At 45.0% G+C, this 288,358-nt stretch overlaps 7 protein-coding genes across 11 annotated transcripts; 5 read left to right on the forward strand and 2 right to left on the reverse strand.

Moving 5' to 3' along the window:
* The first annotated feature begins 24,919 nt into the window (after positions 1-24,919).
* LOC149281687 (fos-related antigen 2-like) lies at positions 24,920-35,960 on the forward strand. 3 transcript variants are annotated; one of them, XM_089499078.1, is made up of 5 exons: positions 24,920-25,004; positions 31,442-31,455; positions 34,348-34,602; positions 34,997-35,104; positions 35,460-35,960. In XM_089499078.1, the coding sequence occupies exons 1-5, from the start codon at positions 24,920-24,922 to the stop codon at positions 35,958-35,960; spliced, it is 963 nt and encodes a 320-aa protein (XP_089355204.1). The 3 variants fall into 3 exon arrangements, with proteins under 3 accessions (XP_089355204.1, XP_089355202.1, XP_089355203.1); XM_089499076.1 differs by lacking the exon at positions 31,442-31,455 and having other exon boundaries at positions 24,920-25,030; positions 34,348-34,614; XM_089499077.1 differs by lacking the exon at positions 31,442-31,455 and having other exon boundaries at positions 24,920-25,030.
* Positions 35,961-50,290: 14,330 nt separating this feature from the next.
* Positions 50,291-95,846, forward strand: LOC149281688 (phospholipase B1, membrane-associated-like). Its single transcript, XM_089499111.1, has 52 exons — positions 50,291-50,354; positions 50,843-50,922; positions 51,527-51,562; positions 52,415-52,481; positions 54,639-54,641; positions 55,472-55,526; positions 56,027-56,078; positions 56,493-56,570; positions 59,024-59,086; positions 59,474-59,556; positions 59,760-59,826; positions 60,418-60,501; positions 61,978-62,040; positions 62,566-62,649; positions 62,938-63,004; positions 63,693-63,751; positions 64,006-64,079; positions 67,189-67,237; positions 68,233-68,319; positions 70,026-70,091; positions 71,378-71,478; positions 72,576-72,657; positions 73,210-73,314; positions 73,415-73,510; positions 74,838-74,909; positions 75,044-75,109; positions 75,191-75,251; positions 75,616-75,674; positions 77,087-77,160; positions 77,608-77,651; positions 78,308-78,416; positions 79,434-79,485; positions 79,997-80,077; positions 81,066-81,131; positions 81,501-81,601; positions 81,773-81,854; positions 82,116-82,220; positions 82,811-82,906; positions 83,317-83,388; positions 83,750-83,827; positions 84,349-84,409; positions 86,507-86,606; positions 87,328-87,379; positions 87,793-87,873; positions 88,367-88,432; positions 88,663-88,757; positions 89,142-89,229; positions 89,730-89,828; positions 90,203-90,298; positions 90,498-90,572; positions 91,553-91,745; positions 95,659-95,846. Exons 1-52 carry the CDS (start codon positions 50,291-50,293, stop codon positions 95,844-95,846), a joined length of 4,077 nt encoding a protein of 1,358 aa, XP_089355237.1.
* Positions 95,847-98,931: 3,085 nt separating this feature from the next.
* Positions 98,932-109,049, forward strand: LOC149281689 (serine/threonine-protein phosphatase PP1-beta catalytic subunit). The gene is made up of 8 exons (XM_089499067.1): positions 98,932-98,983; positions 105,252-105,383; positions 106,061-106,291; positions 106,638-106,742; positions 107,307-107,378; positions 108,039-108,190; positions 108,334-108,468; positions 108,945-109,049. Exons 1-8 carry the CDS (start codon positions 98,932-98,934, stop codon positions 109,047-109,049), a joined length of 984 nt encoding a protein of 327 aa, XP_089355193.1.
* A 6,607-nt stretch (positions 109,050-115,656) lies between these two features.
* LOC149281690 (speedy protein A-like) lies at positions 115,657-118,932 on the forward strand. The gene is made up of 6 exons (XM_089499112.1): positions 115,657-115,876; positions 116,493-116,551; positions 117,291-117,376; positions 117,681-117,852; positions 118,169-118,457; positions 118,868-118,932. The coding sequence occupies exons 1-6, from the start codon at positions 115,657-115,659 to the stop codon at positions 118,930-118,932; spliced, it is 891 nt and encodes a 296-aa protein (XP_089355238.1).
* A 199-nt stretch (positions 118,933-119,131) lies between these two features.
* LOC149281691 (tRNA (adenine(58)-N(1))-methyltransferase, mitochondrial-like) lies at positions 119,132-123,587 on the reverse strand. Its single transcript, XM_089499113.1, has 7 exons — positions 122,823-123,587; positions 121,484-121,586; positions 121,140-121,330; positions 120,914-121,005; positions 120,352-120,560; positions 119,600-119,707; positions 119,132-119,199 (listed from the first exon to the last, which is right to left on the reverse strand). The coding sequence occupies exons 1-7, from the start codon at positions 123,585-123,587 to the stop codon at positions 119,132-119,134; spliced, it is 1,536 nt and encodes a 511-aa protein (XP_089355239.1).
* Positions 123,588-126,114: 2,527 nt separating this feature from the next.
* Positions 126,115-137,141, forward strand: LOC149281692 (molybdenum cofactor biosynthesis protein 1-like). The gene is made up of 10 exons (XM_089499074.1): positions 126,115-126,166; positions 131,181-131,321; positions 131,435-131,602; positions 132,602-132,766; positions 135,114-135,175; positions 135,747-135,858; positions 136,155-136,267; positions 136,380-136,490; positions 136,853-136,973; positions 137,086-137,141. Exons 3-10 carry the CDS (start codon positions 131,446-131,448, stop codon positions 137,139-137,141), a joined length of 897 nt encoding a protein of 298 aa, XP_089355200.1. The 5' UTR covers positions 126,115-126,166; positions 131,181-131,321; positions 131,435-131,445.
* Positions 137,142-147,368: 10,227 nt separating this feature from the next.
* On the reverse strand, positions 147,369-217,204 carry LOC149281693 (disheveled-associated activator of morphogenesis 2-like). 3 transcript variants are annotated; one of them, XM_089499068.1, is made up of 25 exons: positions 217,031-217,204; positions 207,459-207,548; positions 195,864-195,938; positions 192,684-192,778; positions 182,467-182,800; positions 178,802-178,912; positions 177,520-177,623; positions 177,018-177,084; positions 173,115-173,232; positions 172,342-172,480; positions 171,999-172,057; positions 171,399-171,583; positions 170,675-170,980; positions 166,249-166,356; positions 164,432-164,461; positions 162,738-162,844; positions 158,506-158,590; positions 156,846-156,952; positions 156,205-156,293; positions 155,337-155,505; positions 154,840-154,947; positions 153,857-153,917; positions 151,725-151,856; positions 149,564-149,734; positions 147,369-147,584 (listed from the first exon to the last, which is right to left on the reverse strand). In XM_089499068.1, exons 1-25 carry the CDS (start codon positions 217,202-217,204, stop codon positions 147,369-147,371), a joined length of 3,240 nt encoding a protein of 1,079 aa, XP_089355194.1. The 3 variants fall into 3 exon arrangements, with proteins under 3 accessions (XP_089355194.1, XP_089355196.1, XP_089355195.1); XM_089499070.1 differs by lacking the exon at positions 164,432-164,461 and having other exon boundaries at positions 217,031-217,198; XM_089499069.1 differs by lacking the exon at positions 164,432-164,461 and having other exon boundaries at positions 170,675-170,946; positions 171,362-171,583; positions 217,031-217,198.
* Between the last annotated feature and the right edge of the window lie 71,154 nt (positions 217,205-288,358).

The raw sequence follows: 288,358 nt of genomic DNA on the forward strand, positions 1-288,358 counted from the left end.
ACACCAATGAAATAAACGAGGTTCCATGGAGCTGATGGGGTTCCCTTAGAGATACGTTTCACCCCAAAGCTCAGAAGACTTTGCCGCAGAGGCAGCAGACCGACCGTCACCGGCACCAACACAGCGAACGCCGAACAAAATATTCAACTTCCCAAATCTCTATTTTCTGACAGATAACGAGGTGCTTTCCGACTAACGGTGAATGAAGGACGTTGTCCAAAAGCCGCGCGGTTCCTTCTTTTTTGCTGCTGTTTAAATAAATCAATAAAATTGGGAACTCGACCCAGGGAAGAAAAAACAACACGGAATCGTCTGCCGCCAACTACTTAAAGTCCAGATATTTTAGGGTTTTCTTGGGGTGTATTTTGTTTGTGATTTAGTTAAATACTGCATTAAATACGGGATTTGTGAATATAAAAGGAATACGCAGTTGGTTCCAGGGCTGGCCCTGCCATCGAGACCTTTTGGACCCTTATCCCTCGTCAGTGTACCTCTGCCACCGCTCGAGGAGTAGACTGACGGCGCTGGCACCATAGCGGCCAGGACAGCCTTGACAACAGGACTTACTGCAAATACTCGGGACTGTTAGGAAAACGGGCACACTGGGCAAGGAATGATGCAAAAGCAGAGGTGCTAGAGCATCACAGTATGAGATCAGAAGTTCTGGGGTGCGCTGCAGAAATTGGAGGGCATTACCTGGCCTGATACAGAAAAAACCCTGGGGATGGCAACTGCATGGAGCACAAACGGAACCTCGCTTTGGGGCGATGGGTTAATTATGTTTTTACATGAAAAATACTATTTCTGGGTTCGTTACTTATTTGGCCCAAAAAAAAACAACAAAGAAACCCACGATTCAGAACAAAACGACGGAACCGTCACTTATCGAAATGCCGGCCAAGTCGTTCACGGAACGATTCATTATTTATGAAATGACGCAGAATAACAGCCGGTTCACCTGCCTGATCTTCTGCCTCCTCTCTCTCTCGTATTTTGACGTCAGTCAGAAGACGGAACGTTCTATGGAGCGGAGGCTGGAGAGGACAGTGGAGAACTATGTCCCTCAGCTCAACTCATATCAGCTGATCTAGAACAACTGAGAATAGGTCCTGCAGAATCAGCTAATCTAGAACCAGGTGCTATACCTGATGCTGAACCTAGGACATTATTTAATCTAGAACCTCTTGTAGAATCAGAAACGTTGACGTCAGGAGATCTAGAGCACCTTACATGAGCTGGTCTAGAACATTCAATAGCAACTCTAGTATGCGGAAATCTAGAACCACTGGCATCAGGGGGTCTGGATCCTCTGTTATCAGCTTTTGGAGAATCCTTGGCGTTGGTTTTGGTGCCAGAATGTGAATCGTTTCCCACTCCCACTCAACTTGAGCTTCTATGAATATTTAAGGGAAACAAGTTAACGTTCCGGTTGTAGGTGGAAGTTCCGGAGCGTGGAAAGTGCCGGAGCGTTCCAGGTGTCGCCGGGCCGCAGGCACCTGGAAGGGATGCAGAGTCTGCCAGTAAATCGCGGCGTCCGACTCGCTGACAAAACAATTTAACTCTTAATCAAGAACATAACGAGAACGAGGCCGGGGTCCGCGGGACGTCCTTCCTGGCCAGCCGGCCGGACCAGAAATTTGCTTTTGGGGTAAAATCTAAGCTATCTTAAACCAGAGAAAAAAGGGAAATCCTCTGGGCTGGCTGATTGTGATAGGCGTTAGATTCCACCACAGCTGCATTCATAATGTTTTCTTTCCATGTCGTGCCCAACGTCCAGAACGTTTTATTTATATTTTTCATATAATTCATATTTTTTTATAATTTAGGGGTCCGTTCTCTGGCTGGGAATCATGAGATTTGTACTTAAATAATAGCCGGTTGGCCTCCCCTAATCGGGGCAAATCTATGGGGCAGGAGCTAAAAAAACAGCAACCCCCTGACCTTCTAACCAGAGGCAACCGGGGTCTCAGCCACCAGCTGTGAGATGAAACTTGTCATCTCCTGACTTCACTGCACATTATGAAGGGCCGACCCTGGAGAGCTTCGCCTATAGGAAGGGCTGAGTCGTCCCTGTATAATGTATAGTTAAATCAGTCAGATGCCCCGTATAATGTATAGTTATGTGAATGAGATGCCCCGTATAATGTATAGTTATATGAATGAGATGCCCTGTATAATGTATAGTTATATGAATGAGATGTCCTGTATAATGTATAGTTATATGAATGAGATGCCTTGTATAATGTATAGTTATATGAATGAGATGTCCTGTATAATGTATAGTTATATGAATGAGATGTCCTGTATAATGTATAGTTATATGAATGAGATGTCCTGTATAATGTATAGTTATATGAATGAGATGCCCCGTATAATGTATAGGTAAATGGGTGTTTATTGAACAAAGCCCTTAGACGCCCCCTCTCCGGTGCCAGCTGATAAAAAGCTGCTTTTCTCCCGTTTGCCCCGTTCCGGTGACTCGCGGGACAAGCTGTTTCTTGTTGCAGCTTCCTGGTATTGTGACTCCGCACCTGCGCCCGGCTCCTCCTCTCTGTTATTCTCCCTCCTCACAAGTTACATTTGGGCCAAAAACACGTAGAATCCGGAAAAAAAGAATCCCAAAAACTGAAGCCCACAATCATGAAGCGATACAATCCAGACAGACACACGCCATACCACCCAAGTGTCCCGGATTTTACAGTCTCAGTATGTTCCCCAAATCTTTGTGTGCTTCTTTCCCCTGATGCCCCTCTCTCCCCCCCCTGATGCCCCTCTTTTCTAGGAGGTCAGAATGTTTGCTGGGTATGAGGGGATCGCAGGGTTCTACAGCCCTAAAAGCCCCGATAATGTGTATAGAAACAGCAGGAAACGGCTTTATAAACTAAACGGGGTCAATAAACCCCATTATTCTTCTTCTAAATGCCCCACTCAGTTACACCAATACCCAGCTATGGGTATGTCTATCCCATGCATGTTTAATACCCTCATTGTATTACCCTCTACCACTTCTGCTGGGATGCTGTTCCACTTATCTACCGCCCTCTCAGTAGTTATGAACCCACATTTTTGGAATTATGTAAAAGTTACAGCGATCTGAATAATTGGCCGGTGGGGAAGCTGATCGTTAGACGGTAAATATCCGCCGCGATGTCCTCCTCCAGCCGCTGAGGTTTCCAGTAAAAATACGATTTGTTGACATAACCCAGAAATCAGCGATCCGAGGAAGCGAATTTATTTTCGTCTGGATAATTGTAGTTTATAAAATTACTGTTTCTATTATTATTCTGTTATCATTAACCCCATCAGGCCTGGTGCTTTATAAACCTATATTTTATTATTATTATTTTTATTATTATTAATTATTATATTATTAATACATTATTTTATGGACATTGTTGACAAGAGGTTGGTAGATAACTTTACTGAGAGGGTGGTAGATAAGTTGAACAGCCTCTCAGCGGATGTGGTAGAGGCTAATACAGTGAGGGAATTTCAACATGCGTGGGATCAGGGGAGGAAAAAGGGGCACTAGAATATGAGGTCCAAAGAGAGACTTTAAAACTAAACAGGGACACTTGGTAGGTATGGGAAAGCTATATTTAAGAAGTAGTGGATCGTCACACTTGGTGAGTTTTTCAGCGGCCGCGGTAAAGCAATATTTTTCTGTGATCTGTGATTTCTGTAATTAACCCAGTTAACTGTTCTGGAGGGTGTTGGCATCCAGTCCAGAACAAAAGAGGGAAGACAGCCAGTTCTCCCGTGTAGGAAGACAAGTCCCTGCATCTTCCGCCGAGCACAGATCAGGCCCGGGGGCTTCTTTCCTGCAGCCGACGGAGATCTGAGAAAAACCAGAAAAACACGGCCGGCGATTGCGAAACAGATCATTGCGCAATGCCCTCCGTCTACCTGGTTAACCCTTTCTCAGCTGGGGGGGGCAACACCCTGCCGCCTCCGAACCTCTTACAGTACAGAGCGGACGTTCCATAAAGAAGCCGCGTTGTACAGCGCTCCGGAATATGATGGCGCTATAAAAAACAATAAATAATAAACATTGTATCCGGATTAAAAGGAGCGACTCCCGGCGAGTCTCGCTGTGAGAAATGCCGTCCCCTTCCTCTATGACCTCAACAGGATGCGCATGTGTGTATGTATGTATGTGTGTATGTATGTATGTGTTACAGGGTCACCGTACCCAAGGCTGGGTCCCCCTGTTTGAGGGCTGAGGAATCACCAGTCAGTCCCTCATACGGATAGCACTCAGCTATCCACAGGTCAGTCAGACCACCATTCTGAGTAAAACCAGAAGAAGAACTCTTTATTGCACAACAAACCAAATTTATATAGATCCTTAACTCAATGAACACAAAACCCAGCCCCCAATCTCATCAGCCACATCCCATCACAAATCCCATCAGTATACAGGGGATGTATCAGGTGAGGGGATTACAGAATACAATGGGTTCCCCCACCTGTGTTATCCCCCCCTGTAGTGCGGGGGCCGTCTGGGCAGACAGGGCTGTGTTGGCTGATTAAGAGCCCCAGCCAGATTATAGGATCGTCTCTTTGAAGGCTGGAGCTGCAGCCACATCAGTCTCTGGGCCGGTTACACAATAAACCGGGTCATGGTATCACAAACTGAACACAAGAACGCTCCATGACCCGGCTAACTTAACATGAAAATAATAGCCTGTTAGCCTGACCCTGTGACAGTACGTATGTGTGCATGTATGCATGTGTGTATGTATGTGTGTGTGTATGTATGTATGTATGCGTGCATGTATGTATGTATGCGTGTATGTGTGTGTATGTATGTGTGCATGTATGTATGTGTGTATGAATGTAAGTGAACCCGGGCCCCGTTCAACACTACCGAGTGATTTGATTTAGTGAACAAGCGATGACAGGAGGCAGCGTTTCCCACATTCAGATACATTAAATATATCGCACTCAGCGATCTCTCCGCCAGTTCACATTCTAGTCGTGCAACTTTGTAGCAGAAACGACTCTAATCCAGCGAGGGGATTAAACATGCATGGGATAGACATACGAGACGAGACCAACGACTGATTAAGGTTTGAGTCTTTACAGCAGGAGAAACGGGCGACTAGACGGGGGGCCGGATGGGGCCATATGTATAAGGGACTAAGGGACGCAGGAAGGGACTGGCCAAACTAAACAGGGACACTTAAGACATATTGTCAGCATAAACCACAAAATGATCTTGCAAGAAATTAGAATTATGATCGATTTAGATAAGAATTTAGTTTTTTGGGGGTGGGAAATCCCAGAGGACGTCCCAGGGTCGCTGTCTGTGGTGCTGAATACTCTGTGACGTCATCGTAGAAAGATACATCACAGATCGGCACAACAGGGGGGATTACAAAATAACATTAAAGCCGGATGCTGAGTGATGTCACAAACCTACGCTCAGCCGCACCAACCCTCAACGAGAAGAGGACTCCGCTCAGAGCTCAGACTCCATCGAGAAAAGACGTCCTCGGTGTGGTCAGAAAAATATATTTGTGCTTCTTCCCTCTTTAGATTAATCGGTAAATGATGATGATTGATTGTGGGCCATACCAAGTGTCGTACATGGGGGGGGGGCTTCTATACCAAGTGTCCAATAAAATTTGCTCCACATTCCAAATAATATAGAAAATATGCAAATGTTCTTTAATAGGATTTATTGCTTTCAAACTCTCTTTTTCTTCCCCAAAATTTGCAGATGACAAATTCCTACGAATGCGACCCAGTATTTCGGCTCAGAACATAAAGCACAGGAAACAGCACAACGGAACCCGAAATAATCAACTTATACGGACACAGCAGCTGCTTCCTTATTTAATTTGAGATGTGATATTGTGCAGCGCGTCGGGTGGAACGTTTCGTAAACCAGCGGACGCGTTGGATATAAACGGTGAGCTGCGCTCACACTTAAAGGGGAACGGCCCCCCTTCACCGCTTTTCACTTACTAACTTTTTTGGCTTTTCGGGGATATTTAGTTTAAATTTAGGGGACTATTTTTACTCAAGGAAAATGAGATCCGTGGAAATAAAATCGGGCCGAACTGGAATGGTCTAATCCATTTCCTGCGGAATAATCCTGAGAACAGGAAGTGGAGACGGCCGCTCCCATGGGACACAAATATGGAGGGTTTCTTATTTTAACTCGGAAACACCATAAAATGGGTGTAATTAGTGAACGTGTCATTGATTTTGTAATATATTTTTGTTTAAAAAAATCCTAGGGGGGGCTGATTACACCGACAGTGATTGCCGGCTTCCTCTCAGGTTCTCTGCCGGATGCTGGGAGAGAAAGAAAAGTGGTCTTATCACCGTGACAACCAGATGACAGTTATGGTCAGGCCCAGACAGGTTATCTGGTACACCGGGTGGATGCACTTATATCATCCGGCAGCCGCTGGTCTTAAAGTGCCGGCACCCACTTATTGTAATAAGAGAACTTTTCAAATTTTTATAAGAATCTCTTTTTTCATGCATTTGCCCCAATATCACCTAAAATGGGCGGTGTCTTAAAATATTTTCCTAATAGCCCAAGTTTCTATAGATCTATAGCCCTTCACGGCCACCGTATCTGGCCAGAGCCCTTAGAAGCCCATTACTGATAATGAAATAAGAGGGATAATATCAGAGTTACTTTTTTTGTTATTTTGGGGAATCCCCGCGTTTTCTGAAGTAACGAAGCAGATGTTTGTGGGCAGATCATGGAAAATGTGGCCGTTACTGCTTCCCCATATGATCAAAAATGTCTATATTGTTTGGACTTCCCTATCCATCCGTAGCTGCGCTATATAAATTAAAGATAATAATAATAATAATAGAGCCGTGCGACTTCCTCGGCAGGAATTAGTTCATCGAAGTCATGGAAATCCCCGTTTTGTGGTTGTTCCTCCCCGCGGGATAGGCCGGCGCCCAGCAGACAACGTTTCATGCGTTGCTGGAGAGCAACCTTTTCTAGACTCCGTGGCTCCCAAAGAGTCCAACCTAAGCTTTCACCGAGACCCCGTCAGTGATGGAGAAGAATAGAATGACTACTCGCTGGCATTCCAAAGAAATGTATTGTTTTGGGGCTTGTTGGTCCGGTAAGAAGTCAGGCGTCATGGTGGAATTCCTGCGTTTGTCCTCCCAACGTAGAATTATCTCCAACTCTGGAGTCAAAGATAGAAAACTAGACGTTGCCGTCAGATCCGACCCATTCGGACCCTCTTTGGGGCCATGGGGATCACCTTATTTTACTTTAACAAGAAGAAAAGCTGTTTGTTGTCTGATGTTTCATGCGCGGGGAGTCTCCGGGGGGGGGGTCCGCATTAAACATCATGTTAACAAAACATGGCCAACAGCGATCTACGAGATCTCCAATTCCAACAACCTGATTCAACTGAAACGATTTTATATTCCAGCGAGGGACGCCAACAACAAGCGGCTTATCTCGGGCGCGCTTCTCATTATTTTCCTGATCTGAGGTCCATTTATTGTTCCATAAAACCCACATCTCCCGGTACCGCTGTCATCATGTGACCTGAACCCCCCTCCCCCAAAAAACCTAAAAGGGAGTTTAAAACAGCAAAATAAAAGAGTATCAACGGTATGTTCCATGTAGAAAAGTACTTTCTCCTCCAGCGTAAACTCCAGCGCTGTATATAGTAATATAACCCCCCCAGCGCTGTATACAGTAATATAACCCCCAGCGCTGTATACAGTAATATAACCCCCCAGCGCTGTATATAGTAATATAACCCCCCCAGTGCTGTATACAGTAATATAACCCCCAGCGCTGTATACAGTAATATAACCCCCCCAGCACTGTATACAGTAATATAACCCCCCAGTGCTGTATACAGTAATATAACCCCCCAGTGCTGTATACAGTAATATAACCCCCAGTGCTGTATACAGTAATATAACCCCCAGTGCTGTATACTGTAATATAACCCCCCAGTGCTGTATACAGTAATATAACCCCCAGCGCTGTATACAGTAATATAACCCCCAGCGCTGTATACAGTAACGTCGGTCGGTGACAAAAAACTGCTTTTATCTCGTTTTGTTCCAATAAACTTCCTTTATCTGCAGACCTGGAGCCGCCGGTGCTGTCAGTCATGTGATATTTTGGGTGACTTTCCTGGCTCAAACACCACACTGAGCTGACGCTTTATGGCGATGCTAATGAAGTCCCTTCCTCCATAGTATTTCATAAGTGTCCAGTTTGGTGATTAAGACTGAGCCAGTCTATTGTTCCTCACAGGCAGTATGATAAGGAGTCGGGGTGTTTAGTAGATCGGGGATCAGATAACGGAGCGAGAATCATACAAACGGCTGCTATGCAGCTGCCTGAAATATTTTTGAAAACGTATTTTTTTATCTGATTCTAGGAATAAAGCGATCGGTTGGGATTTCGTCTTTGAGATGCCGCCGGCTCGGTGTCTCTAGAAGTCCTCCCTGTGGTTTATCGCAGGCGTTCTCAGTCCCAATAACACGTTTGGCCCTTGTGGCCCCGTCGCTTCTCATCGCTTACCGGGCGATAAAACACAGAAGACTTTGTTACCGGAACGCTGGAAGCGAGTCAAGCGTAACATGAGAGTGAGATGTCGAGCGTATTGTTCTTGGACCCGCTCTCTCGTGTCAGGGTTTGAAGGGGATCGTTTTTTAATTAGTTTTCATGTTTTTTTTTTAATTTGTGGTGAATGGAAACAAATCTGTAACATGAAAAAAATGAATAAAGATAAAAATCGTGGCAAGAGTTTGGGGGGGTCGGACCGGGACCTGGCAGTGTCTTTATTTCTGAAGTAGAAGGACCGGGTCTTGATGACGCCCTTGAAGGTCTGAGTACAACAGAGGAGCCTAGACAGCAGGAGCAGTACATTCACCCCACACTTACCGACTGTCCTGATTTGGCTGGGAAAGTCCTGGCTGCGGGACTCATGTAGCACCACGTGATTGTGTTGCCCAGTAGATTGGCGGTCCTTAAATTCCCAGACGTAAGATAATTGGCTCCCTCGCACCTTCAAAAGTATTTTTAGGAATAAAAACAGGGTTTGTGGGTGGGACCTATGCGGGAGGAGGAGGAGCATGTCCTAAATGGGCATGTTAAGCTTTAAATGAGTGGAGCTACCATCAAGCCACACCCCATTTACCTCCTGTGATGCCTGATGAGGGCTACCAATCTTCTGTAGCCTCAACTGGACCTCTTACGTCATTTTTTTGCATTAAAATGTGTTATTCTGTCGCATTTGTATCCAGAGTTAATATTATGTATGGATTTATATAGCACCACCATATTCTGTAGCTTTGTACAAAATAAGTAGCATCATATTACAATCTGGACTTACAGAAGCAAACGGTTGGTGGTGCTGCTCAAAGGAACTTACAATCTAGAGAACCAAACCCTCCAATTAAAATAAACTAGAACCTCAGGCTCAACAGATTTAACCCCTTCTGTACTAAAGGTAATTTAAAATAATTACCCCTCGATAATTCCCTTGGGGCAGATCATGTTATTGGAATTTGGAAACATCTAGAGATATATCATCGGTGATATTCAGTACTATTATTGTGTAAGACGTTCCCGCGTGATACATCCGGTATAACTAAATGGCGCTTAGGAGAGATGAGTAGAGTGTAGCGTCACTTTAAGGCCTCCGGCTTCCCGAGTCGGAACAGAAACTGCCGTCTCCAGGTTGTTTCGGGGATATTCGGTTTAATGTTAACTTTATTTGTTGTGCAATAAAATCTCTGGGATATACAATATAGACAAACGTAGAAGAAAACATTTATTTCACCCCAGCTATGGACTACAAGTCCTGTAATGTTTAGCTGGCAGCATGATGGGAGTCATAGTCTTGCATAAAGGCTTTAACAAAGTACAAGAAAGGAGGAGAAATGTTTGAAGAGATAAAATAGAAGAAAGATTGACTTTACTGAGAAGATAGTAGATAAGTGGAACAGCCTCCCAGCACAGGTGGTAGAGGGTAATACAGTGAGGGTGTTAAACATGCATGGGATCGGCATACGGCTCCTGAATCTAAGACGAGACCAACGACTGATTAAGGTTTGGGTCTTTACAGCAGGAGAAACGGGCGACTAGACGGGGGCCGGATGGGGGCCGATCTGCTTGAAAAATAGATGGATAAATCAGATTGGAACCTAAAAGCCGATGTCCCCACATAGGATCCCCTCTTATCCCTGTGGTCTGAGAATGATGGGAGTTCCATTACCAAAACACCCGGATAACTCCCGCATTAAGCAATTAGGAGTTTAAGGACGAGTCGCCGGAGGGTTAATTACCTTCTTTACTTAAACAATGGCTTGTAATTCATTCACTCCGGGACACTCTTGTGAAATTATCTCGTCCACATTGCTGTCACGTTAGTTATCGTTACTCACCGCAGATAAAAATGGCTTTGGGGTTACGCTTCAGGACGAGTCACGCACTAACGATGTCATTAATTAGCATCGTTAGCGGCTTCCGAGGTGTTGCCATTCCTTGTCATTACAATCTGTAACTTCATTCAACTACGGAAACAAATAATGAATTTCCTCAATTATAATATTAACATCGATACCAGGACGCCCGTGTACAGCGCTGACATTATTATTATTTATTGTTTTATATAGCGCCATCAAATGCCGTAGCGCTGTACAATGGGTAAAATACGATTGGAAGCCTGACCGTAATGAGAGTTGCAGTACCTGATTGGAAAAAAATATATTATTGTTATTATTTTTATTATCATTATTATTATTATCATCATTATTATTGGTATCTTTTATTTCTATACATTCTATACTTTCATTGCAGGTTTAAAGATATTTACCATATTTCTTACATTTTATGTACACAGTAAGGTGGTCCGTGGTCCAAACATTTAAAGGGACAGTTTGGCCATTACAAAAGCTGAGAGGTCCCTTTACATTTTTTGGGTGTCTCCCCCTTAACATTCTGCAGAATCCCCCCATATGCATTTGCCCCTCTCCCTTTCCCCAGATACACCCCTCACGTGAGGGGGGTTACCAAGACCCCCGTGCGCAGATTCCCCGTGCTTCCAATGATTTCACTGGGAGTTCTTTCCTGCCAGGTGATCATATGGCCTTTAATGTATATGATAGCTGAGTGGTCCCTTAAAGCTTGTATGCGTCCCCCCTACTAATTCCCCCCTCGTCACACCTCTGACCCCATTAAACCAGAATCGTTGTTTGCCGTGGGAAGCGAGCGGCGGTGCGGATGCCCCGTGCAGTAGCGGCGTCTGCCTGGCCGGCGGCTCCATGCCGTTCCCCCTTTACTGGAAGGAAGGGTATTGCGGGCGATTGCGTCACCGAGTCAGTAGGATTGCACCGACGTGCCGACCCTCTGCGTGCGAAGAAACGTTCTTAAAAAAGAAAAAGATGAATCAGTTTGTGGTTTTTTTAGAACCCAAATGTCAGGGTCTAAGTCTTACGCAACGCGAGGCTCATCCCAGTAACGCTAAAGAATGGGGAAACTGGTCTGAGCGTCAAGAAGTGATCGCCGTCATTCTATCCTAAAATACAGTCACGGATCTGGAAACACAGTCCCGACAACCACATCCAATCACACACCGCATCTGCGGAAGAGCTGCTTGAGGAGGTTTGTGGGCGGGACAGCCTGTGATGTCACTCTGCAGCTCACTGTGGGCATATGATGTCATGCGTCATCCTAATAAGTAAAGAGTATTAATTTTGGAGTTGAACCCATATAACAGCCTCCATTTTTTGGGGGCTCATATTCCAGCTTTACGATCCCTTGAACTGGTTAAAGTGATACCTCCTCCAATAGGAATGTTACCCTCGGCGGGGTAAGAGCAGGTTGGTGCAGGTGCATAGGTGCTTCATTTTAATCAAGTGCCCCCACGACCAGGGGTTAGGATTTTGCCAGAGAAATCTCATCCTGTAGTTTCTACAGAACTGAAGAATTCTACAGGAGTTCAGAATTCTACCTGTGGCCACGTTGAGTCAGATGGTACCACGTAGGAGCACCGCTCTCAGCACAACACCATCATGAGAAGGTCTGGCAAGGAGACAAGGTTGGGGCGGGGGTGATATTCCACAATTTGTGTCTGGGGTAATATTTACCCCATGGCTGGATACTTTCTGTGCTTCTACACAAATTTCTCCACAGTTCCGTCAATGAACATATAGATAGCCAGGAACGGATTGTGTCCACTGAGCATTTTGACGGCCAGATGTCTTTTGGGCTACCGTTTTGCTGGGCCGCTTGATCGGGCCCCCTTGATTCGCCACTCCTGCAATGGGGCAACATGGGCATTACCATGATGGACCAATCAGGGAATGTAGGCAAGTGGGAGTATTTATAATATAGGAATGTAAATATGTAAATGATCGATGACGGTTGTGGGTACGTACAGAGTCAAAGTTGCTACCTTCTATTGGTCCATAATATGGCTTTTTATGTCTATAAGCGTCAGGAAGCCGGACGGCAACGAAGCATTAGTCATGAAATGGACTTTATACACTTATTACTTCATTGAAATGTTATCTGATGTGAGCAATAAATTCTGCCCGAGGCAACAGTGTACCTCACACAGGGGGCATGTACAGGCAGGCACGGGGCAAGAAGCCAGGGAGCCACAGTATTTCTATTTTACACATTACAGACAATGCACTAAGACAATTGGGGATGATGTATTAATGGGGGACATGGGTGCCCAGAGAGGCACAAGGGGAACAAGAGGGGGCACCTGCCCCTCCTCTTGGAAATTCAAAGAGGGCCCCTGGAGCAGCAGCAGGGGAGGAAGAAGCAATATGCTGTTTAGAGTAGGGTAACTAGACATAGAGAGCAGAAACAAAACACCTGGTAGTCAAGGGAGTGCAGCAAATAAGCGTTTATTAAATGCTGTACACCCCTAGCTGTCAGAGTGGTTTGGTCTGCCCTCTTCTTCTGCTTCCTCCCCTTCACTCTGGCAGCTGCTCCTTCACAGGCACAGAGTCCCCGCCTGGGCAGAGACGCAGTTTGCAGGCTGCAGACACAGGGTAGTTTATTTAAAAAATGTATTGCAGCTAGATTTAGTTAAAAGTCCAGCTGTTGAGACTACATCCCCCATGACTCTCAGCCAGTCTGGTATGTAAAGCACCAAGGGAAAGTGAGGACTCAACAACTGGGGTAGCAAAGGTTAGCTTTTATATCATCTCATGATTTGTTTGGTTGGCTGAACATCATGTGAACTGCAATACCAGCAATTTGAGTGCCAAATGTTAGCCACAAGCTCTGCAAAACTACAAAGTGTCCTATTTAGGTTCCAAGCTTTTATGCCCTTTTTTTTACTACTATCTAACCCCCCCTTTTTTTTGGTGGGGAGGATAATTTGCCCCTCCCCGGCAAAAATCCTGAGGACACCCATGAGGGGGGATTTTCACTCGTGATCCCCTTAGTGTAGTGGGACCACATGGTCGTAACGGTCTCGTAAAAAAAAAAACCAAAGAAAAGAATATGTTAAATAGTGCCAAGCTGCCATTTTTTTTACTGATGACACATGTGCCATTTTACCATCTGATGTGAAAAGCACGTGAAGTGACCCGAAATATCTGCTAGTTTTCTTCTCTTTAAATCTCCTGATTCCTATGAAAAATTATCTAAGTGGTGCATAAGCCAAAAACCTAAAAATAAAACGCATCCCTCACCACTTCCTCAAACCATTTAAAGACGGCGGCCTTTATCTCCAGGAAAAGTCCTTGTGACAGCAGAACGATCGGTCTGCGCATCACGTCATCAACCCCCCCCCCCCGCTGTCACATTATTCAGCCTCTCCAAAAACACCATCATGTGGACGGCTGTTTGTAGGATGCGATGTTTGGGGGAGACGTTGGAACCGGTTCATCACCTGATACATCAAGAATTTGTTACTGCCTAAAAACATTTTAAAACTGGAATTATCCCATTAGCAACCGATAGAATGGCCCAATTAGACTCCTATGGGGAGAAGACCACCTTTCAAACTTTGTAATAAATTAATTGTTTAGTCCTCACAGTCTCACAGATCCAAAACTCCAAAAGTCCCCGTTAAGTTTAGCCAATCCTTTAATGAGCCCCAACCCTTGTGCACCTCTTTGCTCCCCTGTTCTCCTCATTACTCTCTTGATGGCCTTCTTTCCTCCCCTTTTCCCCTCTTTCCTCCCCTTTTCACCTCTTCCTCCACTTATGCCCCTCTTCCCTCCCCTATTCCCCTTTCCTCAACTGATGCCCTTCTTTCCTTCCCTGTTCCTCTCTTTACTCGACTGATGCCCCTCTTTCCTCCCCTGTCCCCTGCTATCCGCAACTGATGCCCCTCTTTCCTCTGTGATTCCCATCTTTCCTCGACTGATGCCCCTCTTTCTTCTTCTAATTCCGCTCTTTTCTAGGTCAGAATGTTTGCTGGGTATGAGGGCATGGCAGGGTTCTACAGCCCTAAAAGCCCCAATAAGCCCTAAAAAGCCCCATGTTTTGTGGATAGTTACTGGACAGCATTGGCTCAGTCTGCCCTTGAATTGTTTTACTTGTTGCGTTTATTTGAGATCTATCTTATAGAGGTTCCCCTCTTGGTCCCAATGATAAAAAGTATTTTGGCTGGGGTAGAGTAGAATGGGAGCAAGAAAACGCATGATGGAAAGATCGTGCCCTATTATTTGAGCTCAACATATGCCCTCCGATGTCATCTGTGAGCTTGGACGTCAGTAGACACGTCGGTGGGATCTGTGCCGCGCAGGATGCGTTCTTTGCTCGGCTGGCTCTGAGTGGGTTTTTGGAAGGTGTTATTGCTTGCATGACAAGAGCTTGGCACCTTTCGTCTGTTTTTGAAGGCGCTGTAGGAGGCGCGCGTGTTCAGTTCCCCAAAAACACAACACAGAATCCTCGTCCAGCATGTAGGAGGCAGCAATATATAGAGAGTTTGACGCTTGAATGGCAGTGGCTTTCTCCCCATCGCGTATCTCCGCCATCTCAGGTCTGATTCATTCACATGTTTTTCCCAAATTACTCACTGGTTAGAGCTGCCAACATATAAATTATCGAAACCTTTCTAAACCCTCTAAATACCAGTCTATTTAAAAAAAAATTCACAGCAGCCCATCAGAGGAGGTCTCACCCCTGGCATCTATTGCCCCGTATAGGTCTCTCCATTCTTTTTTGGGGGTTCTTGGCTGTTTGAGCGCACGTAGAATGGACGCATTGAGCATTAAAGTTATCGGATACTTAGTGCAAATTATGTTGTGTGCAAGGAGTAAAGGGACTGCTGAATGATATTGTGTGCAGCATTGAGGAGGGTCTGTCAGATAGTTTTGTGGAGAGGATGAAGGGCTTGATAGACCAGTGAGCAAGGGGAGAGAGAATTTAAATAATATAAGGAGAGAGAGAAGCCAGGGAGATGGCAGAGAGAGATCAGAAAGAAAAAACAGAGATAAGACAGAGAGAAGAAAGGAGAGAAGACAGAGAGAGATGGCAGAGAGTATGGAAAGAGAGAAAACAGAGATAAGACACAGAAGAAAGGAGAAAAGACAGAGATAAGACAAAGAGAGAAGAAAGGAGAGAAGACAGAGATAACACAAGGAGAGAAGACAGAGATAAGACAGAGAAGAAAGGAGAAAAGACAGAGATAAGACAAAGAGAGAAGAAAGGAGAGAAGACAGAGATAACACAAGGAGAGAAGACATGGATAAGACAGAGAAGAAAGGAGAAAAGACCGAGAGTACGGAAAGAGAGAAAACAGAGATAAGACAGAGAAGAAAGCAGAGAATACAGAGATAAGACATAGAGAGAAGAGAGGCACTTGTGTTACTTATATAATATTGATATTATTATTATCATCATTATTAGTAATCATTTCAATCATCTGTTATGATAAAACTCTTTAAAACTTTTTTTTGACCATGCTGTAAATCTTAAACATTTTTTCAGGGTACTAATAATAATAATAACCTTTTTTATTAAAACCTAAATGTATTTGTCGAATTATAACTTTGATAACCTCACAAGGTTCCTTTTTTAAGGATTCTTGTATTTGTGAACGTACAAAGTGTTTTTAATGATTTATCTCTGTTTATTTAGAGATTGTTGATGCGCCCTTTTACCTACCCACTTGGTGGATATATTTGTAGTTTTTACGTGTAACATTTAATACATATTTTTATACAGATGGGTCCTGTGGCCGTTTCGTGCTCAGCCTGCCGCAGGTATGTGGTGTAGGTGGAGAGGAAAGCGAGTCAGCGCTAAGGTATATATGGTATGCTGCAGGTATGCTTTAAAGAGACAGTAATTCATATTAGTCTGGCTTATATAAAAGGTCATATAGTTAGATAATATAATGGGGGTTGGGTATGTGTTGTTGGATTTATAGTGAACTAGAGGTTAAATGGCCACACAAACAGTACAGGTGGTCAATAACGTCAATAGCATACAGATAAAAGCTGAACTTTTTGATAAATGTAACTTTCCTGACAATAAATCACTTACTAGAATAGGCCTAAGGTTAGTGGCACTAGGCTCACTATTTATTCAGTGTCCCCCCATTTACTTTGGGGGGGGCATTTAAGAAATAATTAAACTTGGTTTTTAAAGAAAACCACATTTTGTCCACTAAAATAACATGAAATGGATCAGAAATTCAGTGCAGATGGGGTTAAAGCCGTAAATGACTATTGTAGCTGGAAATGGCTGTTTTTAATGTGTTCCTTTATCACTCCCATCACTCCTGTGTTCCAATGGCCCTTTATCACTCCCATCACTCCTGTGTTCCAATGGCCCTTTATCACTCCCATCACTCCTGTGTTCCAATGGCCCTTTATCACTCCCATCACTCCTGTATTCCAACGACCTTTATCACTCCCATCACTCCTGTGTTCTAATGGCCCTTTATCACTCCCATCACTCCTGTGTTCCAATGGCCCTTTATCACTCCCATCCCATCCCCAAGTTTAAGTTTAAAAGGATAATTAATGGTTAGAAATTTCCTTGAGTGACCCTAAACTTTTGAACAGTCGTGTACATACACAGTATCTCCCTCCTTCTTCTTCCCCACACCCCTAATGCTAGGCTCACCCCTGACACTTTTAATACCATACACTGACACACACAAACACATTCTAACACCATATACTCACACACACACACACTCGAATCCCATACAGTAACACAAACTAATGCTAAGACCATACTCTTACATACAACACACACCAGCACCATGCACTAACATACTCTACCAACATACAGTAACACACACTCATGCTAACACCATACACTTACAAATACATCAACACACACACACACCCTCTCACTTATGGGTCTCCACTGGGCAACTTGGCTTTGGGAATCTTCTAAAGTATTCAGAGTACAACTAAAATGGTGAGTTTGCACATCTTTAGGTAACAAAAACTGCCATACAGCGCCTGTTAACATTCTTAATAAACTATGAGATCCTTCAAAGTATCGAAGGGCCTCTTTCACTCTTCCAAACTTCATGTTTTTCAATTCAGTCCGCAAAATCCACCAGTATATAAGTGATTTTGACAAAAAAGTTCCTCTTTGGCCCTTCAAAGCTTGGGAAGTACGTTCTACTCGCCCCCATATTTTCCAATTTAAACAAATCTCATACCAGGAACGACGAGTGTGTGCGTGTGTGATGTCACATGTTTATGCCCATAATAAGTGTTTAACAGGGCAGATTGAGGACAGTCGGCAGCTATGCATCCCTGAAAAAAAAGCTTTCCCCTTCTGCTCTTTCCAGCCGTCACCTGCTCCTAATCACGCGATTAACCCCAGGATAGGAGACCTTATTAGGTGTCAAATGTCTGTTTTTGAGAAGTCAAGGTCATTTAGAACCTGAGGCTTTTGAACGTTTTACTTCTGAAACCAGTTGAAAACCTCAAGAAAAAAAAAACAATGTTATAAAAATAAATGTTGCCCATTGGTTTGCCTTTTGCTTGAAATCGACTTTTCTTCACGTGCATCTGCGTGCAACATGTAGGACCACAGTGTTCTCAGGCCGGTCGGCCTCCTTCCTGGAGGGCTCGCTGGCCGCCTGCCAACGTCTACACTCAACTCCTCGTTCACTCAGCGATGGCCTTGGGTCCCAGACGTGACTTGGTCTCCTGTCCTGGAATCTCGTAGGACCCTTGGTCCTGCCTGCCCCGGCTTATGTCAGAAACGTGAAATCTTCAACTCTAATCACAAGTCTTCTGCTGTTAAAGGAAAACAAACCTTTTTATTTAAGACTCCCCGGATTCACGTTTCCGCTCTAAGTTACCAAATTGCGCGTCTCACCACTTTCCCCCCCAAAAAAACGATTTAAATCATTTATTTTTTTTTAAAGTAAATTAAAAATTTATTAAAAAGCTCTATTCCTAGAAAATGTGTCCCCTCTCAAAAGGAGAAATTTGCCGAGGTTGGCACTTTATCAACATCGAAATATCACGAGAAATTTTACTAAAGAGTGTATAGGAGGACACATTATTTATTTTCAGTATTTTGGTATAGATCATTTTTTTTTCAACTTTTTTGCCTTCTGGTTTTTTTTTTATATGGTTTGGGCAATTTTCATTTGTTTCTGGTTAATTAAGGTCACATTGGCAGCTTGGTGCTTGCCCAGTATCTGTGGGAAGTTGCTCTATTTTCGCTCTATTTTTAGGCTCAGAAATAAAGGTGGGAGGAAAGCAAATAAGTGTCATTATTATTATTATAATTATTATTATTCTGTGATTCTAGCTGGATAACATGCTGTATATGCAAACATCTATATCATCACACGCAGCAAAGTAAAGGAGAGACGTCGCATTTAGAGATGTCCGTCATTAAAGAAAGTCACACAAGGTCAAAACTCATAAAACGCGTTTATAAATCCCAAAGTTAAACAAAATCTAGGGTGCTTGAGATGGGAATAGAGAGTTTTATAGGAGGGCTGCGGGGAGCCACGCATCAGTTTATCCGTTAAAAGGGGATCATAAAACAGATACTTTTCAGACAAATAACTGAAGAATAAATAATACGCCCCAAAAACCAAAGAGCACGAGCTGTAGGAAGGCCATAGATCCGAGCTGTTATCGGATAGTTATCGAGCTGCTGTAATTTACGCTGTTTTTTTTAAAAGGGCCAAAAGATTTCTCCAGAACCTATAAAATTTGGAGAAAGAAATGTTAGAGGAAACATCGTGACGCAGGATTGAATTCTAACTCCACGCATCGCCACCACATTACCCCTCAGCTAAATCACTGCTACCAGCAACTCTTACTAAGTGTTATGAACGGGATAAATCATTCTAAAAAAATAAAAAAAAAACAGAATAAAACAAATGTTCCCAAATCTAGAAACCCAGAACCACCGGCGGGCCGGCCCCATCCGGCCCCCGTCTAGTCGCTTGTTTCTCCTGCTGTAAAGACTCAGACCTTAATCAGTCGTTGGTCTCGTCTTAGATTCAGGAGCCGTATGTCTATCCCATGCATGTTTAACACCCTCACTGTATTACCCCCTACCACTTCTGCTGGGAGGCTGTTCCACAGATCTACTTAACTAGATCCCTTTCTACTGTCTGTGAGCTGAAACTGCTGCTACCTGTGGTCTCCACTCATGGGGAATCAGCTTCTTTAACTTAATACAAAGGTGTTCTCATAGGAAAGGTCTGTAGGATTTAACTCGTTATTTGCCTGGGATGAGAAAGGAATTGTCTACAAATGCATCAGCCGAAAAAATATAACAAATCTAATTGTAAGCTCACAAGGGCAGGAACCGCTTCACTTTCTCTACCATTCTAACATTACTGGTAATTTTGTAAATAAGTGAGCTATAATAACTGTACATACTTTATGTTAAAGCCAACAACTTATAGCTGCTGTGATTATTGCTCCTGGCCGGATGAGCGTCCTGGGGGTTGCAGTCTCCACAGGAGCTGGTGGGCAGTTTCTGTCCCTTGATTAGCTCACAATATATATATATATATATATATATATATATATATATATATATATATATATATATATATATATACAATACAGGGAGGGGAGTGACTGTGAGCGGTGGCTTGGTGTTTCGGGGAGGATGGGGGTGGATGGGGAGAGGGTCATATCAATCATTACGAACGGGTGTAAATCGCACAGAAACACCCCAAGCCAAAGCGCTGTACACCCAACGAGGATGTTTATAATAACATAAACATATTATGAGCCGGGGAGGAATCATTCCGCGCATTGTTAAATGAGGGGTGGGGGCAGAAAGGGCGAGGAACGAACCCATATACACCCAGAAGGTTTTACTAAAAAGCAAAAACACATTTAATTACAGCCACAGTAATGTAAAAATGTCTCCAGATACCGTGAATGATCAGAACATGATAATCTCCCTTAAATCCCACACAATGGGAGTTATTATGGGCAATTCTGGTGCAGGATGGTAAAACAACTGCAGTCTCCATAGCAACCAATGGAATATTTATTCTGATTGCCCCATTTATCCCCCTAAATATTCTACGCGGAATGCCACCCAAACAGTAGATTGAATTCCATAAAACAAGATCTTTTTCCAAATTTAGTACCTGTCAATTATTTCCAATGTTCACCAATTATATCATTTTAAAAGAGCCCCCCCCAAGATTCTCAATTTCTTTGCACATTTTTGCCATTACAGACAAAGTCTCACTTATTATTTTTTATCTCTTTCATTATATGTTCATTAAAAATGCAGATTACCGGCTGATTCATTGAAAAGCATTTGAACAATGTAACAATTACATTTAATTGATGTTAATGTTCTTCCTCTCTTCATTCTTTTGTAACAGCCTCCTTCGCCCTGTCACCACCTCATATTGTCCTCGCCCCGCTCTTACCGGGTTACTGATAGAAAAAATAAAAAATAAAAATGGTGGCTACATTATAACATTATTTGATTATTCGTGGGGCTGTATGAGTGGGGGGTAACTAACATAAGCACTGGCAACACATACTCAAACTTACACTAACACACACTTACCCATACTCACTAACACACTCCCTCTCACACATACTTACACATTCACGCTAACATCCACGCATTCATGCTCACACACTTACACATACATGCTCACATACACTTACACAAACACATTCATGCTAACACACACACTTATCCATACACTTTCACGCTAATGTACATACTCCCTCGCTTACCCTCTCACTCACTCCCTCACCCTCTCTCACCCCCTTTCTTCGCCCGCAGCTATAGGAACAGCAAGAAATATCTATATAAATTAAACTGTGTAAATAAAACACATTCTTCTTCTTCTAAATGCCTCATGCAGTTATATAAATCAATAATAAAAAATTCTGGGAATTTTTCCTCTAAAACAGTTTCTCTTTTGGCCATTTCAGATATCGGGTTTCTAAAGATAAGACAGTTATCTATTTCACAGGAACCTATTGGCCATATGTAACCCTAAAAAATATTGCTATTTGGGCTCAAATTAAAATTCTTAAAAACCTAAAAATATACTTTTTTCATAAAAACTCACTTGAGGTTTCTGACATTTAAACCATGACAAAAAAATCACCTCCACCGATACACATCCTTTTACGCGTATTACATATATATTGTTTTTTTTTTTTTTTTTAAAGTTTCCTTGAAATTGACAATTTTAGACTGATTAATTAGAATATTGCTTGGTGCAGCAGTTTCCATGGCAATGACATAGAAATGTAAATGACCCCCCCCCATTAAAATGTTTTTTTTTTTCCTTTCCTTAGTGTGCTTTTGTACAGATAGGAGGGGAGATAAGAATCGATAGAGGAATTATTGTGTTTCAGGTAAATTCTTCATAAAATGAAGACACATTTCGCAGAAGACAGCAAAACGGTACGAAAGGGAAGTTGCTCTATTTTCGCTCTATTTTTAGGCTCAGAAATAAAGGTGGGAGGAAAAGCCACAAAAATAAAAAAGCCTGACTTTCCAATAAGTTAGTAACACACACGCCGTCACACTCAGCCGCACACATCATAAGGTCTGATTCCGAGATCATTTCCGCTTTCTGACCAAGAAGTCTCAAGAAATAGATCATTTCAACAAATAAAAAAAATGATAATTTTGTACTGCTGATCAAACAAGTTACGAAACTATGAAAACAATACAGAAAGTATCGCATTGTTTGCTGCTGTCTTGGCAAAGCTGTCTTTGAACCTGTGATGGAGTCATGTGACTACTGGCTGAGAATTTAGCATTCCCTGAAAAAACATTAATAGTGCAAAGTTCTAGGGTATAAAGGCTATAGATTTAAACTATGGCACATTTAGTTATAAAAGTACAAAACACAGCGGAGTAGGTGGACAGTTGAAGAATGGGCATTTATGGAACAGATTTATTTCTATGAACCTCATAAAAGTATTTTCTTTAGATTGTAAGCTCCAAAGAACAGCGTTTTGATCTCCCCTCATTTTAATGTTCGGTATTTAACTATATCCATTGTATTCACAGGATTTGTTGGCAATAGTACCGGTAATTTGGAGCAACACGTTATCCCAAGCTCCTTATTTTAGTGGAATAATGTTTTTTTATTGCTATCGACGGATCCGGTCAGATGCTTGTATTGGAGATCACATCACAAACTCAAAAGGCTGGATCCACGCATGCAATTACCTCACATGACTAAGTAAAGAAGAATTAGGCCTCTAATCCTCGTAATAACTCAGATTTACAACTCAAACTTCATAGACCAGTAAATGCAGAATGAATAGGTTGGTGTGACTTATAAAAAGACATATTAAAGGGACACTGCAGCCATGCGCTTTAATGCATATGAGAGATGAGTGGTCCCTTTAAACTTTCATATGTCCTTTTTGGAAATGCAAGAAAGTGCGCCTATTGATGTCGATGGGAGAGCTTTCCTGCCACTGATAGGCTACTTTAAGCATCCTATCAGTGGCGCACTTACAATGCACATTATTAGTTGGTTGGACTGTATTGGAGACTGAAGTTTCCCTTTAAAATCAGAATCTTCTAATATTTTATGTTGGCAAATATTCATAGTTAAAGGGGCACTACTTGTATTTAAATATGAGTTTTTGTCCTAATTAGACATATCCCTGGAAAGGGAAAAGAATGGTGTTGGTTGGCTGATGGTGGTGAGAGTTGAAGGGACGCAGGTTAACAAATAGAGAAAGTCTGGTAAACTTCAACAACAGTCATGTTTGCTAAAGTTTTGGGCTCTAAAACTTGCCCTGTGTATGGGGGGGGCAGGCAAGTGAATACTACATGACAAAATACCATCAAATGGATTGATGTGGGCCTCAATCACCGAATCCATACATATTAAAGACAGACCTGGTATGCATCTGGTAAAATTGTCACCCAGAGCCTCACACCCTGCAATACGTCTTACAAACGGAAAGGCGCCGGAAGTCGAGATGTGTATTGTTTGCCAAAAGTGTCTCATCAAACATCTCCCAGCTATGTAATGATTGGTCGGTTCCTATGAAGGGCTACTTGTGAGTCGAGATAATATTGTTCCTTTACATCATCATTTCATGCGTGCCTTCGAAACACTCGGAACATGGCACGTGTTTATCTATTCATAAAAAAAATCATATTTGCTCTATCCCATTGTACAGCACTGCAGAATATGTTGGCACTATATAAAACAATAAATAATAATAATATATAATATATATAATCTAAAAATGGAGGCACTAGTTTTTTTTTTATCATATACCACGCATCAAAGAGTCAGAACAATTAGTACAAAATGGGTAATTTCAATGAATTGAGCTGTTTCGGCATTCCCAGTCAACATTAGCCCCAGTGCCTCTTTCTCCCCTCACTGATCTGCCCCTCACGCAGCCCTCTCAGCAACTGAGGGAATCCCAGTCCCCGCGCGTCACCCGAACCAAGGAAACCCGCGCGCGTCATTGCGCGCAAATGCCCATTTATGGCAACATGCGTCAATGGGCCCAACCAAAAACAGCAGTAGGGGGGACGATATAAAGAAAGTGCACCTATAGTCTAAAGAAATACAATATTCCAAAGTAAAGTTTAAATTGGGGGGTGGGGTGACAAACTGGGGTAATTCGGTACCCCAGTGGGAGAATCCCACCCCGTCTGCGGCACGCAGGAAGCTGTTGCCCGTGTGGTATGATTGTCCCGGGCTCAGGCCCTCCCCCTGCAGGGCGGGAGGGAGCAGTGACGTCAGGCCAGCCCTGCATGCTCTTTGCTCAGTAGATAATCAGAGTGAGCTTGAACTAATGCCATAGCACTGACTCATCAGGCTGAGCGGAGGGAGAGCTGAGCTCTGTGCACCCACTGACTCACCCAGCACCCTGAGCTCTGGAGGTGAGCACACACTCACACACCGGGGTCCCAGCCCCCACCTTCCACTGACTGTCACTGCAGAAAACAGATAAAAACACTTTTTTTTTTTTGAAAACTAAAAAACTTTTCCTGCTAGAATTTATTTAATTTTTGCTACATTTTGTTCTGCTCTCAAGGGGGGAAGTTGTACAGAACAAAGCTTCCGGACAGATTAAAAAAAATAGTTACTTCTATTTATTGAAAGTTTTATTAAATATTATATTTTGTTGAGAAACTTTTTTTTTTTCTTAAAATATTTTTTACGCATTATTTACCCCCCGGCAGCTACCAGGGGCTGATTAGTGTCTCAGAAGCGGTGTTACAGTGCAGCGTAGTTTGGGGGGTATTGTACAGTGCTTGGTAGTTGGGGGTATCGTGAAGACAGGGGGTGACGCTGTACCGGGAAGAGTAGCCCGGTACATCCTCGAAGCGGTTGCAGTGCAGGCTGCGGCGGTGTAGTGTGAGTTTGAGACCCGGTACAGCGAGGACGCTCCGGGGCCGGCGGACTCTTGTGATTTACATGTTTTTTGTGATATTTTGGAAGATCGGATAGAAAGCGGAGCGATTCCCCCCCCCCCGACCGGAGCCCAGACTCGGATCATGTACCAGGATTATCCAGGGAACTTCGACAGCTCCTCCCGCGGCAGCAGCAACTCCCCGGCGAATCCCGAGGGTTACCCCGGCAGCTCCCTGTCTACCTCGATCCACCAGGTGAGACCCTGCTTTACACGATCCCCGCAGCGGCCGGGCGTCTGATTCCCGCACAGGCACCGGCTTATCGCGTGCCGGTGCGCTCCTAATACCCGGCTGCGACATCCGTCAGGCTGAGCCGTGGCTATTGTGAGTTGTAGTCCGGTAACATTGCCGGGAAGCTGCCTTTACCCAGCGAGCGTTCCGTACCGGCTTGTATTTTAATATGTATTTATACCCCCGGTTGCTACAAACCCAGCCCTGGGTACCCATTATGCCGTATGTAACAAGGCGGCCCCCGCGTCCACGGGAAGGCTCGGTCGGTCGCTGGCGCCGCCTGCCCGCTCGTAGAGTTTTGAATTTGGTTCTCGCGGACGGGTTTCCCACTTATTGGGTCGGCCGGCAGATGGACTCGGTGTCATTGGCTGTGATTCCGCTCCCCCCGTGATCTGCGTGATTCACTGACACAAGTGTCCTGGGCGATAAGCACTTGGCCGGTTGACCGTTTCTGGGCACTGTGGGCAAGGAACTAAAAAGACAGTTTCTCGGCCACTTGTGTCGCGGTGGCTGACCTGTTAACCCGTTCGGCACCCGGGCAGCCCGTTTCTCCTGCTGTAAAGACTCAGACCTTAATCAGTCGTTGGTCTCGTCTTAGATTCAGGAGCCGTATGTCTATCCCATGCATGTTTAATTCCCTCACTGTATTAGCCTCTACCACCTCTGCTGGGAGGCTGTTTCATTCATCTATCACAATCTCCGTAAAGAATGTTCCATCTCATTATGATGCCATCTTTCGTACATGATCGCGTGAAAAAGCAGCGTATTCGGGGTTAGCGTGATTTTGCGTGATATGTTTATATTTTATTATTATTGTATACGACATATGAACCCACCCCCGGGAGGAAGGAATGACTCGCCGGGATCTTCTCGGCTGCAATAAAAGTTTATAGTTTAGAAAAACAAACATATAAATCTATAAAATCGCCCTGTCTGCGTTTTTTTTTATTTTTTTGTTATAGCGCATTAACTCTCTCGGTGCCAGAAGCAGAAAAAGAAGCTCTGAATGGGTTAATTTAAAGGTACCGCGCCGTCCCCTCCCCGCACTTTGTTTCATCGATCTGAAGCCGCTTTAATCAAACAGAAAAGTTCACGGCTCCGCCAAACCCGGGGGGGGGGGGGGGGGTGGACTCGGTGAGGGGGGGTCAGGGGTGCACCTGGGGTAGATTGACACTGATAATATATAACCCCCACCCCTTCAGGACCAGACCCCCGCAATATCTCTAACCCAGGAACTTTAGGAGTTAAATATATCCCAGTTTTGGCCAGGGGGTTATGTGGGTATATTCGGGGAAGGGGGGGTTATGTGGGTATATTCGGGGAAAGGGGGGTTAATAACTTGTATAAAGTCTTTCATGTTCTTAAAATGAATGCAAAACTGGGCTAAATGTTACTCTTTTTTTTGCTCTTATTACCCACCCAACATAAGGATGACCACATTAACCCTTTAGTGGCCTCAGATGCCTTTTAACCCGGGTCAGCTTTTTCCTGGGTCACACATCAATAGTATTCCTTGGTTGTAGTCGTTGCTTCTACCTGTGCGCTATATCTATTTATCTATCTATCTATATATAATATATGAGTGTGTGTATTGTATATAGGTCAGTATGTTAGAATGTAAGCTCTGTGGCTTAGGAGCTGCTGATGCAGAGAGCTGTATATACAGTGAGCTCAATGTACAAAGCTGTTTAACTCTTCAGCTGCTGTAGGACGTGATAGGGGTGCTTTTGAAGCCTTAGCTGTCGACGCACAAAACTCGCACGGAAAACCTTAATTACACGCGTGGAGCTATTAATGCCGCAGTGACCCCTAGTGGAGATCGGGAGCATTACAGGCTGGTAAAAACTACGGCTCTTCAGATGTAATTAGCGGAAAGGAGTAAGGATACCCAAAATAGAGTATTTTTATTTATCTTTTGTGCTTGAAAAAATTTTAAGGGGTTGCGCCACCATGGGACCAAAATGCAATCAAATGTAGCACTGGAAATCCAGAGAAAACCATAAAAACCTTGTTAAAAAAGGGACAGGCCTTCATAACGAGGTTCATTGTCCGAAACCGTGGAGATCTGCGGGTAATTTCTCTGAAAGGGTTGCCTTTGGAGAGTGAGCGACGTAAGAATAGATTGTAAGCTCACAAGAGCAGGTCCCTCTTTCCAAATGCATCTTAACGTGTGCTTTATGTTATTGTCAAGCTGTATATGGTCATTTTCTAAGGTTCTAGTTGATTTTCACGCTCCCCCTAATGTAAAAGCGCACTTTTCTTACATTTTACTATTTTCAGGGGAATCAGAATTCTTAAAATTAAGTCTATAACTTTTTATATGGTTAATTTCTTTACTTTGGATTTACCAAAATCTCATTGGGACTTAGAGCTGTCAATCATTGTCCTTTTTCACCAAGTCCCACCCTATATTGAGACACACCTTGGCGGTACATTTACAATAAAAACACTCCCTGGATTTAATCGGCAGCGTTAGAGGGTTGTTAATGTGTAAAAACAATGAACACCTACTGAGGCCTTGCGTATGTAAGAAGGGAGGGTTTTAAATGTATCGTATCGGTCGACGACCCGGGGATTCTACTGCGGGGTGTAGGTGACATCATAACCCAAATTTCCCTACTGGCTGCATGACATCATGAGCTATTGAAACCAATAGCAATTAAGCAAAGGGTTGCAGCCTGAACTACAGGGCTAAGGATGTAAGTAGGATCCTTGATTCATCCTTGTACATTTCTTCCCTATGACATCGTTTCCTGTACTATATGTGTTCATGATGTCATTACATTGCAATAAATTGCAAAACTTTAATTTGTTCCATTAATCTTATAGGCAGGGAAGTGGCGCATAGGGCATGGCTCCGCAGCTTTGCGTGGGTCATGGCAGTACACTCCGATTCGTGGAAAGTGTGATGCGAATGTTGTATAAATACAGAAATTATGAGCTAAAACCTTTATTTCCTCCCGAAAAGGTTTACCCCAGAATTTTTTATTTTATTTATTTTTTTGTTTTGTTTTTGCCAAATATCAAAAGGTCCCCGACGTGTTGCGGCTGCTGCCGGCCGGTGCTCAGCTTGGCTGCCCTTACATGTATTTTGTTTTAATGGAAACCCGGCAATGGGGCAGAAGACCCAAGTCACCGTCGGTTATATAAAATGGTATTTTGTTTTGTAGATTTCTCTTTTTTTCCGTAGAAACACAGAATCTGCCTGCAGATCGGCCCCATCCGGCCCCCGTCTAGTCGCCCGTTTCTCCTGCTGTAACGACTCAAACCTTAATCAGTCGTTGGTCTCGTCTTAGATTCAGGAGCCGTATGTCTATCCCATGCGTGTTTAACACCCTCACTGTATTACCCTCTACCACTTCTGCTGGGAGGCTGTTCTTAAACTTGGACCATCTGCTCAAGGATATGCGGGGACTTTGGTTAATCTACTGCTTTATACAGCGTGCCCGGCACTAAACGATCGTCTAAACTTTTTGAGACTTAAAAGCTGCGCATGTCCGCCATTAGCGTAGTTAGGATCGGCTGAGTAGCCGGTCTCCTTACATGCCGCCTCGTTTTGGTCGTGACCTGCTTGGCTATGTGAGTGGTGCAACTCGGCAGGCTCGATCTTGTTTAAAAGGAATTTTGGAAGCCAAAAGGGACGCACCCATAATCACAGCAACTGCACGTTAACCGCTTAGCAGCTGCCGGGTACTCGGAATATCCACCGGAATGATTAAACAGGGACGGGGGGGGGGGGGTTACGCTGCAACTCCCATCATGCCCAGTCAGCCAGCACTTGCCTGGAAGATGGGCGACCCGAGGCTCCGTTTACAGTACTGCTGGCTTTAGCTTGTAATGAATTCTGATTTAAAGGCACGATCCGCTCGGCTCGCTTTTCCCCGTACGCGTTTAAAAGGGCGCAAGCGCATGATTTCTCCCAAAATATGTTTAATTGAAAAAATACCAGATGTGTGCTGGTCATGTGATCAGCAGAAGTCAACTTTATAAAATTATCTTTTTAAAAAATTTTTGTAAAAAAAATATGTGCAATTTTATGGATTTTTTATTTTCGAAATTTTGCTTATGTAATTTAACAGGCGATTTTCTTTTAATTTACAGAATTTTGGTGTCATTGTTGCATTTTTGGGGGCTTTCCCCTCCTTTTTTGTTCTTGCGACCCCCCCCCCCCCAAAAAAAAAAATCCGTTGAGTAATAATGTTTTTACCTGGCTTTTACCCTTGTAACCCATGAAGCGCCAGAGAAAATATTTCACTCAGTATGAGCGTTGGTGCTTCTTTTTTTTTTTTTTGTTTCGAGGGAAGAAAAAAAAAGTTTTCTAGCGGCCTGGTATATATTACAAGAGAAAGCCCCGAGTTTGAAATATAAGCGTTTCTTCCTTGTTTCGGGAGCGGAACGTGGCGGCGGGGCAGAAAAAATAAAAAATGAATAGGAAGAATTTACCAGTTTTGTGTCTTGGTTGCTAATAGGCCGACCGGCGTAATATTAAAAAATATTTTGTTGCAATAATCAACTAAAATTTTTTTTTTTTTTGTTACTAAATACACAAAAATATTATGTTATTTAACCTTGTTTTTCACACAAACGTCACCCTGAAAGGCGAGTCGATAAGAAACTGAGGCGCGAACAAGAAAAGCAGCCTCGCTGCAACCTCTCCGCGAGCTTCCGACCTCCGCGCTTGGTATTTGGACTCTATTTAGCGCGGATTAGCAACCGGTCGGTAACGCAATGACAAAAAAACAGCGCTGTGGAATATGATGGCGCTATAAAAAACCCGATAAATAAGAATAATAAAAACACTCGATTCTTTGAAAGTAATACCATTATAGAACAAAGGGATTTGTGCGCCACTCCTATACTGCTCAGCCAGCCCCGGTGCTGAAGAGGGCCCGGGGACGGTATGTTTGCTAGAAATGTGTTGCTTAACCCCCCCTGGCACTGAAAGCCCCAGACACTGAACTTGGTTGTCGGTTTCAGGGAAGTCATCGCTTTCCAGCGGCAGAGAGCGGCCCCCGAGAGCCCCGTCTACCTTTTTCGGGGGTGTCTGCGCACGCATGATATTTCCTGTTTGTCCTGCCGGATTACCCAACCCAGCCTCGAGCTGCAGTCCCACTAACTCGCCTTCATGTGGTTTTCAACAATTTCCCTTCCACCCAGAATCCTGGGGGGGGGGGGGGGGGGGCAAATTGCTCTCTGATTCCCAGGGGGTGGGGGGTATTAATATTACATTATTTCGGTGATTTGCTAAATAAAAAGCATGCGTGGAAATACAGAATTCATCAAAATTATTTTTCTGTAACGGAGATCTCCATTATTTATGCCCTGATATTACTTTACATTTTCCATATTTTAACTTATTGTACATCGCTGCGGAATACGATGGAGCTATATAAATCAAATAACAAGATTGGAAAGCACTGATCGCTGATCCACTTGGGTTTTGCGCCCTGTGTTATGTGATGACATCATACTGACATCACAGTGGCCTCGCAGCCAATAGTAACTCAGACTAATTTTTTGACTCTTTCTAAAACTAAAAAATGTATTACTTTTAGTTACAAAGAACTCTTTCTTTTCTTTTGAGAAATGTAATTTTCTGTTCCAAATACTATCGTTTCTGAGCATATTTGCTTTTAGTAACATTTTTAGTAGCGTTTCTTGTAATACTCTGGTTTTTGTAGTCATTTTTGTAAAGCCGATCCGTCCGCAAAAGGTTAACTTTAATTTCTCGGCGGCTTCTGTCCTCCCACAATCTTCGCATTTTATCACTAAATTGTTGGAATTCCATTGTCTCGTTCCTGTTACCCCCCCCCCCCCTCCGCTGATGGGAATAAAGTGCGATTCTCTCTAAAATAACGAAAACCGTCCAAAGATCCGGGCTGATATTGGCTATTATTACACGTGTAGAACATTCCGCCCCCTGATGTTCCACGCGGTAATACAAAAAGTATGGTTGGGGGGGGGATGGGGGGGGCAGGATTGTGACATTCCACACGCATCAAAGCAGATTTACCAGAAATGACCCAATTCCCAGTCCAAAAAAATCCCGCTTGCGTGCTTCGCAGATCTGCCCTCCACGGAGCGCGGCCGGCTTCCTGGGATTGTGTGAAATAGGTAAATAAATTTGCACATTTCCAGTAAATAGAGGAAGTCTGGGGGGGTGGGGGGTGACTTTATGTAGTCTGGGGGGGTTGCGGGGTAGAGGAAATATCCCTTCCCGTCTATGAACTAATAAAGCGATCAGGATCACGGCAGATTTGTTGAGTCATACAGAGAGGAAGCATAAGTAGATGCAACCTATTTATTTACTCTTCTGTTTCTAGATTGTAAGCTCCTTCGAGCAGGGTTATCCTTTTTTGTTTCTGTAAGTCTGAGTTGTTACGTCATGTGTGTCTCCGGTTTGGCGATTGTACAACACTGCAGAATTTGGTAGTTAAGTGGAACATCCTCCCAGGAGAGGTGGTAGGGGGTAATACAGTGAGGGGATTAAACATGCATGGGATAGACATACGGCTCCTGAATCTAAGACGAGACCAACAACTGATTAAATGATGTTATGCGCAGTTTGTTATATCCTGCTTGCCCGTTGTACAGCGCTATAGAATATGATGGCGCTATATAAATCAATAAATAGAAAATAATAACTTGTGCTGGATGATAAGTTTAAAGTTTCATGATTACTCGTGACTTTTTATCTAGTTTTTGTAAAGCCGGCAGTAATAGCAAGTAAAATTCTAATATCCTCCTGATGATGTCAGAACACAACAACGCTGTTTACTTCCTGAGATGATGTGATGTCAGGTGACGTAAAAGGCACGGCGCGCGTAACCTAACTGGCAGCTAGAACGCTGTTCCTGGGGGGGTTTACACGTGTTATGGGCTCGTGGGGAGGAATGTGTTAACCGCGACGATCCCTAGGAGTAGCTGCCTCCGTGGCGTCACACCTGAAACCAAAGTCACTCGGAAATGGGGAGAGGGGACGCAGATTAAAGGAAGCCGGTTCTACAGAGGAGAGGATTAGGCAATCGAGTTAAAGCGACCTCTCCCTGCGCAGCCGCCGGCTCTGTAACGAGAGACGGACGTTCTTACAGATCGGGTCTCTGGTAAGTCGTCCGCCCCCCCCCTGCCGAAAGCACGACCCCCTTCCAAACATGCAGCTTATTCTTATCTGTTTTGTTCTGTTCACTAGGGATCTCCTCTTCGGCAATTTTTAGATTGTAAGCTCTTGAACAGAGCCTCTTTACCCGTCGTACAGCACTGTGGAGTATGATGGCGCGATATAAATCAATCATGTTTTTTGGTGATTTTTAGTTTTGTGATTTCCTCTTTCAGTTTAGCTATGATGTCACTAATCCTTAAATCTGTAACCCCCCCCTAAATACAAATAAATAATAATAATAATTTTGGAACCTTAAGCTTTGTCGTATATAATGACAGTACATTTATTAATAAAGCGCCAGCAGATGCCATAGCGCTGCTACCAGAGGGAAAATTAGTGATAACATTAAAATCGACAATATGGAAAGTCAGAAGAGGGCCCTATTCCCGTGAGCTTACACTCTATTAATTTCTGTATGTGTGGGTTTTTTTTTTTGGTTTTTTTTTTAGGGGGGACATTAAAGTTGTTTCCATCACCTCTTAATGGGTCAAATAAAAAAAGGTGAATTTAGCATTTATCACTCTGGCACTGGAGGGGTTAATAATGGTGAGTTTATTGCAGGATACGTTGTTACTCCTCCGCATTCCATTTCCTCCTCCCTGTTCAGACGACCCACCTGCTATAAAATTCCTGGAACAGAGAAGACCCCACCTAGCACCTGGCACGCAGGACGGGGCTGCTCCAGAGCGGCTTTAGACGCCGTCTAATATTTTACTTTTAAGAACATTTTATTAGGTTTTTTTTTTTTTTTTTTTTTCGTACAAAAAACAGGCTTTTTTTTTTTTTTCTTCAAATATTTTTTTTAGTGTCATTGTGGCACCCATCCCAAATCTTGAGGAGGAAAACGAGTCGGGGTTGACACCGCAAGCCCTGCTGAGATCATTTGAATATTCCAGCAGCTGGTGACGCGTCTGAAGCTCTTCGCCCGTCTCTGTCGGTTCTCCTTGTTGTGTTTTCGTTTCCTGGTTTCCCTCCTGTCTCGTCTCCTGAATAATTACAGGATTGTGTCGCAATATTAACGTTGTATCCTCATATATCATTTTGGATGCGTTGTCCGGCGGTCCGCCGTTGCCCATAAAATCGTTGTTTGCTCGTAGAATTATCTGCCCGTCCGCTTCCGACTTATCTCCCTAATCCTATTCTGTGGAACGTCTTTAGCCTTCTATGTGTCTACCTGAGCTGAAGGCACCTGGAGCTGAGCATCCACCCCGATTCGTACGAGAGCAGACATTTTTGATACTATGTGCAGGGCCGGCCCAAGGCAAAATGCCACCTGGGGCGAATTTTAAAATGCCGCCCCCCCCCCCCATTATCTACCCTTCCTCTCCCTCCGTCCCTGCCGCCCCCCCCCCCCTTGTACTTACCTTTCAGCAGTCCTGCGGCGAGTCTCCCTGTTCGGTCTCGGTGCCGGCTATGAGGAAATCTTCCGGCACTCAGCATTACAAGCCGGCACCGAGACCGAACAGGGAGACTCGCCGCAGAGGAGAGAGCGAGGGGCGCCGAGCGGGTACTGACAGCTTGGTAAGCGAAAACCACTCGGCGCCCCTTTCTCTCTTTTTCGCTTTAAAAAAAAAAAAAGGGGGGCTTGTGGCGGCAAAGTGCCGCCCCTTCAAAAGTGCCGCCTGGAGCGGTTGCCCCACTCGGCTCCATTGTCGGGCCGGCCCTGACTATGAGATACCTAAATGCGTGGGGGGTGGGGAATCTCGGTTTTGGGGAGCCGGAGCAGACTCGGTGGTTTAAGGTACTTCTTGAGATAGCGATGAAGTTTCTCCGCAGGGCAGGCCATGAGAAGGAGGGTTTCGATGGAGGACGAGGGGCTGTGTATTTGTGTAAAGGGAGGTGTGAAATGTAACCAGAACAGAAGCGGAGCGTTTCGTGGAGAACAGGAAATCTCGTCTTTTAAGAAGCTCGGTGTTACGATTTTACTCATAGACAACGTATCAGGGTGTTTTGTTTTTTTTACGTAGGAGACCGGCAAATGTATACGTTGGCAACGGCGCATCATTGAGCTGTAAAGATATAGTGTAGGGTTTGAGTTCAAGAATGATTTTCAGCAGACTTTTTATTTTTGTTTATACAGTTTTAGGTTTACTGATCTTTTGTGTTCTTCTTATACCCGCAGAAGTTCAGGCCAGAGATGCCGGGATCGAGCAGTGCCTTCATTCCTACCATTAACGCCATAACCACCAGCCAGGACCTGCAATGGATGGTTCAACCTACGGTGATAACCTCCATGTCCAACCCGTACGTCCGTTCGCATCCGTATGGTCACCCTGTGCCCAACCTGTCCTCCGTCGCCGGGCACGCGGCCATGCAGAGACCTGGCGTGATCAAGACCATCGGCACGACGGCGGGCAGGAGGAGGCGAGATGAGCAGGTAATTAATGGAGCAGCACGCGGTTGGCTTGCGTCTGTGAAGACAGGGGTCTTCTGTATCGGAGGGTTATACAGGGTGAAGCGAATCGCGTCGGGTGACCAGAAATAGAACGCTTATTACCATTATTGTTATTTCCTTATATCAAAGTCTTTGGTCCGGCCGTGCGGTTTACCCAAATAGGGATTTATTTATTTTTTGTGAGAGCTGGCATGGAAACTGCTGAGAGGGGTTGCGAAAATTCTCAGTTCTGACCACCAAGGGTTGGCCAACTCTTCTTCTTTTTTTGGGGTCTTGCACAATCCTTGGGAACACCACAGCTTCCTCCACATCTATCAAACTTTCGGCTGTCATGACCACATAACGTTTTTATCCTCTCTCCCCCCCCCCCCCTCAGCTGTCACCTGAAGAAGAAGAAAAACGAAGGGTGAGGAGGGAGAGGAATAAGCTGGCGGCGGCAAAGTGTCGCAACAGACGACGAGAGCTGACGGACAAACTGCAAGCAGTAAGTGAACGCTTCCTGTGCTCGTCCGGTGAAACGGCCTACACTCATTGGATATCTTTGTCCATTTGTGCTGACCTGTTCCATACTTAACTTAAAAAGTTGCCCTTTTAGGGGTTTATTTAGTATTGGTCGTGTTTTCCTGACTCCTTCACCTTGGTGGCTGCCATGGTTGAACGTTCTAGGCGTTCCAACTCGATTCAGGAACCCTCCATAGATAATCTCAATATATTCTTTACGGCCCTGCAATCTTACTTTGCGGTCGTATTTATATTAAAACGTTATATTGTTTTTGTTTTCTGTTTAAAATGCATGTATTTATGAGCTTGTATCATAGGCTTTACATTGTTTCTTTAAGGAAACCGAGAAACTGGAACAGGAGAAGTCTGGACTGCAAAAAGAGATTGCAGAACTGCAGAAGGAAAAGGACAAGCTGGAGTTCATGTTGGTCGCCCACTCGCCCGTGTGCAAGATACACCCCGACGACAGAACCAACTCTTCTCAAAGCGCGCGCAGCATGATCCCGAGCCGGGTTGTTGTGAAGCAAGAACCCGTCGAGGAAGACATCGCCGCCTCGTCTTCCAACAGCAACAAGACTCAGTCAAGGTCGGTGATTAAGCCCATCAATATCGGCGGGGGGTTCTTCAACGAAGAGCCGCTCAACACACCGGTTGTGATGTCCTCAACGCCTCCAAGCACTCCTAACACCGCCAACCTCGTCTTCACCTACCCAAGTGTACTTGACCAGGATTCGTCCGCCACCCCTTCAGAGTCTTGCTCTAAAGCCCACCGCAGGAGTAGCAGCAGCGGCGACCAGTCGTCCGACTCCTTGAACTCGCCCACCCTCTTGGCCTTGTAACAATGGCTGCGGAAGGAGAGCTGCTTTGTTACATGTGAGGAGATGTCAAGAAAGGGAAATCATCTGCCATCAGGAGCTTCCCAACGAAGCGATTGGATTTTCAGAACGTGCTTACGGGACGAGCCTTTGTAAGATACAACCTGTAACTGGATAAAACGCTTCGCGGCACTTCTCTTGGGCTGCAAAGCGGGCTGCAAATGTTTCCATTCCTTCAACGCGTCCCATTATACCCAACTCAGAAAGGGGTCCCGGTGTTGGTTATTTGTAGTCGCTCGTGTACCCAAAACATTTCATCATCTTTTTGTTCTGAAATCCTTAGAGCACTTTAAGGGGAAAGTCTCTGTCTTAGTGATTTGATCTTCACTGGATGAAGGTACAGATTTTTTATTATTATTATTATAATTATTATTATTATTACGCTTTACCCAAATAAAAAAAAAAAAAAAAAAATCCAAACCGCTCCGGGAGTCAACTGGGAGATCCCGACATGGAAGGAGATTTAAACAAACAAAAAAAAGGATCGAAACCTGTCGGTTTCACCAGATCACACCAGACGACCGTAAAACTTGCACAATGCCAAAGGCCAAAGCCCGCTCCGGAACCTTGCGTTCTCGCAGACTCTGAAATGAATGAAAGGATTTGGCAAAAGGATTATATATATAATAAATCATATAAACTTGGCAATAGTACCGTTCTCCTTGTGCCTTTTTTTTTTTTTTTTTTTTTGGATGAGCTGAAGTTTGGAGAGATGTCTCGTCGATAACGTAAACCCGCCTGATGAACCATATAGAGATTTCTACTTTGGATATTAAGGCGATGAGTTGGCGAGGCCACGTGGAAATGTTCATTCCTGTGTAATAAGAGAGAATTCTTCTCATCATTCTTGCGCCTAAGCGGATACCTGTTCTGTTCTCTTAAGTACAAAGTTCACACGCGGTATCACAGGGGGGGGCTTTTTTCTCTTCTGTGTTGTGTATTTTTTGCGGTGTTGCCGGAAAGGCAGACGATAAGTCGAGGGCTTCTTGCGAATGCTGTATACACCACAAGCTTCTTACTACGCTGCAAGCGGACTGTCTGTGTTTTTCTGTAAATCTGGCGCTAAACGTTGTGAAATTGGCACGTGGATACGCAGGGCTACTAATGCTGGTCTTTACAACAAGCAATTGAGACTTGTTTTTCTGATGACTTTGTTTTTTTGGGGGGGTTTTTTCCTGACTGGCCACAGGGAAACCGAAAACAAGTGAAATTTGGAAACATTATTACTATTATAATAATATTATTATTCACCAAAATGATAAAGCACAAACAGGGGGATAATATTTATATTTCTATTAACAAAAAAAATGACCATCTAAATATGATGGCTCCCAGGAAGAGATGGTGGAACGCGTCACATAAATTCCGCAGCCGCGCATTAAATCCTGGAAAAAAAAAAATCATTTTTTTTAATTCCGTCAGAATAAAATAAACTACGGAAGAATTCTGGATAGCTGAGCACAAAATGTCAGACCGGTTTCCGCTATTGTAGCCTTTTCTTTTATGTATGCCGCGCAGGCACCTTTCTACAGTCTGGATTTTTGTAAGGCGAGGAGCTATTTAAACTCCCAGGTCCTCTCACGATTGTCGTTCTTTTCTAAAGCGCCAACATATACTACAGGGTAGTACAAAGCGAAAATATACAATTTTTAAATATTCAGAGCCCTGCTCACTTTTTTTGGGGGGGGGGTTTGTTTGTTTGAGTTTCGGTGACTCCCTGGCGCTTGTACGGCCGCGATCAGGGATCGTAATATTTCGTGCCATTCGCCGCCAGTGCCGCAAAGGGCTGCCAATTGGACATCAGCGCCTAAATGGCACGCCGCACGCTGCCAAAAAAAGTATTGCTTAGATTGTCTGCTGCGTTCCTCTGTCTGAATTTGCCTGCTGCAAATCCTTGTTTACATATTTAACCCTTGCAGTGTCTGAAGCGGGGGAGAAACACAAATATACAGCCATACCTATATTTTAATGTAAAAAGAAAAAAAAAATTGCCGCTACGATGGCTCCTGATACGATGTTCATACCCCCCACAAAAATGTAGCCCCTTTTGCTTAAGGTGCAAATTTATTTAGAATTTGAGTGGCAACAGGAAGTGTCCGTAATGTCCCTCGGTGACTTCCTGTTGCAAATGCAGATGGCGTGGCTCTAGTGAATTGATAGATTTGTGTTGAGAGAGAGTACAAGTTTATCGGCCCTGATATATAGAGCAAAATATATAAAGTCTTATTGCCATAGCAACCGATGGTATTGGTTGCACCAGAATCTCTTTCTATACATGACCCTGTATAGAATTTTAAAAAAAGTAGTGAGGCTGAGGGGCGGCGAAAGGGGAATCCGTTATCATCTTATGATTTTATACACTAATTAACCCTATGTAACTGTGTTTACAGATTAAGATGAGATATATATATATATATATATATATATATATATATATATATAATATAGCATTAAAGTGCCAAGCTGGCTGGGGTTGGTCCACAAGGGCCAAATGGCTCCTATCAGCCGACACATTCTGTTTCTATGAGCAGCCCCACTAGCCGAGTGCAGATCTGTACACCAGAGAGCAGCCCCACTAGCCGAGTGCAGATCTGTACACCAGAGAGCAGCCTTTTTAATTAATTGCCAACTTTGTACATTTTTCATTCTGTATTTTGTGATACAAATCACTTTTTATTTGACCCTTTTTATACCGTCTGCCTTATATTAGCAGTGGATGAAAGTAATTTTGCAGTCTGAATAAGGGGATGTTCTGGCCTTTTTATTTTTTTAATATTTTTAAGCTGGTACGCGTAAAATAAACTCTAAATTAAAATGTAAACTCTAAAACGTCCCAAAGGTCGGATGGCAGAGGACATGTTAGTGATAGCTGACCGTCTCCTCACCTGGTTTTCCCCGCAGTAAACTCTTTCTGGGTTCCGCTGAGACATTCCTTGGTTTCCTGTATTCTACTACTTTCTGTATAATTAATCCTTATTTAACCCCGAACGCTTTGAATGTCTTGATCCCCCATCTAAGAAAATGGACAAAAAAAATGTTGAGGCAAACAAATATTATATTCCATATCCAGTAAGGTGTTAACTGCTATTTCATTTGTTCCTCATCGCTAGGCCTGCAAGTTTTTTTTTTTTTTTTGTATTTTCTTGGAAGTCTTTTTAGTTTTTAATGTTCTTATTTATTTAAAATGTTTACATGTTCGGGGTCTGTGAGGGGTGGGAGAGGTATGTGCGTGCGCATTTGTGTGTGTATGTGTGGCCTTCAGGTTTTAAGATAAGAATTATCAGATACATTGTCCCGTTGTGAAATGTTTTGTGAAAGGCTTATTGTTTCTCAGAAAACCGTCTGTTCCTATGTGTCCAGGCGATGAGCTTCTGCGGTGGAAGTTACTGAAATTGATTGACTCGTACCGCTGCATCAAAGCTGAGAAAACTCAGTCCGTGGCCGACCACATTGGGGCAATTCTTATTGTAATGTGTATTGCCCCATAACTCAGCCATTCTCCTCCAACAAGGGCTTTCTTTTTTTAATCATTTGAATATCAGGGGGCTTGGTCCAGGAAGGTCTTGAACCTCGAATACCAGCAATGGACAACCTCTGGGCTATCGGGACCCCTGTTCATCATGGAAGTTGTCCATGTCGGGTTAGGAAGCCATGCCTCGTGTCTAAGGCGCCACGCAATGTTTCACTTTTTGTCTTTCTTTGCACTATCACGATCTCTCGTATTCCGCAGTCATTGGAGGAAACACACAATAAATTCTGCTATGACATCGGGGGTCACGCAAATGATATCAACGATAAAATTACGATTTTTGCCGTATGGACTTCTGGACGAGAGCCGTCTCTCCCAACGACGAAAGATGACACTGCCGAAAGAGATTCTTGTTCCTTTATGTGGTTGTTGCGATAGCGAAGTGTAAGTTTGAAACTGAGCCGCACGCACGAGAGTGCGCAGGAAGCGGGGGATGTGGTCACCGCTGTGTTGGATACGGAACCCGACCCATCGTTGGTCAAAGATCTTTGTTGTGTTTTTCAAGTGGCGTCTTTTACATGCACATGTGTTTTATTTTTTTATTAATATACATAAGATTAAAAGTGTATTTGATCTCATGTAAATGACGGAGTCTCGGCCAAATATTTAAAACCCTTTGCATTCCTGAAGACAGTGGGTTAAAAATAAATAAATAGCCAACACACTGTATGGATTGATCAGAAAACTGTAGGGTTATGAATGAAACGGATTGTGTGCGTAAATTCACTGCTTACAATTTAGCGGTTTTATTTTTTTTTTTTCATTTTTTTTTGTCTATTTATCTGAGGATGAAAATAAAATGTCGTAATTAAAAAAAAAAAAAAAAAAAAAGTTTTTCTTTATTGGCTGTTTCATTCTCTAAACATGTTAAGTAAATAAACCTTTTATCATTTAGATATTTCCTCCTCTATTAACCCATTAAACACACTAAAAAAAACCAAACATTTAAAAAGCCTTTTTTTTTTTTTTTTTTTTCCTCATTCTATGGCAACCTATCATTCACTGGGTAGAAGTCACATGGCAATCAAGTATTCCCAGCAAAAATTGGGAATTTTACATGATTAAGTTTTTGGGTTTTTTTTTGGGGGGGGGGCAGTGTTGAACCATCAATTATAGTTCTTATGCTACTTTTAGTTATAAAAAATGTTGCATTCTGCAGATTAGGTGGAACAGCAGCTTTAACTCAAAAGCAGACTTTAAAGGGGGAAAAAAAAACCATACATAAATGTTATAACATATCTGTAGCTGCTAATACCTTATATCATCTATTGTTTTATATAGCGCCATCATATGCTGCAGTGCTGTACAATGGGTGAAATATGCATGAATATTTCCCCATTTTTGTGATAGAAAGCATTTAATAGTATTTTGACTCTACGTGTTGGGCCGTTTCTGCACGCGTGTGGCATGTCTGGACGCTTCGCGGTTACTGCAGACACGATAACTCGTTGCCATGATTCAAAATAAAAGGAAACACGTCGGCCGGGTAACGGGCTTTTTGAATAAGCAGAATGTAAACACCATAAATTCGTCCGCAGAAAACATATGTACTAAAAAAAAAAAGCGCAGATGTTTCCAAAACACATACTCGTGTGTGTATATGTATATGTATGTGTGTATGTGTATATATATGTATGTATATATATATATATATATATATACACATACACACGCAGTATATAATACACACTCTATAGACTACATCAATGGAAGACATGTTATGGGCTGAAAAGCCTCGCTGCTCGGTGTATTTATGAAACTGGGAGTTTGCAGCAGAACTGAATTAATATTATGTATAATGTATAAATAAATCAGGGACTCGGCCCCTGTATAACATATAGTTAAATCGGTGAACGGGCCCTGTATAATGTATAGTTAAATCAGTGAGATGACCCTGTATAATGTATAGCTAAATCGGCGAGCTGGACCCTGTATAATGTATAGATAAATCAGTGAGTTGGACCCTGTATAATGTGTAGTGAAATCAGCGAGCTGGACCCCGTATAATGTATAGGTAAATCGGTGCGATGCCTTGTATAATGTATAGTTAAATCATTGAGATGCTCTGTATCAATGTAAAACTTCCCCACTTTTGCTATGCATTGTACAGGGTTAGCTCAGGCCTTGGTGATTTCTATTCCACCATGAAAACAGATGAACAAATAGTCATTAGATTGCAAGCTTTTGAGGCTTCTTAGGTGTTATCTTTGGGCATATTGAATGCTTGATTTGATCCAAACTGATGTTTCTTTACTAACGTGTGAGTTGGGATGTCTGCTTGAACACTGGTGACTAAGAAATCCTGACAATGCGGGGCTCCCATGCAGTGACGTATTCTGGCCTAGGGAGGCAGCCCCTCTGCCACACGTCAGGGAGCGCATTGGCCTCTTTGGTGACCAGGCTACCCGTAGCGCCACTTCTCATTGGACCTGCAAAAGGGACCTCACTGAAAGTCAGGCTGGTGGGATATGACATCATATCCTGGCGCTCAGCAGGAAGGGTGGCAGTGCGGACGGAGTGGGCGGCTGGGGCTTTGGGTTAGGATTAGGGCAAAGCTAATAGTAAATACCCCGCTGCTACCATTAGGATTGGGGCAATTTGTCTCCCCAGTCTGGCCTGGGTAACAGGGGCATAACAATCATGGTTGCAGGGGTTGCGACTGCCCCTTCAAAAGCCGCTAGCTGCGGGTAACGCCCCAGAGAGTGTAGAGATCGTCCAATCAGATGATCTCCCGTTCTCTCTCTCTGCATGCTGTCTGATGCAGGAAGTGACATCACATCCGTTTCCTGCATGCTGGGTCAGTCTGCTTGAGGGAGAGAGACAAGCTGTTTGGGGGCAATTTTTGCACTGGGGCCCTGTGTTTTCTAGTTGCCCCCCAGCCTGGTAACATATATAAACTTTTATTGATGACATGCTGCGCAGCGGCTCCTGTGTCTGCCGAGGGCGGGAGGACGCGGTGCTTGGCGCGGTGTTTTGGGGAGGGTCGTTATAACCCCCGTGTTAGTAGTTTGAACAATGTGTCCGCCTCACACGTACCCGCCGCCCCCCGGGGGCATTCATTACAGAAACTCCAGCACCAACACGCATCACGTCCCGACCTCGCTGCGCAACACGATTACAACACAGGATGCAGCAAAAAGCAGAAGTTCCAGGAACATGTCATCCAGACGTGCGAGGCTGCAGGAGGCCGTGCGAGGCTGCAGGAGGCCGTGCGAGGCTGTGTGCGAGGCCTGGAGGAGGCCGTGCGAGGCTGCAGGAGGCTGGCAGTCCTGGGGCTTCAGTGACATCACCGCCAATTCTGAAAAGTTACTTCACAGGAAATGGTTCTAAAAGCCCCAATAATGTGTATAGAAACAGCAGGAAAGTGCTTTATAAATTAAAAGATGCCAGTCTTTTCCATGGGGCAAAAGGGGTAACTTCTGGCTTGGCCGCAACTCTTTCTCAGGGGCCCAGAACCGCTCTCTCACTGTGACGCGGATAGGAGCGCACTGCTTACAATCGAAATGTGGACAGAACTGCAAGTCAATGTGTAGATCAGAGAGAAAAGGGGTATTTAACTTAAGCCCGATCAGGATTAAAGGGGCTTTAGATGCCTCAAAATATCTATAAAAACAGAAACAAAATCGTAACCAAAGTCCCAAAAGTACGAAATATTTCAGGGTAACGCAGGAGTGAGTAATACACTGTGTGCAAACACTGCCACCTAGTGGCGAAAGAACAAACTGGCAAACCCAGAACCTGCCGGCAGATCGGCCCCCATCCGGCCCCCGTCTAGTCCCCCATTTCTCCTCCTGTAGAGACTCGAACCTTAATCAGTTGTTGGTCTCGTCTTAGATTCAGGAGCCGTATGTCTATCCCATGCGTGTTTAATACCCTCACTGTATTACCCTCTACCACCTCTGCTGGGAGGCTGTTTTTATAAGTATAAATATATCTATTTGTTCCAGTTTTAATATCACTCCTAGTTGCATGAATTCAAATTAAATGTATTGTCTAGCAGGGCAGAATTTTCAAGAACAGACTTGTGGCAGAGGTGGCATCCCGCGCCATGTTTAAAGCTCCTCGGTACGACCCATTCTACTGCCACCGCTGGACTGACGCAGCATCTCAGTGAACCGGGACAGACTGCCGCTGTCGTTATGGGAATCGCTGCATACAGGTTACCTCCATCCACAGAACCGCTCATTTTAATACGCATGGCTTGTGTTGTGACCTCGCTAGCGATGGCCGCGTTCGGCCCCTAAGGGCCGCATTCCCTTTTCTTTAACAAAATCCTCAAAAAAGACATAAAAAGTGGCTGAACTTTAAAAAAAAACCAAAAAAAAAAAACGATAAGAAGTATTCCTGCTCTTTCTGTTTTGGATCAGAGTCCAGGTAGGGATGGTTTGGACCAAGAAAACACAGGAGACATTAATAAGACCTTTTAGTGAATCAGAGTAAGGTACGGAGGCCAGAAGCTTTTTAGACCCAAGAGGTCAAGCCCTTGTGTCCGAATAAATACCGGTTGATGTCTTGACAGCTGATATGCCGTTGCCCATTAAAAAACAGTACTGTATTAGCCTCTACCACTTCTGCTGGGGAGCTGTTCCACGTATCTACCAGTAAAGTAAACCTTCCTTACATTACACATACATTTTCTCCCAAAAAGACATTAAAACTCCATACTTTTTATAATCATCCGGACCCTTGTGACGGTGCCAGACCCCAGATCTGAAGGTGTAAAGGAATGTAGATAAAGTAGTAGTGCACGCACTTCCCTTTTCACCCACCAGGTGGCAGAGGGAACCCGATTTTTGCTAAATCCATATAATGTCCAGTTTTTTACTTTTTACAATTTTTTTTATTACTAAAATGAAATGACAAAAATATTAGCGGGGAGGAGAAGGTCCCCGAGGTTTCCTTTGTGGTCCTTATTTATCAATTTTATTGTCAGTTTTAATGTTTTTTTTAATTGTCACTCTTCCCCCTATAGTAACAGCGCTACGGTATCTGCTGGCGCTCTATAAATAAATGTAATTTATATTTATAAATCTAGATATTTCATAACATTCTTTCTCTCCCCCCTCTCCATCCCATTTTTACTCCAATAATTTACTGTTTGGTGCTGGACTATTTGACTATTGCAAGACTATGAAACTTGGTCCAGCCTCCCATTGGGGAAAATGTGTCCCGGCTCTCAGCACTCAAAGGGTTAAAACAAAGTATGTAAAGGTAAATAAGGATCATTATGCCATAAAGCAACCCTTGAGATAGGGAAAATATGTATTTTTACAGATAGCTCAGGAATCTAGGGCAGGATTGACTGCTGGGGGGGCAGACTGATAGGTGGGGGGCTGTTATCGGCTGCTGAGGGTTGTTTGGAGATAAAAATCTTCTTTTAATGACCTGTATTTAAAGATTTTTAAACCTTACGTGTTTGTTCTTTAGGTGACACGTGCACTGTTTGTTTTCAAAATTATATGCCAAACGTACATTGCATTCTAAGCAGGACAGTCCTGCCGAGCAGCACCAGGCAGCGAAGATCATGGGCCCATTGCACAGACCTCAATCACAGCTTCCCGTGAGCACCTTGTGATAAAGAATTCTGTAAAATGACATCATATCTCAGTGTTCTGCTTCAATAGATCATGAGGTGGCTGGATGGTCCAACCCCACCTCTAACCACAGCATTCCCACCTCTCTCCAACCATATAACTAATCCCATCCTTATATCCCATTATATTCCTGTATATTCCTCATATTATATATTATATACTCTACGGCTGTATAACTAATCCCGTCCTTATAACCCGTTATATCCCTGTATATTCCTCATATTATATATTATATACTCTCCGGCCGTATAACTAATCCCGTCCTTATAACCCGTTATATCCCTGTATATTCCTCATATTATATATTATATACTCTCCGGCCGTATAACTAATCCCGTCCTTATAACCCGTTATATCCTGTATATTCCTCATATTATATATTATATACTAATCCCGTCCTTATAACCCGTTATATATCCCTGTATATTCCTCATATTATATATTATATACTCTCCGGCCGTATAACTAATCCCGTCCTTATAACCCGTTATATCCTGTATATTCCTCATATTATATATTATATACTAATCCCGTCCTTATAACCCGTTATATCCCTGTATATTCCTCATATTATATATATTATATACTCTCCGGCCCGTATAACTAATCCGTCCATATAACCCGTTATATCCTGTATATTCCTCATATTATATACTCTCCGGCCGTATAACTAATCCCGCCCTTATAACCCGTTATATCCTGTATATTCCTCATATTATATATTATATACTCTCCGGTCGTATAACTAATCCCATCCTTATAACCCGTTATATCCTCTGTATTCCTCATATTATATATTATATACTCTCCGGCCCGCATTTAAAGGCATCTATGGATCTGATAGCGCAGTCTCTGTGGGAAGCGGATTCCACATCTTTATGGCTCTTAATGTAAAGAACTCTTTTCGCTGCTTTAAGTGAAAATTCAGCATCAGTGCTGATCTGAGCTGTTCGGGTGGCGTTAGCAGATGTAGCAAAGTGCCGGACTGGCGGTGGGCTTGGAGAGCAGTGTGCCCTCCGTGCAGGGGATGTTCCATCCCTTTTAGCGCTGTCTCAGTTCTCTCAGGGGCCCCAGTGCTACTCCTATGTTAGTACTCTCAGGGGCCCAAGCTGATCCTTGCGATCTCATCCCTTAGAACGGTCAGGATAATAAGTCTTGTAAGTCAGTCGATTTGTATTATATATTTTTGAACCTTTTATCTTCATCCCTCTGCATCTTTATAAAATATAGATAATGATTATATTAACCCTGAACACGCCATGTACTGTCACAGAGCGACGTATGGACAGTGAGCGCTTCCGGTACTCAGGATTTTGAGGGAACTGATTAAGTGTTTATGACGGCTTTCAATTCACTTAAAAAAACCTAAAAAACATAAAACATTTATTTCTTAAAATAGCCGCGCTGATCCGACCATTTCATTGGTTGATTTAAAATATTATCGGGGCTTTTAGGGCTGTAGAACCCTGCGATTCCCTCATACCCAGCAAACATTCTGACCTCCTAGAAAAGAGGGGCATCAGAGGAGGAGAGAGGGGCATCCTGGGAGGAGAGAGAGGTATGAGGTGAGGAAAGACATGAATCAGGGGGAGGAAAGAGCGACATATGGAAGAAAGAGGGGCATCAGGCAAGAATGTGGGCCACAGGGGAGGAAAGAGGGGCATCAGGGGAGGAGAGAGGGGTATCAGGGAAGGAGAGAGGGGCATCAGGGGAGGAGAGAGGGGCATCAGGGGAGGATAGAGGGGCATCAGGGGAGGAGAGAGGGGTATCAGAGCAAGAAAGTGGGCAACAAGGGAGAAAAGAGGAACACAGAGGAAGAAAAATGGGCATGGGGTGAGGAAAGAGGGACTGGGCAAACTAAACAGGGGCATTTGGAGTGTATGCTGTGATGATGAGGCATCCTTAAAACTTTGCCCCAGAATACCTGGTGCTGTAAAGCGTGGCAGAATGTACAAATGTTGTCGATTTTTGATAAATGGGGCTTTAAATGCCCAAATGCACCAGTGGTTTGCACAAGCCACACACTGACGCCTCCTCTGCCGTCAAAGCCCCGCGAGCGCCGGGGGGAACCCGTTATCTGCCCCAGACTGTACTCTTGCTGTATGTATACATAGCACCTGCCCTTTAAAGATGCCACACAGTGATGTTTGTTCACTTTTATCACTTTATGGTACACAATTTGTGGTTCAACACTCAAAGGTGAGAACGATAACAGCCATTTACAGGCTGCGTGTTTTCTGAAGTCGGTTTCACTTGGAACTTAAATTGTGGGAATTTTATACATTTCGCTCGGCGCTTCGAGGTCTCAATGCTTTTGGCCGTTTTTTCCATTTTTTTTTATTGTTCAGGAATTGCACTGCGGTGCCCCCCACCCCGGCTGCTAATTGATTGGATATGCAACGGATCCCGTGCTTGCAGACATGGTGCATGTGCACCCCCTAGTGGCAGAGCTGGGCAGGGTTGGGGGTCCCGTCCTGTAACGAGCTCAAGTACGCTGTTTATACAGTAATATAACCCCCCAGTGCTGTATACAGTGATATAACCCCCAGCACTGTATACAGTGATATAACCCCCCAGCGCTGTATACAGTAATATAACCCCCAGCGCTGTATACAGTAATATAACCCCCGCGCTGTATACAGTAATAACCCCCCAGCGCTGTATACAGTAATAACCCCCCCAGCGCTGTATACAGTAATATAACCCCAGCGCTGTATACAGTAATATAACCCCCAGCACTGTATACAGTAATATAACCCCCAGCGCTGTATACAGTTATATAACCCCCAGCGCTGTATACAGTAATATAACCCCCAGCGCTGTATACAGTAATATAACCCCCCAGCGCTGTATACAGTAATATAACCCCCCAGCGCTGTATACAGTAATATAACCCCCAGCGCTGTATACAGTAATATAACCCCCGCGCTGTATACAGTAATAACCCCCCAGCGCTGTATACAGTAATAACCCCCCCAGCGCTGTATACAGTAATATAACCCCAGCGCTGTATACAGTAATATAACCCCCAGCGCTGTATACAGTAATATAACCCCAGCGCTGTATACAGTAATATAACCCCAGTACTGTATACAGTAATATAACCCCCAGCGCTGTATACAGTAATATAACCCCCAGCACTGTATACAGTAATAACCTCCAGCGCTGTATACAGTAATATAACCCCCCAGCGCTGTATACAGTAATATAACCTCCAGCGCTGTATACAGTAATAACCCCCCAGCGCTGTATCCAGTAATATAACCCCCCAGCGCTGTATACAGTAATATAACCCCCAGCGCTGTATACAGTAATATAACCCCAGCGCTGTATACAGTAATATAACCCCCAGCACTGTATACAGTAATATAACCCCCAGCGCTGTATACAGTTATATAACCCCCAGCGCTGTATACAGTAATATAACCCCCAGCGCTGTATACAGTAATATAACCCCCCAGCGCTGTATACAGTAATATAACCCCCCAGCGCTGTATACAGTAATATAACCCCCAGCGCTGTATACAGTAATATAACCCCCGCGCTGTATACAGTAATAACCCCCCAGCGCTGTATACAGTAATAACCCCCCCAGCGCTGTATACAGTAATATAACCCCAGCGCTGTACACAGTAATATAACCCCCAGCACTGTATACAGTAATATAACCCCCAGCGCTGTATACAGTAATATAACCCCAGCGCTGTATACAGTAATATAACCCCAGTACTGTATACAGTAATATAACCCCCAGCGCTGTATACAGTAATATAACCCCCAGCACTGTATACAGTAATAACCTCCAGCGCTGTATACAGTAATATAACCCCCCAGCGCTGTATACAGTAATATAACCTCCAGCGCTGTATACAGTAATATAACCCCCGCGCTGTATACAGTAATAACCCCCCAGCGCTGTATACAGTAATAACCCCCCCAGCGCTGTATACAGTAATATAACCCCAGCGCTGTATACAGTAATATAACCCCCAGCACTGTATACAGTAATATAACCCCCAGCGCTGTATACAGTAATATAACCCCAGCGCTGTATACAGTAATATAACCCCAGTACTGTATACAGTAATATAACCCCCAGCGCTGTATACAGTAATATAACCCCCAGCACTGTATACAGTAATAACCTCCAGCGCTGTATACAGTAATATAACCCCCCAGCGCTGTATACAGTAATATAACCCCCAGCGCTGTATACAGTAATAACCCCCCAGCGCTGTATCCAGTAATATAACCCCCCAGCGCTGTATACAGTAATATAACCCCCAGCGCTGTATACAGTAATATAACCCCCAGCGCTGTATACAGTAATATAACCCCCAGCACTGTATACAGTAATATAACCCCCCAGCACTGTATACAGTAATATCAGTCGGTGACAAAAACCTGTTTTTATCTAATTTTCCCCCAATAAACTCCCTTTATCTGCAGATCTGGAGCCGCCGTTGCTGTCAGTCATGTGATATTTTGGGTGACTTTCCCGGCTCATTCACCACACTGAGCTGATGCTTTATGGCAATACTAATGAAGTCCGTTCCTCCATAGACTTTCATTAGCCATGGAGTCCGACTGGGTGATTAAGACTGAGTCATTCTTTTATTTCCCATATTCAGTGTGATGGTTAGTATTCACAGTATTCACTCATTTTATGCGATGCTCCAAGCGGTTTACTTTTGATGGGTGTTGGAGAGAGCGAGATTCTGTATTGCTGGTGCAGCACTTGTCCCTCCGGGCTGAATGGTACCAGCACTCCCCCCCCTCCACTATTTATTATGTTTACCACCCACAGAATGAACAAATTAGCATTCTGTCACCCAGAGTTGGTGGAATTCCCGTTACGTTGTAACATTTGTAGCCGGAGTCCCGGAGGTGTCGGGCCCCTCGCTTCGCATTGTTCTGACAGCGCGGCCCGCGGGGGCCACCATGTCCGATGACATTTTACGAGCGTGGCAGTGAAACGCATCATATTGTATTTATTGTACCCGAGGAGGCCGGGTCTCCAGCTCTCAAAGGTGAAAATGATAACGCGATTTATGGCTTCGGTGTTATCTGTCGCGGAAACTATATAAGCGGCGAGAGGCACCCGGCCGTGTTCTTCGGCAGAAGCTGGAGTAAAGGTGTCTGCGGTCAAAGCTTCCCAGCAGAACCCAGGAATGGGGACCCCGATCCGCGGCGAGGTCTGCGGACTCTTCTTCCTATTAGTGCTGCTGGTGAAAGGTGGGTAGTGGGGGCCGGAGACCCCCGCAATATATCAGACTACCAATTCCTCATAAAGGGCCGGGGATTCTCTTCGAAAAATGTTTCTGATAAAGCAGTTTATCGAAGTTGGTCTTGGGGGGGTTTAGAAATATTTCAGGAGTTCAGGTTTTCTTCTGCCAAAGGGATGTTGGGAGTTGTAGTCTGCGGAGATGCTTTTGCTGTACGGTGATGGGATGCGGAATGATGATGTCACTTGGCACTAGTGATTAAAGATGTGTATATGATGAAATGTGTTTCGCAAACAACCATCGTTCCAAACTAACTTCCTCAATTACATTTTCATCAAATAATTAGAATGATAGAATTAAGAAAAATCTGTAACATTTTAAATTAGAAACATAGAATCTGCTCTCACTGTATTACCCTCTACCACCTCTGCTGGGAGGTGGAGGATGACCATGGTTCCACTTTCACGCACAGCTAACGGCAGTATTATTTCGATTTAGGAAACGTGGCTTTGGAGAGCAGTGATGCCAAGGCAGAGGACGGTACCGCGGTAAGTGACCGGAACCAGAAAACCAACGAGGTGCGCAACCTCGCACAAGGGGTTAATATAATGGATTCCGCTGCCAGAAACAGTAAACAGGACAGCTGGAAAACAGGACACAAGGCTGTCCCGTGCAAAGTTAGGACTGTTGGCAGCTATGGAGAAGTATGCCTCTATCTGGCAAGATTTCAGGGTTCAGCGCATCAAATTATGTCAAATATTTCTAAATGGAAAAATAAATTGTCTATTTTACCTAAAAAACTATTAAATAATTAAATGCATTCCAACCCGATAATGAAAAAAAATATAACAAATTCACAAAATGATCTGTATGATGAATGTCACCGGGTTCTAAAGCTGCTGTTCCACTTGCTTTGCTAAATGTAATATTCTTGTAGTTAATGCGTCCTCTCTCGTCCTGCGCAAGACCCGCATAGTCACAAAAGCTTGCAATCTAATTTGATGCCATTAGGAAAAAAAATATCGCGTGTGTAAATGAATTAAATTAAATGACGGGGGTGGTCACGCCGCATGCCTCTCTGACAAAGATATCGGGGGGGCCGCGGTCCGCTGCCTTATTACAATAGTTGGAGGCAATCATTTTTTTTTTTCTACCAACAGAGATTTTTGTTTCCGTGCAAAGCTAGCGTCGGAGATTCTGACCACAGCCCGGCATCAGGTAGGTATCAGAGACTGGGGGGTATTTAGGGCAAATAGATACATTTCGGTCACAAATACACATTTTGGTGAGGAAAAAAAGAGAACAGACAAAGCATCTTTTGTATGTGTGTAACCCCCTGAAAAATATCGCATCAATATCCGAATAGCGATCTTAGATGTAATCTTATATATAAAGTTATTAACCCAGAAGAAAACATTATTTTATTCAAATAACAGGGAAAACCTTTCATTTAAAGAGCAGCAACCTCCATACCTGTTTATTATCCGTCATTTACAAGAAGACAAAAAAAAAAGTTGAAGAGTAAAAAAAAGGGGGAAAAGATAGAAAAACCTAAAAAAATTAAAATAAAAAAAAATAGGATCCTCCCTAAAAAGTTCCTAACACCCGACAAACAGCATCAATCTAAGAAGGGAATTGGTCCAAAATAATATATATATTTTAATCAAATAACAGGAAAATTCTTTAATTTAAAGCAACCTCAATATCTGTTTATTATCCATAATTTACAAAAAAACAACATTTTTATTTTTTTTTAAAAGCTAGAAAACCCATTAAAAAAATAAAGCTACTTATTATTATTAGGATTTATTGTTTTATATGGCGCCATCATATTCCGTAGCGCTGCACAATGGGTAGACAGGACCTAACAAGTAGTATATAACAGGTGAGGAGGGCCCGGCTCAAAGGAGCTTACAGTCTAGATTCATCTAAATGCCTCCAAAAATAATGACTTTATATAACAGCGGAAACTCAAAGTCCACGGAACGCGCCGGCACAAGTCATGCGATGTATATAAATATATAAATTTGTTTTTTGTATGTGTTTTTCCGTGGGTGCTCCTTATCGCAGGCCGTTCTGTTACCTCCAGTTAATGCTTGGAGTCTCCAAGGTGTTTGGGATCCCGGGACGCTGATGGGTGAGGAGCGGCGGTCCGCACTCGTACCGATCCTGCCCCTCTGCGCGTTATTTCAGTGATTTAACCGTCTGTCTCCCGGACACCAAACATCTCGTGAAATCCGAGCATTAACTCTGGGAAACGGAATGACCTGTGATAAGGAGCACCTATGGCTGCCCACGTAAATGGGTGAGATCGCTCCGTTTTTTTATTTTATTTTTTATATACATCGGATGACTTGAGTTTCCGCTGTTATAAAAAAGTCATTATTTTTAAAGGCATTTTGGACCAATAATTAGCTTTATATATAAGATTACATCTAGGATCGCTATTTGGATTGATGCGATGTTTGTCAGGAGTTAAAAACATTTTTTTCTATTTTTTGGATTATTTTTATTTTTTTTTCTATTTTTTTACATTTTCTTTTTTTTTTACTCTTTTTTTTAACTTTTCAAAAAAAATTTCCAAAATGTATTGGAATAAAAGGAATATTTCATTCTGGGTTAATAACTTTATATATATATATATAAGGATCGCTGTTTTGATTGATTTGATGCTTTTGAGGTGTTATACACATTAAAACATTTTTCTGGGATCATATATTTTTTATTTTAATTTATTTTCATATTTTTGATGTTTTCTATATTTTCTTTCTTTTGTCCCCTTTTTTCTACTCTAAAATGTTTTTCTTTTTCCCATTGAGAATAATAATCGGATTTTCAGGTTTCTCCTGAAAGAATTTTGCTGTTATTTGAATAAAAGGAATATTTCTCCTACAAAAACTATATGTTTGTGTGCAGTGCTGCTTTTGTGTTGGTTTTTACAACATAATAAGTCAGTATTTTCTTTTGGAGATACAAACTTGCAATTTTCTGGTATTTCTTAGTATGTTTATATCACGTGTTAATGAATCCATATATCACCCGCCTTACGTTGCAGCCCACGCTCTGAACCCCCGCGATATTAAAGTTCTGTCTACACTGAGAAGCCTAAAAATCGTAAGTATTGGAAAAAAACAAGAGGGAGGCAGAATATATAAAAAAAAAGTTTTTTTTGTGTAACTATAAATGATAACCTAGAAAATAGACATTAATATTATATAATTATCAGGTGACCTGCGATGCTGACCTTTAACAAACACCAGGGTCTGGTCGATATCAGAACTGGCTGAAATCTTATTGACTCGTTACAAATGGGACTTGCACTCTTTAAGAGAAACAGTCCCTCTTTATGCCCTAAGTATCTCTGCCCCTCTTTTCTCCCGTGATGCCCCTCTTTCCTCCACTGATGCCCCCTTTCCTCCCTGTGTCCCTCTTTTCTTCCTCTGTCCCTCTTTTCTTTCTGTGTCCCTCTTTCCTCCTAGTGCCCCCCTTTCCTCCCCTGATGCCCCCTTTCCTTTCTGTGTCCCTCTTTCTTCCTCTGTTCCTCTTTTCTTTCTGTGTCCCTCTTTCCTCCCTGTGTCCCCCTTTCTTCCTTGTGTCCCTCTTTCCTCCCCTGTTTCACTCTCTTCTCTCTTCTGATGCCCCCTCTTTTATTCTCTGAAGATTATCAGATCACGGCCTTTTGCTTCTGTAGCTGATCCGTTATGTTTAATAATGACAATACGTTTAATCTGTACGCTGTATCTATTTATATCTCTCGCTTACATCATACATTCTACACATTTTACAGAAATCAGATGCAATCAACAAGAATCCCTTCCGCAGGTAAAAATACATACACCTAGTGCTTACCAAGTGTCCCTGTTAAGTTTGTTCAGTCACTCTCTGTGGCCCAAATCCCGGATGCCCCTCTTTCCTCCCCTGATGCCCCTCTTTTCTAGGAGGTCAGAATGTTTGCTGGGTATGAGGGGATCGCAGGGTTCTACAGCCCTAAAAACCCCGATAATGTGTATAGAAACAGCAGGAAATTATTTTTTTATCATTATTGCTACCAATAGGTAGCAAATTTTAATCAGTCGTTGGTCTCGTATTAGATTCAGGAGCCGTATGTCTATCCCATGCGTGTTTAATCCCCTGACTTAATTACCCTCTACCACTTCTGCTGGGAGGCTGTCCACTTATCTACCACCCTCTTAGTAAAGGACAGCTTGAGATCAGCGTAGAGACCCCTCCATGCCTGCCTACCCCCAGTTTCGTGTTTCTGTCACTGTGTGCGCCCCGTCTTTTTGCTCGTTAGCCGGTGAGTTGACTTATTGTGACTTTGCATCTGTTTCATTAGCCTGGAGGAAGCTCTGCTGGGAGCGAGCCGGCTGGCTGAATCCTGTGAGTACGGCCGCGCGTGACCTCAATACGTTACAATCTATTAATCACCCTCACAGCAGAGAAACAAGAAACTCCTATCAGTACCATCCGGAAAACGTATTAAAACATGAAAAAAAAACCCACTACATTCTGTATAACCTCACAATACGATATAATGAGACAGGCGACCTCCGGCAACTGGCTGAGCATCATGGGAGTTGTAGTCCACAGCAGCTGGAGGGCTACAGTTTGCCTATCCCTGGTTTCTACAAAGAAACCTGCCGGGAGATCGGCCCCATCCGGCCCCCGTCTAGTCGCCCGTTTCTCCTGCTGCAAAGACTCAAACCTTAATCAGTCGTTGGTCTCGTCTTACATTATAGATTTAGTCTCCATGCAGCAGGCTGATAGGTAATGCGGTCTCTCGCCATGCAGCCGGCTGATAGGTAATGCGGTCTCTCGCCATGCAGCAGGCTGATAGGTAATGCGGTCTCTCGCCATGCAGCCGGCTGATAGGTAATGCGGTCTCTCGCCATGCAGCCGGCTGATAGGCAACGCGGGTCTCTCGCCATGCAGCCGGCTGATAGATAATGCGGTCTCTCGCCATGCAGCCGGCTGATAGGCAACGCGGGTCTCTCGCCATGCAGCCGGCTGATAGATAATGCGGTCTCTCGCCATGCAGCCGGCTGATAGGTAATGCGGTCTCTCGGGTTTAGTAAAGTAACACCGTCGGCTCTTGTTTTAGTTTAACTGATTTTTTTCGTTTTACAGATGTTGGTGAAAAGCTGAGTTCTCCGGTCACCGTTATATCGCCTCCCCTAAAAGAGTAAGTCTCCCCGCCGCGCGAACCCTCCGCTGGGTAGGAGGTGGTAGGAGATTTTATTTTGAGATACAAATAATCCCCACTTAATAATACGTCACGGGGGCTTAAAGTCCACATCACCATTTCACCTTTGGTGACGTACGCATGCGCCAAACATTATGGTGACAGTAATTGTACCTACCGCTATTGGCTGTCCGGGCGTGTGATGTCATACACGGCACCAAATTTAGCTACATAGCAGCCAACAGTCCCAATAAACTTAATATTTGGATCGCCATAAGCCCAATTGTTGAGAATGTCTCTACAAATTCAGGACTGTAGGCAGCTACTGTAAAAAAAATACATATACAGGTCCATAGTGCCGACTTCTATACTGATGTCTGCTTAGATTCAGGAGCCATTTGCCTATCCCCCACTATACTAACCTCTACCACTTCTGCTGGGCGGCTGTTCCACTTATCTAATACCCATGAGTTAAATATATATTTATATTGTATTTATAGCTCCCTAGAGGATGACGCAAAGACACTGGTAGAAAACCTGAAGCAGAGGCTGGTAAATTAGACTTCATCCCTAAATCCTTTCTATTCTCTATCGTCTTTCTAGAATGTTGGTTCAGTAATTAAGTTTCCTAAATCTAAGAAAAAATAAATAAATTGTTATTTCCTGCATCCTGATTTTATTTGGAATCTGAAAGTTTCTACGTCAAGAATAATTATTTTTATGTATTTTTAATATTTATTTTTTTTTTATCAAAAAACATGGACCCGGCCAAAAATAGAGTTTTGGTGCCCAAGACAATGTAACCAAAAATATAATAAAATTATAAATAAATAAAAAATAATTACAAATAAATAATTTATTCAAATGATTCTGATTCTTTATTGATTTCTATAGCGCCGTCTTATTCCGTAGCGCAGTATCACGTGTAGACAAGCTTTTTTCACTCATTTTTTTCTGTTCCTTCAGGCCTCCTCCTTTGCCGACGACTGGAAGATAATTGTGATTTTCGTCACCGCCGACGACCCCTGCGGGTTCTGTAATCAGGTAAAATCTTCAATTATTATTTTATGCATATTGCCCGGCGGGGCCAGACGTCCCATCCGATAGTTATGATGGCTTCGGGGTGGGGGCTGGCTGGGGGTCTACGGCAGCCCCAAAGGTTATATATTCGGTTATGGGTTAAATTTGGGCTATAATGCTGGCTTCTGCAACCTTACATATAATGAGAGTGATGAAAATTCATTATTTTTAGAGCATTTTCGGGAATGAGTATATTTTAAACATTTCATTAATTTGTTGTTTTGAATGACCGGCCAAATGTTTGGGGTCACTTAGAAATGTCCTTATTTTTGATACAAAAATTTTGTCCATTAAAATAACATGAAAGCAGCACAGACGGGGTTAATGTTTTTAACTGCATATTATAGCTGGAAACTTCTGATTTTTAATGGACTCTCTTCATATGCGTACAGAGGCCCTTTATCACTCCCATCACTCCTGTGTTGCAATGGCCCTTTATCACTCCCATCACTCCTGTGTTCCAATGGCCCTTTATCACTCCCATCACTCCTGTGTTCCATTGGCCCTTTATCACTCCCATCACTCTTGTGTCCCAATGGCCCTTTATCACTCCCATCACTCCTGTGTTCCAATGGCCCTTTATCACTCCCATCACTCCTGTGTTCCATTGGCCCTTTATCACTCCCATCACTCTTGTGTCCCAATGGCCCTTTATCACTCCCATCACTCCTGTGTTCCAATGGCCCTTTATCACTCCCATCACTCTTGTGTCCCAATGGCCCTTTATCACTCCCATCACTCCTGTGTTCCAATGGCCCTTTATCACTCCCATCACTCCTGTGTCCCAATGGCCCTTTATCGCTCCCATCACTCCTGTGTCCCAACGGCCCTTTATCACTCCCATCACTCTTGGGTTCCAATGGCCCTTTATCACTCCCATCACTTCTGTGTCCCAATGGCCCTTTATCACTCCCATCACTCCTTCAGATCAGAATCTGTATTATGGGCTCCGGTTACCGTTAGAAGCCGGTAAGCAGATCCGTGAAATGATAAAATGATACCGGCGGCTGAGATAAGGAGAAGCTGCTGATACGCGGGGTCACCGGGCTGATTATATCTGAGAGCCATAAACACAGTCATAGAATTATCTGAGAGATAACGGGAGAGGCCGGGGGTGACTAATGGAAAAAGAGCCCTAAACAAATTCCCTAGACCATACCTCCCAAGTGTCCTAGTTTTCATGGGACAGTCCTGATTTTTGGACACTGCCCTACTTTTGCAAGCAGTGGGGATCGTCTGATCTCCGCCGACCGGCACAGGTACCCGGAAAATCAACGGGGGTCTCAAAATCAACCTTCATGTAAGTTCCCTCCCAGTGCTAACCCACTATAAAAAAAAAAAAAGTGCACCTGAAGAAGAGACCTCCGTGATCCCCAACGCTTAAGTAACGTTACATCTTTTTTCTTTATTGCCTGGGTTCCTGTCTGATGGGAAAGTGTAAAAATACATGACTCTCTGCATTCCAGTTGTAGTGTTTTTTGATGTACCTGTATCTGGGGGGGTATATTACTGTATACAGCGCTGGGGGGTTATATTACTGTATACAGCGCTGGGGTTTATTACTGTATACAGAGCTGGGGGTTATATTACTGTATACAGCGCTGGGGGTTATATTACTGTATACAGCGCTGGGGGTTATATTACTGTATACAGCGCTGGGGGTTATATTACTGTATACAGCGCTGGGGGTTATATTACTGTATACAGCGCTGGGGGTTATTACTGTATACAGCGCTGGGGGGTTATTACTGTACACAGCGCTGGGGGTTATATTACTGTATACAGCGCTGGGGGTTATATTACTGTATACAGCGCTGGGGGTTATATTACTGTATATAGCGCTGGGGGTTATATTACAGTATACAGTGCTGGGGGGTTATATTACTGTATACAGCGCTGGGGGTTATATTACTGTATACAGCGCTGGGGGTTATATTACTGTATACAGAGCTGGGGGTTATATTACTGTATACAGCGCTGGGGGGTTATATTACTGTATACAGCGCTGGGGGTTATATTACTGTATACAGCGCTGGGGGTTATATTACTGTATACAGCGCGGGGGTTATATTACTGTATACAGCGCTGGGGGTTATATTACTGTATACAGCGCTGGGGGTTATATTACTGTATACAGTGTTGGGGGTTATTACTGTATACAGCGCTGGGGGTTATATTACTGTATACAGCGCTGGGGGTTATATTACTGTATACAGTGTTGGGGGTTATATTACTGTATACAGTGTTGGGGGTTATTACTGTATACAGAGAATTCGCAGTCTATGATTGGACGATCTGCCGGCTGAACCTGATATAAAACATTTACAGCCAACAATGAAGAATTGTAATAAAGCACATTTTTGGCACCAAATAGATAAATGATTTATTTTAACTGTTTCTTTGCTTTTTTGCCCTAGGAGGATCACACAAAGGAAAGCGTTTGGGCTCTGACCAGAGCGCTGGATTATTTACATCAGCAGGTAACGGCATCTCGTGTGATTAATTAATTACTTCGCGTATAAATCATGTACATCGCTAGGAGCTGTAAGGATGCAGATCGTTAGCGGGAAGCACAGGTTCCTTTCCTCTGCTGCCGGCCCATATGGACTTCTACTCACCGCCAGCCGGCTACGGACTCCCGGGGGTCTAACGAGACCCCTCACACGCAGAATCTGCTCCCATCGGGAATTAAATGTTCCCAGAAAATAAAATGTATTATAAATCAGATAAGATTTTACGATTAGATAATTATTTGTGGCAAGGAGTTAAACGTTCGTCAGGACTAGGAGCGCGAATGAATGAGCGCGTGATATCTGTCCATACAAACCATCATGCCTGAGTAACGGGACTTTGTGTTCTCTTTGCAGCTGCCGAAGGCGTTTGTGAGTTTGGTCGATTTAACGGAGCTCAGCGGGCTTTATCTGTCCCACCCCAGCCATTCGGAGATCCGGTAAGGAGCAGGTGGTCTCATCTTAGATTCAGGAGCCGTATGTCTATCCCATGCGTGTTTAATCGCTGTATTACCCTCTACCACTTCTGCTGGGAGGTTGTTCCACGTATCTACCACCCTTCCAGTATTTATTTAATACACAGCTCATAATGAGAGACATCGTATGAAGTCGTCAAGTTAAAAAAACTAACATTTTATTGCAGACAATCCTGCGAGTGTTTCCCGAAGCCATCTGATTACACGAAAGCCGTGCTCCGCTTCTCATTCCAGGTGAGGGGCTTTTATCTGAAATTACCTGCCCCCCCCCAACATCATCCTGCCCCCCCCCCCAACATCACGTCTCGGCTAACGGAACAAAGTTCTAGTCTGAGAGGCTGATTTATGACAAAAGGGTTTCCATGTTCCGTGTATGTTCTAGATTCTCTATGAGGGTTCCGGATTAAATAAGACAGGCCGTGGCATTCTATTGGTCTAACTCAAGGCCAAGCGCCGCCATTATCGCTGCGTTGCGGTTAATTTCGGGTCGTTATCAGCAAAGTACAGAAAGCTGGAGAAACACGCGATTTCCATACAATTTGTTTTATGCGTCCGACGTTCTCTGACGCACAACTATCAGAGTCCACAAACAGATAACTCCGTGGATCTGGAGCTCCATCTCCCCGATAACCCATCGTCTGAGCTCTCCCGAGTCCAGAGCCGAGCCGGAGGAGATAGCGTTATCTGAAGACATCTGCATTTCAAAGTTCAGGGTCACAGGGGTGATTAAGACAGCTGCTTTCCGATATTACAAGTCTAAAAAAAACAAACACAGGTGAGATCTGGTTTTGCGCTCCCTCCTGACCCTCGGTGTTTTTATTCCAGGGAGCACTTGAGAAAATTCTAAGCTCAGGGCGATACGACACCAGAGAAGACTTCACTGTGACGCTGCAGCCGCTCCTAAGGATGGTAGGAAGTTTAGAACACGATGGTCTAATCATAAGAATGGCTATGTGGTTACAACCAGGATCATCGCGATCAGGGCCCCCCACCCCCGTTAAACTTTAATCCTGCCATATGCCTATCCCATGCATGTTTAAATCCCCTCACTGTATTACCCTCTAACACTTCTGCTGGGAGGCTGTTCCACCTATCCACCACCCCACTCAGTAAAATAAAACGTCCTTCCATTCCATCTCAGTCTCTGACCCTCTAGTGTCAGATTCCGGCAGGCGGATCACGCTGGGTGCGGAGTATCGATTCGATCCGGAGATATCTGATTCGGGGGAAATGCGGAGTTCACTGACCGCTTTCCTCGGCGTTCCCGAGATATTATCTGATGATGCAATAATTCTGGTTTAATGCGATAACACGGCCTTTATTCCATCATAAAACAATTTCCTGCCAATAATCAGAATTCAAGCAGGAAGCGCGACCGCCATCCCTCCCCGCGAGATAACGGCACGAACAGCTGCCAAGAGAAAAAGATCTTATCGGCGAGTTTCAGACCAACCGATAACAAATAATCCTGACGAACATTCTATCGGTAGATTAGGACATTCTCCTGGGTTCCAATGGCCCTTTATCACTCCCATCACTCCTGTGTTCCAATGGGCCTTTATCACTCCCATCACTCCTGCGTTCCAATGGCCCTTTATCACTCCCATCACTCCTGTGTTCCAAGGGCCTTTTATCACTCCCATCACTCCTGGGTTCCAATGGGCCTTTATCACTCCCATCACTCCTGCGTTCCAATGGCCCTTTATCACTCCCATCACTCCTGTGTTCCAAGGGCCTTTTATCACTCCCATCACTCCTGGGTTCCAATGGGCCTTTATCACTCCCATCACTCCTGTGTTCCAAGGGCCTTTTATCACTCCCATCACTCCTGGGTTCCAATGGCCCTTTATCACTCCCATCACTCCTGTGTTCCAATGGCCCTTTATCACTCCCATCGCTCCTGTGTTCCAATGGCCCTTTATCACTCCCATCACTCCTGTGTTCCAATGGCCCTTTATCACTCCCATCGCTCCTGTGTTCCAATGGCCCTTTATCACTCCCATCACTCCTGGGTTCCAATGGGCCTTTATCACTCCCATCACTCCTGTGTTCCAATGGCCCTTTATCACTCCCATCACACACCCATGTATGTGAGTTTATATGTGTATATGTATGTATTTGTTTGTGTGAGTGTGTATATGTATGTATATATGTGTGTATGTATGTATGTATGCGTGTGTATATGTATGTATATATGTGTGTATATGTATGTATGTATGTATGTGTGTATATATGTGTGTATGTATGTATATATGTGTGTATATATGTATGTATATATGTATGTGAGTGTGTATGTATGTATGTATGTATATATGTGTGTATGTGTGTGTGTGAATGTATATTTCTGAAACTGACGGTATTTGTGTTTTTTTCCGTTGTTCGCAGGCAAAATCTGTTACCCCACAAATGAACTTCAATAACGTGTATGAGACGCGATGCTCAGACCAGGTGTGTCCGCGGGGGCCGGGGCAGATGTTGCAGGCGTGTGGCCCCCGTGGGTCATCAGCAACATTCTTTGTGAAAGACTTTGGATTAAACGTCCCACAAACAATGACTTCCACGAGCCTTGTCACCCCACATTTTAAGAACAATATGCTTTCCAGCACCACCACCTGAGTCACCTAGGATATCCTCCGTGGCAGCATATCTCCCAAGTGTCCCTGTTCAGACTGGCCAGTCCCTCTTTGGTCCCCAAAGAATTGTTGGACGGATATTTTCTTAAACTACACGACTAAAGAAAAGTCCCTGCTTTTTCAGTGGTGAAAAAAAAGTAAAAAAAAAAAAAGCACCTGGGCAGCGGCTGCAACCAGTTCTGTTTTAACCCCTCAATCCCTGGCTAAATTGAATAACTCACGTTTCCAATCCTTCAAATATATAATAAACCGCGCAGCAAGCATTTCCGCCGCCATCTTTGTCTTGACTCCGTTAACCTGAGAAATTGATTGAATTCGGCGTTTTTCGGTGTCTCCGCAGGACGGCGCTTTCCTGAACACCCACAAGAACAGTCCCTACAAATGGCTGCAGTCCATGTATGACGCAGGAAGGGCGACCCCCGAGGTACGGCCAAATCCGGGGGTTCACGACACGCCATTAATAAGAATAATCCAGAACGCGCTCAACGCTTTCATTTCCTTTTTCCTCCCCGTATTGCAGCTTATATTGTTTTATAGACGCAATGTTTTCGGGGTCGGCCTCTAAACAAACAGTTAATCTCTTAGTTTTGGGGGTAATATTAGAAGGTCGGGTTCAGCCGAAATCTCTTTTTCTTCTAATGTCGAGTTACCCAAAGCGGCCGGGAATTTGTATTTTTCCTCCGAATCTCGGTATGACTTTTTTTTTTTACAGCCGAGGGCTCTGGGTTCCAATTTCTCCTGCGCAGACGCGTCGCCGTCAGACACCATCCCAGCTTCTGGTGAGTGATATTATTCTTCGTATATCCGTTATCTGCACGCCGGGAGCAGATTGTGCGGCTCGGTCCAGGCAGAGATATGACTTACCGGAGTGGAGTTAGAAGCCAGAGAGCCCTGCCTGCCATTATCACTCCCTACATCGCCTGCGGTATCCACAGAACCCTGTATATTCTATATCTCTACATCTTATTAATATATATATATTGAGTATATAAAGCACTATGGTAACACACAGGTTCTCACACTCGTCTCCTGCGTCTCTGTTTGGCTCGATTAACCTCTTGTGGAACCCAAATCCCAAAACCGTATAAATAAAATCTAAATAAATAATAAATTCCATTATTCTGCTTTTAAATTCCTCGGCTTCCTAAGCAGCTCCCAATAGGTCACAAAGTCCCATGAAAAAGGTTATCTTGTCCTCCTTGGACGCTGTCAATGGATTTTCTGCAACGGTTTCTCTCGTTCTTCCATCTGTGATTCGCTCCGAAACATTTCGAAGCTCTGATGAAGACCGCTGCGGGTCGAAACGTTGGCGAGGTCTGAACAATAGGTCTTGGAGGTTTCTATGCGTCTGTTCTTTATGTTCTTGAGGTCTGAGCTTCGCGTGGCGATGGTTTCTGCTCGAGTAACGAGGTGGACCAGAAAGTCATCGTTTTTATTCAAATCTCCTATAAATATCTTCACGTTTAGTCCACAGATTGAAGCCGGCAGACATCAAGGTCATCGCTGCCCTGGGGGACTCGATAACTGTAAGTATCACCAGTAGAAACCTACGGCAAGATAATATCCCGACGGGATCTGCCCGTAATAATAAAGGGTTAAATCCGACATCCCCTAATCCTATTTAACGTGTTTACCGGGGGATCGGACCGTTTTTAGATAGATTTTGCCAATTTCCCCACCGGTCACGTTATAGATGGAAGCTGGGAACGGATCCGTGAAGCCTCCTTGTCCGGTCGCGTCATTCTCCAAATTTCATAACCAATTGTTTTTTGACTCTCAGGCCGGTAACGGCGCCGGGGCTCTTGCCATCGACCTTCTGGATGTGGTGACGGAGTACCGCGGCATCTCCTGGAGGTCAGCGGACATAAACGTCCTTTAATTCATATAATGAAAGGGACAGAATTACAGCCCCCCCCCAAAAAGCAAACAGAAGACCCCATAATCCATACCAAAGTAAATCAGAGGTTTTGTAGATGAGGATGGAACAGAACGGGTGAGGAAAACAGACAAAGCCTCTCCATCCTAAAGTACATTACAGCGGAGGCAACTTCACCGAACGAATTGAAGACCGAGGTGTCCTGATTAAGTTTAGAGAACCTCTCAACCCGCTGATGCTTTCTCTCCTCCCCATGGTGCCCCCTTTCTTCCCCTGATGACTCTCTCTCCCCCCTGTGATGCCCCCTTTCCTCCCCTGATGCCCCCCTTTCTTCCCCCTGATGCCCCTCTCTCCTCCCCATGATTCCCCTCTTTCCTTACCCGTGCCACTCTTTCCTCCCCTGTTACTCCTCTTCCCTACCATGTATCCATTTCCTCAGCTGATCTCCCCCCCCTGATGCCCCTCTCTCCCCCCTGATGCCCCTCATTTCTAGGAGGTCAGAATGTTTGCTGGGTATGAGGGGATCGCAGGGTTCTACAGCCCTAAAAGCCCCGATAATGTGTATAGAAACAGCAGGGACCGGCTTTATAAACTGAACGGGGGAAATAAACCCCATTATTCTTCTTCTAAATGCCCCAATTCAATGACCGTTTATTAATAACCTTCTCCCGTTATCTCCTTGGGCCAATAGGAGGGGAAATCACGCACCTTTGTGTATTTTAGGAAGAACTAAACATAACATTTAATCAAATTTTGTCCTGTTTTATATGAGAAAATAATTTGATTCAATTTCTTTCCCCCCCGTTAGCATCGGCGGCGATGAAGATCTTTCCAACGTTACGACTCTAACCAGTATGCATTTAAATGTTTAATACATTCTGACGATTAGATTTTCGATCACGTGGAGCAGCGTTTATAATCCTAAAAAAACTAAAAATGATCATGATTACATTAAGAAATATTTATGTATTATGGGAGGCCGCGGGAGCAGCCGTCTGAACTTCCTGTTCTCTCTTCTGCTTTAAAATTGCTGATCGTTGCTGATTGGCTCAGGCAGCCTTTGGTAAGGCCCAGAAATGGATTAGAAAATGCTGGCTCTGCCACAGGCTGCCACCGGTCTCAGGTTCCCTAAATCAGTCCCAGAATACTAATTAATTTACCATCTCTGCCCCTCTGTAATGCCCCGGGGCTAACAATCCATATATTTATATAAATCATAATACTTTGACTTCCAAAGAACTAACAAAATATTTCTGCTGCCGTCGCTGATGATTTACCCTCCCCCAGGGCAAATTATGTGCATCGCCCTCTAGATTGTAAGCTTGCGAGCAGGACGCTCCTTGTCTAATGTATCATCCTATTATTATTTATTATTTATAGCGCCATCATATTCCGCAGCGCTGTATTAGACGCACAGTTCTAGTTTTGTCAGACCCTTTGAATCTAGGGACTGCAAGAAGCACTGCGGGAATTGTTGGTGCTATAGTAATAAAATATATTATTTATTTATTAATATATAATAATAATAATCAGTCTAATTATAATCAGTATAATCACAATAATAATAATAATACTCAGTATAATAATAATAATCAGTATAATAATAATCAGTATAATAATACTGAGTATAATAATAATCAGTATAATAATACTGAGTATAATAATAATCAGTATAATAATAATCAGTATAATAATAATACTGAGTATAATAATAATAATAATAATAATAATAATCAGAATAATAATAATACTCAGTATAATAATTTTAATATTAATAATTAGCATAATAATTGTCGAGGGTATCCCCTGAAATCTTTTAGCGCACCACAACTTACGCAATGACGTCCTATAAACATTGTCATATAAATATTCTTTGCCGCATTTAATGTGACGATAGAGGTTTTTTTATAACATGATGTTTTGGGGTTTTTTTAGATATTTTACGACACTTTAACCCCAACCTAGAGGGTTATTCGACGGGCAATGGACCTCATTTACTTCCAAGATCCAAGCTAAACCGAGCGGTTCCGGGAGCAAAAGCAGAGTACGTAGAAAAAAACACTCGCAGTTCCAGGAGGTTTTTAATATTTTTCTGGATTTTGCAAACCCGATAGAGTTAGGTTACAAGCAGCGATGACATCATCAGAAACTCAGATTAAGCCTAAAGAACCCCTCAGATTCCTGTGACAGTCATTGTCTATAATATATCCTGCGCTGAGCACGCTTGCGATGATCTGTATTGTGTTTCTTAGATTTATTATATTGTTTTAGCAAATTATGGCTTCTTTATTGGGGCCCATATTTATATAATAAATATATGGGAGGTTTTTCTTTGGGACTCCTTAAAAACACAGAGCCCACTCTGCATAATAAAATGTTAAACTCCTCTGTGTTCGTGATGCGGATTACGGTACATCTCCTGTCGGAAAATACCCAATACCTGCGCCCCCTAACAAAGCATGCATTGGGCCATAATATATGTTTGATGGATTTTGGGGTGCAAGGCTTTACCCATCTCAAGCTAATGGGGTGCAGACCTTTGGCTCCCCCTCCATTTTTGGACAGCATTCTCTGATAGGAAAAATATCCTCTGACGGCAGATCAGATCCATTCGGCCCATCTAGTCTGCCCCTTTTGCCACTTCAGGTGGGAGGCTGTTCCACTTATCTACAACCCTTTCGGTAAAGTTCAGACTCTAAAAAATATTGGATTTCTTAATATTTTGCTGGTAATTTATTCCTAAATAGGATAGTATTATTATTATTATTATTATTTATTATTATTACTATTATTATTGTTAATATTATTATTATTATCATCATTTATTACTATTATTATTATTATTATCATGTATTACTATTAATATTATTGTTTATTATAAATTTTTTTATTATTACCTTTATTATTGTTATTGTTTTTATTAATATTTGGATTATTATTATTGTTTTTATTAATATTTGGATTATTATTATTATTATAATTGTTGTTGTTTTTATTAATATTATTGTTATTGTTTTTATTATTGTTGTTGTTGTTTTATGAAGCGCCATCATGTTGACCGCTGTCTCTTTTCCTCTGATTTCGCAGCGACATGCTGGAGCAGGCAAAGTCTTTGGTCGACAGAATGAATTCCTCGGTGAGCTTATCGGCTCGTCTGGAGTCAGTAGATGTTTATTTTGTATCATTTAGCAAAATATATTGGCGCCACATAAAAAAATAATTCTGATTCATAGTTTAAAAAAGTATATGTCGCCATAGCAACCAATAAAAGCAACCAATCAGCAGGAATATCCCATCAGTCGATAATGCTTGAAACTTTGTATCGGACATCTGGTTATCGCCTGACATCGCTCCATCCTCACCCAATCTGCCTCTGTGCCGGGCTGGATCTGGCTGTTTGTTTTCAATTTAGCACGGCTGGGCAAATCCAGCTGTCTGCAGGCAGCCGGCGGCCTTAAAGTGCCAGCGCCACCCTGTCATCGTCCGTCCCCGGGGCCCGATGTTTCAGTTTTACATGAAAAGCGCCAAGGGACCTATTGGCTGAAGCACTGATATAAGGAGTGTCCTCCAACAGTTATGAAATCATCACACCCATAACGCTCAGCCGACCTCTTTTGGGTGGTTGAGCAGAAAAGAGAGAAAACCTTGTACAACGAGTGCTAGAAAGCAGTGACTAGTCATAGAGTCAGCATAAGACAGATCAGGTCACAGAGGTCCACGAGGAGCCAAGCTCCCAAGGTCATTCATGTCAATGTCTTACTCGGGTAACGCAGGGTTAAGCGAATATTCTTGTAACCCGGCGAGAAGACTCTTTCGCTGATTATCATTCTTTATTGCTGTAGTTTATTTGCATATGGGGCCACGTGTTGATGTCACAAAGTGGGTGGGGCCGGAAACTGTATGAAAAAAAATGATTAGATTAATATTTTAGAAAATTTCAAGAGCCCTACATTTACGCCACGAGCAGAACATTTTGGGTTCGGACCTTTTTGATGCCCATTACATTTTTTTTAAAACCGGCCAAACCTTCTGTTTTTTTGTTTCCTTGAGATCTTTTTTAGAATTTTGGAGAATTAACGGTTAAAAGACGGTTTTTCCTGCTTAATTTTGTAAAACTGTTTTTTTTTCCAGAATGTAAACGTTAATTTGGCCGAGGACTGGAAGCTTCTGACGATATTTATCGGCGGAAATGATTTATGCGGCATTTGCAAAAACCCGGTAAGTCGGTTTCCCCTTAATACAACCCCATATTCCACCTGCGTTCTGCGCATGAAAATCAGGCAACAGAGTAACACGGTAACAGAGTAACGCGGTAACAGAGTAACAGAGTAACGCGGTAACAGAGTAACGCGGTAACAGAGTAACAGAGTAACGCGGTAACAGAGTAACAGAGTAACGCGGTAACAGAGTAACGCGGTAACAGAGTAACAGAGTAACGCGGTAACAGAGTAACAGAGTAACGCGGTAACAGAGTAACGCGGTAACAGAGTAACAGAGTAACGCGGTAACAGAGTAACACACTAACACAGTAACAGAGTAACGCGGTAACAGAGTAATTTAGGTTGAAAAAAGCCCTTAAATTGGTCAAGTTCCCCCGCCTACCGATTCTTCCTGATTTTGATCCGAAAGAAGACAAAAAAAACCCCAATTAAGCTATTTTTTTTTCTTCTGATTTTGCCACCTAGAGGGAAAAATTCCTTCTTGACCTCAAAAGGCGATCAGATTCCTCCTCGGTTTGAGAAGCTGTAAAATATGACTGTTTATTCTGTCATTTATACCCCTGTATGTTCTGCTTTTACCCCTTTTGGAGGCATCCGGTGTATCTGATAGAAGCTCCTCTCTCGGCAGTGGAATCCGTAACTTTTCTGCCCTCACTGTAACGAATCCCTGCCTTAGTTGTGGATGAAATCTCCGCTCTTCCCGTCTCACAGGACGACCTCTCGTTCTTTGTACGTTTCTGTTAATGATCGGGTCGCTGGAGAACTCTTTATATCGACCCCGCAAAAATTCATACAGCATTATAATATCCCCTCTAAGATGCCGTTTTTCTAGCGTATATAGAGGCACCTGTTTTTAGTCTCTCTTCATAACTTATAACGAGGCAGAAGATATCCTCCCCCCCGTGAATAAATACCGTATATTATACATATCAGTATCTTATTGGCCTTTACAGCTGCTGACTGGCATTGTGCTCATTGTTACTAAATATCTATAGCAAACTAGCAAATGTTGGGAAAATTCAATGTTTTTGCAGCAAACTGGGTCAATAACACTGGAGTTCAGTACGTCAGACTCTGCATTTATCGTAGTGAATATATATATATATATATATAGTTTGCATATCACATTCTGGATGAGATAACGGCTCTGAATTATATCGCGCCACTAGCCTGATACACTCTGCCTTTGAAAACTATTTTAATCAGATTGGATAAATTACTTTACGAGCGACGCTCTTATCGACATTCGCAGTTTTTAGAAAGATATGTGATGGGATATGAAGAATAACAGGCTGAGCCAAGGTTATACATCAGCCCCATCCGACCCCCATCTAGTCCGTCTAGTTTCTCCTGCTGTAGCTTCAGGAGCCGTATGTCTACCCCATGCATGTTTAAATCCCCTCACTGTATAACCCTCTACCACTTCTGCCAAGAGGCTGTTCTACTTATCTACTACCTTCTCAGGATAGTAAAAAAAACATACTTGCAACCAATGTGGGGTCATTGTAAATCTCATTAAAAATGTATTTAAAAATAGTTGTATCAAATTACAAATGAAATGAAAAAAATCACATGAGAAAAAAATCACACCAACATAATATATAAAAAAATAAATCGAATTTTAGATTTTTTTTTTTAAATCTTATTAAAATTCACCAAATTTTGCATCACAAACATTATACTTTACACTCCTTTTTCTTTCAGATTTATCACTCTCCAGAGAAGTTTGTAGAACGCCTGGAGGAAACTCTGGATTATCTACAAAAAGAGGTAAAATGCATTATTTTAGATTTTCTTTTTTTATTGAATATAGAGATTCTCGTGTCAACAAATAAATGTACATTTTCTATTCGCAAGAACCGCAACAGCAGCAGAAGCCAAATACTGCTAGCATTTAAAATTTACTGAATTCAGTACGAATCGGACGAAAAACGAAGCAAACCGCTCAGAATTTTCATCCAAAATTTGCGGGCTTACGTTCACGCACTCATTCTCTCACACTCACATTCACGGTCTCACGCTCTGTAAACCAGTTCCGCTTCTGCATCTTCTTCTTCTGTCCCCCCCCTTCTCTCCTCTCTTTTCTCTTCTATCTTCAATCTGCTATCTTCAAGAACTTCTGCCCAAATGACGGCGCTTGCGGTGATGTCCTCTCTCCCGATTGGAGGATCAGTTAGAGAACATCATGCCGCCACATTGCCCTCAGTTTGAATGAGCTTAAAACGAACCGAAAATTTTGCCAAGATCAGTGCATGCGCTCCTGTTTTATGGGTGTTAAAAATTTTATTTTTGTCTTTTTTTCCCCTTGAAAATATTTCCTGCTCCGTTTACCTGAAACTCCCTACAACCAAGAGCCGGGACACAAACCCGTTTATCAGAACCGTCCTGGAAAATTAGGGAACTATGCCATAAAAGAGCTAAATGCGGCAAAAACAATAATAAAAGTTTCATTAAACTTCGTCTTTACTAAAATACATTTTATTTAATAAAAATGTAAAATGTATATAATATTATTATTATTGTACAAATCATATATGTATATAAATTATAAATAAAGTAACACATTATTAAATATAAATATATAATTTTGTTGTAATTCTCATTGGTTTTATTTAAGTGAAACATAGGCAACTAATCAAAATATTTAAAAAAAATATACTATTAAAAAATTTATTCTGATGAAAAATTGAAACGACCAATAAAACAAATATAAACAACAGAATTCTGAACACAATGATATTACAATAAAATTCCTAAAATAGTGATTTTGGGATCTGCATAAAAGTTTAGCTATAGATTATATTTCAATATAACTCATTTAGATTTATTTTGTTCAAATATATTATTATTCGTTATTATTTAAAAAAAAAAAATCCTTTTCCTCCACTAAAGTTATATATTTTTAGTAGTATGACCCATTCATTTTGTGCTCTGATCCACGGTTTATGCAAAAAAAACCCCCAAAACATTCTTTCATTTCATCCACATTCTACGCCTTTTTTACCAAAAATGTATCTATTTACCAAAAATAATAATAATATGAATCTGTTTGACAGGTGCCGAGGATGTTTGTGAATCTAGTGACAATCCTGGACATTCTACCTCTCCGAGAACTTTACTACGATACGAGAACTAACTGCCCGGAGATCGTAATGAGGTGACATATTATTACTATATTTACTTTTCGCTTCCAAAAATTGTTCAGCAGATCGGCCCATATCCGGCCCCCAGTCTAGTCGCCCGTTTCTCCTGTTGTAAAGACTCAAACCTTAATCAGTCGTTGGTCTCGTCTTAGATTCAGGAGCCGTATGTCTATCCCATGCACGTTTAATCCCCTCACTGTATTACCCTCTACCACCTCTGCTGGGAGGCTGTTCCACTTATCTACCGCTCTCTCAGTAAAACAAATCAGGAACTTAATTGTTTAAGATCTTGAGGAATGTCAGCAAAATGAAGGCAAATTGTTCCGTGAACACAAAAGACTTTCCTTCTGCTCGGACCGGAACGATCATCGGCTTTTAGACGGTTTTAAAACGATACTCTAAACACCGACTAAGATAATTACGTAAAGTGGGAAAAGATCGGAAAGTAACCGAACAAAATGGAAACATTGTCTTTAAATGCTTACCGAACCTACATCATATTATCTGCTTTATTGATAATAATAATAAAGTCGTCGGGTGAAAGAACCCCCTTATCGTGTTTGAGAAACATTGTATCAGTAAATAAATAAATGAAGGATCAAAGGCTGCTACGAGAATAGAAATGATTTAACAGCAACGGGCTTCTTCGATAAGATCAGATCTCAGGGTTAAGAAGATGTATTTATTGCCTCTTATCAATAAGCTGAGCGATTATTCTGAGAGTCTCTATCATCACGAAGCTGATGGAGAAGATACCGGGGAGCAGAATCATTGACTACGGCGCTGCGATGAGTAAAGGTTAACAAAGAGGAACACCCAAGGAGAAGAAAGTGGCGCAACGCACCCCGTGATGAGGAAATTGGCGCCTTTATGCATAGTTAAGGCTGAGAGTTGTGTCGTCTTAACAACAAAAATAAGATGAAAAAATATTTATTTACATTTAATTTCAGCATTTTTCTATTTTTATTTTTTTTAATCCCAATAAGCATTATTAAAGCAGCCAAAATCAGGGGGTTAAGCAAAAGCAGGTGTAACGGCATAAACCCAGCAGCTCCGTTTAAAGGAACCCTGAAAGGTCTCGCGTAACAGGATTTCTTTCTTCTCCCCGCAGCGCCCTGTGCGGGTGCGTCGTGGATCACGCCGCAGACTCCCCCGAGATCCAAACTCTTAAGTCGTATAACAAGCAGTATCAGGTAAGAGCGCGTTCGCCGTACAGAAGCCCATCATCGGGTGACCGGACCGGGCGACGTAACTCTCTCTCCGCACCGATGGGGGGGGGGTTCATTACTTTGGGTATAAATTCTGAATAAATGGACCGACAGCCACATAGACTTTACGTCTCAAAAATAATTAAAAGAAGCTATTTTTACAATGGACCCTTCTTGTAGAGCCTGACCTGTATTTGGAGTTGGGAAGCTACAGATAACATTCTGGAAGGCCCACAATATATATATTAATACGGTTGTTGCTGTCATGGAGGTTTTACCATTAATGTCATCAGCTGGGATAGTATGTTGTATGAATCTTGGCTGTTGGTTCATGTTTGGACCTCCAGTTGATGACCACGAATGTTGAAGCTTGGCTACCAACAAACCAGCCACTAAACCAACCACCCCATAATCATCGACGGCTGACCGCCCATAGAATATATATCGTGAAGGAGCTTCGCTTCCATTTATGTAAAGTGTGAAGGTCTCTTTTACAATAATTGTGAACCGACTAAGTCCCTTTCTGATCCCCATTAGGAGAAAACCCGGCAGCTGGTGGAGAGCGGCAAATATGACACAAAAGACGACTTCACGGTTGTCATTCAGCCGCTGTTGGAACAGCTTGAGATACCACTGAATGCGGTAAATATTAACATCGATAAGTAACTTCGTGAAATAGCTGCAAGAAAGCTTTGATTCTACTGAAACTGTGTTAGAAACTCCGTCTGCGTTGATTATTTAGGAAGGCGTCCCTGATAGATCCTACATGGCGCCCGACTGCTTCCATTTCGGAGAGAAGGCTCATGCCCAGGCTGCCCGTGGACTTTGGAAAAACATGGTAAGTGTGGAAAAGGTACGCGTTCGCTGGGCCATGCGGTCATCTGAAGGAGAATCGGTCATTAAAATGTATCTAGGATCTCAAGTGAGCACCGTGGGGGATGTTTAGGTCAATATAGAACGTCGGCAAGGATCTCGGGGGAATGTTGACATCAGCTCAGATTCCAAGAGATTGTCTGTTTGTTGGGAAAAAGTTATTGAACCCAACGGGTCTCTCCAGACATTCACTCTTTGTCTCCGACTTCGTCAACTGAGCTTCTAAACAGAACTGAGTTTTAGCTGCCAAGTTGTAGAATTTATCCATCGTCCTTCCTGCTTATTAGTCGATTGAAGAAACGTCAACCTCCTGTAACATCTCCATCCCTCGCAGAAAGTCCTGCAGGTGTCGGAATTCCGTCCGCTGTTACATTTCTTTACCCTGAGACAATGAAACGCTCCGCTGACTATATAAAGGCTACATCTATATAACTGTCAGGACCAGGGCGAGCAGGTCGTGTAGGAGTCCATGTGCAGGGGATACGGGGAACTCTGTCTGTACCCCTTTATGCATGGTGACACTGATATAGTTACAGACAGAGTAGCAGGACTGGATAGGACGAGAGACAGGAGCTGAGGCAGGTACAGGCTCGGGAGCTGAGGCAGAGAGACGGGAGCTGAGGCAGGTACCGGCTCGGGTGCAGGTACAGGTACAGGCTCGGGTGCGGGCCCACTGGCAGGTAAGCCCACAGGCACAGGTACAGGCTCGGGTGCGGGCCCACTGGCAGGTAAGCCCACAGGCAGGTTCAGGCACAGGCTCGGGTGCAGGCCCACTGGCAGGGCGGACGGGAACGGAGTACCACCAGGCCAGGCACGTGTACAGGTTCATGCACGGGTACGGACTTACGCTCGGGTACTGGATCATGCACAAGTACCGGCTCAGGCACGGGTACAGGAACAGGCTCAGGCACGGGTTCAGGCACAGGCACGGGTTCGGGCACAGGCACGGGTTCGGGCACGGGTTCAGGCACGGGCACGGGTTCAGGCACAGGTAGCGGCTCAGAGCAAAGGCAGTCCTACAACTTCAATGCCAAGGCCCTGACTGATGGGCAGGGCAGGTCTTATAAAGGCAGGCTTCACTCAGTTCATGAGGCGCAGCTGTACCTGATAATCAGGTTCAGCTCACTCTAGAGGGAGGAGGGTGGCCACTAGTGGTAACTGAAGTATTAGCCTGAAGTATAATTCAGCCATGGTTCAGGCAGCAGAGAATGGATCCTGACAATAACTTTGTACAGACCCAGATCCTCCTTTATGGTCTATAATAAACACCTCTGCTTGGTTTTTTCCTACAGCTCGAGCCCCTCGGTCAGAAAACCACCGGTCAGGACCTTGATGCCGACATTCCTATCAGCTGCCCACCGCCGGTATGTACCGGCAACAGAAAAAGAGAAGTGTTAGACAGACAGCGTTTTTTTCACTTAAATCTACAGACCTGCCAAGGTCTCGCTGATCCCGATAAGTCCGGCTAACGCTCTCTGTTTAATTTGTGATTCCCTAGAATGACCCGTTCCTGAAGACGGCAAAGAACAGCAATTACACCTACCCAACGATTACCCCCGATCCCGTGAGTAAAGCATCTAGGTGAATGAATGGCGGATACGGGGTGTATGAATGAGCTCGTGACGTCTGCCCTTTGTGTTTGTAGGTCCACGGAAGCCAGTTGCACTGCACCGACAAGGCTCCATCGGCTCAGATACCCACCTCAGGTGAGGCTAAGGCGCAGTTACCCCAAACACTCTGGCTTTTATGCCAACTTCTAAGTGGGGCCTCTAGGACTTCTGACGATCGTGAGTCGTTTGAATATGTTTTCAACGATTCCTGCTGTGCTTGCAAAAAGGTTTCCATTGAATACCATCACAGTGTATCTGAATAAGAAACAAGGATATAGATGCGTTAGCCCAAGAGGAACCCAGGTTTTGTGCCCTTCGCACACTAGGACATGTCTTTGTCCACTGACCCGATGAGCGGTCAACAAAATCCCGCCTGTTTCAGTCTTTTTATACCTTTTTGTTCCTTGACATCATCAGAGCTGAAAGTCGCTCTCCTGACGGAGTTTTCTGTGTGTTTCAGTTCATGCGCTGAGACCGGCTGATGTCAGAGTGGTGGCCGCCATTGGGGACTCGCTGACCGTAAGATCTCCTGTCTGACTTCGTTAGTTAAATGTTTCTCCGACAAACTTGATGAAGGGTTTGATTTCAATTTAGTGGAGGGGTAGGGAGAATCTACCCCCCCTACATATCTTGTGTTACAATTACGAGCATCAGCAAACTGGTGAGCCGAGGATGATGGGAATATTAGTGTATATGAGCAGAGGACCAGGTTTCTAATCCAATACACTCTATCTAAACAAGTAAAGAGGCTCATGGGAGTCAGAATGGGGCTGGTAGACTAACAGGGGAATCAGCTAGTTATTAATGTGTGCGCTCTCTTTATCTGTAGACCTGGAGTCGCCATTGCTGTCAGTCATGTGATATTTTGGGTGACTTTCCCGGCTCATTCACCACACTGAGCTGATGCTTTATGGCAATGCTAATGAAGTCCGCTCCTCCAGAGACTTTCATTAGTCAGTGAGTCCAACTGGCGACTAAGACTGAGCCATTCTATTTATTGTGTAGTACATCGAGGCTGAGATAACAGAACGAGAACAAATGGCTGATATACAGCAGCCTAAAAACATTATATTATGGGGTAAAAACTACAACTGGGGTAAAAAGCAAAAAAAGCGCAATATTTTTGAAAATTCTTTTTACTTGGCGGATTCCCCTTTAAAGATACTCTATGCGTTAACCTGAGACTAGGTTATAATTTGCTCCTTGCTTTGATAAATGAGGGTTTCTTCCTGCGTGTGCCAAATAATAATAGCACAGAACACGGGAAACACGAGACGAATCACCTGTCTGAATGCAAATGGAAGCAGAGGGGGCTTTGTAAGAGTTCAGGGGAGGAAAAATTGTAAATCAGATTGTTTAGCGTTTTAATAATGAAAAGCTTTCAATAATAATTCATTTAACAATGAATATTAATAATTAAAAAATCATAACTTAAAACACCGCCAGTTTTGGGTTTTCTTTACAAATATACCTTTTCTTGTTCATTCAGGTTTAACTTTTCTGCAGTTTTTAAGATAAAATTTCAGATTAAATTCATTTTTTTGGGAGCTCATTATGGTGGATTCATGGGAGGTCCATATGCTAATTAGCTCCACCCCTCTTCCAAATTCTCCTCCTACCTTGTAAACATTATAATAAAAAAATGGATATAGAAACATATATAACAGCTACTTAAATACTATAACAATGTGTGCTCCGAGAAATGAAAATCTGTTATTAAAATATTAAGCGCCGGATGCTGATAATTATTCTGGAACCTATAGAAACGCCATATGGAAGATTTTTTTATGCTTCCGTCGTTAATATTAATTTGTTCTTAATTACGCGTTCGATGATACATGATAAAAAAATAAGGCAACAAACGTCTTAATCTCACACTGATTAATTGTATTAATTGTTGTTATTAATAATTAACTGATTAATTACTCTAGGCTGGAAATGGCATCGGATCCAAACCACAAGACGTCTTTGATGTGTTCAACCAGTACAGGGGGCTGTCGTGGAGGTAACTTTTACTGTGTGGGAACCACAGGACCCCCTTTATAACAGGGAGCTGAATTTAACCCTTTTTGTAATGAAAAGATCCATTATACCCTTCCCAGAAATAATTCTTTAATCATATTTTAACAACCAATATAATGCGTTCTCTCTCTTCCTTATTCCACTTGGAGATGTCTAAAGAAACTTAAAGTCCGTAAAATTAAAAAAAAACAAAAAAAAAACACCTTTTAAAATTATTTTTGATGGGCAGAATAGTGCATTATAAAAATATTATTATTATTATTATTATATTAATGATTTATTAAATGGCGTTACATTATATGAATTGCTAGAATACTGGGCATCGTCTCCCGTGACCCTTCTGGGTGAACTTGGCAAGTACTAGAACTGCGTTACTTTTTAGTACGACCGTAAAATGCATCAAAATAATGTACGTTTTCAAATATTCCAGCATTGGCGGGGATTCCACGTTGGACCGAGTTACGACCCTGCCGAGTAAGTATACGAGAAGAACCAAAAGTTATACAGGAAATATAGATGTCATTTAAAGTGAAAATATAAAAATAGGAGTAATGAATGAAAATATATATATTGCCTTCGTGTCGACATTCTTTGTGAGATCGTATTATAAGAAGGGCCAACCTATTGCATGATACAGAATAACACTGATGATAATACAGCTTTTAAAATGTGCCTATAGTTTAGACTCAAACCTTAATCAGCCGTCGGTCTCGTCTTAGATTCAGGAGCCGTATGTCTATCCCATGCATGTTTAATCCCCTCGCTGTATTAACCTCTACCACTTCTGCTGGGAGGCTGTTCCACTTATCTACCACCCTCTCAGTAAAGTAAAACTTCCTTCCATCCCATCTCAGCCTCTGATCTTGCCTCCTGATTTAAACGATTCCCCGGGCGATAATACTTTGTTATAAAATGACATGGTTAATATATGTTCTAATGAAATACTATAGGTTCTCCATCATTAAATTAATAAGATTTTGGGTACTTTGATCGTATTCACTACCGTTAAAAAGTTCTGGTGATTTGAAATGTTTCCGATTGTTGGAGATGACATCATAGAGAGCGGGAGAAGACGTATGATTTATACAACTATCTGAGGCCGTCGGTTCTGCCGTTTTATTTCCTCTCAGATATTCTTCTGGAGTTCAATAAGTTCCTAACCGGATACTCGACGGGAAACGGCAGCAGCTCCGGCCACAACTCCTTTCTGAACGAAGCCGTTCCTGGAGCCAAAGCCTTGTAAGCGCTCCCTTCGGCGACATCATACGTTTATTGTAGAAAAAAAACTTTATTTAAAAAAAAAAAAAAAACCAATATTAATTTACTGCATTCTAATCTTTGAAGAAAAATATTTTTTTTTAACTTTTATAAATAAATAAATAAATAAAACGTCTTTGGTCGGCTTTAGCAGATAAAAGCGCCAGCGCTGGACATATAGATCAGCTGACCTCCTATACGTTGTTGCACTTTGTTCACGTTTTGTTCTGTGCCCCGTATAGATCGCTCGTCTCTATTGTTTTCGTGTTTTTATGGAACAGATAATATTCATCAGGATTTGTGGCATTACATAGTGATCCAGCGTATCCCAGTGCCGATAATATAACTATTAACCCTTATCATCCCGTCCATTATAGATGTTTATTCACCTTTACCCACTCGGCACATTTCTCCAGATATTATGCCGCTGATAGTCCGGGGAGTTACTGGAAGACGGATTATAGACTCTGTAATAATTAACTCGCCGTTCGTGTCTCATACGTTCAAAACGCAAATAATTACTGAATAACAGGAAACAAAAGATAAAACCTGTCCTGATTGTCCAGCCGTTGGATGAAAGAAGATTTTTTTTCAGGTTTCCAAATCCTATATGTTACGGTTCTATATGCTAAATACTCTAATTAAAGCTTAAAACAAGAACCCCCCCCCTTATTTGTGTGCCATGGTAGCGGCCGTCCTAACTTCCTGTTCTTAAGTTATCTCTTCTCAGCAATTAAGTTGCTGATTGTTTTTGATTGGTTCAGGCAGCTTTTGTAAGGGTGGGGGGGAGAACTTCAGGGCAGGAAATTGATCAGATAATGAAAGTTCTGCCACATTTTGCCATAGATCTCTGGGGGGGGGGTAAAAAATATTTCCTTTTAAAAAAAATTATTTAAATTGAATTTATTTATAATAAAAAGGTGGTGGTTATATTAATTTTCTAACTCGCTAATTGATGAAATATGAAAGATACTTTTTAACCATTTATTGTTTTTGCAGCAATCTGCCAGAGCAAGTGAGAGCGCTGATCGATCAGATGAAGACCGACAAGGTAAGAAAGTCCTAGGCCTGACCCAGGGCAGATCCCCCCCCCCCCCAGCCGGCCCCTCCACGGCTGGCGGTCTCACTGCACAGCACCAGGATGTGATGTCATATCCCAGCGTGCTGTGACTTAAAGGCCTCCCCTGGTTGGTGTCGCCAACTTCCGGGGTTCTCCTGGAGACTCCGGGTGACGCGCCACTTCTCCTGGTCTCCGGAGAATGGGAGGGGAAGTGGGCGGGGAGTGCGTCATGTCCCACTTCCCCTCCAACCAGGGACTTTCCCTGCGTCAGCAAGACCGCCCACCGACACCAACGGAACCGCCCACTGACATTAGTGGGACCTCCAAAAAAGGGAGGGCTCCGGGTCGTTGGATATTCCCAGGTATGTTTGTAACCCAATAATTATGTTATTGTCTAATAAATGCAGTGGCCACGGTTTGGTTTTCGTGTTTAGTAATTGGATAACACAAAAAAGACACAAAAAAACCCCGTAAAGATTCTAAAACATTTGTCTGTTTGCAGAGAGTGGATTTTTCCAATGACTGGAAAGTGATTACGGTTCTGATCGGTGCGAACGACCTTTGCGCCTCCTGCACGGACAGCGTGAGTATTTCTTTGTCCCATAGCATCAAATAATACTTTAATAATGAAGAGCGGGGGAGGAATTTCCAATCGAGAGCAGAGGTATATAGAAGCGGGCGTGGCTAAGTGTAAGCCCTGTCTTAATACATCTAGCCCCGCCCCTGCTTAATTCAGAATAAGTAGTAATATTTATAAATGTATTGTCATAAAACAAATATGTATATTCTGTGCAAAGAAATAGTAAAAATGGGTCAAATTTAATTACCCGTCTAAAATTTAATTGGTTGTAACGAGGAAATGCGTGATTTGTGATTTCATGACCTGCCTAAATTCACAATTTTTAGGGGTCAAATCTAGACGACAATCACTAAAATCACTAACAATGGCAGCCAATGGAAAGACCTTCAGTGATGCGAGTGATTAAGAGGGTTCCGCAGGGACTGAGCGTGTGTTACATGGATGCATTTTATTGAGATTTTGTATTATTAATATTATTATTATTATTATTATTATTATTGTTATTATTGTTATATTACATTAAAATATATACAAGTTACATATATCCAAAATTAACTGGCTACATGTATGGAATAACGTTGTTACATCAATAAGATGATAGTGTGTAGCGTGTATATACAGGGAATGTGTAAAGGCTCTGTCTCAGTTTCAGCTTGTATCAAGGGGATCTGGACACATTTTCACGTTAGTTTAATCACAGTTGTTCTATTGGTTTGATCTTGGCTGCCTGGTTTTAAATTTAATAAAGATTACTTTATGAAGGAATTCGGAGTTACCCGCACTAAACCTCGCTTTCTCACTATGTGCCCGGGGCGCCGAATCCGTTCACTATGAGTGAGAATCGGGTCCGATGCTTTTTGGGGAGTTGGATGTGACGCAGGGAGCAGTCCCACGTTAATGAATGGCATAGACTCTCCCCTCTGGCATTCATAGGGTTAAGATGACTGATATCAGCTTTATGGGTTTTCATGTTTTCTGATCTCTTTTCCAGAACTTTTTCTCGTCTGTGAGTTTTGTCTCCCACATCCGCGAAGCTCTGGACATTCTACACAATGAGGTGCGTTCCGTGCGGAGTATGAGTGGGATTATATGGAGGGTCTCTGTGATGAGCTGGTGGGGGGCTCCGCATCCGCCTTCCCCTGTGTGATAACAATGAAGTGGCTGAAGGAGGGCGATATTGGAAACATAGTTCACCTACGGGGGGTAGAAACCATAGAGCCGCCATCCCCAAAGCATGACTTTACCCTCAACCCCCCCCTAATACAAGACTAATTGGCAGCATTTCATATACAAGGTGTTACATACATTACGTATATGTTATGGGGGAGACCCCTCCGATGGGTAATACCCCCCAGCAACACTTCATTCGTGGTAACAGTTTCCTTAAACCGGTCTATGAACAGCTTTCTGTCTCCTCCATTTCCAGGTCCCGAGAGCGTTTGTCAATCTCGTGGAAGTCATGAACCTGATCCCGCTGAGAGAAGCCACGATGGACCCCCGGGTTCAGTGCCCCGGCATAGTTACAAGGTGGGTAACATCAGCGGTACTGGGGGAGAACCACAGGCGAAAACTCCCCAAAGTGATGCGTACTTACACAACATAGAAATGTCTGCGTATGCTGTGTGTCCGAGGACGGGAATATCGTCACGCGGGGGGATTATTGTAATCTCTGGGGCTGAAATATCTGTCCCCCCGCAGGATGCTCTGTCCGTGTCTCCTCAACATCCCCGAGACGTCCAATGAGATGCAGATCATAAAAGATGCCAACCTCGCCTATCAGGTAAACCAGCAGCCTTTAACATAGAAACCCAGACCCCGCCGGCCCCATCCGGCCCCCGTCTAGTCGCCCGTTTCTCCCGCTGTAAAGACTCAAACCTTAATCAGTCTTCGGCCTCGTCTTAGATTCAGGAGCCGTATGTCCATCCCGCGCATGTTTAATCCCCTCTGTTGCGTTGGGTAATGTTCAGAATGAAGAGTCCCCCCCCGTGAACCCCGACTGCTCTTCCTATAAATCTCTCCCCCCCGCCGCTGTTTTTTGCAGCACAGCACGCAGCATTTGATCGACTCCGGAAGATACGACACCAGAGAGGATTTCACTGTCGTCCTGCAGCCTTTCTTCCGGAACACAACCATCCCGTATCTTCAGGTAAATCCTGTTCGCGGAGGTTAAACAGTCCCTGGGAATCGGCACAGATGGGGGTGTTGTGAGTCGTGGGGGGGGGGGCGTCATGGCGGCTTAATGGCGGCTCCACAACTCCCAACAACTCTGTTTTTAAAAATATTCCCTCCACCTATGTATGCGCCCCATAGCTGGGCGAGCGAGTGTCTCCTGCCAAACGGGAGCTGATTTTGGAGTCTGGACTTGCCTCGGGTCGCGGGTGAGTCTTTGCTCAATAAGCCAAATCCAGGGTCCGGCTTGGCCCCGTTTCAGCCATTTCTGCACCACCATTTCTCCTGCCCACCTCTGCTGTAGTTTTTCTTTAATTTGGGGAATTTTTTGTGCCTGTGCCGGGGGGGCTTATCTGGGATATAATTCCAGACGGCAGATTTTGTAAAGAAACGTCTTGCGTTTGCCTCCAGTCGAACTCCATGCCCTTCATTCGACTGCTCGGGACACTCCGGGTGATGGGAGTGGTGATCTCTGCCTGCAGCACTCAGATACCTGTCCAGCCCTGTCCAGAAGCTGATGTTCCGTATAGAAAGATCATTCTCTCCATTTTTCTGTATTTTTGTTAGGACGGTCGGCCCGACATCTCCTTCCTCGCCCCGGACTGTTTCCATCTCGGCCAGAAGGCCCAGTCTCAGTTGGCCCGGATGCTCTGGAAGAACATGGTGCGTACCCAGCGGGTCCATGCGCGCCGTTATTAACGGGAAAACATTTCTAGAGATTTTAAAGTTATTCTTGTAATAAGACAAAAAAAAATGTATAGAAGTTCCTACGTTACCTAGGAATATCCCCCAAAAAGCTGAGAGGAGCCCCAAGGTTTTTAGCACCAGACTACAGTTGGTGTTACTTTATGTTTAAGATGATATTCTGCTGAAAAAGAGAAACCAATTTAAGAGAAACCGAGAGAAATTAGCGTTTTGACTTCTGGACCGAATTCAGAGCAAAAAGCCGGGGTTTTGGACCAAGAGCCGGCAACCAAGATTTAGTAAAATCTCGCCAGCTTGCAAAAAATTCGCTGGAGATTTCTCAGAAGAAATTTCATCAGTCATCGGAGAATTTTTTTTTCTCTTTACAGCTTGAACCCCTTGGGCAGAAAACGGCCGCTTTGGACTTTCTGGAAAATATTACTCTGAGCTGCCCGACCCAGGTATGTTTCAGAAGAGTCAGCATTTATTGCCATAGCAGCGATTAGCAGCCACATCGGACCGAATGAAAACCAAAAAACGTAAGGGGGTGATTTACTCAATAAACGGGAAAGAAGAACCCATCGTGTTTTGTTATTTGGAAATGTATCAATCAGGCAAAGAATAATGGCCGTCCTTTATCTCTTGCTTAACGGACGTCAGCGAACGCTCTGCCGTGTTCTGTCTTCACCCTGCAATCGGCTATTTATTTTGCTCTAGTTCTATTATTATTATATATGTAAATTAGGTGAAAGTGGTAAATTAAAGAGGTTGTCAAAAGCATCGTTTATTCCTACTGACTTTTTTGTATTTTTTTTTTTTTAGCAACAACCCTTCTTGAGGACATTTAAAAACAGCAACTACGTCTACCCAAGCCCTCCACCCACTCCGAAACCGGCAGAGGTAACTCGGCTCCTCACACATCTAGGTCTGTTCACTAAGACGTTGAATGGTCAGTCAAGTTAAGGGTTAACTCGACCGACCAGACTGTGCCCCAGCCGCGCGCCCTCGCATGCTAACACTGACGAGACGTCTTACAGAGTCACACATCTGTGAATCGTTTGCGAGGGCATGCGAGTGACGGGGACTTTAAGTTCTATGCGAGGGAATGCAAGTTCAATGAGAATGCTTTGTTATATAATAATGTGAACCGGCGCCCCCCAGTGTTCGGAGCCTGTACTGCATCTATATTGACTTCAACGAGATGATCATTTGAGGGGTCCTGTTTTTGTTGACACCACCTACTGTTATTCCTGGGGGTCACTAAAACCCACGAGTACTTTTTTGTAAGTCAGCGTTGTTTGGTGCTTTTCCCTGCTCTGAACTTCTGGAACAGCTGCTGTAACGGTACAATCTTTATGGACCGGCTGTCATATAACACGCTGCGGTCACTAATCCTACAATATTCTCCCTCTGTAACGCAGAACTGGGGTAGTGACATGACGTGCCAGGCACCGGGACCTTCCCCCCAGATCCCCACCTCAGGTGAGCAGAACCCGCGATCGTTCCTTAACTGTATGGCCAGAAAAAATCATTTAACATAAAATACTTTTCAGTCAAACCTCCTTAATAATGACCTCCCAATCAAATATTTACTACCCCCCTTAATCCAATCTGACCCCCGATCTACTAAACACCCCGACTCCTTATAATACTGCCTGTGGGGAACAATAGAATGGCTCAGTCTTAATCACCCAGCTGGACTCTCTGACTAATGAAAGTCTATGGAGGAACGGACTTCATTGGCATTGCCATAAAGCATCAGCTCAGTGTGGTGTTTGAGCCCAGAAAGTCACCCAAAATATCACATGACTGACAGCAATAAATTCCCTCACTGTATTCGCCTCTACCACTTCTGCTGGGAAGCTGTTATACTGTATCTACCATAAATAAATGTAAGAAAAAAAACTAACTATAATCGAATGTCGTTATTATCCAGTCCACAAGCTCCGTCCAGCAGATATCAAGGTGGTGGCAGCGCTGGGAGACTCATTAACAGTAAGTGCGCACTCATTCTCTTATATATTCACCAAAACAATTTATTTATTTTATGGCAAATATTCAGTTTGGCCTGAACTATTTTTGGAGGTTTTTTCGTTAGTGGAAATATCAGATTTCCTGGACATTTCGGATCAAGTGTTACCCAGAAACAGCTTTGAAAATGTCGAATTCCAACATATTACTGAACAAACTGGAAAGAGAATGGGAAATTGATATATTGTTTGCTCAGCAACTGGGACTAAAGCATTAATGCAGGGTGGGCATAGGGTAAGTGATCCCTCGGGGCGGTATTTCTTTGCCGCCCCTGGTAACCAAAACACACACATACTAACACTCAAACACCCACTTACTCTAACGCCTTCCACTTACACATACATACACACGCTACCCCCCTCCGTCCTCCCACCGCTCACCTCTGACATGCCAAAACCATATGCTGACACTCACTCACACTCACGGGCTGCTGTGCTGCTACCCCCCTACTACCAACACGCATTACGTGACCCCGCTGGGCAGCTCGGTTACCGGGCACCAGGGTGTCGCGCATGACCCTGCGTTCATTGACTTTCCCTGACTGCGTCTTCTGATTGGGGTCCTAATTGTTTGAATCCGGCCCTTAGGCTGCCTTTGGTGCCAACGCGACCTCATTGGCTGACTTTGCGAATGAATGGAGAGGAATTTCCTGGAGGTAAGAATGAGAGGGAACGTCACATTCCTTTCACTAAAGAGACCTCTAAAGTCCCTAAATCTTGCGTAACTTTGCGTATTTTGCTATGCTGACCCAATAATTCTCTGTTATAAATTATAAACATCACACCTGACTTCCTTACCTGCCGCGGCAACCTGTGAAGCTTCGCTTACTTTTTATGTTTTATTAAATTAAATATTCGAGTCTTATGGGGTGGATTTCTCACGACAAGGACACAATGTTCTTCTTTTGCAGCATCGGAGGGGACGGGACCCTGGAGACGCACACGACGATACCAAGTGAGTTCAACCTGAATTTCATTTATTACCCTCGCTTTATGAGCTTCAAACTCCCCCCCCCCAAAAAAAAATCTGCATCATCAATAGAGAATACCTATTTTTATACTGAGGGCATTATTATTATTATTATTATTATTATTTATCATTATTATTATTTATTATTTGTTATTATTATTATTATTATAAATTTTTTTTTTTTTTAATTTATTTTTTTAATTAATTTTAAAAATACAATGTCGGTAATATAAGTGCATTTTTTTTTAATGGTATTGTTTTAAGATGATGATTCAGGTGCCCCAAATGCCCTAAATAGATGTCACCAAGTGAGATAAATCCGTATCGGGCATAAAACCGAGTAACCTGATAATTAAGGTTGAAAAACGGCTGAAGTCCATCAAAGTCTTCAAAAGGAAACGTTCTTGGAATTCTGCCAAGATTCATAAAATTGCTACATTTGTAGCGAACATTCCGGTGAAATGCGTCGGATGGGGTTATCCCCCCCCCCCCAAGTAGTGATCATTTTCACTTATAAAGCCCCCCCAGGTGCTTTCATGGCTTTCAGAAACTACTAATTGTTCTCATTTTCCCCCCCAGATATTTTAAAGAAGTTCAACCCAAACATTAAAGGATTCTCGACCGGCATCGGCAAAGAAAACTCCATGTTTAACGTGGCGGTCGGTGGCGCCAAAGCAGAGTAAGCGGGAAAAAAAACTCTTTTGTTTAACTCCGAGCGCTCGTTACTCGTTACCGTTTCTTCCATTAGTATGTTATATATTGGGTCTCCGTTGAGTCCATTCACTCTTCTCTTCCTCGCCGTTCTCGTGTGGTTCCTCCTCGCTGTTTTGGGGAGTTGCTGATTTGGGGCGGTGGATCACTGTGGTCTCAGGTCCTTTCTAACTCGTCACTCGGGGGATCTTCTGTTTGAGGTCCCAGAAAGAAAAGTTTTTCTTATGTGAAATCCCCAAAAGGGTCAATATTGTCAATGACCGGCACATATTGTCCACCCCCCTCCCCCGGGGCGTCTCTTCGAGGGTCTCTGAGGGTCTCTCCGAGGATCTCCGTCTCTGCGTTCTAATTCTAAGCACATCAAGAAAAGCCGCCAGGTGTTCCGAGACAGGAATTTACTTTGAAATCTGGGCTGATTTAGTAAAAGGAAAGGAACCGAGTCGCTCCCCGATGTCTGACGCCGAGGAGCTCGTGGGGATCTCTCGGAGGAGACGCTGATGTCCTTCAGCCCTCGGCAGGCTGTCCCCGAACGGAAGCGGCTGCTTTGTTTCTGAAATCTTCCTATCTTTCTTCTTTGGTCTGTTAGTGAAGTTTAGCAGTTCCTGTGATGCGGTGCCGCGATTATTATAGATTCTAATAGAAATAATTCTCCTTTGTAAATCAGTAATGGTCGGCTTCCTTTTCTGCAGAAACATGCCGGCCCAGGCGCGCAGGCTCGTGGACTCAATGAAGGAAACCTCTGTAAGTTTGTCCGGTAGCCGTCTCCGTGTATCTGTGTATCCGTGTGTGCGTGTATCCGTGTGTGCGTGTATCCGTGTGTGTGTGTTGTGTGCGTTGTGGTTATTGTTACAGCTGCACTCTGGAGGGTATTCGGTAAAAGCCTGAACAGTACCTAAAAAAAATATTTAAAAAGTAGTTATTCCTGGGAAGCCAGGACCAGGCATCCACCCTGGGGGGGTCCTGGAGCGCTGCAGCTTTCCGCTGAATGTGCCGCTTGTGGTTGGTGAATGCCAGTGTATAAGCGTGTGTGTCGGGGCTCATATTAAGGAATGGAGCCCTATCAGCATGTGGGGATCAAAGGCCGCGCAAGTTCACATCCTGACCCATCACGCGTAGCACGGGTTCATTATTAACCATCCCTTTCCATTCATCAGGGAATCCGTTTTGAAGAGGATTGGAAGATAATCACAATCTTTATTGGGGGTAACGACCTGTGCCAGTATTGTTCCAACAGGGTGAGCAGACGTGGGACGCCAGAAACCGGGCAATGGGGGATCTCCCCCCCAAAAAACCCTGAAAACCCAAATTTATATTATAGATTTTTAAGGGCTGTGAAGATATAGAGTAGTTTACACATGGAATAGCCTTCCAGTAGCAGCAGAAGACATCAATTCCAGATTCTATCTAGTAAAAGGCAACAATAGCCCCGACCTTGTAGGGGGTGCATTAAATATCATTAAGATTATTCAGAGGTTTTGCCTCGTTCATGATTTTCAGGGAATGGTAAATTGCCATGTGACAGAAAAGCAGGTTCTGATAGGCTGTTGCCATAGAAACAGATTCCTATAATATATTTTACTCTTTTTGTGATTAAGCTTTACGCGAAAAGAATAAATTGCCAGATCTGCTGAGATTTACGGGTTTAAATAATTAAATCTATGAATAATAATCAGAATCGTTACAATCGGCTTTTATACAGAAATTTAGAGGCTTTCTCTTCTCCGCCAGGAGTGGCACTCGCTCCAAAATCACGTGAAGCACGTCGAGGACGCGTTGGAAATACTCTACAAAGAGGTACGTCTCCCCGACGCGTTTATTGTAACAATGCCAATGATTCCAGTTACAAAGTATCCGGCGGTATAACGTCGGACCCCCCGGGGCACTCGAGCCTCGGGGTCCCCAAAGCAAAGGATTCTGTCGTCATTTATACGGCATAAAATCGGCACCCTGCATTGATTTGCCGATGCATGCGCGATCGCGTTAGTCCTCCCAGTCGTAGCTGTGACGCCGCGTGTTATCTCCAGGTCCCCCGAGCCTTCGTGAATCTGGTCGAAGTGCTGCAGGTGGAGGGACTGCGCACGGTGACAGCGGGGACCTTGGGATGCAGTCTCTTAAGACCGTGAGTACCAACGGATCAGCTGATCGGGATCAGTCATCTAAGATCAAGCGTCCTCCCCGTTACAATGTTTTTGGTCGAAGGACTATTACATTTATATACATCGAGTTCCAGCCGCGTGATTGGCCAAATATGTTAATGGACAGCTGGACCTGATTAATTGCCCGCTGGGGGTATTATATATGTTTATGCACACGGCTGGAAACGATCACTTGTCTACCTGTCTATACCGGATAGGGATCCCTAGAAAATGTAAGGAATAATGCCTTTTCTATATAAATTCAGCGGTATCTCCCATTGGCTGGTGACCTCGGATGATATTATATATTATATATATATATTAATGATCTCTGGATATAGCCCGTGACCTCTGTGTCTTCTTTTTAGGAACCTGTGTCCCTGTTTCATAAACCCACGGGAAGGCTCCCCCGAGCTAAACGAAATCAAAAAATATAACCGAGACTTACAGGTAAGGGTTAACTCAACTGACCAGCCTCAGGTTCAGTCACATGACCTTGCATACTGACGCTTCCAAGGGCATGCGAGTTCCTGCGCACGTTACAGGAGCCGACCCCTTCATATTCCCCTCTGATTTAATAATACCAGAGCATCCATATTGGTGTTTTTCTTCCTGCTTTGTCACAGGTGCAATCCCTGCTTGAATACAGGTGTCCCCTAGAATTTTCCCTCTGCTGCTCCAAATAGAGGACGCCGGGTTAGCCGCACTGATGGCAGTTTCTGAATGGAAATTCTAAATAATAATTTCATTTACAGCCAGTTGGGAAAAATTATATTCAACAAAAGAGGTTTTATTTCCTAATTAATTTTCAGGTTTTTTTTAAAAGGGCCCTAAGATAAGAGATTTGTGGGGCCCCAGACTGAGCCCCCCCCCCCGCACACCTCCACATGTGTATCGTCGTATTGTAAGCCGCCAGGTCTCATCCAGCTCCCTCTCGCTCTGCTTGTTCCCGTCAGACGCACGTGGCCGCCTTGGCTAAGAAGTTCCAGGGCCGGGAAGACTTTGCAGTTGTTGCCCAGCCGTTCTTCGAGAACACGGTCGTGCCAGTGGACGGCGTAAGTACATGGGGGGCAAAGAAACCCAGAACCTGTCAGTGAGATCGGCCCTCATTTGGCCCCCGTCTAGTCGCCCGTTTCTGTAAAGACTCAAACCTTAATCAGTCGTTGGTCTCGTCTTAGATTCAGGAGCCGTATGTCTGTCCCATGCATGTTTAAATCCCCTCACTGTTACCCTCTACCACTTCTGCTGGAAGGCTGTTCCACTTATCTACCACACTCAGTAAAGTAAAACTGCTTTACATCCGGCTGGTGGCCACGCACTGCAGCCCCCGATCTGCCGATGACTCTTTCAGTACAGAAGGAGGACAGGGCCCGGCTTTTCTGAGCTGTGAGTCTGATAAACTTTCCTTGTCGGTTTTTATCCTCTTTAGAACGGAGTGCCGATAGTGGAATTCTTCTCCGCCGATTGCTTCCATTTCCACGAACGGGGCCACGCGGAGATGGCCATCGCTCTGTGGAATAACATGGTACGTCCCAGAGATCATTTTTCTACACATAACTGTCATGTGATTGGTTGTTGCCACCAGAAGACGCTCGTCAATTGGTTTGTGTAATTTGTATAACTGGTGCAGGACTTCAGGACCGGTGCAGGACTCGAGGAATTTATAAATGTTGCCGCGCGGTTGCTACGTTTCCTAATTCTTCACGTTTCAATTTTATTCCCAGTTGGAGCCCGTTGGACAGAAACAAAACTATAATAATTTCACACACGACCGTTCCAAGCTGAAATGCCCTCATAATGTAAGTGAAGCCATTCCGATTTTCAAATACAGGAAGTCCCCCCCCAGGTTTTCTAGCCCACAATTGGCCAACGGCGCCCCCCCCCTCTATTATGGGCGGAACCTGAAGAATCCTCCGGGTCGGGGGAGCAGGGTCCTGAAACGCCCCATTTCCCCTTTAAATTTCCCGCTGGAAGGTTTTTGGCCCCCTTGGTCAGACTTTACCGTTTGCCCGGGGAAAGATTGGCACCTTCTGTTTTGTGACCACGGTAAATGCCGGTTAAGACGATACATTTATCGGCCAAGTGAAGTATAATAGATTGCAAGCACTCGAGACCATCCATGTCGCTTCTTCCAGCATTTAGCAGGTTAAAATTTTTCATACAAACACCAGAGGGTGCAGTCAGTCCTGATATAAACACCAGGGGGCGCCGTCAGCCCTGATATAAACACCAGGGGGCGCTGTCAGCCCTGATATAAACACCAGGGGGCGCCGTCAGCCCTGATATAAACACCAGGGGGCGCTGTCAGCCCTGATATAAACACCAGGGGGCGCCGCCAGCCCTGATATAAACACCAGGGGGCGCCGTCAGCCCTGATATAAACACCAGGGGGCGCCGTCAGCCCTGATATAAACACCAGGGGGCGCTGTCAGCCCTGATATAAACACCAGGGGGCGCCGCCAGCCCTGATATAAACACCAGGGGGCGCTGTCAGCCCTGATATAAACACCAGGGGGCGCCGTCAGTCCTGATATAAACACCAGGGGGCGCTGTCAGCCCCGATATAACCTGAGAACGGAGATCTTTGTAACGTTTCACCCATGATGGCGGAACGCGGAGCTTCTTATTCCGCAGACAGCAGGAACTCCGAGGTCTCCTTTTTGTCGCGTTTCTTCGGAATCTTGGGGACCATAAAATATATCCGTTTTTTTTTTATCTACCGGAATAATATCTAAAAACGTAAAAGTCTAATCCTTTGCGTTACTTTTGCCCGTCGCAGGATCATCCGTATCTCTTCACCCTGAAGAACAGCGGCCTCCCCGACGCGATTCCCACCTCGGACGTGAAGCCGGTGGAGGGCGGCGGTGACGACGTGCCGTACTGGTCGGTGATCGTGGCCTCCGTCGGCGGCGTGGCTCTGGGGTGCGCCGTGGTCGGCGTGGCGATGCACGCGAGACATCGAAGGAGAGGACGTAGGCAGAGACAGTCATCGTTCTAAACGCACAGCGCCCGCGCGTTTACATTCATTGTTTGGCTTCGAAGAACGGCAACCACCCGGCAACGCCATTCCGGAACAATAACGTTTATCCAAGAAACGCGCCGGCTGCAGCCAGACCCGCACATTACGCGTTTGGAGCGCTAATCACCCGTGCGCGAAACGCGTAATGTGTAACGCAATGAGCCTGCTGGCCCCTGAGATCTTCTATAAACTGTAACCCTGGACATCACGGCCAACCTCCCAGGATTGATATTATTAGCGATAACGAGACCAGCTGGGGAGAATTCAGTGATTTTTACTTAAATTACCCCCAAAATCTGCCCCGACTTGGACCATTCTGAATATTAGGGCGTCGACATCACGCCTCATCTTCTAAACAATGATGTCATCAGGAAACGATTATCCGGAGCGGAATTTGATAATTACATTAATCACAAGATATCATTAAAATAAAAAAAAGAATATTATTATAATTCCAAAAAGGATATTAAATACCCCCAAAATTGCGTTTTAAGGCTGATTTAATACACAATAAAAAGTTATTATCCGTCTACAGATAATCCAGAACCTGCCGGCAGATCGGCCCCATCCGGCCCCCATCTAGTCGCCTGCGCATGTTTAATCCCCTCACTGTATTCCCCTCTACCACCTCTGCCAGGAGGCTGTTCCACTGATCTACCACCCTCTGTAGTGAATCATAGCCGTGTGAGTAACGTGTCATTAATTCACCTGGTGATTTCACGCCAATAATCTGGTGGAGGAAAAAATGTCCAGGCTGCCAATTTGGAGGACTTTGAAGAAATTCTTTGTAATGGAATTCAGTAAAAGTTTAATCGGCGTTCTGTAAATTTGAAATTTTTCGGTGATTCTCCTTTTACTGAAATAAATAAAATGTAACAAAAAAAACTTGAAACTTTGTCACTGAGAATGTTTGGGGTTTTTTTTGGATAAAAAAATCAGGAGCTAGTCCCACCCATATATGCAACTATCCCCAAACATATACACAGCTAGCCCTACCTACATGTGGAACTAACGTCACCACAATGTGCAACTAGCCCCACCCACATGTGCAGCTAGCCCCACCCACATGTGCAGCTAGCCCCATCCCCTCTTGAATTGAATTTTCCTACATTGATGCATTTGGGGTGACACCGCGGGCTTTTGGTTCCGTCGTGCGCTCGCGATACATCCGGCGGCCATGATAACCTATTAACCTTTTGTTTACCCAACCGGAGGCAATTCAATTCTGCTGTCCTGAAGGCCAAAAATGACCCTGATTAACACCCCTCGGGGGCCACAGCATAGCGTGTAACACAATGAAAACCATTGGAAAATGGGGAAAATGTTAAATTAACTTTTGAGATTCTCAGGACATTGAAACGAGCGTTGATTTGGTGGCTCACAGGTCGGGGGTATGACGCATGCGGGGAGTCATATGCCTATCCAATGCATCTATCCCATCCCCCTGACTGTAATACCCTCTCCCACTTCTGCTGGGAGGCTGTTCCACTTATCTACCACCCTCTCAGTAACGTAGTTTTCCCTTAAATTCCATCTAAGCCACATGTTTTGCTATAACTCTCTCCTAAGGTGGGTGCTGCCCGTTAACTGAAACGCTCAGCAGGGCCTCAAAAACGAGCAGATGGGAAAGTATTCCCAACGTGTCACTCAAATACACCCCCCCCTACAATCAGAGGTCCGGGGTCTTCCGAATACCGTGAAAGATGGAAAGAAATAAAAAAGTGCGTCCTGCGTGTTACTGAAGGTTTTTTGGAACAAGGAGACTTTATTTGGCCAACACAGAAAAGGATACAAAGTTGCAGGAGCTTCTGGGACCTCAGCGGTCTCTTCTTCAGGTTGGACTGTTTGCTCTTGGGCTGAACGAAGAATGAGAGGTTACAATATACAGCGTGACGGAAACGCTAACGTGAAGACGCAGCGGGACGGGGTCCTGGTCTTCGGTGCTTACAATCTATTAAGCGTGATGTCAGCTCTAACCGATATTGCATCGTGAATGATGTCCTGCTGGCACTGGAAGGGTTAACGCGCGCCCCCGTGTGACCTTTTCATGCGTCCCCGGCACGTTCTGCTGAGCCAGCGAAGCGAATGCGGAAAACTTAAGTCCGGTTATCAGAAGATCCGGCTTCCAGAAAGCGGCTTAGAGATTAGTATGATTCATACAGCGTGTGGGGCCTGCCGGGAAGATGTCTGACGCACCCCTCGCTCAGGGGTGAGAGGGGGATTTATACGGCGCCCTCGCCCAGTCTTCACTTTTATTGCTTTATAAATGAAACGGGGTAAATAAAACCAATTATTCTTCTAAATGCCCCACCCAGTTACACAATAGCCACGCCTCTAACCACACCCCCAATAGATGAGTAGAGGGTTCTAGATTATCGGGGTGAAAGAGGAGTGTAATCTGGATTATAGGAGTAGAGGGTTCTAGAGCAGTGGAATCTATTAGAAGCGAAGCTGTCAGGTGGGTATCGCCGGTGGGGGGGATGCGTCTGAAGCCGTAATATTTTAGGAATGTGAGTTGAGGAGCCGCTCGCCGGCAGAAATCTGGACTCCAGGATCCGGAGGCTTTTTACGGAACGATTCATGAGATGAGTTTTATTTCCCGTTTTATTTGCCAGTAAATCGCGTTTTGCTGACGTCTCGGCTGCTGCGGCTCCAGTAATTTTCCGCTCCGTTCTTCTAAAGTAACAACAAGAAGTTATCTCGGCTTCGGTTCAGAATCCGGCGGAATAACTGATAACGGGGGCCACAATATCCCAGATATCAGCAGGAATTCTAAATATCCACGGAACGGACAAGGCGCTCAGACGCTGTTATTACACCTTAACAAACAGTGAGTTAGGAGACCCCCGGCCAACGCTTTGGGGTCACTCGGCTCTTTTCATGGAAAACAAGGAATTTTCTGGCTGTAGCATAATTACAAAAGTGTTCTCTGACAATCAATTATACTTTTAAACTTAATCATTTAATCAGCAAACACAACGTGCCATTGGAACCCAGGAGTGATGGGAGTGATAAAGGGCCATTGGAACACAGGAGTGATGGGAGTGATAAAGGGCCATTGGAACACAGGAGTGATGGGAGTGATAGAGGGCTATTGGAACACAGGAGTGATGGGAGTGGTAAAGGGCCATTGGAACACAGGAGTGATGGGAGTGATAAAGGGCCATTGGAACCCAGGAGTGATGGGAATGATAAAGGGCCATTGGAACACAGGAGTGATGGGAGTGATAAAGGGCCATTGCGAGGTTCTGCTGGCGCTCGTAGGGAGAGAGAAAAAAGAAAGTGAAGAAAGAGGGGTAAAGGTGAGAGAAGAAACCAAGAGAGGGCAAAGAAAGAGTGAGAGGAGAAAAAGGGGGGCAATAAAGGGAGAAATTAGAGGTGAGGGAAGAAACCAAGAGAGAAGGCACAGAAGAAGGGAGAAGAAGTAAGAGGCGGTGAGAGAGAAAAAGAGAATGAGAAAGGAAGAAAAAAGAAAAGGAGCTGAGAAAGTAGGAGCAAGAGATGAATGTGTGTGGGGGGAGACAGGTAGGGTGAGAAGGAGAAGTTAGGGGGAAGAAAAAGTAGGAAGAAAGATAAAGGGAGGGTGAGGGAGAGCGAGGAAATACAGAGAGGGAGAAGGTGTGAAGAAAGAGAGTGCAAGAGAAGAAAGAAGAAGCAAAGAAAAGGAGAGAGGAAAGAGGTGCATGTCATTTTTATATACACGAGTTTAACGATAATAACCCCAAGCGGCAGCCTCTGTGATGCCGACAGGTGATACGTTCAGAACCAATTTAACCCTTTGGTGAAAAAGGCCGCACATCCATGCCTTTCTCCTCTCCCTTGTTGCCAACAAGTTAATCAGACGGCTCTTTAGTCCCAACTCGTAGCGAAGCACCCGGCTCCTAATCCGCGGAATATCTGCTTACAGAAGGTCACATTGCAGCCGCGTTACTCCGACCTCACACCGGACCCGGTCATTAAAGCCGAGGCCGCCGGCTGGCGGAGTCTCGTGTGCTGCGATGGAACAAAGTCCCCGACACAGCTTTCCTCGCGTGACAATGTGTCATACGTGTGACATCATCCGTGCGATCTACTCCAGGCGACGGCCTCATCCATTATGTTACGCAGAGTGATTCTCCGCACGCGCCGGGTGAACGGAGCCAAGACAATGCCACAACATGACATTTTGGGGTGAAACGTCCCCATTCCGCAAATGTTTCAGAGTTTATTAAATATTATTATTTATTATGTGGGGGATCTGTATTATTACAGGGGATCTGTTACTAGACCAAAAAAAGACACCGGTCACTAGGGAAAGAAAAACTAGCCATTTTTGTGGCATTAACCTGTTTTTAATATGGATTCTGCATTTTTAGGTGATTTGGTGACGGTATATATATATATCCGTCCTACAAAGCATGATGAATGTTTACACGCTAGGAGCGTGACAGACAGATGGCTGTGAACCACCCAACCATGCGGTTTAACCCCTTGGTGACAGGGGTCAGACGCCGGCGGCTACCCATTATATCACCGACCGCCGCTAACGGGCGGCGGCTTCACGCGCTGACGGAGGATCAAGCTGTCTGCGTTCCGGCTGTCACCTGGAACCGAATGTTCCTGCCCTGAGCTAAGCGCTTAGTAAGAGCTTCGAGTCGGCAACGCTCCATTTCCATAGTGAGAATTCCAGAACGATTTCACTGCCGAGACCCAGGGGGTATTTAAAGAAATAAAAAACCCGTAATGCACCAGAAGTCAAGCAGGAGGAGCTGGGCGCGCGATAAATTCCTACGGCAGCTGTTACCGGGAACATTTATATACAGAAGGGGATTAAACAAAGTACAGGAGAAAAGATACAAGAGACCAGAATCTAGAAGGTCAGAGGCTGAGATGGAGTGTAAGGAGGTTTTATTTTACTGAGGGGGGGGGGGTAGATAAGTGGAACAGCCTCCCAGCAGAAGTGGTAGAGGGTAATACAGCGAGGGGATTAAACATGCATGGGATAGACACACGGCTCCTGAATCTAAGACGAGACCAACGCCTGATTAAGGTTTGAGTCTTTACAGCAGGAGAAACGGGTGACTAGACGGGGGCCGAATGGGGCCGATCTGCCGGCAAATGCTAGGTTCCTGTGGTGCTTTAGTAAGACAGGGCAGCAGGTGTTTAGAACGTTCCTGGATTCATTAATAATCGCTCTGATCGGGATCAGGAGTAAATATAACAGACAATAACTCCTATCACTCTTAGACAAAAAGAATTAATAAGGATCCAAACAAAAATCTGACTCCAATTTGCCCAACGAGGGCTATAGGTATTAGGAGGATAGATTGTAAGCTCCTCTGAACAGGTGAGCGCTAAACGTTAGAATGATAGGCAGGGAATTCCCGAGGACAGGAGCGGCGGGGAGAGGGCGGCCGGGAGACTGTATAGGGGGTGCGGAGATATCGGGGATGCAGAGATATAGGGGGTGGGGTGATATTGGGGGGTCGTTAAAGGCTCGGTAATTAAAGGTTAGGAGTTTAAATGGTATTCTGTCGGGGGTCGTTAGGATCAGTCCCCCGGGTGAATGGAAACCTCCAGCCGTCATGATCTACTGCCACCGTTATAGTCTGATTATCCTGCCGGTGAATTACCGGACATGTACAGCCCCCCATCTTGTACAGTCATAAGGTACAGCATGCCTCCCAACTGTCCCCCTCTGTGCGGGGCAGTCCCGATTTTGCCGCCGAGCTCGAGCCTGCTTTTCCAGGCCCAGTTATATGTAAAGGAATGGATTTAATACGGGGTTAAGTTTAGCCCTGGGCAGCGCGTTGACCTTGGAGCCGTGACCCCCGGGCTGGCCGGTTCCCCGGCGGCTGTTAAGGTCACCGCTTTCAGCTGTTCCAGTGTTGCTATCGCATGTAGTCTGGGGGGGCGCCGCTCTCCTGGGGGGCCGCGGCATTAGGTATTTCTTGGTATTATATTCCTTTCCAATAAAGATGGCCCCGGGGCCGACCTTTTCACTCTAATTTCTGTCGGCTATATAGCGATTTGGGGTTGTTTTTGCTGTAATTAACCCCTTCACGACAAAGCCCATACATGTACGAACCGTGCTGGTTCTGCTGAATGCTGTGCGCAGGGCTTCGCACCCCGGAGCGCATGTTGAAAGCGCTCCCGTTTATTTGAATGGGAGTATTTCCCTGCCGGTGATTGGCTGCTTAAGATCTCAGTTACTGGAGCGTACACCCATTCATTTAATACAGAGTCCGTTACTGCCACTGATTGACAGCTTAAGCAGCCAATCAGAGGCACGAAATTTTAAATCAAGGGTTAGGGTTACTCAGAGCAGTTTAACGGGCATTCTGCTATAGAACGGGAGATGGGGGCATTAGCCGGCCCCTTTAAATGATCACGTGCTTCATTCATACACGCGTTTAGATTATCCTTACAAATATCACCTCACAACAGGAGGCCGTACTCTAACTCTATAGGATCAGATGGAATAGAATTTTAGTTAGAGGGTGGTAGATAAGTGGAACAGCCTCCCAGCAGAAGCGGCCCAGACTAATACAGTGAAGGAGTTTAATTGAAGCGCCTTTCTAATTTAACCAGAAGTCTGGCCCTTGTGGAGACCCGTACCCGCTCTCTGGTTGCCCATCCTATTACACCTTCAACTGCGCCCCACCAGCTTCCTTACAAGCCGCTCTGTTCGCGTCGTCCCTGTTGCTAAGACACCGCGGGAACATAACCCGCCAAAACCACGCATCCTCCAGCGGTCGTTACGGCAACGGGTGGGTTGGAAGGCGGGGCTAGAAGTACGCGCCTGCGGTGTCCGTTTACCAGTTGAAACAGGGGCCATTCTTGTTTGAGCTGGATTTGACAGACAAGGGCGTGTTCATCATATCTCCGCCCGGTTACGTCTATCATTGTACTGCGATTTCATGACAAACCTATACTCCTTTCCTGTCAAGTGTTCTCTCCCACTCAGGGCGAGGTATTTAGTGGCCACGCCCACTTCTCATCGGTAGCGAGGGGATCATGAAGTCTGTCTAATAAAGGGCATAGTGTTCAACAGTAGCACCTCCCATTTTTCCTATTGGCTACGGGACCTCCGTGCTTGCTGTGTTGTGACGCAGCTCCGCCCGGCTAGTAGTCTTCGGCTGTGGTGAGGGAAGCGCAAAATGGCGGACGGAGAGTTGAACGTAGACAGCCTGATCAGCCGCCTGCTGGAGGGTAGGTGTCGCGAGGTCGGCGGGTTTGGTGCGGGCACTGCCCTCGAGGCAGACGGAACCGGTGGGAGGGCCTTTGGGTCTGGCCTTGTACTGGCCGCGGGTGTGTGGGAGCTGCGGGGAGCGGGAGGGTGGAGACTGGCGGGGCGAGAGAGAGGGCTGCTGTTTACTGAGATCGGAGAGGCCTGAAGGCGGCCTACTGCTCGGGCTCACTCCGTGTCAGGAGAGAGGGGGAGGGGTTGGTACCCGGATACTGCTCCGTGACAGGGGGTATAGAGAGGGACTGGTCCCCGGGCCCTTCTCCGTGACAGGAGAGAGGTGGAGGGGCTGGTCTCCGGGCCCTACTCCGTGACAGGGGTTATAGAGAGGGGCTGGTCCCCGGGCCCTGCTCCGTGTCAGGGGGTGTAGGGAGGGAGTACCGGGTTGGGTGTAGATTGACGTTTGTTTGGCTGACGGGTTTGTAAGCAGCGGTGCAGAGTACGGATGATCCGGTCTGTATGCGGATGTGTAGGGTCTCGTTATATAGAACACGGACTGGGTGTATAGGGGGTGTGCGCTGTATAGAAGGTGTGGGGGAGGGGTGTATATAGTGTAATATACAGTAATGGGGGGGGCTAACAGAATGCTGTCAAATTACTGCACATGCTAAAGAAAAACACGCAGCGTAGACGTGATGTCGTGCGGAGCCTCGGTGCAGGCGTGTTACAGGGCGTCACGCGTGTACGCTGTGTATCTAGATGGTGTATATGTGCAGTTGAGGCTCCTGCGTGTTGCTGCTCGGGTGTAGTTAGCGTGTTAGAGATGCTTGTGCATGGAGGGCTGCGATTGATGGAGTTTACACAGGATCCGCGGGGGCCCCGATCTCCATGAAATAAATGGATCTGGTACCGGCTGGTTCTGTGCAACCATTGGCTGCTCGTTTCCATACGTTACGCCTGATTGGCAGTTTGTTTCTTATTAACCCTTTGAGTAGATTGCGTGTCAGTAACGTGCAAGTATGAGTGCGGAGTCCTGGCGCCCGGAACCTTTTATCCGTACTCATAACGTGTCGTCTTGCACTTAACCCTGTGTTGCCCTACGTTGGGGAAGCTCGGCGGGGTTGGTCTGATGGGATGGAATGGGGGGGGGTTGCTCTGACCGGCAAACTGCCTCCGGCGGGGGCCGCGTTATTGTTGTAATGATCTATTTGTTTACGTTATTCAAACTTAGACTTCTAAGCCCAAAAAGTGTCTCGGGCCTTTAATTCAAGTGTCCCGTGATCCCTCGGTGGGTTGCGCTGGAATCCCGGTGGCAGCCGCTTTCCGGGGCTCTACCCGCGCTGTTTTGGGGGACCCCGCTGCAGATTGGGGGCGGTCCGTAATGAGGGGGTTAGGAAGATGCGGAGTGCGAGTCCCGCTCTGAATCTGGGACTTTCTTTTTCCTCCCCGTTCCTTCTGAATTCCTCTGCTTGCGTCACTCGGTGATGTATGTTGGCGGCTGCGCGTTCCGCTTGTGTCAGGAATTCTCCTTGGGGATGTTGGCGAGCCGGCGGCAGGAGACATCGAGGCTCGCAGAGGGTTAAATACCGGAGTTCGAATAATTGCTGCTTTTTCAAGATAAAGCCGAGTCATCAAATATGGGAAAATGCCCCAAATTCTTGTTTTATAATGGATTATGTATGACTTTAACGCTGTCTCCCCCAACATCCTATACATGTCTCTAAAGACTGCCAAAATCCACTTTACGCCCACAGAGACCCAAAGACTGCTTTTACCTCATTTTATTCCAATGAACTCCTTGTCTGCAGACCTGGAGTCGCTGTCAGTGTGATATTTGGGGTGATTTTCCCGGCTCAAACACCACACTGAGCTCATGCTTTATGGCAATGCTAATGAAGTCCAATCCTCCATAGATGCTCATTAGTCAGAGAGTCCTGTTGGGTGATTAAGATTGAGCCATTCTATTGTTCCCACAGGCAGTATGATAAGGAGTCGCGGTGTTTAGTAGATCGGGGATCAGATAACAGAGCGAGAATCATACAAACGGCTGATATGCAGCTGCCTGGAAACATATTACGGGGGGGGGAATAAAAGTATTCAGGAAAAATCATTTTTAATTAGAATACATTTGCCAACTCCTTTTGTTTTGTAGACGTGAGTCCGTTATTTAGGTTAAGAAGCTGATCTGTATTTCGGACCCTATACTTCTGACTTCATGGGGGGCTCTGCCAGCGAGGGGGCCGCGGGGGCTCTGTCAGCGGGGGGCTCGGTCTGCTCCGTTCCCGCGAGGTCTTGGGAAAGCCGCTGTGTCTGGACGCGTCTTGAGCAGCCTGACTATATTTGGTGATTGTTTAAAAACTCTTTCGTGGGATTAAACCGCGGAGAGGAACGGGCCTCGCGGCCATTAACGGGTTAATGAATCCCGGGCGGACCTGCGCAGGAACCTCCAGGCCTGCGTGAGCCGCGCGTTATTGCTGCTGATGCTGCGGAAACGGACTGAGAATGAAATCGAATGAAAGAGTACAAAAAACCAAGAGTGTCTTCACGCCGCGCCATCCTATGGATCGCTCCTTTTCTTGGTGACGCGTGAAGCCCCCGCAGAGCTGCCCCTTCTGAGGGATTCCGAACGCAGTGGTAATGTTGGGAGAGCCCCGGCCCCCGCGGTCTGCTGCCGCTTTACCCTCCCTTTCCATGAATCTCGCGCTTCTTAATGACTTCATTTAGTGACCAAATAATGAACCCTGAGAGAATAAAGCTGGGGGTCCTGGCTACCTCGTGCCAAAAAGCGTTCGGCTCTGCGGCGGCGACTATTCTGCACCCTCTGTGAATGAAATCCATGCTTTGCGAGTTACTCGTCTCGGGGAGGAATAAATCTGGGGCTGCTGATGTGGCTAAAGCCACTTAACTGTCATGAATGGGGTATATTTTATATAATGGGGTACATAGTGTGTATATATAATGGGGTACATAGTGTGTGTGTGTATATATATATATATAATGGGGTACATAGTGTGTATATATATATATAATGGGGTACATAGTGTGTATATATAATGGGGTACATAGTGTATATATATATATATATAATGGGGTACATAGTGTGTATATATAATGGGGTACATAGTGTGTATATATAATGGGATACATAGTGTGTATATATAATGGGGTACATAGTGTGTATATATAATGGGGTACATAGTGTGTATATATAATGGGGTACATAGTGTGTATATATAATGGGGTACATAGTGTGTGTGTGTATATATATATATATAATGGGGTACATAGTGTGTATATATATATATAATGGGGTACATAGTGTGTATATATAATGGGGTACATAGTGTATATATATATATATAATGGGGTACATAGTGTGTATATATAATGGGGTACATAGTGTGTATATATAATGGGGTACATAGTGTATATATATATATATATAATGGGGTACATAGTGTGTATATATAATGGGGTACATAGTGTGTATATATAATGGGGTACATAGTGTGTATATATAATGGGGTAGATATGGCTTTCACCCTGGGGCCCGCTTTTCTCTCTCGGACGCGCCGTGCAGCCGCAGTTAAATCCCCCCTGCGGTTTTGGGCATTCTGGGCACTCGTCGGGAGGTTGGATGCCGGGGTCCGCGCTGTTTGCGGATCTCTTATCGCTGCCGGTCCCTCCTCGCCTGTTTCTGTGCGTCTTCTCTGTTACACTAACTCTGCCCTTTGTACAGCGCTGTGGAATCTGATGGCGATATAAATAACAATAAATCATAACCGTGCTGTGGGGGGGGGAGAAAATATTTGAAATCGAGGAATGTTGCAGGTATTGGGAGCCGGAGGCCCTCGTGGGACGCGTTGGACGGCTCCGTCCTGTCCGTCTGGCCCGGGAAACACAAATAACCCTAAAGCCGAACCCGGTCGTTACCGGAAAGTGTTCAGAACCCCGCGGGACCCGTCCGGTGCGTGCCCTGCTACCCGGTAACCGGTGTGTGTTTATTGTAGAAGTTACGGGGGGGTCATTCTGCGGGACGCTTTCCTGCCATTATTGTGTATTTTGGGAAACGAGGCGTCCGTCGTTTTCTTTCTTTAAGCGATTCTGCGCAGTTCCGTTTGGGGGGGGTTGTTGCTCTCTTGATATTCTCCCCAAAAACCTTGAGATATGAGTGTAAAGCTGCGCTTCCGCTGCGTGTCTTCGCTCTCGGACGGACTTGTGTGGGGAGGAATAAAGCGGCTTCGTGATGTTGGCTGTTACTGTATTTAAGCGGCTTTTGCTGTCCTCTGAGTCGTTGCTGTAACCGGATCCGCTCCGTGTGAATATAAGCACTGAGGCCCCCCGCGGCCCGGCCCCCGGGGTCTGTGAATACAGCGATGGTTTAATGGGGGGGGGGGGGCGGGAGTATTATAAGACGACCCCCCCCCAATCTGAATATCAATTTAGGAAAAAAGAGCCTGAATATAAGACGACCCCATAGGAAAAAAGTTTTACTGATAAATATTCCTTCATGTAAACTATCTTCATATTTACTAAAAACTGAGAAAAATAAATGTATTGCCTTTTAACCCCTTATATGCCACTCTGGCATGTATTGGGTTAAAAGGCCGCATGGATGTGATAGGCGTGTTTGAGTGTGAGGTGCGTGTGGATATTGTGTGTCTGTATGGTTTATATGGATATGTGAGCTGGCGGATGACCGAGCCGGTATTCGGTATCTGCTGTCGGGGGAATCTCTCTGTTGGGATCTCCGGTTTCCCGATGGGTACAGTGTACAGCCTCCCAGTAGAAGTGGTAAATAATGCACGCCGCTGTGAATAGCTAATGCGGCTCCGACACGGCAGAGCCCGGCGTCATCGTCACGGTAACGGCGTCGATCGTTGGGCATAAGAACGGCCCCTTTGTGTAACGTTGGCCGGATTCCCGCTCCCCGTACGGAAAATAGTAATAGTGTACGGGGGTTTTGGGTTTTACCGGCGGCCCCCGGCAGGAATTGAGTGGTTTTGGCCCCTCGGTCGGACGTCTGACTTCATATAAGGGAAGACGCGCCAGACGTGTTTATAGCGAAAGCTCTTTAGCGGCGGCCGCCGTGATGCATGGCCCTGCGTGGACGGCTCCGGGCCGCTAAGCCACTGTTTAGATAAAGTGAAATATTTGTCATATTTTTCCGTCTGTACATGCGCGGTATCGAGTGCTTCGCTTGCCATTGTTCAGACTGCTGAGCCGGTCCGCGATATCGGGGGGATGGGGGGTGTTGATCTCCGTGCAGAATTACTTCAGCTCTCCCCAATGTCTCTCGGGCGTAGTAGATAAGTGGACCAGCCGCCCAATACTCTGGTATTGTGTTAAGGCTGATATATGGTGAAGCAGCCGCCCTTGCTGCTGGTTTTGGCAGAAGATGCATTAATCGCTAACATGTTTGTGAATAAATAATAAATATACATTAACCCCTAGATGTACAAGTGGGGGTTAAGGGCCTGGCCCATAAGCTTACAATCTAGACGTGCTGTATACAGACTCACCGGAGTGTCCGCTCGCTTTTACTCCATTCTGCGTCTCCTGAGCAGATTTTACGGATTTCAGTGATTTATGCCCGAAGTTGGCTCTTTGTTTTGTGTAAGTAAACTGTTGTAATGGTGTTTTTGTTGCTATGGTGACAAGACCACTTTTTTAGCCGTCCCCCCAGGGTCTGTCTCGTTCACCGTTTAGTTCTGCGCTGTCACCTTTGTTTCCTCTGGGCGGCTGCCAGGTCTCCGCTTGTAACGCCGTCTAAAAATAACCCATCCTGTGTCTGTGCGGAGCGGAGACCCCCTCGCTCGCTCGCTGGGGGTCTGGGAAGAGATTCCCGCTTCCTGCTCGCTGCATTCACTGGATCCCAAAGACAGCCCGTGGACGATGGATACTGTATAGGACTGGGACGCAAACGGTCGGCGTGAGATGGATATGAAATAATATCCCTCCCCGTCATCCTTATCGTGCACAATGAGCGGCACTATAGCTGCTTCACCCAGCAGAGGTGGTAGAGGCTAATAGAGAAGAACATGCGAGGGATCGGCATACGGCTCCTGAATCTAAAACAAGGCCATCGGTTAAGGTTTGAGTCTTCATAGCCGGTGACGAAATGAGTCGTCGGGGTCTGGTCTGCTGAGGGGGGGGGGGGTAAATGTGCTTCTGCTGTGGCAGTTGTATAAACTAATGATAAACCCCGTAGCGGGGCGCCTGCTGTCCGTGGCTCTTCTTTGTGGTTTTGGCTCCTGGGGGCCCCGGGATTGACGGCCTTGTGTTTCTTGGCAGTGAGAGGATGCCGTCCTGGAAAGATCGTGCAGATGACCGAAGCCGAGGTCCGGGGTCTCTGTATAAAGTCCCGGGAAATCTTCCTCAGTCAGCCCATCCTGCTGGAGCTGGAGGCGCCTCTGAAGATCTGCGGTGAGTGCGGAATATGTCATAATATAATATATAATAATAATATAATATATAATAATAATAATATAATATATCTTCAATCTCCCCGTCCCGCTGCTTTCGGGGTGACTGTTTGGCTCGCCGGGCTCCGGTCCTGCCGGCACACTCCGGGTTTAAGTTGGCTCCGTGTCAGGAAGACGCTCGGCATCCAGTCCCTGGATCGAGCAGCTCGGCACCTCTTGCATGACTTCATTCCGAAAGGGAATGTGTTCGTCGCCATGAAAACCCTTTAACTGCCGGATGAAAAGTTACGAGCGCATATAAACTTTTAATTAGCTGCTACTATAATGCCCATCATTCGTGACGCAGCAAACAAAGCAGAATTATTAGGGGGCATTCGGCCCAGAACCGCGTAGGCTGGAAGATTGTGGCGTCCGGCCAAAGCTCGTATGAGCTATAGGAGTAAATGTTAAGGGAGATCTTTATATCCCGGGGGGGGGGGGGGGTTTAGGCAGGGAACTTTATTTTTTTAATCTCCCTCCATCCCAAAGTAATGTCCATCTGCCTATGGGGGTTGTTGTGGGGGGCTAGAATTCTGCTTAACCCCCAACGGCTCCAGGGATTTAAGCCTCACCCCCCCCATGCCTTTTGCTTGGTTTCTGACCTTTTTTAAACATTTTTCCTCCCCTCTCTTCATGCAGGCGATATCCACGGGCAGTACACAGACTTGCTGCGGTTGTTTGAATACGGAGGGTTTCCGCCGGAGGCCAACTACCTGTTCCTGGGGGATTACGTGGACAGAGGGAAGCAGTCGTTGGAAACGATCTGCCTGCTGCTGGCGTACAAAATCAAATACCCCGAGAACTTCTTCCTGCTGCGAGGGAACCACGAGTGCGCGAGCATCAACCGCATCTACGGCTTCTACGACGAGTGTGAGTGCATGCGCGCGTGCGAGAGCGGACCCCCGGCCAGCCGGCACCTGAAGTGCACTAGAGAGCAGCGCGGGGGGAATAGCAGAAATATACCCCTGATCTGTAACCGTGTCACTGTTACACCGCACGTGGCAGGAACACTTCAGGTGGCAGCAACCAATCGGTGCCGGGTTCGGTGTCATGTGACTGTTTCCGGGTAATATTATGAATGAGGCAGCGGTTTTCTCGATAAGGGGTAACGTGTTTGTCGGGTTTGGTGTTCCGGCTGCGTTGCGGATGTCGTGTCTGATGCCGCGTTGTGTTATACGCTGAGTTTGCGGAATATGACTCTGCTCCTCATCTGCAGGCAAAAGGAGATTTAATATAAAGCTGTGGAAGACGTTCACCGACTGCTTCAACTGTCTGCCCATCGCCGCCATCGTGGACGAGAAGATTTTCTGCTGCCACGGAGGTGGGTCGGCGGATCAGAGGTTTAATGCTGTGCCGGCAGGACACGCATGTGCCGTGTGCCTGACTCCTCGCCTTCCATTTAGACCAAGTCTTTCCCAGCTCTGGCCTTTTCCTAATGGGGTTTGCAGGACATTCTTGTGGCAAATATATCTTCAAGGGGGTATATTGGAAACCTGCTCTTGAAATGACTTGGTGGTCCAGCACAGTCACGTTGAGGGCCACACTTGAAGCGTCTGCGCAGCGCATGCCTCTGGTGGATAATCCTGGTGCTGATATTGATGGGAGTTTGTCTTCCGTCTGTGTTGTGCGCTGTTTGTAAGTCTTGCTCACAGCTATATAGTCTACTAATAAACTTTATAAGGGGGTTTCCAGCCCTGCTGTAAATCATCGGCAAAGCCTTATAAACCGCCGAGGATATCACCCAAGCAGTCATGTAGCACAAAAAGCAACCGTAAGAATTTAAATCCCATAAACGAGGGGGGGTGAAGGACGCATGCGTTTGTTTCCTTGGGCTTTTTGTCCTCTCTCTGGTTCCGTACTTTAACCTCTTCTCTGAACTCCTCAGGTCTCTCGCCTGATCTGCAGTCCATGGAGCAAATCCGCAGAATCATGAGGCCCACGGACGTCCCCGACACAGGTAACGGCGGCCGTGCATCTACTCAGAGGTGCCGTGTTACGCGTTCAAAGCGGTGTAGGACCCCGCGGGTCGGCCTCGGCTCTGTGCTTTAGGTTGGCGTCCCTTCTGGGTCAGTAGGTTTGTTGTATTTTTAGTCCTGAAGACGTATGACAAATATTCCCGTGGTTAACCCTCGAATTCCATGCCGTCGCACCCCCGTATCTGTTGTAGCCCTGCGTTTGTAAGCTGAGCAGGTGACCGGCGGATCTCAGTGACGTCTGTGACGTGTGGTGCCCTTTCCCGGCCCTGCGGACACCTGTCGGCAACGCAGACCTCTGGCTATAAATAGCCGGGAAATGGAAAAGCTCAAACGTCATCGGGGAGCTTAGTCCTCCCCGGGACGTAAATCTGTTAATGACCGTGGAGCTGCTTTCAGAAGAAAAAGACCCCAGAATCCTGTTTGTGGGGGGGCGGCTTTCTGCCACAAGCACCAGCCATAGGCTAGAAACCTCCGGTGTGCAGTCGGTGTAGTTTTTAATGCGCCGTTAAGCGGACCCGCAGCATTAGGCTCCTGGCTACTGACGGGGCTCCCTGGGGCTGTTAGATCCGCCGGATTTCTGGCTCGCTTGGTATGGCGTGAAAGCGTTGTTAATTTCTAAGCGTGCGCGGCTTCTCTTTCAGGCTTGCTGTGTGACCTGTTGTGGTCGGACCCCGATAAGGACGTGCAGGGCTGGGGTGAGAACGACCGCGGCGTCTCCTTCACGTTCGGGGCCGACGTGGTCAGCAAATTCCTGAATCGCCACGACTTGGATCTGATTTGTCGCGCCCACCAGGTAGGCCTCGGATTTCTCCTGCCGCTCGCCATGTTTTAGTCTGACACGGAGACCTCGCGCATGCACCAGGAGTAATTACCGCTTTTCATAGCACCATCGTATTCTGCGGTGCCCGCGGATAACGCGTTTCCCTCCCGTCACAGGTGGTAGAAGACGGCTACGAGTTCTTTGCCAAGCGGCAGCTGGTGACCCTGTTCTCTGCCCCCAATTACTGCGGAGAGTTTGATAACGCGGGTGGCATGATGAGTGTCGATGAGACCCTGATGTGCTCTTTCCAGGTACGACGCCTTCAATGTAAAAATGTGCAAAGCGGCGCATGCATAGAGCAGCCACGCGGGGATGTTTTATTTAAGCCATTTGCAGGATTCTGGGGTTTTTTCTTCTTCAGCTAGTTATTATTATTTCAGATATAATAAAGTTTAATCTGGAGGGGACTGTAAGCGGCGTCTGTGATGGCGAGCCTATGGCCCGGATCCCTCACGTGGTGCTGTGCGCCGGGATCTGATGTCATAACCCAGGCGCTTGGAATATGTGCGATGGAGTGAGTGTATGCTTGCGATGGAGTGAGTGTATGCTTGCGATGGAGTGAGTGTATGCTTGCGAGGGATGGGTTTTTGTTTCTCTATAAGGGGAAAATACGGCACTGCCTCTGGGGGTAGGGGGTCGGGTGCCGCCTGCCAAGTTTATATGATCTTTGGAATAGACGGCGTGTTGCGGTTGTGATTTTTAAGTCTCTTGTTGAATTTTTCTTTAGATTCTGAAGCCATCGGAGAAGAAAGCAAAATACCAATATGGCGGCTTGAACTCCGGCCGCCCAGTGACGCCCCCCCGGACAGCCAATCCCCCCAAGAAGAGGTGAAGAGGGTCCGCCGCGCTTCGTGACACCACCTGATCTCCATTACAAGCTCCACCGTATAATAAGTGCGCACCGTTAATCACCCGGCCGTTCAATCCTCTTTCCAACGTCGCACGCGTTTACCTTCACCAGACGGGCCCCCGAAATGAGTCAATTCAGCTGCACCCCCCCCCCTACAATAAAGGTTCGATGGTCTGCAGAGCCCCTCCCCCGAAGGGCCGTCTAAGACTTTTTATTGCAGAAAAAAATCTCTAATGGAAAGAAACCTGGGGGGGGGGGGGGGGTCGCATTAACGCATGCTTTCACATTAACCCTTTCAGTGCTGGCTGGGTCTGCAGGGTAACAGAAAAAATAATTCACAGTAACCGTTGTAAACGTTTGTTCGCTGGTGTTAATTGTTTTTCGCTTCCCCCCCCCCCCCACGCACATTTTTTGTCACCTGAACTTCCGCGGCTTTTATAATTCGTCTGATTATTTAAAGAGTTGGCTTTAAATTCCAGGTTGCAGGAATCGCTCATTTCATGTGTTCTGTGGTATCTCCCCCCCCCCCCCCCCCCCCATGCATATAGGTGTGTGTTTGGTTTTTATGTTTTTCCTCCCCATTACTTGGCTCTGTAGACCTCTCTTCCAGCTCAAACTGCTTTCTGAGATTAAAGATGATGATTCTTGTTGATACGCGCGGCTCGTGCCGCCGGCTCGCTTTATGAACTGCTCGACCTGTCGCAAGGAGAACATATTTGATTATTGGCAGCGCCTCTCCCCTCCGGCCCCCCGGAGACTCGCCCGAGTGACCCGCTCAGTAATCCACGTCGTCTTTCGTTTCCTCGGCTTCATAAAGCTGTTTTACCTTTGATGATAGGAATCGCATGTCGGTCCGATACGTTTGGTCAGAGTTTTCACCTCACTTGAGACCGTTTTGGGTTTTCACGTATTCGCAGAACTCTATTTTTCATCGAGTTTGGACTCTTGGGTGCACTTGGACCGCTTCCCTGCGTTGGTGGCCGCCTCTAACACCCCCCAGTAACGTATTCTTCGCAAACAGCCACAAATCTGACAATGTCATTTTCTGAATGAATTGTATTCTTTACCGGCTTTCACTGCTATAAATATCTAAATATTTTTTGTGTTCTACCATTCAATAAAATGTCAAAAGAAAATCCCGATTGGTCGGACTGGATGTAGACTGGACATAGTCTGCCGAGGAGACCGGCCCGTCCCTTGTTATAAGTGATCGCCGAGTCCTGGACATGAGCTGACGGGTAACGGATCCGTCTGCCGGTACACGGTCGCTCCCGCTGGTATATAAATAGTTTACTTTGTTGTATCGTTGGCGAGACGCGGTTATTGGTTTAACCCTTTCCTTCTTTCCACGTCTGATTGTGTCCTCGGGATAACTCTAGACAGATATTACCGCGATGCTCTAGAGCAGGGATTCCCGACAGGTTTTTCTTCTATTGCAGGGTGATGAGATCGTGCCCCGTACCACGGCTTTCAGAGAAACAAGAATCCTCCAACGTCCTCGTTTAATGAAGCGGTTTTATATATTGATGAATTTGTTTGATTTACAGCCGGCTCCTCTTCGTCTTGGAGACGGGAAGGTGAAGTCCTGGAGGTCACGCTTTGCTGTTTAATGATTTCTCTTTTGTCGGATGTTTCTTGAAGTCCCTTCCCGTTGGTTTTTGCCGTCTGGAGGTTTAAATTTGCTATTAAGCTCCTGAGTGACGCCGTGGCTGCCGGCTCGTAGCGATGCCGTTAATGAATGACGGCCCGGCGTGCCCCCCGTGAGATTACTCTGCACCGGCTTGGTATATTTGGCTCTTTCTTCCTATTACCATTTTTCTTGCCTCAGTTTTGAGGGGCGGTTGTGTGACGGCTCTTGGCTGTCTCACCATGGATGAAGTTGGCTGTAAAGTGACGCGTGGGTCACCTGTGTGCATGAATCCAGCAACCAGGAATAAAGTAAATCTAAAGGTAATTAGAGCCCATATATTCACACGTAATATGTGGCTGGAGTGGGGGGGTAATTGAATGACAGTATTAAAGGGTTACAGTTTTAATGGCGGCTCGTTAGGATGATTTGGCCGGCGGGTGTCATCCTGGACATTATTGTTTCCAGACACAAAGTAACATCCGGACGGTCTCGGTGCCGGCGTAATGCTGACATCTCTCGGCTTTGCTGGCGTTAAGGCGGCTCATGGTAAAGACGATTAGGTGAATTAACCCTTTATGGTTCCTGAAACGCTTGTACTTCTGGATTCTTTGACCGGACGCCATAGGCTTCAGCGAGTTGAGAGTCTGCAGCAAGTGATCGCTTTTGAGGAGACGGAACTCGCTCTGCACTTTGTTATTCAGCGCCACCTTGCGACTGCCTGTTCCCGCGGTGCTCTGGAGGCATCGAGTGGCCACAATGATAGCCAACGGGGCTTCGTGTAGAAAAAAAGTCTACCTCCACCGGCTGTCTGCAGAACTGCCCCGCGTCTCCACCGGCCAATTTGGGGTTTCATTAAATAATGGCAGCATAACGCAAGCCAGCCAGCCAACGAGCCTTTGTGGAGTGAGTCAGCCTGCAGGCGAGACGGTCTCCGCTCACTAACTTTGCTGTGTGTTATGAGGGGCTGAGCTGGCCCAGTATAATGGATAGATTAATCAGATGTTATTCCGCATGGTAAGTAAACGGGGCACAAGTAGCGCTTAACATAATTTTTACGTGGATAGAAAAAGCAGGGCCCTGGTCAAAGGAGCTTACAATCTGGCAGTTGGGGTGTTAAGTGTCCGTGTTAGTGATGGGCCCCCTATGTGGATCTCAGTGCAAACCCCAAATCAATCATATTTCTGGGCAGAAACTCTGCCAAGTCTTATCTCGTATTCCAGCCATAGCAAAAAATAAGTCAACAGTTTGTTGAAGATTTGGATGGGTCTCACTGGGCATTATTGGGGTCTATGGATGGGTCTCACTGGGTGTTATTGGGGTCTATGGATTTGGATGGGTCTCACACGTTCTGCGAATGGTAAAGGTAAGTGGATTTAATGTATGAGGCTGGAATCTCAGCTAATGTCTGGTGAAGAAGCCGACGTCCTCGGGGCTCCTTGAAGATGCAGCTTTTCTGGTTGTTTTGAGGCGCTTCCCTTATGACCTACGTTCTGTCCCTAAACAAGGAGAACCCGGCGTATAAAGACGCCTCCGCCTCCGGGCCTCGGCGTATACCTTCGATGCAAATCCTGCAGCGGGGAGCACTTAGCTTATCAGCCGCAAGAAAGCAGACAGGATACAGCATGGGGTATTTAAACACGCAACAGCCTGAACAGAGGTAAACGGGCCAATCAAGGAGTGATTAGAATAAAATTTGCTTGTTCAAAAGTGCTTTATACATTGGGTCCTAACAAACTCTTCTTTTAACTCCACCCCCCGGCTGGATATGGCTTCTTGGCTCGATTGGTATGATACATGGCACGGTGTCACTGATTGGCTATCAAATGTAAAGGGTGAAAAGTTACTTAAAGGTAAAAAATGTTCTTGTTATCTCTCCCCCCTGATGCCCCCCTCTCCTCCACTGATGCCCCTCTTTTCTAGGAGGTCAGAATGTTTGCTGGGTATGAGGGTATCGCAGGGTTCTACAGCCCTAAAAGCCCCGATAATGTGTATAGAAGCAGCAGGAAATAGCTTTATAAACTAAACGGGGCAAATAAACCGCATCTTCTAAATGCCCCCTCAGTTACACCAATACCCCGCCCCAGGGCCCAAAGTCACATGAAAGTGCTCAGTAAACCCCTGGCTGGCTCTTCGTACAACGACTGCCCGGTATCCGCTACCCGGAATGTTGGGAAGTATTCCGGATAGAGTTTTGCCGCGCAAGGAAAGGTCAGACCCTACCAACAGGTGCATTCATGCCCCTCCCCCCAGGCCTGAATTCTGATTTGAAATACTCCATCCGTATTTACTAACAGGGATAGCAAGCGACTATCCTGAGATTTCACCCTCATCTCCAGCGGCTCTCGTTTTAAATGCCCTGCAATCAATTGTAGGAAGTTACACGGGGGATTAGTGGTGAGAGGAGCCGCTGGATGGTTCCCCTGCAGCATGTAATAAAACACTCCGTGCTGCGGGGTTTCCTCCATGCGGAATCCGCTTTACGTTCATCATCGCTTGGCTTGGCACAGCCAGCCGCCTGATTACTCTGTGAGGCGCATTCAAAGTTTCACGCTCTAACTGCCACACGAGCCGCTTCCGATTGGCCGCAAGTCTCGCGGATCGCTTCCGATTGGTCAGACACCTCAAGGCCGCTGATGATTTGGTCTAGCCGCCAGCGCGCGCTGCCATCACGTGGGCGTAGTCCGCGAACGCGTGCCCGCGGTGCCTGACTCGTGCCGCTTGCGCTGCCTCACACTCCGCCTTCCCGCGCGATTCACAGACGCAACTGCCCGCTGATATACAACGCCCGACCAGCCAATCGTCAGCGTGTGGAGCAGCCTTAGGAGGCTGTCAGCCAATAGAAAAGCTGTTTACTCCAGCCTGGCATCACATACTGTGCACGTTCCCTGAGGAGCCCCCGGAGCCTGGTCTGGGGGTCGGAGAATTGACTGATTTGTATATATTCTATTAATCATTTTCTGCGAGAACCCCGTGTCTTGTGGTGGAGGGGCTGTTAGCCGCAGTGCTGGGGGTACTGGGGCAGTATTGAAGCTCCTCCCCATTTCAGGTATTAGTAGTTGTTAATATGGCGCCCACATGTTCTGTAGCGCTGTACTTGCCCAGGGCTGGGGGTAACCCCAGCTAATAACCCCCTCCCCCCACTGAACTCCAGCAGAGCTGACCTGTCATGGGGTAAATGTGCTGGACAGCCCATTGTCTTCATGTGCCATTAAAAACTTAATAAGATATAACGTTTTACATGATCTTTCAGGACCTCAGAAGTCTCTTCCTTAAGTGAAATCAGTCAGAAGAATTCCAAATGAAAAAGAGACCTATGAGGTCTCTGAAGCATATAAAGCTTTACATGTCACCAGGTCAGTCCATGGCCGCCCTCTCCTAAAATACCCAGTAAGGTGCTGCTTTTCTTTGTATTTATAAAATTGCATTCATTTCCATCCCCCCAAAAGAGCTGCTCCCAGTTTGCCCCAATCTCAGGATCACATTTATTCCCAATTGGTGGTCTCGCTGCTGTATGGCAGCTGAAGCGCCCCCCGTGGCAGGAGCCTTGGGGCAGGAACTCCCATAAGTACCCCAGTGGGGCTCGATCTATGTTATGTTGTTTCGCACGGAGCCTATAAGTGGTTTCCAGTTTAAAGTCAGACACCCTGTAACCCCAGTCCTATATCCCATTTAAATCTGCAGATACACCAGTAACCCCCCCCCACACGACTCCTCTCCCACCACTATAACCCCCATGTAAGATATAAATCAATGCATGACATTCAAGAAGCAATGTGTCCCCAAACAGCTTCTCTGCCATCTTAGCCCCCCAAAACCCTGCCTGTGCCATCTTTGACCCCAAACAGCTTGCCCGTGTCCATTTTCCTCCATGCAAAGTGATCCAAGATCCAGGAAACGGATGTGATGTCACTTCCTGAAGGATGGCTCAGACAGTGCAGGGAGAGTGATCATCCAATCAGATAATCTCTACTTTCCCGGGTGTTATAATTATTTATTGTTTTATATAGCACCATCAAGTTCTGTAGCGCTGTACAATGGGATCCGCAGGTAGGGCCCTTGCAATCCCAGTTCATATATCACCCATTGGGCCAGACCGGACGGCAGAATGTATGTCCCAGGGATTCGGGACCTTGGCCAGCATGAATACTCTAGTGCTTGCCACTGCCCATGCACCTAACTGGCAGTGCACGTGTTAAATTATTCAAATAATAAACACATGACTACGATTGGGTGTTATATACTCCATATTGGGTGTTATATACTCCATATTATTCGCTTTCACAGAGATCCGGTAAAGTCTAAATATAACCATTATAGTGACTTTCATTTAAAGATTCATGACCGTTTAAAAGTTTGGGGTCACTTAGAAAAGCACGTTCTGTCCATTAAAATAACATGAAACAAATCAGAAATCCAGCGCAGACGGGGTTAATGTTGTAAATGACTATCGATTTTTAATGGAATCTCTTCATAGGCGTACAGAGGCCCTTTATCACTCCCATCACTCCTGTGTTCCAATGGCCCTTTATCACTCCCATCACTCCTGTGTTCCAATGGCCCTTTATCACTCCCATCACTCCTGTGTTTCAATGGCCCTCTATCACTCCCATCACTCCTGTATTCCAATTGCCCTTTATCACTCCCATCACTCCCTTTTGCAATTACGTTACAGCCGGGAATGTCCTTGTTTTTCATGACTCCAAATGTTTGAATTTTTTGACCTCATTAACTTTACAGATTGTGAATTTTAACAGCTTAGCAGAACACTCCCAACCCAACTAAAAGTTTCACAATTGTAATAATAAAAACCCTTTTTGAGGGGAAATGCCGTTCGCAGCGTGTAGATTGTTACGGCCGTAGTGATCGCACGCTACGTTGTGTACGCAGGATTGTATAAACATTCGCTGCTTATGAGACCGGAATTCCCTTTTACTCTTGTAGGGCATCACCAGCCGCACCATGAGGCACGACCAGAACTGCTGCAAGACGCAGAGCTCAGTAACTGTGAAGAACGGATCCAGATCGATGCCGAAGAGGTTTAACTTAAAGCGGCCGGTCCTTCGAGAAAATCAAACCCTGTGCGAAAGAAATGGGCACGGCAGCAGCGTCCTTAAATGGGTGAAAGGGCCATGTCTTATTATACAGCGCAAGGAAATGACAGCTTTTTTTAAGCTCTTCGGTAGGTGTGGTTACATTTGTTTTAATTGAATCTGAATTACAAGATAAAATATGGATTATATATTAAAGGGACCCTCCAGCCATAAGATGAACCTGAATACATATGATTGCTGCTAACTCCTTAATGACCAGTGACGTGCCAGACACGTCACAGAAAAACAGTCACTTAACGACCAACGCCGTGCCTGGCACGTCATGGCATTAAACAAGCTTAGAAAGCAATTTGAATTTTTCATCATATTTTATAATTTTTTCATATGAAATTAGATGATGTGATCACAAATGGTATCTGAAGAAAGTCCATCATATCTTGAAAAAAACAATATTTAACTTGTGTGAGTTCACTAAATGGAAGAGGAGAAAATTACAGCTAAACACGAACACCGCAAAAAGTGTTAAAACAGCCTCGGTCGCAAAGGTTACAAAAAAATATATAAAACAGCCTGGTCCTTAAGGGGTTAATGTTTTGTAGACATTCAAAAAAATAATAATTACATTGCTGCTCAAATTCATATTTAGAAGCCTTTGCTTTAGTGGTTCAGTCCCACAAAGCAATCATTTTTATTTATTACTATTATTATCATAATATTATTTTATTATTATTATTTTGACTGCAGATGACGACCTGATCCAAGATTTTCTGTGGATGGATTGTTGTTGTAAAATAGCAGACAAGGTAATTTCTATTATATGTGGAATTCCATTGGGGCTCAGGGTGTTTGTCGGGAATCTGTAGGAACCACCAGCTTCTAGAATAAATAAAAAGACGAAGCCGGTTCGGCTCCATGCGAAACGTATTTATTTTCCTAAAACAGCAGCAATAAAAAAGAAATAAATCCTCGTGATCTCCAAGTGAACGCCAGCCTCGCTCTGTACGGTTGGTGCGGCTCCTCCGCTTCCCAACATAACCCAAAATGCTGCGGCCAAAACCAACCCAGCCGTTTCTACCGCCCGGCGGGTGAATGACGCCAGTCTGGTCCTTTGAACCCCTGTAGAAGAATGCCAAGCTACAGATATTATCACATATGGAATGAGTAAAGATTGTTCAGGGTAGACCCCTCATCACCAGCATTATTTTGGAAGGCATGTCTCCCACCATAGGTTCATTCACGAAAAGCACCCGGGACTGAAAATTAACAGTAAAGTTGAAGATCTACAAAATTGCCAATAAGATTAACGCACGTCCTTCCGGTACAGAAGGGGAAGAGGGTCCTGCTCTTGTGAGCTTACAATCTATTGGGAGGTCAAAGGGAAGGAGGGCGTAGAAAGTGTTCTCAGTTTAATTATTCTGCCCCGGTGTGTCGCCTCGTGCCCTGTAACCGTACACCTTTATTATTACTGATCATGAGGTTTATTGATTAAATGGTGAGTTGCAGGTTAAATGATTAAATGCACTTTTTCCCATTTCTGCACAGTATCTACTGGCGATGACCTTCGTTTACTTCAAGAGAGCCGGATTCACTCTAGGGGAACACACAAGGAATAATTTCTTTGTTGCTTTGTGAGTATCCGATACGTTTTAATTGCTTGTCTCAGATTATAGGTTGGATAGTCACGGAGCATGTATGTGCGTGTTCCCTGCCTGGGGTCTGTGTGGAAGTTGGAACATGCGTGACATAACACGGCCTGAACGCCACGCAACACCCTGACGTGCAATGATTTCTACCTAAAACTGCACTTATTGCAGAGATAATCTTATTGCAATATTCTGCATCTCTTTGCTGAAATGTTGTGGTTCTACTCTGTTTGTATCGAATTTAATGTATTTTATCTTTTTAATCAGCAATAGAAATCATGTTTTGTAGATATTTGGCCAACACAGTGGAGGAAGATGAGGAAGAAGCCAAATATGAAATATTTCCGTGGGCTTTAGGGAAAAACTGGAAGAAACTATTCCCAGATTTTCTGATATCACGAGACAAGTTGTGGTCCAGAATAAACTATCGTGCCGTAGTCAGCAGGCGTTGCTGCGAGGAGGTCAGTGCGGTCGGAGGGGCAAGCGCTCCGTATGTTTTTAATAACCCATCGTATTCACAATTAGTGTAAGAAACCGGACGCTTTACTGAAACGGAGGTGAGATAAAACATTTCCACGCCCGGGCCGACCTGGGCAGCTTCTACTGCAGGAAGATCTGGCCCTGTCTGATGTGTAATTAATGTTGGGAGAGTCCTTAAAGTTATCTTTGAGCTTTAGAAGCATGAGACGTTTCAATGACGTTTCTTGCGTATCACTAGCACTCCCCAGCATTGTCGGTAATGTTTGTGATAAAAGGAGAATACGTTGTACATTGCAGGTTATGGCGATCGCGCCCGCACATTACATCTGGCAGAGGGAGCGCTCCGAGCGTCACAGCGGCGCGGTGAGGAATTACTTTAAAGAGACCGGTTTCCCTCGCGGCCCTTCAGCGACGCCACAGGACTGTTCTGTGTGCGGTAAGAGAGGGAGAAGCATCGGCCTGGGGTTATCCAGCTCCTCGTCCTCTTCATCCTGTACCACGGTACTGACCAAAGCGCCACAAGATTCCCCAGAACCATCCAAGGAAAACATGGTTATTGATACCCCGCATTCCAACTATTTGCAAGGTATGCATGGATAATATCGTAGATTGATGAGAAGTACAGATACGGGATTATTTCATTGTCTCTATTTGATGCGCTATCCTTCAGATACACCAGGAAGCGACTGTCAATCAGTAGAACCGTTTTGGTGACTTCTTCACCTTGGGGAAGCTGAGATGAGTGGCAGCCTGGGGCCGAGCCATTATTATCTGATCAATTTCCTGTCCTGAAGTTCTTTGCCTTTTCCTCCTCATCCTTACAAAGGCTGCCTGAACAGCAACAGCCGGCAACTTCACAATAGGCTGGCGATACGGCCACGATTCCCCTTTACGTGTCCTCCGAGTGTTTTATGTTTAATATGATCCTCTAGGAAGTCTATGAATATATTGCATGAGTTATAATTGAGTTATTAACTTCACTTTATTTCCGCGTAGATAGCAGAAAATGCTTTGCGTTCTGTGACAAGTCCATGGAGTGGTTCACGAGCAACGAGGAGTAGCTCTGCCGCCAGCCGAGGATAAAAGTTCGAGAACTTCCAGTTACTAAAACGTTATCCAGTGAGTTCCACGTTATACCAGAACATGTATTTATTATATTAAGTTATTAAATCAATGTACAGAATAAAAAATAACCACATATGTTGTAAAACGGAGAAAGCTGTATGTACACGGGATCATTTATTTGTAAGCGGAGAAGTTCTAACTCGGATCCTCTGCTTGGCTGCGTTTACTGGCTGGTTTAAACTTTCTCAGCTGCACAAGAAAAGCTAAAAAATAAAATAAAAATAGGAATGAGATTATTTGTGGGCTCTGCTGATATACGGCTGCAAAAAGATAAAGATTTATTACATAAGTTAATGGAACAGCCTCCCAGCAGAAGTGGTAGAGGGTAATACAGCGAGGGGATTAAACACGCATGGGATAGACATACGGCTCCTGAATCTAACACGAGACCAACGACTGATTAAGGTTTGAGTCTTTACAGCAGGAGAAACGGGAGACTAGACTGGGGCCGGATGGGGCCGATCTGCCAGGCAAATTCTGTTTCTATGTTTAATGCTATCAATGCCTACAGATGCAAAAGGTAAGTATCTAGTAATACTTTTATTTATTGATTTATTTTACTAGATTTGGGATTTGTTTTTAAACGTATTGTTATTATTTTACCTGTGTGACCGGGCAGCCATGGCATCGGCCGCGCAATATAAGGGACTTGTCCGAACGGCTTAACTCTCTCTGCAGGATTAGGCTCTGTCTGTAAAGGTTTAGCGCCGTCTGTAAATTATAAAGGGGAAAGATCACAAAAATGATAAAAATGACAGAGATATTATATGAAACAGAAAACGTGCATAACGGTGCGTATACATGCGCGTGATAACGTAAAAAACGTTTTGGGGTTTTTTTATATTGAGAGAGAGAGAAGGACGTCGCCAGCAATTAGCTCCACTGTAGGCCGCAATCCAAAAAAAAACAGCTGCATGTATCTGTGCAAATTCCGTCCCTTAAAACAACATGAAATGGATCAGAAATCCAGCGCAGACGGGGTTAATAATGACTATTGTAGCTGGAAACGGCTGAGGTAAAGCAATCGATTGTGAGGAAGGGTGCAAAAAATAATAAACAGCTCCATCCTGAAGGGATTAAAAGACTAAGTGATCGTTAAACTCTTCTGCATTTATGTTACGGCTGGAAATGTCCTTTTAAAAAGAAAGTTCCAGATAATCTGTTTAATACGAATTAATCCCCCAAATGTTTGCTGCGTCTGCACCCAGTATGAGGGGTGCTATTGGGGATAAGATTTGGTGGCCGAGGCAGCAATCTGTCCAATTCCCTCGCCGAGTGACATTCATGAGGAGCAACAAAAAAAACAGTATCGTTAAAAAATATTAAAATGAGGTAAAAAGGTGTAAACAGCATACCATCGCTGTCACTCTCATCATCCTCAGCTCGTTCCGGCTGCTGAGGCTCTACACTGCACTCAGGGTCCACTCGTTGGGATGGAGAGCCGTCCTTCCGCACAGAGGGGGCTACCAGCCAGTCCTTCAGTGAGACCTCCGATATCTTCTCGCACACCATGGGCAGCCGACACGAGCGAATCCCCTCCAGGAGATCGATGACCTGCGTGATGCTGCGCAGAACAGCGCGGGGGTCACAAGACTTTACTCACAGAGGGGAAACCTTCCTGCAGCCCCACAACACTCTGTGTTGATCAACTACAAGGATCAGACTGCTCCTCTAAATGGTTTTTATCTAGTTTTACTTTACTTAGAGGGTGGTAGATGAGTGGAACAGCCTCCCAGCAGAAGTGATAGAGGGTAATACAGTGAGGGTAAAACACACATGGGATAGACATACGGCTCCTGAATCTAAGACGAGACCAACGACTGATTTGAGTCTTTACAGCAGGAGAAACGGGCGACTAGACGGGGGCCGAATGGGGCCGATCTGCCAGCATGTTCTGTTTCTATATTTCTTACTTACTTTGCTAAATATACAGCGCAGACAGCGCCCTGCTTCAGGTGGGGCAGCAGGGTGGGTAACGCCACCTGGGGGTTCAGCATGTCCAAAGCCACCTACAGGACAGAAGCGGAAGCTCAGAATTTAGTGAAGTCAGAGGGTCCGCGCTCACCTTAGTGAATAGACCCCAGTGAGGTGAGCGGCTTATTGTTATTATTATTATTATTATTTGCGGAGCCGAGTAACTCACCGCGTCAAACGTCACGGATTCGATTTCCGGAGAAGCGTCCGCTATGTCCTTGTTGATGAAGCGGACGTTGTCCGGCCAGGGCCGTCTGCCGCGGCATTCCCACGCCGTCCTCCAGCGCAGGAAATTCTTCTTTGCCACTTTATGGTGGTCCGCGCGCACCTCGAAGCTATAGACTCGGCCCTCCGGCCCCACTGCACGATACACAAAAACGAGCCCCGCAAATCGTGACCGGAAAGAAGAAAATTGGGAACGGCGCCAAGCGGCAGCAACAACAATTCTGTAACATTCCTAAAATACGGCTCAATTTTAACATCATTTCACATAAAGTAACAGAAGCCGTTTACCTGCCCGCGATAAGAACAGACTCATTCCTCCGGACCCCGAGCCGGCTTCCAACACAACATCCCCCGAGCCGACATCCATCATCAGGAGCATCGCTGCGATATCCTGCGGGGACAGCGGATTCCCGGACCATCAAACATCTGACCACAACGCGTACTATCCTTACGAGGGCCGGTCCTTCCCTGCTTACTTTACCCCCTGAAGCCCCTCTTTTCTAGGAGGTCAGGATATTTGCTGGGTATGAGGGTATCGCAGGGTTCCTAAAAGCCCCGATAATGTATACCGTTGGAATGCTAGGCGTCTAGGTGTCAGTACCTGCTATTGTGTTACATGACAATCATTCCCGGAAGAATTATGAAAGGATTACATAATTAAGGGGTTGCTTCTGGGAAGGGAATGAGCAGATGTGTTAGAATGAGAGTTCTAACGCTGGGTTTAGTTACAAAAGTGTTAAATTCATCAGACCGGGTGAACGGCAGCTTTAATCGCCTGCACAGGGAGCGATACGGCGAGCAGTAAAAAGTGACTCCACATTCATAGACCAAGTTAACGCTTGACAGAATGGAGAATAATGACAGAAAAGAGAGAAAGGGAAGGCAGAGAAGAAAGAGAACAGGAGAGGAAAACAGTAAAAAGAGGACAGACCAAAAAAAGAGAGGAGAGAAGAATGAGAGAGGAGAAAAGAATCCATCTGCTTGACTTAATCAGTCGTTGGTCTCGTCTTAGATTCAGGAGCTGTATGTCTATCCCATGCAATACCCTCACTGTATTACCCTCTACCACTTCTGCTGGGATGCTGTGCCATTTAGCTACCCCCCTCTCAGTAAAACTTCCTTCCATTACACCTTAGCCTCTAATTGTTTCTATCCCACCTCCTCTTTTATACATCCAAGAGAAAATTAGAGAGGAAAGTAGAAGAAAGAGAAGATGGAAAGGAGATGGAAAACAAGGGGATAGAGAAGAGAAAGAAGACTGGGGAGAAAAGGCAGCAGGAAAGAGAGAAAGGAAGGAAAAGATCAGCCAAGGAGCAAAAAACCTTTAACTGGCTGAGAGTGATGACATTTGGGCCACCGGAAAAGTATAAAATATATCTATTGCATCATTAGATTTCTCAGTGAATTTTTTAATCTCATTTCTCTCCCTTTCCCTGCTTTTCTCTCCTGTACATTATCTCCTTTTTCTTTTCTCCTCTCTCCATTCATCTCTTATCCCTAACTTTCTCTTGGACGTATAACTGTCGGACAACTCATTCGGGTGACATTTGCCCCGCCCCCCCGATGACATTCACCAATCCGCCGCGCGACCTTCTCCACCATGAACAATCCGCTGCCCACCTCTGACCTTTGGGTAGGAGATGGTGGGTCCCCTCTTCATCAATAAAATATATTCCTCTAGGGAAGGTCTTCTGAGAAGGAACTCCACCCCAGCGGAAGTCCAGAATCGCTGGCCGGGGAGCTTGCCCACGATGTCCGCGTGGGGGATGGCGCCCCAGTTGCTTAACAGCTTGCCGGACTCCGTCAGGAGGACCATGTTCTTGAATTCTGTGTAATGTCTTCTCTTGAACTCGGCAATGATAAGATCTCCAGGTTTAAAGGGCTCACCCCGGGGGTCTGGAGGGACACCTTCCTCCCCTGCTGGAGGCTGAACATCGCAGTCCTCCCTCTGACTGGATGGGGGTGCCAGGGGATGGGGGTCCTGGGGGCATTTCCACTCATGGGGGGCATTCCTCAAGTCCATGACCTCCTGCGAGACAAACTCAGGGGACACCAATTGGCTGACCCTGTCCAGGGGTGACAGAGACCTTCTTCCTATCATTCTGCCCCCAAAACCAGGGAGCTGGGTGGGCACTGTGGGGGCATTATCAGCCAAGGCTGCACCACCTGCCCCACCCTGCGTGTCATCGCCCCCTGGTGCCCCATCCTGGGTGTCATCTCCCCCTGGTGCCCCATCCTGGGTGTCATCTCCCCCTGGTGCCCCTGGGAGGTACACAAAGCGCTGCCCTTGGACTCGCAGCCTCCCTGCCCCCCCGAAGCATTCCTGCCCCGCACACCCTGATATTTGCCCCCTCACGCCGCTCAGTACCCTCCTTACACTTATTTGCCACATCCCGACCCCCAGAGCCTCTGCCCAGCATGTAAAACCCACCGCACAGCGGGCTGGGGAAGGGTTAATGTGCGACAGCGCACTGCTCACACGTCATCAGCCAGCGACAAGCAGGAAGTGTCTCCGCCTGCACGTGGGCCTCCTGCGAGCTGGGAGAAGCCTTTCAAGTTAGAGCAGGGGCTGAAATACCCCCTGACAAGCAAATAATACCCCGGGCAGGAGGGGAGAATGAATTAGATAATACACAGGCATTTATTAGAAAGGTGGTTAAGATTATAATAATAGTATAATAATAAATAATTATATAAAACAAGATGATATATGCTTTTTGCTTAACGTACTTTGCTAGAACTGCCTCTGTCTGGAAGGCGAGGATGGGGTCCATATGATATAAACCCCTAGAAACATGTTCAGCGTTTCCTCTTATAACCTGACGCGTGTGCCGTGTCTCCGGAAAACATATTAGTCCCGTCTCAAATACATTATCATTCTAATAACATTCATTTCTCCAATTAAACAACAAGAGCAGTCATATATATTAATATATAATATGAGGAATATACAGGATATAACGGGTTATAAGGACGGGATTAGTTATACGGGAGGAGAGTATATAATATGAGGAATATACAGGGATATAACGAGTTATAAGGATGGGGTTAGTTATACGGCCGGAGAGTATATAATATATATAATATGAGGAATATACAGGGATATAACGAGTTATAAGGATGGGGTTAGTTATACGGCCGGAGAGTATATAATATATAATATGAGGAATATACAGGATATAACGGGTTATAAGGACGGGATTAGTTATACGGTCGGAGAGTATATAATATATAATATGAGGAATATACAGGGATATAACGGGTTATAAGGACGGGATTAGTTATACGGTCGGAGAGTATATAATATATAATATGAGGAATATACAGGGATATAACGGGTTATAAGGACGGGATTAGTTATACGGCCGGAGAGTATATAATATGAGGAATATACAGGATATAACGGGTTATAAGGACGGGATTAGTTATACGGCCGGAGAGTATATAATATATAATATGAGGAATATACAGGGATATAACGGGTTATAAGGACGGGATTAGTTATACGGTCGGAGAGTATATAATATATAATATGAGGAATATACAGGATATAACGGGTTATAAGGACGGGATTAGTTATACGGGGAGAGAGTATATAATATATAGTATGAGGAATATACAGGGATATAACGGGTTATAAGGATGGGATTAGAGTGTTGATTTGGTGAGGAATCAAAGGCCGTTTTGGGGTCAGGAAGGACTTTTTACCCCTTTTTGAGGCACAATTGGAAATCGTATATGGGAGGGGTGTTTACAGCGAGGGAGGAATGCGATAAACTTGGATCTTTTTCAACCTAAATGACTCTGTTTCACTAACTTTATTTTATATAATTATTTGGTTATTTTTGTGTCCTTTATGGTTGTGCGCTCCGGTTCTGCACATATCTCGTCTGAGCCGCAGGAGAGTGGTTACCGTATTTATGACACCGTTGTGTAAATTATATGTTTTCCAGGGCGCTGCGTGAATATCCAAGATGAAAACAGCCATCGATGGGTTAATCGCAGCCTTTCGCTTCTTATTTGCAATGTTGTAAAGAGATGTCGTGATGCGGTGACCGAGGGGTTTATTCACCAAGTGGAGAGTTTTCCGGAGGGTTGTGGTTTTTCTCCCATGTGATGGGCGGAGCTGGTTCTGTATAACGGACACCCCGGGACCCTCCCTCTGCGGGTAGCCTAATGAGGTCAATGGGTGGGGCTGGTAATGTGGGTGGGAGTCGGGGAGCTGCAGCTTCTGCGTAAGGTGTTATATTTTTAAGCATATTAAAGAATGTATATTATATTCCTTTATTACTAGGGCTGGGCTGGCGATGACCGGGCGCTCTGGCACTTTAAGGCCGACGGCTGACATGATGTAAGCGGGGCTGACGGCTGGGTATGCGCGGCCGCACAGAACATCACGCCAGCATTTGCTCGGCACGGCGGCCTGCGGCTGTAACCAGACCCTTTAACGGGTAACGTATTACTTTCAGCAGAATCATGTGAAAAACCTCGTGTTGGGTAAAAAAAAAAAAATCTTATTGCGCAAGAGGTTGTTTTGATGAGTTGTTTGCACATAAAATCACATTTAATGGGATATTAAGGGGTTAATACCAGAACAACAGTGGAAAATCTAGGGACTGCACCCCGAGCCCCGGGGCGGTTGGCAGATGCCCTGCCTTTACCTCGTCATTAGTAGGGGTGGGGTTACAGTCCCAAGCACTCCGCACGTGACTCGGGGGTAAACACTCACTTGGCGGAACTACAGCTCCCGGGATGCCCCGCGCGGGGAGCGGGCGAGGTCTCCGATTGGTTGCCCTCCTGACGGCCGCGCTGATCTGACAGTCCGGAGCTGAGGGCAGTGCGAGCTGCGTGTGGCCCCGAACATGGCGGTACGCGGAGCCCTGCTGAGGAGGCTGCTGCAGGGGAGGCCCTCCCGGGGAACATTCAGCAGGAGCTGCGTCTCCGGGGCCCCGGCCGTGCAGGTAAAGGGCCACTAACTCCTCATACCCCGGGGCTGCCCCTTTGACCCACTAACTGAGACCCCCCCTCTTGCCCCCCCCCCCCATACCCCAGGATAGTGTCCCTGTGGAGGGTGTTCTAGCTGTCGGATCCCCGGTAACCGGTCCCGCCGGATTGCTGGCGTGTGCGCCGTATACCTTCACGGTGTGAATACCGCCTTCACCGGCAATTTGACTCTGAGGTGTCCAGATCATCAAAATAACGCTGGACCTTTAATTATATTATTTCTTATTAAAATATTACTATTTATGTTATTATCATCATTATTATTATTACGCAATAAATTATGTTGTTAATCAATTAATTTTTGAAACCCAGACCCCGCCGGCAGATCGGCCCCCATCCGGCCCCTGTCTACTCGCCCGTTCCTCCTGCTGTAACGACTCGAACCTTAATCAGTCGTTGGTCTCGTCTTAGATTCAGGAGCCGTATGTCTATCCCATGCATGTTTAATCCCCTCACTGTATTACCCTCTACCACTTCTGCCGGGAGGCTGCTCCACTTATCTACCACCCAGGCCCCATGAGGATGGCCAGAGGCTCCGTGTAGTTCCTGTTCTGTAACCCACGGTGCGCAGAATGAAGAGGCTTTTAGAGTGTGAGATAAAACGCGTCGTTCGGGGAGGCGGCGCGTCCCAAATAGCAGGAATAAAATGAAAATACATTTTTTTTAACGTCTGTTTGATGGAAATATTGGAATTTACTTTTTTTTTGTTAAAATGATATTCAGATCAGTTTATTGACTAAAAGGACTCCTTTAGCTGCTGAAAGCGCGGCCGTTAACCCCGACACGCCTGACTGCAGCGCTTTCTCTCCCGCGGGTCGGAGTATCAGCCGCAGAGACCCAACGCTGTAACCTTCGGTGCAGAACCAGCAGCTTTCCTTTACTGAGAGGGCGGTAGATAAGTGGAACAGCTTCCCAGCAGAAGTGGCAGAGGCTAATAGAGTGGGGAGACATTGAACCGCGCGCAGTGTCCCGTCGCCTGGACCCCGCATAATTGGTTGGGATTACATTTTCACTGCTTAGTGAATCGAGCCCCCGCCTACGGGACGCCGCGTCGATGTTATTGTATCTCCTGGATTGGGGTATACAGCGACTCCCAGCACCCCAAGGCGGCTCACAGATGGCGGCCTCTGGAGTCGAGGGGGGGGGCAGTTTTATGCCTCGAACTGGGACCCAATTTAGTTTTTAATCAGAAGCCACATCGTTCCCTGATACGAGAGCCGAGCTTGTAATTCAGGCTTAATCTGCCTCCAGCGGGGGTGGGGAGGGGTAATTTCTGCATCATTCCACCAAAGCAAAGTACACCGCGTGTTCGTTCTCACGGCTGACGGGGCCCCCGGAGCGGTATTTATCATATATATATATCCGAAATAACCCCGTGTAATAAACGGGGTGTATCGCAGCCCCCCTTACTGCCGGTTCTCAGGATCTGCAGGATTATTCCTCCCCATTGAGTTATTCCTCCCCTGTTGTGAAGTTGCTGATTGTTGATTGGTTCAGGCAGCCTTTATAAAGCTCGGGGAGGAAGAAACTAGAAACTGATCCCATCTCGTGTTTTTGCCACATTTTGCCATCAGTTGTTGCCCCCCCGCTGGGGTAAAATAATCCATTAATCATCTTCGGAATTATTACAGCAATCGGGGAGAAAAAAAGCACGGTCGGCGGGGTAATTGGGGCCCGAAGCCCTGTGAGCTCTGCGCCTGCCAACTGGCCCTAATTTTTTGATGCAGTCCCTAGTTCATAGGTGGGCTTTTAACCCTTTCGTGTAACCGAGTCATGCTTTAGACTCCGCTACGGTTATTATTTTCCTGTCTGCGCAGGTAAAAGCCCAGTAGTTTCCGTGGCATAAAGCGGCCGTTCGCTGTCTGATTATTATATATTTTAGTGTAATTGGAATTATATTTCTATGGCTATTGTTTAAAGAAAAAAAAAATACATTTTTAAAAGGCCGGTGATAATTGTGAAGCGAGAGCATTCCGAGACCTTGTGATGCGCTCGCTGAGGTCATAAGACGCCGTGGCGGAATCCTTCGTCGCGCTGCAGTTTCCAGCGGTCGGGACACGCGGCAGCGGGACGGACGGACGGACGCAGAGAGCGAGAGAGACCTTTGGAGTGGAAGTTTGTTTTTCTGTTACAGAGTAACCAGCGGCGGGTTAAACCTCTCTGTCGGGTCACGGCGCGGCCTGCGGGTTCCAGATAAAGCGGCCAAGCTGGAAAAAACATAAAATGTGCGCCAAAATAGGTTATTTTTCCCCAGATTGTGAAATATATCATTTGTTTTATGGGATTCCAGGCATAAGTCACTCCAGTTTGCACCAGTGCCCCCCCCCCCCCCCCATACCACCAGTACTTGCCGGGTTACCGAGTCAAAGGTCCGTAATCACGGCCATCTTTACATTTTGCTTTAAAACGTGGATCGTTTTATTTCCCGCCGTGTTAAACGATCAAACTCTTGGGTTCAGATGTAAAGTTTTTACTTTACTGAGAGGGTAGTAGATAAGTGGAACAGCCTCCCAGCAGAAGTGGTAGAGGGTAATACAGCGAGGGGATTAAACATGCATGGGATAGACATACGGCTCCTGAATCTAAGACGAGACCAACGACTGATTAAGGTTTGGGTCGTTACAGCAGGAGAAACGGGCGACTAGACGGGGGCCGGATGGGGCCGGCCTGCCGTTGGGTTCTGTGCTCAGAATGTTAAATATTAAGGTATTTTTTATTATTTTGTGAAATTCCCGGATCTCTGCTAGGAAAGGCCGGTAAATGTTCCAATATTTGTCTGGAGGCTTGCGCTCCGTCTCCCCCCCGGTGGCCGCACGCGGTATTACACGAGGGGTACTGCGTCCTACCTGCTAATCTCTGCAGCAAAGGTCCAAGGTCCTCCTTCACCTACACTGTGATTGGTTCGGCGCATGGGGTGCGGTTGGGATGGCTGAGTGTGATATGGTTGTGTGTGGCATAGGGTTTGCTGTGACCCCCGGCAGGGCATCGCATGCATTCACTGTTAAGGGGGCTGCCGGGGACCCCGAACTGTCCCTTCTAATACTAAAATAAAAATAAAACGGCATGTGCTTAGTAGGCGTGGGGAGGGATAACTCCCATTTAACCGAGCTCTGGATATTTAAATCGCTGAGATTTAAATATCCAGAGCTCGGTTAAATGGGAGTGCGGCGAGGCTGCCATCTATTCAGAGAGCCAGATGCGGTGTGTAATACACCCAGAAAACGCTGGATTAGGCTGGGATTTCGGAGGAGATTATTGCACATAATAAAAAATATATCTTTAGGAAATCTCTAGTTGGTCAGAAGGTACGACGCGGTAACTCAGCCGCCAACGCTTAATGATAGAGATAACCTTCCTGTATATGCGTGTATTTTATATATATATATATTTATATATATATATATATATATATATATATATATATATAAATATTACAGCCCCCACCCAAAAGTTTGGGGTCACTTAGAAATGTCCTTGTTTTTGGAAGAAAATCAGATCACCCATTGGGCCAGACCGGACGGCAGAATGTATGTCCCAGAGATTGCCATCCTCGGCCAGCATGAATACTCTAGTGCTTGCCACTGCGCATGCACCTAACTGGCAGTGCACGTGTTAAATTATTCAAATAATAAACGCGTGGCTACGATTGGGTGTTATATACTCCATATTGGGTGTTATATACTCCATATTGGGTGTTATATACTCCATATTATTCGCTTTCGCAGAGATCCGGTAAAGTCTAAATATAACCATTATAGTGACTTTCAGTGAAACATTTAGGGTCACATTCTGGCCTTTAAAATAACAGAAATCCAGCGCAAACGGGGTTAATGTAAATTACTTTAAAAGGTGTACAGAGGCCCTTTATCACTCCCATCACTCCTGTGTTCCAATGGCTCTTTATCACTCCCATCACTCCTGGGTTCCAATGGCCCTTTATCACTCCCATCACTCCTGGGTTCCAATGGCCCTTTATCACTCCCATCACTCCTGGGTTCCAATGGCCCTTTATCACTCCCATCACTCCTGGGTTCCAATGGCCCTTTATCACTCCCATCACTCCTGTGTTATTCCTCCCCATTGAATTATCTCTCCCGTGCTGTTAAGTTGCTGATCACGGTCAGGCAGCCGGGGGGGGGGGGGGATTCAGGACAGGAAATGCTGAAAAGAAAAAAAATATATGCTTTTTTGGACTGCAACACTTCAGGCAGATTGAGGATGGTGGGAGTTGTAGTCCACAAAAAAGCAGAAGACCCATAGATGCCAATATGAGAATGATTTTTTGATCTGTGGTTAGTGTGTAGTCACTTAACCCCTTATGAGCATCCAGAATTATAGTTAAAAAGTTACATTGTAACCCGCAAAAGCACTTCGTTCATCTGACTTATTTGGCTTTTATTGTAAATTTCTCTAAATTACCCCATTAAAAAAAAAAAAAAACGATCTCCGACCAAATTCTTCTCAGGATCTGATAAAAGAAGTTTTTAACTGTTTTTTTTTTTTCATCAAGTTGTAGATTTTTTGCCCCGTAATATGTTTTCAGGCAGCTGCACGTTGCCGCACACGAGCCCCGTGGAGTAGTCGCCAGCGTCGGCCGCTCTAAATAATAATCATTTACATGCAGCCCTGTTTTCATGTAAGTTGCATGTTTGAGTTCACGTGGCACGGACTCCGATGCATTTTCCTGCGTGTGGATCAGCGCAGGCGAGATAAAAGAAAACAGGACTTCCTTCTCACATAGCTCCTCCCCCAGCCGCCTCCACTGAGACAGGAAGTGTACCGCGGTATGCCGCCGCCGCACATGGCGAAAAGCAACCGCAGACGGACTTCCCACCGCCGCACGTTACTATGTTTATAAATAAAGCTTGATCAACTATGGAAGAGCCGGCCGGTGGGGAGGAATAAGCTGAGCTGGGCCCCATGGGCACCAAAGCTTGTTTTAAAATAAATAAATAATAATGGAGGTTATTGATTGCTTTGTCTTCTCAGGGCCTGTCCAGCGCAGAGAGAAAGAGGTTTATCAAGGAGCACCCGGTGCCTTTCTCTGCCTTCCTTACCGACGGCTTTGGTCGGCGGCACAACTACCTCCGGATCTCCCTCACTGAGAAATGCAACCTGAGATGTGAGTGCTAACGGGGGGAAGGGCCGTGCGGAGCCCAGGGGGGCCGTGCAGAGCCGGGGGGGGGGGGTGTACGGGGCCGCGTTGCGATGTCCTGATGTCGTTGTGTCCCCCAGGTCAGTACTGTATGCCGGAAGAAGGAGTCAAACTAACGCCGAAGGCCGAGCTTCTCACCGCCCCGGAGATCCTCGTCCTGGCCAGGCTGTTCGTCCAGGAGGGGGTGGACAAAATCCGGCTAACCGGTGGAGAGCCGCTCATCCGCCCCGACGTGGTGGACATCATAGGTGAGCTGCCGGTATATCTCCCGCGTTTCCGTGGTGACCGGAAGCCCGCTGACCTCTCCTGAGTCCGGTGCCGGTTATTTCAAACATTCTGTTTAATAACTGGTGCCGGACTCGGGGGAGAGAGAGGAGTCCCCGCGGCATCCGCTTCCTGGTAGAGCGGGACAGCGGGTATTCATGAAAACTGTCCAAAAACAGTGAAGTCTTTTAAGAAAAAAATCAGCCGTTTCCAGCTACAATAGTCATTTACAGCATTAACCCCGTCTGCGCTGGATTTCTGATCCATTTCATGTTATTTTAATGGGCAGAATTTGGTTTTCTTACAAAACAAGGAAGTTTCTAAGTGACCCCCAAACCTTTGAACGGTCCTGACGACTCCGAGCAGGGCTGGCCGTAGGCTTTCTAGACCCCTAGGAAAACAATGTCTCCCCCCTCCATCCCTTACACACACATATTGACCAAGGAAGAGCTTTGTGGTGGGTCCCCTGGCCAGCTCGGGACCCCAGGTTTGTTCATATGGTAGGGCTACCCCTCCACGTTTGTATTAAAGCCACTAAAACCTCTGCCGAGCCTCTGAGCCCAGAGTGATTTGTAGTCTGAGGACCGTCCAATGAAACCTTCATAAATATCAGGGTTTAGTGAAGTCTTTTAGATGTAAGAGAGCCCCCCCCCTTTTTACTGAGAGGGTGGTAGATAAACGGAACCGCCTCCCAACAGGGGTGGTAGAGGGTAATACAGTGAGGGGATTAAACATGCATGGGATAGACATACGGCTCCTGAGTCTCAGACGAGACCAGCGACTGATTAAGGTTTCAGTCTTTACAGCAGGAGAAACGGGCGACTAGACGGGGGCCGGATGGGGGCCGAAACGCCGGCCGGTTCTGGGTTATTTTATTCATATCTGGCAAACGCTTTGGTCGTGTTTGCGTGAATGTTTATCGGTGATTTGTCACACCCCCCGTCCCCCCCGCCGCTCTGTAACCGCTTTCTCTCCTCCTGTAGCTGAGCTCCGGAAGCTGGAAGGCCTGAAAACGATCGCGTTAACAACGAACGGAATAAACCTGAGCCGGCTGCTCCCCAGACTGAAAGGCGCCGGCCTCGACGTGCTCAACGTCAGCCTCGACACGCTGGTGCCGGCCAAGTACGAGTTCATCGCGCGCCGGAGAGGTGCGTTCGCTTCAACGGCCCTTAGGGGGGACCTTCCGGCCGCTTACATCATTATTATATTATTATTATTTTATTATTATTTATTTAATGATTTGGAAGGCGGTCGCAATATTTAAAGGGACAGAATGTGTTAAAGCTAGATGAACATCAGTGATCGGCTAGTATGCCTGTGATCTGCTGCCGCTGCCTGATTATAGATGGAGCTCTGAGTGTACACAGGAAGGGTACTTTAGTACACTTCCTGCTAACACTTCCTGGTTCCAGGAATGCATCCAAGAGATAGAAAATGAGACAGAAGAGAACTTTTCTTAGTACAATAAATAAAAGAATGCGTGCAGAAAAACAAACTGATATACGAGATTCTCTTTCGCCGCGTCGTCTTGGTCGTTCTATGTAGTCATGGAGACAGGTGATTGGTAATAATACGCAGGTTGGGGTATGAGTGTCGAGAGATAAGTAATTGTAATGTAAATGATATATATATTTCTGAAATTTTAGAACATTAACCCTTTGAATTACCACTCAAGTCCACCAGGGGGCGCTGAGATTCCACGACTGCTCCATTCCTGCCTCTCAGCAGCCGCTGTCGGAACGTTAAATCCCACCAAATATCACACCCCCCCCCAACTATTTTTATTCTACGCTCAGACGGAGCGGAAAATGATAATTGGTTTATTTAGTTTTTTCGGGGCTCGCCGTTATTCCTCAGACCGATTATATTTGTTCCGCCGGAGCGCTTTGAGGTTTTTTAGGTTAATGCCGAGTGTCGCAGCTTTCGGATCTGCGCTTAAAGCAGCCGCTCGCCGGCAGGGCAGCGACCCCGTGGAGATCAGTGGGAGTGCTTTCTGCGCACGCGGGGTCTTGGACCACCTCCCCTGGGGCATTCACTGAGCCGGCGCTGGAGCTGACCGGCGGTGAGTATATCATCACACGCGTGATTTTCAGCCCAACAAGTAAGTGGGGAGTGGGGAATGGAGTGCGCATGGAGGAGGGGGGGATCTGATATCCCCCGTGTAATAAATATATTATAGATCTCTGTCTGGAGTAAAGGACTGAGATCGGTCGCAGAGCCAGAAAGTTCTCTCCGATCTCCTTTCCCAACCCATGCAAAGGCTGCTTGCAACAAGGGGGCGAGAGGACTTAACGGGGAGGAATAATCCTGCAGACCGTGATATATATATATATATATATATATATATATATATATATATATATATATATATATATATATATATATATATATATATTTCTTCGTGGCTGGCCCTTTAAGAGCATGCGCAGACCCCGCGTGTATCTCATGGAAAGAGTTGTGGGTTCTGAGCTGATGTTATCGCTCCTCCGGGCCCCGTATCGCCCTCTCGCCCCGGGGCCGCCGCTGAACTAATGCTGCAAACCATTAGATAACCCCGGGGCAGATAAACATCTCCACGCCTGGTGCCGCGGTCACAATGCCCCCCCCCCCCCTCGATCGGACGTGCAGTGGGGGGCTGCGGTCACAATGCCCCCCCCTCGGTCGGAGTTGCAGCGGGGGCCCTCCTGGCGTTCCGTTCGAATGTCTCGGAGATGTGTAACAAATCACTGACATTTACCCCGCTCTGGGGCAGAAGCTGCAGCCGGAGGCAGAGATTGGGGGTCAGCGGATAGGACGGGGCGGTCGGATATTAACGGCGTCTGGATGTAAAATAATTGAAAATGTTATGTTTTCGCGAAGTTCGAATAGTTTGCAGACTAATAAATTTGGGCAATCTTGGGAAAGGTCAGGGTTTTTACCCCAGTCTCGGGGTAAATGGGCAGATTCTGGGGTCACGCAGTCTGCAGCCGACTCCTTCATATTCTCTGATTTAATGATATCGGAGCATCCTGATTGGTGCTCTTCTCCCTGCTTTATCACACCTGTAATCCCTGCTTGAACGCAGGTGACCATTCAGAATATCTCTCCCTCCTGACCAGTCATGGTTTCCATAACGACCGTTATCAGAGCCATTCGCCTGCCGCTTCAATAGGATGAATGTGATGGGCTTTAAAGGGCTCGTGTTTGGAATGTCTTGGGGGCCCCCATAGGTCTGACCCCCCCCCACGTCACCTGATCCCGGGTTGGGATTTACCCCCCTGCCCTGGGGGACGTTCCGCTGGTTGTTATGGTGACGGCATCTCTGGTGTGTATATAATATATAATTTATTAGATGCTCTTTTGCCGTTTCCCAGAATTCATCTCACCCGGCATTGTTTTATATATAAATGCTTGTCGCCTGTTTAATAACTGGAGTGGGACTCGGGAGATGTGAGCCCTGCATGCCCACAGGTGATGGGGATTTCATCTAACCGGGTCCTTCCTGTTTATTTTTAGGTTTCCATAAAGTCATGGAAGGAATCAGTAAAGCGATCGAGTTGGGGTATAACCCGGTGAAGGTGAGTCCGCTTACACGTTGAGATTGCGTTATCCAATCACACGGCACCAGGTCGCGCAGAGACACACGATCTTGGGGTGTATTAGTACGTCCTGAGGTCTTCGTCCTGACGCCGGCCGGACTCTTCCCCCCGACAGCATCTTTTTCTCTGGGCGGCAGCTGCCGGTGCTCTGTGCGTGCGCCGGTACTCCTGCACCGTTCCAATGTCTAAACGCATGTTCAGGCGCTTACTTGAGTATCTATTACAGAGACCCGGCCTGGAGGCGTCCTCGAGCTGGGATATCCAAAGTCCGTTCCTCTATAGGCTTTTACTAGTCAGAGAGTCCAACTGGGTGATTAAGACAGAGCCGTTCTGTTGTCCCCCACAGGCAGTATAAGGAGTCGCGGTGTTTAGTAGATCGGGGGTCAGATAACAGAGCGAGAATCATACAAACGGCTGATATGCAGCCGCCGGAAAACATATTACGGGGGGGAAAACTAGAACTGGGGAGAAAACAGGAATATTTTTATAAAATGAGACAAAAAAATAAATTTGTGTTTTTTGTGTTTATGAAACTCGGGGTTTTCCGCAGGTTAACTGCGTGGTGATGCGGGGGCTGAACGAGGACGAGTTGCTGGATTTTGTGGCGCTCACCGAGAAGCTGCCGCTGGAGGTGCGATTCATCGAGTACATGCCCTTCGATGGTAGGATATCCTTACACAGTGAGGGGTGGCTTTTGGCACACGGGGTGTGGGGGGTCTCATTAGATCTGCCCTCCCCCGCACAGAGGTACATATATGGCAGATATCTGGAGGGGGGGGTAAATCCATAATGGGGGGGTCTGCAGAATCCGCCATGAATTTGCAGCTCTGACCACACGTGCATTTAAAGGGTCTCATGTTTAAAGGGCGGATGATGGGCGTGACTTCAGAGTGATGGGCGTGGCTTCGGCGCCCCCTCTGCTTGGGGTTTATTTTCCTTCGTCTTCTGTTTCTTCAAGGCAATAAATGGAACTTTAAGAAGATGGTGAGTTACCAGGAGATGCTGGACTCCATCCGGCAGAGGTGGCCGGACCTGGAGAAGCTCCCAGCCGAGACGTCCAGCACGTCCAAGGTACGGCGCACCGTTTAGTTAATGAGGGAAACGCGCGTGATCAGCGCTGATCGTGTCCTCGGCTCGTCTGCCGCGACTCACAGGGGATCCGGGTCCTTGGTTTGTGTTTCAGGCTTACAAAGTGCCGCGTTCCCAGGGGCAGGTGGGCTTCATCACCTCCATGTCCGAGCACTTCTGCGGGTCCTGCAACAGGCTGCGGATCACAGCGGATGGGAACCTCAAGGTGAGTCCGAGCCGGAGCGTGGAACAGCGGGGGGGGGGTTAACGGCCCTGCCGGTCGCCGGAACAGAATGTGATCCACGGGTTTGCGTTCTATGCGGATTTATTTAACTTCGCCAGATCTACTCGGTGCTTTGCGGCTTGGAGAGTAATAGTGTGGGGGGGGGTGCAATTATATTTTAATCCCATAAAAAGAACCCAGAAACATTCTGAAGATTTTCTGTGGAATCGGCCAATCGCTACCTGCTTTTTTGTCACATGATAATTACATGTTCCCGGCAAAAATGTTGTCAGGCAAAATGTTACATGATTATAGAATTCTTGAATTTAGTTTTATTTTTTAATATTTGATTTTTTGGGTTTCAGGTGTGCCTTTTCGGGAACTCTGAAGTGTCCCTGAGAGACTGGCTGCGCTCCAACGCGAGCGAAGAGGAGCTGGTGCAGATCATCGGGGCCGCCGTTGGACGGAAGAAAAAACAGCATGCGGGTACGGGGTTAATCTACTCTCCAATGGGAAGGCAGCTCTCTGTGTACCATGTGACTTTATCCATGCGATGTGTTAACCGGATACTGACCCGGCGCTCCTATCTCATTCCCAGGTATGTTTAACATCTCCCAGATGAAGAATCGACCGATGATCCTGATTGGTGGGTGACCGAAGCCGTACGTACGTGACGTTATTGGTTTTGTTTCTTTCATATTTTTTTTTATTTTTTTTTTTTGTGTAAATGTGTTCATTCTCCACAATCTTTGTTTTCCTGTTTCTGCCCCGTGCTGTTAACTCTTTAGTGGTAATCCTGTGAGGAGGACGTAACGTATGGAATGACTGATCCCCTGAGTGCCGTAGGGAGTTTGGTTACGTCTTCCGTCACCTAGGGCTCGTTTCCGAGGACGTAATAGTACACCCTGGGTCGGGAAGGGGTTAAGAATAGTTAAGAAAGCCCATTTATAAGTGACGTACTTACCACGGCCGGGGCAATAACCTAGTCTATGTAGAAATTTAAAGGGACCGCCGAGCGCGCCTATGCATTGAAGTAAATGATGGACGGAGTGCCCCTTTAAGCCGCGCTTCTTCCTCCTTCACCTTCTTGTCTTGTGATTCGTCGTCATTCCAGGTCAGGGAGAAAAATGTGTATTTTCTTCCTTTTGTATCTTTATTTTTTTACACTTTTTTGCCATAATTTCGCTGTTATCGCTCATTAAACCCCCTTCTCGTGTTCATTTTATTTTTCAGCACATCCTCTAAGACCCTCCAGAGCCCCTCGGGGTGTCCCGCGAGCCGTTGCTGGTGTTGCCGCCAAGCCCAAGGCCGTATTTAACGCCGACTCGGCTTGCTCGCTCCGGAGTGTTTTTAGTGGAAAACCATACTTTTCGCAGTGTTTTCAAAGCCACAAACTTCTCACCCCGGTGCTTCAGTGGCGTTGTTACTCCGGCGATCTCCGTCCCTCCCCCGTGCCGGCGTGCCTTACCGGCCAGAAGTCTCCGAATAACGAGACGGAAAGCCGTTTTACCGACAAGAACTCTAACGATGTAACTGAAGTGCAGAATTCCGACACGCGCAGAGACTCCGAGCGCCTGACGCACGTCGACGCGGAAGGAAAGGTCACCATGGTCGACGTCGGGATGAAGCCTGAGACGTCTCGGACGGCCGTGGCCACTGCCGTGGTTCGGCTGGGTCCGGAGGTCTTCGAGCTGGTGCGCTCCAACCAATTGAAGAAGGGCGACGTTCTCACCGTGGCGCAGATAGCGGGGATCCAGGGCGCCAAACTCACCAGCCGTCTCATCCCCCTGTGCCACGGCATCTCGCTCACCCACGTGGATGTCTCTCTGACGCTGGAGCGCTCTCGCTTCGCCGCGCTGATCACCGCCACGTGCCGCACGAGCGCCAAGACCGGCGTGGAAATGGAAGCGCTGACGGCCGCGAGCGTGGCGGCTCTGACCGTGTACGACATGTGCAAAGCGGTCACGCATGACATCACCATCGAAGAGGTGAAGCTCCAGAGCAAAACCGGGGGTCAGAGGGGGGACTTCGTGCGCTCCGCCGGCTGAACCCTCCGGAGGATCGGATCGCGCAGGAACCGCGGAATCCAAAGATTTAGGTTTATCTGAGAAAATTCAGATATCGCTTTGTCTTTCTTTATCACAGATGTATTTTGGGGGATTTTTGTACAAAATAGTTTGTAATTCTAGTATATTTGGGGTTTTCCAACGTTTTGTATCCCTTTTTAATACACGTCTTGAAGAAGGTCCTTCTCCGCAGCGGCTGACGTCAGACTAAGGCTTCCCGTCCCACTTTTGGTTACTTACGGTAATCGCTAGGAATTTGCATGCGTTGTGCCACAGAACCAAAGTTAACCCCCAATGGTCATTCAGTCCTAAAGTTTAAAGGTGCTGTTCCACTGAGGGTGCCTCGTTCCCCATCACTAGATAAGTCGTACCTGATGTAAAGAGAATCCCGGGCCCATAACACCAGCGTTAGGAGGTAAATGAACTTAAAAGTGCTGCTTAGCAACCGAACCCTGGCCTGCAGGTTACATTGCTCAAAGATGCTCGTTTCTGTGATGTCAGCAATGGGTGGAGTAAGAAGATCCCGCCCATTGGTTTCTTTGTGGATTTAACAGTTCCTGTAGGAAGTGATTTTCAGGACAAATTACAGAAAAACAGAAATGTCTTAAATTAAGAGATCTGCGCGTTTATCAGCAAACAGTGGAACCGCACCTTTAATACGTTCCGCGAACGTTACTGGCCGTTCCATGGCGGCTCTCAGCCGTTTTCTCTCCGTGACGACGACGACTCGGCCTCAACCAGCAACACCGCGGCAGTTACTACGAAAACGCACAAAACCTGGACTTTTACCTTTTTTTTTTTTTTTGTCTTTAGCTCGTTAAAGCAGAACTTTTTACGCAAATCCCAAACATTACGCGTAGAACGCAGAACCTTCTTATTACTAAAAGGAGAGTAACGTTTTAGATTTTATTATTATTTTTAAGTATTTAGGGGGGATTGGGTCATTTTTTTTAAGGTGATTCATCTCACACTGTGCTGCTCAATTTGTAGGCGGAAACTTATAAAAATGAGATATTTACATGTAAAAAAAATTGATTTATTCCCCTCCTCGGGGCGCGAGGCGTACAACTCCATCAACGGCAGGAGCGCCGCGTTTGCAGGGACGCCCCAACACCTATGGGGGAAAAAAAATGGTAGAGGAGAATTTTTCCCTTTTCTATATATTTTGCATATTGACCTAAATCCACCGTCTTCTGTTTTCCGTGTTTTTAATAAAAAAAATAAAAAATTGTGCGTCGCCGCCTCGGCCGCTAGGATGGCTCCTCCCGCCGCTTTATTTCTTTTATATCAGAAAATCCCGACAAAAAGCTGCTTCCCCTGTAAATTCAGGAAATGTGTTCTATATAAAATTATATATAAAAACTCATTTTATGTATTTTTTTTTTTCTAATATTGTATCAAAAAGGAATTTATTCTAAACTAACCTATATTTGTAAAGAGTGTTTTTAATTTTCTTACAAAAAATCGCTTAATTTCAGAATTATAATGATTGATGCAATAAAAATATTGGGGTTTTCTTGTAATATTACGTTTGGCTGATGCGATGTACGTATGTTGGGGAAAATTATATACATTTTGCTGGCAGGCTGGATGTAACTCTTCGTTTTTAGTAACAGGCGCATTGTTTAAAAAAAACCAAAAAACCGAATGGAACTGAAGCTTCTGCTTGAAAAATTTATTTCCTGGCCAATGGTTTATGGGGAAGAAATTTTAAATTTCCGCAATCTGGGAAATGTGAAAGTGTAAGATTTTTATTATTTTTTTTATTAGAATAACCGTTGGAAATTGGCCGAATGGGTTTAAAATCTTTTAGAAGAAAGGTTTGTGTTTGTGGCAGCCTGTGGCAGAGTCAGCATTATCTGTTCAATTTCTGGTCTTCCAATTCTCTCCCTTCCTTTACAAATGCCTACTGAACCAATCAGCAACAAGGGGAGAGATAACTGAATGGGGAGGAATAAGGCCTTCACCAGACCGTACCCCAGCTTTATTGCTTCTATGATCCGTTCCATGACTTTATGGAAACCTATCGCCTCCCGTCGCCCAAACCGGACGTTGAGTTTCACCCTCTCTGCCAATGCTCCAAACCACGGGGCCACGACTCACTGTTAATCCCTCGGACATCTACCACGTCTACTGGGAGGCTGTTCTACTTATCTACTACCCTCTCGGTAAAGTAGAACTTCCTTACATAGCAGTCATCACGCAGCCGTGTCTGACTGACTTCCGCTTATCCTTTTGGGACAATTAAACGTTATTCGGCTTCTTTGCTGCGATGTAAATATGTCAGCACCCCGCTGCCGACTTCTCCACTGCTCGTTGAAAGTGTATCTATTAGTTTAACGGGGAGGAATAAATAAAGCCAGATTCATGCGAGGAGCCGTTACAGGGTCGCGCGGCGTTTATGGTTTTTCCGTTGCGGTGACTTCATCGCTGTGGTTTATCTAGGAATCCGGCAGCGAAGGCGACTCCGTTCCTGATTATCTCTGCCGGATGGGGAAAGAATAACGTTTAATGAATCCCAGCCGACAAATCCGCTTCATACCTCGCGGTTTAAGGCAAAAAAAATCAGATTTTACAGAATTTACAAAATACTCCAAATAAACAAATTAAACCCAGAACCTGCCGGAAGATCGGCCCCGTCCGGCCCCCATCTAGTCACCCGTTTCTCCTGCTGTGAAGACTCAAACCTTAATCAGGTGTTCTTAGACTATAACCCCACCACTGTATACAGTAATATAACCCCCCAGCGCTGTATACAGTAATATAACCCCCCAGCGCTGTATACAGTAATATAACTCCCAGCGCTTTATACAGTAATATAACCCCCAGCGCTGTATACAGTAATATAACCCCCCCCAGCGCTGTATACAGCAAAAAACCCCAGCGCTGTATACAGTAATATTGTGACAGGGCCAGGCTAGCTGGCTCATGTGTCATATGAAGTTTAGCCGGGTCACGGAGCACTTTTGTGTCCGGTTCTGTATACCGTGACCCGGTAATATATTATATTGTGTTTATTGTGTAACCGGCCCAGAGACTGATGTGGATTCAGCCCCAGCCTTCAAAGAGACGATCCTATAATCTGGCTGGGGCTCTTAATCAGCCAACACAGCCCTGTCTGCCCAGACGGCACCCGCACTACAGGGGGGATAACACAGGTGGGGGAACCCATTGTATTCTGTAATCCCCTCACCTGATACATCCCCTGTATACTGATGGGATTTGTGATGGGATGTGGTTGATGGGATTTGTGATGGGATGGGAGTGATGGGATTGGGGGTTGGGTTCGGTACACATTGCATTGAGATTGTATATAAGTTCTGTGTTTGTAATAAAGAGAGTTCTTCTTGGTTTGCTACGAATGGTGGTCTGGATGATCCGTGGATAGCTGAGTGCGATCCGTATGAGGGACTGACTGGTGATTCCTCAGCCCTCAAACAGGGGGACCCAGCCTTGGGTACGGTGACCCTGTAACAAATATAACCCCCAGCACTGTATACAGTAATATAACCCCCAGCGCTGTATACAGTAATAACCCCCCAGTGCTGTATAACGTAATATAACCCCCAGTGCTGTATAACGTAATATAACCCCCAGCGCTGTATACAGTAATATAACCCCCAGCGCTGTATACATTAATATACCCCCCAGTGCTGTATACAGTAATAACCCCCCAGCGCTGTATACAGTAATATAACCCCCAGCGCTGTATACAGTAATATAACCCCCAGCGCTGTATACAGTAATATAACCCCCCAGCGCTGTATACAGTAATATAACCCCCCAGCGCTGTATACAGTAATATAACCCCCAGCGCTGTATACAATAATATAACCCCCCAGCGCTGTATACAGTAATATAACCCCCCAGTGCTGTATACAGTAATATAACCCCCAGAGCTGTATACAGTAATATACCGCCCAGCGCTATATACAGTAATATAACCCCCCAGCGCTGTATACAGTAATATACCGCCCAGCGCTGTATACAGTAATATAACCCCCCAGCGCTGTATACAGTAATATAACCCCCACCGCTGTATACAGTAATATAACCCCCAGCGCTGTATACAGTAATATAACCCCCAGCGCTGTATACAGTAATAACCCCCAGCGCTGTATACAGTAATATAACCCCCAGCGCTTTATACAGTAATATAACCCCCAGCGCTGTATACAGTAATATAACCCTCCAGCGCTGTATACAGTAATAACCCCCCAGTGCTGTATAACGTAATATAACCCCCAGCGCTGTATACAGTAATATAACCCCCAGCGCTGTATACAGTAATATAACCCCCAGAGCTGTATACAGTAATATAACCCCCCAGCGCTGTATACAGTAATATAACCCCCAGCGCTGTATACAGTAATATAACCCTCCAGCGCTGTATACATTAATATACCCCCCAGTGCTGTATACAGTAATAACCCCCCAGCGCTGTATACAGTAATATAACCCCCAGCGCTGTATACAGTAATATAACCCCCACGCTGTATACAGTAATATAACCCCCACGCTGTATACAGTAATATAACCCCCAGCGCTGTATACAGTAATATAACCCCCAGCGCTGTATACAGTAATATAACCCCCCAGCGCTGTATACAGTAATATAACCCCCAGCGCTGTATACAATAATATAACCCCCCAGCGCTGTATACAGTAATATAACCCCCCAGTGCTGTATACAGTAATATAACCCCCAGCGCTGTATACAGTAATATACCGCCCAGCGCTGTATACAGTAATATAACCCCCCAGCGCTGTATACAGTAATATAACCCCCAGCGCTGTATACAGTAATATAACCCCCAGCGCTGTATACAGTAATATAACCCCCAGCGCTGTATACAGTAATAACCCCCAGCGCTGTATATACAGTAATATAACCCCCAGCGCTGTATACAGTAATATAACCCCCCAGCGCTGTATACAGTAATATAACCCCCAGCGCTGTATACAGTAATATAACCCCCAGCGCTGTATACAGTAATATAACCCCCAGCGCTGTATACAGTAATATAACCCCCAGCGCTGTATACAGTAATATAACCCCCCAGAGCTGTATTCAGTAATATAACCCCCAGGGCTGTATACAGTAATATAACCCCCAGCGCTGTATATACAGTAATATAACCCCCAGCGCTGTATACAATAATATAACCGCCAGCACTGTATACAGTAATTAACCCCCAGCGCTGTATACAGTAATATAACCTCCAGCGCTGTATACAGTAATATAACCCCCAGCGCTGTATACAGTAATATAACCTCCAGCGCTGTATACAGTAATATAACCCCCAGCGCTGTATACAGTAATAACCCCCAGCGCTGTATACAGTAATATAACCCCCAATAAACCCAACAAGAAAAGGGAACCTCCTTTGCTGACCATGGACTTCAACTCTCAACATCTTCGGTCGCTTCTTAATAAAGCTTTATTTGGAGAAAGAATTAAGTCAGGAGAAGAAAAGCGACAAAAGACGGAAATAAAATGTTTAATTTTATTATTTGTAAAACAGAATATTATAATAAAAAAAGTGCGCGTAAAAAGAACACTACAAACTTAATTTAATTCATTTATATTTTTAAACTGACCAACAAATGAGAAGCATCCCAAAGTATTGCACCAGAAAAGGACCCCCGACGCGTTTCGCAGCAAACCTCGTACTGTAAAGCTTAGTTTAGCATTAATTTGGGTAATTTGGGTTATATTATTAGATCTTTACACGATGGGCCACCCGTTTTAAAAATATGTTAAAAAACACAATTTCCCTTTTTAATTAGTTCGCTCGCTGCCTGTATGTAAAAAGTGCACATGGTGCGATTCCCAGCATTTATTCTGCTTTTCACCCAGTTTCTGTTCCAGATTTGGGTTAAATTAAATGTATTTATGTTTTATTTAGGGATGGCCTGACCGGATCACCCGGAAATAATGATCTTAAAGGAATCTCGAGATCACGCGCTGGTCTGCACGGCCCGGCAAGCAGAGCACTCGGTCACATAAACCTCTTCAAATATTCCTCAATGACAGTGAAGTTATTCCTTTCATGAAACAGATTTTTTTCCCCCAAAGCAAGTATTTTAAACTTAACTTTCTGAATAAATCCTGTTTTCCTTGCTAACATCATCCCCTTTCCGCTCATCACCTTCCGATCCCCCGCTGCATCTATATTCACGAATCTCCTTCGTCCCCGCCATCCAATTTAACCAAAACTTCACTTTTTAATAAGCTTTTTATACACGTAATGTTACATTTCCAAAGCGGCCAATTATTGTTGTGATGCTAATTTAATTAATTTATTTTTTTTATTCAGAATTTTAGTTCCTTTAAGTAAATCTCAATTTGCAGATGTCTTTCTCCGGTTTGCAAAGGGTTAACAAAGCAGAATCATAATATCCCGTAACACTTCGTATCAAGAGTTTTTCACTTAAAATGATTACACATTTATAGGCAAAGCGTTTGGTGGATTCTATTATTTGACTTAAAATCCTTGAAATCTGAGCCGGTAAAATATGCATTTTCGGCACAAAACATTTTTTCTCTAATTTTCTTTTTATTAAAAAAGTATCCTTTTTGCATTTTTGTAACATTGTTGCTTTACTTTGTGGTACCGGATACCTCCATGTGATCTATGCAGCCTTTGCGCGTGGCCAGTTAACCCCTCGTGCGCTGCAGCTGCTGTAAACTATGTACCCAACGATGCTTCTTTAAGGCTGAGCGTTATGGGAGTTGCAGATCTCAGCAGCTCCTTCACGGCTTAACACAGCGGAACTTTCTCAACCGTCGCTGATTGAAAAGTGGCAAAAATATATACAGACAACGACTAAAAGCATAGAACCCTTTCAAATAAATAAAATTATGGTTTACAGATTTTTTTTTTGGGGTCGTAACCGTTGTATTTTAAGAATTTCTGCAGCAAAAACTTGTATACAAAATATACATACGTGTAAACAACCATTATCGGTTCTTTTGCAAAGCTCCCGTACCCTGCGACTAACGAAACTCGGAGAGGATACAAAATACTCAATCTCCCCAATTAACGCGCAACCGCTAATTTGCCGCGTCTTTTGGTTTAATGGCGGCTTCGCCTCTGACCCAGCCCAAAAAAATCTCTTACTTAAAAATTGCATTTTTTTCCTTAAAAAGAGAGCTATGACTTGAAAAAAAATAGTTTAAGTCCCTGAGTCCTGCAGATGGTTTCTGAGAGATACTCTGCAGGGCCGCTATAGCCCTCCTCATCCTAGGGGTGAAGCCATGATGTGTAATCAGATCCAGAGCGGAATATTCCAGAATCATTTGGCTGACATTTCAGTAAAAGTGTAAAAGGAATAATTTCTTCTATATTTTTTTTGCTATTAAATTCCTAATTTTTGGGGAGAAATGGAATTGACAGCGAAACCTTCTCATCGATATATATAAGAGAAGTACACACCGAGACGGCGCCCCCCCCCCGTGCGAAGTGCTCGAGTTCCTTCCAGAAGAGCTGCAGATGGATATTTTCCAGAAATCTCATAAAATTGCCACTTTGGTGGTTTTAACCCCATTTTTTGTTCCTTAGAACATAGAAAGTAACGTCAGATAAGAAGGCGCCCCCTACAACTTATTAGAAGGATTTGTGTCACTCGGCTGCCATGATGCTAAATCTAACTCCGTTAGCAATTTTTTGGGGTCCCACCATAAAAATAATCCGTACCGAGTCCCTTCTTTTGACCTCTAAAAACAGTCCAACCTTCTCCTGGAGGATACCTGACCTACCCCTGCATGAAGCTCGCCTGCCACCTCCCCCATGGGTAAGGCAATAAAAATACATAATTTGAGCCCAAAAAACCCTGCCCCCCCCCAGGTGAGATCCAGGGGCAGGCGGGTAACTCATTTGGCTCCCGACGTATGGATCATTCCTCGCTGGTAAAACCTATATAAAAGCTTTCGGATTCGGCTCCAAGGACCTCGCCGGTCGGCCTGCGTTCCCCGTCCACAATCTGACGACGCTTCCATTTCTCGCCCCCCTAACATTTTGTGCTTTTTGTTTTGGCCAAATCCAGAGTTTCCAAGTTGGCGGCGCGTGGACCTCCTACGCCAAGATTCTACACGGCGGCGTACGGGGGGGCAGAAAGCGCGCGTGATGTTGCAATCGTGTTTAGTTTGAACAATTGGAGGGAGTCCTAGAATCACACGGAGTGCGTATAACACCGAGAGTGTGAGTATAACATTCTGTACCAAACTTCAACTTGGACAGACCTTAAAAATAAGAAATACCCATTTATCTCGCTCGCAGCTGAAACGTAAACAGGATTTATATTCCAAGTTCCAGAATCTAGAAAAGAACCGACTCTTTGAGAAACGTTCGGGTTTGTTGGCCGCTGTCAGGAGTCCTTTTCCCGTCTCTCTATAGTCTTTCTTTTTTCATTTTTTATTTCAATATTACATCCTTGCTTTGGTTTTGCCCATAGAATGGGAAGGGCGCGACGGATCGGCCAGATCCTACAGTCCGGGCTCGAGGCCGGCGGCCGGATACCGAATATAATCCCATTACATCTGAAATGTAAGACAGTGCAAAAAAATAAAATATATATATTTGGCACTTGAAAAGTCTGATGGCCGCACGTTGCGTTCGTCTCTTCTGCTCGTTGCATCCGATGCGTTCTGCGGCAGATCATCCAGAACGATCCTTTGTATCGAGGAACCCGGCAGCTCGTTTTGAGGACATCTCTCCAAGCTTCCATCGCAATCCCAACCAGCTGACATCCGTCCTTCCGCTCCGGCGTCAGAATCTTCCTGTAACCTTCGGTCTGGACTTTCTCCGTGGCCTTAGTAATTCAGCTTGGTGACAGCCCTTTCTCTGCTGGGGTCTAGAATCTGATTCCCGGAACGTTTCCGGTTCCTCTTCAGTTTGGATAAATCCTTATCGAAGACTTCGCCGGACCTCAGCGCCGACACCAGGTCATCGAACTCTCCTCCTTCTTCGGACGTGCTTCCCGCTTTCGCCTTCTTCAGCCGCCGTTCCTTCTCACGCTGCTCCTTGAGCTGTTGAAAGAAACAAGTATTCTGGTTTAGGGTCGTTTCCCGTTAAATGCCCCGAATCGTCATGGAAACCAGACCTGAAAAGTTATTCACATGTCAAAATCGTTAGCGAGGACCGGCCACGTACGCGGCTCCTAGGAAGGAGTAAAACTACACGTTTTTGGTTTTTATTCACTGTTTTCAGTGGGGGTGGGGGGGTATTTTACCTATGAAGTCTATGAAGTGGGGAGGAATAATCATGCAGGTGATAAGACCAGTGAGTAACGATGGCTGCTCTGGTTTTTTTAGGTATACAGTAAAATTTAAAGCTAAAGTTTTCAACCTAAAAATCAGCAATAATGTTTAAAATTTACTCCATTTTTTGGGGATCGTGAAATATCTCCGTGTATCGCGCGCCGGCCAAACGTTCTATCCCCCCGCCGGCGGCAGCGATTAGTTACTGTGCGGAGCTCGTAATCGCAAGTCACAACTTTCGCAGGCAAAGGAATAAAGAGGCTTCAGTTTTATGGACGGTAAAAACACCCCGATTTATTTCACGCTCTAGAAGAATAAAGCCGACCTCGGGACGCCTCGGAACAAAGCGTCTCCTTCAGTGTTAATTCACCAAAAAGCGATTGGCTTGATCACGGATAGGGTTAATAGAGCAAACACGACTCTAAGGAGCTCTCTGACTTTGGGAAAATGAAAGTGAGATCAGTTCCCACGAACCACTCGGGACGCGGCAAGTGGGGGGGGGTGTGGGGGGGGGGCGAGAACGATCTGTGCTGCTTCTACTTAAAAGGGAGCAGAAACAGCCTTAACCTGACGGAGTTAATATTGCCTTTCATGACGATTTAGTATCAAATTTAAAGAGAGGGTGGTAGATCAGTGGAACAGCCTCCCGGCAGGTTCTGGGTTTCTAGATGGACGCACCATGAGAGTATTCTCAAGAAGGCTTTTGGGCTGCTTCTCGAAGTTGATTTCTGATTATTATTATGAGGTACTTTACACTCTCACGGCGGCTAAACATGCAGCGCAGGGACCACGGATGCTGCCTGGGGGGTCCTGGACAAGGCTTCAGACTACAGGACTGCATTGGGAAAAAACTTTTGGGTGCGGGTGGTTTTTTCGGGTGTTAAGGGCAGGAGCGGGCGGTCAGACACTGAACCTGCGGGTCCCAGTAATCCCGCGCACTCCCGCAAGGCTGCCTTCGCACTGCTCCCTCACAGCGTCTCTTCTCTTGTTCTGCCCAGGAACCCAGCGGAGTCACGTGAATTTACGTCACATGACTCTGCACCGTTCCCTCTTCCCCTGGGCGGGACAAGAGAAGAGATTCTGTGTGCGAGCAACGCGAAGGCAGCCTTGCAGGAGTGCGCAGGAAATCTGCAGTTCAGGTAAGGGGGTGGGGGAGTTTGTATGAACGAGTATTTAAGGAATGAATGAGTATCTGTGAATGATTAGTATCTGTGAATGAGGCAATGAATGAGTATCTGTGAATGAGGGAATGAATGAGTATATGAATGAGGGAATGAATGTTTGTAAATGATGTTTGCGGGAGCGGGCGGGATTGGACACACATGTTGCGGGAGCAGGAGGAAATGGTCAGAAATTCAGGGGGATTAAGAAAACAGTCCCGCACAGGGCTCTACTTCAGACTTCATAAGTTTGGGGGTAACCAACGTTCCATCGTTCTTGGCTTCGTGAAGCAGCTAAACTGCTACATATACGGGAAAAAAACTATACTAGAGGATTAGAGGAAAGGAAATAATGAATGGAGGAAAGGAAGATTGTAGGAGAAAGTGTAAGAGATCTGCCGGCAGCAGGAGATTCAATGGACAAGAAAACGGCGGAAAGAGCGCAACGAGGGGGAAAAGATAAAAAAGAAGATACGAAGCGGAGGTGTAAAGGAGATTATGGCGGAGAAACAGAGAACAAGGCGCTGGCAGAATGGAGAACAGATGGAGAAGCTGAAACATGGTTAGAGAAAAGTCCTCATTCCTCACCATGGCCTCCATACGAGCCCTGCGCTCCTCTTCCTCCTTTTTCTTCCTCATATTCTCCAGGTCTTGTTTGGCCTCCGCAAAGGACTGGAGGAAGGTGTCAAATATTCCAAAAAACTCATCAGGCTGCATTTGGCCTCCAGGTTCCCCAAAATGCTTCATCGCCTTAGAGAACTAAAAAGGAGAAAGAGATCGAGGGGCATAACTAATAATAATTTAATATTTAACAATATGCTGTATACAGTAATATAATCCCCCAGCGCGGTATACAGTAATAACCCCCCAGCGCTGTATACAGTAATATAACCCCCCAGCGCGGTATACAGTAATAACCCCCCAGCGCTGTATACAGTAATATAACCCCCAGCGCTGTATACAGTAATAACCCCCCAGCGCTGTATACAGTAATATAACCCCCAGCGCTGTATACAGTAATATATCCCCCCAACGCTGTATACAGTAATATAACCCCCAGCGCTGTATACAGTAATAACCCCCAGCGCTGTATACAGTAATATAACCCCCCAGCACTGTATACAGTAATATAACCCCCCCAGCACTGTATACAGTAATATAACCCCCAGCGCTGTATACAGTAATATAACCCCCAGCGCTGTATACAGTAATATAACCCCCAGCGCTGTATACAGTAATGTCGGTCGGTGATACTGGAATCCGACTTGTTTGAATTATCTTCTGTGTTTTTAATGGCAGCCGCAGAGTGTGGAAATATCTGAACACTGAACCCTTCGCTCCGGTGCGGACGACCGCAAACGTTTTCGACACAAAAAAAAATCTGTGCATATGGATTCTATAATTCTATCCAACTGAGAGGGTGGTAGATAAGTGGAACAGCCTCCCGGCAGAAGTGGTAGAGGGTAATACAGTGAGGGGATTAAACATGCATGGGATAGACATACGGCTCCTGAATCTAATACGAGACCAACGACTGATTAAGGTTTGAGTCGTTGCGGCTGGGATAACGAGCGTCTGTTTTTTATTCTTCGCATTTTCTCTGATTTTGGGTTTTTAAAGTTAAATTCAGCAGAACTTTTTGATTTTTTTCGGCTTGCGCAGCACTTACACCGTCTGGTCTCCGATTGGCTGGGTGTATTTTAATTTTACAAGCTGTCTACTTCCTGATTGGCTGGCGCCCCAGGGATACTTTAATTTTGTGCGACTGCCGCGTCCTGATTGGCTGGAAGATCCCGTGAAACGTCTTTGTTGGATGCATTTCTTTTTATTTCTTGTATTAGTTTGCGTGCACGGAGCGTTTCTAACGATATTAAATATTTCCAGTTTCCAGGTCACCGGCAGCCGCCCACGCTGTGCGGCTCTTAGAAATGCGGTAATTCTATAATAACGGAATTAACGCATCAAACATTCAAATATCTTGTACTATTGAATTTCCAGTCCTGACATCCTCTCCCTTCTCCTCCCCCACCCTTACAAAGGCTGCCTTGACCAATCAGCAACGGTCAGCCACTTAAGAACAGAGGAGAGATAACTTAATGGGGAGGAATAATCCTACAGAACAGGCATTTTTTAAGTTAAAATAATTAACACCAAAGTTTTTTTTCCACGTTTTTAATAAATGATTCCTCCAGAATTTTCTCGGTTATTTTGATTGTTGGAATCAAAGCAGCTGATTGGCTGGATCTCCGCACACAGCTATACAGGACTTGGCAGATAGACGGACGGACGGAACCTGCTTCACAACGTGTGACTTCCATTCAACAAAAATAAACCCCCATTCAACAAACAGAGACCTCCAATTAACAGAGACCCCCATTTAACAAATAGAGACCCCCTTTAACAAACAGAGACCCCATTAATAGAAACCCCTATTTAACAGAGACCCCCTTATACAAACAGAGACCCCTTTTAACAAACAGAGACCCATTTAACAGAGACCCCATTTACCACACAAAGACCCCATTGAGAGTCCATCGTCTCTGCTTTGCTGAAAACTTAATTTATGGCAAACAATAAAATTCCTGCAGTCGCCTTAATGCAGATAATTTATAGCGAAGCACAGAAGCCCCTTCTATGTCGCTGTATCTGCGCATGTTCAGCCCGTGGAGCACAGGATAGCGTGTCTATATAAACATGTAGAAGAAGTTACGCTTTAAGACCTCAGAGGTCTCTTCTTCAGATTGCTCACCTTATCGCGAGCCTCGCTCAGCAGTTCCTCCAACTCAGAGAAGCTGAAACTCGCCACCGTGATGAAGTCGCTCATGACGGGGACGAAGCGGTCACACGGCTCCCGGTATTGCCGCTTCTGGTACTCGAGTTCCTAGAAAGAAACATTTATGTTAGTTAATTATTAGGAATAATTTGTCCCAAATGTAACAATTTTAATAGAAGCAGAACCTGCCCGCAGATCGGCCCCATCCGGCCCCCGTCAAGTCACTCAGACCTTCAGTCGTTGGTCTTGTCTTAGATTCAGGATCCGTATGTCTATCCCATGCAAGTTTAAATTCCCTCTCTGTATTACCCTCTACCACCTCTGCTGGGAGGCGGTTCCACTCATCTAGCACCCTTGTATTTCCAGTAGAGTTTTTTTTTTAATGACAGCACCATAATTTGCCCTAGGGCAGCAGGTCCTCAGGTGCAGTATTTCTTCAGCCCCCCCCCCCCCAACTAACATGAGTACATAAAAGAACTCATTCATTCTCTTTACTCCCTGCCGGGGAGGAAAATGGGCTTTAACCAGCCATTAAAATCCAATCATAGATTTCCAGCACTTAATGTTTATTGTTAATGCAGAGATTATGACTGTAAGTCTGCCACATTCACCCAGCAGCTGATCTGTGCTATGACTACACAATCATTTTGTTGTTCTGGCCAATAATTTTACAAATTGTAATCAAAAAAATTCTTCAAGCTATTTCTCAGTCTTAGAAGCCAGGTGTGAGGTCATCAATGTGCTAGCGTAGATAAATATCTACATACCATGCTAGATCTCACTGTATTAGCCTCTACCACTTCTTCTAGGAGGCTGTTCCTTGTATCTACCCCCCCTCTCAGTAAAGTGATAAGAAGAAAAGTAACTCTGGTAACAGAACAGTAATTTTTACAATTGTGTATACCAAAATATGGGTACATTATTATTAGACGCAGAGTTAATTATGTTAACATGCAAACAGACGCTGCGTTTTATCCTACTTTTTTACGGAAACAAAGCTTTATCATTTAATAGATAACATCGTATGAAGGGGAGTTTAGGGGAGAAAGAAGGCGCTACCTCCGGACTCCCGATGTGGCATTCTTCAGCACACAGGAGAGACAAAACTTAGAGAAACTTCTGGGGAACCATGGCTTGAAGAACTGCCCTTTCCTCTGGGCACTAAGAGGTTAACACTGAAGAGAACTAAAATGCACATATTTCATATTTTGCAGATATTTTTAATATTTCAGCATAAATTATGTCTCTCTTGAACTTTGAAAATTGGGTTTCCCGGGACTCATCCAATCTGTTTGTTTTTTTTAATGTTTATAATTTGGTTTTTTAACTGGTGCATGACTCAGGGTATGAAGTTACATGGTCTGCTTTAAGCGTCTCTTGCATGTATAAAACGTGATCAATATTTTCTTTTTGTTCTTAATACCAAGTTCTCTCTCAATCCGTTACCCCCGGGGGGGCTCCTGACCCCGATCAGCTCTCTGCTTATTTATTCAGACCTTGCCGCAAACCGGAGCTCTAACCAGAGCAGATCTCAACCCTTCTCATTAAGCCAAGCACACAGGTCCTCGTCCCCTGGCTGCCCTGAGTGTACTCAGCAGTCGCGTATGGGCAAATAAAATATGTTTGCTTTCAGTTATACTAAATGTGACCCGGGGGCAGGGATAAGCTCAGATAACGCGACCTGAGGTCAGCCGCCACGATCTGGCACTTAAAGAACCTGCGCCGCAGAGAGAACATTTATTTCTCCTTCTTTCTTTATTATTCTAGAAATGATTGAGTTCTGGAGTCTGGCTGAGCAGATGCTTCTGGTTGAAAAATCATCGGTTTGCAAACGAATCGTCTAAAATGATATTCTAAGAAATTTGAAAAGCAGCCAAGATGGAGTCCAACTGAGGAGCAGACATCTCGTTAAACGCAAAGCTGGGGCCGAGCCGAGGATGCTCTAGACAAATCCACCGTTTGGAGTGTAAGCTCCCGCGAGCGGGGATCTGCTCACATTTTGTTTCTGTAAGTCCAAATTGTTATGCGATGTGCTACCCAGCACTGTGTACAACGCTGCGGCATATGATAGCGCCATATAGGTCAATAAATAATAATATCTCACTTACTGATTCCACAGCTCTTAATCCGTACTTAATGTTGCAGACTTCCTTTTCCAATTCCACCAAACTAAAGAAAATAAACACGGTGAATATACATGCATTAATGATACAACCTAACACATACACAATATATACAGCCTTATACATACACAATACTATGTATACAGCCTCACACACACACACAATATATACAGCCTAATACATAACATATACAATATATACAGCCTCACACACACACACACAATATATACAGCCTCACACACACACACAATATATACAGCCTAATACATAACATATACAATATATACAGCCTCACACACACACACACAATATATACAGCCTCACACACACACACAATATATACAGCCTCACACACACACAATATATACAGCCTAATACATAACATATACAATATATACAGCCTCACACACACACACAATATATACAGCCTTATAGATACACAATACTATGTATACAGCCTCACACACACACACACACAATATATACAGCCTAATACATAACATATACAATATATACAGCCTCACACACACACACACACACACAATATATACAGCCTCGCACACACAATATATACAGCCTCACACACACACACAATATATACATCCTCACACACACACACACACAATATATACAGCCTCTCACACACACACACACACACAATATATACATCCTCACACACACACAATATATACAGCCTAATACATAACATATACAATATATATAGCCTCACACACACACACAATATATACAGCCTCACACACACACAATATATATATACAGCCTAATACATATACAATACATACAGTATAATAAATACACAAACATATGCTACATTTGTATAAATGTATATAAATATTGGATGCACCAGGTCTATCACAACCTCCAGAGGAACAAAATCCAAGAATGATTTGCTGGTTGATTTTATATTAGTGGAGGTCTCGTCAGTCCCCACTCGCCCGCTCACTTACTTGACTTTGGCCGCTTCGGAGAGATGTTGAAGTTCAGACTGAATGGTCAAGATATCCGGGTAGGTTTTCTCGAATATCATGATTAAATAATGCAGCAGGGTGATATTCCTGGAACAGAAGAGAGCGTTACTTTACCCCGCAAAAAGAGATGATTTACCAAACGAAGACCCTTCATGCCAAGTTCCCTGTAACCCATGGAGCAGTCCCTGCACAATCTTCATGCTTGTGCCAATCTCTTGCATCCTGGCTACCTAGAAGTCTGTCCGTTTCTCCTGCTGTAAAGACTCAAACCTTAATCAGTTGTTGGTCTCGTCTTAGATTCAGGAGCCGTATGTCTATCCCATGCATTCTTAATCCCCTCACTGTATTACCCCCTACCACCTCTGCTGGGAGGCGGTTCCACTTATGTAGCATCCGCTCCATAAACCACGTGCCCAACCTTTTGACCTCAATTACTCTGAAGGATAGCCCTCCAACGTGTTCCGGTTTACTCTCACCTGTCTATGCTGGATTTGGTGTCTATTATTTTATTTAAACTTGATACTTTGAATCCAAATGCGTTGCCCCTTTGTCCTTTGTTCATGTAGTTCCCAAAAGCTAACACCACCTCCAGGAGTTGCTTGAGCCGCTTGCTCCGGGTCAACTCCTTGCAGGCCAGGAGAAGACCTTCAAGACAAGAAATAGAGGAACATCAATTAACATCCCAACCGTGATCAGGCAAACTGCGCGACAGCGGGCGTCAAAAAGAATCTAAAGGAAATAGTTAGTGGTTTCGTTTTTAAAAAGATAAAAAAAAGGGGGGAGCCCGGATACCGACCCTCTGCTCATCACGAGACAACAACTACTCCTCCAGTGATGAGGCCAACCTGTCTCTGGGGTTGTTGGCTCCCTCAAGCAGAAGACATTTCGGGTCTTGTCTTCCCTTATGGGATGGGAGAGTTCTAGATCCTGTTGGTAGAGTTCTAGATCCTGTTGGTAGAGTTCTAGATCCTGTTGGGAGATTTTTACCCTCTACTGGTACTGGCCATCTACCATGAGGCAAACTGCTGAAGAATTGTCCTCTACTGGTCAAGCTTCGAGTCATTGTCAGTAAGGAATAATACTTCGATGGGGCTGTTTTTGTTACAGTAATAAGATTTTAAGGGCCCTAAATACCCCTGAAACCTCCAGAGAAGAAGAGTCGCATGAACGGTGCCATCTCTTTGTTCTGATCTTGATGGACCTTAGTCCTGCGGATAAATGGCAGTGCTGTGCCCACCATGCTTGGGCGGGCAGAGAAACCTATATAATCTCACTGTCCCCCCACCGGCTAGACTAGGAATCTAATAATTGCCCCCGCACCCCTCACCGGCGCTCCCGTCTCACCTTCCACTTTGGGCTTAGTTTCCGCCAACCGTTCTGGAAACTTCTTTTTGAAGAATAAAGCCTGCAGTCTCTGCTGGTAGTGATCAATTCTGCAGGGAAAAGCAGTGTTTTTGGTGAATTAGAACAGCCTATTTATTTGTCCTCGATTTCTGCCTTAAAATGGCTTAACCTCTTAAGTGCTGATCACTGCCACAGCCTTGCTAACCCTTTGGCTACTCAAGGGTCTTACTGAAGAATACAGAATGACCCAAAAAAAGAGGGGGGGGAAATCACAAATACACAAAATTCTACAAGACAAAAACATGAAAGTAAAAAAAAAAACCAAACCAAATATGTATAATTTTAAATTTATTTTATCCAGAAACTTAGTTCTTCTTACCTTTATCCGCTTAGGTAGTATTATTACCTCTACCCATAATATAACAAAGTTACTTAAGGGGGGGCTATATTTTATGTATTGGGAGCCGGTCATGTTAAATTAAAAGACCCCCGATAGAAATAATAATAAAAAGCACCGTTTAATGGAGCCCTTTCTGGATAAAATATGCGGCGACTCTGTTCGGGGGGACGAAGGGCATCGTAGGGCGAGAGAGGAGCGTGTCCTGTCTTATAACACGTGATATTACACGCGTGTTCCCTACCTGCTCATCTCGTATAGGAAGCGGTCGGCACGCGCCATGCGATCGATTTCATGCTTGTGCTCCTCCAGCAGATCGATATCGCTCTTTTCCGGAACAAATTTCAAGAGCTAGGAAGAGACAGAGATTTTAATAAATGCTCCGCCTGAGGATGATCAGTTTGGGAGAACCGGAGAGATTCCTTCAATCCAAAGCAGTCTGAGACATTACTAGGAATCTGTATCGTCTTCCGGTTGCGGACGTCGCTTGAGGCTTAACGGTAATTGGATTTTGATTAGACATAAAAAAAAAAAAAAAAAATCACCATTGTCTCATATTCTGCCCAAATATGACGGACGCCACATGCCAGACATGGAACGTTATGCCGCTGAAAGAATAGACTTATTATTAAGTCTTTCCTCCCCCAAAAGAAGAAACATCCCGATTATTATCAGGCCATACAGTGTACCAGCCATGGCCCCCCGGGGCACGGGGTAACATCGTCTGTTCTGAATAGAGAGATTTAGGAAATGCCCTCTGCTTTCTATGTATCCCCCTTGACCTCCTTGGGTGCCCACAAAGGATTTTTGCTGAAGTCTGGTAGATAATGGGGTGATTATGTAAAATCTAGACACTAATGACCCCAGACAGGGTCCTATTTTGAGCTGATTGCTGGGGGTGCTGGTGAATGAATGGGCTCCTCTATAACCGGGGGCCACAGAGTGTAAATGGCTAATAACATTTTTCGCGGCTGGAGCTCATATCGGTGTCTGATCTGTAAATTTCACATACAAAGTGTCCAGTGTCGCCATTGCTGCACACAAGGCGTCTGCTCGGGTCACCAAAACAATATGGAGAGATCTGAAGAGACGTTATGATCCGTCCATCCTTACCGAGCCGAGAAATCAAATCTATGAACCTGTGATACTCAGAGGGGAGATGCACATAATTGGACCCACTGAGATAATAGCGGGATAATAGCGGGATAATAGCGAGATAATAGCGGGATAATAGCGGGATAATAGTGAGATAATAGCGGGATAATAGCGAGATAATAGCGGGATAATAGCGTTACTACAAGATGCGTTTCAGTCCCGGGCCAGCAGGGGGCGCCGTCACCCCTCTACGCAAAGGATACTGATTTTAAATTAACATTCAAGGGAATTATTTACATTTATTCCTTTTATAGAAAACGGAAGCTCCCGGCATTCCCTGTAACTTAGTGCATGGGCATCGAGTTAGTTAGGCTTTCATATCCGCATTCTTTGCAAGATGGAAAGCCTTCTCGTTTTTATCCAGCATGTTTTGTGATTTTTTCATTCACTTCAATTTGTTAAAGAACATGTAAGGCAATCATCTTAAAATCCAAAAACCCCACATTGTTTCCTAATCAGGAAAATATCACCCACATTCTGTTACAGCATTCTGTGTACTCGGGAACCTCCCACATTCTGTTACAGCATTCTGTGTACTCGGGAACCTCCCACATTCTGTTACAGCATTCTCTACACTCTGGAACCTCCCACATTCTGTGTACTCGGGAACCTCCCACATTCTGTTACAGCATTCTGTGTACTCGGGAACCTCCCACATTCTGTTACAGCATTCTGTGTACTCCGGAACCCTGGACAAACACATAACACGATTCTCCCAGTCAGTCCCGGCATTCACACAAGTGCTGTACCTGTTCCAGCATGTCCTTGGGAAGGTCCTCTTGTTCATCCATTTCCATAATGGCTTTCCTGATCTCTTCATTGGACAATTTCAACCTAAATATGTGCAAATAAAACACATTCCGTTAAACCTGCCGTATTTAATATACTATAGGAAGACATATTTCTGTAAAGATTTTTCTGTAAAAGATTCATTTGGAACGAAGAAAACAAATCTATAAAGGTTTCCTCGCTGAGCCAAAGTTCCTATATATCCGACTTTGCATTATTGCTTCTCAGAACCCAGGGGGAAGATGATTTTGTTTGCGCAGCACACTTCCTGCTTACAGCACACTTCTTCCTGCTTACAGCAGATGCTCTCGATGTGACATTATGAGCCAATGAAAAAAGAGCGTTCCCATCTTTTCCCACTTTCTCACCCGAGGGACCCCCTGGATACCCCCCAAAATCTTCCTATGACCTTTGCGTTATTATTACGGTGTAATAGATGTGTAACTAGATCTTCTCTCTATGCCACAAGTTCTTAGAAATGAAGTTCGCTCTTCCGTGTGCCTCTGCTAACCACATCAGGCATGACATCATCAATGATGACATAAAAAAAAGATTCATTAACCCTTGCAATCACTGCTCTGGCACTGCAGGGGTTATTTTTTCAGTCTGACCTAGTGGGCATGCTAACTCAGACCCTCTACTTCCCTCTCATCTCCCCTATCTGCCCCTTCACCCCCTCCACCCCCAACCTGCTCTATTCAGCTTGGTTTTACTCCCGTCGGCAGGTGACGTCACATGACCCGGCATCAAGTCAGACAATTTGCCGACTGGTGTGAAAAGTTACAGGCGAAAGCGAAAATCATGAAATCAATAGGAATTTTGTTTAAAATGAATATATTTCAACAGCTTCAATAACCCGTTCCGAGCTTATTTCAGAACGGATGTGACCTTTCAGAGGAGGGCAGAGAATACGGCCTCGAAAACGTAACCTTTCCACAGGGGCGGCCGACGCGTTTCACAGCGGAGCCGAGACCCTCAGGCTCAGGGGGCTAAGGACTTTTAAGTAAATTGTCGTTTTTGGAATGCATTTGGCAGAATCGCTGACGGCCCGTCTTTGCTTGTGATTTTTCACAGAATATGATAAGCAGAGCGCATGACCAGACATTTTAATTGTCCTGATTTCCGGGGGACCTTCTCCGTTTCCCATTATTTCGTTTTTCGCAGGGGGCCAGTGAACGTGGCGGTCATAGCGGCCGCTGATCTAAACAGTTGAATTACCACGGAAAAAAAATATTTTGGGGTAATTTATGTGCAACTTTCATTTAGCAGCTGATGTTGCGCATGGATGACCCCCCCGGGCAGTAATCTGTTATATGGAAGCACAGGAATGGAACGTCCCGCGTAGTCATTCATTTGGTGTCTTATCACCAGCGGCTCTATTTAGACAGTAATTGCCCCCCTCCAGCATGTTAAGCAATTAAACTGATTTAAAGCGTATTCTTAGCTAACGTTTCGCTTTCTATGGCAGCAACCTATCGGTGTCTGCTTTTGTGTCACCTGACAATAAGGTGTTCCCCGGTAAAAGAGGCAAAATTTTACATCATGAAATCATTATTTTTGGGAAGGGTTTGCACATTCGGCCACACGCTGAAAATGACATCACACAGTCGTAGAAACCCAGAACCTGCAGGCAGATCGGCCCCCATCCGCCCCCCGTCTAGTCACCCGTTTCTCCTGCTGTAAAGACTCAAACCTTAATCAGTCGTTGGTCTCGTCTTAGATTCAGGAGCCGTAGGTCTATCCCATGCATGTTTAATCCCCTCACTGTATTACCCTCTACCACTTCTGCTGGGAGGCTGCTCCACGTATCCACCACCCTCTCAGTAAAGTAAAATGAACCTAAGCTTCTGCCAGGTATACGGTTCGGCTTCCAGCTTAGGCTATTCAGAGAGCAGCAGTGGACGCGTTTGAGGCGTCAGACCCGTAGCAGATTAATAGCTGAAAACTCTACTGGCGAATAAGACGTCTGCTTAATCTCGAGTCAGACCCTGAGCCGTCGGCGACTCGGTTTCCCGGTTGTTAACCGGCAGCTGTTTCTAATAGACATGAGCTTCGCACAAATCCCTGCGGTTAATTCCCCTCTGTTTACCCCAAACTGACACATTCGTCTTGGGAAATTGCATTTTCCATATTTTCCATTCATTAAGGGTTTTGGATTATATACTCTGTATGGGGGGGGGTGTTAGGGGGGGCAAAGGGGCAGGTCTTCATCTATAATGTCCTCCTAGCTGGTGCTGATCATCGTGAAGCAAATTCAGTAAAACTCTCTATAGGTTTTTTGTTTGATGATCAGTATACTTATTTTGGTGCTAATTACCCGGTGGCAGCCTGTGGCACAGCCAGCATCATTGGATGAATTTCCCATCCTGAAGTTTTCTCACTTCTCCGCCTCCCCCACCCTGAACCAATCAACAGCAATCAGCAACTTAACAACAGGGGAGAGAGAACTTAATGGGGAGGAATAATTCTGCAGATCCAGAGTACAGGAAGTTAATATTGCTGCTCCCAAGGGGGGGGTTCTTCACTCTGTGACAATTCTCTCAATTCTTAAGATTTAAGGAAATTCCACAGTAAGATCCGGGAGTTCCGAGGGATTCGTGTGAACGATGAGCGCAGCCTGGGAACGTCGGCAGCCGGACCCCCGCAATAAACACATCAGCCGCTTATCCACTCATGATGTATCCATGTGGGTTTAAAGCACAAATCGCTTGCAGATGGTGCTGCGGCAACGGGGTGAAATAAAGGGATCGACTCAAACTCACTCAAATACTGTACATTGTAACATTATTGTAATTAGTGTTATTTTATTATCACTATAAATTTCTAATTACTACATTATTTACCATTTCTATTTTTTTTATTATAAATTACTGCATATCCTGCTATGCTGCACAAAACAGGCAAAATATGGAAAATAAAGGTTTAGATTTTCAGCTGGACATTCACCATCGTTAAATAGTTTGGGGTCACTTAGAAATGTTCTTGTTTTTGAAAGGAAAGCAGATTTTGTCCATTAAAAAAAACATGAAACGGATCAGAAATCCAGCGCAGACGGGGTTAATGTTATAAATAACTATTGTAGCTGGAAACGGCTTATTTTTAATGGAATCTCTTCATAGGCGTACAGAGGCCCTTTATCACTCCCATCACTCCTGTGTTCCAATGGCCCTTTATCACTCCCATCACTCCTGTGTTCCAATGGCCCTTTATCACTCCCATCACTCCTGTGTCCCGATGGCCCTTTATCACTCCCATCACTCCTGTGTTCCAATGGCCCTTTATCACTCCCATCACTCCTGTGTTCCAACCGCCCTTTATCACTCCCATCACTCCTGTGTTCCAATGGCCCTTTATCACTCCCATCACTCCTGTGTTCCAATGGCCCTTTATCACTCCCATCACTCCTGTGTTCCAATGGCACGTTGTGTTCTCCGATCCAAGTTTAAGTTTAAAAGGATAATTGATGGTTAGAACCCCTTTTGTAATTATGTTACAGCCAGAAATGTTCTTGTTTTGCATGAAAACAGCTGAGTGACCCCAAACTTTTGAGCCGCTGTGTATATGAATTACGGGGATGTGGTTTGGGGGGGGGGGGGAGGCAGAAAAGGGACCCGGCAAAGAACACGGAGCCCCTTCCAGCTCGATGGATCAATTCTGCAATTCCCGGAGATATTACTTCCCCCGATACGATTAATCGATATGCGAGGCGATAACGTCTGCGCTTCCTGTTCAGCTTTATTCACACTGTAAAAAATAGCTCTGATTTTTGGGGCTAATAAAGGTAATCTAAAAAAAAAAAGATAGGTGACGTAGGACATTAACAGGAACGTCAGCGTGGAAAATGCTGGTTTCTCGCTCAGCTGTCCGAGATCGAGTACAAACAGCTCAGAACTAATCAGGGTTCTAGACTCTAGACATAGTCATTGGTTCGAGAAATCAGGGTTCTAGACTACAGTCATTGGTCCGACTCCTTATCTCGGGGGAAATAACAACCCCCAGTGCATTGAGACTGAATGTTATACAACGTAACACTTAGCTTGGTTTCCTAGGCAATGTAAGGAAATGTAACTTTACTGAGATGGTGGTGGATACATGGAACAGCTCCTAAGCGAAAATGGTAGAGGCTAATACAATGAGGGAATTTAAACATGCATTGGCCTCGTTAATATCAGTTCCAGACCGGGACACTTACTTGGAGAGCAGGATGACGCAGTTCTGCGCCCGTCGGCCGTCAATCACAGACAGCTCCTTGACTTTGCGGGTGGAGAGATAAAGATCCTCCATGGAATCCATATCTTTCTGTGAAAAACAGGAGAAAAGGACAGCGTATAAAATAGTATAGAATAAAATAATCTCTAAGACGTGTTAACACAGCATCATCTGCATCGAATGTGTACTTTAACTTTATTACTTAAACATTTCTTTAAAACAAAAATAGATATATATTTTTTTAAGCTCAGAAAATGTTGCTTTTTTTTCAGTAAAACAAGTTTCTGAAATCTTGCGGGAAATGTCGGGAAATGACTATTGTGTAAGAATTTATACTTCTCTGGAAGCGGAGGGTTGATGGCAAAGATGGCACAGACAAGCTGTTTGGGGGCGTCAGGGGGTCCCAGGGTGGGGGCACAAGTGGTAATGGATACAGTATATATATATATATATATATATATATATATATATATATATATTCGCAGCATAAATCCACATACAATTTTCACTTAAGTTCCGGGGGATTTGGTAACGGGATGGTTACCGTATCGCTGACAGCTCGCACCCCGCCGGCGAGCCCACCTGTTTATTATTAGCTCATCCAAAACAACAAACGCTTCGCATTCTTTCCACTTCGCTTCTAGTTTTCGCATATTTCAGGTTTTTTATTTTTTCTTATTTTGTAATATTTTCACATGGAATGACAAAGGGGTCAGCGGTGGAATTTGGCACTCGGGTTTGCCAAAAGGCAACGCCAGAAACGGGTCAGAACACCAGCGTTTCACACGGGGCGCTTACTGTTTTTCTCCACATCATAAATACCCTTAAACTCCGTGGGGAACGACGAAACCAAACGGACGAAGAACGCTCGCAATGAAAACAGAGCCGACGTTCCCGGGAAATTATTCTTTGTGAAAAGGTTTGGATGGAATGGAAGGAAGTTTTACTTTACTGAGAGGGTGGTAGATAAGTGGAACTGCCTCCCAGCAGGGGTGGTAGAGGGTAATACAGCGAGGGGATTTAAAAAGTGTCGCTTTAAGAAAATGATACATAATTATTGTTAATGATCAGTTCCAGGAAGAGTTCAAAAGTAGCAGAAGAAAAAAAAAAAATATATATAATTTTAAACTTTTTTTTTTAAAGAAAAATTTCAAAATATTTGCAAATATTTGGATTGCAATAAAGTTAAAGTTTGTTCAAATACATATTCTATATTATTATTAAAGTACAGTATCTTTACTGATATATTATAGCTCAGAATTGACTTTGTATAAGAAAAATAAGAAGAATAATAGTAAATGCTAATAGAGTGAAAACATTTTCACATCTGAAATAAAAAAAAAATGTATTTTATATTTCTAAATATAATACCCATTTTTTTAAATTATGTAGATTTTTATTTCTCAGCTCCAAAGCATAGCGAAGCCGTTTCATGCAAATTTTCCTCCATCTCCCATGATCCCTCACTCCATCGGAATCCTATTGGCCACCCAAGCAGGAAGTTGGAAGACGCTTCCTGTTCTATCCCCGATTCATCTTATATGCAGGTGTAAGAATTAGATTTTAGGGTCATTTTTTTTACAGTTTCCCCCTTAAAATTAAGCATTAGCAATTCTTGAAGAAGAGCGTTAGAGGGCGCACGGGTTTGGGGGGCGAGGGGCTCCGTCATGTACTCACCTGCTTCAGGGTAGTGTTAGTTAGCAGGTCCTACGCAGGCAGCCGCCGGAAACGGAAAGAAACATGCCAAAAATTAGGCAGAGGAATCAGACACAAAGTTCATTCAAGAAGCAGCAAATAGCAAAAGAATCATTTCTACAACTTAAAGCAATAAGCTTGTCCCGGAGTCGCAGGGTTTTTTGCCCCAATCTCAGGATGAAGGGGCAGATTCTCAGGGGTCACACAGTCTGGAGCTGAATCCTCCCTATTCTACCCCGCTGTGATTATATTTAAAACTCCCTGTTGGTGCTCTTGCCCTCCCCCAGTATCTTATGGTTAGATATCCCTGCTTGAACTCAAGTGACTCAATTAAGTGTATCTTCCAATAATAACAGGTCAAGGTTTCCATGACGACCGGCATTAGAGCCGTTTGGGCAACACGTCTGGCGAGCCGCTCATGTAGAAAGTTCCCGGGTATGGTAATAAGGCACGAGGCTGCTTTAAATACACATCACATCCAGCTAATCATCAATAATTAGTAAGGAAGTATTCATTTTGGGTAAATATTAGGATTCATCACCCCAGGTAATAAAATAAATGATTATTCTAGATAGATACCACGATTCCTTGCACTGTGACATTTTATTAACACGCTTCTATCTATCTATCTATCTATCTATCTATCCATCCACCCACCCATCCATCTACATATCCATCCATCCACTTCATCTACCTACCCATCCACCTGTCCATCCATAAACCCACCCACCCATCCATCTACCTACCCATCTATCCATCCATCTACCTACCCATCTATCCATCCATCTACCTACCCATCTATCCATCCATCTATCCACCCATCTATCCCTCTATCATCCATCTATCCACCCATCTATCCATCTATCCCTCTATCCATCCATCCATCTATCTATCCATCCATCTATCCCTCTATCCATCCATCCATCTATCTATCCATCTATCTATCCATCCATCTATCCACCCATCTATCCCTCTATCCATCCATCCATCTATCTATCCATCCATCTATCCCTCTATCCATCCATCCATCCATCCATCTATCCACCCATATATCCATCCATCCATCTATCCCTCTATCCATGCATCCATCTATCTACCCATCCATCTATCCACCCATCTATCCCTCCATCCATCCATCCACCCACCCACCCATCTATCCCTCCATCCATCTATCCATCCATCCATCCATCCATCCATCCATCCACCCATCTATCCCTCCATCCATCCATCTATCCATCCATCCATCCATCTATCCATCCATCCATCCATCCATCCATCCATCCACCCATCTATCCCTCCATCCATCCATCTATCCATCCATCCATCCATCTATCCCTCCATCCATCCATCTATCCATCCATCCATCCACCCATCTATCCCTCCATCCATCCATCCATCTATCTATATTTCCCAGTACAGATTTGATACAGTTCAGTGTTTTCCATTATTTCAGATCCGCTATATAAAAAATGGAACAAACATATACATGAACACATAATATTTTTATTCTTTTAATTAATACTTTTATGGAAATTCTCGGAGGGCTGGAAGTGTCAGTTACTAACGTTCCATAAAATGACTTTTCTCGGATTTTCTATCATTTGTCATAAAACGTTACTATCCCTCCGATACGATAAGCGGCTCGGCTGCCGGCGCGCTATTAGCCTCCAGCGCTGAATAACAGAATAACACTGTAACCAATCCGGAGCTGAGTGTTTGACGGCCCTGCTTTCTAGGAGTTATATACTTTAACCCCTTAGGGCACAGAAATGAGTTATTTATCACCTACTGAGACCTACCTGGTGCCTCTGATACGCTGAGAACATTCTCTCAAACTCCTCCAAGTCCAAAGCCTTGAACGCTCTGATGTCATCGATCTCATTCCAGATCGTTCCGTGGATTTTATCCTAAAGTCCCAAAAATAAAACAATAACAACCGGATGAATGCGGGAGGAATTCTACAGAGCGGTACAGAGTATCACGCCTGGCATACAGATGTAATCACATAAAATAACGCTTTACTTCATATGGCAACGACCTATCAGTGCCTGCTTTTCTGTCATGTGACAATTAAGTGCTCCCGGCAAAAATTATAAATGAGACATTTTTCAGAATTAAATCATTATTTCTGGGAGGGGGTTTGAGGCATTCGGAAGGACTTGGGGGTCTTTCTAATGTGTCATTTAGTTAGTTTAGAGCAGGTGGAACAGCAGCTTTAATTGGCTTTGTGTCTACAGGATCGGGCTGGGAGATTTTAATGCCCGTTTATAAACACGCCAGCCCTTTTCCCATAAATAGCAGATATTTTATTTGGATTTTATTACGATTTAAACATGCATGGGATAGGCAAACGGCTCCTGAATATAAGAGCAGAGTTCCTACTTTACTGAGAGGGTAGTAGATAAGTGGAAAAGCCTCCCGGTAGTGTTAGAGGCTAATACAGTGAGGGTATTAAACATGCATGGGATAGACATACGGCTCCTGAATCTAAGACGAGACCAAGGACCGATTAAGGTTTGAGTCTTTACAGGAGGCCGACTAGACGGGGGGCCGAATAGGGCCGATCTCCTGGATGATGTGGGGCAATTGTATCTTTGCAGCACATATTTGATTGTCTGTGGTCTTGGACGCCATGTACGAGGGTCATTTTTCAGGCTGGTGTAACATGAGGTGTGAGAGTAGATCAAGAGGCCAACTTTCTCCAAAAGTTTGGAATTCTCCCCCAAAACATTTCCTCAAAGTACAGGAACAGTTTATGTAACCGCAGGAAAAACAATGAGCTATACATTGGTGTTGATTTTGGAGACGGTCGGTGTAGCTGTGTTTTCTTGGGTCAAGGCCTAAGTAAATGAGCTGTTTTTTACCCATAATTATCCACACGCTGTATAATATATTCAGTGGTAATCGATGTATAGCTTTAAAAGCCATTTTAATCATTTATAGATTATAGACCAGAGAGAGAAACTATGACTATATATATATATATATATATATATATATATATATATATATTACACACACCATATAGGAAGCAGACTCCCAGATACGGCTTTATCTACTAATTGCAGGTAGGAAGATATAAAATTACACATTCATAGGACGAATGGAAGACTTTAGTTGTTTATACTACAAAAAAGTGTCTTAGAGGGGGATATGATGTCATTATATAAATACATAAGGGGCCAATACCAGCTGCTCCATTCAGATGTAAACAAAATAATTTTTACTTAAAGCAGCAAAACATTTTTTTTACGGTAAGAGCCGTAAAGATGTGGAATCCGCTCCTCACAGAGACTGCCCTATCAGATCCAATAGATGTATATAATATATAATATGAGGAATATACAGCATATAACGGGTTATAAGGACGGGGTTAGTTATACGGCCGGAGAGTATATAATATATAATATGAGGAATATACAGCATATAACGGGTTATAAGGACGGGGTTAGTTATACGGCCGGAGAGTATATAATATATAATATGAGGAATATACAGGGATATAACGAGTTATAAGGATGGGGTTAGTTATACGGTCGGAGAGTATATAATATATAATATGAGGAATATACAGGATATAACGGGTTATAAGGACAGGATTAGTTATACGGCCGGAGAGTATATAATATATAATATGAGGAATATACAGGATATAACGGGTTATAAGGACGGGATTAGTTATACGGCCGGAGAGTATATAATATATAATATGAGGAATATACAGGGATATAACTGGTTATAAGGACGGGATTAGTTATACGGCCGGAGAGTATATAATATATAATATGAGGAATATACAGGGATATAACGGGTTATAAGGACGGGATTACTATATACGGGGGAGAGTATATAATATATAATATGAGGAATATACAGGGATATAACGGGTTATAAGGACGGGATTAGTTATACGGGGGAGAGTATATAATATATAATATGAGGAATATACAGGATATAACGGGTTATAAGGACGGGATTAGTTATACAGCCGGAGAGTATATAATATATAATATGAGGAATATACAGGGATATAACTGGTTATAAGGACGGGATTAGTTATACGGCCGGAGAGTATATAATATATAATATGAGGAATATACAGGGATATAACGGTTATAAGGACGGGATTAGTTATACGGCCGGAGAGTATATAACATATAATATGAGGAATATACAGGATATAACGGGTTATAAGGACGGGATTAGTTATACGGTGGGAGAGTATATAATATATAATATGAGGAATATACAGGGATATAACGGGTTATAAGGACGGGATTAGTTATACGGCCGGAGAGTATTTAATATATAATATGAGGAATATACAGGATATAACGGGTTATAAGGACGGGATTAGTTATACAGCCGGAGAGTATATAATATATAATATGAGGAACATACAGGATATAACGGGTTATAAGGACGGGATTAGTTATACGGCAGGAGAGTATATAATATATATGAGGAATATACTGGGCTTTGATTGATGTAGAATGGATCTGAATGGTATGCTCTATTTATTACCAATGTCCAGAATCAATTTTATGGACCTGCCAGTAGAGGGAGCTCTAGCTGCAGATACACGGCAGCCAAAGGAATGATTGTTTATTCTATGAAGATAATTTACATTCTTACTTCAGAATCTTCATTTATCAAAACAAGCACTTCCAGAAGCTCCCGAACCCTCAACGGAACAGTCTGTACTAATATATATAAATACGAGGAATGACAGGCAGAAAAATCTGCATTCTTCTGGCATTCCGTATATCCCTGGGCACTTATAGCAAATGCGTTAACAAGGGGCGAGCGTGCGCGACTGGAAGAGGGAGGCAGCTGTCTAAACCCAAGCGGGACACATATTATCTGGGGGGGAAAAAATCTTCCTGTAAGGAAAATAGGTACTAGAAACCCTAGGGCCAAACTCCCCCACCCCCTACGTTCTAGGCTCTACCCAGACCCTGTGCACTTTATCCAGGGATTTTAGTATAAAGAGTAACAATTACAACCATCCTCATCATCATTGTCAGTAACGCAAATGTAACAATTCCTGTTTTGTAGTAATGTAGCCCGCTGTATACAGTAATAACCCCCCGCGCTGTATACAGTAATAACCCCCCGCGCTGTATACAGTAATATAACCCCCCGCGCTGTATACAGTAATATAACCCCCGCACTGTATACAGTAATATAACCCCCCAGCGCTGTATACAGTAATATAACCCCCCGCGCTGTATACAGTAATATAACCCCCAGCGCTGTATACAGTAATATAACCCCAAGCGCTGCATACAGTAATATAACACCCAGCGCTGTATACAGTAATAACCCCCCCGCGCTGTATACAGTAATATAACCCCAAGCGCTGCATACAGTAATATAACACCCAGCGCTGTATACAGTAATATAACCCCCAGCGCTGTATGCAGTAATATAACCCCCCAGCCCTGTATACAGTAATATAACCCCCAGCGCTGTATACAGTAATATAACACCCCAGCACTGTATACAGTAATATAACCCCCAGTGCTGTATACAGTAATATAACCCCCAGCGCTGTATAAAGTAATATAACCCCAGCGCTGTATACAGTAATATAACCCCCAGCGCTGTATACAGTAATATAACCCCCAGCGCTGTATAAAGTAATATAACCCCCCCCAGTGCTGTATACAGTAATAACCCCCAGTGCTGTATACAGTAATATAACCCCCAGCGCTGTATACAGTAATATAACCCCCAGCGCTGTATACAGTAATATAACCCCAAGCGCTGCATACAGTAATATAACACCCAGCGCTGTATACAGTAATATAACCCCCAGCGCTGTATGCAGTAATATAACCCCCCAGCGCTGTATACAGTAATATAACCCCCAGCGCTGTATACAGTAATATAACCCCAAGCGCTGCATACAGTAATATAACACCCAGCGCTGTATACAGTAATATAACCCCCAGCGCTGTATACAGTAATATAATCCCCCAGCGCTGTATACAGTAATATAACCCCCAACGCTGTATACAGTAATATAACCCCCCAGCGCTGTATACAGTAATATAATCCCCCAGCGCTGTATACAGTAATATAACCCCCAGCGCTGTATACAGTAATATAACCCCCAGTGCTGTATACAGTAATATAACCCCCAGCACTGTATACAGTAATATAACCCAAAATACCCAAAATGGGGCAGACGCCCAAAGTAGATACCATCGGATGCTTTACCTCGTTGAGTTTGGACCAGTTGAATGATTTCAGTGGGTGGGATGGTTGGGGAACGGATTTTTTCCTCAAGTTAGCAGAGTTGAAGGAACTGAGTGGCGGCGGAGGCATTCCCATGCCGAAGAAAGGAGGCGCTCCCGGAGGCGGCGGAGGTCCACCTGGAGGAGGAGGCGGTGGAGGAGGAGGTGGTGGGAAAGTGGAGAAAGGTTGGAGAGGCGGTGGGGGAGGTAAGTTTTCAGGTAGAGATGGAGGAAGAGTGAATGGACCAGGTGGAGGAGGTGGTTGGTGGAAGGATATGGCGTCACCATTCTGGAAAAAAAAATAAAGTTTAGTAAATCAACAAAGATAAGATTTCTGGAGCGAGTTACACGGGAGGCAGATCAAGCGCTTGCTTTATAAAGGGCACATTCTAGAAGAGGTGCTTGAGGCAAAAGGGGTATTTAACATTACACAGCCCACCCATCTGCCCACGTCTCTGCTACATTCCGGTGATGTCCTACCCACAGAATTTTTTTTTCTGTGATTTCTGTATTTTTTAAATATTTGTTTTTTATTTTCTTCTAAATTTGACAAAATAAGCTGATTTCAAATCTGGAATTTTGGGAGATTCAAGCATTACGGATACAAATGTGACAAAGTTGGCTTTGTCCTGAATACGAGTAATTTTTTTCCGATTTTATTTTAACCAATCGGTTGGCAGGGAGGCATTCTGGATAGAAGTACACACCGTGAGCTCGTTCAGCTGAGACACGAGATCTCCCATCTGATCACGGGCCTGCCGCAGCTCAACGGATTCCTTCTGTAACTTGTCCTTCATCTTATTCAACGTCTTCATCATTTCTTCTTTCTCCTGAGTCTTTATTTCACATTCCCTCTCTTTCTTTTCCAGCCGGCAGGCCAGTTCCGTGTGTTCTGCAGAACATCAGACATGTTATCGTTCTAGCTCAATAAATAGCCGTGTTATTTTACGTGCTCTTATCCCTTTATTCTGATGGCTGTCGCTGTTATAATTTAGCGGATAAGCCCCTTTGCTCCTCTTGGGAACAATCCAGAAATGGCTTTTATTTCCTTAAAACTGTAGCAGCCGGAACTATCAGGAAAAAAAACGTACGCGCACGTGAAATAATGTGATCCAAAAAATATCCAACCCCCCCCCCAGAAAGGTTAGAATCTAGAATAGCGGAGAACTTTCCAATCCGGAAGACTGTGGTCGATGTTTGTGTGCGTTGTGATCTCTGTTGGATACAAAGTTACCGTGGGAAGTGTTGATAGAAGTAGAGAGGTTTGTGAATACTCACTTTTTTTTGCCCAGCTCTAGAACCCTTACCTTTTCTGAATTTCTCGGCTTGTTCTCTCCACTGCTTTACCTCGTTCTCATTTACTAACCTACAATAAAGCCATATAAGTGTTTAAGAGAACTTCTGGAATTAATAAAATATTTGTTATCTGGACAATATCATATAATAAAACAATAGGTTTTCTGGAAACGAAGACCGTACCTTCTCACAGCACCAAAGAACGTTATTATTGAACCATGGAACACACGGAGTAAGAGTGCAGAGAAACCTTAGAACCTTAGATAACATAAATTCTAACAACTTGGGAAGCTGAGCTGGAATTTCTTAAGAACCTTCATCCAGAAGCATCGGCGACCATTACCTAGAACTTACATTCTAATGATGTTCTTGACGTTGAAGTTTTCAAGCGGAGTCACGTCTGGATCTTCGCCGTTGTCATCCTGGAGGACAATCTGCTGTAATATTCTGTCTAGGAGTTGCCACTGCTGGAGGCTGTTCCCCTGCCACTTATCTGTAAGAACAAGGAGCGTTCATCACCTGACCTCGTACAGATAATATGGGGAAAAAAAGGATTTATCCAGAAAGATTTATTACTAGAATTTTTTTTTTTTTTGCTTTTGTCTTCGGTCAATGTTCTAGATATTTACATGATTTCATTGAAAATGGATATAGGAAATATTTATTTTTATATATTTCTTTACATTTATTTAATATTTTTTATTGATTGGGGAAATTGATGATCGATATAATTTTTCAGAAAATATCTAGTTCATATTCCAACATTTCGCATTCATTCTTTTCCTTGGAACCATAAATAAGTCCAAAAGAGTTGCTCAAAAACACTGCTTTTCTTATCATCTTAGTTCCGTTTAAATTATCTAAATATATTATTTATTAACCTCAAATCCGTGAGATGTTAGATCATTTTCATGTCGTTGACACTCAAACCTTAATCAGTCGTCGGTCTCGTCTTAGATTCAGGAGCCGTATGTCTATCCCATGCATGTTTAATCCGCTCGCTGTATTACCCTCTACCACCTCTGCTGGGAGGCTGCTCCACTTATCTACCACCCTCTGTATAAAATAAAAGTTCCTTACATTACATTTAAACCTCTGATCCTCCAGAAAGCATGAGTATGACTCACATGGCATCTGCAGGCAGTGCTGGAGTATCGATAACAAGTATGGATAACCCTCCGTGTGCTTCAGCTTCTTCTTAATCATCTCAAACATCTGGGAGGCGCTTTTGGTGTCTATGTGGTTCTGGGGAATGAATGAAAATTATAGAAATAAAAACCTTGGCCTTAAACAAGAGTGAAATAAATCACACAGGGAGAAGACATCACCCTGTGGAATTTCACTAAAGCAAACGCTTCCCCCCCCCCAAAAAAATAATAAAGAGTCCCATTGTTTAAGGCTTTATTGATGTCTAACGCTGATGATGTAATCCACCATTAGAACATTGCGGGAATGGAACTCATTCAAGAGGCGGTAATCTCATGGGCTTCTGTTCTGAAGTGTGATCTTTTTTTTTTCTTTTGTTTTTTACTAAATCTATAGGTTTTATCATGAAAAAGAAAAAGAATAATCGCTGCAACCAATCTGAAAGAGTTTAACGCATGCAGTGCTGGAACCAGAAAAGGTGCAAAGTGGGGGGGGGGCAAAATGAATAAGGGGGTTTGGAAGATCTCGGTAATGAAGAAAGGCTAAAAAAAGTCGCCTCTATATACGCTAGAAAAACGGCGTCTTAGAGGGGATATTATAACGCTGTATGAATATTTGCGGGGCCCGATGTAAAGAGCTCTCCAGCGACCCGATCGTTAACAGAAACGTACAAAGAACGAGAGATTCTTTACAGTGAGGGCAGTAAAGGTACGGAATCCACCGCCGAGAGAGGAGGTTCTATCAGATACACCGGATGCCTCCAAAAGGGGTAAAAGCAGAACATACAGGGGTATAAATGACAGAATAAACAGTCATTTTTGCAGCTTCTCCATACGAGGAGGAATCTGATCGCGTATTGGAGCCAAGAAAGAATTTTTCCCCCTAAGTGCCAAGTTGTTTGCCTTCTTTTGGATGAAAAGCCGGTAGGATCGGAAGACGCGGGGTGGTGGGGGGGGCGTGATGGACTTCGGTCTTTTTTTGAACCTTAATCGCTATGTTATGATTAAAACCTGAGGTTTGGAAAGGCTGCTCCTGATCATGTGAATGTCGGCGTTCTGGAGCTCCAGTCATTGGTTGTCGGCGGTTTAAGGAGCGGTTCCTTATTGGTTACATTCCACGGTTATTAAAGGACTTCGGGATGGAGAGCGTGGGCTTGGCGTGAGCGCTTCTTCTCCATGGGGCGATGGGCTCTTCGGCCCCCTATGCCGCTGAGGCAGAAGACATCATAAAGAACGTCTGCGGAGATTCCCCGGCCATGTGGAGACGCTGATGACCGCTCTGTACTACCGCAAAATAGGGGGCCCCCGAGTGCCTACATTTTATTGTCTGAGTAATCAGTGTTATTTAATGAGAATTTGTGGCATTTCGCTGCCAAAGATAAATCTACCCCAAAGATAAAGAAAGAGACGCGAGGTCTGCTTGCGATCGACGGGTCTGCATTGGCTTTTTGTGCCGCCGTCAGCCCGCGCATGCACGTTTGCGCGATCAGCCTGTGTTTTGCAAGCTTCTGGGATTGCCTATAATTGAATACAATTGGTCCAGAATTTTGCTAATGGCCAAATAAACAGAGGCTCGGGAAGTTGGCGCAAATGGCTTTTTTTTTTTTTTTGGATAATTGAAAACATACAATGTATTAAAACCCTAATTATTTTCAGAAGACTTTCCTAATCTAATACATTTCTCCATAACGCACAGCAGATAACGCTAATACAATCAGCCTCAACTCCATGACCCGGATTTAACCAAAATGCTTTTCTTTTCGTTATTATTTGATGCGGAATAGGATTTTTTTTCTTTTTTTAATAATATAAATATTCATAATATCATTTTATAATCATAAAACGGCTAAATGCGCCACGGGAACGAGATGGAAACTTTTATTTTTTTAATTAAAATATTGAATATTAATCTATCAGTGGGGCTCACGAATAAAAAAAATTACACTTTTTCAAAATGTGAAAAAATAGTTTTTTCGGCTTAATATTCCATCCTCTGGTACCTCAATACTTTTTTTTTTCTACAAGCACCACTAACGTCATGTTTTTTTCTGAATTCCCGTGGCGTTTGTCGTCGATTATATTCAATTCCGCGACAATCTTCCAAAATCAAACAATTTTGGCTGACGACCTTCCTTAAAATATTAGCACCAATAACTCGCTGGAAGCAGAAAGGGGTCTGGAGAGACTTTTTTGGGGACCCCAACCTATTAAGTGTCTTCATGGATAATAAAAACGTACATTAGGATTACATCATTCTTGTATTTTTTTACAGCAATTCTAGGCTCTCCGCCGCATGAACGTAACCTTGTTTTAGCTTTTTTTTTTTTCTTTTTCCTCCCCTTGGGTATAAAACATTTTGCAGTCATTGAAGCAGAAAATCCCCCCCCCAAAACTGCGTATCTCCAAAGAGCGACCGGGGCTTTTATGTCCATCCAGAACACAATATAACGGATCCGGAGCGGAGCTTGGCGGGGGCTTTGTACTTATTCCCCTTGGAAGTGCTGTTGAAAGATTTGCAGCATCTTAAGCACGGTTATTGATAACGTGTTGGGACTTGGGAAGGAGCCCTCGGAATATTTCGCTGAACCTCTACTGTTAACACACAACTCACTCCGTCGCTTGGCCAAAGAACAACCGCGGAGAAAGCTGCGTGGCTGGCCCCGGCCAGAGCTGCCTCGCAGATCCCTCTAATGAACAAACCTGCTGTTGGGTATCGCGTTGGACAACTGCCTTTGTTTGACATCGTTTGCTATGTTTCCGCTCGATGTTATGTCTGGCTATATTTTTTATTATGGGGATTTTCTGGAACGGGGCTTTGGAAGCGTGAAGGGAGCGATTCATGTTTGGGAGGAAAAGGAAGGACGATTGGCAATAAATCTCTTCGTTTATGGGCCGCTCCACCGTGTTAAAGCCGTCTTTGTTACATTGCAAGGGTGGCCGTCAGTCATGTATCCTGGGCTGGTGGGTCTGAATGGGGCATTAGTCCCCCTGCTACAAACTGGGCGGGGGGCAGAACAAGGACCTCTTGGGCAAAAGGTGACCCGCTTGGGTTACAAGGGAGGCTTTGATCTGTTTGATCTACGAAGGCTGTGCCGGCTCAGCACAGCGTCCATAGACTTTCCGCCCTTAAGACACAGAGATACGATGCCTTTTAATGTATTCAGGATGGGGGGCGGCTGGGGGAACTGCCCTAGGTCAGCCCTTGGATAGCCCCAAAGATGAATACATCATGGATTAGGATCTTCTTTTGATTACATATTATTATTCATTTTATCCATAACGCTCTAGCGAATTCCGTAGCGGAAAAAAAACATTAAAAGTAAGATAAATACGAACAAACGTTAGGACAATCTATTAGATATATATAAATGTAACAATGTATCCCAAGAAGTTTGTGAAGTGACTGTAATGTCTCGAGCCGTACTAGAAGAAGCGGGCTAATATATTTTCCTACTTAAAAGTGATAACTTTTATAGGCTCACATCTGCTTTTTTATTTAGAATAGAGTTAAATATTATTATTATTAATTATTTATTATTATAATTGCTGTTATATGGGAAACTATGCCAAATTACACAATCTTGTAGTCCATTGGTGAAGAGTAAGAAAATATAATTTTTTGTTATTGATTTTTTTGGATTATTATTATATGGGTGAGTTTGAATTTAAAGAAAGGGGTATAATATAAAAGTATATTTTTTCCATCCAGAAATGCAGATATTTCTCCATTTTATTTAAATGTAATTAATAAAGAAATATTTTGCACGGAGGTCTGCTCGGATACATAATTCATGGAATAACTTTGCAAGCGTCCGGGTTTAAGTTAATCGGATAGAATGGACTTGAATTGAATTAATAGGAGTTGGGGGGGGGGCGTACGCTTACCATCTCAAACCGCTTGGCCAATTCCGACTCATCTTCATTCCTGACCATCTCAAAGAAATCCAAGTGCCTACGGCATAGACAAATAGTGGCAGGGTCAGAGAGAGAAGGAGAGAGAGAGAGAGAGAGAGAGAAGGAGAGAGAGATAGAGATAGAGAGAGAAAGAGAGAGAGAGAGAGAAAAGAAAGAGCAACAAATTGTTAAATAAAAATATAAATGGAATGCGAAATATAATATATTTTGTGGCTGAGCGATTACATATTAAATGTACTTTTTTTTAGGTAAACAAGCAACGATCCACCAACATGAATACCCAGCAAACTACAGAGGTAAATTACAAAAAAAATGCCTTTTTCTTAATATATCCAAATTTTTAATCAAAGTGAGCAAGTTTTGTTTTTGCTCAACTATATTCTGAGAATGATATTTTGGAAAGCTCTTTTTTTTCTTATGTGTGGAGAAATGAAGCGAACCCGTTCCGTGTGATTGCACTGCGATGCCGTACCTGTCTAGAGTTGCGTTTTCATGCCTTCTCAGTTTATCGATCACCGGCTGGATCCCTAACATCAGGAACTCGTACCGAAGGTGTAATCGGAATTCCAAATTATCCTGTAAATAAAGCAAGTGAGTTCGTAATTTGATCTCCGAGCCTTTCTTACAAGGTTTAATAACATAGAAAATTCTAGACAGAAAATGGAAAGCTTTTTCAGTTTCTATGGAAACACCCAATCAGAGCTTGCTCTTGAGTCACATGCCAATTAAATATTCGCTGAAAAAATTACGAAAGAAGCAAAATTTGACATGATTAAATCATTCTTTCTGGGAAAGGTTTTGAATTTGAGTAATTCTGAGAAGTTGGAACAGAATAATCACCATGAAATTTAGTGAGGTTTTTTTAAAAAATAAAAATAAATTCAGAGCGATATTTTATGACTCCGATAAAACGTAACAGGCGTTAATTGACTAAAGTATTGATATTTTCTGGGATATCTTCCAACAGTTAATTACTGCTTGTTATATTTTATTGGAGTCAAAAAATGTAACAAGCAATTGACTGTTGGCTGACATCCCAGAAAATATTGGCCAGGTTCCAAGTGATTAAGGAAAGGATAGGAAGGGTGCCAAAACACACAAACAAAAGAAGGAATTTTTAATTAGGAGGTTTCTTGATCATTTTTGATTGTTTCATTGGTGGTCTCTCCTCTTTTTTTGATGATTCATACGAATGAACTAATTAGGCAAAATTTGTTAAAATTAAAAAAGTTGTGTATTATAAAGCGCTTCTCACAGCAATAATAGCAATAATAATAATAATAATATTAGTTCTAATATCCTGTTGGAAGCCAGGAGTCTGATGTAAAAGGAGTTTTTTTCTAAAGATTACTTTATTATTGTTGTATTTAGTGATACATTTTTTACACTTATTTTAATCCCAACGATAAGGGAGACGGAAAAATGACTTCTGTGTCTGAAATTGAAACAATCCTAAAAACATTTAGTGCAAAGTGGAATCTGCTCTCTAACCGTGTCATCTGTCTGGTGGCTTGTCAGCCTCGGGATATAAAACAGGCCCACGGGATTCTTTGAGCGGCCCCCATAACCGTCCATATGGTATTTCCCTGGCTTTTCACTGCTTGAGAACAACCAGGCTTCGCTCTCGTTCCCCCCAACAACCCGCGGGGGCCAAAAGGAATCACCGCATTTATATCGACTCGCTCTCCGCCGCTGTTTCCTGTATCGCTCGTAAAGACGGTTTGGGGGAACGCGTTCCAGACTCGTAAACTCACCTCTCCAGCGCCGGCGTTTAACACGGCGTTGATGAAGGACATGATCGCGGTTTTCAGATTGACTTCATCGCGGTATTTCCCCAAGCTCCGGTCTAATTCGTTTAGCAGACTCTGTGAAAAGAGAGGCGAGAAAAAAGCAATGTAGAATGCCCAGAAAAAGTGGCCACCAGGCACAATCCCCAGAAAAAGGGCCACTGGGCCCCAATCAGGAGCCACTTGGGCCCCAAAGCCTGCAAGCGACCAGATACATAGTAGCATGCTGTGGGAGCTTAGTGACAGATCAGAGAGGCCGGAACCATACACAGGTATTGGTTTCACCTCCTGATGGTGTACTATAATCAAGTCTTACTTTATGGAGAGAGTGGTAGAGAAGTGGAACAGCCTCCCAGCAGAAGTGGTAGAGGGTAATACAGTGAGGGTATTAAACATGCATGGGATAGACATACGGCTCCTGAATCTAAGACGAGACCGACGGCTGATTAAAGTTTGAGTCTTTACAAATGTTTCTATGTATCTTAAGCAAAACGTCTATATGACTATTACACTTGCTATACAACCTTACTAAGCATTCCTCCCCTTTATTTCACCATAAATTACCATAAAAGCCTACATTAAAAAAGAAAATTCTATAAAAAAATGTAGGTTCCATCAGTTCTTGTTCTTCGAGGAGTTAAATGACTTAAACCGTATGTGTTATTGATCTGATGAATGGTTTCTGCGTGTGCCGTAACACGTCCGCTGAGTATCTCCCCGGATTATTTTAGAGGATTTGTAGTTCTAGAATATAACCGGACACCTGTAGCCTTCTTGGTGCCGATTACACTGCCAGCCGCAGGTGTCTCGGGGATTCCTGATGCTCGGCCAAACCTAATGTTTTTATGTTTTATATTCCGAAGTCACCTGACACCCCGTGGCTGCTAGAACGGGGGACGCCACGCAAGAATGTGACAAAATGCCTCCGAAAAAGCACAAAGTTTAAAGCCCTGTGCGGGAACGCTTCTGTTAAAGGGACAAGGAACTATTACAAACAATAATGCATATTAAAAGTGCCTTAAGCAGAAGCTGCAGCTTTAAGGCCATGCTATGGGCATCATTATGTTATACAGGTCGTCCTGGTGTTTCAATCCTTCCTAACATCAGAAGGGTAGAACATACATTTTGGGGGTTTGTCCAAGTTTACCCATTGTACAGCGCTGCAGGATATACTGGTGCTGCATAAATCAATTAATAAAAATAATAATAATTAATAATATACTGAAATTCTGGGGGTTGCACTCCAGCATTGAAGATGTTAACTACAGACATATGAAAGTTTCAGTACAGCACTGAAGAGGTTAACTACACACAAGGGCATGTTGCACTCCACATGAAAAAAATGGTAAACCACACACATAGATTTTGCATTCCAGCACTGAAGAGGTTAACTACACATAGGTATGAGAAGGCAGTTGTTGGGGTCTTGCTCTGTTGAAGGTATTTAATTTAATAGAACGCCTCTGCTATATTGTAGCCGTCTCGGAGGGGAGGGTGCCTGCTCCCTGCGTTACCGTTAAATGTAACGGTGCTCCATGAGAGTTGTTACATTGTATTCATCGGCTGTCGGAGGGGAGGTTGTCGGCTCCCTGCGTTACCTTTAAATGTAACGGTGCTCATTGTGAGCGGTTACATAGTATCCGTCTGCAAAAACCAGTTCTCTATGTAGGGAGTGCCATCATCAACCGACTGACCTTTAAAAAACAGTTGAATACCAACCCTACGTGTGGCTGCAGATGCCCCATGAGCATCATTTATTTTAAGAGCCCGGATCAATTTCCATCCCCACTTTGTTCCTACCATACAAAATACTTTCGCTATCAGGGGTCTGTTCAGTACCCCCCCCCCCCCCGCCAAGCAAATTGATGCCCGGTTATCCAATCCACTGGGAGTGACCTTCAGCCAAGTCCTTGCCGACTCTGATCAGCAACGAAACTCCGGAAATTAGCCGGATCGAGGGAGGCAGTTCTGCCGCTGAACTGCATCAGAATAATTTTCCCCGATTCCCAAAGATTCTCATTCTTAAATATCTGCATCTCGGGATTATTCTGTGGAATACGAACTCATGGCAGGAGAGCGAACGAGTAACAGCGGCTGAAATGTTCCAAACTGGCCGCTGGCGCGCTGGGAACGGGCTATTATAAACTGCCGTCCTCAGACAGGAATCTAAACCAGGAACACATGCTTCTGTCTCCATTGTAATGAAATGTATATAGATGTAGACAACTTCCATTATTTGGATGTATCTATTTTCATGTGAAATTAATGATGTGATTCCCAGCGGCAAATCACACAGAATTTCAGTGACGGGGTTTGGAAGCGGGGAGTCGGAGCAGATGGCTTTCATTTCAGACACTGGACTCGAACCATGTTTCTGAGCGGATCTGTACGCGATATAGCCGAGTACCGCATATATATATATATATATCCTATCTTCCGAGACCCACTGATCTCCCGGCTCGTTCGACGTGCACATCTGTATCTGTCGTAATAAAAACGCACGTGTGCTAACTCCCAGATAAGCCCAACAAGGAACATCTGTGATATATCTGACCTGAACAAATTTAAAGGGACACTCCAGCCATCATATGGGCTTTAATGTATGTGATAGCTGAGCGGTCCGTTTAAATGGTCATGGGGGTCCCTCAAAGTAAGACCCCTTTGGAAGAGGAAAAAAACAGTTCCATGCTTTAACCAAGGGGTGCTCCAGTAGTCAACCTGTTAGACCCGAGATATTGGCCGATAGCTGCTAGACGCTGATCTAACTCAATTTCGTTTGTAAGCCGTAAGGGTTAACCCTAAACTTTATTTGGGGTATGTAGCACATTGTTGGAAGACCCCTTGCATGGCACCGAAGAACGTTAGAATAAGAATTATGGTGCAAAGTATTAATGTTGGTGCAGTTGCTATGGAAGCCAGGTTCCGCTCCAAATATGTCCCAGGGGCACCCAGAAAGTTTATCCCATGTTTCACCCCATGAGGTGTTGTTGGCCGGGTAGATTTCGGTCTGGCGACTTAACTTCTGTAGCTCAATTCATTAGCGTGACTTTTAACTAGGTGATAATTTGTTTTTAACACGCGGCTGACACGGCTCCAGCGGGCAGATATCCCGGCTTTAAGGACGCCCTCGGTTTAATAGGCGTATCAGGTAGCGGCCGCTCAGACTCCAGATGAACGGGACGGTTTGTAGACTAGTTTAAACACATGTGGTGCTTTCTGATGCAGTAAAACGGAATAACTGGCTTCCTGCTCTGCTTCTGGACGAGCCTCAGGAAATAATTATTTAAGAAAAGCCGAAAATTTAGCAATACGACACCTTTTTTGGGGGAACCAAAAATGAAGGGGGTGCTAATAACATGATATTCTGTACTTTATATACATTAATGAAGTGATACTTTGTAGGTGAACCATAAATAAATGCTTCCAAAATCAGCTGAAATCCAAGGAGCTCCAGAGACGGGTGGGACGGTACTTATGGACCCCGAGGAGTTACACACGATCGAATCCAAGGTTATGCATTTTTTGTAAGAATGGCAACTTCTATGTTGCCCTTGTAGCAACGTAATGTCGTAACAATTTCTGATAGAATCTTGGCAGGGTGGCACATATCGAGAAAACGAACGAGAACGCACCTGGAACCTGGTCCTCTCTGCCGCATACACCTGGTAGTGCAGCATGGCTCGTAGGACCTTCTTGTGACCGTCCGGAACGAGACACACAGCCCCCAGTATCTCCAGAACCGCAATCTTGGTTTTGATGTTCTCGCTCCGTAAACTCTGGGAGATGATGTTGATGCTCTCCGGGTGAGCGAGTACGTGCGCCCTGCCCTGGGAATTGTTCATCAGGGCCTTGATGCATCCTATAACGGATGTGTGTATGCGGCCCTCTGATGTCTCGTAGTCCATGCTCTTTAGGAAATTCAGTAAGCACGTCAGGCCATCCAGCTCGATAAACCTGGTCACAAACCTAAAAAAAAAAATAATCCAGAAGGTAAAAGTTAAGTAAAATACCGTATTTGCTCGATTATAAGACGACCCCCCAAAATCTAAATATTAACTTAGGAAAAAATGAAAAAGCCTGAATAAGACGACCCTAAAGGAAAAAAGTTTTACCAGTAAATGTTAATTCATCTAAACTATTTTTTTAAATAAAAGCTATGATCGAGTTATGCACATCTGCCCCTAGGCTTGCCACACCAATATGGCACTGTGGCCCATGATATGCCTTTTAACCCTCTATATGCCACTGTGCCCCATGGCATGCCTTTTGACCCCCTATGTGCCACTCTGCCTCCAGAAATGCCTTATACCCCTATATCCCATTCTGGCATTTAGGGGGTTAAAATGAATATTATGGGGCAGAGTGGCATATAGGGAGGTATAAGGCATTTCAGGAGGCAGAGTGGCATTAAGGGAGTTAAAAGGCATTTCACAGAGCACTCTGGCTCCAGAAATGCCTTATACCCCTATATGCCACTCTGGCATTTAGGGGGTTAAAAGGCATATTATGGGGCAGAGTGGCATATAGGGAGGTATAAGGCATTTCAGGAGGCAGAGTGCTCTATTAAATGCCCCCTTAACGCCACTCTGCCTCCTGAAATGCCTTATACCTCCCTATATGCCACTCTGCCCCATAATATGCATTTTAACCCCCTAAGTGCCAGAGTGGCATATAGGGGTATAAGGCATTCCAGAAATGCCCTATGCCCCCATTTAACACACACACACACACACTTACCGGTGCTTCCAATTTCCTGCTGTATTGCCGGGGCAGCGGGTTGACGTCTCCTTCCGCTGCAGCCGGAAGGAGGTGGAGTTGGCAGCGGGGGTTGTCTGCGGTGCGGCACCGGTGCGGGGAACTCTGATCTCTGACAGTCGGGGAAGGTATCCGCGACGGACGCAGACAACCCCCGCTGCTAGCCACACCTCCTTCCGGCTGCAGCGGACGTTGTCTATGCAGATCGCGTAGACGTCAACCCGCTGCCCCGGCAATACAGCAGGAAGCACCGGTAAGTGTGTATGATGGGGGGGGGTGAGACAGGAGGATCCAGGTCCCCTGCAGCGGTGCAGGGGATTTGGATCTTAGTCTCATAATCAGACCTCTATTTGAGGTCTGATTAGAAGACGACCCCGATTAGAAGACGAGGGGTATTTTTCAGAGCATTTGCTCTGAAAAAAACCTCGTCTTATAATCGAGCAAATACGGTAGTAAGAAAGCCCACAATTAATTTTCCTACCCACTCAGCACCAAACTTTTTGATGGCTACAAACTCAAGGAACTGAAGATCTGGACAAATAACTTCTGGTTATCATGGAAGGTGAAGGTTCCATTTCAGGGTAAGAGAAACATTTTTCTGGGGTATCCTAAGAAGTAAGTGGGGTGATAGCAGTCAAGGAACTGGGAAAATGCTGAAGGCTATCCCAAAAGCCAAGCAAGAATCAGGCTCCTCAAAACCTAGAGCTTCCCCTGTCCACCAGCTATCAGTAGTTGGCCCATCTTGGGTAAGTTGTCTTTTTTAACCCTTTATTTCTAAATATATGCCATATAAATGAATAAACAATTGTCATTGGGCTGCAAAGCTTGTTGATTTTAATTTAGTTTCACTTGGTTACATGTAGCCATACGGAACACGGACCTTACATACAATGAACTTTGAGGACCGACCTCACCGGAGTTACTAGAAATGATAGAAACTTAGATTCAGACCAGAGTGTGAAATGTTTCTCTTTGTGTTATATAATACAGTTTCACTCCCTACAGCATAATTTTGTGATGTATAAAACATGACGTTTGCGTAGAAATATTCTGTAAGACAGCAGGGTGCTCCCGTGTTCGTTGTAATCGTGCCCAGAATATGTGCTCAACAGATGTAGAATTATTAAAGTCTGCAGCTTCATAATGAACCCGAACCGTCGAGGGCCACTGGCCAGATCCTGAAAGAAGATCTTAGGGGTTTTTCTGGAGCAATGGTTGAAAAATAGTCTTAACATCACAGCCATCGGCGGAATTTCCCTGCTGAATGGACCATTCTGGTGGTCGCTATGGTGATTCTTAAAACCGTCCACTAGAGCACACAAGCTACAGCGTTCCAAAATGGAACGTTACATTCAGCGGGGGGATTACTTTGGCCAAAATACACCGCAAGGCAGATGAGAAACTTAAGAGGGTCCAGTCATTGTGTGGATCTTTGAAATAGTAGTAGAGAGAAGTTCTCTGGGGACAACATTTAAAGAGATTCTGTGGCCATCTGTGAATTTTGGCATCTCCAACCAGACATGAACAATACATATATATATACCAGTATATATTGTACAGAGCTACGGAATATGATGGCGCTATATATAGAACAATAATATAATAATATCCCCAAGAGCCTTGTCTCTCTTAAAGTTGTAAAGAACAGAGAGATACACCTTACTGAGCGTTCTCCCTCTCTGGCTCTCACAAGGTTAATTTGGTGTCAGACTGATTTATATATATTTATGTTTCAGTCTATCCCGGGACCCGTCTTACATCATTAATGTGGAATGTTCACAGGATACAACATACAGTTTATATTAAGGACACTAACTCGCCCCGGTATATAAATTGGGCTATTTTACAAAAAAATTGGTCTGGTTTTTGAGCTGTGTAGAATGCGGAAGAACGCTCACTTCACGTTATTGTTACTTTACATTCTGGAACTTGTTATAATACATGAGGCTGCGGTTGAGCGCATTGTGTTGAGGAACGGGAGACCTTCTAAAGTTTCTGACCCTGAGATGCTTCCAAATATTAACCCTGTAAACAGCCGAGATCTACGTCCAGAGACCAAATAGTTAAACCATGGCTTCTCGGGAGGTGAAGAGATCCAGAACGGGGTCACCTGCGTTCAAGCAGGGATTTCAGCTGTGATATAGCAGGGAGAAGAGCACCAATTAGGATGCTCAGATATCATTAAATCAGAGGATATGAAGGAGTCGGCGCCTGATTGGGTGACCTCCTCTATCACAGCCTCCACGTGGTCTCCTTGTGATGCCACGAAGAGCTTCCAGTAAGTCCTTTGGCCACACGTCCACCAATGGTGTGCCATTTGGACACCTGAAACATTGGGAATATGGCGGCAGCGCAGAGAGGGGTAGTTGTAGTTAAGATTATGGTCGTTTTTATTGATTTATTTAAAGGGACGGTAGGCTATTGCATGGGCGTAAAGTATTGGAGCCGCAGATGGCGCTTTATCCTCGGCTCTAGCGGGTACACATTACAAAGTTATAATAGAAAACATTGATTTCTCTCTCTGTACAGTATAAAGACTGGCAATAAAACCGTGCAAAAATGGTTTTTTACCCTTAAAAATTCTGAAAAAAATACTAGCTTTTTATGCTAAGAAAAAAAATATTAATTTCCAGAAATTGTTCTGTCAACACAAACCATCTGGCCCGGAGTCTGACATCAGATGAAATATATAGGTAAGTGCTTTTTTTTTCTCTTGCGACTCTGGCAAGCGGCCCCGGTTTAAATCTTAAAAAACGTAATTAGAGCGAGCAAAGAACCTCATTATTCACAACATGACGCGCCGAACAGCAGGAATAATTCGCATTAAATTATGTAAGCTTTTTGGACACATTTTTGCACACGCCGCGATTATAAATTCACTCAATATGTGCCAGGTTTATTCCGGGGAAAAAGAACAAGCTTTCTGTGCAGATGTCACAAAATAATAATATGTAATAAAATAATAACATATGTAATAATAATAATAACAATAATAATAAATAAAAATGATGATACTAATAATAATAATAATAATATATTAAAAAAGTTAAAGCAAGGATCATTTTAATGTAAAATGTTTTGTTATTTCTATTATGTTCTAGATTTTTTTTTTTACATTTTGATCATAAAAGTTCTTAGTTTGGGTCAAAAATTCATTTCACATAAATTATTTAATTTTTATATACATACAAACCAAATGTATACCTCTTCATTTACACTTTATCGTAGATAGTATAATTTTTTTTTTTAAGTATACCAAATTCAGCATAGAGTCTTTTTAAAAAAAAAACAAACTTTTTTGGAATCATATAAAAAAAAAATCACATTTCTTTTTAAAAACTTTGGCCAGTTTATGCTATAGGAATAGTTTTATTTTTTAGGAATGCCTGGCTTAATATGAACCTCTATGAAAAGGTTTCGGAAGATTAGAGCAATCTGCAGCATTAATCAGAGAAGTGCATGCAGCTCGCATGAATAGCTAGCGTGCAATTATTAAAGAAAATTATATATAAAAAAAATGTATACAATATTTAAAAAAAATAAATTACGCTGTGGTGTAACATACGGCTAAGAGCTCACACGGGAAAAAGTATTTATAATCAGTTTAAGATTGATAACGCCGCTCGTTCTGGGTTGATGATGTCATAAACCTGCAGCAGAGTATGTTTTATAAGAATGCACGTCGTTGAATTTGCTGAACGTGTCACACGGGTCATCTGTGCTCTTTCTATTAACATTTTTACAAATTGGCTCCGGTCTGGCTGTTGGACGCCGTCCCGTTTGGCAGCCAATAAGTTGAGTCTCTTGATATAAGTTGAGACGCGGGTCTTTAACGAGGGACTTGGCTGCTTCCAGCCATTAAAAGGTTTTAGGACTGCGCTGGAGGCTCGAAAGAAATGAGGAGCAGAACGCCGAGACCTTCGCGATGTGAAGCTGATACTTACTGTGATTAATAACAGATGAGATGATTCCACTTCACGAGATGAAAACAGCTGAAAAAGCTTAGATGATGGAAATGTGGCCATCGGCGAATTGGCAGACACTCCATTCTTAAGGTGATGAAGCTTTCCTACTCGCAAGGTAGACCACTGAAGGTCCTGAGGACTTCTTCTTAACCTATTCTGCCCTGTCTTAGCTGAAGGGCCATGGGGGACCTCTGCCAACTTACACGTGTAGCTCTGTGCCCGACGATTCATGTGGAACCCCACGGCGACCCATAAACTCCGATTATATTGTAACTTAAACCTGATTACGTTTCGTTATGCAATAAACTGATTCTATGTTGCGTATAGAGAACTTCTGTTCAAAGAGCCATTAAACTTTCTCTGGTGGAAGCCAACGTTACTTTATTTTCCCCGTTGGAATACGTAACGTATTTGGGCTGCAGCCAGGCTGAAGCTTTCTGGGGGTCTGTGACCAAATTCTGATGAGTGATGTTCTCTCGCTGCTCCTCCAGTGAGAAACTTTTGTTATTTTTAATATCAGATTAAAAAATAAGTCTTAAAAATATTGTGCTTTTTTTCTATTTTTTCTTTATAAACGGTTTCAGGTTTTGCCCCATAATATAAGGTTTTCAGGCAGCTGCATATTAGCCGTTTGTTCTCGCTCTCAGCCCCAATCTACTAGACAAACATCCTGACTCTTTATAATACTGCTTGTGGGGAACAATAGAATGGCTCAGTCTTAATCGCCCAGTCAGACTTTCTGACTAATGAGAGTTTATGGGGGAATGGACTTCATTAGCATTGCCATAAAGCATCAGCTCAGTGTGGTGTTTGAGCCGAGAAAGTCACCCAAAATATCACATGACTGACAGCAACGGCGGCTCCAGGTCTGCAGATAAAGAGAGTTTATTGGGCAAAATGAGATAAAACCAGGTTTTTTTGTCTTCAAACTTTGCTGGAGATTTATCTGTAGAAGGCTGTGGTTAGTCCTGAAAACTCAGACATTTGTTCCAAAAACGCTACGGAACGTACAGTAAGTCTTAGACACAGTAATTGATAAATACGTAACGGGGGCATTTAAACATTATATACAATTTCTCCTTTAATGGGACGTGGCACCGGGGCACTGGAGGGGGGGGGGGATATAATTATATTTAACCTACTTGTTGACATCGACATAGTTTGAAATCCCCCCCAGTAACGACGGAAACTTAAAGGCCATTGTTGGAAAATAAAAATAATTAGCGTGGGAAGATTTTGCAGCCGCTTATTTTGTTATCGAGGTTAATGGTGCAGAAAGTGAGTCGCCCTCATAATACCGAGACAAAGATACAGTATCCAAAACGAGCTATTTACCATTCCTTAAAATTAGCTGCAAATGTGTAACTGTTCCTGACTAATCGAACGTCTTCACTGGATTGAGGATTTTTGCTTTTTTTTCGATACCTACTGCTTTGTATAATATACCCGCCGCCTGCGGAGTAACATTCCCTGGCCTTAAAGGAGCCAAATCACAATTTGCCTGCTGCGGCTCAATGTGAGCCTATTTACAGTGCCATCTAGTGGTGAAAATATGCAAGTGTACTCAACACAAATACACTGCTCCAACCCAATTGGCTGCTTCAAACTACATTATTTGTTCGGGGGGGGTGTTACAGGGTCACCGTACCCAAGGCTGGGTACCCCTGTTTGAGGGCTGAGGAATCACCAGTCAGTCCCTCATACGGATCGCACTCAGCTATCCACGGATCATCCAGACCACCATTCGTAGCAAACCAAGAAGAACTTTTTTATTTACAAACACACAGAATTTATATACAATCTCAATGCAATGAGTACCGAACCCAACCCCCAATCCCATCAGCCACATCCCATCACAAATCCCATCAGTATACAGGGGATGTATCAGGTGAGGGGATTACAGAATACAATGGGTTCCCCCACCTGTGTTATCCCCCCTGTAGTGCGGGTGCCGTCTGGGCAGACAGGGCTGTGCTGGCTGATTAAGAGCCTCAGCCAGATTATAGGATCGTCTCTTTGAAGGCTGGAGCTGAAGCCACATCAGTCTCTGGGCCGGTTACACAATAAACACAATATAATATATTACCGGGTCACAGTATACAGAACCGGACACAAAAGTGCTCCGTGACCCGGCTAAACTTCATATGACACATGAGCCAGCTAGCCTGGCCCTGTCACAGATCTCCCCCTTGACCAACGGTCCGGCAGACCAGGCAGATCCTCACGGGTCTGCTGCAGGCTGTCCGAGTGGACAAAGTTCAAAGGTGCAGGCCTTAGTTCATGGCCCCCTTTGTCAGAATCATCCATTGAAGGTGGGCCAGGGCCCTGGTTGCCCAAAAAGATAGTCAGTAGTCCTCTGTGAATTGGAGGGCGGACCCAGCTCAGCCGGGGGCACATGGCTATCCCCCTCACCGGGGTAACAGGGGCACGTGGGGACTCTTGCTCCCTAGTCTTGGGAACTGAGTCTGGGGCAGCTGCCAGGCCAGGGTGGTTGCATGGAAGGAAAACCCTGCTGATCGGGCCGGGGGCACTCGGGGAACCAGGGAAACACGTAGAGGTAGTAAGCGAGGCCTCTACTGGGACACTGGAGTGACCTAGGGGACACTCTGGGACAGGAACAGGTGCCCTTACAGGGTTATTGGGTGAGCTAAGCAGCTCTGCGGGGTACTCAGGGGACCCAGGGGAATACTCCGGGGCAGGGACAGGTGCCAATACTGGACCACCGGGAGGGTTAAGCAGACCCTCGATCTTCCTCTCTGGGACAGGTGCCTCTGCCTGGGCACGGGGAGAGTCAGAGGAACACTCTGGGACAGTGACCTGGGCTTCTACCAGGACACTTGGGGAATCAGGGATCACTTCGGAAAACACAGGGATAGGAACCAGGGCCTGCGCCAGGCTACTGAGAGGACCCAGGGAACTCGGCAGCCCCTCTGGCGTCCTCGCTAGGTCGGGGAACGGTGCCTCTACCGGGTCACCGGGGACTTCATAGGGAACCTCTGGGGCAGTGACCCGGACTTCTCCCAGGACACTCGGGAAATCAGGGGGACAGTCTGGGGCACTGACTTCTACGGGAATAGCTAGGGGTTTGGTGAGGGGGATTGTGCCACTTACTCGGGAGGTGGGGACAGTCATCTCTTCTGCCGGGGTAGAGCAGCCAGGGTTGTTGGTGGGGACTTGGGTCGGAGCTTTTGGCTTCCTCCTCCGCTTCTTCTTGCTGGCGAGGAACTCGGTTCTTCTCGCCAGGACAGGGGCAATGGAGTAGGTGAAGAGGACCTCGGTCCCACTCCCGCAAGTTGTAGTACCATGCTCCCAGTCTCCTTGTAACTCCTGGAGCTCCACTCTCCGCAGCAATTCTTTATAGTCCCTCTCGAGCTGCCATTCCTCTTGGACCAGGCAATCCATAACAGCCTCCAGCTCGGGGGGAATAGCATAAACCAGGACTTCTGCACGGTTGTCCCAGATTGTATCCCTGCGGTACTGGCAGGGGCTTCCGAAGGACGAGTCAAATTGGAAGGCATCATATATCAGTCCTGGGTCGACGGGGCTATACAGCATCAGAGGGTCGCTGTGGTCTTCACCTGCTAACTGCTGGGAGAATCCCTGGTAGCGGCTCTGGAGGTCGAGCTCTGCATATATGAGACCCCTCAATTCGTCTTCCCACTCCGGCAACGGGTTCTCCCCCAGGAGTGGAACTCGTATATCCCACATTGTCCAGTACTGTGCCCAGTACGTTTCAAAGTGGGGATGGGAGAAATCATCCCTCCAGTCTGCGGGCGCAGACTCTAACTGCCATTGCTGGTGTTCCAGCTCACACACCTCGGCTGTAACCCGGTCTGTCTCACCCTCTGGTTCTCGGAATAATTGGATATCCTGGTGCAATATTTTGGTGTTCTGTTCCCCTAGTCTGGGAGATACAGACCCACTCTGGCTCAGTTCCTGGTGACACATTTTAATCACCGCCGTCACTTGCTCCGATGTAGCCCTTCCTGGGTACAGGGATAGGTGCCATAGAATGTTCTTTTGTAGAGCACTCAGTCCGAGGCTCTCCTCTGGGGCATCCTGGTGCCGGTCCATCTCTCTGCAGCCCGCAATCAGAGTAGCCTTTCCTTTGCTACAAACCTCCAGGAGCTCTCTTGGTGTCTCTCGTCTGCAATCCCAGTTGGTGGTTTGGATTTCACCCAAGTCGTGGGATTCTTCCCACCGCTGCCAACCAATGTTACAGGGTCACCGTACCCAAGGCTGGGTACCCCTGTTTGAGGGCTGAGGAATCACCAGTCAGTCCCTCATACGGATCGCACTCAGCTATCCACGGATCATCCAGACCACCATTCGTAGCAAACCAAGAAGAACTTTTTTATTTACAAACACACAGAACTTATATACAATCTCAATGCAATGAGTACCGAACCCAACCCCCAATCCCATCACTCACATCCCATCACAAATCCCATCAGTATACAGGGGATGTATCAGGTGAGGGGATTACAGAATACAATGGGTTCCCCCACCTGTGTTATCCCCCCTGTAGTGCGGGTGCCGTCTGGGCAGACAGGGCTGTGCTGGCTGATTAAGAGCCCCAGCCAGATTATAGGATCGTCTCCTTGAAGGCTGGGGCTGAATCCACATCAGTCTCTGGGCCGGTTACACATTAAACACAATATAATATATTACCGGGTCACGGTATACAGAACCGGACACAAAAGTGCTCCGTGACCCGGCTAAACTTCATATGACATAAGAGCCAGCTAGCCTGGCCCTGTCACAGGGGGGTCCCTGGATGTCCCTTTAAATAACTCTAAATAAAAAACACAACTTTTTCACATAAATATATAATTCCTTATATGGAAACATGTGGCAAGTTAGTTATTACCAGGTCCTTCAGGAGGTTTTTCAGCATAGCTGCCAACAGTCTTGAATTTTTTGGCACAGTACTAACAATCAGCATTCTTCCAGGTTGTTGGCTGTCCAAAATGAAATGAGTGCATTAAGCATACGCTATGGCAGGGATGTTGGGAGTACGGTTTGCATCCTGTCTGGATCCCTTTTTCTGTCTCTGCTCCATCCATAAATCCATATTTATTGTAAATAAATTAAATATTAATTATTTTTTAAATGATTGTAAGTAGTACCTCATTGGCTGCGTCCGTAAAGCTGTCTTCAAGTCTTCCACAATTTTATTTCTCATTTCGGTGTCCTCTTCATCAAAGGCGTAGAGCGTCTGCATCTGGAGGAGGAAAGAAATTGGGTTTTTGTGAGATTCAACGTGAATCCATTGTTGGTTCTAAAGGTTTAACCAACCATACGCTTCACTTGAAGAGCTTAAGACGTGTGTATCTTCATATATTATTAATTGTTTTATATAGCGCCATCATATTCCACAGCGCTGTACAATGAAATTGCTATAAATTCTGGAAATTATAGGCTCCAATAAATGCAGCTCAATTTATTAGGGCAGAGAGGACTAGGATAGCCCTAAAGGGGCATCAGGGAAGGAAAGCAAGGAACATGGATTTGGGGTACACAGTGCTACTGACCCCTCTGAAGACGGACAGACAGATTTGGGTCTTTGAGAGGGACTGGCTATCTTTAAGCAGGACCCTTAGCAGGTGTGCTCATATACCGTACTGTACAACATCTGAAGCCAAGGACTGCTGTATGACAACGGGGTACCCCAGACGGGCTGAATCGCTTCTCTAACAGCACAGGTGTTTATAAAAGAGCTTTACAGCTGGAACGGTAGCTTTAAGCCAGTAACACCATCGCACAATGTGTCCATAAACTCCTGCAGCTGTGAGTGTGTGCAGCTGGCCGCGGTGCCCCTACACCGTCTACAATGCGATAAACACCCCGATAAACACCCTCCGGGTACATTGAATCAGAACGGGTGCCAGGAGGGAACACTGCAGAGAGAAAGGAGGCAGCATGGGGCTCTGCAGAGAGAAAGGAGGGAGCACAGGGCTCTGCGGAGAGAAAGGAGGCAGCACGGGGCTCTGCGGAGAGAAAGGAGGGAGCACGGGGCTCTGCGGAGAGAAAGGAGGGAGCACGGGGCTCTGCGGAGAGAAAGGAGGGAGCACGGGGCTCTGCGGAGAGAAAGGAGGGAGCTCTGCGGAGAGAAAGGAGGGATCACAGGGCTCTGCAGAGAGAAAGGAGGCAGCACGGGGCTCTGCGGAGAGAAAGGAGGGAGCACGGGGCTCTGCGGGGAGAAAGGAGGGAGCACGTGGCTCTGCGGAGAGAAAGGAGGGAGCACGGGGCTCTGCGGAGAGAAAGGAGGCAGCACGGTGCTCTGCAGAGAGAAAGGAGGGAGCACGGGGTTCTACAGAGAGAAAGGAGGGAGCACGGGGCTCTGCAGAGAGAAAAGAGGGAGCACGGGGCTTTGCAGAGAGAAAGGAGGGAGCACAGGGCTTTGCAGAGAGAAAAGAGAGAGCACGGGGCTTTGCAGAGGGAAAGGAGGGAGCACGGGGCTCTGCAGAGAGAAAAGAGGCCGCAAGGGGCTCTGGAAAGGGAAAGGAGAGAGCACGGGGCTGTGTGGAGAGAAAGGAGACATCTCATGACTCTCAGCCAACCAGTTCACTGCACATCCAGTCTGCAGCATCTAGAATGATGTTGTTTGCCTGCTAGAGACTGCGCTGAAATATAAGACACGGCTCCGGAGCGCGCTCTATCCTAATATTGCAGTTTTATTATTCCGAGCCCCCGGCCCCCGGTAGCAGCTGTATTTACTGGTCCCAACCCCTCTGCCCGGCCAGCATCAGACTCATATTCCAAATACCCCGAGCCTTATCCACACAGCAACTGGGTCACCCCCCGACCTGGATAAACAGTCACCCCCGGGGGGGTTCTGCGTCACATCCAGGAATCTGCCCCCTCCGAGGAGAGAACCCCTTCATACACCAAGGGAGGGTAAATATACTATCCTCATCGAGGAAACCGTAACAGCGACACAGAATGCTTCCTGTGAAAGAATACAACGGAACATTTGGCCAATTTCACTTAATCCTGATTTTGCCACAAAACTGACCGATCCCCTTTATTATTTATTATATATATTATCATATATTTGTTAGATTTAATAAATACTGCGATATGGCAGCCTACGGCTTTCGTTTCATTGGGGACATGGCGGCAACGGGAGGCGACAAGCAACACCTATTAGTATTTTAACAATTATTCCTCCCCATATCATTTGGCCCTTTTAAGTAAAATTGTGTCCAGGAATTTATTCCGGTTTTCCTCCCGAGATCCGAGGACTTACATTATTTATAAACACAAACAAAAAAACACGGGACCTGAAAAAGTCCCTAAATCTTTTATATGCGCAAAACCTCAATTTAAACGGAATTAATCATTTTTAAAAAGACGGAAACGTCATAACAAACGTATATTATCATATTATAATACTGACATTTTCGGAGAATTATAGCCCAGTATTCAAATTTTGCTTTTCTGGGAAAATAAACAGCATTTACATCATAGACAAGCTGATGGCTGAATGATCGATGGCGGCTTTTTATTAACTTGCAGATGAAAGAGAAACGTTTAGCGAGGTTCCTGTTTGCTCGAGCGACGCGATAATTCATTAAGATTATGAAAAAACCTAAAAACCAACATTTACCAAATACAATAGCATCGTAAATCACGGGATACACTAAGGCACCCGCTTGGAGCCCATAAAGCCAGCAATAATTAGTCTAAAACAAATAAAAAAAACTTCCTCCGGAGAACAAAAAACAGCAAAAAAAAAAAAAAAGGAATTAATTGCATTTAAAGCTGCTGTTCCACTTATTCAAAAACTTAATTGTTCTCTCTGGGATGTTAAATAAACCTGAGCAGATCTGTCATTTTATTCTTATCTTTGAAAGTCTAATCATTAAAAAAAAAAGTTTTTGGGTTGCTATGGCAACAGCCTATCAGTGGGTGTCTTTCTGTTAAAGAGTTATTTCCGCGAAGGGTTTGGAAATGGAAATTCAACAGCAAAACAGCACATTCTAATGCCGTGTTTAAGAGTAAAAGGGTTAAATTCAGCAGAGTAGGCAGAACAGCAGCTTTAAAAATCCAGAAGACTAATTTAAAGGAAAAAAAAGATTTCCCAAAACATAAATGCAAATTATTATATAAATTAGTAATTTTTAGAACTCTTGTTTCTGTCTCTTAGCATGCGGAAGGAAGCAGTCTTAGAGGGTGGTAGATAAGTGGAACAGCCTCCCAGCAGAAGTGGTAGAAGCTAATAAAGTGAGAGGATTTAAACGTGCACTGGATAGACATACGACTGCGGACACTAAACGTGGACCATAAAGCGCGTTGCCACTTACAGCTGCCATGGAATTTATCCGGTCAATGTAATAGTCGGGCCAGCTGGTCGCCAGCTTGTTGGGATCTTCTTGTTCCTAAAACAGAAGCAAAACAACTTGTGAGAAGCCGGAATAACCACCGGATTCATGAGCTGATGCTTTATGGCAACGCTGATGAAGTCCGTTCTTCCATAGACTTTCATTAGTCAGAAAGTCCGACTGGGTCATTAAGACTGAGCCATTCTAATTTTTCCCAGCAGGCAGTATGATAAGGAGTCTGTGTGTTTAGTAGATCGGGGATCAGATAACAGAGCGAGAATCATACAAATGGCTGATATGCAGCTGCCTGAAAACATTAAATTATGGGGAAAAACTACAACTGGGGAGAAAAAATAAAACAGAAGCAGAATTAAAGAAAATGAAAACATCAAAAACATAACGTTCTATTTCAACACGGACACCACAAGCGTGACTGCCAGGGACGGACTGTTTCTTGGTTAACCAGAAGGACATCTCAGTGGTTTTGTGATCATTTTAGACTTTTTGGAAGTTCTTCACGCAGAAGCTAACGATACCAATAATAATACTAATAATTATACTACTACTACTACTAATAATAATACTACTACTAATAATACTACTACTACTAATAATAATACTACTACTACTAGTAATAATACTAATGATAATATTAATACTACTACTAATAATAATACTACTACTACTAATAATACTACGACTAATAATACTAATGATAATATTAATACTACTACTACTACTAATAATACTTCTACTAATAATACTAACGATAATATTAATACTACTACTAATAATACTAATGATAATATTAATACTACTACTACTAATATACTAATACTACTAATGATAATATTAATACTACTACTACTACTAATAATAATAATAATACTACTACTAATAATACTAATGATAAATTAATACTACTACTAATAATAATAATAATAATACTAATGATAATAGTAATACTACTAATAATACTAATACTACTAATGATAATATTTATACTACTACTACAAATAATACTACTAATGATAATACTAATACTACTACTACTACTAATACTACTAATGATAATACTAATGATAATATTAATACTACTACTACTACTACTGATAATATTAATACTAATAATAATAATACTACTGATAATACTAATACTACTAATACTACTAATGATAAAATACTACTACTACTAATAATAATACTAATACTACTACTAATAAGACTACTACTAATTATACTAATAATAGTACTACTAATAATAATACTACTAATACTACTACTAATAATACTACTAATAATAAGAGTACTATAAAGCAGTTCCCTGCTGTTACTATACACATTATCGGGGCTTTTAGGGCTGTAGAACCCTGCGATCCCCTCATACCCAGCAAACATTCTGACCTAGAAAAGAGTGGCATCAGGGGAAAAAAGAGAGGGGCATCAAGGTTGGAAAGAGGGGCATCGGTATACCGGGGAACTCTCCTGGTCTCCCCCGGAGACTCCTGGGTGGAGCGCTGCTTATCTGGGCCTGTGGGTGTGACAGGGCCAGGCTAGCTGGCTCATGTGTCATATGAAGTTTAGCCGGGTCACGGAGCACTTTTGTGTCCGGTTCTGTATACTGTGACCCGGTAATATATTATATTGTGTATTATTGTGTAACCGGCCCAGAGACTGATGTGGCTTCAGCTCCAGCCTTCAAGGAGACGATCCTATAATCTGGCTGGGGCTCTTAATCAGCCAGCACAGCCCTGTCTGCCCAGCCGGCACCCGCACTACAGGGGGGATAACACAGGTGGGGGAACCCATTGTATTCTGTAATCCCCTCACCTGATACATCCCCTGTATACTGATGGGATTTGTGATGGGATGTGGCTGATGGGATTGGGGGTTGGGTTCGGTACACATTGCATTGAGATTGTATATAAATTCTGTGTGTTTGTAATAAAGAGAGTTCTTCTTGGTTTACTACGAATGGTGGTCTGGATGATCCGTGGATAGCTGAGTGCTATCCGTATGAGGGACTGACTGGTGATTCCTCAGCCCTCAAACAGGGGTACCCAGCCTTGGGTACGGTGACCCTGTAACACCACCCCAATGTCAGCAGACCCGCCACCCGAATCCCAAAGAGGGAGAGCTCTGGGTAGCTGGAGCCTGGATGCTCCCAGGTATTGGCATCAGGGGCAGAAAAAAGGGGCATGAGGGGAGGAAAGAAGGCCACACGCATTAGAGGCTGAAAGAGGGAGTGGCCAAACTGAACAGGGACACTTGGCAGGTATGCTTTGCTTCACCTGCACGAATCTCCCGTCTTGGCTTCCGCGAGACATCTGACTCGTATTAGAGCGGTTTGGACCGTGAGACGGTTCGGGGATTACGGGAAGAGACTCGCCGCCCATCAGTTTTTCCTCACAAGATGTTGCTTTAGTTACAGAACGAGGACAGAAACGCAATCTCTATTTTTACTTCCTAATTATGAAACCATCTGTAGATCGTTCCCGTTACGCGTCCAAACGGAAAATGAAAAACGCAAGCGAGAAAGAAAAAACATTAATGACAAAAATACAGCTTTCCGAACGGATTCTTTATTACGGAATGTTTGGGGAACGAGAGGAAACCGCACTTCATTATATCACAAGGTGATCTCCAAACAACCGACGCGTCGTCACGGCAACCTTCTCTGCCCAACGTTACATGGATTCTTCAGTTCCACGCGAAACAATAAAATAAATAAGAGAAATTCTGAAATGATGTATAAATGATAAGAACTCCATCTGCTCTTCTCCTCCAACGCCCGACAATTCTCCAAGCTGCCGGCCGGCGGTGGGAAGACGATGGCCGGCGGTCACCTGATGCTACGTTTTTAATGCGTAAATCCGGCACTCTGCGGCCCCCGACCTGCCACTGGAGCTGGGAAGGGTTTGGGCATCCAGCATCGCCTGCGTTCAGCTACAAAAGGCTTAAATTCGGAAGAGTAGGTGGAGGCGAGAATTAGGTTGAGAATTGGGTAGGTTAGAACCCCGGGCATTTTCTCTGTGCTGTTGCCTCTCATTTGGCTTTGTGAATGGCCCCTGGGGGCCGCAATTTCGTCTCAGACTGTTAATGATCTTTTTGTTGGCGTGATGTCCCTGTCCCCCGAGAGCCATTCATCCGGATTATGATTTCTGTTCCCTTTCGGTTTCTACCTTATTTGACCCCAATTGTTGATTTCCTGTAAATGTCTTTATGTTGCAAAGACATCCTCCCTCCGGTCTAATGACCCGGCCCTGCGGTCACACGCCACATACACACTTATACGAATGTGCCCCGGCGCTGTATACAGTAATATAACCCCCAGCGCTGTATACAGTAATATAACCCCCAGCGCTGTATACAGTAATATAACCCCCAGCGCTGTATACAGTAATATAACCCCCCAGCGCTGTATACAGTAATATAACCCCCAGCGCTGTATACAGTAATATAACCCCCAGCGCTGTATATAGTAATATAACCCCCAGCGCTGTATACAGTAATATAACCCCCAGCGCTGTATACAGTAATATAACCCCCGCAGCGCTGTATACAGTAATATAACCCCCAGCGCTGTATACAGTAATATAACCCCCAGCGCTTTATACAGTAATATAACCCCCAGCGCTGTATACAGTAATATAACCCCCCAGCGCTGTATACAGTAATATAACCCCCCCAGCGCTGTATACAGTAATATAACCCCCCAGCGCTGTATACAGTAATATAACCCTCAGCACTTTATACAGTAATATAACCCCCAGCTCTGTATACAGTAATATAACCCCCGCAGCGCTGTATACAGTAATATAACCCCCAGTGCTGTATACAGTAATATAACCCTCAGCGCTTTATACAGTAATTCAGCGCTTTATACAGTAATATAACCCCCAGCTCTGTATACAGTAATATAACCCCCGCAGCGCTGTATACAGTAATATAACCCCCGCAGCGCTGTATACAGTAATATAACCCCCAGCGCTGTATACAGTAATAACCCCCCCAACGCTGTATACAGTAATATAACCCCCAGCGCTGTATACAGTAATATAACCCCCCAGCGCTGTATACAGTAATATAACCCCCGCAGCGCTGTATACAGTAATATAACCCCCCAGCGCTGTATACAGTAATATAACCCCCAGTGCTGTATATAGTAATATAACCCACCAGCGCTGTATACAGTAATATAACCCCCAGCACTGTATACAGTAATATAACCCCCAGTGCTGTATACAGTAATATAACCCCCCCAGCTCTGTATACAGTAATATAACCCCCAGTGCTGTATACAGTAATATAACCCCCAGCGCTGTATACAGGAATATAACCCCCAGCACTGTATACAGTAATATAACCCCCAGCGCTGTATACAGTAATATAACCCTCAGCGCTTTATACAGTAATATAACCCCCAGTGCTGTATACAGTAATATAACCCCCAGCGCTGTATACAGTAATATAACCCACCAGCGCTGTATACAGTAATATAACCCCCAGCACTGTATACAGTAATATAACCCCCAGTGCTGTATACAGTAATATAACCCCCCCAGCGCTGTATACAGTAATATAACCCCCAGTGCTGTATACAGTAATATAACCCCCAGCGCTGTATACAGGAATATAACCCACCAGCGCTGTATACAGTAATATAACCCACCAGCGCTGTATACAGTAATATAACCCCCAGCGCTGTATACAGTAATATAACCCCCAGCACTGTATACAGTAATAACCCCCACACTGAGCTGATGCTTTACGGCTGGGGTCCTCAAACTACGGCCCGCGGGGTGTTTTTGCCTCAGGACATCCATGTGTTCCGAAAGATGCTTTCGGAACACAAGGATGCCTCTGTGAAGTCCCTGCGGCACGCGTTTACTTTAAAAACGCGGGGACCGTCCCATGCGTGTACCCATGGCAACCAAGCGCGGAGGAGCGGAGAAGCAAGGACGCGCGCTGGAGGTAAGTGTTTACCAGCGGCGCGTCCCTTCGGTGTTCTGACCACCGATCCTCCGGTCCTGCTATGGCGGCAGTACACAGGCATACTGTATGGCTGGAGGCTGTATGCCTGTGGGGGAACATACTGCCAGCCCCTATAGTCCGGCCCTCCAACGGTCTGAGGGACCGTGAACTGGCCCCCTGTTTAAAAAGTTTGAGGACCCCTGCTTTACAGTAATGCTAATAAAGTCCGTTCCTCTGTTGACTTTCATTAGTCAGAGAGTCCATCTGGGTGATTAAGACTGAGGCATTCTATTGTTCCCCACAGGCAGTATGATAACAGAGCGAGAACTCATACAAATGGCTTATATGCAGCTGTCTAAAAACATTATATTATGGGGCAAAAACTACAACTGGTTTAAAAAAATAAACGTCTGATACAGGGAATAAAAATGTTTGGTGGGATTTCCCCTTTAAAGACATTATTCTGCCGTCTTTCCGGCTCGGAGCTTCTCTCCCTTCCTAACGATCGCATTACGGGTCTCGCTGAATCATGAATTACGTAGTTGAAAGTTTCATTATTGTGTTAAGGCAGCCGATGAAACGTCTCGCTGATAAATGAAGCCGTCACAGGGGGTATTAAATAGTCGGATGTGATGCAGTTTCGAGGGGGGGTTTAATTCCAACTGCTATCCGGATTGTAATGGAAACGACTTCTGGAAAACAAATTCTTATCTGACGCCTTTCTCCTCGCTGCTAATATCTCTAGGGTGTGCTGTCAGCCTGACAATAAGGGATAGAAACTCCTATTTAACCCCTTCACGTCACACTGACTGGTAATAAAAGGTGATTCTGATACAAACATTCAAAAAAAGTGGTGTTACCCCCAAACCTGCTGGCAGATCGGCCCCATCCGGCCCCTGTCTAGTCACCCGTTTCTCCTGCTGTCTCGTCTTAGATTCAGGAGCCCCATGCCTATCCCATGCATGTTTAATATCCTCACTGTATTACCCTCTACCACTTCTGCTGGGAGGCTGTTCCATGGACGGAATAGGATGTAAATGTACCGTTTCAAGTAAAGAAATCCTTCACAGCTCAAAGCGACTCTTTTCAAGCCCCGGGGACACGCAGATAATATTTCCAGGAAAATATCCAATGTCACCGTGGAATGGTTATTGGCTCATATAATCCCCCATCCCCCGGTTATTTAAACCCGAGACCCCTGAGACTGCAGACTTGAGTTCTGTTGGCACAATCAGGAGAATCCAAGATCTTCCCAAACAGAAGAGACGCCAGAAGAATGTGAAACATCCAACAAAACCGACACTTTTTATGTGATCTTGTGCCCTATTGCGGGGTATTCGTGTAACTGAGTGGGGCATTTAGAAGAAGAAGAATAATGGGGTTCATTCACCCCCGTTTAATTTATAAAGCCGTTCCCTGCTGTTTCTATACACATTATCGGGGCTTTTAGGGCTGTAGAACCCTGCGATCCCCTCATACCCAGCAAACATTCTGACCTCCTAGAAAAGAGGGGCATCAGGGGAGGAGAGAGGGGCATCAAGGGGGGAGAGGGGCATCAGGGGAGGGGAGAGGGGGCATCAGGGGAGGAGAGAGGGGGCATCAGGGAGGGCAAGGGGGGCATCACGGGGAGGAAAGAGGGGCATCAAGGGAAGAAGGTGGGATACGGAGGAGGAAAAATGGGCATCAGGGAGGGAAAGAGGGACACAGAGAAGTGAAGAGCGGCATCAAGGGAGGAAAGTACGATAAAAGGGAGGAAAGATTGGCACCAGGGGCAGAAAAGAGGGGCATCAAGGGATTTAGAGACCAAAGAGGGACTATCCTTCCAAAAATGGAACACTTGGGGGGTATGCAGAGGGACTTGCTTTCCAATGCAGGGCAACCCTGCCTGCCGCGTGATAAGCAGAGATTGATCCTTTTCCGCGGGGGATTCGTCTGATCTCTGCCAGGAAGCATTAAATGGTTTATGGAGGTTACTCCTCTGGCTAATATCTGACCCATCACATTGATCCGTGGAGCAGCTGCAGAACCTCTTGGAAACATAGCTGCCAATCACAATAACAGAATCCCAATGCTTCGGGACATGTGATTTCTAGCTACTAGATCCCTCTCATGCTTAACAGATCACAGATTCCCTTACTGGATCTACCAAGCATACAGAACCACTATTTTCTATGCTGAATTTAGATAATAGATCCCCTTTTTTTTTTACACTGGATCACTCACTGATTGGCGCAGGGGGTCACATTGTCTACTGACGGACCACTTCTGCGTCACCGTTATCAATACTTCACTTATGGGTCATCTTACAGGAATAATGGATCAATGTCATATGATGGCCCCCGTTAATACTTTGTGACAATCCAGCGCTGGATGAGTGTTTACCCCTCTGACAGTTGAAGGGGTTAAACGTAAAGTGTCCAAGGGCAGTAATGTCAGGATATGCTGCTATTCTGGAAGTAATTAACACAGATATTGAAAAGTTGTTCCCTGCCCGTGTGGAGAGCAGAAGGTTTGACCTTCCAGCATTTATCACCCATACAACACATCAACGTTTGGTTCCATATTTAACCCATTAAGGATCCATACAACCTTCAGTGATGCTTCCTGTCAACAAATAGTTAACAATACCAGATCTGCTTATATCAGCGCTGGGGGTTATATTACTATATACAGCGCTGGGGGTTATATTACTGTATACAGCGCTGGGGGTTATATTACTGTATACAGCACTGGGGGTTATATTACTGTATACAGCACTGGGGGTTATATTACTGTATACAGCACTGGGAGTTATATTACTGTATACAGCACTGGGGGTTATATTACTGTATACAGCGCTGGGGGGTTATATTACTGTATACAGCGCTGGTGGGTTATATTACTGTATACAGCACTGGGGGTTATATTACTGTATACAGCGCTGGGGGGGTTATATTACTGTGTACAGCGCTGGGGGTTATTACTGTATACAGCGCTGGGGGTTATATTACTGTATACAGTGCTGGGGGTTATATTACTGTATACAGTGCTGGGGGTTATATTACTGTATACAGCGCTGAGGGGTTATATTACTGTATACAGCGCTGGGGGGTTATATTACTGTATACAGCGCTGGGGGGTTATATTACTGTATACAGCGCTGGGGGGTTATATTACTGTATACAGCGCTGGGGGTTATATTACTGTATACCGCGCTGGGGGTTATATTACTGTATACAGCGCTGGGGGTTATATTACTGTATACAGCGCTGGGGGGTTATATTACTGTATACAGCGCTGGGGGTTATATTACTGTATACAGCGCTGGGGGTTATATTACTGTATACAGCGTTGGGGGGGTTATTACTGTAACTCAGTAATAGAGTTGAGACAAGAGTACACAACTCTATGGTGTGGCTTGTGGTCTCGTGGTAGGATGATGGAGAAATAACCCTGGAGAGGTCCACACGACGCCAGCTCTGGTCTGAAGAACATCACAGACCCTGAAGAAGATCACAAAGCGTGGATCCGGCGGAACCCTGGAGAGGTCAACGAGTAGGAACTTGGAACAGACTGAGATTTGAAATTACGGAGGAGAACTCAGTATAGCTACCCCGGGGGCTACTGAGAAGGACAGAGAGGACAGAGAGGACGATGACCCGTGTTCGAGAATTCCTGGGTCGGGAGAACCGACAGCTACGGACAGACGGAGAAGATTTTGACCGCCATCAAACATTCCAGGAATATCTAAAAATCACTGTAATTTTTCTCGTGGAATCTGCTGATTAGCCATTCGTCTAATGATGGATTTACACGATCAGAGTCCTGTTATTTCATTAATTCATCTTTGTTCCTTTGCCAAAAACCACAAAGAACCCAGAGAAATAACTTTCACACATAATGTTTCTTGTAGATTGATGAGCCCCGGTAAGCGTACGGGCAGCTTCGTAAATATTAGAGAGAGAGTTTAAACGGAACATTACTTTATAAAAAAAAAATTAAGCTACTGCGGAAAAGGATTAATTACAATGTAGGACCTCACTAAAGAGAACCATAGAGAAACCTAACATGGAGCACAGTGAGGATCCAGTCTTGGGGGGAATGTAGCCTTTAAGTGGAGTGGAATGTTTAAATAAAAAAACAACACTTTTGGTGGCCCAAATTCTCTAAATCTGAATTACCCAAGATGTTTCTTATCTCCTCTCGTTTTATTCACCATGTCACACGCTGCTTAATTCTTATGACATGGGTTCCTTATTATTATTAATATTATTATTAAGGATTATATACAATACATGAACCGTATTCCCCAAAATTCTAATGATAATGGGCTTTTTTTAACAGTCCAAAAAGTACGTTTATAGTCAACTATCTCTCTCTTTTTAGAGAATCCCGTAAAATGCTGTCCGCCCTGACGACCTGAAATATATTTAAAAAAATTGTATTTTTCCTTATTTTTCATCTTCTGTCCAAGACGAATCCGCTCTCTTGTATGATCCTAAGCAGCTTCCTCGCGGTTTGTGCCGTGACAGATAGAACATTCTGTTGCGTGTCATTCTGTGAAGTACAACATGATTTAAAATCCCTGTTTTCTTGACCTCATCTTTTAGAAATATGTAAGTGCAGAGAGCGATTTACATCACGGGTCACGAATCCAGCGTGCGTTTCCTGCGCATGTTTATTAGCTTTCGTACAAGAAGTCTATTTATTTTATGAATGTCACGTAATCGGCTGTAACTGTTACCGTCTACCTACTGACGAGCCGTACACATAGAAGACATTATTATAAATATGGATCAGTTTATATGGCGCCATCATATTCTGCGGTGATGTATAATCGATATATGCTGGATTACAAGGAACCGGGTCACATCAGGTACCGGGTCTGGGCCACTGGTCCTTGTTGGGTGTTCTTCAGCTTTCTAACACAAGATGAATGTGACGTCCCACGGACACAGGGGCCAGACATTTGGCTCATGGGACGCCACCAACTGTTTGGCCCTCAAGGATGTATGAATTGGCAGAAGATGGATACTTTGGTTTTATGTAGTGTGGCTTTACCCCTAGTGGGGCATTTAGAAGAAGAATAATGGGGTTTATTTACCCCGTTTAATTTATAAAGCCCTTTCCTGCTGTTTCTATACACATTATCGGGGCTTTTAGGGCTGTAGAACCCTGCGATCCCCTCATACCCAGCAAACATTCTGACCTCCTAGAAAAGAGGGGCATCAGGGGAGGAGAGAGGGGCATCGGGGGAGGAGGGAGGGGCATTGGGGGAGGAGAGAGGGGCATCGGGGGGGAGGGAGGGGCATCGGGGGGGGGAGGGAGGGGCATTGGGGAGGAGAGAGGGGCATTGGGGAGGAGGGAGGGGCATCGGGGAGGAGGGAGGGGCATTGGGGGAGGAGAGAGGGGCGTGGGGATTTGCCACTGCAATAAAAAAGCACTTTCAGGGGTCATCGTGGGTAACTCTCTGTGGGGCCCCAGCTCTGACTATAAAGTATTTTTTCACAGAATTTCCTAGAATACAAAAACATTTTTTTGTAGGGAAGTGCAGTAAAAAATTGACAGCATCTTTTATTTATAATACGACAATTTAATAGAGAAGAATTTTCTTTACCTACATTTTTCTGCTTAAAAAAATTGGGTGTTTTGTATAATCCGAAAAGTACGATAATAAAACATCATTCATATCATTTGATAGGGTCAAAAAGTAGGTCCCGATTATTTACATATAATGTATGGATGTATTTATATCAATATCCCCACATAATATATATGCTGTTTATGCAAAATAAACAATACAGAACGGGCTTATTTTCTAGAAAAAAAATTTTTTGCTGGTAAATAATATGTTCCGGGAGCGTTTCCCATCGGCTGTAGTGACCGGGGGGTTGTTCAGAGGTTAATGAACTCTGGAATCCAGAAGAATGGAAAAAACAAACATCATACCATATTCAATACGCTTCTGGAACGGCTTTAAGGTTATTTATCATTTGGTCGGAGGACAGTTCTTAGAAAAAGACAGAAACAATTTGGCCGTCCCGTATTAATTAACTGCAGCCGGCCAAACAAGATGTGGGGGGGGGGGTAATCATAGGGAGTCATTTGGTGGGAATCCAAAACCCCGTAGTCCGTGAAGAGGAGAATCTGGAGTAGTGGGGACGGTTCTGGAGACCCCCATCTCCAGGAGGATATTGACATTCTGGAGCCCCGACCTATGCATGGTTAGCTCCATCTATAATGTTGACTGGCAGCTACCAAACCGGGAGAGCTCCAGGTAGCGTACCCTAGGAGGTCCCAGGTATGGATATATACGTTACCAGCATTAAATATAACCTACTGCAGCTCCTAACTCTTCTCAAACCAAAGTGTTGGATGCCCTCTTGCCATACTGGTGGCCACAACGTCTCCAGCCACCATGAACTGGCTGCAACCATTCAGAGAGATCAGGCAAAATGAGGAATGTGATAAAGGGACAGGAGACTCCAAACCGAGCTCGGTGACGCCGTACGAACGGCTCCTCCCGGAAATAATAATTAGAACAGGACCGATAAAAATCAAAATCCTAAAAAAACGAGTGACGACTTCCGATAAACCAACCAACGCAGGATTGTAAGGTCCTACCTTTTTCTTGCTACAGTAGATCTGCCATTTCTTCTCCGGAGGGAGGGCAAACATGGCCTCTCTGTTTTTGTCCGTGAGATCCAGCTCATCCTATAAGTCAGAAAAGAGGATTCAGCATTAATCAATTAGTCCTCCCCTTCTGTAAAACGGAATCGCTAAGCGAGAAGGTGACACAGAATGAAATCAGGGAGCAAATCATCTAGCCTGAAACCTGAATCCACACAGTCTTATTATCACATAGTAAAGGGTTAATTTACAGACCGTTAGACTAAGAAGTTTGACCTTAAAAACTTAGAACCTGCTGGCGGATCGGCCCCATCCGGCCCCCGTCTAGTCGCCCGTTTCTCCTGCTGTAAAGACTCAAACCTTAATCAGTCGTTGGTCTCGTCTTAGATTCAGGAGCCGTATGTCTATCCCATGCATGTTTAATACCCTCACTGTATTACCCTCTACCACCTCTGCTGGGAGGATTATCTGTCACCTACTCAGTAAATTAAAACTCCCTTACATTCCATCTCAGCCTCTGACCTTCTAGCATTAGATTCTGGTCTCTTGTTCTAACATTTCTCCTCCTTTTAAATAAACTTTACTTCAGAAAATAATCACATCTAGGTAAACGTTGACGCCTATAATAGTGACTAAGTTGGAACCGACATAAGTCGGGACCAAAAAAAGTACTTGTGACTTTCTTCAGTCTTATGGAACCTTCAATGGGAACGCCGGCGCCCGTGAAAGCAGTGAAGGAAATTCAAGTATTCGTTTGATGACTTTATCATCAAACATTGCATGCGTTGTGACATCATCTAAAACATCATGTCGCCCGTAATGCAACTTGCTGTAGAAGTTCTGGGATGAAACAAGTTTTTTTCAGCAACACTTATCGTGGGGAGGACATTTTTAGAACACGGGCAAAAGGGAAGGGAAGACCCTGGTGATGAGGACAATCTACTGTTGACCAATCAGGAATGGGGAATTTTGCTATCAATTAACATTGTCAATGTTCCAATGTTAACTTTGTCTGGAACTTTGTCGTTGAACCCTGGTGATGAGGACAACCTACTGTTGACCAATCAGGAATAGAGAATTCTGCCACCCATTTACTTTGTTAATGGAACAACCATGTCGTTAGATCCCTGGTCATGAGGACAACCTACTGTTGACCAATCAGCAATGGAGAATTTTGCCACCCATTAACTTTGTCAATGTTCCAATGTTAACTTTGTCTGGAAGAACCATGTCGTCAGGACCCTGGTCATGCAGACAAGTGACTGCTGAGCTTTTCCAATAAACACCCTGAGGTGGCAAACCGTGAAGTCCACCAACTTTTTCCTCTACGGCTCCATGGCTGAAAACTATAGACCTCCCAATACTCACACTGAATAGTCATCTAAATAGCCCCCCCACCCAAAGAATCTGCCACCGTGTTCATTTTCTCTTAGTTTCATCCCAGAAACTTGGATCTCAAATGTCTTTGGAAAGTCACGAACCAATTACTAATTATATGGAATGCGGTTAAAATCTCAAGTCTGTAGATTCTAAAGAAGAAACAAAGGTTTCCTTAATAAAACCCGAAGCGGTTACAGGGGACTCAGTGTAAGCTCAGAGCCAGGTAGTAGCTATTGATGAACCTGGAGGCCTCCAGAGACCCTCACTCCAGAAAACAACCCAAACAACATTTTTTGGGGCAGCTCGCTGCCAGCTTCGCGAGGTGAAGGATTTGGGAAGAAATGTTTTCCGAGCGTTAGCCGCGGCTGAGTGAACAAACATATGGAAATGTTTAGAGGTGGATTTCCAAATGTAAGGGGCAGACATGCGAAACAAGAGCTCTGCCCCATGTTACATAGGATTACAAACCCCAGAGCGAGATTCCAGGTCTAAAAATAAGCCAAGGAATGCTGTCTGAGGTCAGGAAGCTTGTAAAACGGGAGTGGGGCCGTAGACAAGGAGCTACGGGGAACTTCCATGTAATATGTATGCTGCCGTCGTCGAGCGGTATCCATGGGAAGGGGCGCAGGAATAAAAATGTCAATGATACAAAAAAAATTAAGGAAACATCATTAAAAATGAGAAAAAAAAGGCACCAAAAAACCCAAAATAAAATAAATGAGTAAAAAAAATGCATTATGTCCGGCGGCTACGGTAGGCATAGCCCCAACATTTCATAGAGGGGGGCTTTTGTTTTAGGGGTTACGGTTCATAGCATCATAAAAGGCCACACATTGCATGTGCCCCATTTGTGTAACTGAGGGGGCATTTAGAAGAAGAATAATGGGGTTTATTTACCCCGTTTAATTTATAAAGCCGTCTCCTGCTGTTTCTATACACATTATCGGGGCTTTTAGGGCCGTAGAACCCTGCGATCCCCTCATACCCAGCAAACATTCTGACCTCCTAGAAAAGAGGGGCATCAGGGGAGGAGAGAGGGGCATCAGGGGAGGAGAGAGGGGTATGAGGTGAGGAAAGAGGGGCATCAGGGGGAAAAAAGTGGGCATCAGGGGGGAAAGTGGAGAAACAAAGAGCACAGGGATTTGGGACCAAAGAGAGACTGGACAAATTAAACAGAGACACTTGGGAAGTATGTTTGACTAAAGCTTCAGATTTGCAGGGATTTTGCTGTTTCTCTTAATGTTTTTTGTAAGGAATTAATTAAGTTTTTAAGCTATAAATCAACGATTTCACGTGACGTCAAATAAATGCCACATTAAGATCTATAAATAGGAGAATGAACCGCGCTCGCAGCTGATTAATGGGGTAGAATTTAAAAAAGCCAGTTTTATTTTGGGGAAGGAGGAGAGTTAAACGCATTTTTCACCCCGTAAGCCCACGAGGCCTCGGCTAACGTGTTGTAAATTTATCAGCCGGATGGTTTCCAGATGTTCCGAAAAACTGGCAAAGCGCGGCTTTCTGTGGCCATTAAACGCCAACAATGTAAAGACGAATCCGGAACGTCTGCAGCCGACACAAAGCACGTAGAAGTCAGGACTAAAGAGACGCTGCGACCCGCACGATGACATCATCCAATAATCACAACTTCCTGTATCAATGCAGCTGTTATATAGACATTTATCGGCTGCCTGAATCAGCAACTTGGCAATAGTGGTGAGATAACTTAATGGGGAGGAATAATGAGAACAGGATCATTACCAAAAATAGGCTGTTCAACCGGCACACCAGGCAAATGCCTGGAGGGCCACTGGTCTACACTGGCAAATCGAGTGCGGAGAAGTGGTAGAGGGTAATACAGTGAGGGGATTAAACATGCATGGGGTAGGCATACGGCTCCTGAATCTAAGACGAGACCAACGACTGATTAAGGTTTGAGTCTTTACAGCAGGAGAAACGGACGACTAGACGGGGGCCGAATGGGACCGATCTGCCGGCAGGTTCTGGGTTTATCTGATACATTGACACGTGAGACATTGACACGTGAGACAGAACACGGGTGAAAGAAGCGGCCGCCGGCGCTACTGCGCATGTTCCGCAGACTTCTAACAAAGTCAAAAGGCCGCTCTGGGTTTGTCCGCGATCTGGAACATTCTATCCGCAAACGTTTATCTGTAAGAATGTCTCCAAGACACAACCTTCACTCTGGTGTTTATGCCGGTGATGTTGACACCGGACCCCCCTTCTCCAGCGGCGGGGGTATTTAATGCCACAGCCAATCAGCCCCAAAGCTGAACAGGACGCAAGGTGTGGGAAAGGTTACAAGGAAACCCCGGCGCCGGCAGCCACCTTACTTTCCTGACTCTTTTTTCATCCTTCGCGCTTCTGTTTGGTACTAAAAGGGCCTTTTTTCTTTTTGTTTCCTGAAGTCATTTATAGTTTTTGCCAAAGTACACAGAGGCGTCCACCGCTAAACGGCTTCCTGCCCAAAGGGTGCCCGGCCCGGGGTGTGTGCCGGCCAGCACTGTCACAGACTCGCGGCTCTTTACCTCATCTACAGAGCAGCGGATGACGAGAAGTGGCATCGAGATTCATGGGTTTAAACATATTAACCCTTCGGGTGGTGGGAGGCAAAACAAACACTTTATTATTTAAAGGGACTGGACCGGTAATAAGAGCTTTAAATGACCCAGACTCTGCACTGGGCTGGGGGCTGTTTGCATCCACGCTCTTCCAGGGGGGGGGGGGTCTAGGAAGCTTTTATGGGCGTGATAGGAGTCAAGTGCAGTCATGGACGCGTGTGGTGCAGACTTTTTTCTTTTTCATCGCTCTCAGCCAGTTACAGTGTTTTCCTCTCCTTTTTTTCTCTTTTCTCTCCTCTCATTTTTCACTATTCTCTCTCCGCTTCTCTCATTTCATACTTTTCTCTTAGGTCCCTCATCTCCCCTCTTTTTTTCCCCCCTGTATCTCTCCTCACTTTTTTCCCAGTGTCTCTGGGTAGGTTTCCCACCCCCTGGCCATTCCCCCTCCTTCCTTCAATCCAATAAAGATCATCTGGGGTTTTCCCTACTCTAATGCAATGATAGCCAAGCCCCATGCAAGCATAACCCCACCCCTTCACAAAACCCCTCCCCAGAGGAACTCCAGGTGACCTACCCTGAGAACACAGTTATGTTAATAGATGGCATAACAAAAGAGATCCCATGCAAGCTTTAGTCTTTAGTGAATAAAGCCCACATACCGGACAAAATCTAATTAATTCTAATTTAGACAGTTTGGGACACGCAGCGAACTTCCTAATCGTTATTCCCAAATCCTGCCACTTTTTTTTTATTATTGCAGATTCAGGAACATGGAACACCAAACATCGACTTCATTATTTTCCAGATTTTTTTAAGTGCAACTTTGCAATTTTCCCCACCAAAAATAAAAATAAAAAATTGACTCTCTCTAGATTCAAGTTTTCACGGATCCGAAAGGGAATTCTGGAACTGCGCTCTGGCGTCCGGACAAGCTGGTAAAAAAAAATCCATTAGTCAGCAGTGAATTAACCCCGTCTTCACGCCATCGCCCATCAGTGCTTGTGCTCCGACCCGGAATGTGGCCCCGGTCTCGTGTTTCCGACACGTTGGCGTAACGGACTCACCTGCGTGGGACTCTCTGATGGAAACAGAATATCGTTCAAAATAATCTTTTTTCAAGATAAACGAATCCACGGCGCAGGCAGCTGGCCGCGATGTGATGCCGAGGGCCGTGGAAGGTAACAAAAACACCACGTGACCGCTGCACGCGTCACCCCTCGATTTTTCCATCAGCCTAAAGTGGACTCTCTTGCACCAGGGATTAAACTACAAAGGGGCCGCTTTGACGGACGCCCAATGAAAATATTTAACCGGAATAATTTGCCAAATATTTGCCCGAAATCCACGTCCTCGCCGCCTCTGAAGTTTAAATGAATGCGTTTTTAATACGCAGGGAAATCAACACTCTATCCATTTCTTTGTTATTTTTCAGATTAGACGATATAGTTCACGGCGTTAGTCGCTGAACATTAAATAGGAATCCGCGGCGGAATTCTTGGGCTAAAAATGTTAACTCCTTCCTAAAAAAAAAAACGGCTCCGTAACTATTGGGAAACCAAAAAGGAATATAATTTTTATGGTTTTCCTTAACACTCTTCTTTCAATTTACTTTTAGGTCTCGTCTTAGATTCAGGAGCCTCAATAAAGCTCAATAATAACTCAATAAAGCAAAACTTCCTTACATTATACCTAATCCACATTTTTATCTGCCCTTATAAACCTGTGATGTTTCATTGATGATATACACTGATAATGTTACCCCATTCCCTAATACCAGCAATCCCAATATTATTATTATTATCTTTTATTTATATAGCGCCAACAGTTTACGCAGCGCTTAATACAATACAGATATTCAAGGGGTCTGACAAGACAATAATTGACAGACTATGACAAACTGATACATAAGGTGGAGAGAGCAATATGGTTACATGGTTAAATCAGAACTCCCAGTGTTCTCAGCCAGCCATTAGACATTGTCAATGAACCACAGACAGAGAAAAAAATGTGAGGTCGAAATTCTATTTGACTTGTAGCGTCTGAAATCAATCCAGATTAGGTTTGCCACCTTTCTTGCAATAAAATACCGGCCATGCTAATTTGCATAATTATTTATATATGGGTGACATCACAGAAACATAATGTGCACCTACCCCCCCAAATAAATATTTCCTGTCACAGAAACATAATGTGCACCTACCCCCCCAATATTTCCTGCCACAGAAACATAATGTGCACCTACCCCCCCAATATTTCCTGCCACAGAAACATAATGTGCACCTACCCCCCCCAATATTTCCCACCACAGAAACATAATGTGCACCTACCTACCCCCCCAATATTTCCCACCACAGAAACATAATGTGCACCTACCTACCCCCCCAATATTTCCTGTCACAGAAACATAATGTGCACCTACCCCCCCCAATATTTCCTGTCACAGAAACATAATGTACACCTACCTACCCCCCCAATATTTCCTGTCACAGAAACATAATGTACACCTACCTACCCCCCCAATATTTCCTGTCACAGAAACATAATGTACACCTACCTACCCCCCCAATATTTCCTGTCACAGAAGCATAATGTGCACCTACCTCAGTTCACTTTTATCAGTGCAGGCAGGAGTTGGGTCATAAGGCTTTTTCCTCCACAGGCAGCGAGCTTGCACAGGCCGGCCGGTCTGCAGATGCTGCCAGACTCCAGAGCGCTGGGGGAAGCGACGTCATGAAATTAAACATCACTTCCCCCACCGCTCAGCCTCCGCCAATCACGCCGCCGCGGCACGTAGCGCTGTGCTAAATGCGTGCTCCCCCTCCTGCCAATCACCCTGCCGGTCTGCCCTGCAAAAAATACCGGCCATTGCGGGTGCCCTAAATACCGGCTGTGCCGGTGAAATACCAGCCAGGTGGCAACCCTAATCCAGATGGGAATTTATATTTTAGATTTTAATAAATTATAATATATATTTTATTAAACCACATAGAAACCTGACGTTTATATAAAAAAATTGGAGCATAAATAATATTTCTTATTAATCTATTATTATTATTTATTTATTAATTAAATTTAATTGGCAATTTTTCTACCCAGGGCCTGTGCGTGATTAAAAAGTTATTCTTCATTATTACGCCTGGACGTTGTATGGTATTAAATATTAATAACAACAATTAATTATATTGATTAATTATCATTAAACAACATACAATGTATAAAGCAGATGTCCAGAACAGCCATAACTTCATAATAGGTTCCATGTGTCTAGAAAAGGGGGGGTTTCACAAATCCGGGGATATTTTTAATACTTTATTTATAGGAAGCCGTCCCAACCAGTCAGCAACAGGGGGAGAGATAAGTTAACGGGGAGGAATAATCATGCTGATCCTGAGAATAGATGACTGCTCCCGTGGTATAATGTGAAATGAGTTTCTAAAACGCACATTGTAATTCTTACAAATCTCCAACCTCCTTAACTAAAATCCTCTGAGTAATAGTCTGCAACACTTTTTCTTAAAGAAGAGAAAACATTAAATTATTTGCGCTAAAAAGCTGTGAATTTGCCCGACGCGTCTCGCTTCGGATTGCTGGAGAAGCCGGGACTGGCAGGAATGGATATAAAATGAGACGAGGGCTGCGAGAGATGGGAACAGTGTTTGACAGCAGAGAATAAATCACTTTATCAATCAAATAAATGCAACCCGACAGCAACAATAAATCGCAAAGTGAATATCGGGACAAATCTCTGCAGTTTGGAGCAAATGAAGAAAAAAAAATATATAAAATCTTAACTCAGAGCAGGCGGTCTGAGCGAATATCAACATTTTAATTCCCGAAAAGGGTCTTAATTCAGTCTGACGGAGCCTCGGGGTCCTCATTGGCTGCGCTGTTATAGAAAACGTTACATTGTATTTGGAGCAGCGAGGACTCTCTACAAGCGCCATACCTGCCAAGTGTCCCTGTTTAGTCAGTTTCTGTCCCAAATCCATGACAATGTTCCCACCTCTACAGCCCTAAAAGCCCCGATAATGTGTATAGAAACAGCTTTATAAATTAAACGGGGTAAATAAACCCATTCTTCTTCTTCTAAATGCCCCACTCAGTTACGCAAATACCCAGCTGTAGGGCACCAAGTTGCATACAGTCTGTGTAGAGCCCTGCCCCAGCCACGCCTCTAACCACACCCCCAAAAGAAATGTCCTTATTTGGCCATTTGACATGTTGGGAGGGGCATCAATGACAGAAAGAAGGACAGAGAGATTTTGGGCCCAAGCAGGGACTGGCCAAAATAAACAGAGACACTTAGGTTGTATGTTGTGCTTTGGGTTGCAATGAATTACACACCATTATGGACGTGAAAAGTATCAGGAATATGTAGCTGGACACCTCAGAGTTAAGGCAGTAGCAGCCACCAGATTAACTGCAACTCCCATCATGCCTATCCAGACTTCCGTTCTTTTAAGAAACAACCAAGAAACAATCTCAAAGTGTTAATAAGGCTGCTGCTCACACGGCAGTGAACGGGTTAATCTGTGGGGTAGAAGGTCACTGCGCGGCATGTCACTGGCTTATAATAACACTATTGTCCGTACGCTTGGGGCGAACCCATTCAGATCCAGCAAACACAAGGCCTTTCATAACAAGAAAGAAAGTACCCGGCACAGCGCACGGGGCTTATTCACTAAGGAAGGCGTTGGCCGGAGGGTTTCGTCTCCCTGACGTCACCTTACATTGCAAAGAGCTGACCACAGTGAGATTCTTCCCCCAAAATAGTTTTTTTTTTTTTTTAAATCACCGGACTGATTAATCTATACATTATGCAGGGCCAGCTCAGCAATTCTTAAGCCTTTAATAACTCAGAGCCTCAGCTGGAGCGTTTATTAACATCTGAGCTGAATTTGAGGTCTCCATTAAAATCCATAACACATCAGGCCCTGACTGACCATCAGGCAAACCCTGAAAACACTGACTCACGGTCAACAATGGAATGACTCAGTCTTAATCACCCAGTTTCTACACGCTGACTAATGAAAGTCTATGGAGGGACGGACTTCATTAGCATCGCCATAAAGCATCAGCTCAGGCAGATTTTGTAAGGCCGTAATGATGCTCAAAATCCAGACCGGCATCATAAATAAAATAAAATAATGCATGGGGAAGAGGCCCTTTAAGAGCAAAAAATTTAAGCTAAAAAACAAGCAAAAACTCAAATTATTCTGCTCATTTTAATGTCCTCATTTACCATTGAAAATAGATATTCCAAGAAAAACCTCAAGGAACCTGAAAGCCAAGACGTTCTACTGATGAGCCCATATGGTAATTAGGTGTCTGCTCATACCCGCTGAGGGCAGAGCCAGAGCGTTGGGTTTCTGCGTCTCCTGGCACCGCTCTCTGCCCCAAAATATGCAGAAAAATATTAAAAGAAATAAACTCCAAGAACGAACGGAATAAGGCAGGTCTGCAAGATACAGAGAGTCTCTGTGACTGACTACAAGTCCTACGATCCATAGTCAGCCGAAGAGAAGGAAAGGCAGGTCTCAGAACTCAATGAGTATTTAAGACGGGTTGGGGGGGCCTGCAGAAACGGCGGTGATGGGGCGCACTTACCACCAGCTCTGAGAACCTGGCATTGAGCTCTTCGGCAGAGGGTATGGGCCCTGCGAATTCCAGAAACTGCAGAGGGTTGTTGTCTTTGAGATTAATCTCGGGGTGTTCGGTACTCCCAAAGCAGCAGAGGAACCCCAGCGCGTGACGGCTCCTTTTCCGGGGAGCCATGGTCATCCTGTTGAATGCTATCTGCTGATCATGATCTAAAGATGAAGAAGAGAAAAGGAGAGATAATGAGACAGGAAGAAGAACCACTGGTTTTCGGCCCAATGATGGAAATTCCACGTGCGGTATATATATCCCCGCATTAATATATATATATATTATATAGAATAATGTTATACTCCCAAATTCCTGTCTTGTGTTGTTGCCGACAGCGCAGGGTCCCCAATGTTTTACTGAGATTTTTACATTCCAAGTGCGTAATTTTACATTTATCAACATTAAACTGCAGCTTCTGGACTCTCCGCTATCCATCTAATTTACTCAAACCATTAACCATTTGTTCCCCCTGAAATGGCTACCAATATTTAAGATTCCACACTCTTCACAGCGTTAAGAAATATAGAAATTCCCGGCAGGTCGGCCCCATTCGGCCCCCGGCTAGTCGCCTGTTTCTCCTGCTGTAAAGACTCAAACCTTAATCAGGCGTTGGTTTTGTCTTAGATTCAGGAGCCGTATGTCTATCCCATGCATGTTTAATACCCTCGCTGTATTACCCTCTACCACCTCTGCTGGGAGGCTGTTCCACTTTGCTCATTAAGTCCCATTTGTGCCATAAGTTGCAAATAAAACATTTTTTTTATTTAACTCGCACAATGTGTAGCTCAAACATCATGCTGTAACCTGGAGGGGTAGCTCCATTTGTAGACAGAAGGTCGTTATTTTTATTACTTACAAAGGATCTGTAGAATGTATCAGGGTGACGGGGAGGGATAACGCGACATAAAAGCTAATGAGGGTCCTGCTCCCCGTTCACTATAAAAGGAGCATTTCTTTCAGTGTAATGTTAAGGAGATCGGGAAGAAGCTGACAAGCTGGGGCAAGGTTCAGGTTAACAGACAGCAGATAAATGTCTGCATAATAAAAATGCCCTTCACTCATAAAATATAGCAATAAATTAGCCCCCCTGAGACATTCCCGGTGGACGGGACGTTGTGCAGGTCCCAGACACAGCATTGACCCCTAATTATAAGGTTATGGGGGGGGTAAGTTTATTAAACTTGGGGGTTTCAGAGACAGACACATTTTTTACGAGACATCCACAAAGCTCTGAGTAATGTCCCGAGAGCCGAACACCAGCAGCGAGACGTTTGGAAGCAGTCTATAAGGGTTAGACAGAGCGATCAGAGCCCTCCACCAGGGAATGGATGCAATCAGCGGCATATTCTACCCCGGGGCAGAGGGTCCAGGGTGGGGCGGCAGCAAATTCTGTCCATTAAAATAACATGAAGAAGTCCAGCGCAGACGGGGTTAGTGCTGTAAATGACTATTGTAGCTGGAAATGGCTGATTTTTAATGGAATCTCTTCATAGGCGTACAGAGGCCCTTTATCACTCCCATCACTCATGTGCTCCAATGGCCCTTTATCACTCCCGTCACTCCCTGTGTTCCAATGGTCCTTTATCACTCCCATCACTCCTCTGTTCCAATGGCCCTTTATCACTCCCATCACTCCCTGTGTTCCAATGGCCCTTTATCACTCCCATCACTCCTGGGTTCCAATGGCCCTTCATCACTCCCATCACTCCTGGGTTTCAATGGCGCTTTATCACTCCCATCACTCCTGTGTTCCATTGGCGCTTTATCACTCCCATCACTCCCTGTGTTCCAATGGCCCTTTATCACTCCCATCACTCCTCTGTTCCAATGGCCCTTTATCACTCCCATCACTCCCTGTGTTCCAATGGCCCTTTATCACTCCCATCACTCCTGGGTTCCAATGGCCCTTTATCACTCCCATCAATCCTGGGTTCCAATGGCCCTTTATCACTCCCATCACTCCCTGTGTTCCAGTGGCCCTTTATCACTCCCATCACTCCTGGGTTCCAATGGCCCTTTATCACTCCCATCACTCCTGTGTTCCAATGGCCCTTTATCACTCCCATCACTCCTGTGTTCCAATGGCACGTTGTGTTCGCCGATCCAAGTTTAAGTTTAAAAGGATAATTGATGGTTAGAACCCCTTTTGTAATTACGTTACAGCCAGAAATGTCCTCGTTTTCCATGAAAACAGCTGAGTGACCCCAAACTATCGGATGGCACTGTATATAGTGCAGTGTATAAGAGAGTTTCGGTCACACGGAGGGCTCTGGCGCAGGGACGCACTTCTAAGAATTAACTTGATTTGTTTTTGGAACTGAATGACTTTTATATATTTTTATGCGTTTAAGTGAAATACAGTCTGATCAGGGATTATTCTCGATTTTCTTTTAAGGATTTTTTCCACTGTTTTGGGCCACGAGGCTCACCCTCCTTCATCTGGGTAAAAAAAAATAGTTTCTAGGAAAAGTTACAGCAAATAAAAATAGTGATTTCTGTCAGTTTGGGTTATGATTGTCTCTTTTGTTGCCATTTTCGGAGTTAGTGTCATTAAATCTCCGGCACTTTCGGGGGTTAAAGACACGAGAGGGTTAATGGACGCCGGCGGCGGGTTGCGTGACTTTGTTAGGAATTCGGACGCTCGTCGTAGTGACAGCAGAGTTTTGCTCGTCCGTCGTGTCCCCGGCTGAGAGTCTGAATGTAATCGTCCTGATGCAGTTTCCCTGTCTTATCGGATCATTTGCTTCCATGTGATCTGCGTTCCGTTACCCCCTCCCCTACCCCCACCCCGACTTCACATGATTTCTTGGCGTGTCGTCTGCATTTTGCGGTATGTGGAGTCTGAGGAAGGGCTGTTTATACACGTGAAGAGATTTGCTCAATTTCAGTTCTTTCCAACGAATGCGAAACGCGTTTACTACACGAGCTGTATTATTATTCATTGTTTAATATAGCGCCATCATATTCCACAGCGCTGTACAATGGGACAGTTAAGAATAAATCATCCCGCATCTGTCTTTGGGATCTGTCACATAGGCACCTTTACTGGGGCTACTTCTAGGAGGTTCTGCCCCCTGTGCTCCTCTCGGGGGGGGGGGTAGAACAGGGTGTTCAGCAGTCTGTACCAGGGCTGCTACTTCTGTGACTCGAGAAACGGCGCTCTAGAACTGGCAACGAACCATCAGTGGAAGCAGCGTCTGCGTGCCGACCTTTGAATGTGAAATGCGTCGGCCCAGAAAGTCAATGGCCCACCATGAGAGCTGCAGACCACCAATCAGTGGAGGGTTGGTTGCCAATTGGACCCAGGTTAAGTATCTTAAAATGCACCAGAAGAAAACAGGAGCATGAAGGGATGGAAGCCCCACGCGTTTCGCGGACGCAGGAGTCCGAAGCAGACGGCATGAAACGCGGGGTGAAACAAAGGCGTTTTTTCTGTTAGAATTCATGGCTGACATTTAGACGATCCCTGAAAAGGTCCGATGAGCTCAGTAATCCCAGCCGTCACAATGAAGACTTTAATGCCACGCGGCACAATGGGGTAATTGTACATCACGGCAATGCCCCTGCCCCGACGGGAGGACTGACCCCGCACCTGTAAAAGTCAAGGTCTGGGTTCTCTATCACAGCTCGCACCCCGAGGTGGCTCTTTCCGTAGGTAGGCAGACAATATTAACCCAGCCCTGCCCAGCCCAGGTAATGAACCCCCCCGGTGGGTCCCTCAGCACATGGATCCTGCGGGATCTGTTACGTTTCCCGCCGAGTTCATCCGATGATCCATTTTATAGCGTTGTGTTTGGAGTCATTTTTTGTAATTTAGTAACTATGGGTTTATTCACTAAAGACGGAGACTGCAGGAGGAACGGGGTCTCCGGTTTGCATTATTAAGAGACAACCTCGGCTAATATTTCCTGTCATTATTATATCTTTATATAACGCCATCATATGCTACAGCGCTGTACAACCGGTAAACATGACATCACAATTCAACTTACAGAAACAATAGGCAAGGAGGGCCCTGCTCAAACGACAACTGCTGCAGGAAGGGCCGAGTTATCTATACATTATACAGGGGGCCGGTCACTGATTTATCTATACATTATACAGGGCCGGCTCACTGATTTATCTATACATTATACAGGGCCGGCTCACTGATTTATCTATACATTATACAGGGCCTGCTCACTGATTTAGCTATACATTATACAGGGCCGGCTCACTGATTTATCTATACATTATACAGGGCCGGCTCACTGATTTATCTATACATTATACAGGGGCCGGTCACTGTCTTATCTATACATTATACAGGGCATTAAACTGATTTAACGACACATTTTGCTGAAGTTGTTGTCCAACTTGGCCCCTAAGGGCCACCATGATCGCCCCAGATATTTCCTTACATCTCCCCCCAAAAAAATGTATCTCTTTAAGTCCTTTCAAGTTCCCAAAACTATTGTTTTTTTGATACAAAATACATTTACGAACATTCCAAGAATATTTTCCAAATAATTTCAATGATTCTAAAAACAAATTGGATCCTCAGAGTCATCCTGACTGGAGAACCCGCCGTCCGATTAAATGCAAATTATTATTTCGCTTCAAGAAATAGCAGGACATTTATTAATATCGCTGCATTTATTTTTTTTTCTAGATTTGCCAAAAAAAAAAAAAAAAATCCGTCTTAGGGCCGGTAATTAAATGGAATGGGGGGATATCCTGGACGAGACGCTCTCCTGCTCTATAAAAGGGACTTATGTTTGGAAGTAGAGCCAGCGCGGAGGTTATTGAAATTCTGTGTGGTCTGCGGAGACCCAAAAACGCTTTCATTCCAACTCATTTCATGAAATTCTTAGAGGAATTTGCAAACTTTCTTGAAGTTCCCAAAAAAATAAATTAATAAATAAAAACCCACCTTGACTTTTTCCGTCTATACACAATTCCCCATAATCAGAACTTAATATTGTTCCACGCCGCTGGGATCCAACGCCAAGTCCCGGAGAATGTGTTTTTTATAAGCCAGGAGGAGAGTTTAATGTAGAATAAGTTGTTGGTTTTATCATCTCTCTACTGGATACCCAGCGGGGCCGGGAGCAGCGAGCTGGGGCCAGGAGCAGCGAGCCGGGGCCGGGAGCAGCGAGCCGGGGCCGGGAGCAGCGAGCCGGGGCCGGGAGCAGCGAGCGCGCCGCTTGGAAGATCGCAGTTTTCTGTTTATTGAGTAGATAGTTTTATAGCTTTCTTTGGGTTTAATATAGAAGGACAGAGCCAAGGGTTATGCAAAAAGGTCTAGAATTAAACAAGGGTTAAATGCGTCAGTCCTCTCGTTGGGCCTCGTGGACGGTAAAAGCTAAAGCTTTGCTAGAGCATCGTGTGCCAGACTGTATGTATAGATCAAAAGAAATATTCTGCTAGGAAAATGCTTATTTAACAACCATCCCGGTTGTGTGGACTGAACGTTGCGGTTAGGAGTCCATTCACTTGCTACACCCCACAGCTCATTCCCACACGGTTAATGGAGTCTGTCCATGGTTTGACCAGATCCATGTATAGATCAAATTTTGAGCACCTGCTTCATTTTTGGATAACAGGTGCAGTTTGAGTATATCATATGTCACATGACACTTTTTTTTTTTGCATTGAATTGACTTAATCTCTCGGGGAGGAATACCTAAAATAGATTGTCAGCCTTGTGCTCAACTTAGAAACCGAGAATCTACCAGCAGTCCGCTTGGTCCGTCTAGTCTGCCCGTTTCTCCTGCTGTAACGACTGGAACCGTAATCAGTCGTTGGTCTCGTCTTAGATTCAGGAGCCGTATGTCTATCCCATGCATGTTTAATACCCTCACTGTATTACCCTCTACCACTTCTGCTGGAAGGCTGTTCCGCTTATCTACCACCTTCTCAGTAAAGTAAAACTTCCTTACATTCCATCTAATGTATCAGGATTATCATGCACCGGTACTGATGGGGGGTCCACAATCAGCTTGGCACCAAGACCTCGAGTCACATATATCTATATTAAATGAGTGCCGCGCTCGCCATCTGCTACACTCACTCAGACTGCAAATAGCTGGAATTGCTACAATGTAACCCGAGAGTTCCCAAATCCACCAAGAAAAGGAAGCTGCGGGGAAGAACTTCAGCGAATTCCCTTCCAAAGTATTTACACTCAATATACACAAAATACACTACATTACAATTAAATAGCGCCAGCAGATGCCATAGCGCAGTTCCCACACGAGACAGTATAACTATTTAACAAAGACAATAAACCTAACACATACAGGCACAGAAGGAAAAGAGGGTCCTGGTCCTGTAAACTCACAATCTAATGTAGCAATGAAACCAATGTATCCATAATAAGTGTTAAAAAAAACAGTGATCCCTATTCAAAAATACTGATTTTTTTCTCCTGTAAACAAAACCCACTTAAAAAAACCCACTTTTCTAACATCCAATAAATTAAGCTAATTTTTTTCTTTAATTTATTCCTTATAAAAAATTTTTTTTTATCATAATCCAGATTTTTTCCTGCAAACAAAACCTGTTTAAAAAAAAAACATTTCTTACACCCAAAAAGTTAACAAATTATTATTTTTCCTGAATTGAACTTTTCCGTACATGTGCCGCAGATAGATTTTTGCTATTTTTCTGCGCAGTTATAGAGACAGTCCCAATACCTGCCAACAGTCACAAGTTTACTGAGAACAACACCATCCGCTAGACTTATGCCCCCGCTGCCTGTTGTCACAGCGAGTGCCCGACGGCGGCGCAGGGGAAGAAACATTTAACTCTGAATCTGAAGGAGAAAGGGTGTATGACATCATCGTGATGGCCATGTAATCTGACATCACTTGCCATTCAGTATACTGGGAAAGGGATCACAGAGCATTAGCCGCTATGATTCCATTCATGCGACTTCTACTCTGGGGGTCCTGCCGAGCTCTACCTCTGTCCCGAAAAGCAGGTCAGCGGTACAGCCCCCCCCCCCCGTGAGAACCAAGTCTGATACACGTGATACAATGTAATGCTACGCACTTGGCAGCTGCACAGGTGAGAATGCCTAGAACATTAGAACATCTTCTAGAACGTAGAACGCATAACAGCTGCGACGCCAGATTTACGCAAAAAAACTAAATACGGTATCTTTCAAAAATGTCATTTATTAACAATAATAGAAATTTTGGACGACGTGGAATTTTTCCACTTTGCTGTTTGTCACAAAGCAGCCATTTGTTTTCTCGCTAATGATAATGAACCTACAGCTGCTCTTATACAACATCCATTGTACGGCGCTATGGAATATGATGGCGCTATACAAAGCAATAAATAATAGTCAGAATAACAACCACCATGCCAAAGTTACATTCCTCTCCTTTGGGAATGCTGGCTGAGCATCATGGGAGTTTTAGCTCAGAAGCAGCTGGGCAGCTCCATGCATCCACAACTGGACTCATAGTGTCATCATCCTCTCTTGCTCTGCCGGCAGATCGGCCCCATTCGGCCCCCATCACCCCTTTCTCCTGCTGTAAAGAATCAGTCGTCGGTCTCGTCTTAGATTCAGGAGCCGTATGTCTATCCCATGCAAGTTTATTACCCTCACTGTATTACCCTCTACCACTTCTGCTGGGAGGCTGCTCCACTTATCTACCACCCTCTCAGTAAATTAAAACTTTCTTCCATTCCATCTAATCCTCTGACTCTCTAATTTAAGATCACGGACTCTCTCTAACATTTCTCCTCCTGTTCTTTGTTAAATCGCTTTAAGTGTTTTAATGTCTCCCATCCCCCCCGCTCTCTTTTCTCTCTACCATTGGATCACATTATAGCATTTATCTCAGGGCGGGGGGGGTCCCAGAATTCAGCCATCAAAATAAAATAAATTTTTGTTGATATTTCTAATCACTCCGAAAACCGTGCAAAGTTTCCAACTCACTTTAACAATCGCAGCGCCACGGAATATGACGGCGCTATATAAAACAATAATAATAATAATATGCAGATAAGGCAAGTGGCGTTAATTAATACCCATGATGCCATGCGTTCCCTAATTTGCATATATATTTATACATGGATTCAGCATTCCGCTGACATTCTATGGTTTCTAGCGTTCCCGCGTCGTATAAGTGACCCCGAGAAAGGCTCGGACCCCGATGCTCCGTCTTACCTCTGAACGCCGGCCCTGGGTCGCCCTAAAAGATTTCTAACAACTCGCAGCATCTCACAGAGGGAGCTTGTCCCGGACGAGCGAGAATCGAGGGGCAAACGCGGTGAACGTCTCGAGCCCTCGGACCCCTGAAATCCATGAGAACGGCAGCTGGAATCTGAGAGCGATGTGGGAAATCGGCGAGGAGAGGAGGGTCCGCATGCCGTGTCTAACTTAAGCCATGACTGCGGTCCCCGGGGGGAGGCAGAGGCTGCGTTATTGGCAGATCGGCCAATAAACTCGGTCGGCCAAGAAAGATAAAGAATGCAAGTGATTTCCTTCGCGAAGGGACCGAGGAGCTCTCAACATCCGAGGGTTTGTGTATCGCTCAAAATCTCCACAGTAACCTGGCCCCGGAGAGCCGTGCCGGAACGTGTCAGCTCCGCAGCCAAGCTCAGCGTGACCGGGCAACGTTACCTGCTTTAAACAACAAAAACTTCTCCGTACCGGGGAGGAAAACATAAATAAAAAAAAATATATATATATCTTGGTCTGTGTAATGGTTGTTTATAGATTATACACGATTATTCCTCCCCATTAAGTTATATCTCTCCCTCTATATTAAGTTGCTGATTTGACCCTTGGTTTTGCTGCGGGGCAGCACTGGAGGGGCAGTTCCAAGCCTTTGATCCGGGGCAGACCAGCTGCGCGTGGAGGTGGCAGCCGATAATGTCTCTTTTCTCTGCCGCGGACAAAGCTTTATTTGAGCGGAGAAACCACCAGCAAAGTGTCAGCTTATTGCCCCAGGCTGTCAAATTCCCCTTGATATTTAAGCAATTTATAGGCATCCCGATCGGGGATTTTCTCCCTGCTTGAATACAGTTTTCGCCTTCATGGCCGTTGTCAGAGACCGAGGAGGCGCCCGTCTGGACTCTTTCACTTAAAGTGGGACCCAAGAAACGCTCAAAGGGCAAAATACAGAGTGAAATCAGATTGACTGCCGTCACAAGGGTATAAGTGACATCACTAGTCAATAATGCTCCTCCAGTGACTGCTCGTCCAGTGACTGCTCGTCCAAAGACTGCTGATCCAGTAACACTCCTCCAATGACTGCTCATCCAGTGACTGCTCATCCAGTGGCTGCTCATCCAGTGACTGCTCATCCAGTGACTGCTCATCCAGTGGCGGTTCCACAGTGACTGCTCATCCACTGATTGCTCGTCCAGTGACTGCTCATCCAGTAATGTTGGCCCAGTGACTGCTCATCCAGTGACTGCTCCTTCAGCGACTGCTCCTCCAGTAGACAAGGCAGCAGCTACGACGTTATATAATGTTTAGTTTGAGGGGATTCTTTAACATAAACCAAGTTGCATCCGCTGGGAGCCGCTGTCACTGATCTGATGATTATTCCCTTTTACGTTTCCTGCCCCGTAATATTCATTTCCGAATACAGTCACCTTACTGCCTGCCGCATACAGGCCTCGGCGGGCTCTGCAACAGATTGGGGGATTAGAGAACCGCCGCAGGGAACGCACGCTTATTGTGGAGATTGGGGGGGGGGCTTCTGCCTGCCGGGCAGTAATCAGCCCTGAAAGGGTTAAATTGCAGGGGCAGCTCTCAAATTCCAGCAATAAAATCGGGGTCAGAGTTAATAAATCAGGGTTACAGCAGCTGTGAAACTCCAGGAATATCTCCATACTTGTCAAGCGTCTGTGTGTAGTTTAATCAGTCCCTCCTTCCTCTGCCTGATGCCAGTCTTTTCACAATGTTTGCTGGGTATGAGGGTATCGCAGGGTTCTACGGCCCTAAAAGCCCTGATAATGTGTATAGAAACAGCAGGGACCCGCTTTATAAATTAAACGGGGTAAATAAACCCCATTATTCTTCTTCTAAATGCCCCACGTAGTTAGGGACGGGGGAGGGGGGCGTTGAAGAGGGAGCCCAGCTGAGTTCATGAATGAGAATTCCAATATTGCTAAATATTGTGCATTGCAGAGTGAAAAGGGTTAACGGGTGCAAGAAGAGGAGCATCTGATCCCTTCCCGCTGTCGTCTTTTCCTCCGCCACACATTCGTTCCACCGCCTGGCAGAGGTGGGTCTGTTTCCTGGTGCGCGGTGCCAGCGGGGAGCTGCACGGAGGGGGCATGCGAAGGCGGCAGCCCATGGGCAGCGGATTTATTCACAGGGAATAACAAACCCCTCTTTCTCCCGGCCGCTGCCAGCCCGCACTCCCGGGAGTTTTCTGCCGCAGCAGCAGATTATTCCGGGGCTCGATCGCCGGCGCTGCGTAGGCCGCCGCCGCCCCGCTGCTGACAGACAGCGCCCCATTGTTTCTCTGCTGGCTGCGAACGAAGCTGCCGGGCAACCGACGGAAAAGCATCCGGCTCTGGAAAAGTCAAGCGGCAGAACCCAAGATCCGCCTCCCGAGCCGTTTATCCGTCACTCGGATGGAAATAGGGCGTAAAAATAATTGGGGTTCTTTTCAGTTTTTTTGGGGGGTTGAGGAATGAGGCGATCGACGCTGTTTGCTTGTTGGGTTTGGTCGCCGACCGACCTGCACTGAGCAACGAGAACACGACTGATCCCCCGAGCGTCATTCTCCTGTCTGCAGGGGTTTGGGATAAATATGCAGATTCTCCGGGTTTTTACCCGAATCTTTGGGTGTCGGGGTGAACGGGTAGATTTTCAGGGTTTTACAGGGTCTCACGGTCGGTGGGGAGATTCTCACGGTCACACCCTCTGGAGCCCGACTCCCCCTGTTATATCACAGCTGGAACCCCTACAGGTGACTTCCTTCCGAGAATCTACCTCCTGACATGTAAGGATTTAACCATTTGATTGCCATTATTATGGAGTCACTACACACGCATCCAGTGCATGCGCAGACACACAGCATAAACAAGGCAAACATGCCAAATACACAGGAGAGATAATAATACATCCTACAACATTCTAATCATCAAATAATTATTCAACCAAACTACAAAACCCCCAACATTCTACACGGAGTATAAAACCCCAACATTCTACACGGAGTATAAAACCCCAACATTCTACACGGAGTATAAAACCCCAACATTCTACACGGAGTATAAAACCCCAACATTCTACACGGAGTATAAAACCCCAACATTCTACACAGAGTATAAAACCCCAACATTCTACACGGAGTATAAAACCCCAACATTCTACACGGAGTATAAAACCCCAACATTCTACACAGAGTATAAATCCGGAACATTCTACACGGAGTATAAAACCCCAACATTCTACATGGAGTATAAACCCCAACATTCTACACGGAGTATAAAACCCCAACATTCTACACGGAGTATAAAACCCCAACATTCTACACGGAGTATAAATCCCCAACATTCTACACGGAGTATAAAACCCCAACATTCTACACGGAGTATAAAACCCCAACATTCTACATGGAGTATAAACCCCAACATTCTACACGGAGTATAAAACCCCAACATTCTACACGGAGTATAAAACCCCAACATTCTACACGGAGTATAAAAACCCCAACATTCTACACGGAGTATAAAACCCCAACATTCTACACAGAGTATAAAAACCCCAACATTCTACACGGAGTATAAAACCCCAACATTGTACACGGAGTATAAAACCCCAACATTCTACACAGAGTATAAATCCGGAACATTCTACACGGAGTATAAATCCCCAACATTCTACACGGAGTATAAAACCCCAACATTCTACACGGAGTATAAAACCCCAACATTCTACACGGAGTATAAACCCCCAACATTCTACACGGAGTATAAACCCCAACATTCTACACGGAGTATAAACCCCAACATTCTACACGGAGTATAAAACCCCAACATTCTACACAGAGTATAAAAACCCCAACATTCTACACGGAGTATAAAACCCCAACATTCTACACGGAGTATAAACCCCAACATTCTACATGGAGTATAAAACCCCAACATTCTACACAGAGTATAAAAACCCCAACATTCTACACGGAGTATAAAACCCCAACATTCTACACGGAGTATAAAACCCCAACATTCTACACAGAGTATAAATCCGGAACATTCTACACGGAGTATAAATCCCCAACATTCTACACGGAGTATAAAAACCCCAACATTCTACACGGAGTATAAAACCCCAACATTTTACACGGAGTATAAAACCCCAACATTCTACACAGAGTATAAATCCGGAACATTCTACACGGAGTATAAAACCCCAACATTCTACATGGAGTATAAACCCCAACATTCTACACGGAGTATAAAACCCCAACATTCTACACGGAGTATAAAACCCCAACATTCTACACGGAGTATAAAACCCCAACATTCTACACGGAGTATAAAAACCCCAACATTCTACACGGAGTATAAAACCCCAACATTCTACATGGAGTATAAACCCCAACATTCTACACGGAGTATAAAACCCCAACATTCTACACAGAGTATAAAAACCCCAACATTCTACACAGAGTATAAAAACCCCAACATTCTACACGGAGTATAAAACCCCAACATTCTACACGGAGTATAAACCCCAACATTCTACACGGAGTATAAAACCCCAACATTCTACACGGAGTATAAAACCCCAACATTCTACACGGAGTATAAATCCCCAACATTCTACACGGAGTATAAAACCCCAACATTCTACACGGAGTATAAAACCCCAACATTCTACATGGAGTATAAACCCCAACATTCTACACGGAGTATAAAACCCCAACATTCTACACGGAGTATAAAAACCCCAACATTCTACACGGAGTATAAAACCCCAACATTCTACACAGAGTATAAAAACCCCAACATTCTACACGGAGTATAAAACCCCAACATTGTACACGGAGTATAAAACCCCAACATTCTACACAGAGTATAAATCCGGAACATTCTACACGGAGTATAAATCCCCAACATTCTACACGGAGTATAAAACCCCAACATTCTACACGGAGTATAAAACCCCAACATTCTACACGGAGTATAAACCCCCAACATTCTACACGGAGTATAAACCCCAACATTCTACACGGAGTATAAACCCCAACATTCTACACGGAGTATAAAACCCCAACATTCTACACAGAGTATAAAAACCCCAACATTCTACACGGAGTATAAAACCCCAACATTCTACACGGAGTATAAACCCCAACATTCTACATGGAGTATAAAACCCCAACATTCTACACAGAGTATAAAAACCCCAACATTCTACACGGAGTATAAAACCCCAACATTCTACACGGAGTATAAAACCCCAACATTCTACACAGAGTATAAATCCGGAACATTCTACACGGAGTATAAATCCCCAACATTCTACACGGAGTATAAAAACCCCAACATTCTACACGGAGTATAAAACCCCAACATTTTACACGGAGTATAAAACCCCAACATTCTACACAGAGTATAAATCCGGAACATTCTACACGGAGTATAAAACCCCAACATTCTACATGGAGTATAAACCCCAACATTCTACACGGAGTATAAAACCCCAACATTCTACACGGAGTATAAAACCCCAACATTCTACACGGAGTATAAAACCCCAACATTCTACACGGAGTATAAAACCCCAACATTCTACACGGAGTATAAAAACCCCAACATTCTACACGGAGTATAAAACCCCAACATTCTACATGGAGTATAAACCCCAACATTCTACACGGAGTATAAAACCCCAACATTCTACACGGAGTATAAAACCCCAACATTCTCAGAGATAGAAGAAGATAAAATACACAGCTTCTGGTATAAAACATTCAGAGTTTAAGCTTCCAAGCGTTCCGCGTGTTGTGAATATCAGTCATATTATATTAATGACAGAATACGGGACCAGCTACAGATACAGACAGACCGACAGAGAGACAGACACCGAGAGAGAGAGTGAAAGAGACAGACAGATAGATAGACAGACAGATAGATGCCCCAAAGCTTCTCTTACCCCCTGCCCGCACATCACAGGGGTAGATGGGGGGAGGTGGGCATTGTCTGAGCCTCACCCGGGGCCCCGCTCTTATTGGACGGATCCATGGCCGGAGCCCGGGGTAAAAGCTCCTTTCTTCCTAACAGTTTTCCTGGGATTGGGAAGCGAGGACGGTCCCTGGTGTGCGCTCCGCCACGGCCCCCTGCCTTCCACTGCTGACACGCACACTCTCAGCATGCTGAGCATTCCATAACACAAATACTGCGGCCCACTGCGGCCCTGCCTCTAACAGCCCCCGGGGGTCCGGGGGAGGCACAGGGGTCTCTGCTGCCTCTGTGCGGCTTCATTATATTATCAGCCAATATGATCTGATGTGTATTACCCTCCTGTGCCGGCAGATCGGCCCCATCCGGCCCCTGTCTAGTCGCCCGTTTCTCCCGCTGTAAAGACTCAAACCTTAATCAGTTGTTGGTCTCGTCTTAGATTCAGGAGCCGTGTGTCTATCCCATGCATGTTTAATCCCCTCACTGTATTACCCTCTACCACTTCTGCTGGGAGGCTTCTCCACTTATCTACTACCCTCTCAGTAAACTAACATGTCTTTTTATTTCATCTCAGCCTCAGACCCTCTAGTTTTAGATTCTGGTCTCTTGTTCCTTGAACATCCTTTAGAAAGATTTTTATGGCTCTTTGGTCGTCGTCTATGTCTGCTTTCTGTCGGATACAGGCGTTTTAGCCCAAAGCCGAGCCGAGGCTTCAGTCACAACTACCCCTTCTTATTGGGCTGCCATAGAAACAGATGTAATGATATACGACGTTTACAGGACCTCAGCGGTCCCTTCTTCAGATAGAAATTTGTATACATTTAGCTTAATCTGATTTTACGGTAAACGTCTTCTTAGGTTAAACATCGGCCGATGTTTAGAGCGCAACCCAAATACACGACGCGTCTGCGAAACGTCTCGTTCTGCCCGCTGCACAGCAGTGCAGTAAAGCAAGACTCGGCGAGATAAGTAACAAACCGTTACCGCGGTTACAGTCCGGCCCTTGGATGGACATGATGGGGTATTATAGTGGTAGATTATTGAGCTGCCCCTGGGACTTGAAACGTTAACCCTTTCATAGCCCATCATGAAGAGTCTATGTAGTGATTCCCCAAATGGCTCTAATATCCGTTGTCATGGAAACCTTGCGTCACCTGCATTCAAGCAGGAATATATACTGGGGGCAAAAGCACCAACTGGGAGCTCCAGACTGTGTGACCCTGAGAATCCACCCCTTCTCCCTGAGGTCGGGGCAAACCCGGGAATGTTAATAACACAGAAGAGTTCAGGATCTCCGTGAGTTTCTTCTGTTTTTCTGCCGGCCGATTCTTTGAACGCAGGAGACAAATTTGAGCAAAAAGCATCTCCTGCGCAGCGCATGCCTCCCAACTGCAATCATGGTAATGGAGTTTTGGCGATGGACTATTAAAGGGTTAATAGATGGGGGGAGATAATTTTTTAACCCTTTGTTTCCTGGTTTTTATTATGCCATCGTCACCACGTCGCGGTCACTTTTACACAGAGAATAACCAAGCGAGGTTATCAAGGAGTTAAATCCACAACAAATCTGTTACTTGAACACAGATGTTATTTTTGGGGGGGCATTCTGGTAAATCTGCTTTACGGATGTCACCTCTGTGCCGAACACACATGGTCCAGGGCCGTGCCCGTGAGCTGTCAAGGCTGGCTGGCCTTGTGGGAGTTGGAGTCAGCATTAATCGTTCAGTGTCACTCAAAGGGTTAAAGATGTGTTAATTACGTTATAATACGTCTCTAATAATATCTGGCTTCCCGTGATGAAATATCTAAGTGGGGGGGCCACGCAGCTCCGGTCCCCGAGGGCCACAGACAGGCCGCCGCTCCTGGATATCCCAGCTCGGGCGGCCCTCGGGGGCCAGAGTTGGACAGCCCAGGGCTGAGGGGTACAGAGATTTGTGTCCTTGGCACAGGAGGGGTTAAAATATGGCTCTTGCCTTAAATGGAAGGCGCGCATTAAAACGCATTTATGGAATTCCAGGCCGGAGGGCCCCGGGGGGCCGGAGCGGCCGACACTTTCCATGATGTAAGAGCAGGGTCCGGGGCCCGCGAGCTGGGAGGACGGTGGCCCCTTCGCCGCTGCCATCTGGATGACTTTGTGTCTTCAGAAGGAATTCGGCTCCCAGGACCCCGGGGGTCACCATGGGGAGAAAATACATTTGGCTGGGGAAAGGGGGGAGGTCCAAAGATTTAACCCTTGGAGAGCCTGATGATCAGCTGGGCCCTGCAGCTCATGAACATACTGCCCCAGCGCGGGGCCAAACGGGACACTGCCGGGGGGGGGTCATAGAATGGGGGGCAACAAATGTAACCCTGATGGGCTGAAAGGATGTGGTATTAACCTGTTCAGTGCCAGCCCCGCACTGACCCCCAGGCCACATATTGGATTCTATATAAAGCCGGAGCTCGCCCGGGGCAGTTGTTTGAGTTCAGGGTCACATTACATGGAGAAATGCCCAAAATCTCTGAGGAACGGCCTTCAGCCCGACCCTGGGGGGCATTTTATATTCCCTCCGAGGACCCTTTCTGTGCCAGACTGCGCGCCCTTCCGGCAGGGAATGTGTTAAACAGACATAACTTTCTAGTTTTGTTCATTTTCCTGGAATAATAATAATTATTATTATTATTAGCTATTTTAGACATAGTTATGGAAATCTTGTTTTTTTGAACAGATATAAAAGGAAATAATAATAATAATAAAATTAAACTTAGCAAACCCAAAAATGCATGTCTCTAAAGGGTTAATTGCCCATCAGAGATCATTCATACAGGACCAGCCTTTAGCTCTGTTCTCAGCCTTATTACATCATCGGGTTAAATGTGAGCCAACCTGACACAGCCTTGTGACACTCTTAATTCTTCAATTAGTTATTATTTACTAATATTTATTGTTTTATATAGCGCCATCAGATTCCGTGGCGCTGTACAACGGGGTGAAGCCATTACCTGGTCTCCAAACTCCACGAGCGCCTCCCGGCAGTCCTCATGAATCTACATAAACAGGCCGTACGCGGTATTTACGACAAGCGGTCCATGTGAAACGAGCTGCTTGTCGGATGCTAATTTTAGGAGTTTTGTCTAAATATATATTTTTAAAGAATTCGGAACTTTACATTCTTTAACATTCTTTTCGTTGTAACAAAGTACGGGAGGGAAATTGATTTCAAAGGAGGCGAAACGTTACAACGAGAGACCGGAATCAATCAGAGGCTGAGATGGAATGGACGGAAGTTTTACTTTACTGAGAGGGTGGTGGATAAGTGGAACAGCCTCCCAGCAGAAGTGGTAGAGAGTAATACAGTGCGGGTATTAAACATGCATGGGATAGACGTACGGCTCCTGAATCTAAGACGAGATTAAGGTTGGATCTCAGCGAGATCAGCAGAGATAATGCGGCAGAGGGGGGCTGTATAATCTGCCGACCGGCAGACGGACCCTGTCTGCAAAACCAACAGGAAGAAGGCAGCTATTTTTAGCCGCTGCGGTAGCCGCAGACTGTGGGACGGTGACCGTTCCGGGGCGATGAGGACAGGACACGGCTCTTCTGTACACTGAGCGTTACCGGCCGCCAACCGGGCTTCGGTAACGCGAGAAACCCCGAGGAGGGGGGGGCAGGGGGATTTTAATATTTTTATTAAAATGCCTCAGATTTATATATTAAACTAATAGAATGGCGGGAAAATGTATGGATCAAGAAAAAAAATGTCTTCTAAGCTATTCTGCATACAGTAGATCATTTGCATACGGGGGCATCTGGCCAACCCACGCGCTGCTCTGTCCCTTTAAATATGCTACGGTATATATATATATATATATATATATATATATATAGGGGTAACAAGTCCAAAAGCCTCGCCGGGGGCCATGCTGCCATGCAGACATCATGGTTATCCTGGCTTGTGACCCCCCATCCTAATAGAATTCCTGTTAACCCCGTCAGTACCACGGACAGGGACTGGGCAATTCCTCCTGCCTCAACGGGCAAAAGTGATGGGGAATCTAATACAACCCCCCCCCAGCATTATACGGACCCCCCGCATGTGTACGAGGGTAGATGGTCATACGATAAGTCCCGATAAAGCTTGTGCCCCATCATGGTGTCTTTTACCCCCCCCCCCCAACCCCGGAACCCCAACCGGGGGCCGGACCTAGAATTTTGGGGCCGATTTATTGGAATCTGGGATGCGTTGGAACCTTTTCTATGGAAACTCTCCTCGGAAAGACGTTTATTGGGATATTTTTTATCTAAACGCAGAGGCAACTCCCTGGTTGTTGTTGGGCCGCGGTGAGTTTGGTTTTGCCTGGCCGCGGTTTGACATTCCACACGCGTGTGCGGCTGCCGGTCCTGCCCGTCTGCGTAAAACGAGTAAAAAACTCTTTACAGACGCTGACTTCCCATCAGCATCTCGGAAAACACTAAACCCCGGGCCAGGTGTAACGTTCCACCTGATTACATGAGAACAGACCCCCCCACACACAAATTGTTTCTCATACCTGCCAACCGTCTCAAATCTGAACAGTTCTGAAAAGAAGGTTTGCGTCTTTACTGTTGCTCAAACACCACACCGAGCTGATACTTTATGGCGATGCTAATGAAGTACATCCATCCATTGACTTTCATTAGTCAGAGAGTCCAGCTGGGTGATTAAGACTGAGACATTCTATTCCCCACAGGCAGTGTGATAAGGAGTCGGGGTGTTTAGTAGATCGGGGATCAGAGCGAGAATCATACAAATGGCTGATATGCAGCTGCCTGAAAACATTATATTTTGGGGCAAAAACAAGTTAATATTTTTGAAAACTGATTTCTAATCCGATTCTAGAAGTAAAAGAATTTGTTTTTTTAGAAACCTAAAAGTCAGTGGAAGCGGCAGAGCTGGGCCTCACAGGGTTAATAACAACAAAGTATTGACCTGAAAGCTTTTTCTTTTGCCTTTAACGGGGTTATTATTTTCTCTATCGGTTCACGGCCGTAACCCACCCTGAACTCGGCACGGGGGGCTTAACCTCGGCCGTCACAAACGCTCGGCTCCGGCGGTCCCATGGCTGCGATGGACGCGGCTGTCGAGTTTGGTTTTTTGGGGGGGACTCGGAGCCTCTCTGGGTTTCGGGGGTCAGGTGCCTGAATTTCTCATAAATTTGGGACAAAGCGGTAACAGTTGTTGAGTTTTTTTTGCGGAATTCATCGCTTTGCCAAAGAATAATAATCTACTTCTTTATACAAAAAAAACCTGGCTGTTTAACTCCTTCCATGCTGATCCTACGAGTCGCATCATGTATTCACTAAAATAAAGCGGATACGATAAAGCCGCCAAGTGTCCTAGTTACAAAAACGCCTCTAGGTGCAAAAGCCCAATGGTTCCCTGTGGAGTTGATCTATACATGGGGCAGGGTTACTATGGGGTGAGCCGATACACAGCGTTTACAGCAACATTAGGATGGGGTCTATTCACCCGTATGATATCCCGGAATATGATGTCTCCTATTTAGCTTGGCCAGTTCCTCTTTGTGTCGCAAATCCCTATTTCCCCTTCTTCCTCCCCTGTGCCTCTCTTTACACCCCTACGCCCTTCTCTTCTCCCTCTTTGCCTTTCTTTCTTCCCTGATGCCCCTCTCTCTCCCCCCTGATGCCCCTCTCTCCTCCCCTGATACCCCTCTCTCCCCCCCCCGATGCCCCTCTTCCTCCCCCCGATGCACCTCTCCCCCCCCCGATGCCCCTCTCCCCCCCCCCCCCCCCGATGCCCCTCTTTTCTAGGAGGTCGGAATGTTTGCTGGGTATGAGGGGATCGCAGGGTTCTACAGTCCTAAAAGTCCCTGCTGTGTATAGAAGCAGCAGGGAACTGCTTTATATATTAAACGGGGTAAATAACCCCCATTATTCTTCTAAATGCCCCCCTCAGTTACACAAAATACCCCGTCACAGGGCACAATATATATATATAGAATGTTTAAGCCCCAGCCAGAAAGTCTCCTTAAAAATCGTCAAGAAGATGAAAGCATCTTTGTGTTCAGACTAAACGGGCCTGAAATGTAAAATATTTTCTGTTTCATTAAAGCACAAAAATATCTCATTCTTCAAATCCCCAAAAACACGGCTTATAAAAAATGACGTCTCTTCCCTGCAGCACCGAAAGAGTTAATCGCACATTAATACTCTTCCAAAAGTACAAATAACTGGTTAGAAAATATCTATTAAAGGATGCATTTGCTACAGAATTCCGATGATTCCAATTAAATAATTACTATTATTATCCATTTATATAGCGCCATCATACTCCGCAGCGCTGTGAAGCTCCTTTGAAATAAATCTCAGGTGCCAGCGTAGTATCTGCACATTAACCGCTGTGTATGTAGAGGGACCCCCGACTCCTGCGCCTGTCTGGGGGGCCGCATATTAACTCCTTCCTTCATGCGGACCCCTGTGCCGTGACCTCGGTAAACTCGGAATGATCTTGTATTATCTGATTTGCACAGATTCTGCTCGCACCAGGACACAGAATGTAACTGCGCGGGATACGCAGGGTTAACGTTTCTTGGGCGCAGATATTTAGGGGTTCATTTTTACTACGTGCGCAGTCCATACTATAAACACGGGAGAGAGTATAGAGCGGGGAACAAAGGGTTGCGCTCCACCGGCGCGCACTCTCTGTAAATATTTTCAAACGTTTATCAAAGCAGAGAAGTGTAAAGCGAAGCAGCGAAAGTAAACGGAAGGGATTAACCATTCGTGGGTCTGACAGGAGGGATAGCACCCAGCAGCATGGTAAAGGGTTAACGCTAAGAGCATTTCGCTGCGTTGGGAAGTGTTTACAGCAATGAACAGGTTAAGTCATGCTGCGATGACATTTAGCTATATCACTAAATTAACTCTTTTGGTACCAAGTGCCCTAGGAGAGACCCCTGAAATCAGGTGCTCCAGGTTAAAAGACATTTAGATTCATAAAAACATAGATCGGCCCCCGGCGGCCCCCGTCCAGTCGCCCGTTTCTCCTGCTATAAAGACTCAAACCTTAATCAGTCGTTGGTCTCGTCTTAGATTCAGGAGCCGTATGTCTATCCCATGCATGTTTAATCCCCTCACTGTATTACCCTCTACCACTTCTGCTGGGAGCACTGCAAGGCTGATCGATACAACATTGTATCAAATGCTTTGAGTTCCATTTACAATCTGCTGCGAAATGATCTGATTCCTCGCACGGCCGGAGTAGTAGTTACAGGTCCGTGACGCATCGTCCCCGCAATAATACCGCGCGCAGGTACTGCAAATCAGCTGTCATACGCGCGGCGCATCCGTCCCACAGACAGTAGCCGGCAGGCACCCAGCGTTTAAGGGGTAAAATATCTTTGGGTAAAATATCAGAGATTCATTATTTTTAACTCTTTGTGCACTCGCGACAAATCATTAACCTTTTCATTCTCACTGCCAATAATACAAAAAGCCTGCCAACCCCCCCCCCCCCCAAATTAAACCAAAACAAAATTTCAATCATGTCACCCCCCCCCCCATAGATATATTTCGCGTTCAGAGAAGGAGAAGCCCCAATGTAAACGCTGCTGGTTTAACTCTTTAAAAGGCAGGAAAAAGGGGGGTACAACGTGGGGGTCATTTTTGCCTTCTGGAACTCAAAGGGTTAAATCCGCAAGCAGCAGGACAAGACCTTGTAGGAAAGAAAAAAAAAGCATCAGCGTAGCCGTAGCGAGCAGCCAGGGCACTTGTTTATGCAGCTGCTGTGCTGACAGGGCATTAGCAGAAAAAAAGGAAGGGGAGGAAAAACCCCCAAAATGAAGAGAGAGAAAAATGGGGGTCCGCGGACGAGATGCTCGGATCGCGGGCTTACCGGTGGTCCGGGGTGTGTGCCTTGTTGCTTTACAGCCCTTCTTCGTCTTTCCAGGGGCTACAAGATCAGAATTCTAAGTAGTCCATCCCGGGGCAAGAGCAGGGCGATGGGGAGCGGGGACCGAGCCAGAGGGCAGTCCTGCACATAGAAGCCAGGCAGCTCTGCGTGAGCGAGGGAGCGAGTGAGCGAGCGCTCTGAGGGTGCGAGTGTGTTCTTGTTTAGCTCAGAGGATCACATCAGGAACTGCTTTCCATTCCAAAGCTCGGCTCGGCTTAGAGAGGCAGGGCCCGTCCTCCCGGCTACTGTTCACAGACCTCTTAAAGCGACACGCGGGGCATGTCCTCTAAACGACTTATTCCGCAGACCCCTCCTTTATGAGAACGATGGGGGGGGGGAGAGAAACGATCCGGGTTAAAATCCCTCTCGTCCGCCGATGTGACTCTGTTTCCAACGGCGATTTCAATGCTTTTTAGGCTCAAAACAGGGATTTGGCGAAATGAAAACATTCTTTATGTGTTAATATACAAAGAGATTAGTTACAATGTTACCAGACGGGATCCGGACACTTCTAATAAAGGGTTAATAACGGGATATCTGACCGGGATAACCGGGGTCTTTAGCGTTTGGGGCCCTATGCGGAAATTTAAAGGGGTCCATCAAACAGGAATATAGATAATGAATTTGATTTTAGGACTTCCATAGGACTTCTGTAGGACTTCCGCAGGACTTGTATGTTTGTTATCCTCACTGCTATGGTTTATGACAGAAGGATTAACGGCGCATTTACTAAGATACTAAATTACTGTTCAGCTGGATGTTGCTAGAAAATAAAGTCCGTTCCCCCATAGACTTTCATTAGTAAGAGAGTCCGACTGGGTGATTAGGACCGAGCCATTCTATTGTTTCCCAGGAGCCGTGAGTATAATGCGGGGGGGGGCAGTGCCCAGAGTGCTCACTGAATGACAGCTTTGATTGGATGGAACCTCTAATCCCTCTTCACCTTCTTCTCCTATTGGCTAGTCTTCTGGCCACTCAGCTTCCTGGAGACCCTTCTTCTGCCACCTGCTCTGCTCCTTTAAATGGACCAACAACCACCATAGACCGGGAAGACTGGATCCTTTCTCAGCCGCCGCGTGGGGGGACCGGCGGGGGGGGCAGCTTTCTATGGGTTGGGGGGGTCATCCAGCCCTTTCCGGGCCTCAGGATACTTTAGTTTGCACTCAGCGGGGTGAGTGGGCATTCTCTTTGTAGGGTGGATTTGTTACACGTAATAAAACCATCGAGCTGGTCACCATTAGCATGCAGATTGACTACCAACATTACTAAACGGCCCGCTCCATCCAAGTGTTCACTGATTGGCTATTCTATTTATTCCTCCCCTAGAAAATATTGAATGCCAGATACCTCCGAGGCTCCGGGGCAACAATAAACTAGAAGAGCCCCGGACTGCCAGTCAGGCCTGGACTGGTCATCTGGCACATCGGGGCAAACGCTCCGGCATTATCTGCTCCAGGCCCCCCCGGCCCCCCGCTGCCAGTACGGGGTTAATGGAATGATTTGCACCCGGGATTCCCGAGCCGTTTGCACGGAGCGCAGCCTTTGTGATCTGTGTTTGGGTCAGGAGAAGGGCAGGTAGTCAGAGACGGGGCAATTAATACCCCGCGGCATTTCAAAGAGGGAAAGTGGTTACACCAAGACTTCCTACGTCACAATGTAACTGAGGGGGGTATTTGTGTAACTGAGGGGGCATTTAGTAGAAGAATAATGGGGTTTTATTTACCCCGTTTAATTTATAAAGCCGTTCCCTGCTGCTTCTATACACATTATCGGGGCTTTTAGGGCCGTAGAACCCTGCGATCCCCTCATACCCAGCAAATATTCTGGCCTCCTAGAAAAGAGGGGCATCGGGGGAGGAGAGAGGGGCATCAGGGGGGAGAGAGAGGGGCATCGGGGGATCTATACATTGTATCCCACTATGTCTATCCCATGCATGTTTAATACCCCTCACTGTATTACCCTCTACCACTTCTGCTGGGAGGCTGTTCCATTTATCCACCACCCTCTCAGCATAGTAAGTAGCGATTCAATATGTTTGGACACCATTTGTTGCCTGCGGTGAGTGCTGTGCAGGCGCGGCCGGTCGCATTAGTGTAAGAGATTAAATATTAACGAAAATAACGACAAATGAAAGATTAATAAGAAGTCCGGACAGAGGAGAGATCAGCGGACGGAGCCTTTCATAGATGAAGGAAATATTGGCTCTTTAAACATAGAACCCAATGTACAGCAGCTCAGCGCGTGACCCCGGGGGCCAAAGAACCAACCTCAATGTCATACCCGGGAATATCAGTGTTTGCCCCAGTCTCTGGGTAAGTGGGCAGATTCTAAGGGTTTTTACCCCAGTCTCAGGGTCTGGAGCCGACTCCTTCATATCTTCTTCTGATTTCATGAGATCTGATCCTATGCCGTTGGTGCTTTCATGCTGTTATATCACAGCTGGAATCCCTGCTTGAATACAGGTGACTTCAGTTCGAATATCTTTACCTCCTGACCAGTCATGGTTTCCATAACGACTGAGGATTTTGTCCCAATAAACTCCCTTTATCTGCAGACCTGGAGCAGCAGTTGCTGTCAAACACCACACTGAGCTGACACTTTATGGCAATGCTAATGAAGTCCGTTCCTCCATAGACTTTCATTAGTCAGAGACTAGCCAGCTGATGATTAAGACTGAGCCATTCTATTGTCCCCCACAGGCAGTATAAGGAGTCGGGGTGTTTAGTAGATCGGGGATCAGATAACAGAGCGAGAATCATACAAACGGCTGCTATGCAGCTGCCTGAAAACTTTATATTATGGGGCAAAAACTCCCCTCTGCCTGCGCAGATAGCGCTCGTTCCACGCTCCAGATAACGCCGTGACTCACCCCTTCACACCTCTCCCTGTTGGTTCCTGTTGTCTCTCTGCCAATAACTACCTGGCGGCTGAAACCTTCCTCCTGGAGGGACTGACACAAAAAGCCAGGAATGTGATGAGTCGCCCCAAAACCCCCCAAAAAACTGTTCTTTTTTTTGTCTCTTATCAAGAAAAATTAAGTTTCACAGGAGGAGAATAAAAGGCCGTAACCTGAAACCAGAGGGTCAGAGGCTGAGATGGAATGGAAGGAAGTTTTACTTTACTGAGAAGGTGGTAGATAAGTGGAACAGCCTCCCAGCAGAAGTGGTAGAGGGTAATACAGTGAGGGGATTAAACATGCATGGGATAGACATACGGCTCCTGAATCTAAGACGAGACCAACGACTGATTAAGATTTTTACTGCAGGAGAAACGGGCGACTAGACGGGGGCCGGATGGGGCCGATCTGCCGACGGGTTTTGGGAAGCATTCTATCCAATCCATACCTCTGCACTGTCCTGTGCTTATCTTGATAGTCCTAGTTATTCCATATCTGCAAAAAAAAGGGCAGCTGCACCCAGGGTTAGACTTCAACCCCCCCCTTCTGTTATACTGATTAAAACTCCTATCATCCTCAGTAAGCCGGACAGCGGTCGCTCATATATTTAATGCCAAGACTGGTCAGGCTTTCTGAAAATAAGGACCGGATCTCCATGTAATCCTCATGATTTCTTCAGGATGCTGGAATTTGTACAGCGCTGCGGAATATGATAGCGCTACACGAAATAATAAATAATAATAATTAATGTGGAGCGGCGATAAATCTGCCCGGAAATCATTTGAAATGAAATGGAATTTTTCTATAAAACATGTGATTTTTGGAGTGCCCCGGGACCCCCTCCGCAGGAAGCCCGCTGTTAGTAGGAGTTTTCCGAGGCGCCCTCTGTGGCCGTATCTGGTACTGCAGCGAAACGCGTTATAGCGCTCCTCTCCACGATGGAGGGTGATGGTTCCTGGGGGGGCTAGTGGTGCCCCCCCTCGCAGCACCCCCGCTCATCAGCCATTCAGTCTGCGAGCGGAAATAAATACAGAAGCTATTTTGGGGGAAAACATGTTAAATTGCTTAAATATTCTCTGCAATATACGGCGTAACCGGGTAGTAGAATGATTTTGATATCTCCCCGCGTTATCACTGCCTGCGACCGGATAATTTGGGGACAAAACACACAAATTGAGGGCGGGGGGGGTTAGAATTATAAACCCAGATTAACAGAGAATTTGCTGCCAGGATTCTAACGGAATTTTAAACGTTTCCTTCGAGCTGCGCTAAAAATGATCGTAAACTCCAAGAAAAATGCCTTTTTTCGGTTTATTTTTGAATTCGGCGTTTGGTCGTTTAGACGATCAGGCCCTTTCCCAAAGGTTGCGACCTTGCACTTGTTACTTATCTATTCCTCCGCTTTCTTGGCCGGCGGTCTATTTATACCCCCAGCGTCCTTCTTCTCTTTCCGTGTCTCCTCGTGTTTTGGAGCTTCTCATGTTTCTGACCCGTTACCAGGTGCCCCCCCCACCGCACTCTCTCCTCGTTAACGGCAGCGATAAATAAGTTCATTTACAGGATGTTATAGGGGTATCAATTGTCTCGATGAACGTGATGGGAGTTGTGGGCTGAATCATTTGGCTGAGTGTGATGGGATTTTTAGAAGCCTCCTAGCTGGGGTTTTGCTCCGGTAACAAAAAATCACCTGGATCGATCCCAACGAGACCGAGTGCGGAGAAACGACCGGGCTTTAAAAATAACAATAATGGGGTTTATTTACCCCGTTTAATTTATAAAGCCGGTCCCTGCTGTTTCTATACACATTATCGGGGCTTTTAGGGCTGTAGAACCCTGCGATCCCCTCATACCCAGCAAACATTCTGACCTCCTAGAAAAGAGGGGCATCAGGGGAGGAGAGAGGGGCATCAGGGGAGGAGAGAGGGGCATCAGGGGAGGGGAGAGGGGCATCAGGGGAGGAGAGAGGGGCATCAGGGGAGGAGAGAGAGGGGCATCAGGGGAGGGGAGAGGGGCATCAGGGGAGGAGAGAGGGGCATCGGTGGGAGAGAGGGGCATCGGGGGGGGCAGCAGAGGAAGAAAGAGGGGCATCAAGGGAGGTGAGAGGGGCAACAAAGCAGGAGAGAGGGGCAACAGGGGAAGAAAAGGAGGGCATCAGGGGAGGAAAAATGGGAATTAGTGGGGAAAGAGGGGCACAGGGGTGGTGCTAAAACGAGGGACTGGTTCTCCTAAAGAGAGACACTTCAGAGGTATGGAATTGGGCATCTCGCATGTTACCGACTCCCACATGTAACGTATGTAGAATGTATGACTCCTTTCTATGAGCGCACCTGTGACACGCTAACCATGCGTGTGCCGCCACGTGCGTGGAAAGCCCATACAGCCCCATCACTTACACTCATCGGAGCGTTACGTTTAAAAAGGTTTTCAGGTCAAAGCTTGGAAACTGGCCTTATCACCACGGCAACCAATGAAACGGCCCAATCCGCAGAAATATTCTACTGGCACCTCCCCCGGGTTAGCCCCCCCATATTAATTTTTTTTACAAAAGATCATGGCATTTGTTAGATCATTGTTAGATCAGGTTTGATCAACTGTTTTTTTCGTTAGATCTACTCTAAAATAGGCAATATTAACAATCTTTTTCAGGGGGGGCTAACCCGTAGCCAGCCCCCCCTCAACAAAAATTTCAACAAAATGTTACTGATTATGATAGCTCTACGTTAGATCAGGTTTGATCAGACAAAATTTTTGTTAGATCTAGTCTAATTACTGAGATATTGCATATTTAATGAGGGGGGGCTGGCCCCCCCTCAACTGAAATTTGGATTTTTTTTAATGGATCTTGGTAGATATTCGTTAGATCAGGTTAGATCAACAGTTTTTTTCGTTAGATCTACCACGCAGGAGGCGGTATTCACAATCCTATTTTGTGTGCGGGGGATGGGTACACATACGGTCTGGCCCCCCCTCAACTGAAATTTGGATTTTTTTTAATGGATCTTGGTAGATATTCGTTAGATCAGGTTAGATCAACTGTTTTTTTTCGTTAGATCTACCACGCAGGAGGCGGTATTCACAATCCTATTTTATGTGCGGGGGGATGGGTATACATATGGGCTGGCCCCCCCTCAACTGAAATTTGGAAAAAGAATTATGGATTTTGGTAGATATTCGTTAGATCTGGTTAGATCAACAGTTTGTTTCGGTTGGAGGGACAACCCATATGTATTCCCATCCCCCCGCACACTATATAGGATTGTCAATACCCCCTCTTGTGTGATAGATCTAACAAAAAAAACAGTTGATCTAACCGGATCTAATGAATATCTACCAAAATACATGAAAAAAATTCCAAATTTCAGTTGAGGGGGGGCCAACCCGTATGTATACCCACCCCCCGCACACAAAATAGGATTGTGAATACAGCCTACTGGGTGATAGATCTAACGAAACAAACTGTTGATCTAACCAGATCTAACGAATATCTACCAAAATCCATAATTTTTTTTCCAAATTTCAGTTAAGGGGGGGCCAGCCCGTATGTATACCCATCCCCTGCACATAAAATAGGATTGCGAATACCGCCTCCTGTGTGATAGATCTAACGAAAAAAACAGTTGATCTAACCGGATCTAACGAATATCTACCAAAATCCATTACAAAAAATCCAAATTTCAGTTGGGGGGGGCCAACTCGTATGTATACCCATCCCCCGTACACAAAATAGGATTGTGAATACCGCCTCCTGCGTGGTAGATCTAACGAAAAAAACTGTTGATCTAACCTGATCTAACGAATATCTACCAAGATCCATTAAAAAAAATCCAAATTTCAGTTGAGGGGGGGCCAGCCCCTATGTATACCCATCCCCCGCACACAAAATAGGATTGTGAATATCGCCTCCTGTGTGATAGATCTAACGAAAAAAACTGTTGATCTAACCTGATCTAACGAATATCTACCAAGATCCATTAAAAAAAAATCAAAATTTCAGTTGAGGGGGGGCCAGACCGTATGTGTACCCATCCCCCGCACACAAAATAGGATTGTGAATACCGCCTCCTGCGTGGTAGATCTAACGAAAAAAACAGTTGATCTAACCTGATCTAACGAATATCTACCAAGATCCATTAAAAAAAATCCAAATTTCAGTTGAGGGGGGGCCAGACCGTATGTGTACCCATCCCCCGCACACAAAATAGGATTGTGAATACCGCCTCCTGCGTGGTAGATCTAATGAAAAAAACAGTTGATCTAACCTGATCTAACGAATATCTACCAAGATCCATTAAAAAAAAATCAAAATTTCAGTTGAGGGGGGGCCAGACCGTATGTGTACCCATCCCCCGCACACAAAATAGGATTGTGAATACCGCCTCCTGCGTGGTAGATCTAACGAAAAAAACAGTTGATCTAACCTGATCTAACGAATATCTACCAAGATCCATTAAAAAAAATCCAAATTTCAGTTGAGGGGGGGCCAGACCGTATGTATACCCATCCCCCGCACACAAAATAGGATTGTGAATACCGCCTCCTGCGTGGTAGATCTAACGAAAAAAACAGTTGATCTAACCTGATCTAACGAATATCTACCAAGATCCATTAAAAAAAATCCAAATTTCAGTTGAGGGGGGGCCAGACCGTATGTGTACCCATCCCCCGCACACAAAATAGGATTGTGAATACCGCCTCCTGCGTGGTAGATCTAACGAAAAAAACAGTTGATCTAACCTGATCTAACGAATATCTACCAAGATCCATTAAAAAAAATCCAAATTTCAGTTGAGGGGGGGCCAGACCGTATGTGTACCCATCCCCCGCACACAAAATAGGATTGTGAATACCGCCTCCTGCGTGGTAGATCTAACGAAAAAAACAGTTGATCTAACCTGATCTAACGAATATCTACCAAGATCCATTAAAAAAAATCCAAATTTCAGTTGAGGGGGGGCCAGACCGTATGTGTACCCATCCCCCGCACACAAAATAGGATTGTGAATACCGCCTCCTGCGTGGTAGATCTAACGAAAAAAACAGTTGATCTAACCTGATCTAACGAATATCTACCAAGATCCATTAAAAAAAATCCAAATTTCAGTTGAGGGGGGGCCAGACCGTATGTATACCCATCCCCCGCACACAAAATAGGATTGTGAATACCGCCTCCTGCGTGGTAGATCTAACGAAAAAAACAGTTGATCTAACCTGATCTAACGAATATCTACCAAGATCCATTAAAAAAAATCCAAATTTCAGTTGAGGGGGGGCCAGACCGTATGTGTACCCATCCCCCGCACACAAAATAGGATTGTGAATACCGCCTCCTGCGTGGTAGATCTAACGAAAAAAACAGTTGATCTAACCTGATCTAACGAATATCTACCAAGATCCATTAAAAAAAATCCAAATTTCAGTTGAGGGGGGGCCAGACCGTATGTGTACCCATCCCCCGCACACAAAATAGGATTGTGAATACCGCCTCCTGCGTGGTAGATCTAACGAAAAAAACAGTTGATCTAACCTGATCTAACGAATATCTACCAAGATCCATTAAAAAAAATCCAAATTTCAGTTGAGGGGGGGCCAGACCGTATGTGTACCCATCCCCCGCACACAAAATAGGATTGTGAATACCGCCTCCTGCGTGGTAGATCTAACGAAAAAAACTGTTGATCTAACCTGATCTAACGAATATCTACCAAGATCCATTAAAAAAAATCCAAATTTCAGTTGAGGGGGGGCCAGCCCCCCCTCATTAAATATGCAATATCTCAGTAATTAGACTAGATCTAACAAAAATTTTGTCTGATCAAACCTGATCTAACGTAGAGCTATCATAATCAGTAACATTTTGTTGAAATTTTTGTTGAGGGGGGGCTGGCTACGGGTTAGCCCCCCCTGAAAAAGATTGTTAATATTGCCTATTTTAGAGTAGATCTAACGAAAAAAACAGTTGATCAAACCTGATCTAACAATGATCTAACAAATGCCATGATCTTTTGTAAAAAAATTTAATATGGGGGGGCTAACCCGGGGGAGGTTCTACTGGCTGCTATGGCGACCACTTAGTAAGCTTTACTCCGGATTCACTTTGTTTCCCTTTCTATTTTTATACGTTAAGAATGTTTTTTTATTTTTTTAATTCAGGGAATTCTGGGAGTTTGGTTACATTTTGTTTTATTTCCTTTTTTTGCTTGTTTTTCTCGTTTTTCTCTTTTTTGGCCGTATTGTGCAATAAACCTCGTGTTTGCTTCTGTTGTTTTAGTGATCCATCTCCAGGGACGTTTCCCGAATGTCTCCAATACCTCGGCGCGCATGTTGAGGGTTCTTCGCATTTCTGGCCAATTATAGTTAATGGTGCGAAGCGTCCCGCAGTCAGTCCCTGCATACACCTAGACGGAGGCAGCCGCGGCGCATCCTCGAGATTCCTAGAAACCTGGAAGATAAAATCTGAGGGTTCCCAGAATTTCAGAACTAAAACATTCTGTAATTAAATTGGTGCCAAAATCTAAATAAACAACTCAAATCCGATAACGTTTTGTAAAAAAAAATGTAAGAGGAGGCATTTTGGAGCGAAAATTTGAATTTTAAGATTTCATTTATAATTCTGTTTATGAATATTTTCTGCAGCAAATGACAAATAACGTCTCTGCGTCAATGCTGTTTATTGATAGGAATGCTGAGTATTTCATATTCACTACTTCCCCAGTACACCCCCAGTATATACCCAGTACACCCCCAGTACTACCCCAGTACACCCCCAGTATATACCCAGTACACCCCCAGTACTACCCCAGTACACCCCCAGTATATACCCAGTACACCCCCAGTATATACCCCCAGTATATACCCAGTACACCCCCAGTACTACCCCAGTACACCCCCAGTATATACCCAGTACACCCCCAGTACTACCCCAGTACACCCCCAGTATATACCCAGTACACCCCCAGTATATACCCAGTACACCCCCAGTATATACCCCCAGTATATACCCAGTACACCCCCAGTACTACCCCAGTACACCCCCAGTATATACCCAGTACACCCCCAGTGCATCCCCAGTATATACCCAGTATATACCCAGTACACCCCCAGTGCATCCCCAGTATATACCCAGTACACCCCCAGTGCACCCCCAGTATATACCCAGTACACCCCCAGTATATACCCCCAGTGCATCCCCAGTATATACCCAGTACACCCCCAGTATATACCCAGTACACCCCCAGTATATACCCCCAGTGCATCCCCAGTATATACCCAGTACACCCCCAGTATATACCCCCAGTATATACCCAGTGCACCCCCAGTATATACCCAGTACATCCCCAGTACTTCCCTAGTACACCCCCAGTATATACCCCCAGTGCATCCCCAGTACACCCCCAGTATATACCCCCAGTACACCCCCAGTACACCCCCAGTATATACCCAGTACACCCTAGTACACTGCAAGTGCCTGCCCAGTGCATCCCCAGTATAAAAAACACCGATCACCAGTAATAGTATCAAAATTCACCGAGTCCTCAGTGTTTTTGGCTTAAAGCACCATTTATCTCTAATAATCCATCAGGTTGCAATAATTCTGTATTAAAAAATATAATATTTGGGTTTTTTCTTCATTATTTGTGTGTTTGTTTCCTGTCACTTACTGGAGGGGGACATGAAGTGGATCATAATGATCACATCCCCCCTAATGATCCGCTCATCATCGGCCCTCGCGGAGCGATTGGGCAGCACGGGACGGCCGGGTTCTGATCTCCACCAGCCACAGGACATTAACCCTTAAAATCCACAATCGCATCATTGAAGGGGTTAACGCAGCGCGTATATAGCTGTATACATGGATCATATAGTTTAGAAAGTTTTCTGTTCCACTCATTAATGGAAAGTTTTTTTTTGCCGTAAAAAAAAAAAGTATTTTATTGTTCAAAATATTAATATAAAATAATAATTAATTAAAGGAAAATAAAATAACCGATAAATGAGGAATAATAATAATACCCCATAAAAGCACGGCATGCGGGGGGCGATTCCAGCGCGGGCTCTCGGGGGGACGGCACATCGGAGAGGAATAAATGCCGCTAAAGGTTAGTTTGACACAAATACAACGTTTCCGAAGGCTGCGGACGGATTTTTGGCATTTGGGTACGGAACGCAAGCTCGTAAAATAATAAAAAGGCGTGGAGAGCCTGCAGCGCTGCGTGGAGCGTCTCCCGAAGAATTCACGTGCGAGATGCGGTGACAGCTGCGTGGGTAGCCGGCCCGCCGGCCGGGGCTATGGCACCAAATCTGGAATCGGCCAGGGGCCACCAATAACACAAGAACGTCCGAACTAAAACTACCGTTTCTGAGCATAAAACATGATTTATTTTGGATGGAAAGCAGATTTCGGGTCCGATTTGCTGCCTCCTTCCCGGACAGGCTTTTCAGTGTTTGGAGGGTGATATTCCTATTATTTATTGTTTTATATGGCGCCATCATATTCCGTAGCGCTGTACAATGGGTAGACAGGACATAACAGGTAGTATATAACATAACAAATTGACTTACAGAGACAACAGGTGAGGAGGGCCCGGCTCAGAGGAGCTTACACTCGACCTCTGAAGGTGGTTCTAGGACAGTAGAATGGAGAAGATCTGATGGACGGAGAGGTTGTGGGGTCTGAGGAGCAGCTGCCGGTGGGATCCCTCCATCCGCCGCTCACGCGCGTTAATGCGCCGACACACAGACGTTTGTACGAGAAATCAAACTGTTTATTGTTTCTGCTTTTTTAGGTTTTTTGTGGTGCTTCGGAAACGCTCCTCGTACAGGCGGAGAGACACTCGGGAGCCAGGCGGAGAGACACTCGGGAGCCAGGCGGAGAGACACTCGGGAGCCAGGCGGAGAGACACTCGGGAGCCAGGCGGAGAGACACTCGGGAGCCAGGCGGACGGTATGGCCGAGATGGAGGGGCGATTGGAGTGCTAGCCCCTGGAACCGGTTCTAATGCATCCGAGATAGAGTCAGGTGGAGCTTCCCCCCCCTTTGGTCGCAGTTGATGAAGCAAGTCCACCTACCAACGGGGTAGGGAGTGAGGGCAAGCAGAGCCAAAACGCATCCCACCCCTACTCGCACACTCACTCGCTCGCTCGCTCACTCACTCACTCGCTCGCTCACTCACTCGCTCACTCACTCGCTCACTCACTGTTCTCTATAAATATATATTTTCAGGACTTCATTTCCAGTCCAATCTCCATCGGTGAAAAACATGAGGAGAAATCCACTGCTCAACAATCAACAACGCTGCAAGTAAAACCTTGTTGCAAGTTGCGTTAAATCCAGGCATTTGGTAACGCGTTAATAATCACTATTACTGTTTAATAATTTATAGATATTTCAGTTTGCTGCAATAAGTTTTGGACACATTTTAACAGCATATTTTTTATAATTTAATTAAATCCCTGGCTCTCAAGTTCCTGCTTTGATCCGCAGACGAACATCCATTTTTTATTCGGTTGAAAAGTAACATGCGCTGAACGCGTCGACAAGGCTGAGCAGACGCCGCGTGCTTGTTGGCTGTGTGCCCTGGGAGTTGGATTGCTTATTCCTTCATTACAATTTAGAGCCTGTTCTTTCTTTCAGCAAAGAGAGCAGAAACCAGACGGGTCTTTGAATGGAGCCCAATGTACACAGCGGGATGACAAACGCCGTGGAACTGAAAGTAAATTATATTTAAATAAGAACTGAGTCCCTGGGAACTTCACCTTATAGAGACCGGAAATGCCCCAAATACCCCTGGGTAACGCAAAGCGGGGCAGTGACGGCACATACTAGATTGTAAGCTCCTCTGAGCCGGGCCCTCCTCACCTGTTGTCTCTGTAAGTCAAATCATTATGTTACATACTACTCGTTATGTCCTGTCTACCCATTGTACAGCGCTACGGAATCTGATGGCGCTATATAAAACAATAAATAATAATAATAATAATAAATAATAATAATAATAATAAATAATAATAATAATACTCTGCCTATAAGCTTCTTGCTCCAGTTCTAAGCTCCGCATTTCCTGTTCTCTTTGTACGGAAAGGCACGTTGCAATTGTACTTAGTTTTTGGGGTAAAAAAATCTCTTTGACCAATATGATAAAAACGTATGCATGATAAATATTAATTATTAATGTCTTAATAATAATTTAAAGGGTCCTGCTTCTCATCTAGGGGCTTTCTGCATGGATGGACGCTCTGTACCTCGAGACAACTAACCAACTAACTAACCAACTAACTAACTAACCAACCAACTAACCAAGTAACTAACCAACTAACTAACCAACTAACCAACCAACTAACTAACTAACCAACCAACTAACCAAGTAACTAACCAACTAACTAACCAACTAACCAACCAACTAACCAACTAACTAACTAACCAACCAACTAACCAAGTAACTAACTAACTAACCAACTAACTAGCCAACTATCTAACTAACCAACTAACTAACTAACTACTAGTTATTTGAAATCAAGTGCGGAGAGGTCTCTGTTTTCCGCACCGAGGGGCAGATCAGGGATTTACTGCCCCAGGAGGTATAATTGGGTCTTGGGCATCAAACAATTTATTAACCCCAACACTTCCAGACAGGTAGTAAAGAAAGCATTTAAAGAATGTCATAAATGACGAGACGGGTGACGGATCAAAAGGTCTCTTCCAAGAAGAATTTCCATTTGAAGGAAATCAAAAGAAGGAGCTTTTCCTTTATTCCGAAAATACTGCTTTCTGAGTTTCCTTCAGCGTCACTAAACCGAGTCCAACAAAAAGGAGGGAAACATTTAACACTGCGTATTTTTCTGTACTATTTCTAATAAAATAAGATGATGCAGAGATGAGGTCATAACGCAATCGGAAATTAGATCACCTACTCCCAGCAGGCTCCTGGCACAAGCCATAGAAATACAGACATAGAACCTGCTGGCAGATCGGCCCCATTCGGCCCCATCATTTCTCCTGCTGTCGTCTTAGATTCAGGAGCCATATGCCTATCCCATACATGTTTAAATCCCCTCAATGTATTAGCCTCTACCACATCTACTGGGAGGCTGTTCCACTTATCTACCACTCTCTCACACTCCCTCATTCTGTCTCCCTACCTTCTTTTCCAACCACTTCTGCGCGTCTGCGTTATTCTGGCCTTTTGAATTACTTCCGCAAAAGGGTGGCGCCACGGTGCACACCCCCTCTCCCCAATTCCTCCAATCGGGAAGAAGCTGTCCCAGTGGTGTGTGCCAAAGCTCCGTCCTGTTGCGGAAGAGCTCCAGGAGGTCAGATTAACGAGGAGAAGCGGACCAAGTAGAACAAGGAGAGGCAAGACAGGAAGATGGGTCGGGAAGAGGAGCGGTTGGCAGAGTATGTAGGGAGACATTCAGAAAGCGGGAGAGAGAGTGTGTGAGAGAATGAGTATGAGTGAGTGAATGATTGAGCGTGAACGAGCGAATGAGAGTGGAAAAAAATGAAATGCAATGAAAATTCGCAGCTCTCTGCTTCGTTTTCATTCGTTTTGTTGGGGGTCCTGCCTCGTTTCATAAGAACTGAAAAAAATGGCAAATTTCATTAAAATAAAAATTTGGCTGAAAGTCTAATAATTGCTTCTCACTTCCAGTCTCTTGATTGCTGTTATTGGAGTTGAAATCCCCCAAATTCTGTAAGAAAATGAGGATACTCCGTGTTCTATCAAAAATCACTTTGTTAGAACGCGGAATTTCCAACGTTCCGGAGAAATCTTCAGTTCTGAAATATTTCCAGCAGATTTTTTATGATTCATATAGCGCTATGATGATTATTATTGTTGGTCATAAGCAAACCCACAAAAAAAGAGCATGTTTATATCCGCATTGTCTTCAAATATCCAAACTTCAAAGAGAACGATCATTCAAAGTCAAAGTTAACATTTTCCTCCCAAAAAACTGGAATGGATTAGGCTCTGCGGGATCTCGGGATCCGTGGCTTCGTTATTTCATTTAAACTGAATTTTCTCTCTCTTTTCCTCCTCCTCCGTTGTTGTTGTTGAGAGAGATCTCTCTCTTTTCCTCCTCCTCCGTTGTTGTTGTTGAGAGAGATATGAGGGCGCTATATATATATATATATATATATATATATATATATATATAATACAATAAATAAATAATGCTGTAGAGAAGCTGAACTCAAAAACGGAACCAGAACCAGAACTCTTCCACACTCCAACCAAGGGTTAATATAGCCAGTCCTGGCCGAAAACGAGGTAATACAAGGTCACTTGGGGTCATGCATGTGTATTGGAATCCCACCTTATGAACGTATCACTGAATCTCAATAAAATAATTCCTCCCCATTAAGTTTTCTCTCATCCAAGTATCGAGACCTCCGTAGATGTTCTCCTCATTTCTCTTCTTGGAGAGCCAAGTCCTCCGGTTTTGATGTCTTTGGTGGTCGTTCTTAAGCCGCAAAGACGGATTGTAGGCTGAAGCCCCCATGAATCCCAGCGCTACTGACGGGGAGATGAGAAACGATTCTTCGTTACAATAAATGAATGCTTGGCGTCTCCTCAGAGCTCCTTCAGGTGATTTAGGATTCCAAATAGATTTTCATTGACAGGACAGTTTTTCCTTAATTACAATAAAAGACAAGCGGGGGTCTGTGACAGGGCCAGGCTAGCTGGCTCAGGTGTCATATGAAGTTTAGCCGGGTCACGGAGCACTTTTGTGTCCGGTTCCGTATCCCGTGACCCGGTAATATATTATATTGTGTTTATTGTGTAACCGGCCCAGAGACTGATGTGGATTCAGCCCCAGCCTTCAAAGAGACGATCCTATAATCTGGCTGGGGCTCTTAATCAGCCAACACAGCCCTGTCTGCCCAGACGGCCCCCGCACTACAGGGGGGGATAACACAGGTGGGGGACCCCATTGTATTCTGTAATCCCCTCACCTGATACATCCCCTGTATACTGATGGGATTTGTGATGGGATGTGAGTGATGGGAGTGGGGGTTGGGTTCGGTACACATTGCATTGAGATTGTATATAAATTCTGTGTGTTTGTAATAAAGAGAGTTCTTCTTGGTTTGCTACGAATGGTGGTCTGGATGATCCGTGGATAGCTGAGTGCGATCCGTATGAGGGACTGACTGGTGATTCCTCAGCCCTCAAACAGGGGGACCCAGCCTTGGGTACGGTGACCCTGTAACAGGGTCCACAAACAGCACGGATTCAGCGAAGGTCCCAACGGCCGGAACCCGAGACGTCTGGCGCTGATCACAGGACGGGGGGACTTTGTGTTTTTATTTCTTGCGCGATCGCCGATTCTCGACACAAACCGTACTTGGCATAAAACAAGCTATCGGCGTTATTAGAGGGGGGAGGGGGGATTTAATAGCGGGAGTTTTTATTTTTTTCCTGAGCTATTGGAATGTATGAAATACTACGAGTTTAACCAAAAGTAAACATTCCACAAGAAAACAAACAAACAAACAAACATGATGTAGACGATGAACCGGATCTTCTCATTTGCTGAAAAGGCCTGTTCTTTGGAATCGAAAGACAAGGAGCCGTCAGATGAACTTCGGGGGCAGGAGAATGGGACGGTTCCTCTTTCTATTGGGAAGAAGGGGCAGATTTTGATGGCCTTGGGGTAAATTCCATTGGGTGCAGGAGGGTAAATTGGGGTGAGACGCCAGATCCCAGGGTTTCTCAAGCTCATTGAACGGATTCTCTAGTCTCGGTCTTTGTTATCCATCCTCTGCTCGGATTTGAAGAGATATGAATCTCTCTGATATATATTATTATTTCCAGCGCATCAGAATTCCCTGCTTGAACAAAGGTGAGACAACAAAATCTGTGTCACAGTTCCCATGACACATCGTTACTCACTCCTCTTTCTCAGAACCATATTTATTGTCGGAGGAACACTATTTATATCCGAGCGCGCTCTTCATTTTCCATCCATGTCGGCAAAAAAGTCTCCGTAAAACGTTTTAATTCCTAAAAAAATTCTCCGCAGGCACGAAAAGAACATTTGATGATTTTTTATGTTTTTTGTGACGATTCGTCCTATGAATAAACAAATGTTCTTTCTAATGATTCCATTGCAGGCTTTTATCTGATTATGAATTCAAGGCCTCGGATGTAACTATGGTGATCCCAAGAGCTTGCACTTTAATAGTTATCGATATGCAAAAATATTCGCCTATGGTTAACATGGTTACTGATCACTATCCTAGAAACCTTCTAATGTACAAAAACCATAGAGGAGGATCACAGAGATGGTTTATTTTACCGAGATGGTGGTAAGGTGGAGCAGCCTCCCAGCAGAGATGGTAGAGGCTAATACAGTGAGGGAATTTAAACATGCATGGGATAGACATACGGCTCCTGAATGTAAATAGATGTAGAAGAAGAAACTTCTGAAGCTCCAAATGTGTTTGCTACTTTGCATCTTATTCTGCGTCGGTCGGACGAATGGTATTCATTTAGACTCTGTTTTTACTCAAACTTGGTTAAATGTGAAATCAAAGAAAGGGGAGAAAAAATACACGTCGCCAAAAAGGTTCAACTCGGGGAATACAATATATCAGAGAAATGTCTCGTGAAGAATGAGAGTGCAGCCTGTGGTGGTGAATGCAGGTGTCACTGCGCATGCACATTAAAGGATGTATTGTGCGCGGGGGGTCTATGCCGCTGCACATTTCTACCTATACTGTCGCTTCGGTGCGCAGCCAATGGCCTTAAAGGACCAGCGCCGCTTCGCATCTTCGCTCACTTATCAGTGTGAATCATGGCGGAATTGCTCGGTCTGCGGTCGGTGGGCACTCTGGGTGCTCCGGATGGTCGCATATTTAGCAAAGATAACCCTTTAACCGTCTTGTTTCAATTTATGTCCTAACATCTCTCCTCCTTTCAAATAAACTCCCCTCCTGTACTTTGTTAAACCCCTTTATGTATTTAAATGTCTCTCCCATCCCCCTCTCTCTCTTCTCTCCCCATCTCTATCTCCGATCCCCTCTCTCTCTCTTCTCTCCCAATCTCTATCTCCGATCCCCTCTCTCTCTCTTCTCTCCCCATCTCTCTCTCTCCCATCCCCTCTGTCACTCCTCACCCCATCTCTCTCCCATCCCCTCTCTCTCTTCTCTCTCCCATCCCCTCTCTCTCTTCTCTCCCACCCCCCTCTCTCTCTCCCATCCCCTCTCTCTCTTCTCTCCCACCCTCCTCTCTCTCTCCCATCCCCCTCTCTCTCTCCCATCCCCTCTCTCTTCTCTCCCCCTCTCTCTCCTCTCCCCATCTCTCTTCTCTCCCCATCTCTATCTCCGATCCCCTCTCTCTCTCCTCTCCCCATCTCTCTTCCATCCCCTCTCTCTCTTCTCTCCCCATCTCTCTCTCCCATCCCCTGTGTCGCTCCTCTCCCCATCTCTCTCCCATCCCCTCTCTCTCTCTCTTCTGCCCATCTCTCTCTTCTCTCCCCCTCTCTCTCCTCTCCCCCTCTCTCTCCTCTCCCCATCTCTATCTCCGATCCCCTCTCTCTCTTCTCTCCCCATCTCTCTCTCTCTCATCCCCTCTGTCGCTCCTCTCCCCATCTCTCTCCCATCCCCTCTCTCTCTTCTCACCATCTCTCTCTCCCATCCCCTCTCTCTCTTCTCTCCCACCCCCCTCTCTCTCTCCCATCCCCTCTCTCTTCTCTCCCCTCTCTCTTCCCATCTCCTCTCTCTTCTCTCCCCATCTCTCTCTCCCATCTCCTCTCTCTCTTCTCTCCCCATCTCTCTCTCCCATCCTCTCTCTCTCTTCTCTCCCTATCTCTCTCTCCCATCCCCTCTCTTTCTCTTCTCTCCCCCAAGTCGGACATATTGAGTTAAAGGAGGGCAACTAAAATGGGGAATGGTTTCCCTCCAAAATGTCAGTATCCTTCTGGAGATGGGGTGTCCAGGACTGTCTCCACTACTCTAGGTGAGGGCTGACCAGAGATTTGTTACTTCACTGATGAGCCGATTGGGTTAAATGTTCTTGATTTGGTGATATTCCTGTTTTTCCATCTTTTTTCCAGACGCTGCCCGTTCTTCCTCCCGCGGGGGTCGCATTAAGATGCCAGCCGTATCCCTTTTATGGTTTTATGCCCTGCGCGTTTTGTCTCGTCTGACCTCGGGCGCGTCTTTGATTTCGCGCAGGCACATGTTTAGCGGCTAAATGAAAACATTTCTGAGCCGGGATTTTGTTTGGCTTCTGCGCGGACATAAAAAAAAATCACGTCAGTCAAAGCTGCGGAAAACTAACATTTCTGATACTTTGATGTTTGAGCAATTCATATTTTCTTCATTTCGGGGTCGGTTTCAATATGGTTTCCACCTGTTCTGTAAGAAAATTTACACTTTAACCCATTCACTCCTTAGTGACCAAGGCTTTCTTTTTTGTTGTTGATATTTTAACTATATTTTTGTATACAATTTTTATATATTAAAAATCCATACAATCCATCATTTAATATGATTGCTATATTAAAAAAAAACTAATAAAAAACCCCCATATTTTTGCAATTTTTACATGAAAGTTATGTGCCAAGTTTGGCAACATCCCTGAGCAGAATAATTCCCTGCATGGATAGTTTTTGGAGTAAAACCCTTTCTAATAAAATATCTAAATACATAAAAAAAATATTATTTTTGAGTAGGGGATGTTAGAAAGTTTTTTTTTTTTTTAAATTGTACTGGGAGATGTACCTATTTTTACATGGTTTAACGTTTATTTTTTACTATTTTTTTAAATTTATAATTTTCTTTTACTGAATATTCCTTAGATGCCTTGTGATGTCATAGTGAGGTCTGTTATTTTATTTAAGAGATTTCCCCCTGTTGTCAGTTCGATGAAACTGGTCTCTAATCTTGTCGTCTTGCGGTTACTCAAATTGTTTTTGAGGACGCAATAGAATACTGTAATTTTATATCTTTTTTTTAAATTAGAAATGCAAATTATTATTTTTTAAAAAAAATATGTAAAAATATATCTTCAGGTCACAAAGAGTTAAAAATTGTAGCTTACAGCAAGACCACAAGATTAGAGACTGGCTTCATCCAACTGGCAAAATATTATCTTTTACATATTTTTTCTTTCCTGGGTTTTTAAATATTCCAGGGTGTTAAAGGAAATTTTTACTTACAAAAAAAAGGCTACGAAGTGAAAATTAATATGAAAAACTTTTTGTTTTCCTGAACTTAGTGGCGCTACCTCCCAGGCTCCGCCCCCCAGCATCCTGATTCGCTGAAGCTGGGAGGTATAGGATATGATGTCATGTCCTGGCGCTCTGGGTCTTAAGGACATGTGGCACCAGGTACAGCACACTATAGAGGTCCTGTCGGCTCGGCACTGTCCTCCATAGCGTAAATGGGCCGGTTGGGGAGATCAGAGCAATGCCTACGCAGCGGCTCACCAGGGGCCCTGGACACCAAATCTGCCCGTCTTCAACATCTGCAACCTGCTGCCTACACCGTCTGGAGTATTGGGCCACCATGTTCCACAAGAACGTTCTCCCCTTCATGTAGGGTTCCTACAACATCTTCATACCCCTATCCTTGCGATACACGCATGTTGGTACAGGACACGGAACGGTTACTACACGGAGAGCCTTGGCACGTGGAACCCCTCGTTAAATGCAGTGTCTGGTATTTTTCTTGCATGTCGACCTCACTGTTAGAGAGGAACGAGCGTCCAAAATCCCGATGATAAAAATAAAGATTACGGAGGAGAAGGTTTTGTTTTCCGTGCCAGATCTAACGCAGAGCATCTGTACGCCATTTATTGCTAATGTCTCTGTTCTGGAGGTCAGGTCTCCTGATGCTAACTACTGATTATAAAAAAAACCACTTCTAATACAAAAAAAAAAAATAATAATAATAAAAAAAAAAAATTTGCCGTCACAATAAAAACCCGCTGGATGTTGCAAATCAAACGTCTGGGTTCCTCTCTATTATTTTTATAGAATATTTTCCTTTGCGACGTCTCCGATGTAAACGGTAATAAATAAGTCACTTAAAGGGGTTATTGTGGGTTCTCTCTGCGCTGCTGGAACTGGTTAAAGTTGGGAACCGTCGGTAAGTGACTTGTAAGTGGAATCAAAGTGTGCAAACGCCAAGGCGTTCCACGGTAATCCGTGGCTGGTGGGATGCGCAGGGATAAAAGGTTGCATGGTTTTCATTGCCTGCGTTTGCAAGATCCAACATCCCTTGGATAATAAATGGGGTCTGTGAGACGGTCTGGTGTCTCCCCCGTTTGGCGCCGGCTCATATGATGTGCTGAAAACCTGCTGTCCATGTGTGGGGCTGTTCATGGCCGATTGCACTGAACGTGGCTGGCACATGAGGGATAATTCAGGGAAGCATTGTGCATCAATTTCTCAACGTTAGATGTTTCTTCTACCTCTTTTATCAAACCTCCCCAGGTGTCCCTGTTTGTACCCCAAATTCCTGATGTCCCTCTTTTCTCCCCTGATACCCCTCTCTCCCCCCTGATGCCTCTCTCTCCTCCCCTGATGCCCCTCTCTCCTCCCCTGATGCCCCTCTCTCTCCTCCTCTGATACCCCTCTCTCCTCCTCTGATACCCCTCTCTCCCCCCTGATGCCTCTCTCTCCTCCCCTGATGCCCCTCTCTCCTGCCCTGATGCCCCTGTTTTCTAGGAGGTCAGAATGTTTGCTGGGTATGAGGCGATCGCAGGGTTCTACAGCCCTAAAAGCCCCGATAATGTGTATAGAAACAGCAGGAAACGGCTTTATAAATTAAACGGGGTAAATAATCCCCATTATTCTTCTTCTATATTCCCGGCTCAGTTACACCAATACCCCGTCACAGGGCACAAAGTCCCGTAAAAAGTCAAGGAAAAACCCTGCCACATCGATCACACCCAATGCTTTCGGGTAGGTTGGAACATCTCTCCTTCCATCTAAAATCTTCAGAAATATATAAAAACTGAAATATCTCCCAGAAAATAAGCTCTTTCAAGACATGGTTTTTTAGAAAGATTCCATCAGCCCATCCAAAAGATAATCTGTAATTGTAGCCCAATGGAGGAGCGAGAGCAGAACTCATGAAGGTAGAAGGGAGATGATGGATGTGAGAATGGACGCTGGTACCAGAAACTATGTTTCTTCTGTGACACGTCTGAAAATGCAGCGCTCTCCCCAAGCGCGTAGTCGGCACGAAGCAAAATCTGTCCCCAAATAAAACTCAATGGGGCTTTTTACTAACCTCCAAGTTTGGAACTTTTTGCAGGGTAACCTTTTGTGGAATGCCGTGAGTTCATAGTCGAGTTGACAAGGAACTTTGTAACTTGAGGGAATGCTTAATATCTTTGTCAACGGCCTTTCTCACCTTCTCTGTGTGCGCCATTAAATATATTATACGAACCCAGATTGGGCGGTTGAAGAAGAAAGAAGAGAGAAAGAGATTGAAGAACAGCCAGGTGATGTCTGAATACTCTGAAGGCTTGTAATCTTTGCTTTGTCTAAGAGGTCCCACTGGACGTAAAGATACAAATTTACTTTTGAGCACAACATCTTCATGGGACACCATCAACCAGCACCTGATCTTCATGGGACACCATCAACCAGCACCTGATCTTCATGGGACACCATCAACCAGCACCTGATCTTCATGGGACACCATCAACCAGCACCTGATCTTCATGGGACACCATCAACCAGCACCTGATCTTCATGGGACACCATCAACCAGCACCTGATCTTCATGGGACACCATGAACCAGCACCTGATCTTCATGGGACACCATGAACCAGCACCTGATCTTCATGGGACACCATCAACCAGCACCTGATCATCATGGGACACCATCAATCAGCACCTAATCTTCATGGGACATCATCAACCAGCACCTGATCTTCATTGGACACCTGATCTGAAAGTGACCACTTCCCCACCAGTATGCATTCAAAACAACCGTTCTACAGGCTCCGACCTGAAAAACACAAATTACCCGCTAAAGAAAAACACAAATTACCCGCTAGGATATTAACATCCCATTAACACACGTACTGACACACTATCACACAATCTGCAACACTTCTTGTTCTCCATTTCTTCTGTCTTGTCTGTGTTTTCCTGGCTCTCCACCACGTTATACTCAGTCAGGACACGGAGCATAACCTCGCCTCGTTAGTTTAATACTTATTAGGGTAACGGAACAAGAAAGTCAGGTTTGTCGAAGCAAACAAAATATATTTATTTTCCAAGAATGTTTTATTACATTGCCTGCGCTTTGGGAATATTATATATTATTTATTTATTATAAATTATATAGATAATTTTGAATGAGCAAAAACTGCTACTTTTTGGCGGCTATATTGCTTATCAGCGGGCCTGCACTGCCTTTAACACACTGAGACTCTTCTGCAATTTAAAGCCTTCCCTGGACACCATTAAAGAGGCTCCTGTGTGGCAGGAGGGGGGTTAACCCTAAAGTCCGGTCAGATCCTGCAAATAGGCACAGAACAGAAAAGGTTAACATCACGTTTTATGCGATTTGGTCCTTTTTAGTCTACAAAGTATCTCACAGAAGACGTTTTTAGATATGGCTCAGATTAGATGAAACAAAAGCAGATCCTTTCACTCCTAATGAATAAAAGATCCGCGGCGCGTCGTCCGGAGCTCCTGCCATAAACGACCTCCGGCAGATGGAAATCTCTTCTACAACGAGCTCAGTGAGGGATCTGGAAAGTGACATCATACATACATCACGGCCACATCACACTTACCCCGACAACTAGAAACTAGCGATTCCCCGCTGTAACGACTCAGACCTTAATCAGTCGTTGGTCTCGTCTTAGATTCAGGAGCCGTATGTCTATCCCATGCATGTTTAATACCCTCACTGTATTACCCTCTACCACCTCTGCTGGGAGACTGCTCCACTTATCTACCACCCTCTCAGTAAAGTAAAACTTCCTTACTGGGATCTTCTCGTTTTACTAGTTTTCACCAGTTACTTTCCACTTTCCAATTATTCTACGATACGTTTTTGCTTAGTTTTTTTTGCCCGATCAAGCGCAGATACTGGAAGTATTTAAGGATGCTTACAGTCCCACGATACAAAAGGGCGCAAGGTCGGCCAACAAGCAAGTAGATGAGGTGAGATTCTAAAAATGCAAAATTTAATATCGCTCCGAGCTTTATGGTCTGGCTATTTGTTTCGATGAACATTCCGTTGCTAGGTGACCTCATGGAAATCCATCGTGTTTTGGGCTACTAACGGTTCCAAAAGGGACCGGGTCCAGGTCATTCTAAACGCGAAACCTGGAAACGTCCGCATGTATTTTTGGAGGAAAAAAATCTGTTAGTATAACATCCGCGCTCCTGCGCTACAGCGTCCGGGGCCGGCTTCTGTGGGCAAGGCATTTAACCCCTTCAACACTGAGGTTTTTTTTTCATATTTTGCCGTTTAATCATTATTCACTTTTTTGGGGGGTGAATTATCATTATTAGAGCGTTCTTTGATATCATAGATACATAATTAGCCGAATATTTAGCATGAGTCATTTATTCAGTGTTGAGAAAAATAGGGGAAATCCTTTTTATATATTTTTTATTTTTCTAAAAAAATGTTTATGTAAATCCCCTTTAAGAGAAAATAGAATATAACAATTTTTGAAACGATTTTGGAAAATAGCTACGTTAGTATAGAATTTCTATACTTTGCCAGCAGTTAAAGGGTTAAAGGGCACATATTACAAGGTTGCTGATTGAAAAACAATGTTTTTAACTGGGATTTTGAGCAAAAAAACAAAGTTAGCCGTAGAAATAATTTATTAACGGCTGCCGGTAACCCGCGGGACATTTTCATCCTCAAAGAGTATTTCTCGTAAATTCTTGTAATTGGAACGCCAAGAATTTGCAGTTCTTTCCAGTTTTACATTTCCTGTACAGCGCGTACCGCATCGAACACGGCAACCTGGGTCAGGTAGACGGCAGCCATTTCATACCGCGTTCCGGTGTCCGTAAGGCCAGGTCTGGCTGTAGACACCGATCGGAAAGATCTGCCCCCCACCCCATGTTTTTAGTGTAGTTAATGAAGCACTTCGGACCTGCGCGTCACCCCCTCCTCTTCGTTGGGTATGGTGGAGATGAGCGAACAAAAAACGTACTTTTTTTTTTCTCCCTTCCTAATCTACACTCCCCAATTCCCTCTCACCACCCACCAAAGTACCCTACACTATACACTAAAAATATATATATTTGTCTGCCTCCCTAAACACCAAACCCCCTACACTATCCCCAACGCCCTCTCACCACCCACCAAACTTCACCTTTTGTTTTATTTATTTTTTGAGCTGGAACGGTTAAATAAAACTGGGTTGAATGGGAGTGATTTCCGTGCATGTCCAGGGAGAGGCCAAAGGTTAGTGGCCCCTGGGCACAGTATTTCTTCAGTGTCCCCAGTACCTAAAACACATGCACACACTTACACGCGCTCGCCCTAACACTTACACATCTATACACATACACTATACTCCTCCTCTCCCCCTACCATACACTCATACCAACACCATACACTCATACTAACCTCATACTATTACACATCTATACACATACACTATACTCCTCCTCTCCCCCTACCATACACTCATACCAACACCATACACTCATACTAACCTCATACTATTACACATCTATACACATACACTATACTCCTCCTCTCCCCCTACCATACACTCATACCAACACCATACACTCATACTAACCTCATACTATTACACATCTATACACATACACTATACTCCTCCTCTCCCCCTACCATACACATACACTCATACTAACCTCACCCCCCTGTCGTACACAGTATATATCACACATACAGTATATATCACCCCCCTGTATTACACACAGAGTATATATCACCCCATGTATTACACACAGAGTATATATCACCCCATGTATTACACACAGACAGTATATATCACCGCCTGTATTACACAGACAGTATATATCACCCCCCTGTATTACACACAGACAGTATATATCACCCCCCTGTATTACACACAGAGAGTATATATCACCCCCTGTATTACACACAGACAGTATATATCACCGCCTGTATTACACACAGACTGTATATATCACCCCCTGTATTAAACACAGACAGTATATATCACCCCCCTGTATTACACACAGAGTATATATCACCCCCTGTATTACACACAGACAGTATATATCACCGCCTGTATTACACAGACAGTATATATCACCCCCTGTATTACACAGACTGTATATATCACCTCCTTTATTACACACAGACTGTATATATCACCCCCTGTATTACACACAGACAGTATATATCACCCCCTGTATTACACACAGACTGTATATATCACCTCCTGTATTACACACAGAAAGTATATATCACCCCCCTGTATTACACACAGAGAGTATATATCACCCCCTGTATTACACACACAGTTTGTAACATCGTCAACCGCCCCTATGATATATGCCTCTCGGCGTTTAACTCCGCCCCTTTCAACTATCCATCACTTGTTACCCGCTCCCTGTATGGCCCGCTGTGTTCGCAGTGCATGCTGGGTAGCGTTCCCTGGTTACCGTTGCTAGGGAAGGCAGAGCAGGGACTCCGAGGCGGAACATGGTGAAGCAGACCATCCAGATCTTCGCCCGAATCAAACCGAGCAGGAGACCCACAGGGGTGAGACGGGGGCAGCCCCTTCAACATGGGGGAGCCGGGGCCATCCAAGGGCTGCGGGGCCTAGGGGCAGGTGAAGGGGCGGGGCATGGTGCAGGTAGCAGGTTAGGAGAAGAGGATCGCGGTACTGAGGAGGGGTCAGGGTGCAGGTGCGGAGTGGGGTCAGGGTGCAGGTGGGGAGTGGGGTCAGAGTGCAGAGTGTGGTCAGGGTGCAGGTGGGGAGTGGGGTCAGAGTGCAGAGTGGGGTCAGGGTGCAGGTGGGGAGTGGGGTCAGAGTGCAGAGTGGGGTCAGGGTGCAGGTGCGGAGTGGGGTCAGGGTGCGGAGTGGGGTCAGGGTGCAGGTGCGGAGTGGGGTCAGAGTGCAGAGTGGGGTCAGGGTGCAGGTGGGGAGTGGGGTCAGAGTGCAGAGTGGGGTCAGGGTGCAGGTGGGGAGTGGGGTCAGAGTGCAGAGTGGGGTCAGGGTGCAGGTGCGGAGTGGGGTCAGGGTGCGGAGTGGGGTCAGGGTGCAGGTGCGGAGTGGGGTCAGGGTGCGGAGTGGGGTCAGGGTGCAGGTGCGGAGTGGGTGCATGTGTGGTGTCAGGGGATAGACGGGGGGGGGGGTAGTTTTTGTCAGGGGATTACGCAGCAGTAGTCTGTGAGTTACTGAATTTTATTAAGTCTCCTTTTTAAGTATTTCGTGGTTAGCGAGTGCCGGGGTTACCGGTCACCTCGTTGGAAATATATTCACGAAATGACCGACGCGCTCCGCTCGCCGTCTGCACTCGTTCCGGATTTCAATTAACCCTTTGGGCGCTGCACAATAACTCAAATATATATGAAAAATAAGACAGACGGACCTGGTCCGCTTCCATGGACTAATTGCTTTTGTTTTATCCCCAGACTTATATTTTCGGTTGGGGTATAACGATGTATTCGCTAACCCCGGTTACTGGAGTTTGTATGAGAGTCTGTGCTGGGGGTCTCTGGGGAGCTTTATTTTAGATCTTTCTGCTTTATACACGGCTGTATATAAAGTTAAGTATCGCCCTAAAATATCAAATGATATTTACATTTATTAATATATATTTAATTTATACCGTGTGCAGGGTTTCACAGGGTTTATAAGAAACGCGTTTCACACTTTGAAGATTTTATGTTTTTCCTCCAGATGGAATTAAGTCATATTTTCGAACACTTCGTTTAAATCACCTCTTAAATTTTAAGTGTCTGAAATCTTTCGCACTCTGTGAGACGCCCCGAGACGCGACACACGTATGAGCCGTGTTCTCAGAAATCACGCGTGTGCGGAGGTAGTTATCGCGTTTTACTTACTCATCATCTGTGATCTGATCTGTGTGATCAAAACAAATCATAGCAAACCGAGATTAAACAGGAGGCATGCGACCAGTACATGTATATGTGTAATATACCCCCCCAGTGCTGTATACAGTAATATAACCCCCACGCTGTATACAGTAATATAACCCCCAGCGCTGTATACAGTAATATAACCCCCACGCTGTATACAGTAATATAACCCCCACGCTGTATACAGTAATATAACCCCCAGCGCTGTATACAGTAATATAACCCCCACGCTGTATACAGTAATATAACCCCCACGCTGTATACAGTAATATAACCCCCACGCTGTATACAGTAATATAACCCCCCAGCGCTGTATACAGTAATATAACCCCCAGCGCTGTATACAGTAATATAACCCCCAGCACTGTATACAGTAATATAACCCCCAGCGCTGTATACAGTAATATAACCCCCACGCTGTATACAGTAATATAACCCCCCAGCGCTGTATACAGTAATATAACCCCCAGCGCTGTATACAGTAATATAACCCCCAGCACTGTATACAGTAATATAACCCCCAGCACTGTATACAGTAATATAACCCCCCCAGTGCTGTATACAGTAATATAACCCCCAGCGCTGTATACAGTAATATAACCCCCAGTGCTGTATACAGTAATATAACCCCCAGCGCTGTATACAGTAATATAACCCCCCCAGCGCTGTATATACAGTAATATAACCCCCAGCGCTGTATACAGTAATATAACCCCCCAGCGCTGTATATACAGTAATATAACCCCCAGTGCTGGTTATTATAAGTCAGAGTGTCTGGCTGGGTGGTTGAGACTGAGCCATTCTATTGTTTCCCGCAGGCAGTATGATAAGGAGTCGGGGCGTATGTCTAGTAGATTGGGGCTCAGATAGAGCGAGAACAGCGTAATATTTTTATTCTGATGCTGGGAATAAGAGTATTTGTTGGTTCTCTGTGATGTAATTTGTTCAGCGGGTCCTGACTGCGGCAGGTGATGCACAATTAGGTCATTTGGTTCTGTAAACACACAAAGGCGAGAGATTATCTGAGTAACCAAAAAGTGCATTATTACCCTAAACTTGTTATTGGAACGGGATTATTCATTATATGTTATTGTGACCGTTGCCAAAACATATCTGTATATCATCACTCACACGACGTGCGTTTGTCGCCTCCGGTTGGGTTTCCTTGGTTTTGCTGGATTATCTTTCGATCCCGTATATATGTGCACTCACGCTATATGCGGTGATATATAGGCGTCACATGACTGTATGATATCGAGCGGTTGCTGTTTATGCGTTCTTTGGGATGGGGGAGCGTGAATTATACGAGTCTCCTGTGGAAATAGTGATTAGCGGATATCGGAATTTACAGAGACCGGTGATGCACATTTGCTGTGTAAATATTCACTATCGTGAAAAGGTTTGGGGGTCACTTAGAAATGTCCTTGTTTTTGAAAGAAAGCACATTTTGTCCATTAAAATAACATGAAATGGATCAGAAATCCAGCGCAGACGGGGTTAATGTTGTAAATGACTATTGTAGCTGGAAACGACTGATTTTTTATGGAATCTCTTCGTAGGTGTACAGAGGCCCTTTATCACTCCCATCACTCCTGTGTTCCAGTGGCCCTTTATCACTCCCATCACTCCTGTGTTCCAATGGCCCTTTATCACTCCCATCACTCCTGCGTTCCAATGGCCCTTTATCACTCCCATCACTCCTGCGTTCCAATGGCCCTTTATCACTCCCATCACTCCTGCGTTCCAATGGCCCTTTATCACTCCCATCACTCCTGCGTTCCAATGGCCCTTTATCCCTCCCATCACTCCTGCGTTCCAATGGCCCTTTATCCCTCCCATCACTCCTGCGTTCCAATGGCCCTTTATCACTCCCATCACTCCTGCGTTCCAATGGCCCTTTATCACTCCCATCACTCCTGCGTTCCAATGGCCCTTTATCACTCCCATCACTCCTGCGTTCCAATGGCCCTTTATCACTCCCATCACTCCTGCGTTCCAATGGCCCTTTATCCCTCCCATCACTCCTGCGTTCCAATGGCCCTTTATCACTCCCATTACTCCTGCGTTCCAATGGCCCTTTATCACTCCCATCACTCCTGCGTTCCAATGGCCCTTTATCACTCCCATCACTCCTGCGTTCCAATGGCCCTTTATCCCTCCCATCACTCCTGCGTTCCAATGGCCCTTTATCACTCCCATCACTCCTGCGTTCCAATGGCCCTTTATCACTCCCATCACTCCTGCGTTCCAATGGCCCTTTATCACTCCCATCACTCCTGCGTTCCAATGGCCCTTTATCACTCCCATCACTCCTGTGTTCCAATGGCCCTTTATCACTCCCATCACTCCTGTGTTCCAATGGCCCTTTATCACTCCCATCACTCCTGTGTTCCAATGGCCCTTTATCACTCCCATCACTCCTGTGTTCCAATGGCCCTTTATCACTCCCATCACTCCTGTGTTCCAATGGCCCTTTATCACTCCCATCACTCCTGTGTTCCAATGGCCCTTTATCACTCCCATCTCTCCTGTGTTCCAATGGCCCTTTATCACTCCCATCACTCCTGTGTTCCAATGGCCCGTTGTGTTCGCTGATCCAAGTTTAAGTTTAAAAGGATAATTGATGGTTAGAACCCCTTTTGCAATTACGTTACAGCCAGAAATGTCCTCGTTTTCCATGAAAACACCTGAGTGACCCCAAACATTTGAAGGGTCATTTTTATGTTACGTGAAACGTCCCACAGAGGTTTGGGGCAGTAGAATCGGAGTAGCATCATGTATGTGGCCCCTGGAGGTTTCCCAGCTCAGGCTTTGCTACAGACCATAGCTGGGTGGAATTGGCTTGGGCTGAGCTACAGCAGAACATCTTACTCGGCTCGGCTCTGGAATAATGGGGGGGGATAGACCCATCTGCTCTTGTGGTGAGTCCAGTTCAGCGTGCTTGTGGCTCCATGAGCCGAGGAGTCTGGGTCACGCCTTTCTTGGCTCGTCCTCTCCAGAGGTGCTGCTCTGCACACGTAATCTGCCCCACACCAGAGATACATTAGGTTATTGACTCTCCATGATTAATCTATGGCCAATCGAGCCAGGGATACCTTAGAACTTCTCTTCTAGGTTTAGGAACCTGAGGCCTCGGAGTCAGTGAGGCTTCTGTTGAAGGGGAATGAAATACATATTTTAGCTGCTGATGTCCTCCGTTGCCCCCCGCCATTTGCATCCTGTTAGACCCCCTGGATCCCGCTGACCCCATTAACCTTTTAATTCTTACAGATCTTCTCCGTTTCTGATGAAGATGCCGCCTCGTCCTGCTTGGAAATCACCGTCCCCCGCGACCTCGCGGACGGATTCGTGAACAATAAGAGAGAGAGTTATAAGTTTAGGTACGGCTTTTCCTGATTCCCAGCACTCCGTGGCCGAAGCTTTCTGTGAAAGGAATTCTTTTTAATTTCAGCCTTTAATTTTTGGGTGCAAAATAACGTTATATTCACTAGCCCAGGTGATTGGTCCCCCGCCGGGATTTATATTATATATATATTTATTATTATTATTTATGTCACCGGTGGTCCACTGAAGTCAATGGGCAGTCCCGCTGACACCACTGGTGGGGTCCCGCCAACGTTGGGTGCAGGGCTAGCCCCAGGAACACGCTGTGGTTGGAGGGGAAGTGGGGCGTGACCTGGAGGAGCCGCAGAATGCAGGTAGGGTGTTCCAGGGGCCAACGAGCATGGGGCCTCCTGCTCGTCCGGGTACCCTACATGGGTACTGGCTGTAGCCCACCTGATGATGGCCGAGGTATGCCCCCGTGGCAGTTATCCTGCTGTAATCGTAGCTATTAGGGCACTATTGAAGGTAATAGGATTTGTAACGAGGTTTTGTGTATTACTGTGAGTTCCCGTTCAGCGTCAGAACGCGTTTACTTTCCTCGGTTTGTTATCTCGTACACGAGAATAAATAACAGAGCTTTACTGCCCAGAACTAATCTCTCCTGTCCGTGTATTCACGACCCAGACCACCCTGCGGGCGAGGGGCCAACTGTGTTTTTTAAGCTGCGTTAGGTAAGGAGGGGCCAATGATATCCTGCGAGAAGTCGCAATGCTACTAGCTACTAGCGCTTAATCTTTGGATATTTTGCAGATTTCAAGAAACGTTTAACCAAGACGCCAAACAAGAAGCCGTATTCGAGCGCATCGCAAAGCCGGTGGCCGAGAGGTACGTTCTCATCAAATCTGTGCTTTTACACGATAAATAACTTTGTGTCGCGTGAATTACGTGGAGTTATAAATAGTCTGAAATATTACAAGTAATAAGAATGTTTGCTGCTGTTAATTTTGTGCTTTAGTTTGCCAAAGTCAGGCTGTTTAAACTCATGAATTACGTTATGTAGTTAAAGCATCAATCTACCTACTCTACCTAAATCGGCCCCATCCGGCCCCCGTCTAGTCGCCCGTTTCTCCCGCTGTAAAGACTCAAACCTTAATCAGTCGTTGGTCTCGTCTTAGATTCAGGAGCCGTATGTCTATCCCATGCATGTTTAATCCCCTCACTGTATTACCCTCTATCACTTCTGCTGGGAGGCTGTTCCACCTCTCTACCACCCTCTCAGTAAAGTAAAACTTCCTTCTATTCCATCTCAGCCTCTGTCCCTCTAGTGTTAGATTCTGGACTCTTGTTTTTCTCCTCCTTTGAAATAAACTCCCCTCCTGTCCATTGTTAAACCCCTTTATCTGTTAAAATTTTACTGAACAAGATACTTTGGCCCGGGGGCCACCTGGCATCTGCCTCTTTTCTGTGGCGTTACATGTACATGAGGCGTTACATGTACGTCTGATGGATGCTCTACGTTTTCTTTTTGTTTGGGGTTTCTTTTTTTCTGTAGGTTCTCCACAATGTTGGAGAAAATTGTCTGATTTTGGTCTTTGGGACGTTGAGGTCAGAATCCAAGATGAAGCCGGACCGGGCTAATGATTATTTCACGTGTGAGGAATGCATTAAAACCTTCACACTCGAAGAAAGATCAAAGCGCAGTTCGTTTAAAACGCCATCAGAAGTCTGTACAGGAGCGAGCGGTCCGTGGAGAGCCGATCACTCAGTATCTGCCGAGCTCCAGTGATTTCACGGAAACTCCGCCAGATATACAGCAACCGGCGAGACGGAACGGGGGCTGATTCTGTGAAGTGGGAGTTTGCACTGCACGGCGGGATGGGAATAGCAGTCAATTCTCACTCTTTCAGAGAGACAGCCCCAAATCAGTCTGCCCCTCTCTCCTCCCCTGATGCCCCTCTCTACTCCCCTGATGCCCCTCTGTCCTCCCCTGATGCCCCTCTCTCCTCCCCTGATGCCCCTCTTTTCTAGGAGGTCAGAATGTTTGCTGGGTATGAGGGGATCGCAGGGCTCTACAGCCCTAAAAGCCCCGATAATGTGTATAGAAACAGCAGGGACCGGCTTTATAAATGTCCAGTAGGAGGGTGGCAGTCCCGGTATAGCGGCCGAACTGTTTACCACGGTCAGGATTTTCCGGGTCCCAGCGACCGACGTTATGATGTCATCTGATTATCTGATGATCTGGTTTGTATTCTTTGCTCGTTTAGCTTTCAGTGGCTGAGAGTCAAACATTTGGGATCGATGCGCTTAACCCCGCAAATAACCAGATCGTGGACCATGTTTACGCACATAGCCCGAGTTATCAGGCTGGGGTGGGGGGTCTCGGAGTATCACTGAACATCTCTTCAGAGACCCCGCGTGCGTCTTGTGACTGTATACGTTTCACAGAGACAGCACCAAACGCACTCAGCACATTTTCCAGAGACTGCAGGCCGAAAAAATATGATACAAACCGAGGATAATTGCGATGTTTACCCAAACGCGGGGTAAACACGGGAGCCGGACCCCCGGGAGCGAGCAGCTGCGGCCGCCGCTGTACAGAAAATGATGAGGTTTATGAAATATGACACATGGCTTATTCAGGGCAAACAACGGTGATATTATGTTGCCCTTGCACATTGGGGCAAACGTCTCTGCAAATAGCGAGAATTCCAAGGAAATTTACCACGGACTACTGAATGAACTCATCAAGCATTTAAATGAACCCTTTAATTATTATCTTGGCACAAATAGTTAAAGTCTGTCGTAGAAAAAGATGTAGAATAACAAAAGCTTTCAAGACCTCGGAGGTCTCTTCATTAGTTATTGTTGGTCTAATAAAAAGTATCACTTTTGAATTAATACTCCATTATACAGGGCATAGCACTCATTTAACTATACATTATACAGGGCATCTCATCCATATACTATACATTATACAGGCCACCGCATCCATATAACTATACATTATACAGGACATCTCATTCATACACCTATACATTATACAGGACATCTCATTCATACACCTATACATTATACAGGACATCTCATTCATATAACTACATTATTCAGGTCATTTCACCCATACAACTATACACTATGCAGGGCATTTAATTCATATAACTATACATTATACAGGACATCTCATTCATATAACTATACATTATTCAGGGCCGACAGAAGCCCCCCTGCCGGAGAAGCTTCCCATGGCTGGCATGAATGAGGAAAGTAATGTTCGTCTCGTGATGATTTTGGTGAATAAACCTCATGGATGGTTCTTTATGGGGAGTATCGCAGGCTGCGATGAACTCTGCAGGATTACTATATCGGGGAGAAGCCGTTTGGAGGATCTGGGAGTCTTTGTATTAATACGCAGACCCTGCCAGCCAAGAGAAATCCAACTCCGCCGAATCATCCGACGTTTTAATTACAAGACAAAATAGCCGAATTATATATAAACTCCTGAATTAACTCTGGGGAGAAAGTGTGAAGAGCCGAGGCTGTCCCCCTTCTCTGCTCAGTTAAAATTTGTTCCCCGGCATGATGTTCGGAGGCGCACTCCCATCCGGCCTGGACACGCATGCACAACAGTGACGGCGCAGGCTCCAGATGTTGGGGTTCTCGGCATTCTTCTGTGGTTGGTGAACATGACCTATTGGCTTGCCTTTTGGCACCTTACCTCATGGGGCATTTGGGGAATTGTTTTAGCCTAATAGCCTCCAGGACGCAGAACTCACACCTGTTGTAATGGAAACGTAAATAAAAGTAGCCGGCCACCAAAATGAATTCAAATGCTTAAACCCCGTTTCTCACGAACGAGTGGGAGCGTTGATCCACTTTTTTAGTGCCTGGGTATGAACTGAAGAAGGATCCATCTATGACAACGAGTAACCAAACGAAGAAGGAGAGCGAACCACCATAGATTCCCAATAAAGCTCTTCCTGGTTCGATCCACCAATCCTATGCTCCTCAAACATTGTTCTACAGCCACCTAATAGCCGCCATAACATCTAATAAACCCACCAGGAGATGCGTTAAAATGGGTCAATAACATTCGATATCCTTCGGGACACCTGACACAGAAACTTAATTATTAATAGGTCCCAAACGCTCATAAAAAGTCTTGGCAAAGCCCCACCCCAGCCACGCCCCCAACCACACCCCTCAAACAAACGTGCCCCTCGTAGGCCATTCGGACGTTTTGGGGCGTAGGACATAATACATCCTAATGTTATTAATAAACCTATGCAACGTTGCCTATGGATTTAGACATAAACTTGGTTTTTAGCCGTGTTGGTAATCTTTTTTTCACCGACGGCTGTCGTGTTTTTATCAAAGGGCTGTTTTCTGGTTTTTGTTTTTTTTAGTTGACACGGACGCCTGGGTTAGAAATGTTGCTTTGGAGCCAGAGCGTAAGCGTTTAATAAGCGGAATGATACGGTGTTTATACTCCAGGAAAAGCCCTAAACCCTCCGAACAGCGTCTCTGACACATTCTGTAACGCTCTAATTACTCGGATATTTGTTTGGAAAGAAGTAATTATATTTACAGCGAGCTCCAGAGCGTTAATATGAGCCGAGCAGAAGTACATGTGGAGAGCAGACTCCCTTCTTTCTTTTCTGTCTCCCTTCTCCACCATCCCTTACTTCTCTCCTCATCTCTCGCTCTCCCATTCTCCCTTATCACCCCTTTCCTTTTCTCCCCTTTTTAATCTCTCGTTATCTTTTCTCTCTTGTCTTTACTTTCTCCTTACTCTTCATTCTGAGTCCTTTCTCTCTCCCTCTCGCTCTCCCATTCTCTTCTCTTTTTGCTCTCTTTGTCATCTCTCCTTTCTCTCTTCTCTCCTTTCCTTTCTCTTCTCTCCTCTCATTTCACGTCTCTCTCTTTCCCTTGGATTTCTATCAGCTTTACCTCCTCTAATTTCTCTCTACTGCACATTTTATGTCACCATTAAAACAATGCCCATGGCCAGACCTCTGACCATGCCCCAATCACACCCCTAGGGAGAACCTGTGAAAGAGCACCCAGGAAAGGACTATGTGCCCTCTGTGCCCGTGGCACGGTGCTGGCTTCGCCTGCTGTTATCATTATCATTCATTATCTGTAAGTGAATCTGGCACTCGGCGGGTAGCTCCTACTCTTTTCTGCTGGTTATGTGTATATACACGGTCGGTGCCATCATGCCCTTTGTGGCAGCGCTGCTTGTATTGTTCGCTGTACTCTGTGCTGCGCAGCTTGTGTTTATGTTGGCTCATCGCGTCCAAACTACTGTCCAGCTGCTGCCGCTGTTCTGAGACGGGTCGCGTATGCACAGCTCCCGGTACATCGTGTCTCCGAGCGCCTCTCCACCCAGATACAGGGAGTCCTGTTTACCGGCTCCATGTCTACAGTCTGAGGAGATCTAATTATAGAAAGAAAACAGCGCATGACTTTTAACTCAAACTTCACCGTTCTCTGCTGGTTTTCCGCCACCTCTATAGAAATGAGAGAGTAATTACTGCCCCGGAAACCTGCAGGAGAGCGAAACATTTACTGCGCGTTATAAAGAAATAACCCCCAGCGCTGTATACAGTAATATAACCCCCCGCGCTGTATACAGTAATATAACCCCCAGCGCTGTATACAATAATAACCCCCCAGCACTGTATACAGTAATATAACCCCCAGCGCTGTATACAGTAATATAACCCTCAGCGCTGTATATACAGTAATATAACCCCACAGCGCTGTATACAGTAATATAACCCCCCGCGCTGTATACAGTAATATAACCCCCCAGCGCTGTATACAGTAATATAACCCCCAGCACTGTATACAGTAATATAACCCCCCGCGCTGTATACAGTAATATAACCCCACAGCGCTGTATACAGTAATATAACCCCCCGCGCTGTATACAGTAATACAACCCCCAGCGCTGTATACAGTAATATAACCCCCCCCGCGTTGTATACAGTAATATAACCCCCATCGCTGTATACAGTAATATAACCCCCAGCGCTGTATACAGTAATATAACCCCCAGCGCTGTATACAGTAATATAACCCCCAGCGCTGTAAACAGTAATATAACCCCCCCGCACTGTATACAGTAATATAACCCCCAGCGCTGTATACCGTAATATAACCCCCCGCGCTGTATACAGTAATATAACCCCCAGCGCTGTATACAGTAATATAACCCCCATCGCTGTATACAGTAATATAACCCCCAGCGCTGTATACAGTAATATAACCCCCAGCGCTGTATACAGTAATATAACCCCCCCAGCGCTGTATACAGTAATATAACCCCCCCAGCGCTGTATACAGTAATATAACCCCCAGCGCTGTATATACAGTAATATAACCCCCAGCGCTGTATACAGTAATATAACCCCCCCAGCGCTGTATACAGTAATATAACCCCCAGCGCTGTATATACAGTAATATAACCCCCAGCGCTGTATACAGTTATGTAGGTCGGTGACAAAAAACTGTTTTTAACTAATTTTACCCCAATAAACTCCCTTTATCTGCAGACCTGGAGCCACGGTTGCTGTCAGTCATGTGATATTTTGGGTGACTTTCCTGCCTCAAACCCCACACTGAGCTGATGCTTTATGGCGATGCTAAAGAAGTCCTTTTTTTCTTTTTTTGTTTTCTGATCCACATGGAGCTAAAATGTGACTTCTGTCATTTCTGTAGTTTGTGACAAGTTAAAAAATGTAAAAATGATGTTAACATGACATTTCGTGCCTGGAATATCTTTCTAATAAAATAACATTATAGTATATAGGTGAATCTGCCTTTCCACTCGATTCATTACCTAAAACTAGAGGCTCAGATATAATTTTGAATTTCATTATTTAATTTAAATCTGGTCTTAAGTCTTGAGGCCTATGGAGTCTTCATCCATGTCGGCATTAACAGGTTAAATGGTTTCGGAGCAGATATCTGCATAGCAAACCCCCAGACTTTCAGCTCTTCCCCGGGTGCCAGCGATCTGCCGACCGTAGGAGGTGGTCTCTGCAGAGGCAGGGAGATGATTCATCGCGGCCTTTTTGAATAAATAACGCAGGGCTGCCTCTCAACGCGGAGGAGAATTTCCATTTCTGAAATGGAGTATTTATGCAGCTTCCTCGCCGGAAAAGTGCCAAAAAAACACTAACGCGTCTTAAAAATAAAATAAAATTCCTTTTCATCTGGAAATGGGAAGCCGAGGGTATTCTTAGCGCTTCGTTCTATCCTCGGGGAGTTAAAAAGCCGTCACATTCCATCCAGAGGCAGCCGGATTTATCTCTGAGCTCTCTGCCTGAGCTGTCCGTGCCCAGCGCATGCCGTGTTCCATTATTCAGTTCTCTGTAGAGCATCTTTGGGGTATATTTACTAAACTGGGTTTTTACAGGAGATTTTAACCCCCCCCCCCAACATCTGCCTGATAGACCAACCACAGTGAGCTTCTCCTCCATAAGAGCTGAGCCAGCTCTGTATAATGTATAGTTAAATCAGCGAGCCGGCCCTGTATAATGTATAGTTAAATCAGTGAGCTGTCCTGTATATTGCGTTGGTTAGTTGGGGAGCTGACCCTGTATAATGTATAGTTAAATGAATCCATGAGCCGGCCCTGTATAATGTATAGTTAAATCAGTGAGCTGGCCCCTGTATAATGTATAGTTAAATCAGCAAGATGCCCTGTATAATGTATAGTTAAATCCGTGAGCCGGCCCTGTATAATGTATAGTTAAATCCGTGAGCCGGCCCTGTATAATGTATAGTTAAATCAGCAAGATGCCCTGTATAATGTATAGTTAAATCAGTGAGCCGACCCTGTATAATGTATAGTTAAATCAGTGAGCCGGCCTTGTATAGTGTATAGTTAAATCAGTGAGCCGGCCCCCCTGTATAATGTAGTTTGCACCCTGGTGTCCCCGCTGCCCGCTCTTATTATTTTGCGATACTCGGCAGTATTCACAAACATCTGGTCTTCATTGCCAAACAGTGCCAGTTGTAGTTTTTGCTGTTATTTACTGGGTTTTCGGTTAAATCCGAAAGAATGTTTCGGCTACAAACCCAGCTTGGAATCTTCTAATAAAAACATCGCGGCCCCAGTTATCTGACCTCTGTCAGACTTCCTAACCTTGGCACATTTGAGCTTTTGGAAGCATTTTTGAGCGCATTGTAATGGAAACGGCCAGTTATCACGACAACTAATAACGTCTATTTTTAAAGCCTGATTAAGAACAGCCCTTTAAGACATTCGATGGAAATCTCCTCAAAGCCTCCTTCACACAATCTGTAAACGTTTGTGGTTATTGTGTAAATATTCAGCCTGGGAAAAAAAGCTAATAATAAGGATAAACAAGATTTACTAATAGTGCTTAAACCACAGGGTTGCTACCAGGGGGTCTCTAAAGCCCCTTGAAGTGCATTATTAAAGGTTCTTGTGATAGGATGTCAGCGATCACACCCCTCCAACGATTCATGTGACGAATTGTGACAGCTGTGTGGGAAGGTGTGGCAAGAGGTGGTAAGGTTCCAACACCAAAAGTGGGCATGGCCAGATGTGTGGCCACCCGCCCCTGAGGAGCCGCCGTGAGCTACTCAGCTTCAGAATGGAGGGCGCTGCAGTGGAGATCTGTGCTGCACTATGATTGGTCCTTGTCCTGCTCCCATGGTCCCATGGTGGCTCCCTGCATGCTCTGCACTCTCTGCGTTCCCTGCACTCTCTGTGCTCTTTGCAGTCTGTGTGCTCTCTGTGCTCCCTGCACTCCTTGCACTCTCTGTGCTCCCTGCTCTCTCTGTGCTCTCTGCGCTCCCTGCTCTCTCTGTGCTCCCTGCTCTCTCTGTTCTCCCTGCACTCCCTACTCTCTCTGCGCTCTCTGTGCTCTCTGCTCTCTCTGTGCTCCCTGCTCTCTCTGTGCTCCCTGCTCTCTCTGTGCTCTCTGCGCTCCCTGCTCTCTCTGCGCTCCCTGCTCTCTCTGTGCTCCCTGCTCTCTCTGTGCTCTCTGCGCTCCCTGCTCTCTCTGTGCTCCCTGCTCTCTCTGTGCTCCCTGCTCTCTCTGTGCTCTCTGCGCTCCCTGCTCTCTCTGTGCTTCCTGCTCTCTCTGTGCTTCCTGCTCTCTCTGTGCTCCCTGCTCTCTCTGTGCTCCCTGCTCTCTCTGTGCTCCCTGCTCTCTCTGTGCTCCCTGCTCTCTCTGTTCTCCCTGCACTCCCTACTCTCTCTGCGCTCTCTGTGCTCTCTGCTCTCTCTGTGCTCCCTGCTCTCTCTGTGCTCCCTGCTCTCTCTGTGCTCTCTGCGCTCCCTGCTCTCTCTGCGCTCCCTGCTCTCCCTGCTCTCTCTGCGCTCCCTGCTCTCTCTGCGCTCCCTGCTCTCTCTGTGCTCCCTGCTCTCTCTGTGCTCTCTGCGCTCCCTGCTCTCTCTGTGCTTCCTGCTCTCTCTGTGCTCCCTGCTCTCTCTGTGCTCCCTGCTCTCTCTGTGCTCTCTGTGCTCCCTGCTCTCTCTGTGCTCCCTGCTCTCTCTGTGCTCCCTGCTCTCTCTGTGCTCCCTGCTCTCTCTGTGCTCTCTGTGCTTCCTGCTCTCTCTGTGCTTCCTGCTCTCTCTGTGCTCTCTGTGCTTCCTGCTCTCTCTGTGCTTCCTGCTCTCTCTGTGCTCCCTGCTCTCTCTGTGCTCCCTGCTCTCTCTGTGCTCTCTGCGCTCCCTGCTCTCTCTGTGCTTCCTGCTCTCTCTGTGCTCTCTGTGCTTCCTGCTCTCTCTGTGCTTCCTGCTCTCTCTGTGCTCCCTGCTCTCTCTGTGCTCCCTGCTCTCTCTGTGCTCCCTGCGCTCCCTGCTCTCTCTGTGCTTCCTGCTCTCTCTGTGCTTCCTGCTCTCTCTGTGCTCCCTGCTCTCTCTGTGCTCCCTGCTCTCTCTGTGCTCCCTGCTCTCTCTGTGCTCTCTGCGCTCCCTGCTCTCTCTGTGCTTCCTGCTCTCTCTGTGCTCCCTGCTCTCTCTGTGCTCCCTGCTCTCTCTGTGCTCTCTGTGCTTCCTGCTCTCTCTGTGCTTCCTGCTCTCTCTGTGCTCCCTGCTCTCTCTGTGCTCCCTGCTCTCTCTGTGCTCCCTGCTCTCTCTGTGCTTCCTGCTCTCTCTGTGCTTCCTGCTCTCTCTGTGCTCCCTGCTCTCTCTGTGCTCCCTGCTCTCTCTGTGCTCCCTGCTCTCTCTGTGCTCTCTGCGCTCCCTGCTCTCTCTGTGCTTCCTGCTCTCTCTGTGCTCCCTGCTCTCTCTGTGCTCCCTGCTCTCTCTGTGCTCCCTGCTCTCTCTGTGCTCTCTGCGCTCCCTGCTCTCTCTGTGCTTCCTGCTCTCTCTGTGCTCCCTGCTCTCTCTGTGCTCCCTGCTCTCTCTGTGCTCTCTGTGCTCCCTGCTCTCTCTGTGCTCCCTGCTCTCTCTGTGCTCCCTGCTCTCTCTGTGCTCCCTGCTCTCTCTGTTCTCCCTGCTCTCCCTGCGCTCCCTACTCTCTCTGTGCTCCCTGCGCTCTCTGCACTCCCTGACCTCGGCCCGCCTGACTCTCTTATGGGTTTTCTAATGAGAATGTCTCTTACATGCTGTCTAATTATACCGGTACAGAGACCCTCCTTAAATGAAGTAAATCAATGTGTACGTCTAAAAATATATACGTATAAAAGGTCAGGAACTCGTGTTTTTATATTTTTAGAACTTTACCGTTTCATACAAGCGCTTAATTTATGGGTATTTATAACATTCCATGTGCTCCTGGCATACAGTTCTTTTTTAACCCCTCTATGGCCAGGAGGTGAGCAATGAATTACAAAAATGATTCTGTGCATCTATCTATCTATCTATCTATCTATCTATCTATCATTGTAGTAATAATAATAATTAATAATTAGTATCAATAAAAGTCATTATTTATCTGTAGGGCAGGACATGATTTTTTTCATTGAAATGTAAATTTTCTTTTGCCACCTTTAATATTTTTAATAACTTCCTGTTCTCAGGATCTGCAGGATTATTCCTCCCCATTATGTTATCTGCCCCCTATTATAAACCCCCTTAAGGGCAACAGGTCCTCCATGAGGACTGATGTAAGCCCATAAGAGGATGGATTCCACCTTTCTGTCTTTCTACACCGATCCATTCACATTTTTCTCTGAAATCTCAGATATTCCCACCGCCTCCTCAGCCCTAATTGACCCCTCGGCGTTTCCTCTCCTGGGGACCCCTCGGCCCAGCAGCTGACGTACCAATGTCAGTTTTCCTGAAATGTTAATACAGTTATCATTTACAATATTTGGCAAAATTCCCCAAAAATGCTTAAATTTGGGTTTTTTGCCTTCTTTTGGATCAGAAGCAGGAAGGATCGGTTGACGGGGGAACTTGGTGGACTTGGGTCTTTTTTCCCCCTTACATAATGTAACGGCACTGAATACATTAAAGCTTCTTACGCCCCCCCTCCAGGCTTTGGCTTTAAACAAGTAAATGATAATAAAGTCTCTGAAAGTAGTTGCCGAGTGATGTGTTTAGTGCCGGGGTGGCCAACGTGTCCTGGGGGGTCTCGAAAGTCCATTGATTGACCGCCGTGTTTCTTCGCAGTGTCCTTACGGGTTACAATGGCACCATATTCGCGTACGGACAGACGGGCAGCGGGAAGACGTTCACCATCACCGGAGGAGCCGAGCGCTACAGCGACAGAGGAATCATCCCTCGGACCCTGTCCTACATTTTTGAGCAGATTCAGAAGGTACGGGTGGCTGGGGGCGGAGCTTCGCGAATCGGGTTCCCAATATTGCAGCCAAATTTTAACTTTTTCAGTTTGTAGTAAACTTGATGACTTAGAAGAACTTGGTTTGTGAACTGATCCATAGACGGCTTTACTGTAACATTATTATTATTATTATTATTATTATTATATATTATATAATTTGTTTTATACAGCGCTATGCAATGGCACAGGAGATATTTTGGAATATTTGAGAACTATTTATTATTTGAGAATCATGGATTGATGAGATATTTAAATCAATTTACTTGTTATACACACGACTATTCACACACAGTTTGGGGTCACTTAGAAAATTCCTTGTTTTTTTTTAAAGCACATTAAAATATCGTGAAATGGTTAAAAAATCCAGCGCATACGGGGTTAATGCTGTAAACGACTATTGTAGATGTAACCGGCCTTTATCACTCCCATCACTCCTGTGTTCCAACGGCCCTTTATCGCTCCCATCACTCCTGTGTTCCAGTGTCCCTTTATCACTCCCTGTGTTCCAATGGCCCTTTATCACTCCCATCACTCCTGTGTTCCAATGGCCTTTTATCACTCCCATCACTCCTGGGTTCCAATGGCCCTTTATCACTCCCATCACTCCTGTGTTCCAATGGCCCTTTATCACTCCCATCACTCCTGTGTTCCAATGGCCCTTTATCACTCCCATCACTCCTGTGTTCCAACCGCCCTTTATCACTCCCATCACTCCTGTGCTCCAATGGCACGTTGTGTTCTCTGATGCAAGTTTAAGTTTAAAAGGCATTTGCAATTATGTTACAGCCACAAATTTCCTGAGTGACCCCAAACTTTTGACCAGTAGTACCCAGAGGAAATGTGCAATCGCCATAGAAACCAATTGATTTAGAAACCAATTGATCAGTTTGCACGTGTGATGCCTGGTATGTTTCATAGACGCCGGGCTTCACTGATGAGGGCTCCGTGTATCCCGGCATCTGCTGCCGTTAATGACGCGTCACATTGTCTGTCGCTGCAGGACGCCAGTAAATCGTACACGATGCACATCTCCTACTTGGAAATTTACAACGAGTGCGGGTATGACCTGCTGGACCCCAGACACGAAGCTTCAAAACTGGAAGATCTCCCGTGAGTAGACCGATCCGACCCTCTACCACTTCTGCTGGGAGGCTATTCCATTTATCTACCACCCTCTCAGTGAAGTAAAACTTCCTTAAATTACATCTGCGCCTCTGACCCTCTAGTTTTGTACTAGTTTTGGTCTCTTTGGAGCTTATGAGACAGACAGCGACTCTGGAACAGGAAGCATTCGCTGCTCCAACTTCAGACAGGAAGTGTCCATGGAACAAACCACTTGACGTGCGAGGGAGGTGGAATCTGGTCTCCTCTGTTACACCTAACTGTCCCAGGCCCTAACCGCCCGGGGGCATTCAAACACAAATGTCAGGGAAAGGGGCAGTCGTGGATGGACCATGATCCTCATGATCCTGTTTAACCCCTGGGTAGTGGCCTGCCCTGTGCTTACGATGGCCATGTGCACAGCGCTGTGTCTGAAATCTCCCCGGGCTGCCCCCTTTAATCCACGGCTTTTAATGAGTTTATTATTTATTGTCCGGGCCGGAGAAACGCGCTATCTGGCCAAAGCATCTCTGGAGCGCGTTTCAAAGCCGTTCTTTTTAATTATGTTGGAATTATCCTGTTAGTGTAGTTCTTATTTTTGGCCGCGGTCCGTGTTTCAGCCGTGGCCTCTGTTCTGTTGGCGGCTCATGGACCGGGACGCAGACCTCCTCTGCTACTTCTGCCATCATTTCAAAGATTCTCGCCGTATTTCGACAATCTGCTCCTTTTTGCAAATATTTTAAACATAGAGACCCAGGACCTCCCGGTGGATCGGCCCCCATTCGGCCCCCGTCTAGTCTCCCGTTTCTTCCTGCTGTAAAGATTGAAACCTTAATCAGTCGTTGGTCTCGTCTTAGAGAGACGTTTAATAACCTCACTGTATTACCCTCTACCACTTCTGCTGGGAGGCTCTTCCGCTTATCTATCACAATCCCAGTTAATTAAAAAGTCATTTTATTACATTTAAGCCTCTGACCCTCTAGGTTTAGATTATGGCCTCTTATCCTAACATTTGAAGGTATTTAAAGCATTCATCATTTTATTCTTTTCCTGCATAAAAACAAGCAAGAAATGTTTAAGAAGCTTTTTTAAGTTTCTATGGTAACAACAATTATTAACAGGGCAAAAAAAGACTGAAGTATTATTAATGGGAAAGGTCTGGACATTTAGCATCACAATTAACTATGTTTCTAATGCTGCATTTAGACACAGAGTTTAAAACCCGGGAGAAGCTCAGTTTCCTAATAGACCCATGTGACGGCATCTACAGACCAATCAACAGAAATCAGCAACCCTAGAGAGAGATATTGGAATGGGGAGGAATAATCACATAGATCAGGAAGTTAAGATGGCTGCTCCTATGGTATACACATAAGGTTGGTCTATAATATACAGGGCCGGACTGGGGATGACTAAACAACCTTGGCAGATTAAGGCTAGTGGCCAATTGATGGATGTGCGGCCACCGGCTGGACAGCCACTGCTGCACGTTATTTTTTTAAATACTTTCACAGTGTGCTGCTGCGCATATCCAGCACCCGGTCTGGAGTGGGAGCTGCATGATTGTACGCAGCCCTATCGCCCATCGTGCCTCATGTCGCAAATAACCATTCCATGGCTGTATATATATATTTATATATTAATGAAATGGATCGGAAATCTAGCGCAGACGGGGTTAATGTTGTAAATTGTTGTAGCCGGAAACGGCTGAATTTTAATCTCTTCATAGGCGTACAGAGGCCCTTTATCACTCCCATCACTCCTGTGCTCCAATGGCCCTTTATCACTCCTGTGTTCCAGTGGCCCTTTATCACTCCCATCACTTCTGTGTTCCACTGGCCTTTTATCACTCCCATCACTCCTGTGTTCCAATAACCCTTTATCACTCCCATCACTCCTGTGTTCCAATAGTCCTTTATCACTCCCATCACTCCTGTGGTTTTTTTTTTTACATAAAATATTTGGGAGAAATGGGATCCATTTACCACTCTGATTAAAGAAAGATTTTCCTCCCGGCGGGGACAGTTAACGCCGCCGCATCTGTGTGTTTATGGGTTAGGGAGCATCCACAGATCAAAAGCGCTGTCAGGGTATCCTGTTACGGTAATAATGCGGGGAACGCGGAAAATTACAGACGCTCAAAACTGGCCTATATTTATCAAAAGCTTTTTTAAAAATTTTGAGATTGTCTATTTTGGGGAAGCAAACTCCCATTTCTGGAAAGCCACTAAATGGAATGACATTCTCTGGTATGTTGACATCATGTTTTCCATCGCATGGTGACTCTATCCGAGCATCATGTCTCTTAAAGGGAAACTGTCACATTAACCGCGGTCACTGTAACAAAGCCATTCTAAAAACCTGTCGGTAGTGCGTGCTTTCGTTTGTCATTCAGTGTCATTATTTTAGAGAAATTCAAGGTATTTACCCCAGGAAAGATTGGTGGCAGCCTGTGGCAGAGCCAGCATTATCTGATCAATCTCCTGCCCTGACGTTCTCTCCCTTCTCCTCCTCCCAGCAACTTAACAATAGAGGAGACATAATATAATGGGGAGGAATAATCCTGCAGATCCTGAAAACAGGACGTTACGATGGCTGCTCCCATTGGATACACATAAAGGGGCGATCTACATGGATTAGTTTCTTAAATTTCGATTAAGGATTAAGGAAAATATAATACAATACGATAATATAATACCTATTTTATACAACCAAGGCTAACTGCTGCAAATTTCTTATCAAACATAGAATTGTAGCACTCAAGCTCATTTTGCTTTACCCGGCCCATCATCCTTATCCATGTCACTGAGAATAGAGGGAGCTGAGGCCAGCAGGTTATTTTTAGGTTGAAAAAAGTTCTTATTATTATTATACTTTATTTATAAAGCTCCAACAGATTCCGCAGCGCTGTACAAGATGAAAATGTTACATCCAGTTCATATAATATATTATATATTCATCCTGTATATTCCTCTTATTATATATTATATACTCTCCGGCCGTATAACTAATCCCGTCCTTATAACCCGTTATATCCCTGTATATTCCTCATATTATATATTATATACTCTCCGGCCGTATAACTAATCCCGTCCTTATAACCCGTTATATCCCTGTATATTCCTCATATTATATATTATATACTCTCCCCCCGTATAACTAATCCCGTTCTTATAACCCGTTATATCCTGTATATTCCTCATATTACAAATTATATACTCTCCGGCCGTATAACTAATCCCGTCCTTATAACCCGTTATATCCTGTATATTCCTCATATTATATATTATATACTCTCCGGCCGTATAACTAATCCCGTCCTTATAACCCGTTATATCCCTGTATATTCCTCATATTATATACTCTCCGGCCGTATAACTAATCCCGTCCTTATAACCCGTTATATCCTGTATATTCCTCATATTATATATTATATACTCTCCGGCCGTATAACTAATCCCGTCCTTATAACCCGTTATATCCTGTATATTCCTCATATTATATATTATATACTCTCCGGCCGTATAACTAATCCCGTCCTTATAACCCGTTATATCCTGTATATTCCTCATATTATATATTATATACTCTCCGGCTGTATAACTAATCCCGTCCTTATAACCCGTTATATCCCTGTATATTCCTCATATTATATACTCTCCGGCCGTATAACTAACCCCATCCTTATAACCCGTTATATCCCTGTATATTCCTCATATTATATATTATATACTCTCCGGCCGTATAACTAATCCCGTCCTTATAACCCGTTATATCCTGTATATTCCCCATATTATATATATTATATACTCTCCCCCCGTATAACTAATCCCGTCCTTATAACCCGTTATATCCCTGTATATTCCTCATATTATATATTATATACTCTCCCCCCGTATAACTAATCCCGTCCTTATAACCCGTTATATCCCTGTATATTCCTCATATTATATATTATATACTCTCCGGCTGTACAACTAATCCGAGAAGCACACATGAAATTGGCCTTTCCTGGATCTAAAACCTTAATTCCTTTTATTTTTAATGTATTTTTGTTAAAAGGACTTCCAGCCCTGATTTTCTTGAGCTATTCCCGTTAATCCAGGGCGTTCACAGAGTACCCAGTCGGAGGCGGTAGCTGCTCTACGGGCCGGCCATGTGCGTATTATCCACAAACACCTCGCTGTAACAGGGTGCGGAGACCTCTACATTTATTCTGTCCGCTTAAAAACAACCTTAAAGCGGACGAAGGTGAAACAGAAACCTCCAAAAAATAACAGTGGGAAAGAAAGTATATATTTCTGCCGCTCGCCAGCCTCCGTGGGTCTGCGCGGCCGTGTGGTTCTTACCCCGTGGGCTTTAACACACGGCCGCCTGGCAGCGGTGGAACGTTGGCCAGCTGGATCTCCTGCTCCCGGCGTCTGGTGGCCGCTCTAACAACTCCCCCGACCAGAAGAAACAAAAATAGGCGCTTCTGCGGAGCAAATTACTACCTCTGCATTCAGCTGGCCGCGCAAATTGCTTTTTTTTTCAGAAATCCGATGCCCGTCACCATAACGATTCTTTAAAACAGATGCGATGGCCTCAAAACGTAGTTATTTCAAATGAAAAATCCACAGTAATTAAACGTATCCACAAAACGCTTAATTTGCTCAAAGTGGAATTACACGTAAAATAAAATAGAGCTCTTATCACCCAGAGACTCGGGGAAGCAGCCCCTCACCCAGAGACTCGGGGAAGCAGCCCCTCACCCAGAGACTCGGGGAAGCAGCCGCTCACCCAGAGACTCGGGGAAGCAGCCGCTGTGACAGGGCCAGGCTAGCTGGCTCATATGTCATATGAAGTTTAGCCGGGTCACGGAGCACTTTTGTGTCCGGTTCCGTATACCGTGACCCGGTAATATATTATATTGTGTTTATTGTGTAACCGGCCCAGAGACTGATGTGGATTCAGCCCCAGCCTTCAAGGAGACGATCCTATAATCTGGCTGGGGCTCTTAATCAGCCAGCACAGCCCTGTCTGCCCAGACGGCCCCCGCACTACAGGGGGGATAACACAGGT

Source organism: Sceloporus occidentalis, unplaced genomic scaffold, assembly GCF_023333645.1.
Source record: "Sceloporus occidentalis isolate IW3139 unplaced genomic scaffold, rSceOcc1.0.p SCAF_129, whole genome shotgun sequence".
Lineage (NCBI taxonomy): Eukaryota > Metazoa > Chordata > Lepidosauria > Squamata > Phrynosomatidae > Sceloporus > Sceloporus occidentalis.

Excerpts from the sequence above, each read along its gene's own strand:
- LOC149281688 (XM_089499111.1), top strand. The coding sequence starts at position 50,291 with ATGGGGACCCCGATCCGCGGCGAGGTCTGCGGACTCTTCTTCCTATTA. Across the intron at positions 74,910-75,043 it reads CTATCAGCTGCCCACCGCCG|AATGACCCGTTCCTGAAGAC; the intron begins GTATGTACCGGC and ends GTGATTCCCTAG. Across the intron at positions 82,907-83,316 it reads GGATGCTCTGGAAGAACATG|CTTGAACCCCTTGGGCAGAA; the intron begins GTGCGTACCCAG and ends TTCTCTTTACAG.
- LOC149281692 (XM_089499074.1), top strand. The coding sequence starts at position 131,446 with ATGCCGGAAGAAGGAGTCAAACTAACGCCGAAGGCCGAGCTTCTCACC. Across the intron at positions 136,268-136,379 it reads AGACGTCCAGCACGTCCAAG|GCTTACAAAGTGCCGCGTTC; the intron begins GTACGGCGCACC and ends TTTGTGTTTCAG. Across the intron at positions 136,974-137,085 it reads GAAGAAAAAACAGCATGCGG|GTATGTTTAACATCTCCCAG; the intron begins GTACGGGGTTAA and ends TCTCATTCCCAG.
- LOC149281693 (XM_089499068.1), bottom strand. The coding sequence starts at position 217,204 with ATGACCATGGCTCCCCGGAAAAGGAGCCGTCACGCGCTGGGGTTCCTC. Across the intron at positions 192,779-195,863 it reads GGATAAATTCCATGGCAGCT|ATGCAGACGCTCTACGCCTT; the intron begins GTAAGTGGCAAC and ends TTCCTCCTCCAG. Across the intron at positions 158,591-162,737 it reads TGCGTCATCCTGCTCTCCAA|GTTGAAATTGTCCAATGAAG; the intron begins GTAAGTGTCCCG and ends GCACATATTTAG.
- LOC149281691 (XM_089499113.1), bottom strand. The coding sequence starts at position 123,587 with ATGTGGCAAATAAGTGTAAGGAGGGTACTGAGCGGCGTGAGGGGGCAA. Across the intron at positions 121,006-121,139 it reads AATCCGTGACGTTTGACGCG|GTGGCTTTGGACATGCTGAA; the intron begins GTGAGTTACTCG and ends TCTGTCCTGTAG. Across the intron at positions 119,200-119,599 it reads ATGGCTGCCCGGTCACACAG|CTTTTCTTGTGCAGCTGAGA; the intron begins GTAAAATAATAA and ends TTTATTTTTTAG.
- LOC149281689 (XM_089499067.1), top strand. The coding sequence starts at position 98,932 with ATGGCGGACGGAGAGTTGAACGTAGACAGCCTGATCAGCCGCCTGCTG. Across the intron at positions 106,743-107,306 it reads GATTTTCTGCTGCCACGGAG|GTCTCTCGCCTGATCTGCAG; the intron begins GTGGGTCGGCGG and ends TGAACTCCTCAG. Across the intron at positions 108,469-108,944 it reads CCCTGATGTGCTCTTTCCAG|ATTCTGAAGCCATCGGAGAA; the intron begins GTACGACGCCTT and ends ATTTTTCTTTAG.
- LOC149281690 (XM_089499112.1), top strand. The coding sequence starts at position 115,657 with ATGAGGCACGACCAGAACTGCTGCAAGACGCAGAGCTCAGTAACTGTG. Across the intron at positions 116,552-117,290 it reads GTTGTAAAATAGCAGACAAG|TATCTACTGGCGATGACCTT; the intron begins GTAATTTCTATT and ends ATTTCTGCACAG. Across the intron at positions 118,458-118,867 it reads GCATTCCAACTATTTGCAAG|ATAGCAGAAAATGCTTTGCG; the intron begins GTATGCATGGAT and ends ATTTCCGCGTAG.
- LOC149281687 (XM_089499076.1), top strand. The coding sequence starts at position 24,920 with ATGTACCAGGATTATCCAGGGAACTTCGACAGCTCCTCCCGCGGCAGC. Across the intron at positions 34,615-34,996 it reads ATGAGCAGGTAATTAATGGA|CTGTCACCTGAAGAAGAAGA; the intron begins GCAGCACGCGGT and ends CCCCCCCCTCAG. Across the intron at positions 35,105-35,459 it reads TGACGGACAAACTGCAAGCA|GAAACCGAGAAACTGGAACA; the intron begins GTAAGTGAACGC and ends TGTTTCTTTAAG.